This window comes from Tinamus guttatus, unplaced genomic scaffold (genome assembly GCF_059628265.1).
Source record: "Tinamus guttatus ecotype Peru unplaced genomic scaffold, ASM5962826v1 Tinamus_guttatus_pri_ptg000466l, whole genome shotgun sequence".
NCBI classification, from domain to species: domain Eukaryota; kingdom Metazoa; phylum Chordata; class Aves; order Tinamiformes; family Tinamidae; genus Tinamus; species Tinamus guttatus.
Genome location: NW_028289000.1, coordinates 334,903 through 583,677, shown reverse-complemented (window position 1 = coordinate 583,677; position 248,775 = coordinate 334,903). Strand labels below are relative to the sequence as shown.

The window sequence follows — 248,775 nt, the reverse complement described above, 5'->3', positions numbered from 1 at the left end:
AGCAATGAGATTTGAAAGGTCTCAGTCATCTCAGAAGACTTTAAATAGGAGATGGCAAAAACTGATGGTGCATTCTGATGGTGGCAGAAACTCTCATCTTATATGGATTATGCTTGCCATAACTCATTGTTTTGGTGTCTGCATAAAATGTGCAGCCCCCTGACCTTTTATCTGAGTTACTGGCTCTTGCCACTTTGAATTGCTGCTTGTTCTGCATTAATAGCTCTGGGCTGTTGTGCAGCTGTTTGAGGCTGAGTCAGGTGAAGTATTTCCAGCACAAATAATGTCTTGTTCTGCATCATTCATGTTCTATGATTGTGTCTCAGCAGGGGCACAACACGATTTCCAGGGTCAGCTGTGTTGAGAAAACATAAATTCAAACTAGAACAAGCAAAGAGAAGGGTTGTACGGATCAGAAGGGAATGAAAATGGCCTCTGTACAAGTGAAGACAAAAAGATTTAGTTTGTTTAGCTTTCATATCTCTCCATAAATGTATCAGGAGTGATAAATGCCAGGGAGACCTACGAGCTACCTAAGGCCAGCGCAGGCACAAATATTAGTTTAAGGAAGAGTTTAATATGCTCATATGGATTTACTATAGTTGTCTGCCAAGGAAGATTTCTGCATCCAGTGACCTGAGATGTTTCTCAATATTCTGTTCCCCAAACACAACCTTTTTTGTGAAATCAGCCACATAGATAAGGAACATCATTGACTGAGTAAGTTTTATTTAATGCCTAGTGCATAGTTTGCAATGGTTAATCTCAGTACCATTAAAGCTCAAAAGTTCTAAAATCCTTCATAAGAAGGTAGAGCTATTAATCTTTCATGGCTCTAAGAATACAGTTTTTGTAGTTAAGAGTTGGCTTTGGAAAATTTGATCATATAAATCATTTGTACTGAGTTCCATTTTTTTTTTTTTTGAGAATAACTGCTGTAGGCCCAGGTATGATCTGGTGATCTGCACCTTTCCATTGCACACTGAGTCTTTCAAGCTCGCTTTAATGATAAGTCCTTCTGTGGAGTCTGTAATTCACCAAGCATTTCCCTGGAGTGAAAAGTGTGTGGTTTGGGGCTTCCTCCCCTCCCCCCCCTTTTTTTCACCATAGGAAACATCTCAGTTTTAGTCCTGTGGTGGGGAAGATGCAGTGGGAATTCTTAATAGGCACGCTGCTGTGTGGCTGAGATCTAGAGGATGTACCAGCTCAAAATGAATTTTGATATCTTTCAGCTGTAATACTTTACTACCTTCAGCCATGCCACTGCAAACAGTTTGTTTGTGTTAGATTAGTTCATTTTGTGACAATACTTTCTTATCTGTGCACTGAGATAAAATCATCCATCTTCTCTCTAATTCAGCTGGGGAAAAGATAAATCACTACACATGAAGTTTTGAGAGCTCGTGATCGAGCTTTCTACACAGACATTATTAGCAGTGGGGTAACTGTTGGTGCTTCACTGGCCAAAAGGGCCCACTTAAGGACCTGACTTGTATTTTCCTTGCTTTGTTTGTTAAGCTTGTTACTCCCATGCCAAAATATTGAGTGTTATAGAAGAATCTACACAGAGAAGGTGAGTTATATAGCGTGGCAGTATGAATCAGCATGAGCAGCATGCATGTCAGTTAAATCTGGGATTGAAATTATGGTACAGAAAACTATTTACCTGAAAACATTGCATGAAGTAGGCACAATTCCCTCTCTGTAACTTCCCTCTGCGGCTTAATTTGTTTCCTGCTACATTGCATGTAGTGCTCATTTTTAAATGGAAGGCCATATATAAAAATGATGTTACCAACCTCTGGAGGCACAAATTTATCTGTTTTTGTGTAAGCACTTGAGAAATATATTAACTAATATTTGAGGTTTTTTTAGCAGCCCTTAAAGCAAAATTACTTAGATTAGTAAAGTAGTCTGTGGGCTAGAATTTAAGGGAGTGGGCAGTGATGGAGGATCTGTGTCCCTGTATCTGATAAAAACAATGTGGTTTAAATCATTTTGGGTGCAGAGTAGGAATTTATGATGTTTTCAGCAGAAGTAAATATATATAAATTTGAGAGAACAGGAAGAATTAGAAGTAGGGAAGGTGATACTAATAAGCATTTGGAGTTCACTGTGCACAACATAAGGAAAATTTCTTGGGCAGTTAGGAGAATTTTCCCAGAGGTTGGTACAATATTGCCAAGTCTCCTCATTCAGAAATCAAAAGGCAGGCTCTCAAAACCATGACATTTATCACAATTGATAAGACCTGACTTCTTTTTATTTGCTTCCTGTGCTTTCAGGGTGGAACTTGTTTGGGTTTTTAAAACCTTAATTGTCAGGAGGGCTGGAAATGTTTTGTTCTGAAACAAAGTGCAAGCTGAGCTTGTGCTTAAATAGTGAAGCAGAAGCTTGGAAAAAAACCTTCTGCTGTTGCAGTACTCCTCATAAAACAGGCAGCTCCATTGTGGCTCCTGCCTGTAGAATGCCTTGCACAGCTCTATAAACTGTTGTCCCCTGATGGAGGTAGCGGTAGTGGTTCCCGACTGAATGGACTTCTGTGACCCAAGAGAAATCCCAGCGGATTGGCAGCTGTACAAAAGTAATGACTTGCACCTTTTGCCAATTCACACGCCTTGTCAAGCGAGCTTGCAGCTCCACTCTGATCCCTGGAATACAATTAGGAAACCACTGGTAAGCCACAGATTTGATCCAGCTTTGCCAAGATGATGTTCCTTGCTGTTCATGCCCTTCCTTTGAGCTGTTTCAGTGACCTGTGATGATTAGATTGCTATTGTGACTCAACTTCATTTGACTTTCTAATGACATTTTCTGAATTTGAACTCTCATTGAGAAGCATGAGTTTTGTGAGGGAAAGTTGAACTATATTTGCAAATTTGCAAAAATGCTTTCAAACTTTCTAGCCAAATGCTTGGCCCCTCTGGGATCTCCCCATACTTTAAAGACATCAGAGCTTAGCTTCTTCCTGTACGCCTCTTGTACTGCAGAATCTCTGACAGCCTCTAATCCTTCCAGACTTCACAGTGTGCTCTGAAAATTGTAATTTCCTTCTCTTCTTTGAAACAAATTCTTATCATTTCTTGCATATGGTATTACAGCTGACAGTATGCAGTCCCATCCTGAATACTAAGACTGTAATGCTCTTTGAGTTCTGCTGCAGTGGGTAAGTGACTTCAACTGGACTCTCAGGGTAGGTACCACAACAGGAAATCTCAATTAATTTCCAAATGACAGTCAGCTGGGACCAGGTTCTATGTTGGGTATTGCCCACCAGCTGATTCACATTTTAACACACTGTTGCCTTTCCCTTTTTAATTCTCTTATTTCTTGAGTGCTTAGCTTTCTCCAAGCCTCAATGGGTGGCGTTTCACTATTAATCATGCATTTCTTCTTTTACATAGCATATATTTTTACATATTTGCGGAGATAGTTAAAAGTAGGGAGCGACTGTTATTTCCATCTGAAGTGGAAAAAATATTGACAGTTTGGGCAAGCAGTTACAGAGAAGGAATTCTAAAAAATACCTGAAATGATTGAGATAATCGGGCAGTGAAAGCTTACTGCCAGTAAGGATGGTTATCACACCTTGCTGGTATTTTTGTGGTCGTGACACTCCCTGCTGTGTTGAGTAGGACAGCGCAATCAGATAATATCTAAAATAGTCCTGGCCTGAGCTCTGATTTCCTGTTTAGACTTACGATCATATCTGGCTATAAAGGAGTTATGTCTAATTTCTGTTCACATAAACAAGATCAGCATCAGCTTATTGTTTTCACTGGGAAGGTATTTGGCAGTGTCTACCTTCTGCATTACAACATAGGACCTTTTCTTGTGTTTTTTTTTTTGGTAGAGACTAAGTTAGTATATTGGTTTGATTTTGATCTTTGTGTATTGTATCACTGGTTTCATGCAAAAGCTGCATGAAGTTAAAGGATATTATAAAATCTGGCTGGAATGGGTCTGCAGAAATCATCTTTCCTATACCAGGACAGGCTTAATTCTTCCTAACTGGATTCTGGCAGATGTGTGGCTACACTGTTCTTAAAAGCTTGAGAAGATGGGGACTCTGTTTCCTCTTATGCAGCCTGTCTCAGCACTAACTTGCTGGAGAAAAAAACTTGCAAGAGGTCACCTAACCCTCCTTGCCACAGTGTTTGTTATCTTTCCCAGGCTGAAATTCAAAAATAAAACAACAGGGCTTTGGAAACTGGTAGGGGGATTTCCCTCTTCAATCAGATGGGAGAGCAAGAACCCATCCTTTGTAGAGGAGACTCTCTTTTCCTTTGGCACTGCTGCCCATCCTAGCCCCAATAGCAACAGGCACCTTTCAGCTCCTTGGCAGACATACGTATAGAGTTCTTTTAAACTCATCACAGTCCTACCTAGGTCGTACTGTTCAGAGAAAGGGCCTTCCAAGGAGACACCTCCCCAGAGCAGGTCCGTGTTGCATAAAAACAGCCATGGAGGGATATCCTTGGGTTAGTGACTGCTCATTAACCCAGGATTAACTGCCCAGGAGTTTGCTTCTGGTCAGGAGATTTTCAAAGGATGCTTAAGGGAGACGGAGCAGGGAGCATTCTCCTCCTTAGCCCCATTCCTGGTGTTCACAGAGGCTTTGAGGATGCTTCTGTGCTGTCCTATGTGTGCTATGTGAGGAACACCTAATATAGTCACTGGAAACTATGTCAGCTCCTGTCAGTCAGCTACTTACAGCGCAGATCTGTGGAAATAGCTTAGTGCGGGCAGAATTGCTGGCGAAGGGATTTAGTGTGGTGCTACATATGTTGTGTTGGCTGGTGTCGCCTCCTCCTCTCTCCTGTAAATATCTGCATCAAAGAGTGGCACAGCATTAATTCCTGCATGTTTTCATGCCAATTTTACTTGCTTTTTTTTCTAATCAAATGTTTACAAACAAACTTGCCTTGCTTTCTGGCATCGTGAGGCAGCTCCCAGAAGGAAACCATTCATTTTTCACTGTACAGCGTTGGCTGATTAGATGCTTTGTGGAGGAAGAACTGATATGAAAGCACAGAAATGAAAACAGCAATGCTCCTGCCAAGCACAGTAGCCTGTTGCTATATATTGCTTTCTGGTTATATTCATTTGTCCCACACTGGTGTTAGTGAATGAAGCTTATCAGAGAATTATTCAGACTGCAAAGCAAAGTACAGGAGCATGGTTTTCTTGCTGTCTCCTGCACCCTGCTGTCTACACTCCTGCACCTGACACCAGGGGTCAGCTTTTTACTATTCCTTTAAAGCACCTTCTACTACAGCTGGGACATCTAGTTCTAGAGACTAGGAAGAAGCAACCCTGATCCAGCCTTTCTCCAGGCTAAACCTGGCTTGTCAGGATGCTTCTAGCACTGCAAGTTTAACATAGAAATAGCTGGAGGATGGGGTAACTTGTATTGCACTTCTCCTAGCAGAGCTAATTTCTATTTGCCTTTGCCTTCTAGCCTGGTGCTGCACTTACCAGTGTTTGTTCTTTCACTTCAGAGCCTGTGGGCGTGAGAGCTCCTTTGTGGTGACTTGGGATTACAGAGTGGGCAGGATGTCTGTCTGCCTGTTTTAGTTAGTTAATCAGTTTTCATTGCTTTGACATCTGAGTTCCTTTCTGCTTTGACTGTCTCTTTTTTTTCCTTCCAAAAGAGGTCAAGCAATGCTGATCCATTCTTACTCGTGAGAAGGCCAAGCTCATGTGCCAAGGGACCTGCAAAAGAAGCATGTATCCGCAGCTTCCTTTGTCTCATATTTGATAGAGCAGTCCTAGAAAGCAAAGGCTTTATTCAAGCAATTCTCATTTTAAGAGAGTGACTCTGGGGACTTTTTTTTTTGCACAAAGATTATCCAACCTGGGCTTCGAATTCTCTAGACCAGTCCATTCGCCCTGTGTTCCTGTTTTGTAGAGTTCTTGGTTGTCACAGCCATCCTCTACCCCTGAAAAGAGCACAAAGTTTGTTAAATCGGGCTCTCTGCTGGCTGGCATCCACTCTCAGAGCTGAGTCACAGGGCAGCTTTAGAGACCTGCTCCTCTTTAGTTCTCATTTAAGAACATGGATTGAGAGTTACACAGGTGCAATATCACCATCAGTGCTCTAAGATTTATATTTGGAAGCGCTGCTTTACGGAGAAATAGTAAATCAGCTAAACTTACTAAAACTTATCAAAGAGAAGTGTAAGCAGCGATTTGATTACTGCCCATTAATTATTTCTAGCGGAAGGAGATACCTTACCGAAGAGCACTCTTTCATCTTACTTTTTCATCTAGGAGAGAATCTAGTGACTGAAAGTAAAGTTCAGAGATCTCAGAAAGCTGGAAATAAATTGGAAGTTTTAATGATGGTAGTAATTAAGCATGAGAGCAAATACAGGATTTATTCATCACAGTGATCTCCTTTGGCCTTAGAATTTATGAATCTGCATTGGGCTCATTCCATCATTAATCCTAGCAGCTTGTAAGTTACTTTGTAAGCATTGAAGTTAGATGGCTTGCCATTATTCCTAGGGCAGATCTGTACGAAGAAATCGTATAAAGTCCCTTTAAAGACCTTTTTTTCAAAGACTTTTCTCTTCTGTCTTTTATTCTGGAGAGGTGAGTGAGAATCACTTTTCAGCAGAGAGAATTTGTAAAATCCTGAATGTAATCTATGTGAAGTAATGAAGAATTGAAACTCATGAAACATCCAAACTCTTCTTAGCTTACTGCTGCATTTTTTGTCACTATATAGCACAAATACATTTTTTCTTGGCACAACATTTTTCTCAGCTGATCCTGACTTAGGAAACTCAATCATGGTTCTCCATTTGTCACTTCACGTTTGGTTTTACTCACTAGGCTTCCTGACTGTCAGAGTATATCCAGGAATGTCTGAATTTTAACCTCCGCTGACTCTTATTATAGGTTACTTTAGGTTAAGAGCCTGCCAAGAATGCTTCAAAAATTCAGATCTTTGAAAAATACAGTCTAAATTTTCAGTCTATAAGAACTTGTGAAGTCAGAAGAGTATAAAAACCATATTTTGTTGTTATTTTTCCTCTGAGTGCTGCATGTTTTGTGCTCAGGGATATCACATTGCTGAAATTCAGGTGAGACAAAAAAGTGAGTTTTAGGATAATGTGGGGTGAAGTTAACTACAGATGACAGAAAAGGGATTTAGGGATGCTTAGATCTCTATCAGAGAAATCTAGACTGTGAATCATGTAACTAGCTTTGGGTTTTGTCTTCAGCAGCTCCTCTTCAGTTTCCCCAGCTGTGAGATAAGAAGAATTTTGCCTTTCAGGCTCACTCTTCGTGCCACTCTTTGTGGCATCAACTTACTATGAAGATTATGATTTTTGCAACATTTTCACATTGTTTTTAGATCATTGCTGCGTTTTAGAAAGTGTCTGTAATCAGAAAGATTTTCATCTGCAGTAAAAGAAAGGTGGCATGTACTTCCAAGAGCTTTTTCAGTTCAGTAAACTCAAGCTGACTCTGATAGTGATGGAGGGCCTAATTCATCAATGGTCTTGTTCAGATTTGTACTTTGGTTTAGTTCACATAGCAGTTGGTTTCCCACAGTGGGAGTCTGCCAAGTTGGTTGTCAAAGAAGAAGGATGAAAGTTATACATGAACACACGGTGAGAGGGAGAAGCTGGTTTTCAGTGGTGTCAAGTGAAAGGACAAGAGGCAACAGGCCAGAAGTGAAATGTGGAAAAATCCATTTAATCATAAGACAAAACTCTTTTACTGTGAGGGTGATTATTTGACCACCCCCAATCCAGGGGGACTGTATCTATCGGGTGATCTCCAGAGTTCCTTCCAACCTCAGCTGTTTTGTGTTTCTGTAATTCCTTATTTTTTTTCCTCTTCAAGCTTTTCCCATCACATCCAAATGTAAGCTAAAATATGACTTCTGGTTTGGACAGATATTTGAAGTAAATACATTTTGTGAGCCTTTTGGACCACTTCCATTAGTTGTTGTTTGGAGATTTCACTCTGAAAGATCCCTCTACTTTTCCCATTGCTACCTTTTCTCTCTTGCTTTTGTTCTGTGATCAAAGGATTGCAAACTCTTGCTTTATTCCCGTACACTTAGCCAGCTGGCTTTATTTTGGACTGCACAAATAGAAGTACTTCATTTTAATTCAGCTTTTTAGGAAAGTAATAGTTTTACTCTGAAATCTACTTTTAGAAGCTCTTAAAAACCATTTAGACTAACCACCAGTTGTCTGCTTCACAGATCTGCTTCACACGCATGCACTAAAACATTCCAAAAATAAAAAATTACTGTGAGAAGGACTGATTATCTAGTGTATATACTAGTATGTAGTGTACGTACTAGCCATATATACACCAGAGCCACAAAGCGAAGTGTGGAAAGGTACAGTCCTGGAATGATGGTCTGGAGCTGGTTGCTGCACACACAAGTGAGGAGAGGACCTTTTGGGACTTCTGTCTGGGAGATGCTTAACCACAGACTGGTAGGCATATAGACAGTTTTCTGGAAGGTTATCACTGTTTATATGCCCTGTTTTTATTATTTTCCCTAAGCATCTGATGTTAACCACTACTGGGAACTGGATGGGGCAGATGTCTGAGCTGTAAAAGCAGCTGTTACATTCAGTCTTGCTTGAAGTACATGCCTGTGCAAAGTTGAGTGCAGGCTGGCCTCCGTGTTCCATGTGTTACTCAGCTCTTTGCCCCTCAAACAAAACTGGCTCCTCTGACAAATATTTTCAGAAAAGTATCTTAAGCAACCATATCATTTCTGACTGCTTCCCCCATGGTCTGGGCTGTGCGTGTCCACCTCATCAGGCATCTGTCTGCTGTCCAGAGGCTGCAGCACAATCATAAAACCCTGATGTTTCTTTCCTTTAGTTATGGAACACATGAGCATCTCCTGCAGTGCCCACATCTAAGTTAAAAATACTTAGATGAGAACGGTCTGGCTTGTTTGCAGTAGCAGCAGGCTGTGCTAAAGGAGGAACAGTTAGAGATGACCATTTGTTGTCTGATCCTGGAGATTTCTGAACAGCGTGTAGCTCTTGGAAGCCACTCACCGCTAACAAGCATTTGGCCACTTGATGGCACTCTTAAATATTTTGTTGGTTGCAAATGCTATTCAAGTATGTCAATTTTTCAGGGCAGGGATAGAGAAGACCCTCAGGCATTAGATGGTGACACACTATCAAGACTGCAGCCTAAGCTGACCAAAACAAGAAAGGCAGGAATAAGAGTTGGTTGTGTTGCTCACTGCCAGACATGTAACAGCAGGATTAACCCTTGTCTACTTTCCTAGCTCCATGGCACGCTGCAGATGAGCCTACCTTCCTGCTGGGAATGGGAAGTGCCCTTCACTCCCTCTAAGCTAAGGGCCCTGGAGGGAGAGGTGAGAGGAGGGAGTTATGGTGGACATGATGAAGCAAGAAAAGATCTGAACTCTACGAACCTTTGAGGAAGACCTAGAAGAGGAAGTTGATTTGGGGCAGCATTTGGGAGTGAGGTGTGAGAGCTGGGCAAAGTGAATCAGGGTGCTCGGGTGAGGTTAGAAAGGTCACCAAGTCCTGGAGGATTCTAGGAAGCAGAGCTGGGGTCTTCCTGTTCTGTGGTTGCACTGGCTTTTCTGCATATTGTTGTGAGCGCATTTTATGAAATTATTAGTCTGCCTGTCTCAGGAATAAAACATAAATGCAATCCTGTAAACAGGAGGAATGTTCTTGATGTTATTGATACATGGAACTTTTATAGCCCCATCTGTCATTCCATTTTCCTCCTGCATCTGTGTGGTGTATCCTCAGAAGTGCTATAAAGTGAAGCACAAGAGAGGAAAAGACTGAGACCACATCAGCCAGTCTTGGCAGACCAGGTTCTGGAATACAAATCTGCAGTTCCTTCAGGTGGTGGGTATAAATTAAAACACAGGAAGATCCATCTCCATGTGAGGAAGAACTTCTTTCCTGTGAGGGTGACAGAGCCCTGGAACAGGCTGCCCAGAGAGGTTGTGGAGTCTCCTTCTCTGGAGATCTTCCAAACTGACCTGGATGCCACCCTGTGCCACGTGCTCTGGGTGTCCCTGCTGGAGCAGGTGGCTTGCACTAGATGATCTCTAGAGGTCTCTTCCAACCTCAACCACTCTGTGACCCTCTGAGTTCCTCAGCTTGCCCCTTAATCATATGAACCATCTCTCGCTGTTATATGAATATCCTCAGGGTGTAAGTTCGCATTCATAACATGGGGGTGGTTGCACTCAGTATTTGCATTGTGAAATCAAACCTTTGCAAGTACCTTAAAGGAGCAGATTAAAAAGAGAATTTAGACAGAGAAGATGCCTACTAGACCTGTCATCCAAAACCCTGCCTGATGAGAATGAGAGAAGTCTGTTTTATGTACAGTCCTGCAAGCTGTGCCCAGGTTGTGTTCCCTTTCCTCTTCTAATGCTCCCCTTCTCTCTTTTGGGTGAACCTGGGCAGAGCTGAGTTACAAGGCAAATGCTCCTGCTGTTTTCAGGGAGATGTTGCATCTTTTCATCCCTTCCTCCCCTGTTCTTGCCTGCTTCTGAACTACCGCGCTCCAGCGCAATGACAAAGTGCATCCTTCCAGGCATTTCCTAGGGCTCTCCTTTTTTAAGGCCCGCGAGTGGGAGCTGGCTGTGGTGTCTCCTGTGTTACTTTTCCAGACAGTATTTTAGAGTAAGAATCACACGCACCTGACAGCTTGTTTCCTTAAAGGTTGCTTTTATCTATCGATCTGTGTTTCTTAGGTGTGTGCTTTGCCTTTGAGGGCTGTGGAGCCCACAGCAGTTATTAGGACTGTGGCACGGCCTCAGGATGTGTATAAATTACAGCCTGCCTTGTCACCTGTCAATTTTGTCTTTCCTGAAATGTCCAGAAGACTTAGAAAATCCATTTTCTCTCTCTGCTATCTGAACAGCAGGTTCCGTTCTTCCTAAGCAGACCCACAGCTAATAACATTAACTTTATCAGAAATACCAGAAATTAGTTCAGCAACTGGTGAAAGGTGTCAGGCAGCATGCTAAACGATGATATTCAAATGTGTGAATTAACATAAACCAAAATGATGTTTAATTTCCTTGCACCAAACTGGTGGGATCCCTCAGAGTGTGAAGATCTTACAAATTCAGGGTTGCTGATGGCAGGATTTGTGTATTTTCCTCGAGGGTGGGAAATGTCTCCACTCAGTGAGTCCAGCCAAATGCAGGTGGTCTCACCAGTGGGATTCAGCTGCCACTGACAGATGTCACAAAATAAATGCTGGTTAAGTTATCATCTGATACAGTTTCTCAGAGGGGAGATCAGTAGTAGGCCTGGAGCTAGGCGTTATTTTAATTGCTGCTCTGGATGGAAATAGGAGCTCACAGCCGAGGAGATGTGTGATGGAAAAGCAGGTGGAGTTGTAAATCATGCTGGGAGCAGGGCTGTTGTACACAGTGATTAATCTCTGGATAAACTGGAATTATTCTAACCAAATGCATTTTAATGCAGGCTAGTGTAACATTATATTTCTGTAAACAAGCAGGAGTGCCATGTCCTGGAGAGCAGCAGCTCTAAAAAGGACAGGCTTCTGTGGGCTAACAGTAAACTTGAGTTATCAGTGTGATATTTTGGCAGGGAGGGCTAGCGTGATCCTGGAATGCAAACTGGGAGTCTTGAGTGGCAGCAGAGATATGATTTAAACATTAGGGAGACCGATGCTGGAATATTATGTATAGTTCTGGAGCCAACATTTTTTGAAGGATGCAGAAGAATTGAGAATAGTTCAGCAAAGAGACCCATGCTGATTCAAGGGCTGCAGAAAATGACTTGAAGGTGAACAGAGGACAACATCCAGCTAAAATCCACATTGTAAGTGAATTTTACCCGCCCATAACACAAGTCCTAAGCATGTGATTTCCTCCACATTTTTGTGGAAAGTCCCTTTTTTCTCCTTGACAATTGAAAAGCACCTTTCTTTTTGCAGCTGTGAATACAGTGTCTTGGTCTGATGTGACAAGGCACATGGTGGCTCCCTGCTTCTCACTAAGCAGGTCGCTCTGTGCAGAACTGGCAGAAATAAGTGAGATTTCTGAGGAGTTTAGTCTGTGAAGGTTATCAAAAATAGCCTGAAAGGTGACAGGCATTCAGTTTTTAAGTATGTTAATGAAGAGAGAACACCAGATAAGGAAGAAGTCCTTAATCCATCAGAGAAAGGCATAATAAGAATAAGCAGTGGGGAGGGAAAGCCAGAAAAGTCAAATGAGAAATTAGCTGCAACTTCTAATCACTCCAAGCCATTGGAACAAACTTCCAAATGTCACAAAGCCTCTGACTCTTGAGGTCCTCCAATGAAGAATGCTTGGACTAGCCAAAAAAACAAATTATAGGACTCAAAACAGGACATACCAGTGATGTTTGTAGGCTGTGGTATGTAGAAGGCCAAGATTAATGAGTCCTCAAAACTATTTTTCTTTTCTAGGGAGGTGTAATTTGGAAGTTCTGTGTTAGCCTTTCCCCGACCGCAGTGTGGTTCAGAGCCAGAGCCACAGTGCTCTGGCCCCGTATCACCACAGCAGTGTATTCAAGTGCTGCTGGGCTTTCAGAGGGAACACAAACAGACCAGGCATCAGCGATTCCTGCCTGAATTTCTCCAGTATCCTGGGACGGGGCCACCTGAAGCAGATCCCTAAGTCCTGCTCCCTGTGCCTCCAGCTCATTGATCTGCCTTTAGAGTCCACTCCACAGGCCTTTCTCACTCCCTTGGTGATAAAGTGAAGATATATGATTTTTCTGTACTACTTTTGGTGTTTCTATGCTGCTGGTGTGCAGTGGAGCTCTAAGTGCCAGCAAATTCTTTTCTTTCGGAATATCCCTTTTGCACCTGCAGTGATGTGGGGAGCTGCCTGAGCTATTTCAGTAAGCCCGGAGAGCCCTGATGAAGCAGCACAGACTCACTCTTCATGCCATGCAGCAGGGTGGATTAGGCAGTGCTCAGCACCACACTGCCCAGGTTTCAGTCACTGATAGAAAAAAAAAATAAAGTGCTTTGAGACTTTGAGAATTCATTAATTTGTGGCTTGAATCTCTCTCTGCCACATATGCTACAGCAAGGGCTTATGTTTAGGCTGTAGTCAGGCTTTAAAAGATCTTGCTTGGGAAAATTTGCTGCTCTGCAGTAAACCTCTCCTGTCCTTTAAAGGTTTTAAATGCGTGTAAGCAGCTGAGCCACTTCTCTGCGCACCACAGCTTTTGTCTTTGAAACTGATCTCCTCTCCACAGAGGTCTTGCCCACGTGGGTGCCAAGCACAGCCGGCCCATTCCTCTGGCTGCTCAGAAATTCAAGCTGGGAGGAGGGAGACCCAGCCAGCAGGCTCATCAAAGCATGGATATTATTTAGGAAAGGAAAATAGATGTGCTTGTGCAGCTGTGATGCTCTGAAACGAGCACCTGCTTATGACTGTGCTCACCCATCTTGCTTTTTTCTTTTTAGATGGGATCTTGGAGGAGAAAGAACAGATTTTACGCAGCAGGGCTTACTTTCAGTATGGTGATTTCTTGGCTTGAGTCATTTCTGCTAGACAGTGTACACTGTTGCTTTATAGGAATCTGCGTATCATAGGATCTAATATGTAAGGCTGAAGTATTTTGGGATTCAGATCCTCCAAAGAGAGACTAATTTACCAGTTTCTCAAACAATAAACTGTAGCACAGGCTTCTTGTGCAGTAAAAAAATATCTACTTTGCTTTATGATGATTGAGAGTTCCCTTTTGGAGATTTACTGTGTGAATGCAGGATTTACCCCAAGCATTCTGGTTTCCAGCTTGGAGATATTCTTGCATTGACTTGACTGGTTCTACCCACCAAGCATTTCTTAAGAAATGGAAGAAATCCATTTCTGCCTGATACTCTTTGGTGAACCAAAAGGGGCAGGGATTTTCTGTCAAAGAAACAAAATATTTTGATCTGATATGCAACATCTAACAATGCTTTTAAACTCAACTGAAGGAAAAATATAAATGAAAAATCTGATAAAAGAGACATTTAGCAAATGTCAGAGTGAAATGTTTAGATTTTTTCAGACTTTTTTTTTCGCATTTACTAATTGGTGGTGGCACGCCTCAAATCATATTGCTGTAAATGAATCTGCATTTTTCTGAAAAAGGGTTTGGGCAGAATCTTCCCACCTCTAAATGCAAATGCAGATGAATATTTTATACAGCAGTAACAGTTGGTTTGAAAGCTATTTTGATTGCATGTAATGCTTACAGGCTCAACTCTCCAGGTTGATCCTGGTATTAATGCTATCTGCTGCTTTCATTAGCAGAGCTTTTCTTTCCACATACCCTTGTTCTGTGTCAGGATCTGAAATTTAACCTCCACTCAGATGGACGTTTAGGAACCTCATCACATACAGCTCTTCCTCATTATGGCAAGAGTCTGTTTGCTGTTCTCTTATTCCTGTGCTGCCTTGTGTCTTCCCGTAAGTGGAAGAACATCTCCTGCTGGCATTTTTTTCAGAACAACCATGTAGTATCTCAGTTATTTCCAGGCCTTATGTCTTGGAAAAAGTCACATTTTGATTTGCACGGGGAGGGCCTGCATGGAGCAGGTACTCTGCTTTTTCAGTTCATGCTGCTGCATCTGTAATAGTGCAGAGTAGCACCAAGCAGAGAAGCTGTCTCAGGTCTCCTGCTACCACTTGATCTGCACCCTTTGCTCCGCTGCATGCTCCACACTTTTTAACCCTGTTTCAGAAACTAACCTCATCTTGGCAGTTTGATTACACAGGGTTTGGGACACGCTGCAGTGCTTGTCGAGAGCATTCAGCTTTTACTGAAACACAAACCTTCCTCTTGAAAAGCCCGTGCATTAAAACTGTAATTCAGATATGCTGCTTTGGTTGTGCTCTTTGTGGAGTATTGAATATTGCTAATGAAAACAACCTATATTTTTTGGTTTATTACCAAGGAAGTTGGTATGTCACATCTTAGGACTCTGAATGAGAATTCAGCCCTCAGTGAAATGGGTTTATATGCCTATTCTCTGGAGCTTAATGTTTTACTGGGATTTATATGTCATGCTTCAGTGTTAATTGGGGATTATTCTCATCTCTTCGCCTTTCATCAGAAATAGGCTCTGCATGAGCAAACATGTTATCTAGGCTTATCTGAAGAATTCACATAAATATGATTTAATTCATATCCAGTGTATTTCATAACATAAAAGAAAGAACGGGTGGGAGACGGGGCTTTTCCCTTAGAGTCAGTGGAGCCTGCAGAACAAATAGAGGGATCTTCTTTAAGGTGAGTTGTGCACTCAGTGAAGTGCACTGATTGATCTCTGCTGGTCGCAGTGGGGGCTCAGGCTCTGAGCGAACTGGCAGACAGCCATTTAGGTGTCTTAATCTGCAAATTGAATCCTGCATTTCATCTCTGTTAGAGCTTCTTCCAAGGCCTTGCTTTCCTCTTTGAGGCAAACGTTCTCCAGGTGAATTTTCCGGATGCCGCTGAGTTATTTTATTCAGTCAAGGCCCTGCTCTGCCCCATCTAATTGAGGATTGAGGCTGGCATATGATCCTGCCAGACCAACAAAGAAAGAGGCACCTCCAGGAAACAGTTCAGGTCTTTGGTGGGTGACTAAGTCCCTGGAGAGGTCTCTGCTGTCTGTGGAGCTCAGAGGCTACGGACAGAATGAATGTGCATGGTAGACTGTTTTGGAAGTATGTCTCCTTGTTCCATATGCTCCAGGAGAAATTAGAGCAAGAAATGAGTTGAGTGCAAAAGCCGAATAGCAGACTTGATTTCCTAGTTCTTTCTCTTGTGAGTCGCTCCTGGTAGGATGCCTGCACAGCCTTGCCGAGTGTTTCTCCTGCTGAGGAGTGTCAGGATCCTTCTTTATCAGGCCTGGGCCTGACTTAATAACATCTTGATGTCATTAGTTGGCTAAGAACAAAGGCCATGAATTCTGGCCTTTGAATTGTGGCCGTGAACTCTATGCATTCTGAGAAGGACTGTGCAGATCTTCGGCAGAGAAGGCAAGTTTTTGTTTGTTTGTTTGTTTGTTTCCTTTTCAGCTGGAATTCTAGGAATAAGCTCCCTTCTTTCCAAATAATATGTTAAAAATATTGTTTGGGCTTGAATACTTCTAAAAGGAAATACTGGTATTGGTATTGGTATCTCACACTTCCGCAAATTAAGGAAATTCTTTCCTTTGCTTGGCCTTGATCTGCAGAGGGGTATTGCATCCTTCCCAAGTTAGAATACATCTGTGGTCCAAATAAAGAGCAGCATTAATAGTTTTGTTGATGGGTGGGTTTTATTGGTGAGTGATGTGTTACTTTACTAATTCCTTAAATGTTCTTTGGGTGACCCTGGTAAGCTTGTGGGAAGTCTGTACCTGCAAGCTGCATTGGGAACAGCTCTGTGCCAAGGAGAGTTCTCTGAAATTAATGTTATCTCTGGGTATGTATTTACCAAGTCCTTATCCTGCAGGCCAATCAAAATGTTAGGAAAGGTAGGAAGTGCTTTTGAAAGATGACTATTTTGGAAAAACAACATAAAATAGGTAGCTGAAGCACACACACACACATACACAAAGTGGCACATATACTATGTGCAAAAGCAAAAAATAGCTTTTGGAAGGATGGCTAGGATTCCCTCAGATAGAGCACTGTTTTGAAAGATTAAGAAAGTTCCTTTTTATTTCTCTGGAGCTTATCTGCATCAACAGCTTTTCCTGTAAAAGAATTTGGAAATTATTTTTGTAGACAAGCAAAAAAAACCTAAGGACAGTCCAGACATGATAGACGTGGAAGAAAAATGGCCCTATTGAGAATAGGGAGAGCTAATTGCAGACTGCAGAAAGGAAAGGTAAAAATAAGTTGAAAGGAAAATGGAATTTTCAGCAAAAGAGATTTTTTATGCAAAACGAAGGAGATGTTGGTTATAAATTGAAAATAAAGCTGCAGTGACTTGTGCATTGCACAGTTACATATAATGGCAATGGGTGTTATTCTGCATATGTACTTAAATGATATGTTTTTCCCTGAAGAAGCAGAAGACGCTGTAATATCAAACTCTGCCAGTGCAGAAATTGAGATGCACCTGACTGCGTGTGTGCAATATTAATGAAATCCAAGCCCTGAAAGGTAATTGTCAAGGAGTTTTGAATAGATTTGTCCTCCAGAGTCTCTCAACTTTTCCCTATAGAAACAAGCTCTGAAAATAGTAGTTTTTCTTCATTAAGTACATTATCCTCATGTCCTGGGGCTGGTGTGTCAATGGAGGAAAAGTTGTTCAGATCTGAGCACTCCAACATCAATGTTCCTGTGATTCAAGTCTTTTCCACATGACCTTGTGTTCAGATTGTTTTTAGGCACAGATCAGTGCTGTCAGATCATACGTCTTGATCGTGGGGGATCTGGGAAGCTGATTTGACAGGGAAACTCCTCTTTGCCTAGACGACTTCATGAAGCAGAGCCGGGGCATGCTGCTCCTGTTCACCATGAAGAACCCGTCCTTCCCCGAGTACGTCTTCAGCAGCGAGAGCGGCATCATGTGCCTGGACATCCACAGCGACCACCCGCACCTCGTGGCCGTGGGCTTTTATGATGGCAACGTGGCCATCTACAGTCTGAAGAAGCCAAGTTCCCAGCCCAGCTACAAGAGCAGCGCTAAGTCAGGAAAGCACACGGAGCCGGTGTGGCAGGTAAACGCACGTTTCCTTTCCTCTGCGCTGCCTTTTGATTGTGCTGAGGTTGGGCACAGCAGGGGAAACTGCTGTAGGGGCAGAGGTGTTGGTTTAATGCATGCATTGGTGATTGATTCAGATGTGATATCTGAAACTACTTTGAAACTGTACAGAAATGCAAAGAGATCAGGTAAATCCTTGGTCCTCAACAGGAGCTAAACATGTGAGCAAGCCTCTGCTTTAAATTATTATTTTTCATTAGTTTTTGTTATCATAAATTACTTCTCTTCGGGCAGGAACCAGTCTCCTCTGTATATAGCAACATCTATTTATTTTTCCAAATACAAACTCCAAGAGCAGCCACTAATAAGCAGGGTGTAAAATGTAAAATTGACCCGAAAAGAGACCTGGGCTGGGACAGAGCTGACCCAGAAACATCTCCTTGTGAAACTGGCTGCTATTGGGATTCAAAATCCACTACTCTGTCATTGACCTTGAAGATCTCTAGTGAATTAAGGATTGCGACGTGCAGGTGCTGATGTTAAACTAATGCCTCTTAAAAAGCCTCCCTGGCATCTGTTACAGTCTCCAGACAGATGGTTGGTAAAGGGCTAGGGTGAATATATTGTTACATCTGACTGGCTTTATACTTATGCCTACATCGTAACCAGAGTTAAAATTGGAGACCTGTAAGGAGTATGTGCTTCTGGCCTCTTCCACAGCAGCACACTGTGCCAGCACACATTGCAGCTCAATCTCAGTAAACCTGCTGAGGTCCCAGGATGTATTTTTGGTTTGCTGGCTGGGGCTAAAGATATTGCCACCAATACTATTGCTGTCACCCATGTTGGGCTTTCCTGCTTAATGCAATCATACCTCTGTGCACACTGTCTTCCTTTTGCTTTGGCACGCCATGCATAGGTTGTCCCTCCTATCACAGTTCTTTTTTTTCTTTTTTTTTTTTTTTTGGATCTTCTGATAAAACTTACTTGCAAGTGGAAGAACTGCAAGCTTCCCCCATTGGCGTTGTCATGAGATGACTGAACAGCAGTTAGAAGAACTTGTATTTCTGTTGGAAATAAATTTCTGTTAATGGGAGAAATTTGACCTGAAGGTGGATTTTTTTTTCTATTTTTTGTTTGTTCGTTTGTTTGTTTTTCCGTGAGAAAAGGGACTGTTATTCCTCATTTTGCACTAACCATTTCCATAAAGTGATGGCCTCTCAGGTGTGGCTCAAAGATGCTGTTTTCCCTACACAAACATTCCAGCTAGACTGAATGCCTCTTCCTCCTCTTGATTACCCTGTGCAGTTCTTACTTTCGTAGGAAGACCGCAAACCCGTGACTTTAAAGGCCAATTAGAAAAATAACAAAGGTCTCCCCAAAAATTAAGCATCTTGCTCTTTGGACTACATGGTGCCTTTTTTTTTTGAAAACAATACAATCCCTTTCACAATAGAAACAAAATTGGAAGTGAGTAAAGCAACATGACAGTTCTTTTTTTTTTTTGCCATTTCATCTTCAATGAGTTAGTAATATCTCAATAACTTTGCATAAAACAAAGAAAACAAAGGCAATGTAACATAGGCTATTACTAAGACCAAAATAGCATAGTACAAAGTTTCTGTTACCTAAGAATGAGGTTGTCTGCCTGATACTGGCCCCCATTTCATGAAGTGCCTGGCAATGACATCCTATAGATTTGTCAAGAGTCTTCTATGTATTAAGTCCCATTGCAGTTTAAATAATAGAAAATTCTGGCTTGTTTTAAATTATTTGCTTCTAATTCCTTACTTCCAATTGATTAACTTCCAAGAGCAGAAAGAAAGAAAAACATATGCAGACATAAAGACATACGTAATATGAGAATACGTATGTATGCAGTGCAGTGTGGCCCATATCGTTATTGAAACCTCAGTCTTAACAGAAAACAAAAGTGGAAATGATCTCTCAGGTCAGCAGGTTCAGGCCTCTGCCTTTGGCTGCATGGTACAAACAGATCAAACACCAGCTTAAAAGGAGGGAGCTCCTGTGAAACTGCCCAACATGTGGCGCACTTCAGTCACGGTAATGATCCAAAGAGCCATCCAAAGAGCCATCCAAAGCCTCAGCCCACGTCACCTCCAGCCCTGAGAACTCCTCGAGAGCAAGGCGCTAGACGGGGGGGTCTGTTCATGCCAGGGGCTGAAACCCATAGGTTGCCTCTGAGTGAAAATCAGGGTGGCCAAAGTGGTGCAGCTGGACTAGACTCTGCCACCAACCTTGCAGAGTCCAACAGAGCAGCCTCCTCTGGGGACAGGTCACCCTGCTGGGAAGGCATGCTCAGCTTCACACTTTCTTTATACTCTCCCCTCTCTCATCAAAAAGATCATGATTAGGTTCATTTATAGCTGGAGAGAGTGCTTTTGATTTTCTTACCTTCTGTCGCTGGGTTACACCAAATATTTTCTGCAAAACTCAAATAATTCAGATAGACTTTTTCATCTGAGAAAGCTTGAGAAGTTTGGAAGCTTCAGCATTTCAGAAACAGGGATTGATAACTGAAATTGTCTGCTGTGTCAAAGTTTGTTTCTGCTCTTCTGATGTCTCTTAAAACACATTTTGTTAAGAGGTTTCCTTCCATGTGTGCTTCTAGTTCATAGCTGCACATTAAAAATAAGGACTTTTGTTTCTGCTTGCCACTGGGATTAGCACAAAAGCCAGTACTGCTGCAGGGAACCGCAATTTTTTTTTTCTTTTCTTACTTGCTCACTACCAGAATTACTGACTAAATTCCCACTACAGAATATTGACCTAACTGTAAAGAGAACATTTCTTTCAGCTGTGCTTAGAGCAAATCTCGGCTGTGTCAGGCTTACCCAGGAGCACAATTTGGCCTGGGGTTTCTATAGAGAGCTGGCTGGTTAGAAAAACAGCTTTGTTCATTGTGAATTTACTAAATCTGACCTGGCCTGCCTGAGGAGCTGACAACACGGCGCTTCAGATGGCATCTTGAAAGAGTTATTTTCTGTCTTGTATTTGTGCATGGGAGGAGAAAGGACTGGCCACTGCTTACTAACTCCTTGCCAAATACCATTCCGGATAAATGGGATGCTCACTGTTAGCATGAAAAGGACACAGCAGCATTCTGATAGTCTGCACTTTGCCAAAGGAAACCAGAGAAAGTATCAGCTTGTGTAAGAGTTTCCCAGCAGAATTTGTGGAAGTTCCAGCTCAGTGCAAATCAAATAAAACACTCCTGAGACTCTGTCGCTGGAATTTTTCCCATAATGGTGTGATCTCTTCTGCATCTCTGCTTTCTGTGTTTTCATCTAAGTCCTTAAATAACTTTTCATTGAGTCTTGCAATACATGACATCACCGGCGACTCACCTAGCAAGATCTTGTTTTGCTGATGGGAGGAAGTGAGTTTCGTGACAGAATACCACTGCAGGTTCCACAACCTGCTGCTCTGCGCCCCACTCCATGCTACTGGGCACCACTCTGCAAAGAAGGCCTTTCCAGAGAGCTGACTGTATCCTCTGCACTTAGAGAAGAAAAAACATTTTGCCGTAATCTAATGTCACACCAGCACATTGTTTCCTTCCTGATGGCTGTCAGTCTCATAAATCTGTCATCCACCATCAGACAAACAGCTTCTGCGGCATACTTTGCTTTCAAGATGTTACTGCTTCACATAATAGTGTGTTTCTTTGGCTTGGGGCAACCAAAGAGTTTGATGCAAAGAAAATAAAAAGGAGAGACAGAAGGTTGCTCTCAAGGTCAGAATAAAAATCAGCTGTCTCAGACAGACTCACTCCCATTCTCTTGCCTTCACTGCTACAGAGCATGAAACGAGTGTTTCCTGGGGGTAGTTGTGGTAAAAACTTGTTCAACCTGATGAGGATACTGTGGTGGAAGAAATACAGAGAAAAAACAGAAATTTGCAGAAGAGAGCAAGGGAGACCTGAAACTAGGAAGGCTGGACAGGAGATGATGGCTGGTGTTGAGAACTGGCAGGAAGCAGAACATGAACTGAAGGGGTAACAGAACAGAAACCAGACAGCAAGGTTCTTTTAGCACGAAGCACCTGGGATTATACAAGCAAACTGCATCTCTCACTCAGGGTCAGTGCAATGTCTGCACGGCAAACCTGCCTCTGCAGCCCTCCAGGACCTTCCTCCTACTTGGCTCTTTCTGCCAGCCCTGCCTTGCATACCTGGCTGAGTGCAAGCAAGGCAAAAAATGTGGTTGACCTTTTATATCCCAGAAAATTATTCAGGTTACTCTGCATCCAGTAGCAGGGTGTTGCAGCATCAGCTGCCCCAGGCTGTCCGGGACCTTGCGCTGCACTCACCGCTGCAGCACCAGGAAGCGTTTGATGGTTGACAACCATCTGTCATATGTTTTTGCTCCCTTGTCCTCTCCTGAAGGGAATGTAGGCAGCGGCTGTATATGGAAAGGTTGCTCTCTTCTGACTGCAGAAAACGGGATAAAGAACCACAGCTTTCCAGGTGTCCTTAGTAGCTGGGAGAGTTTGCTGCAGAGTCACAGCTGTGCTGGAGGAAATCCTGTCTCCCACAGAGTCTAGTGCCACCATTTTTAGAGAAAGTTCTATTGAGCCAGGGAGGTTGTGTCCCCCGAAGCCTTGGGATCACTTCAGTATTCTGAGCCCAGGGCTTTGTAGTGACAAGGAGACTGGAGGACTTGAAAGTGGCTGTGTGAGAACCACACTCAGAGAACAAGGGGACAGATGTGATGTGCTGTGAACCAACAAAGGCTGCAGCTTTCCACATACTGCCAGCCTCATGCTTAAGTGCTCTGCAGTGTTGTAGACCAGCCAAAGGAAGAAGGAGGCACGAACGCCACAGCAGTGCTGGGATGGAGAGGACTCCTATAGTCAGCTGGAGGTGGTTGAGGCAGGACATGGTGCTGTGGCAGAAGCGCTTGATGAAATCTTCGGCAACATGTTAGTTCACAAAACACTGGGCCACTTCTTGGAGCCACTTTAAGGTTAGGCAAGGTAAGTGCCCAAATACTTCTTCCTAAGTACCTTTGATTTTAATGGACAAAATCTCTGATTTGTAACAGCAGTGTTTTATTTTTTTTTGGGTAGTATCAGAGTACATGTTCTGGAGATTCAGTTTCTGTAGCTGGTTATTTTTAAACTGCACCTTGGCTCTGGATTCTTGCAGGTTATGAATTCTCTTGCAAAGCATTGAAACCCTCCCTTGCAGATCATGTAAGGTTTGTCTGAAAAGGAGCTTTTTGCCTTTGATGCTGCTTTTCCATCTCTACTTCATACAGATGCTGAAATTTCTGCATTCTGCTTCACTGCTGCTTGCTAACTAAATTTTTCTCTAGCACTGTAGTGTTCTTCTCCCTCCCTATCCTTTTACTTAAGATCTGAACCATTTTGTTGTGGATTTTCAAGCTGTTTATTTCTTTTTTGGTGTCTACAAGCCATTTATTGATTTATTTATTTATTTTTGCTTGTTAATTGTAGTTGTGCTAGTTCATGGAGAAAAATTCACTCTTCAGTTTTAAGAGTCCCTTAAGGCCTTGAGATGCTGAAAATCTGTAGTTTCAGATGGTAGAGATGTTGTAATGCGTTTGTTTGATTGCTTGAAACCTATTCTATTACTTTATGGCAATTGCGAAAGTTAATGAAATATTTAACAGGAATCATGAAGTTAGGGTGGATCTTTGTAGAAGGAAGTATTTCTATGCTGGCTCATAAAATTGGACCACCCTGGTCTAAAATGCTGACTGCTGGATCCTGACAATAGACGGCGAAAGCTCGCAGACCAGATGGGTCCGACCCAGCCCGCGGAAGCGGCAGGGCCTGGCTGACGAAGAGGAGCTGGAGATAAGAGATGAGAGCAGAGCTAGATGCTGGGCAGGGGGTTCGCAGGCGCAGCCGTACGGGTTTATAGCAGGGTGTGGGAAGCAGGGCCTCACCACGTGGGCACGCTGGGACCTTCTCCAGCTTCCTGCTGCCCGCCAGGGCCGAGCGGAGCTGTGGTCCGGAGATGTGCAGCGCCTGGAGCTGGAGCCGGCGTCCCCTTCCCTGCTGCTCCGCGATGGCGGGAACCTTCTGTCAGGCGCATTAGAGATGCAGCCTCCGACTTAGCAGCGTCAGACAGCTTGGGGATTTGGATGTGAGCTTGCCCGCCGTGTATGTCTGCTTCCCCTACACACGGAGCAGGGAACTTCATATTTTGTCTGCAAATTGGAAATCTTGCTCAACGAGCACACTCAGAATTGAAACCATGGGCCATGAATTGCAATACGTTGAATACCCCAGAGCTTTGCTGGCCTTTGGCACCCATCATTCAGCTATGTGTTGTGTCTGACACAGGAACACGACCACTGACAGGACAAACAGGAAGAATCTAATGTCTGCTTCCTTGCTCCTTGACTGTTAACATATCAGCCTAATAAATATAGTGGGAAGCGCTGTGAGGGGAATAAGCAAGCAGATTCCTGGTGAAACGCTGTACCGAGCAGAGCATCCAAGTCCCAGCAGGAAGAAAACAAACTGAAAGTAGGGCCAGCCTTATCCAATTCTATTTATAACTGAGCTGTGCTTCCTCGCATGAATCTGAGTCTCTGAAGCATGAATGATGCACAGGCCTCGGGCTGGGTCCTTGCCCTGCATGAATGTCATTCTCATGGCCATACACTCTGCTCAGCTGAGTGCTGGAGTCACTCCCAGCATCACAGAAGATGTTTTTTGCCTCTCAAATTACCTCTTTTTGCCTCTCAGAGGGGTGTGTGGTGTGTGAACGCAGTGGTGCAGTGGGTCTGATTCTTCTGTCTCTGATCTCTCTTGAGTTCATTGACATCCAAGGGATGGTGTGTGGGGCAGTGAGCCCCAGAAGGCAGCTGTCAAGGTGTAATGCACTTGATCTACCTGTAAGAGGGTGGCGATTTTCAGAAGAGGAGTGTTTATAAGGCTAAATATGACATGGGAGTTTATTTTATGTGAAATCTTCAGTGGTGTGAGCACTCTGCTGAAAGTTTCCCTTAGTGGTGGCCATGCTGTCTACTCCAGGGCCTCTCTTGCTTCTTAGACGAACTTTTTGAGGAGGAGCAAACGTAAGGAAGACCTGTAGTAATGCTTGCAAATTGCCATATGCTGTTAGAAGGAGGCGTCTGTATATTATTGGACCAGAAGTTCACACTGTTGCCTGCAGCAGGAGCAACCATGTCAGTGGATGAGCATGCTGTTTCTTTTGGCCCACAAATAAAGCCCCCAGGCAGCCCATGAGCAGGTAGCTGATGGCCTGCAGAGCAGTCCTGCTCCAGGAGCATCCAAGCTCTCGGGGCCTGACCTCTTTATCAACTCCTGTGCTGTGCCTTCCCTGCCAGGGTGCTTCGAGATGCTTTGGTTCTGTCTCCTGGATAGAGTTCTGCCTCCTGGATATTTGCTTGGCAAGTTACTGTCCTGCCAAGCTGGCTGCCTTGGATGCTGCCTAACATCTTTGCAAATGAAGAAGTTGTCTTCATTTCAGTACTTCTCAACTGTAACCAAAGCTGTGAGCCACCCTGGCTCTCCTAACTGACACGCTTATTATTGAGATAGTTATGTACACAAAAAGTAGATAAAATCAGGAGACATCAGAATAAGTCCCTAATTCTGCTTCAGAGAGGATGGCAGGGAGTACTTAGGGCTAGAGTTGTTCACTAAAGATGGATTGAAGGAAAAAACCAATGAAGGAATCATGAACCAGACCGAAAGGGATCCTTGAGCAGTTCGTGATTCATCAGCCATCTAAACAATCTCCTCTCTAATGCAAACACTGCAGCCAAATATTTGAATATTACTGGCCCACCTTTAGGAAGATGCACTCATTGTAGACCTTATCTCTTTAACAGTTTCTATCATGGGGACAAGTTTACTTCCTAAGCACGTAGAGCTGATCCATTCTGTCATGTTGCTTGATTTTACGGTAAATCATCAGCATATTTTTCTACAGAGATCAGAATAGCACTGAGAATTCTGCTCTGCTTATCTTTTATCTCTAGATTGCTGTCATAGCTGAAACATTTACATTTAAAAGAAAATCTAGATTTTCAGATTAGGAACATTTTTCAGTGGATTTATTTTTAAGTGTTTATATATATATATGTAAATTAAAGTAATTTTTATTTATATCTCTCCATCAGCTTTTACTCACTTTTATAAGACTTGTCTGTTACACAAAGCAATCTCATCTATTGCAGTGAATGAAGCAGTCACAGTATGGTTGAACTTGACATGCAATAAACTCATGAGACCTGAGACTGAATTTAAAATCAGACTAAATCTTCATTTCTGGAGCTGAAGAACTGTTCCTGAATCACAGAAATGAGAACTGGCAGAGTCTGTGAGACGAGAGTCCCCTTCCTCCTAGCCAGGGCACCACAGGTCTTGCAATATCGTTCCTGAAGCGCTTTCTTCAAAATGAGACTGAGTAATGTAGCTGTCTTCTCCAGTACTGAACAAACTGAAGCCATTACCTTGTATGTCTTGCATGGTACACACCTCTTAATGCATGCGAAAAGGATTTCTTCCTTTTCCCCAGCAGTGTCACTTTGCTGATTCCCTCACCAGCCTCTGTTTTCTGTACAACTGCCCCATAACCAGAAATTCCCAAATTTGAACTTGTTTATATGTTTTCTTCTTCTGGTCTGTGGCACTTTGCACTTGTCTTTACTGAATTTCACCTTGTTTTCAGGCTGCCTCTAGTTTGTCAGGATAAGTTTGAGTTCTGATCCTAACAAAATCCACTCCTTCTCAACTAGTGTAATCTGCAAATAACCCATATGTTTTGCAATTTTGCAAATGGCTATTGAAAATACTGAATAGAGCTGGACCCAGGACAGTCTCTTGTGGGACCCCTCTAACAGATGTTTTTCCAGGGGGTCAGGAAATTGCTGGCTATTACTCTTGAAGATTTGTTTTTAAATTATTCATCCACTTCATAGTAATTACATCTAGATCTCATTTTCTTAGCTTGATTCTGAAAACATCACAGGGAGTATGGCTAAAGCCTTACTAAATTAAAGGTAAATCATATCTGCTGCTTCTCTCTAATTCTTTAGACCCATTGCCCTGTCAAGAAAGGAAATCAATTTTATCTGACAAGCTCATTTCTTGACAAGTCGTATTCACTGTTTCTTATCTTCTTATCCTGTAAATACTTATATATTGATGACTTGACAGTTTGTTCCAGTTCTCACATTCAGAGTTAGGATAACTGGTCTGCAGTCCAGTAACCTATCTACCAAGACAGGTTTTGTTTTGGGTTTCCTAGAGGAGTTATTTGCTCCTTTCGAGTCCTTTAGAATCTCTCCTGTCTTCTGTTTCTCATAGATAATTGCAAATAATTCAGAGATTGATTCAGCTGCTGCCTTAAGCACCCACGAGTGAATTTCGGCAGGCCTGGGTAAGCTTTATACATCTGTCTCAACTCAGCATTCTGGCCTTAAAGTTAATTTTATTATATGTCTAGTCACAATTTATCTTTTCATGCAGGACTGCAACAAAGAAGGCCTCAAATACTTCTGCCTTACCTGTGGTTTCCAGTGGGACCTACTTTATGTAAGCGATGAACAGAGTCAAACATCAGAGGCTCTGCGACATCTGCTGTCCTGGCTCCTCAGTAGGGGACCTGCAGGAGCTTCCCAAGGTTCCTTCCTTTCTGCTTCCCAGATTTACATTTGGCAGGAAGCTCAGACCAACAGGCAGCCAGGTCGCAGCCAAATCTTCTTCTGCCATATGGCCTGTCAGGTGGCCAAGGTGTACTCAGGACCCTGGAGCTCCCTTGCCCCAAAGTATAGACTAAAGCATAGCTAAAAAGGGAGGTTAACTGGGCTGCTCTGACCTAGAACTTGGAGCAAGCAGTCTGCTATCAATTATCAGAGCTCTGTAAGATCTTCATTCTTGCCCTGAGTCAAGGTGAATCGTCTTGATTTAGCTCAGTCTTACGTTCATCCCAACTAATCATGATGAGGAGTTAGGCTTTCTATCTTCCTTCTTCCAACCTACATGCAACCTACATTCCAACCTACATTGCTGTCAAAGTGTGAGGGACCCCCACACTTGAGGCTGAGGCCTGCTCCTCACCATTAAAACTTGCTCTGCCTGTCACTTGGGATGCATAACCGCTGGCACTGCTGTGACTCTGCATGTGAAGTGCTTTCTAGGCGACCGAGTGAGTTGGTGTTTTAGGGTCTCTTGTGACTGATTTCATCAGGGCAATGTGTGCTCCCCAGGTGAAGGCCTTGGCATCGCTTTTGATAGCTGGTTAGTGATCCTCAGGAGGCAGCGGGGCCCGCTAACAGGCCAGACTGATGAGCCTGATAAGGAGCAAAGAATAGGTGGCAGAATGCTTGATGTCGGACATCTGGGGGCTTTGTTATATAGGCACTAGTTTGTCTCAGCATCAAAGAAGGGCAAGCTATTTGCTCCAGCAAAACCGAAAGTCAGTAGTCTCAGGATCAGCTGATAGTTCTAAGGGACTTTCACCACAGTGGATCCCTTGGGCAAATAGCAGGTGCAAGTGATAAGGGCAGGGAGACAAACAAAGGAATGACACTTTGTCACTGACAAAAGAAAAAGGATGTGAAAAATTTCTCTGCTGGTAATGACTAGATGCTTCCAGATGCTGTTCAGCTGAGAATAGCTGGCAGGAATGAACAAGAAACACATTTGGAGGTGACAGAGGGAAGAAATGAGAACTGTTTCTTAGCTCAAATAAAAGATGGCAGTAAGGGAGTTCAGGAGAATATTTGCTCCAGGAACACTGGAAGCTCCAAAAGAAATGACCAGCAAAGAATTTATCTTAGATCGCTACTTCAGGATGAGCCCTCGGTGTGATGCTGAGACAACCTGTGACATCTGTAGATATATAAAAGCAGGATATCAGCAAAATGCAGAAAGTATTCCTGGACAAATACAGCTAGAGACAGCTGAAGGGTGATTTACTTGCTGCGTTCGGGTGCTTCCTCAAGAAGCAGATGTTTGCCAGTCGGAGGCTGTGGTTTAGGTCTTGCTTAAAAGTCTTTGGCTTCTGTGAATATAAGAGAGAGAAGTATCTGAATCTCCCTATCTATTTCCTGTGCTCACAGGGTGTGATTGGGTAAGTAGGGTTCATGCTGCAAAACATCTCCCAGCTCTCTGGAGGGGCTGGGAAGCATTTGCATTGCTGTGATTCACAGATGGGCTCCTCTGTGAGACTGTGACGCAAATCAGATTTGAAGCCAGATGGGTGAACACCCTGAACTGTTGTGCTTGGACAAATGGCAAGCTATCTGAGAGCAAAGGAAAGGCAAGAAGTGCAGAGAGAGCCTGGTACCTAGAGCTTTTTAGTGAATCGTAAGAGAACTCTGAAGCGTGGAAACAAAGATGCCTGTATATAGCTGAGTAATAAACAAAAGCGTGAAGGAATAGGAACAAAGCTAGAAGAGGCAAAGGTGCAAAATGGGATATGATTATCATGGGCCATAAAAGGGAAGAGGAAATATTTGGGAAGTACATTAGAAGCTAAAGGAATGGTGAGCAGAAGCCCCTAAGTAAAGCAAGTTTTCAGTTAATAATGAGTAGTATGAAGAAGGATAAAGTATTTGATGCTATCCATATTGTTTAAGCTTACAATAAACATCTGAGACTGACTGTTTAAGATGATTAATCCAACAAGGGGATGAGAGCAAAGGCCTGAATAGGGAAAGAGCATGCTAAAGAGTATTTAGATGACACATATGTGTGCTCCTCAGCAGGACCTGCATAAAAGTACCCTGGAGTACCTAAAGAATTAACAAAAACCATCTCAGACTATTAGCAAACACCTTAAGAAGTTTTGGGCTACATCTGTGTTGAATTGTAAACATAGGCTAGTATTTTCGTGCAAGTCCGTATGCAGCATCCAGACTGCATAAGTACAAGTGTCCACTCAGATGCAGGGCTGGGGCGGTGCTCTGGGGCATGGATGCAAGGAAGCATCACTTTGCTGTTTCCAGTGGATGAACATACCTGTGATGGGGTCTGATCAGAGTAGGGAGGCACATCAGGTCTGCTGTCATCAATCCCAAACACTTTTCAGTGATGTAAGAAGCCAATAACTACCAGGAGATGTTTCTGCAGGTGCTTTCTTTGAAGGAGCTGCTCTTCTGTGCAGGAGAGACCATGGCATGGAAGTGGTGCAGGGCCTAGAAACCAGCATGCAGACAATTTACCCGGACTAGAGGCATTCTAACCAGCCATGGGGACTTAAAGTGTGGATGATGGAGCACGCAGTGCATCAGGCTACACTCAGCGTGTAGTACATATGTAGCCATGGAAAGGAGCGTAGGTCCCAAAGGAACAGAAAAGTGAAAAAATACCTTGGGAAAAATGGTACGAATGGACTAGCTGACCAGCCAGACCAAATTCGATGACTGGAAAAACACTGGTACAAATGGCAAAACCATCTATAAATGTCTAGAAAACGGTGATTCAGTGAAGCCGAGATGGATTTGTGCAGAATAAATTGTCAGGCCAGTACAATTACTTTTCTTTCTTTTGTTTCAGAGAAATGGGCATCATGAAGAAGGGGAGGCGGTTGAGGTTATCACCTCTATCTGTCTTGCCTTGACTAAAGCTTTTGATCCAGGCTCACACAGTGACATTCTTATAAGCAAAGTAGAGAAATATGGATTAGATAAAATCACCATAAAAAGGTTGCTCAGATGGCTCAGGCAGTGTGCTCAAAGAACAGTTATCCGGGACTTGCTGTCAGGCTGTGAAGATGCTTCAAGTGAGAGCCTCCAATTGCTGGCCCAGCCTCTTCTTGTGATCAATACTTTCATTAACAACTTCAATTACAGAATAAGGAGGCCCCCTTGGGAGGACAGAGCACTTTGCAGGACAAGATTATATTCCAAATGATCTTGATAAATTGGAAGAAAAGTCCACAATCAATGTGATGAAATTCAATAAAGACAAGCAAAAATACTGCATTTAGAAAGGAGAAATTAATGCATGGATACAAAGCAGGGCATGGCTGGTTAGGCAGCAGCGTACAAGGAGGGGGATTATGGCAGATCGCAGCCAATGGTCAGCAGTGCAATATTGTTGAGAGACATGTGCCATTCTGCTGTGTTAGCAGGAATCTGAGATGCAGGAGGTTGCAGTCCTGCCTGCTCGTGCCTAGAGGAGGCTCGGCAGAAGGGCAAGGACAGGAACAGGGAGAGTGAAAAGCTTAAGAGAGCAGGATCTGGAAGGAACAATGAAGTAATGGGGTTTGAGAAAGAGGAACGGTGACACTGTAAACTTTTCTTGTCCTTTTGAAGATTGCTTTAAGGGGGGAATGAACGGAAGAGAGATGGCAAGGAGTAATTGGCTTGATTTGCAGTAAAGGAGATTTCCCATATGCAGCCAACACTACAGTACTATAACAGTAATAATATAATAAAGTCATCACATGGGAAGTGCCTGTCACTGGAGGCTTGTGAGAGCAGGCAATGGGTGAGAGCAGGCTACTGTCAGCAATGGTAGCGGTATATCTGGTCCTGCATCAGAGCAGGAGAGAGGTCTTCTTCGGTCCCCTCCCACCCAGACACTGCCATGGTGGCTTTGCTGAGGGTCGCACTTATTGCCAGGTTGGCACGGCGAGGAATTTGTCTCTAGCTCACATTGGCAGGGACCTTCTTTAGCAGCCTGGGGAGATTGTCACCTGCTGGAGTTGTCTGAGCTTGTCTTACTCAAATCATTCTTAGAAGGGGGTCCTGCTTTGTCTCTCCTCGTCTTTACCTGTGACAGACCTTACTCTTTTAAGAGCTGAATGACCAGAGCTCATTTCTTTGACCTAGGACAGGAGACAGTGGAGCCCTGTTACTTCAGCTCCAGCAAAGGGCTCCATGAAAGCTGATTAACAAGGACAGAAAGAAATGCTCAGTAGTCATCGTGCATCTGTTGTGTGTTGCACCCCACAGTTGGGCTTTGGCAAGTCGAGAGGCAGCCGGAGGGATCTGTGTTTGTAATAGCAGATGTCCCCTTACGAGAAAGCAGCCAAGGCAGCCGCATGGTGGGCATTGTTTTGCCCAATTGTATTTTGCTAATGTGAGGGGTTAGCGGCTGCCATGCCATGAAAGCTGATCCAGCATTATTTCTTATATAAAAATGACATCAGAAAGATGGGAATTTTCAAATCAGATCGGATAAATGGACTAATCTCCTGCCTTGGACATGAGCCACTACCAGCTGCCATCCACAAAGATGATAGTATTCTCTTGCTGTGAATTAGTGGATTAGTGCCCTGCTAACCCTCTGTACATAGCAATGAACATGCAGATTTCTACCTTTATGTTTTTATGAACAAATACAGATTTGCACAGTCTTCAAAATATCAGGCTTCACAAAGAAGAAAGTGTGAGGCTCTTCTCCAGTTAAGTCACAGCAGTGAGTTTCACAGGCTATTTTTGCACTGCAAAAAAACCCCAGTAAGGTTAAAGATCATATTCAAAAAAAGAGCAGTTTTCTTTGATTTTATTACAGATCCCACAATGATCTGTTACAGGAAGTGACTTGCACCATTATATTTACTTGTCTCAGTTCCACTGTTTACACGCACTTTCCTTTCTCATGTGGTTTTTTTTTGCTTTCACCATATGATAACTGAACTTTTTCTTTGAATTGTATCATGCAGCCAAAATCCCAGATCATTGTCATAAGCTTTGGAAAAGAAATAACGTCTTCCTACCATACGTACAGTTGCCTTGTGCTCTTGTCAAACGTGCCACCTCACACAGCCTGGAGATTGCTAATGACAGGAGGTTGTGCCATGTTCACAGGGGGAACTGTGAGTAGAGTAAAGACCAATTCTGAGCACATGCCCAATTTTATTGCAATATTGTGAAGGTTAATTGCTCTATTAAGTGCCCATGGTATTCAGAGATCAGGAGAAAAAAATCACAAACACTATTAAAGTGTCAGAGGTGTTGCAGGCAAATTGAAAGAATCTGTTGACTTCTGTGGACTGATCTGAATTTAGGAGTAGGAGTACACCAAGCAAATCAGCCCACTTGGCTGCTTGGGGCAGTTGACCTGAGCTGTCTGTGCAATGGATGAGGTGAAGTGGTTTGTTAAATCTACCTGGGCAGTGATGGTAAAAGACTTGACTAGATCCCCATTGGTGAGAGTGCTTGGAGTGTGCAAATGCTGGGGAAAAGGGCTTCACTAGCTTGCTACAGCAGGTTGTATTAGTGAGGACATGATGACTACAGGCACCACTCACACAGCAGAATCACGGAAGAAGTCCAGCACTTGGGCCTTCATCTATGTGTTTTCTGTTGCTGTGAGGGGCTGTAGCTTGGGAACAAAACATCTACATTGTGCTTAGCAAGAGCAGGGCCAGTGAAATCAGCTTCAGTTGCTCCTGCCCAGCTTGAGCACATGTCACTAATGAGAGCCTGGCTGTGTGCTTTGGTGGTAGCTGGGCCTCTCTTCTGAGGGGACCTCAACCAGCTGTGATCCAAGCATCTACATCATGTAAGTGGGGCAGATGGTGTCTCTAGGCTGAAGGATGGGCTCAGACCCATACTGACTGCAGCACAGATGTGTGTGGCCTGCACTTCTCTCTCATCTGCAGCTCAGGTTATTGTTGGGTTTAATCTGGAGGTTTCAGATACTGGGGATTGCTTTTCCTCTGGTGTGGTCCTGGCACAGTAAAGGATATTGGGGCACTTGTGTTAACTGCTCCCAAGCTTATATAGCAATATCCTAGCATTGTCTTTTCACTGAAGATGCTGCCTTAGGAATTTGTTTTGCCTGCCTCAAGCGAAGTTTTTTATTTGAAAAATCATTTGGGAAAGTAGATAGGAGGAACATGAATTAAGAGAGAGATATGTTGGATATATAAATAGAAAGATCTTACTGTCAGTCACGTTTAGAGTGACATTAAAAAAAAAACTTCAAATTTGAAACATAATTTTATGTACCTCACCTGGGACCTGTGTTTGTAAGCAGTCCTTCTGAACACTACATTTTGCACTTTGAATTAAAAATGCTTACTGTGCTTCATCTGAAGCACTCACTAGTGACCATCACTGTCAGTGCTGGGTCATGATCTCAGGAACATGTCTATGGAATAGATACCCAGCACATTTTATGAGCTATGGCACTATTTCAGCCTTGGAAATCACTGTTACCTATGTGTGCCACTGGACTAACTTTTGTTTCATTAGCTGTTTTATTCTGTATTGTTTTGCACCACTCCGCTAAGGTAAGATAGCAGAAGGAACCACTGAGAACCTTATTATTTCTCTAGTACAAGGATGCTTAAAGATATTTGCTTTCATGAGACTCTTTGGTTGTTTCTCATGGCCGTGTTACTGGCGTTTCAATTCATTCTCAGATGGATTCCTGTAAAATTTTGTTTTTCCTTTCTCAGAACAGCGTGTTCTAGGTAGGAATCCTGTTCACTAGAGGATTAATTACTCTTTGGTGAGTCTCTTGCTGAATTTTCATGCTCCACAGGACTTCATAGTATAAACAATTTTCTAAAATAGAAATAACACTATTTCTCCCAAGGAAGTAGTATAATATCCAGCAGAATATCCAGTCCCTGTAATTAAAGTATATGAATACTGCTTATTTTCTGGAATAGGTTCCAGGTAAATAACTGGTCATAGATGGAGTATTTGGTAAGCACCAGGATAATCATGTCTGTTTATTGAAAATGATATTTAGGAAAACGTATCTTCTGCAAGGCTTGAACAGGAACAAATACACCTTTAAAAGCCTCGGCAGAGTCTGCGGAAGTGCTTGTCCTAAACTGACAGATGCCGCCAGGAGTGAATGTTGACAGGCCCAGTGACAAGTCATCCTTTTCCCTTCAGTCTGATTGAATCTCTAGATCTGAGAATTGAGCGTTTTTAATGCTTTTGGTCTAACTGAAATGTCTCTTCTAAACTATAAGCCGTTTATCTGGGTTCTGATCTCTACTGCTGAGCTATCACAGTCAAAAGGCAAATCTCCATCCCAGGCAGACATGCTCTGAAGGTGTAGGAAGGATTTCAGCTTTAATGGGGACATTCTGATCCCCCTTAAGCAGGAGCCCTACAGACCCCTATTATGCATTGCCTGCAAGGGCTTGTCTGCCCCTCACATAGGGACAGAAAGCTAATGTGACGTGGACTGACTAAAGGGTAACCCTGTGGCACTGTGCTTGGAGTAATTAGCCAAATGGAATGGGATTAGTTTGCAGAAAGAAATCATTTACCTGTGTAAATGTCCTGCTCTGGAGACCCTTGCACTACCCACTACCACCGCTATTTGGAGTAGACTCAGGAGCTTCTGAGACTGCTGTGGTATCTAGTGCTGTGTGTCTCAGATGCCTCAAAGATGCCTCAGATGCTTTCCTTGATAGCAGTGCTCCAGTCAATGCTGGGACAGGTTGTTCTGAATTAGACACAGATTCCTCAGGTGTGGGACTCTGCCATCCCACCAGCATCCCCGCAGGAAAGTCGGAGTCCCACACCTTAGTTCTGGGCTCCCCAGTGCAGGAGGGATGTGGGGCTTCTGGAGAGGGTCCAGGAGAGAGCCATGAAGATGATTAGGGAGTGAAGCATCTATCATATGACGAAAGACTAAGTGAGCTGGGCCTGTTTAGTCTAGAGAAAAGAAGACTGAGAGGAGATCTGATCAACATGTACAAATACCTGAGGGGAGAATGTAGGGAAGATGGGGCCAAACTCTTCTTGGTGGTGGCCAGTGACAGGACAAGGGCTAATGAACAAGTTGAAACACAGGAAGTTCCACCTCCATGTGAGGAAGAACTTCTTTACTGTGAGGGTGACAGAGGCCTGGAACAGGCTGCCCAGAGAGGTTGTGGAGTCTCCTTCTCTGGAGATCTTCCAAACCCGCCTGTCACGTGCTCTAGGTGTCCCTGCATGTCCAGGGGGGTTGCACTAGGTGATCTGTAGAGATCCCATCCAACCTCAGCCATTCTGTGATTCTGTGAATAACAGGGAGCCCTGGCTGTCACACAGACTGTGGAGAGCAGGGAGTGTGTTTGGAAGCTATGAGATGCCCAGCATCAGGCATCTTGGCTGAAAACCACATCCTCTTTAAGGAAGGATGTGAGAAGACACTGCTGAATGCCCAGGACTCTGTTCTGCTCTGCTAATGCTGAATGCTCGATGCTGACTGGGACTGTTTGCCTGTTTTAAGGTCAAGTGGCAGAAGGATGACATGGACAACAACTTGAACTTCTTCTCTGTCTCCTCAGATGGGCGGATAGTGTCATGGACATTAGTTAAGGTAAGCAGTAGATGTCAATTTCCTTTTCCAGACAAACTAAAGCCAATTGCCTTTAAAGTTCAATGGCGCACTTGATTTATTAGTATTTAGACAGATTAGTATTTAGATTAGATTTAGATTTATTATTAGGTTTGAAAAGACTTGCAGATTATAGATTGCAGGTGCAGTGCCCACTTGCTGCTGCTGGCCTCCAGCTGGTCTGGGGCTCCAAGTCAAACTTTGAAACAAGCAGAACCAGCCAACTCCTTGCTCTGAGGTTACTCTTGCTCCTGCCTGCAGCTGCAGGCCACAGAACAGAGATCCATAAGCTTGGAGGTCAGGGATCGTTTTTCTGGTTTGCAGTGGTGGGAATTCAAGGTAAATCCTTGCTCTGAAACCCTCTTTGTCCTGGGAGAGTCACTCAGAGAAAGGGCAGGATTTTCCCCTTCTTCTCTGCCTTCAAGACTTCTGCTTCTAAAATGCTTCCAGAAGATTTCAAGATTTTGATTCGGAATGGGAGTGGGAAGATACAACCTCCTCCCCAGCTCTGGCATGATATTTCATGGTCTGTCTTTGATCAATCTTTTTTTTTTTGAGCACATGCATTGATAGAGAATTACCTTTAATGTCTCTAAATGAGCCTTAGGTTTATGTCTCTGAATCTCCCACTGTTTTTCTCTACCGACGAGCTGATCTAACACTTGAAGATTTCAAATCTTGTACCTCACAAATAATTGAACTACCCTAAAATAGATGGAGTTCAAAATGCAATTATTTCCCAGCAAGCAAATTTATTTATTTACGTCCTTGGGTGCTCATTTTTTTCAATTATTTATACCAAGGTGCTCAAAGGTGTTTTTCAATTATTTATACCAAGGTGTTCTGAGCATTTGAGGCCTTGCCACCAATGGCAGGAGTTCATGTCTAACTGTACATATTTTGTCCCATAGTTATACAGGGAGAAGAAGCTCCTTGCAATGAACACAGCAAGAGAGTGCATTGATTATTAGTTCCTTTGCAAACTCCTCCAGGTTGATATATACAACTTTAGATAGAAAAATCTCTTTTATAAATCCCAAATCCCTGTGCCACATTAGCTCTCAGAGTTTCCTAGGCAGGGACAGGTAACCACCAAGTGAACATGAAAAGATCAAGTGGGTAACACAAACCCCTGGATATAGATCATGCAGTTAAATACATCCAGTTAAAGTGACTTAGCAAGTTACCCCTATCATGTGAGCCTCAATAACAGAGTGTGCTCAGCCTGCTCCACTTAGAGGGTGTACACTTTGGAGTAAACTTCAGAGAAATGCCACAGTGGGAAAATCGAAGAGTGTGCAGATGGACTCTGATGGCAGTTCACCTGACAGAGAGCATTTTACTCTCATTTCTGTCATTTATCTATGCTTAACTGTGTTTCCACATCATTAGCTGTTTATTTCTTTCCCTTGAACATGTTCTATGCTTACTTAACTGTCCCTGCTGTGAGTTTCGAGATCTGCTTAGCACCATGTCATTTCTACTCATCCCTTGTGCTTCGGTTGTAAGCTTGGCCACAGTCTGACCATGGGAAAAGCTCTGTTTTATTAGATTTTTTTAAGGTGAAGTTAGCAGAGCTGTTATGTACTTAGCATGCAAGGGTTGAAAACAGCATATTTTTACATGCTGACAGCTTTCTTTTCTTGGGCTGAGATTGACAGGGAAAGCCAAAGATTGAACCAAGGGGCTGTTTTATTACCTGTGGTTTTGTACCCAACAAGGAGGAATGGACAACCAGCTTGAACTCTGGATAGTTTTACAGAAGAATGATCTCTGATTTTTATTTAGAATCAAATTAAAGAAACCTCAGAACTTCTGTTTGGAAAAGCATAGTACAAATATGGAATAAATGAAGGAGAAGCTTCATTAATCTCTTTGAAAGGACCATCCAAAAGTAAAGCTTCTTCAAATACCAATAACGTTTCCAACACTGAGAGCACAAAGGAAACAAATTCCTTCTTACTTCCAACTGGAAATTTGGCAGGTCACACTCCAAATTTGCATAGAATTATTGTCAAATGGTAGCTAGGAGCAGCCCATGGGCCCTGGCCACAGTGGCTGTCTCTATTAGGAACTGACACGATCGCTTTGGGCTCCTCCGTTACTTGAATAGTAATGACTAAAGGGAAATGGGCAGCTGCAAGGCCTAATTCACTAATGCTTACAAAGTGCTTTGCAATTCTTAGGCAGAGGCGATGTGTTATTGTTCAGCGTTCCTGGAAGGCCAGGCTGCCGGCAGGCTGTTTACCCAGAGGAATATGTGAATGGCTCAGGCGATAAGCAGCCCCTGGAGCAGATGCGTTTTCCAGATTGCAACGCTGGGTACAAAATAAAAACAGCACAATGGTCCATGCAAATACGATCCCTTGCTGAGCTGAGAGGCTACAGAAACTGCCCAAGGAGGAGGCCTAGGCCAGATGGAGGTGCTGTGAGGGACCTTTGAAGAAAGGCCCCAGGAAGGTACATGCTTAGAGGAACAACTATGTAAAATCACAGAATCATTATGGTTGGAAAAGACCTTCAAGATCATCGAGTCCAACCGTATTGTTGTTTATGCTTCTACCTGGACAAACTTTGACTGTGCTAGCACCCATATGGGCAGTCCAAAGCACAAGTCTGACGAGCAAAGGCTCTGCTCTAGGTGCATCAGCATGATCAGCCGTGGGCAGCTCCAAAGTTGCTCTTTGGATGGGGCTCATGGCCACCAGATACAGCTTGCATGATGGCAGGTGCCTTCTGAAGAACCATGAGACCTTGGTGTGTGAGCACCCTGCTCAGCGTGTCCTGACTGTGCTCACAGCGGCCAGAGCAGGTCTGTTCGGATGGGCAGTGAGCAGCAGGTGATATGTGCTCTGCTCCTGGACACCTTGGGCACTGCTCTTTCCAATTCACATATTTACCAGCTCATGTGACCACTTTTTTATACATCCTTTCTGAATTTAACGCACATTCTGCAAGAAGAGTCACTAACAGACGGAAGGTCTCTAAGGCTGAAGGAGTCTGGGCTGCTTCTCACTTCTCTCACAGATAAAAGTTACTCTCCCAGAATTGCCCATCAGTGGCACATGGGTATGCAGCAGTGCAAATTAATGAGAAAGAGGTAAATTATTTTACAGGCTTTGAACTTTCTTGGAGCTTCTTTGAATTTATCCCCCAAAATAAAGTAAAAGTGCCACAGCGTTGTCTCCTCTGAATTGCAGTACCGTATAAATGTTCACAAGGTCTTTACCCACCTTCCCTAACACAAAATTCCCTGAGATTGACTTTCCCAAGCAGAATCTGCTTATCCACTTGAGTCTTGCTCTGGGCTTAGGGAAGCTCCAACCGAAGCCTGATTCACTGAGCTAAAAAGTTATGTTTTGTTCTCACAGTACTCCAGTGGGAAATCTGCAGATTCATGAAAACATCCAGTCCTCAGCCCACACTGCTCACTAATTTAATCTTTACTTCTTTGTTCTTTTTATTAGCCCCAGGGTATTCTTATATTCATAACTAACTCTATTCTCCAGCGGTATTCTAATTCCCAAAGCTAGTCTAAGAATGGATCTTTGCCCTCTTGTTGCTTCTTCATGCTCACCCATATTGTATCTATTCTATTTTCATCTGTATTTTTTTTTCTGCTGCCTGGACTGTAAACTCTCTGGGACACAGCATTTTTGCTCTGTGTTTGCATTGTATCCAGCACAGTGGATCCAGCACATCCTGGCCTGTGGTGAGAGTGCTTTGGAGCTCTGGTGATAACAACAATATAAGGCACCTTTCCCTTGGGGTAGCTGCTTGCTACCGAGTCTGTGAATAACGGGACTATTCAGCTAGTCTGGTAATAATAGGGAGGTGATAAGAATCAAGGACCAGCAAGGTGGTAAGTTACTATCCCTTAGCAGAGGAAAGAAGAGTGTGGCTTTAGTTAGCCCCCTGGTGATATGCAATACCCATCTTACAGCATGCAGGGTGGTTTCACTTACTGCTATGATTTAAGCTAACAGTAGCAACCCACAGTTGAAAATGTTGACCAAAAAACTCTGCCGGGTCAGGTTCATGTGCCTGCATGAGGTGCTGCGGTGGCCCTAAGCACTAATGTGTCAAAACATCAGGTTCCAGGAGGTTTTATGTAAAATAGGATATTACTAGGCTGCCTACTGCAAGCATGAAGGGACAGCTTTTAGGGACAGCTTTTTAAAATTCCTCCATAAAATTTGCCATTTTGAAGTACTGAATATCTCTGTATTGTTTCTGTAAAGCCTGTTATTCATGTAGAATCTCTTCTGCCTGCAGAATGAGCTGGTTCGTACAGATGTCATCAAGCTGTCAGTAGAAGGAGCAACGATGCAGGGGCCAGAGGGGCTACAGCTGCAAACGCTTGGTAGGAACCCAAGTTCTTGTCATGCTATTCAGTTAGTGACACGAAGTCTCTAATCAGTCATTTCAGAGAATTAAATTGGGATAGCAAGTTGCAAGGGAGCTAAAGAAAGGTTACTTCTCCTTGCTTTGATCATGTTGTAGGGCAAAATCTGTCTGGAGCAGAGGTCACTAATTGAGGTCAAGGTTTGCTGTTTAAATCTTTGTCTTTGCTTGCAGAAAAGATGAGCATCCATTCCAAAAATAAATGTCTGGTTTTGCTGTGAAATCCTAGAATGGACAAGACATAGGGCTTTACCTGTATCTGTCAAAACTAAAACCACTTTTTTGTTCCTACCAGACATTGGTCTGGACTAGCCAAATCAGGACAAAAAGCCATCTCTGCTCTCTCCTGTGCATGCTGCTTGACTGGCCAGTGGTGGATACAGCTCCTCTGGCTTTTGCTGTTTAGGTTTCAGCATCTACTCTGAGCCAGCTGGACTCCCTCTGTAGAAAGTGGAGACAGTGCAATACTTCCAGGCTGAATGCCCTCACCTTGCCCCTCCTTTGTCTGAGATAGGATAGGATAGGTCAGCTCGGGAGGCCTTAGACTGCACAGGCAGCCTTGAAAAATCCCTTATATCTTGTAGAAAATACCTCTTTTGGCATGAAGCAATGGCCTGGGTTTGCAGAAGGCCTCTGCAATGTGTTTAAGGATCACCGTCTTTCTAGGCTAGTAATTGACGCACAATGTATGTTGGTGAGAAGTCTTTGCTCTGCCACACAGTTTGGGAGAGACTAGCTAAAGTAGTACAGTTCAAAACTCCCAGGGGCTTTGAGATTATTGGTTAATGTTACCAGGCAATAGATATTCAAAGACTGGCCTTGAATATTTAACAATCTATTTAAACGTTAAAAAATGCAGACAGCATTACTGGGTTGAAACGATCTTAGCAGTTCCTTTGGGGATTCCTTTTTTTTTCCCTAAACATTTAAGACACAATGCTGTTTTTGTCTGCCTTTTTACAAAGTTCTTTGCTTCTGAGCCTTGTCTGCTTGTTGCTCCTCTGGTGTCTTTCCTGATGTGGTTTCCTGAATGATCAACAGCCCCAGATTTTTGCAGGACTTCTCAGATACTCCATCTTCTGCAAGGACCCTCCTGTCACCACGATGTCTGCTCTTGGGTAGAGGGTCTCTAGATGCAACCACTCCCCAGCTGTGCTTTTGGCTTTGTGGAAATGAGCCTGCTAAATGGCTTCTTAACTAAAGGTGAAAAGGACACAAGGAGGCATCAAATGACATTTCCTCTCTGGATGCTCTTAGGCATAGGAAGTCATTTATATTTTTGTGAAAAACAAGGAAGCAAAAAAGATCTGTTCTTCACTAATATTCTGTTAGAAGGCAGACCTAATCCTGATGACTCTTACATTGGTACCAGGCATTTAAAATTCATAGCAGAATGAATCCCAGTTTTGGGCTGAACACTATTGACATTCATTGCTTCCACTGTTGCATGGAGAAACACTCTTATTCTTGAGCTCCACATAGGTGTCAAGCACAGTTGGACTCTTGGAGACCTTAGGGACTTTTGGAATCAGAGACTAAAACCTAGCGGGAGGTTTGGTGTAGCTAGGGTTGAGAAGGGGATGAACAACAATGTCTGAGGGCAGAGTGCAACGCTAGTGCCTTTTCTGAACCTAGCAGCAGCCTTGAAGGTACGCAGAAGAGAGAAGTCTGGATTTAAACCAGGAGCTGGTGTCTCTGGGACTGTGAAAGATGTTTCTGAAAAGAAGCTCTGCTTCTGATCAGCTTTGTCATCTGCTTGGGTGCCTGAGGTTGACCCCAGAGAGCAAGAGACATTGTCCCTTGGGTGGCACTGCCTGCAGAGGCCACCTGGCAGGCACTTCTAATCACAGATCTGTGTCAGCGTTTCACGGAGCTCAGGGTTACGTTTGTGTAGTCTGAGCTCTCACAGGCAGCCTCAGGGTTCCACGGGCTTCAGATCTCATCAACTGATCCCTGTCACCAGCTAGAGAGGCAGCTCACACTAATGGGTATGGGGTAGGGACTCAGAGAGCTCAAGCCTGTTCCTGACCTGCCGTGCAGCTTTCTCCAAGTCCATTCATCCTTCTCCTAGTTCCCTTGTTCCCTTTGCCTGTGTTGTCTTGGGGACAGCTCGGGAAGCAGTTTAGAAGCAGCAGCTCTGATTTCTGCTGGGGGTGTCTGGCTAATAAATCGCTTCTGAAAACCTTGGCAGCATGTGTGTGCCATAGGCAGGGAATGTGTGCAGGGCAGATGAACCCAATCTCTTGTCTGACGGTCCTTTCTTCTCTTGATAGGCTGCGGGACATCATTTGATTTTCACAAAAAGATAGATTATTTATTTCTCGTTGGTACTGAAGAAGGGAAGATCTATAAGGTAAGAACAGTTTCTTTGTCTCTTGCTTTACATCCCCTTGCCATCGCTCATCTTTTAGGTTCATCATCTGAGCTGTTTGTTCAGACATCAACAAAGTACGACTTTAGAGGCCAGGCCTGCCCTCAGATCCCTGTGGTGAGCCCAACAGCCCCAGAGGCCTGCGAGGAGCTCTCTGCACAGACCCAATTAAAACCTTTTCCACAGACATGTTTTTCATGCAGGCTACAACCCAGAATGCTGTGCAGATTGCAGCTGTGCGAGTGAGGTACCAGATGATCAGAGCAGGAGTTAAAAGGCATCGATCCTCTACCCTTATGACTGCAGGGAAATGGCAGGAGGAGAATCTCCTCTCTTTTCTTTTTAGACCTGTTATCTCATGAGCAATGAGGCTAATGAAACTTTTTTTTTCCTATGGATTGGTGTCCTACAGCCCTCCCCTTCCACCGTTACAGCCTTTGACCTCCTCTGAGCCCTGCATTCCCCTTGGCCTCACCTCCATCTTTTTGTCATCTCCTCTGATCCTCCCTTTGGTCACCGCTGTGCTCCTCCCCTATTTAATGCTTGCAATACCATGCTGTAGCCCTTGTTTTGCTCAGACACTGTCAGCTACCTCCCTTCCAGCGTCCACCTGCAGCCTGACACCACAGTACCCACTGCTGCCTGGAAGTGCTCGGCCAGCTGCTGCCAGGTGGACAGGGCAGCATTTGATTATCCTTCTCTGGGCTAGGCACTGCCTGAGTGTTTGCACTCTTCATGGCCACCTCTTTTTATGAAATACGTAAGACCTTAATATAGCCAAGGCCCTTTCACCACCAGCTTTGGCTGAAATTGCAAGTAAGGTCAAAACTTGTTTGGGAGGAGAGACGAGCAGACAGCAGGTCGCAGCCATTGTGGTTTCTTAAGAAACGAAGCTAAAAATAGAAAATTTTGAGCTCTGTTGTATGTAGCCTTGCAGATAAAGCCAGTAACAGCTCATGTTACTCATAACAGTTTTGTTTGTGCAGGATTCCTCTGAGCTTGTTTTTGGGCTCTGTTAATGCTGTAGCCACAGCCCTTCAGCGAGGGGGAAGGTCCCATCAGCAGGGCTGGCTTGCAGAGCAGAACCGGCCAGCCCTCTCTAGAGGTGGTTGTGAGCTCCCCCCAACTATGTGCCCCCTGCAAAACAGAGGGGAAAAAAAGGAAAAAACAAAAGAGAGAAAAAGAACCCAAAGAAAATCATATTCTAAAATCAATATCAATCATTTAGGCAAGACAAAATTAGCAGATATGCATCCCTTCTAGAGGGACAGTGCTGACTGAAGTCCTTCTTTCTGCCAGGCTGTGAGTCACTTTGACAAGACAGACACGGAGGGAAATGGGAGAAATGGGGGTTCTGGGGTGAAGGACAATGGGAAGGAGATGTGGCTTTTTGCTGATGCTCTCAGGATAAAAAACAGCTGTTTAATCACAGACAGATGTTTGGAGCTGGCAGATCGCCCACAGTAGTCGGCACCCTGGGTATTGCTCTCCAAGCTGTTTGGGTCCTGTTGTAGCTTGTCCTGACAAGAGGCAGTAATGAATCACATGTTCAACTTTGTGCTTATGCACACGAGGGATGTCAGTGAATATGACTGCATATGTCAGTCTTAGGTGGGGTCAGTCAGTAGCCATTTAGGAGAAATGTTCAGGCTGACATTCAAGGGAAATCCTCGGTGGAGCAAAACTCAATAGGAATAGTTTGGCAGGGGTTGTATAGACAAGGCTGTAGGTCTACCTGCCTTGGGTCATCTGCAGTGAAACTATACTTGGGATGGGGTTTCAGCATAAGCAGTGAGAGCAACAGTGAAGTCATTTGGGCATTTAACTACTATTTGAGTGGATAAACACAGAGATACTTCTTACATTTCTTTTAAATCTGTTACATAGGAACTTTACTTTGGTTAGTGTTAAGGCTAATTTCAAGGTTACTGCTCAGGTCTCTGCAGCACTTGCCTGTTGCCACACGTATTAAGTAAGAGGGACAGGCTCCTTATATGCTGTGCAAGTCAAGGATCAAGCATAGGCCATATTATAGATTATTTATTAAGTAAATTGAAAAATGAATTTCAGAAAGACTTTTCTCAGAGACAGGGCTTGCCAACAAATAGTGTGATAATGTGTTGATTCTTTAGCTGCGGAGCAATTACAGTGAATTTTTTAAAATGGCTTAGTTAATAGTGTTTCTAATGCCGAGTAATTGTTATCTTAATTACACACAGGCCTATCTATTGCCCTTTTACATAGAGGACAAACTGTTTCTGCATTAATTTGATTTTGTATTGCAAAGCTGCCTTTTTGCATATCTGACTTGCTGTTGAGGAACTTTAGCTCTGTTATAAGAAATGATGGTCCCTGATATTCAGATTGAGACATTGCTGTGACTTTGTTGTGGCTCTTTGATCAAAATTATTTCTTAGTCATCAGGACTTCAACAGAAAACTTGTGAGAAGATTTGACATGACAGATAATATCTTTTTCAGTCTTAGTGAGTTTGCCTGAGAATGTCATAAAGCTCATAAAACTCAATGCAAAACTGTATAGAAGGGAAAGGTGGTTTTTATTTTAAGCAGAGCTGATTTCACTCATTCTCTTACACCAAGATATTTGTACCTGTGGTCTGGCCAGGGTTTGTTCTGGTCCTACAGAAGGCAAAGGATGGTGGTTGTTGAGTCTTCTTCACCTCATCCTGGGTTTTCCTGCATTGACAATGACAGATCGGGTTTTGGGCATGCTCTGATTTCCAGTTCCCCTTCAGGAGCAGAGAACTATTGTCTTATTTTGCCTCAGTATCTTTTCTCACCATGTCTGAGTCTTAAGTAAAGGTGTTTTCCTTGTCTGGATATTTTATGACTTGAGTTCTATTCCACCTTCTCACCACCTTATCTTTTCTCAGTTTGTTCTCTGTCTTGTTATCTGGTCACTTCAGTGACTACATTTGCTGTCAGTTAACATAATTAACAAAAGCTCATTCTTCTACCATTTCCTGCTGTTTCTCCTGATATATTCACCTGCATCTATCATATGAGGAAAGACTAGACAAGCTGGGCCTGTTTAGTCTGAAGAAGAGGAAACTGAGAGGAGATCTGATCAATATGTATAAGTACCTGAGGGAAGAGTGTAGGGGGGATGGGGCCAGGCTCTTCTCTGTGGTGGCCAGTGGTAGGACAAAGATAGTGGGTACAAGCTGAAACACAGGAATATGTGTTTCCATATGAGGAAACATATCTCCATATGAGGAAGAACTTCTTTACTGTGAGAGTGACAGAGCCCTGGAACAGTCTGCCCAGAGAGGTTGTGGAGTCTCCTCTGGAGATCTTCCAAACCCACCTGGATGGCACCCTGTGCCATGTGCTCTGAGTGTCCCTGCTGGAGCAGGGGGGTTGGACTAGATGATCTCTAGAGGTCCCTTCCAACCTCAACCATTCTGGGATTCTGGGATCTGCTCATATGCCATTATACAAATCTTAGTACTTCTGTTACAAATCTCTACAAGAAGACACTAAGTGAAAGCCAAGGCAACACCTTGGGTGTTGCTCATAAGTATCTTCGTCAACAACACCAGATACGTCTGTGTCAGCTGTTTGTCATGACCCATCAGCTGTGTGTCCTGATCTGCCTGCGAGCGCCAGTGTTGTGCAGTACTCTTTTTGCTGCCTGTTGCAAAACTCCTTCAAAAAAAAAGGTGATTTATTAGGTTTGTGTGTTACCTAGCTTCATGGTATTTCTGTTAGTGAACTGATGCAACTCTCTACCTTTTGAGGACACTAATTACCATCCATACCCCATGGATGTAGAGAAGTTTTGTGTGAGGCTAGTGTTACCTTGTATAAACTGAAGCGGTATTTATGAAGATGATGAGTAAGTTTTGTATCTTTGGAAATTCTTTTCAGTATTTCTCTCTCATGTTTATAATCCTGTCACCAATTATCTTGTCACTGATTTCTCGTATTGCTGTAGTAGACACATTCCTGCTTTACTATCCTGTCAGAAAATGCTGTTTACTATTCATGTGCATTCAAATAGGAGAAAGTCACTCTCAGCAAATCTGGGCAGTACTCTAGAAGATCAGACAAGCTGCACAAATATCTGGTCTACTCCTTGTTATCAAAGCTGTCCTGGAAGTTAGGCATCACATTTTCCAAGTGGTTTGTTTTCATCCTGACATGTGTCTATAATTACTGCAATTTTAAAACAGACCAGAAGTGGATGGCTTTGCCAGCGGTTCCAGTCAGTGCAGAAGCTCTTTTAGTAGTTAAAATCACACTTTGCTCTGAACTTTTTCTCAGGTTAATGGCATTTCTTCCAAATAGCTCTTGTTAAGATGAAGTCTCTGTCTTGCACATCGATGAAGACGCTGGAGAGGTCAGAGTGAACACGGTGTCAGGCTGGCAGGCGACTCTGTAGCACAGCGTATGGCTCTACATTGGAGCTGGCAGGCAGGGTTCGTTTTCCATCAGGGATACTAGCCAGGCATCAGCACTAGAGAATCCATTTTGTTTCTGATTTCAAATTGGTGTCTGAGGTTTTAAGAGAAAATCGCCTTTCCACTGCTATGTGGGGCTGAGCAGTGCTTGCTCACTGCAAATCCTGTCCTGGGGTCAACCCATTCCAGAGGGTGGCAGGCTGCCCATGGCAGCGCCCAAAACACTGCCCCGATCAAGGGTTCAAACCCAAAAAGACCTTCCAAACATAGCCTTGTGCATTACAGTTCTGTTGGGTGCAGATAGACCTGGTAAGGATCTTACTGATAAAAGTTCTTACTGATAAAATGTTCTATGGTATTAAGGACTTTTAATGCAGGTAGGAATGTAAGTGTGAATGCAAGTGTGAATGAGAGCCAAAAAAGTACCTTCTCTCTTGTGTCAAATTACTCATGACCCATTCTGTCTGTTCCCAGCAAAGTGACTTTCAAAATAAGCCAAGTACCAATTTCCCTGGTGGCTGAGCATTAAGAATTATGAAGTAAAGCTATGGAACATGGCATTAAAGGAAATTTCACTACCATAATTACATAGAGGCACGGTCATTGGCACAGTAGCTCAATGACAGAGTATGCAGCAAACTATTAGTGAGCTACAGACACCACCTCTTCCTGCCAGAAAATCTCAGCGAGGTACGAGACAGGTTCTTGTTTTCGCTTCCCACTGTTAACAGGCTGCCCAGGGACCTCACTTTAGCATCCTGAGTTCAGTACCTGTCCCAGTGCGCAAGGGCACTGGAAATAAAAAAAAAGTTCCAATACACAGATAGTGAATGTAATAAACAGTAATGTGTAATAAACAATTAAGCCTTGTGATGAGCCTGTGCAGTGAAGCTTTGATGTGCAAGAATTAAATTCATGTAACAGTTCAGCAGTCCTGCTGCTCTGGCAGATGATGTGTTGCTGCTTTCATTAGGGAATAAGGTCCTGAACAGCCCTAACAGCGTCTGTACTGAGGCAGAGTGAACCACAGCCTGTGTGCTTGCTGCATGGATATGGCTCACGTGTCAGCACCCAGCCAAAAGGACCTTCCCTATCAGAGAAGGATCCTTTTTGCTGATGAAAGCAGCCTCCTGTCCCCTCTGCTGTGGGGAGCGTTGGGGACAATAACCTCATTTCTCTGTAAGGCAGAACTGTCAGGAGAGTCTGGGTGAAGGCCCACATCGTGTTAGTGTAGACCAGCAGGTTGTAACTTCTCCCACCACTTCCTTAACTCACACAGCAAGTGACTTTTCCAAGGATCACAAATGTTTTCTGGTTCTTGCTCCCCTCCTGCTCTACCATGCGCTCGCACTCGCTGCTGCGGTGCTGCTGGGCTCACACTCACGTGCATACTGGTGGTTGCTGCATTTGCAGGCTGCTGTCAGCTGCGCTATGGGCTCATGCTGTCACAAGAGTTACCCACAACAGGAAGAGTTACAAGGAAGAACTGTGTGGCAAGGCAGGCTCCCGGCACAGGCTGTTGCAGGATGATGGCAGGGAAAGGGCATGGCATGGGCCCAAAATCCCTCAGAGGCTCTTCTTTCTGTGGCTTATGCTTTACCCAAGAGCAGCATTTTTGCAAGTGTTAAATGCAGCAGTCCAAATTCCAGTTCCTCCTTGGCATACAAGTGCAGCTGAGGGATACTAAGATAACTAAAGGACTGGAGCATCCTTCTTAAAAGGAAAGGCTGAGGGAGCTGGGACTGTGCAGTCGGGAAGAAAAAGAGAGATGAGGGGGGATCTCATCAATGCATAGGCGGGTGGGATGGGGCCAGACTCTTCTCAGTGGAGCCCAGTGATAGGACAAGAGGGAACAGGCACAAGCTGAAACACAAGAAATTCCATCTAAACATGAGAAAAAACTTCCTTACTGTGAGCATGACAGAGCACTGGGGCAAGTTGCTCAGAGAGGTTGTGGAATCTCCTTACCCGGAGATACTTAAATGCCATCTGGGCACAATCCTTGGAAATGTGCGCTAGGTGACTCTGCTTGAGCAGGGGCCTTGGGCTAGATGATTTCCAGAGGTCCCTTCTGACCTCAGCTCTTCTGTGATTCTGTGGACCAAACTGCCAACCTATAGGACTGAGTTTATGTCTTATGGCTGGATTACCCTGTTCTTACCCCATCCCTTAGGGTTTGTCCTTGAGCACCTTCCACCAACTGCTTTGGAGGTAAGAAATAATCTAGATTGGGCTGTGTGTTCCTGTGCAACACAACTGCTGTTCTTCCCTGCTTCTCCTGAGATGCCCCAAGAACCCAGGCTGGAGAATGGGCTCCATGGCATGGCTCCAACTGTAGATACGATGTATCTTTGGCTCCAGTCCGTATGCCGAGCAGAGAGATGCTCAATTTTTCCCATCAGTGGGGGTGAAACAGTGTGTGTTAAATGATTTAGTTTTGGTAGCACCTCAGGGTACTACCTGCTTCTACCCAGCCAGCCCAGAAGAGCCTGGGAGGCTCATAAGTATTCAAAATATCCTTATCCAGGAATACCAGCTCCAGAGGAAGGTTTAACTCTGATTACTGACTATTTTTTTTCCCATTGCAGTGTTCAAAATGCTATTCAAGCCAGTTTTTGGATGTGTTTGAAGCCCATCACATGGCTGTGGATGCTGTCAGCTGGAATCCCTACCATATGAAGGTCTTCATTTCCTGCAGCTCTGACTGGACGGTCAAGATCTGGGACCACACCATCAAGTAGGTCCTTCTGCGGTCCAGTGTGGGCAGGGAGGTCAACATTATCCCGCGTGAGATGCAGGCTGCAGATGTTGACTCTGCTTGGATCTCAGTGACAGTTTCCCTGTTCACTGGACACAATGCTCATTGCTCTCTATTCTGCTTTGTTTGGGGCTGGAGAATCAGATTTGCCCTCCCTGAGTAACAGTACTAAAAGTTTAGCATAGGCTACCCCAGGGACTGACCAAGCAGCAAGGTCCAGCTCAAAATTTGACTGCATTGCTTTGGACTTGGCTTTCTTCAGACAGCACCTACTGTGGCAGGATTATTCCTCTGCAGCAATGGTACAAAGAAATGTCATGTGCTGGCATGAGGCCTCAGAGGCCTGAAACCTCCTGAGAACCAGAAAGGAGAAAAAAAAAGAAAAAAGAGAGAAAGAAAAAAAAAAGATTGGAACATTTAAATAAACATAATGAAGCTCAGGGTTAGTGGTTGAGGAATGTCTGGCTTCAATCAGGAAATTGATTTTGTTGTAAATCAGTCAGAGTCAAATATTTCCTGTTGCCAATACATATTGCTCTAATATTCAGTGATGTTGTCAAAGGTCTGGAGAGAGAAATCACTTTTTCACTTTTTCCCTTATGATTTTTAACCAGAGAGATCCCATCTTGCTGGGTGTGCAGAGAGAGCTTGCAAAGTGCTTTCAGAAAAAAAGAAATGGCCTGCCTTTCTGCTCATCACACTGGAACCCATCCAGGCCTGTTTGGGTGGATGCTCAGCTTTGCTTTGCCCTCTGAAGCCTTTCGTTCAAGTGCCAAATGATAGCTGACCAAGGGAAATATCCATCTCCCGCTTCTGTGGTCAGCTTTGAACAGCACAACCCACCAGACTGCAGCATCAGAGTGTTTATATTTGTGTTTCACTTCCAGAGCAGCATGTACTTAAATGAGCTCTTCTCCCTGGGTCTCTCTTTCCAGGACTCCAATGTTTATTTACGACCTGAATTCTGCTGTTGGGGATGTTGCCTGGTCTCCTTACTCCTCCACTGTCTTTGCTGCAGTCACCAATGATGGCAAGGTGAGAGGCTGGGAGCAACACTGCTCTGATTCAATCTGGGAGAAAGTCAAGGGAGTTTAAGGTTGTATGTGGGGGACAGGTGAGTTCAAACACAGCCAAGCACCTTGGGGACTGAGGCTCTCCTGCCAGCAGGAATCTGTCGCAGTGACTGGGACTGGGTTGTCTGAAGAACAGGCTGCTTGCCTAGAGAGATCAGGGCTATTTTGGTAGCTCCTAAATACTATCAGTTCATTTTTGCTGGACACAATTTCAGAGGACACAGAAGTCATAAAGCAACAGAGGTGAGGAAACCTAGGCAACAGCATTTCTTATTCCTTCTTCCCTGAGGCCTACCACACTCATACAAGCTACAAGGCCAGAAATCTCTCAACTGTAGCCCAATGGTGCAAACTCAGTATTTTATGCTAAATCACAAATTGGAGAGTTTTTAGGAGATAGTAAAGATCAACTATACATCTCACTGCAGCCTTGATACACCCTTCATGGATGCATGTTTTCCCTGTTCTCTAAGCAGAGGTGCTTTTTGGTGACCAAACACAAACCCCTTGCATAAGCAAGTCCTCCTCTTACTCCAGGGGTTGGAGATACTCAAAGTACAGAGTGGGAAGCAGGACAGGGGACAGGGATCAGGCTGCCTTTTCCTGTGCTTTCCTGTCTTTGACATACATATCTGTGGGCATGAATTGCTCATTCTCTCTTTGTGCTGCTCCCCCTGCACTGAAGCAAGCTTTGCAAGCTCACATGACTCCCCACTTGCTCTCACGTTGACCGCAGCAGTGCACATGTGCAGCTTGTAGCGGGTAAGTGTCAAGAGAGAAAACACTCAGCTTCCTCTATGTGAATTCAGCTCATTAACTAGTGCATCCGTAAGGGTGAGATACAGTGCTCCAGAGCAGAACACTGCTAGCTCCGACTGACATCAGAGCACTGTTTCAAACCTCCAAGACACAGGGAAGTAGCTGAATAAAGTGAATACGTATTTATATTGATATTAAAAAATCAATTATAGTAATTGGGCTCATGGCCAGTCAATAGAATTTTGTTCCAATTAAATAAAATGAGATCAGCATTTTTCCCATTGTGAGAGGCAGTCTCCAAGAGTAATGACTTAGTAATGAAGTACTTAGAACAATCCTAATGTTAAGATGATAGCAGTTATGTTTTTGCCCCTAGCCGTTCATCTTGGTGGCTCAGATGGTTAACTCAGGTCTGTCAAGCAGCCAGGACATGTAGCCATTCGTCAACACTGTTTTTGTGCTGTAAGTCCACATTGCTCTGTCACCATGGGCTGCATGTTCTGCTGGTGTAAATTGGAAAGTCTGCATGGCTTGGCCAAATTACTCTAGCAAAAAGATGGCCCTTATATATCTGTATCGCTGAATTGGTGCCTCAGCAACTTTATTGCAGTTTAACCTTTCGTTATAGCAAAAAATTCATTTCACTGATATAGTGGCTCAGGCTGTGAATTTGTCTCTTCCAAGCTAAGCAATGGAAATATCATCTGTACAGAGCACATGGGCTCCCAGGGAAGTTCAGGATGCTACAGCCTGCAGAAAACAAAGTGTTGCTTTTCCCTCTGCTGCCAAGTTGTGACCATAATCTGACCCTTTGTTCCTGGGTCTCTCCATCCCCCTTTTCCCATATACCAAATGGAGGGCCTAAACATCTAGTGTTCCACGTCCTCTGACTCCTTCCTCAGAGGAGAAGCAGTGTGACCTCCCCAAAACTGGCAGGGCTCCTGTTGGGGTTCACAGCTTTGACTGAGTGCAGAGCAGCAGGGCGAGCTGTGGGCACCGCCGTTGTGGCCCAGCTGTGGGATGGGGCTGTCTGCAGGTGGAGATGCACTGTGGGCAGTGTGAGCAGATGGAGTGCCCATGCATGTCTTGCATGGCTGATTCACACAAGAGTCTGCAGTGACGGCTCATCTTCAGGGAGGTTTCAGGCTAATAACTTTGGCCAGGTTCTTTGTCAGTGTTTTGCCAACAGCACTGAAACCCTTTCAGACTTGGCCAGAGGTTTTACCATGAGATCTTTCCATCCCACTCCTGCTTAGCCACAGCTGCTGTGACTCGAGATGTGTTGTTGCAGAGTCACATTAGCTGCATCATTCACCGCCCTGGAGATTGTATGAGAATGAGGCAGGGCGAAGACAGAAGCAATTGGTTTGGCAGCATCACATCCATGATATCCTAATCGGGATCGTGTTTAATCCTGCGCTCTTACATGAGTGATGTTCAGCCAGCAGCAGCTCAGCATCAGGTCCAGGCAAGAGCTGCCTTCCCATTGCAGTAAATTGACTGATGCTGATAGAAGTCCTGATCCCCTCCTCTAGCCACTAACCATGTTGGTTGCAGCAGGGTAAGCCTGAGACATAGCTTAATTTATTTTTTAATTATGTTTAATTTATTTTTAAATGTGGCCTTTAGATCTGCAGTGGAAGTGGGATAAATAGTTGTTTACTCCACTTTGCAACATAACTAACCTCTGAGGAGTAACTCAGTGCCTAACAAAGAGCAGGCTCCATTAATGCTGGGAAAAATCTATGTCAAGGGGTTACCGAAAACTACAGGACATGTAGTGGGAGAATGAAACTTTAAAGGTCTCTTGTTCAGAAATAGCCACTAGCTTTGTATCCACAGGTAATTATGTCTGCAAAACTTGAAGGTTGCCTGGAGGTGGCTTTAAAACACAGACGCTAATTGCAGTCTTGAAGGTATACCTGGCATGTTTTGAAAAATGCATTTTCATGCTTAAGCTGATCCTGTGTGCCCAAAATGTGTGAATCAAGCCCCCGCCCCCTAGCTCATAAGATGACTGGTTTGGGAATCAGGGCATTTTAGAATCTAAAAAGCTCAGAATCCCATGACTACAGGAGGTGAGGATTTAAGGAAAAGTATAATTATGATGGAAAACATGATAAAGCAGAAGCACTGCCAGCAGGGCACCTGCTCCGGACATGACCATCTCTTCATCTGCCGCAGCTGGTGCAGTGGACACTGACCGCCGCTGTTGCCCTTTTATCATGTTCTAGGTAATTTCCTTAGTATCTCCTGCTCTGCCTGATGGCAGTTTTATTTCAGAGCGAGCACAGATGATTTGCAATGAAAATTGAGATAAAATGAAATGGTCCCTGAGATGTGCACATCCATGCCAACACTGTCTGAACAAACTTCTAAATCTATACTTAGGTGCTTAAGTAAGTGGCCTGATTTTAAAGGACCTGGACAGCCAGCTGCTCTTATGGCAGCTAATCTCCACTGGACACGCTCTGAGTGGCTGTTAATGAGCGTTCAGCTTTGGTTTCAGTCAGTTTGCTAAGTGTGCTGCAGTTTTGTTCTGTGGCTGCATCTCAGATGACGCTTATTTTACTTGAAGACTCCAAAATGGTTCCTAAAACAGACAAGTGGAGAGACCTTGTATTTCTAAACAGGAATCCTGCAGCTCAGTTGACTGGCAGCAGTTCCCTCCAGGGCCTGCTGCTGCCAGGGCCTGGGTGCAGATACTGATGTGATGGTGCAGATATCAGATGAGGTTAGGAAGCACCATGTTTTAGTGGCTTTATGTTGTAGATGGCAATACCCTGATATGGAGAAAAAAGCTAGCTGGGGTGAGAGACCATCTTTGCACATGAAAAAAAGAATGTTCAGGTAGATTTGGATGCCTGGACTTCCTCATTTAGGAGGGGAAGATGTGGGAACACTGGTCAGCTCATGGCAAGGGCATGGAAATGGAGAAGGGAGGAATTTTATCCCTGCAGCAGTCAGGAGGATTCACCTTGTGATTTTGCTTTGGCCCATCTCATACTTAAGGCAGAAGTAGGCAATGAAACATGTAAGAGTGGGAATCAGATAACCTGAATTTTTCCACCTGGCATTTATTTTTAATTACTTAAATATGGTGTTGGCAGGTTGCATCCTACAAGACCAACAGTACAGGCCTCCAAGTCTGGGTTACTCTGGGTATGTGGATGCTTTCTTATGTTGAACTCAGGATAATGCTACCACTGCTAACAAAGCCAAAAACACCCATGTTGCCAGTGTCCCCAGATGCCTGCAGGCTACAGCTGCTGTGGCTGTAACGGCATCCTCACTTAGAGTGATGTCCTTGACGTATTTTTTAAGAGACTCACTTTCTCATAGCGTGTATGGTCTAGATAGCCTTGGAGTGTGACAGTGAGGGCTTCACAGCTCCTCCACCTGGAAGCCACAGTTCTTTTAGAGTCTCTGTATTGCTGACACTGATTTTGTGAGGGACTTCAATGTCCCTAACACCTTCTGGATGGACAACACAGCAGGCAGCAAGCAGTCAGCAGCTCTGAAGTGAGTTAGGAAGGTAGTGCTATGTCTACTGCTTTGAGGTTTTAAAACCAGACTGCGAAGAGTCCTGAGCACATCTGACCTCAGTGCTGAGCCTGCTTTGGGAAGGAGCTTGGCTGGAACTTCTGGAGATCCCTTCCAACCTGTGATTCTGGGATGCTCTGAAGCATTGTAAGAGAAGAGGTTTTAGAGCAAGTGGCTCACAAGCATGAGTTGAAGTCCATTCTCTCTCATGTTTTTGTGAGATAGAGGCTGTGTCCTTCATGACTAATGCAGTGAAAGCAGGGTAATGTTATGGCAGCCCTTAGTAAATATTGATAGCCTCAAGATAAATACCATCCAAGTGTACACTCTGCAAAGAAAGCTGCTCAGACATGTGCTCCCAGGCTTCCCCCCTCCTTCACTGAAGCTGTTGACCTTTCAAGATATGACATACTTGAAATGACCCAAACCTTCAGGAAATTAGCTAATGTTTTGTGTTGCTCAGGAAGCAAATATGCCTTTCCTGCCTATATAAACATATTTTACTGAACAAATGTTTTGTTTGGGACATCTTGAAGACCAGGTTCCTGTTGTATCTCACTTTAAATATAAGATGTTGCAGAAACGCCTGTCATCTTGGTACCTGTCCTTTCTCTGCTAGAAAAAGTATTGTTTAGTACAATGGCATCATTGTCTGTGATTCTGTGATTCTGTTTAGAACAGTGGCATCTGTGTCTGCTCTTGGAGCAGTTCTCATAGACTTACTGCCCATTTAACGCTGACTAGTGGCAAAAAAACCAGTCTCTGTCTTTAAAAGGTTGAAAGATTTTGCAGACAAAAGGCTTGCTGATTCCTCCAGCTTTGCAAGTATTACCCTCGGTATGTTGGACCAAATCCTGCCCTCCCCATGGGCTATGGTTCCAGCCTGCTGGCAGATCTATCAGCATTTGTGCTTGTGCCCAGGGCTGCTCTGATCACGAATCCCTCACCACTGCAAATGTCCCTGCTGTATCCAGGACTTTCCTCCTAGTTCTGCTGTGCTGGGACCAGGAGCCTCTCACTGCTCTCCAGGCACTGGCCAGGGCAATAGCTGGGGTGCGAAAACACTACACAAGTGCAGGTCCCTTTTGCCATCACCTGGAAGGGCCTCCGAGGAGTCTGAAGTGGGCAGGGACTTTCTTAAAATGGCCTCTAAGTGGCATTTGCAGCAGAGTGGTTGTTTTGTAGCAAAACTGCTCATTTTCTTCTGCCACAAAACCTAAAAGATGCCTTCTTATTCTCTGTGGATTCCTTGAGATTACTGTGGACTGCTGGGGAGATTCACGTGTGCTTTAAAACCAGGGGCTGGTGCCACATCAGAGCTGAAGGAAGGAGATGAGTAGTGTCCTTGATGCTGCCCTCTGTTTGCTCTGTCATGGCTGAGCTTTCTTGTCCTCAGGGCTCCCTTCTCACCCCCAGCCATCAGGCTCTCCGTGTGGTGATTCCTCCTTCTCAGCAGCTGCTCTGGGGAACGAAGGGAGGCCCGAAGACCTCAGTGTGTCCCTGCAGGCCCTGAGCCCTCACCTCCATCCTGCTGCAGCTCCTGTCGCTTTGCAGGGTGCTCTGGTGGGCTCTGAAGCTGTGCAAAAGGCAGTTCAGGACCCAGCTCTTCGCTGTCTTGTGCCCTTAGATACCAAGTTGTGGATAAAGTGGCCTTGTGAGAAATGTAGTGGGTTTCACTACAAAATCAAAGCATGGAGTTTAAACTCTTTCATCGGAGCCTTTGCAGGGATTGTTTCTTACACAGATCCTCCTGGGACAGTTTTTCATTACTAGAGCTACTGCTCTTTCAGGATGTGATAGACATCATTTTAACCAGAACAGCCTGCTGCGATTGAGTTGGGAATGCTGCTCCTAGCTGCTTCCCTGCTTTAACCTGTCAGATCATCACTTAGGTTTGAACTTGCAGTGAAGATGAGCGGCATTAGGACCACTACCATGCAGAGAGTCCCCAGATATCTGTCCTAGTCCTGCTGTACAGCAGCAGCAGCTCCTGAACCTTAATTAGTTGTATTTTATAATGACCTGGAATTAGCGTTGGTTAATTTTAAATGACAGTCTTGAACTGTGACGGTTATTTTATATGGTTGCTTAATAAGCAGTTCTGCTGGCCTGCTGCTGGGGCTGCAGTGGGCAGAGATTAGTGACTGCCCCCCCGATCAGGCTCTGAACTGCTCCTGCTTGTGCAACTGCACTTGCTTTCACATGCACTCCAAAGCCTCCAGTGCCGGCTTTCCACAGGGTTTGGGCAGGATGTGGCAAGCATGAGGAGATGAAGAAGGATCCCAATCTGTGGGGACATAGATTTAGGCTGACACCAGAGCCTGGACCACTGGACACACTAGGGAGAGAGCAGAAGGGTGGATGGCACAGCTGGGATGTGTTCATGCAGCAGAGTCTTTGGAGATTTGCCCGAGGCACCATGAGGATCTCCTGAAATAATCTCCCTGTTCTTCACCGGGTCTTAGGGGTGGGATAGCAAAGTAAGGAAGTACCACAGAACTGAAGGAAAGACTCTGCCCAGTATTCAAGAGGATGACATTTTGGGATAAATTAGGTGACTTAAGTATGATCCCAGAAGGAATCATTGAGCAATCTATTTGTAAGCCCTCACAGATCAAGGAACAGCCAGTTTAATAGGCCTTTAATAATGCCATATGATATAAAACTGGTCTAATTTAGTTTTTGACAGTAACAGGCCAAGTAGGTCAGAGGAAGGAGTAGTTATAATAGAGTTTGAATTCAGCCACGCTGCAGGTGAGAAAACCTCGATGCAGGTGCAAAGACGAATGTAATGCAGAGGAAACCCGTCCTCAGCAGAGTGTGTGGGGCAGCTAGAGGTGCTGCAGGAATCTGGGCTAGCACTGGAACGCAGCAGCAGTTTGGGTGGGACTAGGGCTGGATAGGGCTTACGGCTGCTTTGGAGGCAGAACTGGGACTGTAAATGAGCTTGACAACCTCAGCAGCAATTTGCAATAAGTGAGATGAAATTCAATAAAGACAGAAACCAAATGTGCAATATGAAATGAGCACTAATTGGGGAAGCAGCAGGACTGCAAGGCTGGCTGGGGATTGCCTGTGCTGCCATGCTCTTGCAAACACAGCAGCTGGGCTTCTGAGTCACAGCTGTGGAGACAAACCCAGGGAGACGCAGCAGGGAATTACCCCAGGAGCACAACAGGGCTCGAGCTGGGCTTTGGATGCTGGTCTCAAAGGAAGAGTCATCTCTGCTGTTTCTGAAGAAGTTGCAGTGTAGCACAGAGGTGCAGGGTGCTGTTATCAGCCTAGTTATCTCAGGCGTTCAGCACACTACACAGGACTAATTTTTCTGTTGGGCTTGCACCTTTCGGAAGTGGTTTAGAAAGTGGCAAATTAAATTTAGTACAAAGCTGAAGAGCAAAAGAAAGCTTTGTGAGGAGGTGTAAGAAACATTAGCTCCATTTGTGATTCACTCCAGAGCATCCTTTTAGTGTTAAAGAGGAAAGAAAAAAGTCATAGACGACATGATAGAATCGTATTAGAACAAACTGAAGAGCATCAGCTCTAGGATAGGACGTAGCAACTGTTTGGTACTAGACAGCAACGTTCAGGAGCAGGACAGAGACATGGAGGAGACTATTCTAGTTGCTAAGACTGTCAAAGCAGAGTCAGGCTGGCAGAAAGTAGTAAGTGGCATAGAAGCTAGCTAGGATAAACAAACCCATTCTTATAAAACAATGTGACTGTGCTTTCTCAAGGAGTCAAGTGGTCAGATCACCAACCCTCAGCCTGCCTGAATGAGTTACAGCTCTTCTACTATATGCTGAAGCTTTGGCTTTTTGCTGGCATGTGGGAGCTGAGTCAAATCATCTGATGCTGTTTGCCTGCTGTGTCAATCAGGAGTAGCTGAGTTCCTGTTGAATGAGGAAAAGCTGAAAGATGCAGCCATATAGAGAGGCCTGTAGGATGTTAAGCCTGATAACACACCTGCTGCTTCCTTCTATCACCCCTGGCAGTGAGCAGAGGTGCTGTGAGTGAGAAGGGTACTTTGGGCTCTCTTCACCCCTTCCTAGTGCTAGTTTTCGGGCAGCTTTATTGCATCCTCCTTGCAGAAGCAAGGAGCTGATGAACATTCCTTGTCTGAGTCAGGTCGCCTTTGTTCCCGTTGAGCATCTGATGACCTGATGCATTGGGGGGACCAAGGAATGTCTTCAAAACCTTTTATAAAACCTGGAAATATCCTCTAGAGATGATTGAATGTATTGGAGCTGCTCCATAGCCTGTCCTGTGGTGGGACAGGCTCTATTGGAGCAGTAGTGGGAGTATAATGAGTATGTAAATAAGCCCTCTGCTGTATGTCAGCTTGCTCTGGGTATGAACTGGGACTAATATACTCACCACGTATCTTTGGGATGCTCTGGCAGGCAGCCTGATGCTAGGTGAGGGCTTGGAGTAACCTGGCATTAAATTTGTTAAATATATTACCCAAGAGTATGAAACAAATCAGCCATGGGGTTTGTCCATGGATCAGGTATCATGATTTTCCGTCAAGAAAATGAAGGAAATCCATCACAAAGACAGTGAAAGCCAAGCAATGAGGGAGATGTCAGCTGATAAAGGGCAGCATGATATTAAATCATCCCTCACCTTTCACTCTTTCACTGATTTTATTCTTTGTTGCCAAGTTACCAGGTATCTGCCTTGCTCACATATATATTCCCTCACCCCACTCACCCCATGTCAATTCTGGTTGCTGTCAGGTTATTTTTGAGCAGGCTACCAGTGGCTGGACCATAACTGGAGGCTCAAATCTCATGAGTGCCAGAGGAAAGGACAGCAAAAACTGCAACCTGGGTTTGAGGTATGCGAGGATGGCAGGATAGGTCAAGATAGCCCTCAGGTTCCTGTGTTAGTGGGCCACAAAAGTCAAGTAGTCTGTTCTTCTGTCAGAACAGGTTGCTGAGGTTGTTTGCCTTTGGTTAGTGCTGCTCCAAGGATCCAGCTCTCCACCAGATCGCTCTCTGTCCTCGCCAGGTTGTTGTCCTGCCTGCACTCCAGTCTCCTGAGCTGCAGGGCCAGCTTGGCCAAGGGCAGGATCTGTCTGATTCCTTTCTGCACCTCCGAAAGTCGCTGGGATTTCAAGTATCTCCAGCGTGCCGTGGCCCTCTAACGTAGCACTGAGGCTGTAGGGCTGTGGGGGACAGCACGACATAGAGATCGCAGGGTCCAAGTCACCAAAGAGCTTCTGGGAATGGGTGAGTGGATGAGAGACTTGTCTGACCTTCAGGCTGTAAGCAAAGTTTGCAGAACTGGTAGGGAGAAGTGAGTCATTTAAAACTCTGAGCATGGTTTAACACTGGAGATACAGTAATAGCCGTGGACTTGCACTGTGCTATGCTTATAGAGCAGCCGTGCAGAGTCTCAGTCAGGAGCTGCAGGTTTTTTGGAAGGTGGAATATATTTGCGTGATTCATAGATGGAGGCTCTGCAGGTCTGGATGCAGCTGAGCTGGATTCCTCCTCTGGCTGTTCAAGAGTTAGGCATCAAAGCTGCTCATTTAAGACAGATATTTTCTGCAAGTGTAACACAGCCGAGTTATAGCCATTATTACCTATACACCAAACATTGAGGCCCTGTTGTTACCATGACAGTAATTTAGATATGTTCTTATTGAATATAAAGTATCTGACAGAGGTTGCAAGGTTCATCAGATCCCAGCGCAAAGGTAACTGGGCATCTGTTTAACGTGAGTGCTCCTCTCTGGGGGGTACTGACTTATCAAAACTACTGTCTGTGCACCGTGAGGAAGTTTGCTGTGAACATCTGGCTGTCATATCTACAATCAGACTGTCTGTCGCTTTGGTGCTGGGTGTCCAGGTTTCCTCTGACAGTTATTGATGGCAGCTCATAAATCCCCATGCTGCAAGGAATTGCTTTGCTGAGCAGGGGAAGCTTCATTTGGAGGGTGGTATATATCCTCCTGCACTTCTCTGGGCTGAGCAGGAGGGTTTACAGGGACCATAAATAAAACTGCCATTAGGATCATTGGTAACTGCCCAGCTCTCTATTCTCCCCAGGGATCTGGAGTTCTGCTGCGGGGAGTAAAGGAGAGTTCTTAAAATTTCCTCAGTTTGGCTGTTTTTACTTTCCTTTTTCCTTTTCCTTTCCCTGTCTGTGCTTCTCCATTCTCAGGTTTCCTGCTCTCAGAGCTTGATTTATGTCCCTCCAAGAAAGCAGCTACATATTGTTCCTAGGGACTGTGTAGCAAGAGGACTGAAATGCCCTTTCTCATTATCTGAATGCTTATTAGCAGCAAGGACAAAGGTGTCTGCCTTGATTTGCAAGCAGCAAAGACCTGCAGGTCCCCGCTTTGTTTCTAAGTGTCCTGCAGAAGGTGTCTTAGAGAAGCGACTTTATTGTCAGGAGGTTCCAGTCCCTCTTCGAGGTCATGCCCCACCGTGGAAACTCTTTTTGAGGCTGCAGATCAGTGGTTGGAAGCCCCTGCTCCGTAGTTGCTGAGCTGCTCCTGGGTGGATGTGGTGGGGAAGCAAACAAGGGGCACTAACCGCCCTGCTCCAGCACGGCCGCCTCGGGGCACCTCAAAGCAGGGAGGGCAGCACTAGGTCTGTCACAAGTGACATCCAGGGCTGGCAGGAGAGAGGGGGTTACCCACAGTGGGAGCCTCACTGATTTCTTCTTTGATCTGCCTTTTGTTCTGGAGCAGTCCTGGATGCCACAACAAACCCAAGCAGATGTCCCGGCACAGAGCACTGCACTGGCGAGGTGCTGCATGCTGTGTTCCCATCAAAGCAATGCTCTCTGCTTTCAGGACCATGAGCAAATTGTTATAGTTCCTGCAAATTCACTGGATTGTGAAGTGTTATGTTCTGGGAAGAGTCACTGCCTTGCTGTGTAACTGGAGATAAAAGCAGCATGGGTGCTGCTATGGTTTTGAGTGAGGAATCAGGGGCCAGAGGCATGGAAACAGGCTGGCCCTGTGAGCATTTAATAACATTTGTCCACCACGTGATGAATGATAAGCAGGCATCAGCCCCATCCAAACCACCTGTTTGCACCAGCTGCCCGACAGCATCAGGGTGGTCACCTCCGTCTGGGTGCTCCTGAGTGAACCCATGCCCTGAGAAGAAAGGTGGCACTTGCTCTTGCCGCCCTCCCACTCCAGTGCTGACCCAAGGCCTTGTTGTGGGCCGCTCAGGATGCTGCAGCTTCCTGGCACGTTGATCACAGAATCACAGAATGGTTGAGGTTGGAAGGGACCTCTACAGATCATCTAGTCCACCCCGCTGCTCCAGCAGGGACACCTAGAGCACGTGACATAGTGCGGCATCCAGGCAGATTTTGAAGATCTCCAGAGGAGACTCCACAACCTCTCTAGCAGCCTGTCCCTGTGCTTTGTCACCCTCATAGTGAAGAAGTTCTTCCTCATATGGAGGTGGAACTTCCTGTGTTCCAACTTACACCCATTACCCCTTGTCCTGTCACCACAGAGAAGAGCCTCCACACACGCATGGACTCAGGTGACAGCTCTCTGTGTCATATAACTGGAGTGGGCTGGTGGCATTAGGTAGGGAAGGTCATTTCTCACAGTACATTCAGCTGGAGGTAGCACAGAGCCACTTTCTCTTGCTCCAAGTTTCTGGGGTCTATCACCAGGTTGCCTACAGCACTGGGCATCGCTGAGTGGGACTGGGACGGTGGTGCCAGGTTGGAGCTGCTGGCAGTAGGAGGAAAGGGGCAAGCAGGGAGCAGTGCTCAGCTTGTGAGACCTATGAGGTTGTCTTCACCTGTAAGCAGCAATCTGCAGGCTCAGGGGTGAGGGCCACATGGGCTGTGATGTGGAGAGAAGGTGTGAACTCCTGGTGAGTCTCTGGGATGGGACATCCACCTGCAGCCTATTCCTTAATCCTTTTGCCCTAGGATGTAGACCAGCAGGGCAACTCGTTGGATGAGGAGCCTCAAAGAGACGTGGGATTTCAGTCATCCTTTGCTTGGGCAGAAAGCCCTGCCCCAAGCCCCAGGCAGATCTTCAGCCAATGCTGATCCCCATGCCATTCTGCTACTTTACAGTACCATGAGGCTGCTCCAAGTGTTGTGGTAAGCCTGGGACCTGCTTGAGGATTTTCCCAAATTGCCAACAGCATTGCTGGTCTGACCCCATTTCCCTGTCCCCTAATCATGTCTGTGAGCCTCTAAATCAAAACCTCTGAAGTCCTTCCTAGAACTTGTGGCCCACCCCTCCATCTGGAGCATCTGCCAGCTGATATGAGGCTGATGTTTCCAGCTGAAGAACTGAAATAGCTTGTTCTTTTCCATGATTCCCTTGGCAGAAGAAAACAAGGCCATTTGTTTAGAAGCTCATAAAAGAGGAGCTTTATAGTGGAGCATTCATAAACTCGTTTGCGTTTGACCTTCTCCGCATTGCTGATGGTCTTGAGTTTTTGTCCAGGCATTGTGCTTGTCTGGGCTGTCAGTGGCATTTTTGAAAAACAGCCTCACCCAGAATAATTTGCGTTGCTCAGTGCTCATAAGCTAATGGTGCAGACAATGCCGCCTTTGCTTCGCTGCAGCCTGGCTGTGGTGTAAAGGTGCGATGCATTGACAGCCTTGTAAAACAGCAATTGCTCCTGAGAAGGAGCATGGCTGCTAATTCCATGTTGTCTTTTTTTTTCCCTCTTAATTAATTGATACTACTCAAGAAATGGGCATTTCTCAGGCTCTCAGGTTAGTATGTATTGATCTTGTGTCACTGGGGAGAAGAATCATGCCCTTAAATTAGGGAAAATATATTCTATGAAGTCAGGCAATTAAATCTTCAGTGTGTGTGGGTCATGGAGGGCTGAAAGGTTTAAAAGAGAGTTTGTTCTGTTTCAGAGACATAACACCTCAGGCACAGTGTGCAAACTAGGATAGCTGCCTTTTACACGTAGAGATAGCAAATTGGGAATGCCTTGGCCGGAGAGTGGGACCTCAGATTTCAGGTGTAGATTCAGAATTTGGTCCTGGAAATTGATATTTTAGGTGGATGAAACTCACTTGTTTTCCACCTATGCATTTAACATCTGGGGAGGGAAGAGTTCTCCAAACTGTGGCTGTGGCTGAGGCTTTGAACTCCAGTCTGGAATTACAAGATGTCAGGGATATCTGTCCATTTCCCAAGCTCTTCCTTGTCTTAAAGTCTGTTATTTTTGCTTTGGTCTGATTTTGTCTTTCTTGCATCTGTAGAACTTTAGCATGGGTTCGCAGCCCAGACTAAGGATATTACAAACTGCTGGACATGGAGCCCTACAGAGATCCACCAGCACGTGAGACCACCTGGGGCACGTGTCCGTGCAGGCTGCCCAGTTCTGTTATGAGCAGCTTCAGAAAAGAACACCAACTTCCTGGTGTGTGATAGGAAAGTACATGTATCCAGTTGTTACAAAATCTTCCATGTTCTTTGAAATACATTTTTATTGGGTACTGCAGTCCGATTTAAAGTAATTCCTAGATTCAAATTGTGGGCATGGCACAATGTTGAAATAAATATGTCTCATCCGGTTCTGAAGTGGTGGTAAACAAGACACAGCTGGCAGGAGATATGCAACTAGTTTGGTCCTAATTTTTCTCATATTCCCACTGTACTTGTCAGCATAAAATATTTCCTTTTTTGTTTATTTTTCTGAAGACAAAAAAAAGGGAAAAGAAACATAAGGCTGAAAATCTCCGTAGTGGAATCTAAGTGAGACACCAGGATGCCAGAGACTGCTCACATCAGCACCAGAGAAGACAGGAACATCATGTTTTATTAGCCTTTGCAAGCTGTATCAATGACGAGAGTTAATTGCAATTATTGGGAGATAATGTTAGCACATTTGCTTGTGTAGCTACCATCATTCCCATTGGAGTCAGGTGAAATGAGCGCTGTTCTAGTGCCACAGGTCTGCAGTCCACTCCAGTGGGAATCCCAGGCTGCACTCCATGCTTGCCTTTGCTGGTCAGTTCTCCTTTACCCGGCATTTGTGTCAACGCTGCAGAAGGACATCTGTGTAGGCACAGTGTTCACGGCAGCAGGGCTGGTGTTGGCTGCCCACACCAAGCTGTTCTGTGTTGTACATTTCATTCCTCTGTGGTTCCCTCCCTTCACTCTCGTGGCATCCTCCCAATCATATTGTCTGCATTCCCGTCATTTTGTCTCTGATTACTGATTCGACTCTTATTATTATTAAAACCTAACATGTTGGAAATATATGCAATCAAGTGTAATTAGTATTTTCGACAGCATTCCTAGCTTTGTGCATCTGTCTCTGTTAGACTGTAATTTAACACCTGGTTGTCCCATTATTTGCAATATGGGGAAGGGAGGTTAAGGTGTCTGAGGTGAGTGGTGCTGCCTCTGAGCCCTTTCCGGAGCCTTTCCAGACCCTTGGGAAGAGCTTGCAGCTGCAGTGGGGGCCAGGCTCTCACCCGTGAGGCCCTGCAGGATGGGCAGTGTCCCTCAAACCAGCAGAGAGCCTCTGCCCATCCACTGCTTTAAAAAATGACAAGGCCGCTGAGTGCAGGTGGTAATTCTGTCCTGAAGCTGGCTTTCCACAGGACCTTTTCTTTCTGTGGTTTCTCCAAGCATTGTTCTTCTGCAGAGAAAGTGTCGCCTGATTAATCCCCTTTGTGTTCTTTGCCTTTGTTCCTCAGGCCCATGTGTTCGATCTGAGTGTTAATAAGTATGAAGCTATATGCACCCAAGTAGTGGTGGCCAAGAAGAAAAACAAGATAACCCATGTCCGCTTTAACCCTGTCTACCCTGTCGTCATCATTGGAGATGACCGAGGCCATGTTACCTGCCTGAAGCTTTCTCCCAACCTGCGCAGGATGCCCAAGGTAAGGATGACCAGCAATCCTCTGACTGAGGCACTTCATCACAGCAAGTCTCATGTTGCCTCCTTGCTGTCACTTCTTCTGTACAACGAGCTTGGCAAAGCTCCCCTTCAATGCAAGCCACTTCACATTACTCCAAGCCTTTCAAGTAGAATGTCTGGGTTGCCAGGTTCCTGCCCTCTGTTTACCCAAGTAAGAAGGCTCAGTTCCCTTCTAAGCAGGTCCACGCGATGGTGGAAAGAGGGTTTGCGGTTTGTGGGACTTGTTGTCCTGAGGCGGGGGGTTGTGAGAAGGCACTTTATCACTGTACTCCAGGCAAGCCCACAAGCTCTACAGAGGTTCATATTTTTCCAAAGCTCACATCTTTTCTGAACTTGGGTTTTATTTGCAAAACTCCTTGGAACCAGTTAAAGAGGTCCTGACCCCTCCCAAGTCCTCCTATGTAGCCCATGCTGCATGTCCTTTGTGCTGCTGAATCATCAGTTTGTCCCCTGACCACTGTGCATCACCCCTTCATACTCATGAGAAGACATGGGATCTTCATCTCAAATGACAGGGTTGAGATGCACAAGCCCTTTTCTCTTTTTCCATGTGGCCTTACAGATCAGTCATGCAGGATGCTGACCTCCCCTCAGATTCCTTTATTAGACTTTCTTTCTGGGCTTCAGCCAGCTGTGAGCTATATTCCTGTAAAAGGTAACCCCCTTTCTAAGCCCATATAATTCTCTTATCTGGTTGTTATATTTAATGGACCATTTTCAGTTTCAGGCTCTTTAGAATTGATCCAAGAAAGCAATTGCTCAGGATGATCGCATCTTATATGTACATCCCCAAAGGCTTTATATACTCTGCTAGCCCTCTGTTTTAAGCCTGGTCTTGGGCCAGAAACTAATCACCCAGGTGTCAATCCAGAATGTTTTGATGGATTTTAAACAAGTTCCTTCAGCCGGACACTGCTGGAAATGAAAATCTACCCTGTGCTAAGAGAGTATAGAAAACACAGGAGCATGGCAATCTGTGTGGGGATGGGGTGTGGGAGCCATGGAGGAGACTGTCCTATACACATCAGACTTTTATTTCCATCGAAACCCAAGTCCAGGACCATCAGAGCTCTCAAGGTTGCCATCCCTCTGGCTCTGGTCAAGTTTCCTCATTAATTTATGAGTCCTTCCTGGTCATGTGTCAGCTACCGGGTCTGTCAGTGGCCTTGGTTTCACGAGGATTTCCCAGTGGGGACTGGCCACACACACTGCTTTACTCTACACTGAAAGCAGGCAGCTGGGCAGTTAGCACTGTGTGAAAATACTGCACAATGGGTCAGAAGGAATTTGAATGTCTACTATGTGTAGGTATGAATGTTGTTATTTCTCAAAATCATGTCCTTTTGCTAACCTGTTTCGGAGTTGAATTGCATGTTGTTGACTAGGCTGTTTAATCTGACCCATGAGTTCAGGAATAGCACAATCACTGTTGACCTTAAATGAAAAGGTAGCATATCCCAAACAATGTATAAACTGGATAGAAATTATGAACTCTGCTGCTCTGATGTTATTAAGCTGTCTTCTACTTGCTTGGCTAGGTTTGAAGGGACACTGAACACTGAATTAAATATTTCCTCCACGTGTAGAGGAGGAGGAGGAGGGGTGTTTAAGCATGGCTGCTGATGTGTGCACATTCCCTGGCTAAAGCTGGCTTTTTCTAAAAGTGACAAGGACCCTAAAGCCAGGTGACAAGCAGTGGCAGCAGCACTTCAGTTCAGGCCCAGTCAGCCCAGCCGCCGTTTTGTACCATGAGCAGACAGATGAGCGGGGTTGCTGATCCCTCCGATCCGCTCATGTGGCACCAGCAGCACCAAATGATGGCAACAGATCCAGAACCCTTTTTGTATCTGTCTTAGTACCTGGATACCACAGTGTGGCTTCTCTGGTACTTGATCACTGCAGGGGCCTTGGGAGAAACCTGCTCGAGCCCCAGGAGGAGAAGCTGCAGCTGGTGCTTCCAGAGGTAGCGGCTTTCTCTGCTCACCCTGATGTCTGTGCTCTCTGGTGATATTTCTAATGGCCCTTTCGGAAAGGAGAAGGTGACTTTTGTTAGAGGCTTGGCAGAACTCAGTGTGCTGATGTGACATGGCAGCCGGGTGCCTCGTCTGGGTCTCATGTCCCTCTGTTTGCTGATAGTGTCAAAGGGGTTTGGCAGCGAAGTTTCCCTGCCAGCTTCCCACACAACTGGGGCAGCTGCTCCTGACAGATATGACTAGCAGACTAATCAGCCTGTGGAGAGAGCTCTTAATAGCCACATGTCACTCCAAACCTGCTTTCTTCCCCTAAAAATAGATGCAGTGCTGTCTGCTCCGTGTTCTGTAGATTTCCGTGGCAGTAGCTGGGGTTCCCAGAGAGGACTCACCAACGAGAGACTTAGCTATCTTCCCACTGGGATTTCAGACATTCTGAACTTATTTTGGCTTATCTATTAGTTAAAGTCAGTGCAGTGGATTAGCGGATATAAGGAGGATGGTTTCTCATCAGACCTTGGTTTATTCCTGTGTTTGTGTCCTTGAGAGATAGCAGGGGAAATTCATAGAATGCTTAAGGTTGGAAGGGACCTCTAGAGATCATCTAGTCCAACCCCCCTGCACACACAGGGTCACCTAGAGCACATGGCACAGGACTGCGTCCAAGCGGGTTTTGAAGATCTCCAGAGAAGGAGACTCCACAACCTCTCTGGGCAGCCTGTTCCAGTGCTCTGTCACCCTCACGGTTGGTCTGCAGCTTAATTAATTCACGTCTGTAAAACACTTTGGGATCTTTCAGAAGAGTTGGTTAACACTTGAGATTTTTTCAGTCAGTAGCATTGGTGCAGCTCCATTTATGAGCACTTTGCAGATCTATAAGCCAAAGGGGAAACTTTTTGAAAGTTCTCACGTTGTTTTTTCAGAAGTGACTTTCTCCAAGACAGATAGTAAAAGCTTCAAAACCAGGCTAAGGTCCCATCAGCTCCTCATGAGCTTTGGCTTTTCAATTCATTCAGTGGCACATGGGAAAAGGTGTCTTCCATGAGCACCCCAGTCTTCAGAGGCAGCTGGGGACAGAGATTGCGCACTGGGATTGAGGGCACATCTGTGTGCAGGGGGCAAATGTAGATCCCTCTACACAGGCCTGTTGGCTCTGCCTCGTGGCAGAGGATTTGCCATCCAAGTGTCCCCAGCCTGGTCCTGCACTGGGAGTGCTTCCCGTCTCCCCTACACACAACCTGCAGCTTGGGGTTCCCCCATGGGGAGCACTGGTGAAATTGGTTTGGATCTTCTGCTTGGAGCTCAAAACTTATGTAGAAAAGCTTGCATTATTTTTCAATGAAGCAGTAAGAGCAAATAGTTCTGCTGTCACGCTAGCCACTTTTGGACTCCACATTCTCCTTAAATACTGTTGGGCAGGAATTGCTTAACTAATGAAATACTGCTCTTAATTTGCAATAACCTTGGCGGCTGAGTTCACCTGAGAGAAGCATTGCTGTAAGAAGAATGAGTTTGAGGCAGAGCTGTTTAATTAGCAAACCTTTCTGGCTTCTTTTCGTTTGGGGGTTGGAGGAAATTAAAGCTTTTTGTCATCGCAGTCGGAAGAATGTAGCTGCTCATGGACTTTGGTTTGTTTTTTAAAAAACGTCTAGAGTCGCCTGGCACAGGCTCAGTCGATGCCAGAGGCAAACAGGAGACAATCAAAATAATGTGCAGAGTTTTTAGAGGTGTAACAGTTGGGAGGGCACGGTGGAGCAGCAGCAGAAATGAAAGCAGGTCAGAGAAAAGTTATAATGAAGCATTTGTTTAGGCTAAGAAAAAAGCATTTGTTGAGCGTTGGCCTGTACCCAGGCTCGCAGCCAGGGAGGTAGCTGGCCTCCTGGTCTGATCATTATCTTGAGGATCTCTGTTTCTGTCACTGGTTTCTTTATATGCAAGTCACTTCTCTCTGTGTCCCTCCGGGACAATCAAGTTACTTCCCAGAGAGTAAATCTTTAGTGACAGGATCTAGCTGTGCCTCAGGCCCTTTGTGGCTGGGCACTAGGGTCTGGGAGGGATCAGGCGGGATTCAAGCGGGCTGGATTGGGTGATGCTGAGGTTTTCAGGAGGTGAAGATGGGAAGACGGGTTGGGGAGGATTGATGAAAGTGTAGGAAGATTTAGGGAGCCATTAGGACAGGGGCTCAAGTCTATTTTCCAATCTACCTCTCCCTCACTGCTTTCTTCGCAGTTTTCTGGGCCCAAAGACACCCGCTCCTCTTGCACCTCAACAGGGCCCACAGCACTCAATACTTTTTGGACAAAGGATCCTCTTTTTGTCCCTGTCTCTACACTGCTTCAAGAGGATGCAGCTCAGGTCCAGAGCTGTCACTGAGCAAGGACAGTGTGAATACAGGGTCTGGTGCAACCAGCTTGCTGTGTGCTTGATCCTGAGCCTCACTGCTGTGTAGCCATGTGCTGCTGGCATGAAAGGTGATGGGACAAAGAGTTAAGGACCATGAGTTTAGGTTTTTATTTTTTGTCCCTTAGTCGTGTGAGCTGTTTCAGTAACTGTGTGGGATGAACTGACTAGCAGTCAGAGAAGGAGCTAAACTCTGTCGCCTCTGTCCAGGGAGGTACAGTCCATTCTCCCACCGGACAGTCTTTATTTGCAGGAGGAGGCAATAATTAGATAGGCTCTACAAGGCCGTATCAGCTCTGGACTGGTGAGTAGTTTGGCACTGGGAGAAGTACATTTTGTCCTCAAACTTTTTGTTTTAACAGCTCTCGAGAGATATCTCTCCAAAACCTTGCTCCTCTGGTGGTGTTATTCCTAGTCTCTCTGTTTTCATGCAAGCAGCTCCTCTGTAGCAGAGATTCATACAGTGCCTTGCGTGTAGCTTGAGTGATGGCTGATTTCTCTGTGTCTCTTTGGGGCAGCTATTTGTTCAGCGACCCAAGTGTCCCAAGCACAGCAGTGCTGGAGGAACTGAGCCTCGGGTGCTGCTGGGCATCGTGTGCTTTGCGTGCATTGGGTTTGCTGCCTCCAGGTAAGTCTTGGCCCTCTGATAAGGAGGCACAAGGAAATAGGCTTGGGTCTTGTAAAAACTGACCCCCCAGCTTGACAGGTTTGTTTCCTCTGAGATTTGCGAAGGGTTTTTGATTTCCTCTCAGTCCCTCCCCAGTTATTTAGGCTACTTACATATTCCTGCTCCTGTAGTATTATAAGAACAGTTGAACACTGCGGGGAAGATCATGGACTCATGAAATGGTGCTTCTGCCCTTTCACAGCTTTCATTTGTCACCCTTGTAGGCCATTTAAGGGCAGATATTTTAAGCAGTCAGACACTACACCTGGATTAAAATGAGACACACGTGGAATGAGAAATACATGGACTGAAATGAGAGAGTAGGTACTAGTTTGCTTTAGCTCTCTAGCTTGTCCCTCAAAATCTTCATCTTCTGGTGGCTCACCTGAGTGATATGGAGCATACTGGGTGTTTGAGTGAGCTGCAGGCTGTGGGGAACTCAGGTGCTGTGGCCATGAGCTGCACGTGCACCCTCCCAGTGTGCTGCTTGATGGGGAAAGGGACAGAACTCTCCTGCAAGTCCAAGTCTTGGCCTGGATCATGTGAGTTCTTGGTGATTAACTAAATTCAGCACTTACCCATTCAGATTTATATTTGGGTCTGGGCAGAACTGTCTCTGAAGTTGTGGATAGGGATGAACTGGGAGGATAGCTAGGCCCCAGGATGGTCTTCTTGGCACATCTGTAGGGACAGGCTTAGGCTGTGCTGATCCTGCCCTATAGCAGGAGGGTCATGAAGTGGTTGCTGTGACAGTCCTCGCAGTCTGTGCATGCGGGTCCCAGCACCCACTTAAGCCAGCAAGAGCCAATACTTGTATATAGCTTGTCAGTGCATGGGCAACATTACTGTGATCCGCAGCCATTTTGCTAGGCAGACTGTGACTCATAACTATAAATCAACATCTGTTGAAGGGAATACTGATATTCACTGACAAAACAGACTCTCCCGCACCTTCTGCCATGCTCCTTGTGCTCAATCCTTCACTGCTCTTCCACTACACTGGGAACACCAGTGCCAGATAGTGCTTTACAGCCCCCCAAGATTCCAGATAAGGATATTTCAAAATCTGAAGACTTTGGGTATTTATCAGGAGATCCTGCACATCTGAATGGTTCTACAGTATAAATCCAGATAGTTGAATAGTTGTCACACCACAAGTATGAAGAGTTCTGGATCCAGACAAAGATGTGGCAAGCTTAGACACCAATTCTGTTTAGGGAGCTAACACAAGTCAGCCATCAGTAAATCTAAAGGGCTTGAATTTTCTTTCATGAAACCAGTTTTCTTTGTTTTCAGTGAAATTATTTTTGTTTTGCCTCAGAATACGTAAAAAGAGAAAACGGCTCTATGTATTGCAGTGTTTAGCTGGACCTCAAGGTCAAAGAGATGGGAGGGGAGTCTTCTTCTCTTTAATCTTGGTCACGTGCCTCCAACCTTGTTTTTGTTGTGCAGTGTGCCTTTTACTGACCTCTCTCTTTGGTGATTGGTAGAGAAACAACACCAGCGTATTTGCAGGTTATTTTAAGCTGAAGTTAATTCTCAGTGGTCAGGATGAAGTGCATTTAGTATGTGAAGTGGAAACACTGGCAATTTGAACAAGAAAAGGTCCCATTTTAGGAGAATTCAATGCTTATGAATTATTTCTCAAGTGCAAGGCTCATCCTGTGAGATGCTGAGTGCTGTCTGTGGGGTCCAGAGTTTCATAACCTGAGACTGACTTTGAAGATCTGTGTAATAAAAGGGTTTTCTGAGTTGGAAAGTGAAGGAATTTGCCCCTGCAGAATAGTTTTTGCCCCTTCCTTGGTATTTCTCCATGCCAGAGGTGCTGTGCAGGAAGGCTCTGCACCTTCATCCTCATGAACACGGGGCTGTGTGTCGCCTGGGCTGACGTGCTCGACGGGCCCTCACAGGTTGCGCCAGCACTCGCTGCCCTGGCAAATGGCTCCTACACGGGACTAAGGAGCCCTGATTCATGTCTCCAAAGGACTTGTTGCAGGCTAGATCTGAACACACAGGGTTGCTGGGATGCATCCTCACAGCTTACGCAGCTCTGCCTGAAAGCCGAAGTCTCTGCGTTCCCCAGAGCCCTGGCAGGGAGCTCTTTGGCAGCAGGGAAGTGGGCCCAGTGCAGCCTTGTGGTGAGAGAGGCCTGCCCGGCCCTGTGGCGGCCTGGCTTGCCTTTCCTCCCCGTTTCTTTGTTGTAGCTGTCCTCTTTGGATTCATTGCTATGCGCATGGCTTAAATTCTCACCAGAAAAATGAAGGCCCTTTAGAAATCCCTGCTGTTTTGTGCAAAGAATAGCCCCAGAATGAAGGCAGAGCCAGTGTGCATCAAGCTGAGGCCTGTGGGAATGAGCTGCTCTCAATGCGTGCCCTTGGTAGAGCCAGGGAGGCAGATTTTTGGGGACACTCATCTCCGAATAATGTCTGGATCCATTTGTGCTGCACTGCGAGCAGGTTTGCCAGCCTGCACCTCTTCCACAGAGGCTATTCAGTGCTCAGCCCCCTGCCACAAATGATTAGGGCTTCTTGCTGACAGAGGTAACATAGATGCTTATCCTGCAGGTCGTCTGAGGATGAGCTGCTGTTTCGGCAGAGATCCCTGAGCTGTGAGGAGTGCGGCTATCACAGAGAGCTGGCTCTGCCCCAGGGGTGTGGAGGAGGGAAGCTTGTTAGCTTGGCGTCTGAGCCATACGTAGGTGCATTTGAAGGACAAGGTGATGCTTCTCCTGAGGGTGCAGCGTAGAGCAGTGGCTGGAGCCTGAGAGATCCAGCCCTGGTCCTGGTGTTGGATTCTGAGTCTCCTTGGAAGAGATACAGCTTCTGTCCAATCTTGGCGCCTGTGTCAAGGCCGATAATGACATCCATGTCCCTGGGAGCCCCTGCGGGTGAGCAAGAGTCTGTCCGTTATCACCACAGACCTGCTCCCCTACATCTGTCTTCTCCAGACTTCTCTCCAGCTGACCTGTGGAGTATCTTGGAGTTGTCTGTCACATTCATACCTCAGGCCACCAAATGGACCGAGGAGCCTCTGTGGAGGGGAAGAGGAGAGGATCTGAAAATCAGGAGGTGCTGGTGTCCTTGACCTTTAGGGCCCAGTGCCTGGCAGGGTCTCCTCCCTCCCTGCAGTTGTCCATGACAGGACTGTTGGATGTCACAGGCCATCAAGCCCAAAATTTCAAATCAGGGCAGCCAGGTCCCTGGGAAACTTGGGAAAATTATCCCTGGGAAAAACAACAGATCCCTGGGCAGTTAGATCTCTGGGAAAAACAACATGGCACTGAGAGATCCTTTACTTTCTGCTTGCAGACCCAGCACTGATGTGTACGGTGCTCAGGGCAGCCTGTCCTGGCAGGCAGAGGGGCAAGTAGGGGAGGATGAGAGTGCAGTCCTGGCATGCGGCAGAGGAGAGAGGGAGCAGTAGAATGTGCAGAAGGACAGGAGGGCTGTGGAGTGGGGCCTCTTGGGAGGCAAAGAAAAAGAGGCATCTGTGGGTGTCCAAGACAGCAAAGCGTGCGGAATCCTGGGACATGGGTGAGCAGCTCTGCACCTCCACAGGGATTTGCCCTCCAAATTTGTGCTGATCATGCAACTTGGGTGGAAAAAGGTAACTGAATCTCTCCAGCCCCTGGCTGTGTGGTGCCCTGGACACCCTTCCCTGAGGATTCACTCAGCAAGGGTGGTAAGTGGGACAATTTCTTTAATTTATAAAACCTTCCCAGTCCTGCTTTTGCTTTGCCCCAGTGACCCCAGCAAATCCCCAGGCAAATGCAGGCAAAGGTGGCTATGCTGGGATTTTATGGGATTTTGTCATTCCTCAATCTCTTTGGCTTTTCCTTCCTTGTAACATTTGCATAACTTGTCCCTAAGCATCACCTGGGTGCCGCAGGGCACTGTCTGTCACTGCAGAGCCTGGTGGCATCCGCTGTGGTGACAAAGGCAGGAGGTTAGACAGGACCCGGGGTGGGAGGGATGGCCTAGAAGGGCTGGAGGAACAGCTTGAGATTCGGCATATCCCTATAATGCCTTATGAGCCCCTTCCAGAGCCTAAAACAGCCTTCCCCAAGGAGCCGGACAGGACTGAGGCTGCTGTGGGGAGCACGGGGTGTCTTTCCCTCTGTAAAACACATTCCCAGTACATCCGTGTAAAATGCCCCTTGCATTGCCGTGCTTTTGTGACACCGGGTGCATGGGTTGGCACTCGTCCCTGCCCCTGTGCGCCCCGATGCGCGCTCACTCTGCCTGGGTCATCCGGCGCCCGCCAAGCTCGTGCCATCCCCCAGCCGCCTCTGGAAGAAAAGGAAGGGAGACACCTGTGCCAGCAGGCCGGCCAAGGAAATGTTTCTTGCTCAAATTAATTTGATAGGCTCAATGGGGAATTGTTTAAATGAGAGAAGGGAGGGATTCGTAGATGAATAAAATGTCTCGCTGCTCGTGCTGATGGAGCTGACGCAAAAGGATTATTTTTATCCCGTGGAGAAAAGGAAGAAAAAAAGAGTCCTCAGAAGCGGATGAGAAGAGAGGCTGCGTTACAGTCCTGCTGCCTCGGGAGCTGCAGCCTCTGCGACACGAGCGCTCCAGCAGCTCCAGGCTTTCCTGGAGGGAAACTCTTCTCTCTCAGTCACTGACAGTTCTTTGGGATGGGGCACACGACTCCAGGTGTGTGGGGCAGCCCTGTGGCAAACTGCCCTCTTCTCCCTGCTGTCCCCCAGCCGGGAGTTGCCCCCATCCCGCTGCTCCAGCTGTGGGGTGAGTCTGAGCTCCTCACTGCCCATGGCTCCTGCTCAGTCTGTTCTGTCATTACCCTCTGGACCATGGAGTCTCTTGCATTTATCCCTTTTTAGATCACCTGCTGCTTTTCCAAGTTGCATCTCCGGTCCCTCAAGGTCATTTCACATTTCTGCAGCCCACTGATCTGTTCTCGTGGCCAAGCACTGCCAGAAGCTCTGACCCAAAGGAGTCCACAGCACAGACCCTGTGTGCTGCACACAATGTGTCCTTCTGGGCTGACAGCTCAGCCTATGGCTCTCTAGTTGCATCTTACAAGCTTGTACCCATTTTATCTAGGCCTTTTGCCCCACCTGGACTTAAATACATCCAGACTGGGCAATGACAAAGCCTTCCTAATGTCAAGGTAAATGGCAGTGTCTTCTTTCCTACCCGCAGGGTCTACTGCCTTGTAGCAGACAGAAATTAGACTGTTCAGCATGACTTTTTTGGTACAAATCATGTTAGCTGGGATGCATCTCTTGGCAATCACTTACAAACAGGTTGTTGGTTTGTTCCACTTGTTTTCTGCAAAGTGAGGTTAAACGGAGAGGCTAGGATTTTCCTTTCTTAGGATAGCTACCGTGTTTGCCTTTGTCACCTTTGCAATCCCTGTTGTGCGGAAAATCTCGCTGTCAAGAACTGAATGTCCAAAAGGAGACAGAGGAGTCCTAAAACTTTATTCGAATAAAGGGAGAGTCCACCGGGCATATCCCTGTGGGGTCTCTCAAAATGCTGGGGGACGCAGCCCCGCTTTTATCCTAATTTCCCGACCGAGGGACGCCCTCTCCTTTTCCCCATTGGCCAAGGTACTCAGAAGTTACAGCCTTCCCGGCCCGCCTACACCGAACTCCGGCCTCCCGCCATCTGTTCTCACCTGAGCTCACCAACTCCTTTGTCCCCCTTGATGAAGAATGTGGGGCAATTGCCCTATTTCCCTCCTTTGTAAAGGCCCCATCTCCTTGCAGATGGCTCTTTTTGTCCTTCTCGGCTCATGGCTCCACTCAGTCTCCCCTCCCTTTGTCCTGCTCTTCAGCCAAACTGTGGAGAAACCCCCTTATTGATGAATACAGAAACTTGAGCATTCCGCTCAATCCCTCCTCTTTTTCTTTTTTTTTTTTTTTTTTCCTTTGGACAATATTTGTTTTTACAAACTAGCTTATTAACTAACAACCTGCGTTCAGTATGTCTAGTACCCATCAGTAGTCTTCATATCCTCCTGAACTCCCACAGACCCAGCAACCCAGAGTTTATTTTCCAGACCCACTCCCCGTCAGCGGTACAGATCAACTGAGAAGTCCAGGCTTCTGGAGTCTTGGAAATCTTAACTCTGGTGTGATGAGTCCATCCATGCTCAGCTGTCTTGACTGATGTACCAAGACCCAATCCCCTGGTTGGATATCATGGACTGCAAAATCCAAGGGGAGGATCTGTGTGAGCTGGGCTTCCTGTCGGAGAGACTTCACAAGAAAAAGTATTCTGGCTACATATTGCTTTAAATATAATACAGTCATGGATTTCCTTTGATTCTTCTCCCTCAGGACCAGTTAGACAAGAAGCTGGGTTAAACCCTCCCCCACTTCTTAATTTTAAATCTTCCTGCTCCATTAAACAGGTTTCATACTGCAATAATCGGGCACTGGTCATCCATTTGGAAGCCCTTTCAGTTAGCAAGGCCCTGACAAGGTATGGGACCTTGACATCATGGGATCCCTCTGTGGTCAGTTTTCGGACCTCAGTTACTATTAGGACCGTACCTGCGCAATTCTGCAGACAATAAGGCCACCCCTTAGCCACTGGGTCTAACATATAAGCTATTGGTATTCGCATGCCTCCATGCTTTTGCACTAAAATTTCCTTGCCACGGCTCTGTTTGACATTCACATATAATTCAAATTCTTTCTCTGTGTCCAGAAGAGCTAAGGCCGGAGCCTGGGTCAATTTATCTTTTAATTTTCTAAAGCTCTGTTCTCCTGCTCATGTCCATACCACAACATTGGGGCTGTTTTGGGTTAAACCTCCAGCCAAAATACGCCCCAAATATATATAATATACATATATATATATTTCCCCGACACCCTAAACCCTTTTTGGGCCAAGAAATTGAGTAACTTCACAGCAGTTTCCTTCACCACCCTCTCTTGTTCACCTGATAGGGGCAAGTCATACTGCAATAACCTGGCTCCTGGGGTTGGGATAAATTCCTTCAGTATTTTCTGCAAGGCTTGTCCAAATAGGACTGGTGCCTTGGTGTATCCTTGCAGGAGGACTGTCCATGTCAATTGGTGTTTTATCATTTTCCTGGAACTGCCCACACTTCTGAGTTCACTTCAGCCTAGCTTTATCAGACACTTTGCACAAAGTTACAGTAGTGCTAACTTCTTTATCATCTCTTACAATACTGATTTGCATTCCCAATTTAACCATCAAATCCCTCCCCAGCAGATTGCAATCGCAATTTGGGACAAAGAGAAAATCATGCATCTCAAATTTATTTCCCACATCCACTACCAGTGGCTGGATAATAAGCACTCGTTCATCTTTCCCACTTACCCCTTGGATAACCAAGGAGCCTTTTGACAATCGCTCTCCTTTTGGCATAAAATTCAAGGTGGATCGAGAGGCTCCTGTATCTATCAAGAAACACACTTCCTCTCGGTCCGGACCCACCCTACATGTTATCAAGGGCTCCCGTGTGGTGGATCCCTGGTATAATGGGAGCCCCTGACACCCCTAGCAATCCATTTCCATTAGTCGGTGAATTTCCTCTTCCTGAGGATCTCTTAGCCTCTGTGGGCATTCCCTTCTCCAATGTCCTTCCTCATTACACAATGCACACTGATTTCTTCCCAATTTTTGTTTTAGATGGATATCTTCTGTTGAAGAGACCATCCCCCTAGTCTGCCTTTGACTACGCCCTTGAGATCGACCCCTTCCTCTGGCCCTTGGGGGTCCCTCAGGGGGCCTCACAGATCCTTGTGATTGTCTTATATACTGAGCCATAATCATTGCCTTTGTCTTTGCCTTTTCCTCATCCCTTCTCACATAGACCTGTTGTGCTCTCTTTACCAATTCCTCTAATGGTTTGTCCTGCCACTCTTCATCCTTCTGCATCCTCCTTCTTATATCAGGCCAAGATTTAGTGACAAACTGTACTTTTAGTAATGTGTCAAAGGCTGGTCCCTCAGGATCCAGTCCTCCCTGTTTCTTCAAAGCATCTCTAATTCTTTCTAGCCAATGAGAGGGGCTCTCATCTTTTCCCTGTTCCAAGGTCATAGCCTTTGACATATTATTAGTTCTGGGGACTGCCATTTTAATGGCTCTGATTATGTATGCTCGATAATCTCGAAGACGGGTCAAACTGACTCGATCATTTGGATCCCAGTGGGGGTCTCCCACTGGGATCATATCATCCACAGTGGGTGCATCTATCGCATTTTGGCCTGCCTGCGGGTGTTCGTCCTCCCATAATTGACGAGCTTTTTGCAAGATCATTTTCTTTTCCTGGAATCCAAATAAGATTCCTAAAAGAAAATCCCAATCCTTCCAAGTGTAATCTGCATTTCCTAGATATTCATCTATCTTTTCCCCTACTCCTATGGGATCATCTAAATAAGGAGGTAGTTCTTTCTTTAATCCCCTTATATCTTGGGTGGTCAGTGGCACGATTACAAATCCAAATCCCCCATCCTGACCTCCCAATGGAACCTGTCGTAGGGGCATTTGCCGAATTTTTGTCGGAACTTTAGAAGTTTTTGGCACCTCGTACTGGGTTCCTTTTCTTGTTTTTGAAGGGGATAAAATGTCCTGTTCCTCCTCCTCTTCACTGTCACTAGAAGCAGGAGGTGCAGAGGGGACAAGAGCTGTGGCTCCTGATGCATCGTCCGACCCTACAGGGGGCCACCTAAATCCCCCTGGTAACTTATATTCTGGCCAAACAAAACAACAATATTTTATCATTAATTCCATAATTATTTCTAGGGGAATGCGTAAGTTATCCCAAACCCTCAAAAGTCTCCCCAAGGGACTATATGGGGATAAGTTAAGGTCATCATTCCTTTCCCCAGCACCCTCTTTTGCCTTCCCTTCGCTGCTCTCCCTGGACTCCCATGTCGGAGTCGCCACCCCTTTTGTTCCCCACTGTCCCATAGTACTCACCAGTGAGATTTCAATGGTCCTTTCCGTCAAACCTGGTCCTTTCCGTCGGACTTTAGCGCTACCCGGAGGTCCTTTCCTTCAGACCTAGTCCTTTCCGTCAGACTATAGCGCTACCGGGAGGTCCTTTCCGTCAGACCTAGCCCTTTCCGTCGGGCTTAGCGCTACCGGGAGGTCCTTTCCGTCAGACCTAGCCCTTTCCGTCGGGCTTAGCGCTACCGGGAGGTCCTTTCCATCAGACCTAGCCCTTTACGTCACACCCCTTGAGGACCCCCTCCTGGTCCTACCTGCGGATCCCCCGATCCGCTTCTCGTCTGTCTCCGGACAGTCTCGGGAACCCAATCAGTCGTCCGGTGCAGGCTGCCGTCGAAGGGAGTCGATCACCAAAAGCTATGGTGAGGCGCGCCGTCGACTCCAATCGCCGTCTGCCGTTCCCGGAAGGTGGAAGGATCCCGGACGAGCCCCCAATTGTGCGGAAAATCTCGCTGTCAAGAACTGAATGTCCAAAAGGAGACAGAGGAGTCCTAAAACTTTATTCGAATAAAGGGAGAGTCCACCGGGCATATCCCTGTGGGGTCTCTCAAAATGCTGGGGGACGCAGCCCCGCTTTTATCCTAATTTCCCGACCGAGGGACGCCCTCTCCTTTTCCCCATTGGCCAAGGTACTCAGAAGTTACAGCCTTCCCGGCCCGCCTACACCGAACTCCGGCCTCCCGCCATCTGTTCTCACCTGAGCTCACCAACTCCTTTGTCCCCCTTGATGAAGAATGTGGGGCAATTGCCCTATTTCCCTCCTTTGTAAAGGCCCCATCTCCTTGCAGATGGCTCTTTTTGTCCTTCTCGGCTCATGGCTCCACTCAGTCTCCCCTCCCTTTGTCCTGCTCTTCAGCCAAACTGTGGAGAAACCCCCTTATTGATGAATACAGAAACTTGAGCATTCCGCTCACTGTCATCCTCTGACACACTCCAAGATCAGTGCTGGAGTTTAAGTCCATTAGGCTGAGCCAATTTGAAGACCTACCAAGGGCCTGGGGCTCTTGCAGCCGGACAGTTTAACACAGGCAAACAAAGGCCTGTGGGCAGAGGTAATGTCTTTTATTAGACAAACGAATATACCTGGGAAGAAAGACAAATGTCTGTGCCCTAATGCTTGTGGTTTATTTTCTAGCTAGCAAAAGTCACTTGTTCTCCCCACCAGCCTGTGCTGCCTGGGTGTGTTCTAATGCCTCGCTCGCTTCGTGGGAGCAGAGGTCTCCCCGCTTGGTTTCTGCTATCAGTCAGCTGTGGTATCCCAGGGACTGGGAACTGCAGGAAAGGGGGATCCTTCCCTGCTGAAGGATCCTATGGAGCCAGAAAAAGGCACTCAGAAGCTCTAATTTTATCTCACCTGGGCAAATCATAGGGCATCTAGATGAAAATCCAGAAAGAAATTAATTATTTAGTATCTTTCACGTCATTTAAAGAGAGAGAAAGCTGGTTTTGCTGCACAGTTAGCGCAGATAATAGAGCCGAGCCAGGGAGCACAGGGCTGACAGACTGGGTTTCAATTACAACTGCTTAACCAAGGAGAGAAGCTGCTCTGCTAAAGCTCTGCAGCCCAAGCAACTCCTGCAACCTGGGAGTTGGGACACTTGAGCTGAGAAAGGAAAGGCAGACCCAGCATGAGAAACCCCTGCTCAGTGGAGGCCAGTGACAGGACAAGGGGTAACAGGTACAAATTAGAACACAGGAAGTTCCATCTCCATGTGAGAAAGAACTTCTTTCCTGTGAGGGTGACAGAGCCCTGGCACAGGCTGCCCAGAGAGGTTGTGGAGTCTCCTTCTCTGGAGATCTTCCACACCTGCCTGGATGCCACCCTGTGCCACGTGCTCTGGGTGTCCTTGCTGGAGCAGGGGGTTGGACTAGATGACCTCTAGAGGTCCCTTCCAACCTCAACCATTCTGTGATTCTGTATGATCTGTATGATTTGCCCCCCTGGCCTTAGGGGGCAAAACCTCCTGCAGGGACCTGCAGTCTCGGTGACTGGGCTCCAGCTGCCTTCGCTGGGAGAAGCTGCAAGTCCCACCCTGCTTCCCTGTGCCACGGAGTTTGGTTCTTCAAGGTATTCGTGCCCTGCTCATGGCGGGCCCTGATTTCTCTGGGGCCAGTGCTGTAGAAGAAGTCTCGTGCAAACAGATTTTCAACTCGAATCCAGGTTAGCCTGAGCTGTAACTACCAAGGAGTTTGCCGAGAGCTCTGGAAGTCGTATTTGCACCATGGAGACCTCCTGGTCAGGCTCACACATGCCAGCTAGGGACTTGGGCATGACTGGAAGCGTTACCGAGCCCAGAGGGAGAGGCAGGAGCACTTGGCAAGGCAGGGGCAGCCGGGAGCGCGCACTACACACCAGCTCCCAGGACAGGGGTGAGGGCTGGAGGGCAGATGTTGTAGCTACTCACTGCACTGCATGGCTGGAAAAGCAGCAAGACAAGCACGAGACACCGTTGTCTACCCAGCTACCTGCAGAGGAGAAAGGGAAGAAAGAAGAAATTTAAATAAGAGAAAGGCTTGGTGGCCTCCTTAATTGCTCTGGTTTTGGTTCCCTCATCTCTGAACTAGCTGTAACAGGGGTTTCCCAGGAGCAGGGTGACTGGCTTCTCTCCTCCAGCCCTGCTCCTTGCCCACGTTGGATTCTCTGGTTGGGGTTTGTCCAAGACGGTGCAGTCCTGCGCCAGGAGCCCAGGGCTCCCCACGGGCTTTGCATTGGCCGTGTTGCCTTGTGTGCAAAGCCACTCGCTACAAGTTGTCCCTGCTCTGCCCTGGGAGTGAATGAGGCCTGAGGCAGCAAATGGCTTGGGCGGCCACCGCTGGAAGGTGCCGCAGAAGTGCCAGACATTTATAGGATGTGGTTAAGGGAATTAGAGGAAACTTACACACTGCAACTGAGCGGTTTCCCCTGCTTAGGGAAGAATTGCTTGTCTGTCAACATGAGGCCTCTTAAACATCATCACGTTCCCACATGCTTATTGCTCACTTCACAGGCTTTCAGCCTTGCTTTGAAAGTGGTGTTTAACTCGCACCTGTGACAGACACCAGGTCCTGATGCTCAGCATTGTTTACAAGCTGAAAGAATACTTCTCGGGTAAGGGCCCAGCATCATCGTCCTTTTACAAATAACCCCTTATTTAAAATAAAAAACACTGCACAACACCCGCATGGCTTCAGCTAAGGGGAGCCAGGAGCAGATGTGCAGAGGAAAGGTTATTTGGAGCAGGATCGACACCAGGGCCCCTTGTTACGGAGAAGGGGATATTGCTAGTTCCTTTGCCAACTGGAGGGCGCCTGTGTAGGTTTGACACTTCAGCAGAGGTGGTGAAAAATGCAGACCAAATCTAGAAAGAGCAACAGAGCTTCAGTCTGGAAAGCATGACTTCAAGGAGCTCTTCAGGGCCTCACAAATAAATTAAGCAGTAATTTGATCTCAGCCTAAAAGCACCTGCAAGGGGAAGGGATTTCTAGCAGCGGAAGGCTCTTTAAATTAGCAGAAAGAGGCATAATGGGATTTGGCAGTTGAACAGCACTAAGCAAATTCAGACAAGGACCGAGGCACGCACTGGTAGAGTGACGCGAGCTTATCTGCATCCTGCAAGTCAAAACTTCCTGTCTCTTTCTAAAAAGATAATGCTCTAGCCCCAAGAGAAGTCACTGGTGTGACAAGTTTACTGACCAAGGCTGTGCGGATCTTAAAGATTCCTCCTGGGCTTAAAATCTAAAAAATCAATTTCTGCCTTTGATCTTGATGAAAAGATCTGAGATAGACTGGCAGCATTGTAGCGAGAGAGGCACAGCTTTTATCAGGAGATATTCCCATCTTGACACACACCAGGCAGTTTTATATGAAGAGATTTATAGACTCCTAAACTCTTCACTTCCTTGGATTCTGCCTTATTTATTCCCTTGTGCGTTAAACAGTCAGACTCTAAGTACTTGGGGGTAACAGGGTGCTGTAGTAACAATGAGCGTTGCAGTGTTAAGGACAAGACATGTCTTGCTAGGGGGGTCAGACAAGTGTGCTCAGGGCTTTATCCAGTCTCATCTAGAAAACCTCCAAGTCAGAGATCCCACAGCCTCTCTGAGCCCCTGTTTCAATGCCTGATTGTCCTTTTGGAGAAGAACCCCTGTCTGCCAGGTTGGAGCCTCCCATTTCTGTGTGTGGCTGCTGTCTCGCATTGTCTTGCTGAACATCCCTGTAAAGAGCCTGGCTTCATCTCCCCAGTATCCTTCTGTTAGGAGCTAGAAGGCTGCTGATGGGTCCTGCCGAAGTTGTCCCTTTTCCAGGCTGAACGAGTTCAGCTCCTTCAGCCTCTTCTCACAAGCAGGTGCTGCAGTCCCCAGCTCTGCTGGTGGCCTCTGCTGGACTCAGTCCAATTTCTCAGCACCTCAGTTCAGCCCTTGAACCGCTTTCTGCCTCTGTTGCCTTAGGTCAAACCGGAGCTCTCACACACATTAACTGTGAGTGAAGACTTTTTGCCATCTGTTTTTCATTGCCCAGGGCAGTGAGCAGAGGTGCTGATGCTCCTCTGAACCAGCACCAGCCATCATGTCCTTATTTATTTACTCCTTAGGAAGTTCCTTTGCTGTTTCCAGTGACTGAAACACTGAAGTGTGTGATGCCAGTAGCACCAGGGACGGGAGCTGAGAGGGATTCACCCTCTTTATCTCCTTCTGCCTCCCAAAGTCACTAACATTGGCCTTGTGTGTCTTGATTAGCACGTTCTAACTTTGCGCTCCTGCCTGTGATGGAGCCTTCTGGAGGAAGCCTGCTAAAACTGTATCCATTGTATGGCAAGAAATACCCGACATTAAGCCCCTTACTAGACTGATGGCTACTGTTGCTCCATGGCATTACACTGAGTTTGAGTGTGGTTAACAGCCTGAGTCCCTCTATCCCTCCTTCACTTTACGTGTCTCTCCTGAGGGAATCTACATGCGGCTGTTCCTTGCCTTTCTTCAGGCTTTAGCTACAGATCTATGTGACAGACTTGTAGCCCAGCTAAGCCAGGGGGTTGTCAAGGTCCGCCAGGAGTGGGATGCGCGGCAGGCTGAAAAATCACCCAAAAGAGCAGTTATGTTTGTGGTCAGCTGCGAATGTCATTTCTGAGAAGCCTGTGGATCTCTCTTGGGGAGGTTAGTTTTTATTCCCGCTGTGATTTCAACTGGTGCACTCATTCCTTGGATGATCTAGCAGAGGGCTCACTATAAAGTCTTGAGGAGGTTTGGTGGTACAGGGCAGCCTGAGGGCTTTGAAACACTTTGCATTAGATTCCCACATGACCTTGAAACTTAGAAAGGATGGACTGAAATCAGAGGTGAAATCAGTAAGGATATGTGCAAAGGACCTAAAATATCTGTCAGAGCTAGTTCTGTCTGACTTTGATCCTGCCTCCATATAGAACTCGGGTTAGGTTCCTACGATCCAAGGACTCGTCATTCCATTGATAATTCCCTGCCTGTGCTCGTGCCAACGAATAGTCCTGGGGCTCCCAGCTCTCTTGCATCTGTTTGAGTGTTGACTGTGCTGGTGTCACACGACTCCCAGTCCTGGCCCCGGGCCTGGTGGAGCAGCTCCTCAAGGACCCCAGTGTGGAGCGAGTTCAGCTGCGAGAGCAGCGAGGGTTTGGCTCATGTTGTGTTGGCAACAGTAGCATCCAAGTCCCAGCTGCTCACATAGGAAACATTGCATTTGTCTATAGTTAAATCAGGGGATGCTGGAATAAATCAGCTCTGATCCAAGTTCTCTGCTGCTTTGCTGGATTTTTGGCTTGTCTGGCTCAGTTACAGATCCTTGCTGGGGAAGTTAAATTACAAGCAATAACCATTCAGACTACTTATGGATTTTATAGTAGAGGAAAAAAATGGCAGTATTTCTCCAATTACCTTCTTCTCACCTTTGGAGCAAATGCATTTCTCACATGGGGATTTTATGCCTCTTTATGGCAAATAGGGTGTTAATGACAGTATAATTACTGGAATTAAATTTGGATTTAATTTTCTGAACACAAGTGGCTCCTTTCTGTCTTTCTTCTGTTTCCTACTCCGTCGCCAGCTATGAAAACATCTCTTTTCAGGATATTTCCTGGCGCACGGGTGCTTGCGCAGTGCTGCACGTGCAGTAACGCCTGAGGTGCAGCCTCCCTGTACTGTGTTTGGCCCTGTTGTTGAGTGATGCTGACCAGCCCGCCCCCAGTGAAGGGGAAGAACGTGACCAGCAAAGCCTGGTGAAAGCCTCGTGCATGCTTGGTGTCTGCATCTTACAGCAGTTCACAAACAGGAGCCACTCTTAACTGTTTTGAAGGTGGGCTCTATGTAAGTGCTGAGACTTCCCTAAGGTCAGGGTGCCCTGTGGATGGGATGTGCTCACGTCCTGGACGAAGGAGTACTGAGCCCCTCCTGCCTCCTCGTGTGCCCTTCTAAGAGAGCACTCTCATTCCCAGCCCTGTGATTTCTTCTGCCTGCTCATCCCATTGCCTTCCGTGCCTCTCTCCATGGTGGAACAAAAGCAGATGACAGCTGATTTAGTCCAATCAACTATTTTAACGTGCTTTTATTTCTATCAGGCAACTGCTTCCACTATCCCTCTAGATCGGTTTAAGCATCTCCTCCACGGTGATGGAAGAGAGCAATTTTGATTATAGTCCTGAGGGCTCCTGAAACATCACATTCCTTTTCACTTTTTATTGCTTCCTGCCATACTTGCACCCTGGAAACCTCCCTGGGTTTCAGACAGCTCCTTGCATTTGGACAATACCAGGAAGATCCATGCGTGGGCTCAGATCAGAATGGAAGCAGGAGAACCTGGGAAGAAATCATTCCTCCTGAGAGGATGATTGGACTGTACTGGGAAAATCTACAGCCAGAACTGGTGCCAGGGTGTGGAAAGTTCTCCCCTATCTCCACCAAGGAGATATCTCCTCCAAGGGACCTCCAGGATCCTGGCACTGCATCAGTGGCCCAGACATTTTCCTCTGTCCCACCTGCAGCAGCACAGAAGATGGGACAAGGATCAGACATTTTTCTTGGCGTGTGGAAGGGCAACTCCAGCAGGCCGTTTTCATCCTTCTGGGGCTGTATCTTGCTGTAAGCCTCAGTAGGGAGCAGGCTTTGTACCACAGTTGCTTGCTTTAATGTAGCTCATCTGCCCTCATTGTGCTGGGCATGTGCTCAGCTTCAGTTAACCTCTGCTAACAGGTTCCTTCTAGTCCTTAAATCTAGCATTTAATTGTTGAGTATCTGCTCCTGCCAGCTTGGCCACTGTCTTGCTGAAGCTCTAGACTGCTGGTTCCCCTTGCTCCACTGGTGGTACTGGTGGGACTTGTTAAGTGATGGAGAGATTGCTGTGGGGACTGCTCACCTTAAGGAGCTTAATGGTTTCCGTGTTGTTTTCTTCACAGCTTGCCTTTATTTTGCTATACTCTTTTGCAGAGAAGCTCCATTAGTTTCAGCAAGCAGCTGAGCAGATGGATATAGCTGTTCTATGGCACTGAAGTAATTATGTTTCGGTACAACAGAGAGACAGCAAACACATAGAATTAATTCAGGTACAGCATCCTGGTCAGTGACTCAGTGCAGTTCAGGGAGGCCAGCCTGGCTGCGTGGTGACCGTGCCGTTGGCAGCATGGGTAGGCACTGGGAATATATCCCCTGCTTTCAGTAGATGATGTTGGGTTGACTTTTCCTATGTCTAGTTCCTTCTTTGGGTGTGTATTAGCATCATAGAGATTGATTACTGTTCATATCTCTCTGCTGCTGCTGTTATAATTAAAACAGCAATATATGCATGAAGCAATTAGATTTTAATAATACTTTTCTAAACAGGATGTCAAGGAGCTTAGCAAAAGGACTTGGGCTGGAGCCAGATCAGCATCTTAAGATGGGATTGTCATTAAAATAACTGCCTCCTGCCTGGGCGGCTTAGCCTGAGCACAGGCTCTAAATCTGCTTTTTTTTAGTCAGGCTGCACCTCATCTTCATCTGCAGACAGCAGCACAAGACCCCAGAACCTGAGAGAGACGTTGTTAGGGACAGCTCAGACAGCTCCATGGCTCTGCTGGTGAGACAGGAGCATCCCCAAGCCAGTGCACATACTCATCTTCATCCCCATTGCCATTGCTGTGTGCCAGTTCTGTCCGTTCTGGGTGTTCCCCATAGAGGAGGCAGTTGCTGACCGAGCTGGGGGTTTCTTCAGGACAGGCCTGTTCATCTCTGTGTCCCAGAAGAAACTGAGGTGCTCCGTGAGTGTCTGCTCTCCAGAGGAACATCTCTGAGCTCCCTTCCCAGCCCTGCTCTCCAGCACATCACTGCCTTTCTCCTGCCTTATTTTATCCTGTATCCTGCAGCCTGTAGGCCCTGCGTTGCATTCACTCCAAGGCAAATCCCCTTCTTCACAAAATATTTTGTTCTCAGACCCTTCTGTGGTGCCACTGGTTACCCACCAAACACGAATGGGGAGGGTGTAAGACACCCCTAGCATCACTGCAGGCGACAATGAGCATCCTCCACCAAACGATGCCATGCCCAGGAGATCTTCAGGAGGTGCTTGACATCCACTCGTTATAGGAACCTGCAGAGCAAAGAGGCTCCATGGTGGGTTACAGCAGATCCTTGCAGCTCTGTGGGTCAGGAACCGATTTCTCAGCTGCTGTAAGAAGGTGAGATCCTGGGGAAAGCAGCCCCTCTGGCTGTAGGATTTCCCATGCTCTTGCCTTGTGGTCAGCTTCCTGCTGACTCCTTTTAAGCCTTGATTTGCTTGCTGCATCATAACTCGGTCCTTAATTAAGTGATTTAGCGTGAATTCCACATAGTCCGGAGTAGGAGTGTGTCTAGTTTTCAGACCTGGGAGGATTTGTGTGGCATTTGTAATTTGCCTGGCTGTTTTCTGTGCAGCAGGCAGCGATTCTGTGCAAGGCATTTAACTTGTGGCAGATTGAACGCATGATCTGAAATAAACAGGATGCACTTCAGCGAGGACAGAGGCGAAATACGAGGGGAAGAAAAGGAAATGGCAATAACTGGCTGGAGAGGTTTGCAGAAGATCTCGAACATGGCCATGTAGGTGATGGGACTGGAGTATGAAAATCCATTGCCCAGGTCATGCTGTGCCAGGCACCCAAGGATGACATCAACTGCTGGATAAGCATCCGTCAGAAGCAATTTAAAACTAGCTCTTGCCATGGACCAAGGCAGACTAGAGGGACTCGAGACTCTCTCCTAGCCAAGCTTTAAATGACGCTGTGATTTAAATGAAACCTACACACTAGACTGTCTTGTCGAGATGACACGATTGTTCACGCAGTTGAAATATCTAGTGCTATTTCGGGAGCATCCCTGAGTTCAAGTGCAGTTGTGGAGAAAAGGAGAGCGCGAGCACTGCAGCCTGGCATTAAATTGCAAGCTGAACTCTTTTGGTAATCTCAACAGTATCAATAGTTATACATCTTTCATGCCTTTGGCATTTAGGGTTATTAAATATATGGCATCACCTCTATTGGTAGCAAAACTCTGTTTCCTGCATGCTTGTATTTGCCTGAAAAGAAGAATACTCATAATTCCATGTTAGTATCAAAAAAAACAATGTCTTCTACACAAATATTTTTATATTTAAAGCTTGGTAAAACAAAAGTTTTGAAGAAAATACAGTGTTTAGAGAGAGACAGTAGCTGAACTTTCTTAAGGCAGTTTAAAGCTATCACAGGCGATATATGTTAACAAGGGCGCTCCAAGAAAGAAGCATTGCAAGACAAAGCAAAAGATGTACTTTAAAATGTGCTGCTCATTCCACTGCGAGTGATTTCTCATGAGATGTTGCGCCACGTGAGATACAGCAGCACTGAGCTGCATCTGGAGTTGCCTTTCCAAAGCTAGTTGCTTTTATTAAATTCTAATCCGTAACGGCTTACTGAGCTGTCCTACAATGAGAATAACGTAAACCTGAAATAAGGAAAAAAAAAAAAAGATGCTGAGTGATAAAGACACGGCCCCGGGAGCTGACGGTGCGCTGGGGGCTGCAGTGGTCACCGCGGTCCCTCTCCGAATTCCCTCCCTTTGGAGGGAACCGGTGCTTGCGAGCTGGGGTGCTGAGCTGCAAAGAGGTGCTGCAGAAGCGGCCGCTGTTGCCTTCCTCCCTTCCTCCCTCCCTGCTGCTTGTGTTTGGGGGATCCCATGGCTAAACTGCAGGGATGGATTCCCCGCCAGATCTGATGCCGTTATAATACACAACTCGTGGGCAGGCTTTTGGTAACGGGGCTTTCCGCTGAGTGCTGCAGATAGCTAATTAATCAATCCCATCCAGAAGAAAGGTACTGCATGGCAATCTGGTAGGTCTCAATCCAGAAGGGCAGGATCCAGGCGGTGGGGATGCACTGCCTGGATGGGGATGCAGGGAGGGAACATCCTTCCCTGCGCCCCGGAAAGCAGCCCTTAGCTGTTCACCAGGCATGTGCACGCTCCACCACCAGGTCTCCCTGGACTGGAAGCAAAACCTTTGGGGCTTTCTGCTCCCCTCCGGCCCTTTTATGCAGCCTAAAGAGCTCTGGGGAAGGCGGTTGTGCTGCGCACTGAACACACAGTGATTTTTCTCAGGGCTTATTGCTAAATGTGTGAACCAATACGACTGATCATCATCTCCGTGAGCCTTGCGAGCAAAGCTATCGTCTCACCCAGCTGCCCTCGCCGAAGAGGCTGCTGTTGGCTATTCTCAGTGATGGAGAGTAATGATGCCTAGAGGCAATGCTGGTTTTTATCAAAATCCCGTCTCCACACACACATAATTCACACTGCTCGCGGTTAGAGAGCAGCCGAAGTGGCCCCAGGGCTGGCAAAACCCAGACGGATTTAATCCAGGAGAAGAGAGCCTGTTGCTCACCCTTCCTATCCACAGTTGCGGTGCAGGGTCAGTGCCGGGCAGAGTTAAGGTGTTTTGCTTACTCCACTCCAGATTTAATGTCTGTGAAGAGCTTTCACCAGCACTTTGCAGACTGTGGTCTGGTGATGTGTGAACTGAGGGTCACCACCCTCAGTTCCACCCATGGTGAACCTGGTTGTGGAAAAGGCAGAAGTGGGAGGTTTCACACCCAGGTGACTCAAGGACACGGCTTAATCCTCGTACTGCGCATGCAGCGCCTGCAGCATCTCTTTGTTTCCTTCAGGGGGGCTTCCTGGATGGATTAAAAAGCTCTCTAGGGACTGTTTCTAATATGTTTGGAGGTTTTCTCCTATTGGTACTGGTGATTAATTCAGATTGAATGGAAGTGTCATTATAATGCCCAGCCAGGAGGAGCTGCCTGGACCGCCCCAGGCGCTGTCTGTGCTCAGTTTGCCTTGCTCACTCAGGTTTTCATGCACGACTGCTAAATCTGGACTTCTTATGGCTATATTTAGGTGCCTAAATTAGTGGTGTGTAAGAGACATCGCTCAAGGCTCTGAAGTTAGCAGGAGGAAAGAGCGTTCAGCATAGCTGGAAGCCAACCCACTTCTTCAGCTGCCCAACTGGAGAATTTCAGTGCTAACAAGTATATTGGACACAAGATAACTGTAATCTTGGCCATCCTGTTCCTTGCAGTGCCCATGGCCATGATCCCTGTGTTCCTCATGCTGGGAGCTGCTGTGGCCACGCTGATTCCAAGCTAAACAGGTAGCACTAAGGGTTTAGCAGACACTTGCACTCAGCCAGGAGGAGACTTGGATCAGTCCAGCTAGCAAGTGCCTTTTGAGGACAAATCCTTCACTGGGATCCTTGTGGGGCTGCATCCTGAGAGTGCAGCAGCTGTACAGGCATTTTCCCACCTCCTGCTCCTGCGCCTTGCCTTCTTCCAGATGGCAGCTCTTCTGCCAGAATTTGGTGTTGCTGGCATTCCTTTCATCCTGTTAGCACAACTTGCCCCAGCACTGTGCTTTGGCTGCTCGCTGCTTAGTGTTTGCCAAGCACCTCGCTAAGGGTCACTGTCAATCACACCACGTCCCTAAGTGAAAAAGCAAGAGCTCCTAAGTAAGTCGGCTGAACCAAACTCCCCAATGTGCTGGAGCTGGAAGAAGCACGTGGGGAAGGGTTGGCTCCTCCTGTGTGACTGCTTTTGCCTAGACAGAAAACCCAGTGCAGGGGGTGTCCGTGGGTTTGGGGTTGTGCTGCCGAGCTGGAGCGAGCAGGCTGGTCCCATCCAGGTGGCTTTGCCTGGTGCAGTGACTTGAGCGCTCCCGTGAGCAAGAGCGGGTCGCTCAGGGAGTCTGCTTAGACCTGGGCCACGAGACCTGTCTCATGGAGAGCTGTTTGCCCGGAATAGCACTGGCTTTAGCTGAACACAGAGGGACGAACACCCATGGGGGCAGTGTGCGGATTTCCCGGCACCTCAACACCGAAGGCGGAAAGCCCCAAGCTCCTGTGTGGCTGCTGACGCCTGAATGACCCAGCCATCCCCTGGGCTTTTCTGCAGGTTTCATTCCCTGCCAGCAGAACATTTCCTGCGTCATTTATTTCCAAACAGCAGCAAAATACGCCTAAATCCTTATCGCCAGTCTGTCAGCTAATTCTTCAGTGGGCCGGGAGCAACGCTGTCAGATCAGGCTGCAAGTGCCGCTCCCGGCGGCTGATAAGCGCGTTGCTGCTGTATGTAAATGGGCTTCTGGAGAGCCCGAAAGTGGTCCTAGTACAAACATCATTTCCAGATTATCATCCAGCTGCCTTAGCTCCTCTGCTGGTGCCCAGGCTCGCTGTGTGCCCGGGATCACCTGCAGGGTGACAGCGCTGGGTTGCAATAGGAGTAGGGGCGCATAGGGCTTGCAGGGCTTCAGAGTTTCACATTCGCTTGGTGGTCCATGGAGCTGGTGTGGAAAATCTTGCTGCATTAGCAGCAAAGTTTGATTCTCTTTGGTCTCTCCATCAGAAATGATTAGGGAAGCCTCTTTGCCTCCATCCAATGGATCCTCTGGTCTCCCCACTGGTGTGTTTTGCTAAGGGAGGAGCCCTCGCTCTCGGGGTCTGCACCTTGACCAGCCTTGGTTGTAGGAGGGAGGAAGGTGAGGTCTCCTGCAGCCTTTGCTGGGCACCAGACATAGCCCTGCTCTCGTTGGGTGGGGGGAGCCTCCCTCTTACTGAAAGGAAGGGGCAGAGGGGCAACCCCAATGTGCTGGGTTTACCAAGGGATTTAGGCCACTAAAAAAGCAAAGATGCTGTGAAATCCTAGCAGCTGGATGCCTCTTCCCATTGAGTTTAATAAGGAGACACCTGGGAGGGTCAGACAGAGATGCTGGTGAGTTCCTGAAGTTCTTCATCCCTTACTAAATAGGCCTGTGAAAGCTTAAATTGCTTTTTCATGGGAAGCCGGCACCCTGCGTCACTGGGGTGCTTGTGAAGGGCTCGGATCGCACAGCGAGGCCTGGATCCCGTCCTGCCAGGAGCGGCCGTGTCCCCGGCACGAGGGGCCCCGCGGCACAGAGGGGCTCTGTGGGACAGACCGGACCCGCTCCGCCTCTCCTGGCCACGCCAGCAGAGCCGGCGCTCTCACTGCTGTAAAACGTAAACATGTGTTGTTTAATCCAAACCTTATGGCAGATGTTTTATGATTATTCCACCAGTGGGGGAAAAGAAACAAACAAAAAAAAAAGTTGCTGAAAAATGCCAGCATCATGGGTTTTATGAGAGGGTTTTATTAACTTGGCACTTCACTGTTCAGCGCGGGGGGGAAGGCTCCAGCCGAGAAGCAGTGACTCCAGTTAAACGACACCCGTATCATGGGCACAGGGCTCATTAGGGGCTGATTTGTGCCGGGCTGGGGCTCCTGGGGGTCTCCAAAGAGCCCGTCCCTCTCTGTGGCTCCCTGTCGCTGCCTCCTGCTTTGCCGGGAGCTGGGGCAGGGGGATGCGGCTGCGAGGCCGCCCGCGCAGGGCTGCGATGGAGCCTCGGCCCTTTCGCCTGCCCTAGGCCGTGTGGGGCAGAGCTGCCCCCGCGCAGGGCCGGTGCTGCCCTGCCTGGTCCCTCACACCTCGCTCCTTCGGGCGCTTCGCCCTCTCGCTGGGGAGGCTCCAAGAATAAAATGGGTGCGGGTGTCACCATGAGGGGCTCCGGTGCCCGTTCAATGAGCTCCTCACGGGCTGTCCCCCCGCAGAGAAGCTGCCTCCTCAGAGGCCCAGTGTGCCTGAACCCCGTTGATTCGTACGAAGCTACTGGGTGCACTGAAGCTGGCACCGATGGGCCCTGTCCCACAGACATCGTCCCCGCCGGCTCGGCTCGCCCGCAGGGCAGCCCGGGGAGGGTGTCGAAGGCTGTCACACGCAAAGCAGCTTTCCCAGGAAGAGCAGGGTCCCGAAATACCCCGAGCAGCTGTGTTTATCCGCAGGCGCTCCTTCAGAGACATGCTCAGCTGTGACGTGGGCCGTCAGTGTAAACGCCGCTTGCTCCCGGTGCCCGAGTGGAGCCACGAAGGGCGCTGCGCGCTTAACGGGATCCAGCACCTGTGAGCGTGGGAGCAACGCAGCCCCGCTCCTTGCTGGGGGTCCAAAGAGAAATGGGGCAATTGTGCGAAATCGGGGGTGTTCTGCAACACCCCAGTGGAAGTGGGGCTGCTCAGGGAGGGCCAGGAGCCAAGATGCAATGGAAGGATCTTCCTGCTGTCCCCTTCTAGCTGTCCCCCTCCAGCTGTCCTATGCATGCCTCCTTGCTAACCGCTCTGCCTCGCTTGCTCTCCCCATAGGAGAAGAAAGGCCAGGAGGTGAAGAAGGGCCCCGAGGTGGAAATTGCGAAGCTGGACAAGCTGCTTAACCTGGTGAGAGAGCCAGCCAGCCAGGCCGCCAAGTGAGTGGCGGCAGCTCCCCGGCCGTGCGGCCCCACGTGCGGGCCCTGCTGCTTGTCATGCGAGGCGCTGCGCTTCGCCGCCGTGCCCCAGCGAATAAACAGAGCTGCTGAAAGGCCCCAGTGTGCGGAGACGGCTCTGGCGAGGCCAGCACCGCGCCGTGCCAGGCTTGTCCCCACGTGGCGGAGGGAGCCTCACGGAGGCCGCGTGAGGGCAGGGGTGGCTTCAGCCCCCCCCCTGAAACGGCTCGGCTGCAGGCAGGGTGGACCAGGCGCTCCAGGCGGGAGCTGTGCTCTGTCATGAGCGCTCACTGGAGCGCCCAGACACTGAGGAACAGGTGCCCGTGGCCACACCAGGCAGCCCTGCAGCCCCACAGCCAAATGCAGGGTCACATACACGCTCTCCCCTGCACGTCAGGGGATGCTTTAGCGCCTGGAGAGGGACATGCCATGGCTTAACCCGGGGCATGGGAGCAGCAGCCGCAGGCAGCGCCGCTGTCCCCGGCAGCGGCTCGGCCCGAGTTCGGCTCCGCGTTGCAGCGCCCGCCCGGCGCGCTGCAGCAGGGGGATTAGCTGCTGCGGGCGGCGGTGGCCGCCGGAGCCGCGGTGGCCTCGCTGCATGCTGATGAGCCGCCTGCGGCTGTCACCGGAGCTGGGCACGCGGCGCCTGGCATGGGGAGCAGCAGCATTCGCATCGCTGAGCGGGGGGACCTCTGTCCACGCACCTCCCCTGCAGGACATCGGCCACCAGCTCTGCCCCCACGGTGCTCAGAGCTGGGGGGGGCGGACAGGACACGGTGCCTCCCCCCGTTCCCTCCGGCAGAGTTCGGAGACACCACGTGGGTCCTACAATTGGTTTATTAGTCTAGTAAAAACACCACTGCCAAGGGACACGTTAGCTACACCTGACGGCGGGGCACCCACATGGGAAGGGATCACTGGCCTGGCCATGCCCGCAGCGGGAGCCTGGCGCTCGCACCCAGCACAGCCTCCGCTCCAGCCCTACCGCAGCGGCTGCGCCCGCGGGCACCCGCTGCTGCCCGGCCCCCTGTGCCGGCTCCTGCTGGGCTGCGCGGAGGCGGCCGCTGGGCCGGAGGCCAGGTCAGAGCCCACCAGCCCCGGCGGGGGCACCAGCCGCAGGCCCCAAGTGATGGGGCTGGAAGGCCCTTCGGCGCCGAGCTCTACCCGTGACTCCCTCCTGCCCGTGGCTTCCAGCAGCCCTGCCCAGCTCTGCCCCACGGGCTCAGCAGCCGGGAGGAGGGCGCAGCACGGTCGGTGCTAGCGCTGGAGGGGCCTGACGGGCACAGCAGGGACGAACGGACAGGCCGAGCAGCCCTCTGCACCTTCCCGGCTCACACAAGTGTCCGCTGGGGCAGACGGTGCCCCTGCCCGCCCAGGGCTCCCCCAGCACCCGCTGCCCAAAGGCGCCGTGCCCAGTCAGGTCCAGCTGCAGCTGCCAAGGCCGCCCGGGTGTCCTGGTGCCACTGCAAGGCAGGTGGCCCATGTGAGACCAGGGGGTGCAGAGGCCCCGCACCAGCCCCGCTGCAGCCCGCCCTGCCCCGCTCAGGTGGGCGCTGCAGCGAGGGGCAGGCGGCCATCCCCAAGGGAAGGGCAGAGCATGCCCGTGGGCCAGGGCCGCCTCGAAGCCCCCCAGCCAGCCCCACAGCACGGCCCGGGCCAGCACGGGCCTCCTGCCCGCACGCGCTGCCTCTCCTCCATCCCCTGCCTCTTCTCCATCCCCGCGGGCACCACAGGCCTCTGCAGTGACAGCAGGCACCAAAACCGCAGGAAAGAGGGTCTGCCCAGCCTCACAGCACTGGCAAGCGGCCCAGCATCCCCACGGCACTCATCCTGTCCATCCTGGGGCTCCCGCCGCATCCACACGTGCAGTTTCTTCAGCGCAGCCCGTCCCCAAGCCCCTGGCAGGCCCGGAGCCACGTCGGGCAGCAGGGAGAGCCTCATGGCTGCAGCAGGTACTTCTCCTCGTTCCTCGTCTCGTCCGTGTCGGAGGACGGGCTCTTCTTGGGGCAGGACGGCGTCCTGCAGGCCTTGCAGAGGATGAGGAAGAGGATGAGGATGAGCAGGGCGATGACGCAGTTAAAGGAAATAGCGACGACGGCTCCGGCGGAGAGAGCTGCCCCCATGGCCGCGGCCCAGCGGGGCGGCCGCGCTGCGCAGGTCGGGCCGCAGCTCGGTGCCGCGGGTGCTGGCGCAGCGACGCGGGGCGCAGCGCCCGCCCGCGGGCATTGGCGGGGGCGCGCAGCTCCCCGGGGTCCCGCGGCGCTCCTGGCAGCGCGCAGGGAATGGCAAAGCGGCTCCGGGGTTCAGCGGGCCTGGTGGGTGGCAGGACGGCGACCCCCGTGGCAGCTCAGCCACACGGAGCCACTGGCACCGCGGTCACCTCGCAGCGACCCTTGTGCCCAGGAAGGACCCGGCGGCCAGGCCTTGGCTTTCCCTCCTCCGGTGGTGCCGTGGGGACGTTGGGAGGCTGCTCCTCCCTCATGCACCTGCAAGGGAAGACATCAGCGTCAGCGCCCGCGCATGGGCACAGGTGCAGGGCACCAGAGCAGAGGGAGGCTGGTGGCCCCCCGGCACTCCGCCGTGCGCAGGTCTCGCCCCGTCCTGCGAGGTGGCTCCCTGAGCAGGGCTGGAGATGGGGGTCACAAGGCCCTGGCAGGGCCCTGTTGGGCAGCTCCGGGGCTGCCTGGTCCCAGTGCAAGGGAAGATGCTGGGACCTGCTGCCCCCGGGGTGCCGGGGCTGAGGGGGCTCCGCAGCTCCCAGGGCATCGTCAGGTCATCGGGCCACGGCTGGAAAACATGGGCTGCAGGAAAGCAGCTGGGAGCTGCTGCCGCTCCAGCCTCGCCACCCCAGGGTGCGGGACAGGGGACGCGGAGTGCGGGGACAGCGACCTCGGCCAGCGCCTCCCCCCATCCTGCCGGGGGCAGAGCTGGGCTCCCCCGCCGGGCGCGGGGAGGCCTCTCCGGCAGCCCCGCCACAAGGTCCCGACTGCCGCGGGGAGCAGCTGCTGCCCCGGGACGGGATGGGACCCCGCAGCCCGTCGGCGCTGCAGCGCCCGGTCCCGACCCACACCCCTGCCCGCGCTGCTGGCACGTCTGGGGGACTCGAAGTGCTCTGGGCCCGGTTCGAGCCTCCCTCCAGCCTCCGCGGGGTTCCCCTTCGCGTCCCTCGCGCGGCCGCCGGGCGCGCAGCTCCGTTCGGGGGCAGGTCCGGACGCCCCGGCCAGGGCGAGACCGCCCGGAGCCGGCAGCGACCCGAGGGACGGGCCCGGGACCCGCATCCCGGAGGGGCCGCTCCGCGATGGTGTCGAGGGGCCGCCGAGCCCCGGCCCTGCCCGCCCGCGGCCACGGCGGGACCCCCCGGAGCCGCCCCCGCCCCGCGGCCCCGCGTTACCTGCGCTCGGCGGCAGCTGCCGCCCCGACGGGGCCGCCGCGGCGGAGCCCGGCCGCGGTGCGGGGCCGGGCCGGGGCTGCGGGCGGCGGCGGGGCCGGAGCGGAGCGGAGCGCGGTGCTGCCGGGCCGGGCCGGGCCGGGCCGGGCCGGGCGGGGCGGGTCGGGCCGCCCCGTCGGTGCCGCAGCCCGGCGGCTCCGCGCTCCCTCCCGCCGCCACCGGGAGGGCGGGGCCCGCCACCGCCCCGCCCCCGGCCATTGGCTGCCGCCCCCCGCCGGCCGCGCGCCATTGGGCGAGCCCGCCGCCGAGGCCACGCCCCCTCCGCCCCGCTCCCACGTGAGCGGCGCCGGGGCCGCGGCGGGGCCTGGAGCGGCGGGCGCTGCCCCCGGGCCGCCCCGTCTGTCCTGCCCTGCCCGGGCCGTCTGTCCTGCCCGGACCGTCTGTCCTGTCCTGCCTTGACTCTCGGTCCTGCTGGTGCCGTCTGTCCTGTCCTCTCTTGCCCTGTGATGCTGCTGTCTCTCCTGCCCCGACCGTCTGTCCTGTTTGCCGTGACCCTGCTGCCCCCCTGCCCTGCCTTTCCAGCCCTTAACGCCCTGCCCCAGAGCGTGCACACACACACCTGCACACGTGCGTATGCACACGCACACCTACACGGACACACACACCTATATGTGCCCACACGCACACCTACACACGCACGCCTACACGGGTACACGCACGTGCCCCTGCATGCGCAGCTCCCGCCAGCCGTGCTCGGCAGCGACGGCTCCCTGGGAGCCAAATCCCGCTGGAGAACTAGGTCAGGCCACAGCGCAGCCCCAGCGGCAGCGCCCGGCCCCCGGAGCCGGCGCCGCTGCAGCTGCCGGGAGCGGGAAGTTGAGGCCGGCACAGGGAAGCTGCGCGGAGCCCTGTGCTCCCAGGCCAGATAAGCCTCACTGGAGAGGGGATACTCACTGGGTCCTCATCCCCACCAGCCACCCCCTTGGCCCTCAGTGTCACCCCGAGCCAGCCCATCTTTCACCCATCCTCCTCCTCTTCTTCTTCACGGGAGACCCAAGGGTGCTCCGAGGACGCGAGTCCCAGCACGGCACCAAGGGACCCCCGCCACGGCCAAGCACCCGGTCGCTCCGTGAGCGGAGGCTGAGCCGCAGGGAGCGTCATCCCCGCAGGAGCCACTTGTCACCTGGTGAGGGTTGAGGGGAGGACGTGGGGCAGGCCTCATGGCGCTGCATGGGGCGAGGAGGCGCCCCGAGGCCTCCTTGCTTGCTGCCCGCAGACGCAAAAACGCGCGGGGCACCTGCCCGGCTCCTCGCGGCTCCCACGGACCCGCCACAGCGGGAAAGCCGGAGCAGGACACGGCTGCACATTGGCAAGGGAGCTGGGGACCTCTCCTGGCTGACGGGTGCAAGCCGAGAGGCTGCGCGGGGCCACGCGGGACACAGGCTGCCGACGCACGCCTGGGCCCCCGCACACGGCGCTCCTTGGGTTTTGTCCATCATCCGCTGTGCGCTCTGCGCGAGGTGGGGCCTGGGGCCTCCGGCCTTGATGTCCTGGAACTGCACATGGAGCTCCCAAAGCGCCCCAAAGTGGAGGCCACACAGCACGCGACCCCACGCAAGGACGGCTCCTTCTCCAGCCCAGCCTCCCATCGGCTTCCAGGAAGGAGAGCTCGGCTGTCACCAGCCACCGAAATGTCTCGAAGGCAGAACCACTGTGGGAATCCATGGCAGTTGTCATGCTGTAAATAAAATTACGTAAAAAGAAAAAAAATCATTTTGCAGTTTTGATTAGAAGGCGTTCAAAGCGCTGCTGCCATCAGGGAGGATTTACCCAGACTATTTTAGGAACTGAGATTCCTTCAAAAGGGTGTTTTTAACAGTAAACAAATGGTTTTGAGCTCATCATGATGGAAGCAGTAGAAACAGTCACTCCAGCCACTTGAGCGTTGCTTCTGGGTATTTTCCACTGAACGGCTGATTATTTAATAAAAGCAGCCTCCTCCTTAGGCATAAGGGAACAGCAGCTGGGAGCAGCAGGACCCTGGCACAGACAAGCAGCCTTAACCCAGCTCTGCTCCGTCCCCTGGTTCCATCTGCTTTGGTGCCGTGAAGGCGTTTGGGCATTTACGGAATGGCCTCACCTGCTCTCGCAGACACCGACCCGCACGGCCGGGCTGGGAAGGGACTGATCCAGGAGCCCGTGCCCGGGGCTGCAGCCACGGCGGTCCCAGCACAGCAGCCAGCAGTCACTTCAGGACGTTTTCACCCGACTCGCAAAAATATCTCGTTTTCCAGGGTACGGAAACAGCAGCAACCCTTCGTGAGGCTCCGAGGCTGCACCACGTCACGCGTGCCCTGGTTACGGCGCCGCTCCTGCCAGCCCCAGCAGGCAGCTCGCGCTTCGCGTGTCACGCGGCGAGCGCACCCACTTTTAGTTGTCACTGGGGGAACGAAGCGAGACAACGCATGTGAAGAGGGGAATGTTAATTCCAGATCAGCAGGAGCTCGACACGGACACGTGCACCTGCTGGTATGAAATGGGAGCGTTAGGATGCAGCCAGTGTTGCGCTCACCACTTCACAAGTTTGCGAACGCTGCCCCGTCTGGCAGTTAAGCCGGTCTGAACAGCAGCTGCACTTTAGTGAGGTCTAAACCTGCACCACCTGCAGCCAAAGGAAAAGAAAACGCTGCTTACTATCCATGAAAACACCTCAGACTGTTATTATGTGAACTGCAAATTAACTCCCTTTCCGTTGCTTCTTGTTTTCATATGTCATTAAGTTTGGACTCTAAAGATGCCCCTTCCTGCTACGTGACCCACAAGCACTGAAGCTGCTGACGGCCACGAGAGCATCACTCAAACCCTCAGCAAACGTTTTCCTACAGCCCCTGTAGCATGGGGAAACCCGTTAAGACGGAAAAGAATGAAATAAACCACCGCAGGTGAGAGGCAGCAGACAGAAAGCAGCGACGTGGGGCCTGGCACTGCTGGGGCTCGCACGGGGAGCGCGGCCGGGGGCAGAGCGTGTCCTCACGCACCGTGTGCGTGGGCAAGGCCGCACTCTGCTGCCACAGTCGGGCCACCCGTGAGAGCCTCCTCCTCTCCCTGTTCAGCAGAGGTTTCCCTCGGGTTAGGAAGTATCCCCCCAAGCAGGGCAGTTGTAGCAGTTCTGTGCGTGCAGACAGACACACAGAGCAAGAAGAGCAAAGAGGAGCAGCTGTGGACTGAATCGTGGTGAGGTTTGAATCAGGATGTGGTTTTACCAGGCAAGTGCTTGGGCTTTGAGAGTAACACCACTGTCGTCCTGCCCTGTGTTCACTCACTTCAGCTGCTCGAGAAGCAAAGCCACAGAGCAAGACGTGCTCTGTGCTTCACTCCATTTAGCAAAGTTTGGATGAAGTCCTTGAGGCTGTGATTCCAGGCACTTTAAAATCTGCGAAGTTTCCCAGAAAAATACACGTAAAACGCTGACCGTTCTTTGGATATTGAAAGTGAATAGCAAAGGAAGGAAAGAGCTTCCCCCCACCCCCTCCCTGACACCAGGGCCCATTTCAGTTCCTCGATGAGAGGAAGCCTCCCACGCGCAGGCTCCCCTCCTCCTCCTCGGGAGCAGGTCAAGCGCGGGGCTCAGCTGCAGTCCTGTCAGCAGCGCTCAGAGAACCAGCTCCGGCACAGTGAGGAGACATGACAAACGTCACGTTAAATAAAGAGGAAACTTTATTTTAAGCCCATTTCTATGCATCATAAAGGAGCAGAAGCAGGGGGACAGTGTGCTTGCTTTGGGGCCCAACCCTGCAGGGCCCTGAGGCAACTTCAGGATTTCAGCCTCATCACTACATTGGGCAATGTGCGACACTTTGGCAGGGAGAGGTCTAATCTGCCAACGCCAGAGGTCAAAGGAGGACAGAAAGGTGCAATGGAGATGGTCTTTCAAACATGAAGGAGTCGATCCAGCCCAGCACATTGCATTTTCTGCACAGGGGAGCTCTGGTGATGCAGGGGTCCCCGCTGGGTCACACTGGCCACGTGCACCACAGCAAGAGCCGCCCGCGGCGCCGCTCCTGCCCGAGCGGCTTTGGCCCAGCTCGCTGAGCAGCTGCCAACTCGGGCCTCCCGACAAGGCACCTTCGGTCCGCGCTTGGTTCCCGCTTTCGGACTCATCCCTGAGCTGCGGAGCAGAGCCTGGCAGCCTTTCACAAAGAAACTTGTCAAAACACTATTTCTGGCAGCTACAGTCATGTCTGTTTTGAAACGGTGACTTCTTCTCCCTGCCCTTAACAGCTCTGCAAGCCCACATGTTCATCAGCTTCCCAGCTACAGCTGCTGGCTTTTTTTTTTCCTTAAAACCCCCAAGTTACACCCAAATGTGTCTGTGTCTCAGGAATTTTCGCAGGACTCCTCCTGCCCTTCAGCAGACCGAGGGTGCTTTCCTGGGTTGCCAGCTCCCCTTCCTCCCCCCTGCTTCCTCTTCACTTGGCCCTGAGCCTCTGCTTTGAGAGTCTCAATCCAGAAGGCTTCAAAGGAGCCCGGAGCCTGATATCCCGGCTCTTGGGGATCAAGGGCATCTTTGCTAAGCAAGATGCATATGGCAGGAATGTTTCTCTTCACCGTCAAGGCATCGAGGCCAGCTTCGGGCACAATGGGCTCCCAGATCTCCTCAATCTGTTTGAAGAGCACTTTGGTGATCTGGTGGAGTTCCTTGAGCCTTCGCTTCATGATCTCCACGCAGGTGATGGTCTTGCTGACAGCCTTGCCCGAGCCTGTGAAAAGGATCTGCCGCACCGAGTCCAGCTCCATCTTGCCGATGGCGTAGCCCATCAGGTTTCTGATTTTGCTCCCGTCTTTCACCTTCATTTCAATAATATCGGGGGGTAGGTCAGCGAAAGGAAGAGGACAAGGTTTTTCCACAATCTTTGTCTTCTTGTAGTTCTCCATTCTGCAGTGCTGGAAAAGAAAATACACCCATTAATACTTGTATTTATGGCTCAGAAAAGCAGGCTCTGCAAGTTCACCCATCCTGTACAGTAGAATCCACGACCTTTCAATCTGCGCCAGCTTCCCAAAACTCAGTAACGGAAGCAGCAGCTTCATTACTCATCCCGGTGTAGTAAAACCAAGGAACTATCTCAAGCTGCATCCAGCCCACTCATAAGGAAAGGTATCGTCTATTATATGGAAGTAATTTCTGCAGCTTAAATTAAGGATCACTTGTTTTCCAGCCTAGAGATTGGAACTATTTTCCAGCCACGAGAAGAAACTCACAGCAGGTCTAGACAAACAGCTGCACTTGACAAACAACTCTTGTCATTGCTGCTCAAGTACTACAATCTTTACCCAAAAGGGCTTTATAGGCTATCAGAAACAGAGACCGTAAAAGCCCATGGGCGAAAAATCAACAGCAAAGCCCTAATGAAACCTGCTGTGGAGTCACTCAGATCCCAGCCCTCCTGTGCGTACGCCTGCAGCAAGAACTCGGAAGGGCGACGGTAGAAGGAGCAGGTCTAGTTCTGTGATTCCAAGCAGAATGGAATGAAAAAACACAAGCAGCACGAACACCAAACACGGCGAGTCCCAGAACAAGCGGGTGCGCTCGGGTTAAGCGGAAGAGGCTGCCCAGCCGGGGCACGGGGCCGGGATGAGCTACGTGACAGAGCAGCACCGGGAGCGGGGCAGGAGGCAGCACGGGGGCGCGAGGCGGCCCGGGGCGCCCACGCAGCAGCGCAGCCGCCCGGCGTGGGGCTCTCCCGGCCCCGCCGCGGCCAGCGCCGCCCTCCCGCCCCGTCCCAGCAGGAAGAGACGGGTCATCCCCCTCCCCAACCCCCCACAGCCCGCGTGATTCGGGAGCGCCCGCCCCCCGCAGGCCTCGCCGCGGCCTGGCTGCAGGGAAGGGAGCCCGGGCGGCGTGGGAGGCCGGGCCGCAGCCGCGGGACGAGCCGGGGAGCCCGGGGCCCCGCGCGGGGCCGGGAAGCGGCGGGGCCCGGCGCGGGGCCGCCTCTCACCTGCGGCCGCCTCAGCGCCGCCCGCGCCGCTCCGCGCAAGATGGCGGCCGGGGGAGGAGCGCGCGCGCAGGCGCGGGGTGACGGCACTGGATGGGCGGGGCGAGGCGGCAGGGGGCGTGGCTACGCGTCTGAGGGCGGGGCGAGGCGGCAAGGGGCGGGGCGAGGCGGCAGTGGGCGGGGCGAGGCAGCGGGGAATGGGCGCGTTTTCGCGCGCTGGTTCCCCACGGGCCGCCGGACGCGACTCTGTGACATCACAGGGCCCCTGTGTGACGTAACAGGGGCTGCTCTGTGATGTCACGGCAGCGGTTCCGCACGCTCAGGGCACCGTCCCGCGTCCCTGCGGCGCAGCCCGGGGCCATGCTGGGCACCCTGGGGCTGGCCGTACTCGGAGACCGCGGCCTCTTCGGCACCGGCCTCCTGCTGCTGGCGGCCGTCGCCATCGCCGCCCTGCTCGCTGCCCGGTGCCGCCAGGTACGGGGGCACCAGGGCATAGGCAGAAGGTGCCGTCGTGTCCCTTGCATCCTGTCACGGAGCTCTGTGCCCACAGGATGCTGGCTGGTGGCCCCAGTGGTGGGCGACGGCCCCGCGCCCAGGTATGGAGCCATGGGAGCTCGGGGGTTGTCCCGTGCAGGCAGCACCATGTCTGAGCCCTACATCCCACTGACCCCATGTCCTGCTGACCTGCAACCTGCTGACCCTGCATCCCGCTGACCCCATGTCCTGCTGAGCCCCTGTCCCACTTACCCTGCATGTCACTGACCACACGTCCTGCTGCCCCTGCATCCTGCTGATGTTGCCACCACTGACCAAATGCTCTGCTGAGCCCCCATCCCACTGACCCTATGTCCTGCTGAGCCCCCGTCTCACTGACCCTGTATGTCACTGACCCCGTGTCCTGCTGCCCCTGCATCTCACTGCCCCTGCATCCTGCTGGCACTGCCACCGCTGCCCCCTGTCCCGCTGAGCCCCGTCCCACTCCTGCAGGTGCCGGGGTCCCCTCCCCACGCAGCGGCCGCCCCGGCTGTGCCCGCTGCGCCGCGGCCGCCCGCGAGCTGCGCCGGCGGGTGCTGTCGGCGCGGACCGGGCCGGCGGCCGCGCTGGGGCCGCGCTCGGTGGCCTCGTGGGGCTCCAGCACGTGGCGGGCGGCCTGGCGGGAGCTCGAGGGGCTGGTGCGGGCGGGCGGCCCCTCCTGGGGCGCCGACAGCGACAGCGGCGACGCCGCCTCCGCCCCGGCCCGGCGGGACGGCGGCTCCGGGCACCGCTGCCCCTTCTGCCCCCCGGCGCCGCCGCGGAGCCCCGCGGGCGCCCCCGGCGCCGCCCGCCCGCCCGGGCCGCCGCGGGCCGCCCTGCAGAGCCACGTGGCCCGCAAGGGCCTGGAGCTGTGGCTGGGGGCGCTGCCCGCGCCCGTGCGGCGCTCGCAGCAGCGCGCGGCCCGCGCGCCCGCCCGCCCGCGCCCGCCGCGGCCCATCGCGCCGGGGCAGCGCCCGCCGCTCGCCCGCCGCCGCCTCTGCCCCGGCCTGCAGGGCCGGGCCGACGCCGTGGCCGCCGCCGAGCGCCGCAAGCGGCTGCGCGCGCTCTGGGGCGGCCCCAGCCCCACCGAGGAGTCGCTGGCCCGCGTGGTGCCGCCGCCGCCGCCGCTGCCGGCGCCGCCGGAGCCGGGGCCGCCGCCGCCGCCGCGCAGCCCCCCGCGCCGCCGCCCGCCGCGCCCCGCGCCGCCCGCCCCGCTCTGCGCCGGCCCCGAGGAGCCCCCGCGCCCGCCCGCGGCCCCGGCCGCCGCCGGCCCCGAGCCCGCCCGAGCGGCGCTGCCCCGGGCCCGCGGCGCCCCCGAGGACGGGCCCGGCCCCGCGCCGGGCTCGGCGGCGGCCGGCGGGGACGGGGACGGGCGGCGGCACGAGGGGCCGCCGGGCGCGGGGCGGCTGAACCGCGAGGCGCGCAGCAAGCTGTGGGTGCACGCGGCGAGGAAGTGCCTGGAGACGCGGCTGTGCGTCCTGCCCGCCGTGGTGCGGCGCTCCCTGGAGATGCCGCGGGCTCCGTCGCTGCCCCGACTGCGGCCGGACGGCGCCTGCGGCCCTGGCGCCCGGCCGCAGCCCGGGGTGCCCGTGCACATCGCGGTGCCCGAGGCCCTGTTCCTGCCCGAGGAGCAGCGCGAGGCCCTGGAGTTGCACATTCGTGCCAAGCGGCTGCAGCGCCCCAGGGACCCGCTCGGCCCCTGGGCAGCCTCTGGGGCCGGTGACGAAGCAGCAGCGATGGGCAAAGATCCGGCAAAGGGCTGGGGGCCACCGAAGCCCTGGGCAGGGCCAGCAGCCACCGGGGTGTCTCCAGTGCCTGCCCCTCCAGCTGCCAGCTTGGCCGGGGAGGATACGGCATCACCACCGCTCATGGAGGAGGTGATGAGAGAGAGCGCAGAGGCCAGGAACCCTCCAGTGACAAAGGCAGGGGAGGATGAGGAGGCTCCGGCTGCTGCCCCGCAACAGCTGCAACCCGAGGAGAAGCCCCAGGACCTCCCCATGTTGCCACTGGCAAGGACGGAGGAGAGACTCAACATGGCTGCGCCAGCTCCTTTCACCACAACGCAGGAACTCCCAGTTGCCAGCAAGAGCCCAGCCCCATGCCAGGGTGTCCCTGCGTGTCACTGTGCCGCCCGCTGTGAGGAGCACAGCCCCTCACTGTGGCACCAGGCCTGCCCGCCACCAGGCTCCGTGGGCACACTGCGCTGGAGCAGGAGGCAGATTCTGCAGGCGCTCGAGTACGGCCTGCGGGAAATGGCACAGAGCCAGCAGGATGGGATGGAGATACCAAGCCCTGAGCAACTTCCTTCCCCTCCATTGAGCCCAGGGACCCAGTGGAGGGTGGCAGTGGGGCCTGCGCGTGCCCCCAGCGCTGCGTCGGGGCAGTCCGTGCCGCAGGGGCAGCCCCTGCTCCGGCAGCAGGTCTCGATGCCCTGGCTGGAGCAGCACGTGGTGCAGCGGGCGCTGGGCACCTTCCTGCTGCCCCCCTGCGTCAGGGACTCGCAGGCTGCCCACGAGGCCATGTGGGCTGGAGGCTGCTGCGCAGCAGGACATGAGGGCTCCCTGTGCCCGGCTCCCCCATGCTGCACCCACCTGCCCCAAACAGCAGAGCCATGGGCACCACCAGCCCCCCACAGCCGCCCCCGGCCCCTGCACCCTGCTCCTCCTGCGGAGCGCATGGGCAGCGGCGCTGCCTGGCGCCCTGGGCACCCTCCATCGCTGCCAGGCACGCTGGCGCTCGGCAGTCCTGCTCCTCGCTCGGCATCCAGGACGGGCACGGGCCCTCGCAGCAGAAAGAGAGCCCCGAGGCCGGCTGGGGGCGCAGGAGGTGACTCCACAGAGCAGCAGCGGCGGGGACCTGGTGCCACTGTGGGGACCGTCCTGCTGAGGTTCCTGCAGGGCCTTGTGCCTTGGGTATCAAGCAGGGACCGCACAGCCCTTGGCAGCCCCACTGGGCACGGGGCAAGGGAGCAGCATTGGAGGAGTGTAGGGGACGCAGTCCCCGGTGTCCCGCAGCGCCGTCGGGGCAGCAGCAGGGCCGGGAGCCCTTTGGGCAGCTCCAGTGCTGCTGCTGCCACCCCCGCTGCACCCAGCAGTACTGAGGGCACCACAGCATCCTCGGGGCCCTGCCAATGCGGTGGTGCCCCCCGGCACGGCACCGCCAAGCAGCGGGCACCCCGCGCACGTGCTGCAGCGCCCGGCAGCCTCAGGAGGCTGCCACCGCACAGGGCCAGAGCAGGGTCAGGGCAGCGGCCCCAGCGCAGGAGGCAGCGCCCGGCCAGTGCCAAGATTTCCCCGGGCTCTGGGGCCCGCAGCACCCGCAGACACGTTGGCTGCGCTGGGACACGGGTGCGTGGCGGCAGCCCGCAGCGGGCGCTGCACAAGGCAATCCTGCCTTGTCGCCGCTTTAGACCGCACAGCGGGGAAGACACGTCCCTTGGGGACAGCTCGACCTCACTGGAGCGCTGCGGGGCCCCAGCCCCCAGGCACGGGTGCCCGTGTCACCGAGCACAGGGGGCTGCGCGGGGTGTGGGCAGGGGGCAGCTCCGCGAGGCGCGGGAACGGGCGCGCTCCCGGCAAAGGGAACCGTCGACATCGCCCGAGAGCTCTAGCACTGAGCTCAGCTGCCCTCCCACCCCCAGGAAGAGGCTGTGGCCAAGTCTGCGGGGTATTTGGATGAAAAAATCTCTATTTTCTTAATAAACACCAGGGAAACATCAAGTCCTTGCTGGCTGGCAGGGCCTTTAGGGATACGGTGCAGGCCTGGAGCCCCCTCTCGTGGGCAGCTTGGGAGCAGGTTGCCCAGCCCGGAGCTCACAGGGCTCCAGCACTGCCTCACTCGGGAAGAGCGCAGAGATTCCCAAGTCCCTTCCACCGCTCCCACCTGGGACCTGTGGTTGAGACCTGCGAGAGGCCACAGGTTTTGCTGAGGGGACGTGGTACAGGGGCAGCCACCACTCAAGTCTCTGGAAACCCTGACAATTCCTGGTGGAAAAGCTGCTGCTGGGTCTCAGCACAGCCCCCTCCACAGCGGAGACCAGAGAGCTCTGCCTGGAGCAGGGCCAGGCTGAGGCTGCTGAGGGGCAAATGAACCAGGGCTTCGTTGAGGGCTGGAGCTGCCCCTCACCATCACGCTTTGCCCCTCACAGAACGGCCAGGGCCTGCGTGTGCCTTCCGGCTGGCATAAACTCCAGGCTCTACACAGATGGACAGGGCACAGTTCCTGCTCCTCTGCAGGAGGAAGGGGAGCCCCAACTTGAGACTGTCCCTCCAATAAGCAGGAGGAGGATGAAGATGAAGGCTACCGAGGGGAGGGAGAGACGACACAGTGTTATGTTAGTGTCTTAAAACTTTACTATGGTCCACAGTTAACAGCAGAAAGGGACTCCTAAATAAGTTACAAACGAAAAAGATATTTTGTGGAAGTGCAAGACCTGCAGACAGTGGCATATTAACAGAACACCAAGAGCATGGCTTTGATTCGGCGCGGACCAAGCGCAGCCACAAAGCAAGGGAGCCCCCAGGACAGCCGGCGCAGTGACACGCTCTGCTGAGGCCGTGGGTCTGCAGGGGCGAGTGCTGCTGCAGCCTCTCCCAGAGCCTCAGGGGCAGCAGAGCCAGGGCCCCGGCGGCGGCTCCCCTCGCTCCCAGCACTGCCGTCACTCTGCCACGGGTTTCGCTTTCTTGGCTGCTTCTATCTGCGTCAGCATTTCGTCCCACTGGACAAACTGCTTGGAGAGAAGCAGGGTCTGGACATGGCTCTTAAGGAAAAAGAGGATGTGGAGACTTCACGTGGAAACTTCAGGGAAGGAAACTGAGGTCGGAACACCAAGAACCCCCTGGCACTGTGACCCTGACTGATGGATGGAGAAACCTGGGGCATCCGCACATGGAAAGTCCACGATGACTCAAACTGCCAAAGCCCTGAGCCACCAAATAGCACCCAACCCTGACTCACATCCATGAAGCACTTCTGAACATTGAGACAGCACTCATGGGGCTCAATCTATGACCTAGAACAGCCCAAAGCTTCCTAACCACCAGGTCCAGGACACATCCCAGCGCTCCCACACGCCAAATGCACCGTCAGCGGATCTAGCAGAGGCCCTGGCTTGCATGTGACTCCCTGTGCGTCCTGTCCCAGAGAGGGGGCAGTTCTGGCGCTCGGGTGGCACTGCCCTTGATGTGACAAACGTAGACACTGCTATTCAGCCTGGCAGCGGGGGCTCTGCTGCCAGCAGTGCACGGTGGGGCAAGCAGGCACAGGAAATGGGCAAGTGGTTCAGCTGTGTCGCGGCCAAGGCACCAGCTAAAAGGATACCATTTTGTTGTAGTCTTCAAGGAGCATCTTGACAGCATCTGTGAGAGCTTCACACTGCTCCTGCAAAGGAGGAAGTCTCTGTGAGTGAGCATGGAGCCCCAGGACATTTGCCTTCCCAGTCCCTGATGCTGGACAGTGGAAACGCATCCAAAGCCAGTACTGACATAGGAACTTGTTGCAGCTGGAGGTGTTTTGAGAGTCAAGAGAAATGAAAGGTTACAGAGAAAACCCAGGGCAAAGTGCCCAAGCTCACACTGCTGCCTGCCCCCTGTCAAGCTGTACTCGCTTGGCCCAGAAGGAAACCACACCGTGACAAATGCCTGGCCACGGGGCTACAGAAACACTCGCAGCAGAACGGCTCAGTGAGGCAGCAAGTGCTGCCCAGGACGTTCACAAAAGGTCCCTCTGGCCAAGGCTGCGATGGACATTCACGTTACCTGCTGCTGTATGTGGATTTGAGAGAGCCGCTGCAGCTTGGCTGCGTGGTCAGGAACAGCTGAAAGCAGAGACGAGAAGTTACTTCTCCGGAGGCACAGAACAACTCTGCTCTGCGAGCGCAAACACCATGCACCAAAAACACACCCTTTATCTCGTTAAAACACACCTGGCTATGCTGCACCTAAAAATGGCATGAGTTAGGCAATGCCTGCACTGAAGATTGCTCAGGAGCTGCATCAGAGCAGCTGGAACATTCTAACAGCTAACTGAAAGGGAATCTCTGCCAGGAGCAGGGATGCTGTGGCACGACAGCTTATGAGCAGCAGGCAGAGGGGCTCTGTGTCAGGCTGATGACCTGCAAAGGGGCTCCTCTGACCTGCTTCTCTGCTTGCCCAGTCACCTCCTCAGCCCTGTGCAGCAGCCCCACTCCCTGCAGACGTCTGCTAGCAACACAGGACAGCTACGTCCTGCCCAGTACCATGTGCTTTGGGACAGGGGTCTTCCCAGGGATAACTAAGCAGAACTATAAATTTACACCAACTTTACTCACACTGGGTTGTGCGTGCTTAGGTCTCCTTTCCTCAAGTCTGAAACTTGAGGGGAAAAAAGAGAGCCCTGGGCTAGAGCTAACTGGAGAAGAGTGTTTGCAGCTCAGGAAGAGCTTGCAGAAGGGTGAACAGTACCTTGGATACAGGGGCTGTCCAAGACAGGCTGGAGGTTCTTCACCTGCTCCAGGAGGGCTGCCTGGGAAGGAACAAACTGCTCCTCTGATTGGGGAGAGATGAGAAGGAACATCAGTAAGCACAGTAAGACGACACTGCTTTTGTTTTGCACAAATACTTGAAAGGCAACAGTGGAGTAATGGGTATGGATCAGTTTTAAACCGTGTACGTCTAACACAGCAAAGAGCAACTTGGCAAATATAAAGTGTCTTGCGGCCAAAACTAGAAGAGGAGAAACTCTAGCTGAAGACTCCAAGTCTCTGACACTCTCCTCGGAGGCTTTGGAATTGTCAGCCAGAGATTATTCTTAAACAGTCAACTGTAGTTTCAAAAGGTTACGGCCCCACGGCACCCACTGCAAGCTACACACAAAAGGACTTGTGTTCGATTTTATTTTGCCTTTTACAGCCAAAGAACCAGCCAAAATGTTTTGTCACATCTTTGTCAGCCAAGACATTTTGTCTGATAAATATTAGGCCTGAGATATAAAAAACTGTTTTAGAACTAGTTTTTCTTCTCGTGTTTTACCAATTCAGGGTTAAACTACCCAACACTAAAGAGTGTGGATTTGATAAAACCGAGGTATGAACATGTACAGGGAAGCACCAAGGGTGACAGATATTCTTGTTCCAATATCCACCCCTTCCCAGGCTGTTTAAAAAAAAACTTTTGGAGTGTTAAAGAAAAACGAGCGTCCTCATTTTGTGCCCTACCTGCCAAGATGAACTGCAGCTTCATAGCATCCGGAAGAGCCATTCTGTCAATGTACTGAGGATCTAGGTATTTTATTACATCTTCAACTAAAACGAAAGATAAGCTCAGAGAGAAAGAATAGAAGAAATATTCTGATCTCTGCGAGTGCAATTTTCCATAGCGCTAGAAAAAAAAGGTGCTTAAATATAGAGTTACTTTGTAAATAATGTCCACTGAGAGTTCTTTTTATTTTTCAAATCAGGAATTGTGACAGCACTTCAAAGGGGGTGTTCGGAGGGTTCCAGCTAACACCACAACCAAGAGCTCACAAAATGGCTCAAGCCGTGTAACTACTTGGTTATGGGGGCAGAGCCTCTGTGATGCTCCTCAAGCAGCATTAGCCAAATAAAACGCAGATGTTCCAGGCATCGGACCTGCCCCTTCCTGCCCTTAGAGCAAAACAAGTAAATAGCCGGGTCCCCTTTCACTGCTGAACAGAAGCAAAAATAAATAAAGATACATAGACATACACACACACACACGATTTTTGTTTTAAACCAAAGAGGCACCATCGTCTTGGACCATGACAGGGCACACTGCACAGCTCCCGGTTAGGAAGCAGCACGGAACGATGTTCTCGTATTTCTGACCCCAAAACAGACAGCGAGCAGCCTGGTGGCGTGGGAGGGCTCCGCGGCGCTGCTTCACCCCCGCCCCAGCGACCGCCACCGCGCGCGAGGCCACTCACTCTTCTTATACAGGATCTTGATCCTCTCCCTCTTCCCCGCCACGCTGGCCAGCGCCACCTGCACCTTCATCAGCCCGTCGGCCACCTGCGGGGCGGCAACGCCCGGGGCGTCAGCGCCGGCGCCCCCCGCGCCCCGCGGCGCCCCCCGCGGCCCCCCGGGCACCTTGCGCGGCCCGCGGGCGCCGGGGCCGCCGCCCACGCGCAGCTCCAGCTCCTCCAGCCGCCGCTGCAGCCGCTGCAGCTCCGCCGCCGTCGCCGCCGCCATCTTGCCAACAGCCGGAAGCGGGAGGGCGGTACTTCCTCCTTCCCCCCTCCCGCCCGCCAACGGCGCGGCCGCGCTGGCCCCGCCCCCGCGCTGCCATGGAGACAGCGGCCCCCCGCGTTACCATGGAGACCCCTGCGGCCTGTGTCGCCCTGTCGCGACAGCGCCCCCCCCTCCCCCCCCCGCGCTGTATGGGGGAGGGACGGGCCGGGGAGCCGCGAGGGGCGACCCCGAGTTGGGGGAAAGTCGCATTAATGGTGGTTTGGCCCCAAAATCAGGCTCTGGGAAGGGCGGTGGATCCGGGTCCTGCCACCTCCGGCGGGGCGCGGGAGCCCCTCCAGCACCGGCCCCCAGAGCAGGAGCCGGAGGAAGGGGACACCAAGGCGCGGGGACGCCTTGGATGTTGAAGGACGCGTCCCCACGCCTGCCACCTCCCCTCGGAAGCGGCCGGGCCGCCGTCCCCGGGGCGGCCGCGGAGCCGGGCGCGCTCGGGGCGGTCGATGCCCATTTGCACTGCAGACGCGGCGGCCTCCCGCCGCCCCCGCGGTCGATGGCGGCTCCGTGGCGAAGGAGGAGCTCAAATGTATTTAAAAGAAGAAGAAAAAATAATATTTTAAACAAAAATAGATATAGCGATCGAGGCCTTTGAAATCAAGGAGGTGCCGCAGGCTTTTCCCCAGGCCTCCTGCTGCCCGCGTTCACCTTCCCGCTATCGACCGGAGCCGGGACGCTCGCTGGAAAAGCCCCACGGGCCTGGATGCGGGAGCCCCGCTGCTGCCCTCGGCTCCCGGCGAAGCCCCGGGCGGTGGAGAGAGGAGCCCCCAACGGGTCTCCTTCCCTCTGTCCGCTTGTGCGGGATCGCCGGGCTGTGTTGGGGTCCCCAGCAAGCCCGTGGTCTCTGCGTGTCCCGGAGGAGCCGCGCAGAGCCGGGGCCTCCCGCCTTTTCTTCCCGGGATCGATAGCGGAGGGGCTGCGCGAGGCGCCTTTGGAGCGGGGAGCGGAGCTTTGTTCCACAAGGGCCGCAGTTTAAAGCGGCTTCGAGAGCAGGAGCGGCCGGGGCTGCGGCGGACGCCGCGGCTCTGTGCACGGCAGGGGCCGGGGTCCAGCATGGTGCGACGGGGCGATGCCCGGGGATACCCAAGTCCCCGCGCTGGAGTGTTGGGAATCCCCGCTCCAAGCTGAGAAATCCACGCAGGACTCTGGGAATGGGGTATTAGAGGATAAATCCCGTCTGCGGGCAGGGACTGCAGGGGGTTCCCGTGCGGATGGTTGGGTTAAGCAGCCCCTCAGGGTGAGATGCTCCCCGCACAGCGGGTGCTGCAGGTTGTGGGCACAAAGTGCCCCACGTGTTTTCCCAGTTCCCCAAATACGTGTCCCCCAAGCAGGACGTGCCCCCTCGCTTCTTCCCCGGATCCTGTCGATGCGGTCACTGCAGCAGCAGCGCGGTCGGTGCCCCCGGGAAGCCGGAGCGGGGGATCGTGCAGGCTGTTTCGGTGCCCGCCAGCCCCCCAGGTTGGGGCAGAGCCCCCTGCTCCGGCGGGGCTCCGCTCCTGCCTTCCCGCTCCATTAGAGGCCCTGCGGGACGCGGGAAGCGGGCATCGATCGGGGACGGTTACTCCGGTGACAGCAGCCGCGTCCCCGAACCCCCGGGGAGCGTCGCCTCGCGCTCAGCGCCGGAGCCTCCCAGCGGGGGGGCCCTGCCGGCCCCCCGGGGCCCTCGTCGAGGGCCCCGGGGGGCCGGCAGGGCCCCCCCGCTGGGAGGCTCCGGTTCGGGCACAGACACCCGGACGCCTGGGCCCCCGAGCGGGGCGGGCGCTGCAGCACCCTGGACAGCGCCGGTACCGCCACTATGGGGCGGGGGGGCCGCCCTGGCCCGGCGGGCCTGTCCCCAGCAGAGCCGGGGTCCGTCCCCAGGGGCGCCCTGGTCTGTCCGCAACGGAGCCGGGGTCTGTCCCCAAGGGAGACAGGGTCTGTCCCCAGGGACACTGCAGAAACCCCAGCACTGCAGCTGCCACCCCATAGTGTCCCCACGGAGGCCGGGAGGGATCCTGTACACCCCGAATTGTTCCATCCGCGCACCGGAGCCCCCCACGTCCCGGACACGACCTTGCACGCTGGTTGGGTTCATCCATTCCTTTCGTTTAATAGATACACAGAGAGCTGCAGTGCCGCAGTGGGAGCGCGGCCCGGCCCGGCCGCCCCGTCCCGCCGCACGCTGAGGTAGAGGTGACGCGGGCCCTGCTCTGGCACCCAAGGGGGTGAGCGGGCGGGAGGAGGCGCCACCCGCCCGACGAGGTAGTTGGTGCCCGGCGCAGCCGCCTCCGTGTTGGCGGCGCTCTGCAGCAGCGCCGTGTCCCTCCACGCTGCCGCCTGCCACCGCGGTGTCCGTGGGGCTCCTGCGCCTCCGCCGGGCCCACCGCTTCCCCCAGTGTCTGCCTTTGCCCAGTGGTCAGATCCCCAGTGCAAGCTTGTGCACAGACCAGGGCAGTTCTGGGGTGCTGGTGCCCGAGTTGTGCTTATCACAGGGACAGCAGCACCCTGGGGACACTGAGGGGCACGAGGGTGAGGGGCACGCAGCATGGGTGTGACAAGGATCATGGGGACAGTGCGTGGGGTTGTGAGGAGGACGCGCAGCAGGGTGCACGGTGAGGGTGCATCGCGAGTGCAGCGCACAGAGAGGCAGAGCAGGCACCCTGGGTCCGGGCACAGCAAGGGTGTCCCCAGGGGACGCGGTATGTGGGGACCCAGCTGTGGGGCGAGGAGGGGCACCGGGACAGCAGGGCCAGAAGGAGAGCCTGTGGGGACGCAGAAGATGCCTGTGCATGATGGTGGGTGCGTGCAGGCACGGGGCTCTCCCAGGGCTCGCAGCCTTGCGCTGCACCAAGAGGCGGCCCTCGGTCCCCATGCTGCCTTGGTGGCCCAGCCGTGTCCCCCCATCCCGCCACCAGCTGCCTCATGTCCAGGGCAGCCAGGAGCAGCCCCACAGCCAAGTGCCAGCAGGCGCAACCCTGCCCCAAACCAGCCCCGTTGGGACCAGCTTGGCCAGGCCACACGACTGAGGCGCCACCAGCCGTGGGGCGCACACGGGGCTCCCCGCTGGGACTCCCGGCGCTACGGCGAGGCGCTGGTGGCCGTGCGGCTGTGCGAGGGGGCTGGCGGCAGCGGCTCCGCGGCGCTTGGCTGGCTCCGCACGCTGCCGGGGCCGCCGGGCGCTGCGGGGGCCGCGGGCCGCCGCGCGAACAGGACGCCTGCGGAGCGAGAGAGACGGCGTTAGGGCAGCCTGGCTGCCTGCTCTGCACCCCCACACTGTGTCCCTGCCCCACAGGGGGTCTCTGGCCCCGTGACCCCCTTATCCAGACTCCTGGGGATGTCCTTGCCCATGCGGGACAACACCTGGAGTGGCTTGAGACACTGTAGCCGTCAGGCCCACGTGTTTCCCAGGGCTGACGTTTCTAGCTCATTAAATATTTATTTGTGGTTGGAAAAGCCTCCTGGTTTAATTAGGGGTGTCTCTGCAGGCAGGCAGAGCACTGGGGCCATGGAACGACCAGCTTCGCCAATGCAGCAGTGCCCAGCGAGGGTCCCTGCCCTGCCTCCGGGCACACGTGGGTTCTCTGGACCCTGCAATGCACTGCCAATGGGGCCAGTGCTGCTGCATCCTCCTTGGGCACCCAGCTCGGGGCCACTGGGCTTGGGTAGATGCCCCTGGGTGCCCTGCTGGAGCCTCTGCTCCAGCAAAGTGTCCCAGCATTGTGTCCCGAGCCCCGCTTCCCTTCCAGCATCTGAGTGCATTTTCCTCTGCATCCACCAGCCCTATGTCCTCCACGCCTCCTTGTACCCAGCAGCCACAGGATCCCACTGGGCACTTCAGCATCGATATGATCCCAAATTCAAGCCCTCTCCATGGGGTCTTCCTGCTTGGGATTGCCCAAGGGCCTTTTTGCACCTGAGCCCGTTCCATCCATCCGTCCGTCCATTCATCCATCCATCCCCACTTGGCCCTTTGAGCCGGGGGACCATTTCCAGCCTTGCTGTCCTCCTCCTTTTCCTGCCCCCTCTCCCCAGGCCCTACCACTTCATTACAATGGATTTTATAGTAAAGACATCAGATTGAAGGAAGGACTTGCTGGCCAGGCAGTGGCTATAAGTTATTGGATTTCCCGGCCGCAATTACATAGGCCAAGCGGCCCTTCTATTTACCTGTGTAGACAACTCCATTTATTTCTATTGACATGTTGATACTGCTAATGCCGTTGGTGGACAGGTTCAATGCGGTCTCCTGTCTGTCATCTGGGGAGAGGAAATACCAATATGAGCATTAAGAGAAACAGAAACAAGAACCTGCCAGAGAGAGAAATGGGGCCCCGTGCTCTCTGGGCAGCTCTGCCCTGCTGTCCTGGCAGAAACCTGCTCATCTCCATCTGGGAGAATTGCAGGGATGTGCTGGCAGGGGATGTATGGCACAGGCCGGGAGGTGCACCCATCCCGGGATCCCGAGGCCATCCGAGTCCTCCCTCTGGACTCAGTGGGAACATCCCCTGGGATGTTCCCAGGGCAGGTGCCGCCCGCCGTGCCCACTACCTCGGTTGGAGATCTTGATGTTCATGGGGAACTGGGAGGCCACGGCCAGGAGGTTGTGCTGCAGCGCGTGCTGCATGATCCGCTGCTGCTCCTCCGCCGTCAGCGCCGCTTTCTTCTCCGGAGGCTCCCCGGTCTCCAGCTTCTCGCGCAGCTGCTCCAGCACCGCCGCCTGCGACGCGGCCGCCGCCTGGGCCGCCGCCAGGTGGTGGCTGGCCAGTCCCACGGGGATGGCGATGCGGCCGGGCACCGCGGCCGCCAGCACGCCGTCCTCTGCAAGCAGGGCCGCGCTCAGCGGGCGCCGCGCAACCGCGGGGCCGTGCGCGCCGCGGGCCGCGCCGCCCTCACCCACCTTTCTTCACGGCGTGCGCCGGGCCCATCTGGCTGCAGGTGTGCGTGGCGATGCTGAGGGCCGGCAGGGGCATTTTGGGGGTGCCCAGCAGGGCCGGGGTGCCCGCGGGCGAGTAGCTGAAGAGCGCCGTGCCGAAGCTCTGCCTCCGGCCCTCCCGCCGGTTGCTGTCGATGGCGGCCTGCAGCTCCCCGGGAGAGCTCAGCGCCCGCTTCTCACATTCATAGGGGTACAGGTACTTCATGTATCTGCACGTGGGACAGCCAGGATGAGACCCCGCACCGCCCGGCTCCCCGTCACCCCTGGGCTGGGCAGGGATGGGATGGCACCCACGCTGGAATGATGCACAGCCCTGTCTCCCCAGGGGACACCCCAGCTGTACTGCAGGTAAATGGTGCGGGGCTGGGGCTCTCCACCCACCCTTGGGGCCACCCTCGGGTGCTGGCATGGGGCAAACCCAGGCGCTCACTGCGTGCGGAGGGTAAAGGCAGCGCTGGTGATGGAGGTAGGTAGGTTGAGGCCTTTGGTGATCTCCCGCCAGATCTTCTTGTTGATGACTTCGACCAGGCCCCCCTTGTCCGTCACCAGCCGGTACAGCGTGTACAGGTCCAGTACCTGCTTGGCCATGATGGGGATGCGGTTCACGGGCGTCCCTTCCAGCCGCACATGGGGGAGAGAAAGGGACGCGGGGTGAGGCCACGTGCACGGAGACCCTCCTTCCTGGGGGACACGGCCTCTCCTCGCCCAGCCTTGCTGGGACCATGGCAGCCTTCTCCCCACCACCACAGCCGTGTGCTCTGTCCCCCAGCCCTGCTCTGCCCCCAAGGTGTCCGCACGAGTGGGGCTCACCCTGAGCTGCAAACCTGGCCCAAGACAGAAGGTAAAGGCCTCATGTGGGCTATTTAAGATCCTTTCTTAGTCCTCTGGTGCTGCAGGTGCCATATGGTTGCCCCCGGCATGTCTGAGCTGAGACTGGTCTCTGCATGCCCAAATCTACTGCATGGTTGGAGGTGCAGGTCAGAGCATGGGATGGGAGCACGAAGACCTTCCCTTACAGAAGATCTCCCTCCATAACGCTCTGAGAGCTCCCTATGGAGCATCTCCCCACTATCGCCCTCCCTCATACATCCCTCAGAGTACCATGAAAAGGGGTCACCATAAACTTTATAAAGGTTATCACCTCAGAAACCTCTATGGGGGAGGAGAGGGACTCCTCCATAACCTTTATATAGGAGCTCACCCTATAACCTCCCCCAGAGCCCTCTCAGTGTGGGAAGGGGCCAGCAGCACCACAGGGTGGCCCTGGGGCAGGGGGACGTGTGGTCCCCCACCCCCTGGGCACCCAAGGCCACCATGGGCAACCCCGTGGCCACGGGGCCCACACGCATCGCCCTCCCCAGCCTCCGAAGGCCCCCAAATGGTGCCAGAGCCCCTCGCCGCGAGAGACCGGCGCGGCAGGCGCAGCGCGGCGGCGGGGGCTGCGGCAGAGCCGGGGGGGCAGTGCCCCCGGGAACGCGTCCCGCGCCGGCGCGCTATCGGAAAGCCATCCATTCCGCCGGGGAGGCTGTCAGGGCCGCGCTTCGCCCCTCAAACGAAGCCGTCACTCACCGCCGTCCTCCAGCATCCCTAATTTATGGCCTCGATATTGGCTCAGCTGCTTCGCATAAGCCTGAAAAATGAGCTCTTTTTATTCTGCTACTGAGTTCATTTAACTTTTTTTCTTCCTTTTTTTTTTTTTTTGTCTGTGTTGTTTGCCCTGCTGAGGGAGCGGGGAGAGGAGTTTCTCCTATCAAGAAAAAGGCAGAGAAACCCCGATTTGCTCTGCCCTGGGGCACCGGGCCCATCACCTCCTCCCTGCGGTTGGACCCCAGACCCTGATGTGAGGGTCTCCCATCACACCGCCTGGTGAGTTTGTGGGGCCTCATCCCAGAGCCACATACCGCTCCGGAGGAGGCACTGCGGTAGCTGCCGCTTGTCCGCAGGCTGTCCCCAAAACGGGACGGACCCCGGGGTGGGGACAGCAGCAAGCACAGTCCCATGGAGGTGCTGGGGAGTGCCCAAACATCCCTCATCCCAAATTCCTACCCCTCGCCGGCCTCCGCAGTGGCACAGCCCCTTTACCCAGATTTATGGCTCTGGACTTCTCCCCTCTCCCCCATGCCCAAGGGGGCAGTGGCTGTGAAGGGCTGGCCATTAATCTGGGGGTGGCCGAGGCGGATGGACAGTGCCTGTCCCGCTGACAAAGGGACTGGTCTGGGCGCTGCAGAGCGATGGCCCCAGCTGGGGCTGGCAGCACAAAAGCCCACGGAGGTGGCGGTCATTGTGGCGCTGCAATTAGCTCCCCCATTGATTAACGGCGCCGCCTTATCAGCAGGGCCCCGCACTGGCCGCGATGGGGGACGTGGCCGTGCAGAGTCCCAGCCCCATTGAGCGGGGGCCCTTGTGCCACCTGCATCAACGCTGTGCCACCCCTGAAGCCCCTGTGCGCCTTTAACAACGCCGTGCTGCCCCTAAGGACACTCTGCAACCCTTGAGGACCCTGTGCCATCCCTGCAGACCTTAAGCAACCCTCAGTGACCCTGTGGCACCACCACGGACCCTGTGCAACCCTTAAGGACCGCATGCCACCCCTAATGTCCCTGGGCACCCAGCAGCAACCTGTGCCAGCCGGCACAGCACTCCGGTCCTGCCCCGCTGTGCGGAGTCCGCGTGCCCTTTCCGAGCGCTCCCGCTGCCGGCACGGGCCCCTCCGGCACCTTGCACGCACCTCCGCTCCAAAACATGCTGGCAGGTGACGGAGTCCTGAGAACCGGCCGTAAAACCTCTGAGAGCAAACAGCGAAATTCCTCTGCCCGGCCGTGCTCCCGGCTCCCGCTCTGCCCAGGGCCAAGCCGAGGGGGCAGCGGGGGCGAGGAGCAGCCCCCGCCTGCTGCCCCCCGCGCTGCCCGGCGCCCGCTTAATTAGCCCTGGCCCCCACCGACGAGGGAGTTAATTAGCTCTGGGGAGAGAGATAATGAAGGAGCGGAGCAGCCCATGAATCTCGCGCCCCGCGTGCTGACGGATGCGCGGGGGACCGGCAGCCCTCCCACCGCCTGCTCCTCAGAGGGCCGTGGGGCTGGGCAGCCCCCCGGGGCGGTGAGTGGGACCTGGCACCCAGCGCTGTGCTGGGCACGAGGTCCTGGGGCACCGGCCCCCGCCGCAGCCATGAGTTTGTGGGGTCTCAGGCATCACTCCCTCACACACGCACAAAGCCTGTGCCCAAAGCTGCCCCACGTCGCTCCCGAGGGGCAAAGCTCCGGGGCCAACTGCCCCTCTCTGCTGGCTCTCGCCCTGCGTGCAGCCAGCCCTGCTGCTCCCCCCGGCTTTCCTCCGTTAATTAGCTCAGCATTAACCTCTGCCTGGGGTTTACTGGCTATCGAGCGGCATGTTCATTAATCCGCACACCGGCAAAGGGCTCTAATGAATACGGCCGGCCGTGCGCCCGCGCTCGGCAACTTTTAATTGTCGCCGGCCCAGCCGGGGAGGGCGAAGGTTAAAGCATTTATCGAGTCCCCGGGAGCTGCCTCGGCCCCCCGCGCCGATAGCAAAGATTTCCGATGCGGCCGGGGCAGCTGGCGCAGCCCTTAACCCCTGGGCGCCCACGGGGCCGGCGCTGCTCCCCGCGTCCTGCGGGCACCGCTGCGGGCACCGCTAACGAGCCCTGCTCGTGGGCAGCGCTAATAGACATCGCTAATGGGCACCACGGCTGGAATCTATCCCATGGGATCTACCTCGGGGGCTTGCAGAGACCCGGAGCAGCTCAGTGCCCGAGTGGGACTCGTCACGGGCGCCCCTGGGTAGCCGTGGGCAGGGGCTGGGTGTCTGCAAGCGCCCCCACCGCCAAGCCACCCACCTTTACCTCTCTTCTGCATGAAGCCAAAGAGGTCGTCCAGGAACTCCTTGCGCTTCGGGTCCTCGTCCAGTTCGTAGAGCTGGGGGCAGGAGGGAGAGAGGGGTCAGCGCCGGCAGCTCCCAGCGCACACGCGGGTGCAAGGGGCACGTGCTGGGCACCGATGAGCACGAGCCTCTGAGTGCCCCTTGACCGCGGAGCCCCCGGGATCCCCCTTGTGCTGCGGGTGCCCCGGGCAAGCGTGCCAGCGCGTCTGCAGATGTGCATGCTCGTGCATGCGCCAGTACGGATGCACGTGTGTCCCGGTGGGTTTGGGTACATACACACTACAGCAAGTGTGGAAAGCCCCGGACACAACCGCCGGGATCATCCCGACTCAGACCCACAGGGAAGATGAGGGGACTCCCGAAACCAGGGACCCGATGTGCTGGTGGCGTGCAACACCCGCCTGATTCCAGCACAGGCCCTTGGTGACCATGACAAATTGGAGCCCGCCAGATCGATGGCCCAGCAGTAAAAGTCAGAGCACATGAAGGAAAAATTAGCACCAATCGAAGGCGCTATAGACACCAATTCCTCCCAGCGAGCCAGGCGAGAATTTAAAGCCATTGAAAAGAAACAAAACTCAGCAGTCCAGAATGGATTTCCAAAACATATACAAAGAAATGCAAGCTGGAAAACAAAGTCAGGCGCAAAATAGAGTCGTTTAAAAAACAATTGTGCTGGGAAAGGCCGTTAAAGCCCAATAGATGCACCCCCCCCCATCCCGCACAGCACATCCATCACTGCAGATAAAGGCAGCGGGGCTGCAGAGTGTCAGCAGACGGGCGCAGGACCCCTTCGCTCCCGGGGATGTCCTGGCCATGGCCCAAGCCACCCTCGGCATCGGTGCCGGGACCCGGGGTGCCCTGCACGCCTTGCCCTGGCCCCGGCCTGCCCAGGGGTGGCCTGTCCCCGGCCTCTTTCATGGGTGTTAATGGCCTGGCCCTAACAGGTAGCCCAGGGGTGCTACCTGCCTCTCCCTAACATTATTCTTGTGTGTTAGCAGCCTGCCCCTCACATAAACCATGGGTGCTACCTGCCTATCCTTGACGTTATCCAAGGCTGCTACCTGCCCGACCCTCACCGAATCCAGGTGCTATCTCCCTGCATGCACCCCATTCCCTGGGTGCTATTGCCCGTTCCCATTGCCTGCACAGCCGGGGTGAGCTCCAGTGTTGGTGCCCACCTCTCCACCATGTGTTGACCTCTCACTTTCTATTGACGGGGCAAATACATGCCCATGCAAAAACACCTGACATCAAGCAAGGAGCGAAGGTCGCCTGTGCAGCAGGAACAAAAGCATCTGGGATTTGCAGGGTGCTCTGGCCCTGCACTGAAAAACCTGCCTTCTGCGGGGCATCCTCAGCCCTGAAGGAGGATCCCGCTTTAGCCCCTGCACAGGACCCTGCCGCTCACCTTCCTCCTCCTCTCCCAGGGTGGATCCTGAGGTCCTCCCCTTGCTGCCACATCCATCAGCCCCGTAAGGTGACCCACAGTCAAACACAGGCAAACAACCCTGCACAAGCGCAACCCTGGGCAAACACAACCCCACATAGGCACGCACAACCCCACAGGGCCTTGCACAACCCTGCAGAGTGCGCGCAACCCCCGGACAAGCGCACACAACCCTCGGACAGGCGCACACAACCCTCGGACAGGCGCACAACCCCGCACCGGTGCACACAACCGGCTGAGCACATACCCCGCGGCGCCGCGGCGCAGGCCTTGCCCGGGGGCAGTTGTGCAAGAGCCGCCGCAGCCCCTGCTCGCGGTGACCTATGAGCAAGGACCCTTTTAATCGTGTTTGTATTGATATAATTAGTAACTCATTTAACGCCATCGATGTAACTATATTCCTCTATAAACACGAGTATTAAACTGTCAAGCCCGGCGATCGATAGCGCGGTGGCGCACGGCCCCACACCGGCCGTGGGACCCCCGAAAGCTGCGGCACCCCCAGAGCCGCGACCCGGGCGGCAGCAGAGACCTGGCCCTGGCCCTCTGTCCCGGGGAACGTGGGGCCGCATCCGGGCACTTCTCAAGGGCCCTGCTCCCTCCCTGCATCCCGTTGCCGTGGTGACATCCTTATTCCTTAATGACAGGGGATAACGGGGCTTGTCAGGCAAGTTATAGGTCAGCAGGTCGAAGGCGGTTTATTAAGGGGATGAGAATCAACCTGGTGCCCCCCTGCGAGCGATTAAGCAGCATCCTTAGCACCTCTCCTTACGGGGCCGACGCTGTTGGGGGGCTCCTGTGGGGCCTGCAGGTGCCAAGCCCTGGCCAGGGAAGAATCACAGCTTCTGTGGGGCAAACAAACTCATTGGGACCCCTTTCCTGTCCACGCATGGAGTGGGCATGAGGTGGCATCATGGGGACCTGGAGCCACCCCACACCTCCGGCAGCAACCACGGCTCTGGCTGGCAACCAGCGCTTAATCCACTTAATTCGGGCCGTACGGATCGATAGCCAGCCCTGTGCGGCTCCCCACCCCCCCGCCCCATGTGTCTCCCCCCTCCCCTCTAAGCCGCTTAATATGCACCGCATTGATTAGCCCCGCTGCTAATTTTTGCAGCTGGCCGTGGTTCACGCCGCGCGCGCGGTCGATGCTCCGTGCTGCCCCAGGCGCCGCAGGCGGGCGACTGAGCCGCCAAGCTCCTTCCTGGGTCTCCCTGCAGCCCTGCAGCGGGTGCCTCAGTTTACCCATCCTCCCACGCTCCGCTTAGGCCTGACACCACGGGGATGGGCTCCCGTGGTGCCGCCGCTGGAGACATAAAGTTAATGGTGAAGGGACGGCACTGCTCAGGCACTGCTGGCCCTGAAGCGGGAGCCTCGGTGTCATCACAGCCCCAGGGTTGGTGCCGGGCATCCGGCGCCGCGGCCTCGCTTAATATTTAACGGCACGTTGGAAAGCAGCGGGTTTAATCGGCGCCGCGCATGGAGGCTGCAGCGGGGCGGGCGACCCCCCTGCCGCGGCGGCGCCGGTGGCCCCGCGAGAGCCGCCCGCTGCAAACATTAACCTGGCCGGGGCAAGGTGAGGGACTGTTTGCTGCCGTGCTGGCCTTGGGGACGGCAGCCCCCGGCCCCGCTGCTGCGCTCGCCTGGCCCCGTTATGCAGTGGGGGAAACCGATGCCCAGGACCTCGCGGTTGCAATATATGTGGGCATATATAGCGGGTGCTGGGGTGCTTGTGCACCCCCCAGGGTTGGAGTAGGTACCTGAAGGGTGCGCACAGTGCGTGCATGCACACAGCAAGTGCACACATAGGGAGCATGCAGGCGGCATGTGCACACACGTGTGGCACCCGGTGCGTGTGCAAGCACCGACCTGTGTGTATGCACAGGGCATGCACTCACATGCACGGAGCTTCGGTAGATTGAACCCCCCTTCCCCCATGCATATATTTTGGCAGGGTGTCACTGCATGCTCCAGCACTTGTGCCAGGAGTGCTTGGTGACCCCCGAGGCTGCAGTGCAGGGTCCCTGCACCCCCTTCCCTCCCCAAGGCTCCGGAGCAACACAGACTGAGCAAGCGACTTGGGAATGCAACGCTGACTCCCGCGCCTCAGCACCTCGGTACGTCCGGAAACGTGGAGGGACCGAGCAGAGAGTGTGCCCAGGGTTGGCGCGCGACCTCGGCGCCTCCCTGCCATGCACCGCTGCTTCCAGGACGGAAGCGGCACGGAGCCACGGAGCATGGCCCCTCTGCGAGCACGGCCCCGGGCATGGAAAGGTTGAGCGTGGGACTGGGGCATCCCCGGCGCCCCTGCGAGTCGGACAGCGCCGTGCTTGTCCGTGCAATGGCCCCTTGCATGGCCCCCTCTCCACTCACGCAACGCCCCCAGGGTCACAGCACGGCCGCAGCCGCTCGCGCACGGTGCGCGTGCCCCATCTGCGCCTTCCCTTTGCACCCGCAGGCACACGCACACCCCATCCATGCCATTCTGGTGCATCCCTGCGCACGCTCACGCCCCGCACACACCTCCGAGCTCGGGGTGCCCTGGGGGGTGTTTGCTTCCCAAACACCCTTCAGAAATGTCACGGGAGAGAGCACCAAGCCTCAGCCCCTCTCAGAATGCCTTCTGGGTCCCTGTGTCATATAGACACTGGTCCATACCTACAGAGGAGCGTCCATGGCACGGGGATACCATATGTATCCCCACACATGCATGGAAGGCTTCTTTGGACAAGAATGCCCATTCACAGATGTCGTACGTGTCTGGACATTCCTATAGGTATATAGGTCACACCTGCAAAAACAGGGTCACCTATATGGCTCTCTACACACTCATGGACACTCACAGGTGCCCACACACATACAGGGGCTCATCCGGGGCCACATGCATAACCATGGCCTTCACACGAATCCCTACATATATGAGCATGTCCATACACATGTGAGGACTTACTTATACAATCCATACATCCACCTGGGCATTCTGAGGTGGCCATACTCCCATGCTGGCAGCCAGCAAGCTCCTTTCTGCCTGTTTTTCTGCCTCTTCTGTGCCTTTCCTCCTGGAAAGGGTCCCCTCTCCACCACCATCCTCACATTCCCGGGTGCATGACCCGGACTGAGCCTTTGCAGCCGGCAGGTCCCGCTTCCCCATACTGTCCCCACCATGGGGCAGCCCTGCAAATCCGCGGTGCTGTCACAGTGCCAAGCAGCCCCGCGGTGCTGCGAGCCCCACCGGGTGCAGGGCCAGGCTACATGTGGGCCAGGGACTCAGGGGAGCTGGCAGCCGTGTTGCTGCTGCAAGGAGCGGAGGGGACCCCCAGCGCCCTGCAGAGGTGGCGCTGGGGCAGGGGACCCCCTTGGACCTTGATCCAGCTCCCTGCCCACATGCCCTTATAGAACGCAGAGAGGCTGTCGCGGGGGCTGAGGTTGGAGGCCAGGGGCTTTCCTGGACCTGCAGCGACTGGCCGGTGGCGGCCCTGGACGCTCCCAGCTTGGGGCAAACACCTCCCTCCTGTCCCTGCTTCCGTCTCAGCCCGTCCCCGCGCTGGGAACCGGTTCTCCGGGCTGGGCGAGACCCAGCCCAGCGCGGGGGGGACACGCGGACGGCCTCGGAAGTGCCCGGGGTATAAAAGGCAGCAGGGGGATGTTGCTGCTCTGTCTCCCCAGGAGGGAAGCAAAGAGCTTAGTGCAGGGCAGGAATCGATGCCTTCAGCCCGGAGCGGAAACCGAGGCAGGGGCTGGTGTGGGTGGGAAGTTGGAGCTGCAGTGGGACCCTGGATCCTCCTGGAATCCATCTCCCCTTCTCTCAAAGCGGCCCCGCCAGCATCTCCCCTCGGCCCCGTCCCCGAGGGCACTCCCGTTGCAGCAGCGGGAGCAGAAATGCCGCGGATGCTTCCTCGCCACGAGCCTCTGGCCAGTGCCGGGCGGGAGGAGCCGCTTCTCACCTCACCGCTGACCTCGGGAACCGGACCGGCCGCCTCGGCACCCTGTAACCCAACACTCGCCCGGCCCAGCTATTCGGCCTATGCAGCGCGCCCAGCCCGGCCCGTGCTGCGCTCCGGCGCGGGACGCGGTGCCGGCGCTGTCCCCGGGGCGGCAGGGCCGTGGGGCGCGCGCTGCCGGCTCCTCGCATACCTGGCGCGTCGTGGGCGGGCGCCGAGCAGGACGAGTTCTGGCCGGGCCAGTTCCCGGCCACGTTGTGCAATTGCTGAGCGGGGCGGGCAGGGGTGCGCGGGGGGATGCTGCTGCAGCGAGCGCCGTGCGCGTGGCGTCCCCAGGGCTTGCGTGACCCATCAGCTCGGGGACCCGTGCAGTGGGACATGGTCGCTATGTTGGACCTACCGGGATTGCTCTCTCTGGCCAGTGTGGGAGACTGACCCTCCCTGGCTCCGTGGGGGGACCCGAGCCACCATTCCACCCCATGCTGGGGGCATTCGGACCCCCGCTGCACAGGACACCCCAGACCTGCCATGGGAGATCCCTGTGGGGACACAGGGAAGCGCGCCTGCAAGGGAGTGAGGGGGCTTGGGGACAGGGTTATCAGGAGGTGTCCACTGGAGGGGGGACAGGGACGAAGCTTGATGGCAGCTGGATGCGTTTGGAGGCGCCCATTTGCTGCGGGATGGGGCTCGGGGATGGTGTGGAAGGTGCATGTGATGAGGGGCTCCCTTGGGATGGGGTTTGGGACATTACAGGCTGCTCATTTAGATTATGAGGGAAATAAGTTGGGGGCAGCGGGGGCACCGGAGATGCCCATGGGGGCAGCGTTGGTTGGGTGCACTCAGGGATGACTTTTGGGACGTCTGCCTGAGGCAGGACTAGGATGGGAATGGGGGAGCACTGGCAGGGGAGATGTGGCGTGGGCTGGGGTGCAGCAGGGATGCCCGTTTGGAGTGTCAGGGGGCTCCAGGTTGGGGTGCTTGGGGGGATGAGATTCAGGGTGGGGGCGGGAGGGCAGCGGTGTCTCCTACCTGCTTGAACTGCTCCTCGTAGGTCCACTCGTGGTGCGGGGGCGGCGGCGGGTCGCGGGGCTCCCCTTCCTCCCCCTCCTCCTCCTCCTCCTCCTCCTCCTCGCCCTCCTCCTCCTCCTCCTGGTCCTCCTGCTGCTCCCGCTCGGCGGGCGGGCGCGGGCCGGGCCCGGGGCGGCGGCGAGGGGCGGCGGGCGGCCCGGGGCCGGGGCCGGGCGCTATCGGGGGCCGTCGGGGCGCGTTGTCGGGGCCGCGGGCGAGCCGGGCCGCCTGCTGCCGCTGCAGACTCTCCATCACGGCCGCCAGGCGCAGCCCCCCGGCCGCCCCGGGCCCCCGCGGCGGGGCGGCCGCCTGCGGGTGACAGGGCACGGCCTGAGCCGCCGCGGGCGGGAGGAGGAGGAGGAGGGAGGGGAGGAAGCACCCCCTAACTCACCCATCCTTCATCCCCCCCGAGGGGCCCTGCCCAAAGTTTGTCCCGGACCCTCCGCAGCCGCGCGGGCGGAGGGGAACTTCCCCCGACTTCGTCCGGGACCCCCACCTCGGTGCCACGCGGGACCGTGTCCTGCTGGGGTCCTCCTTGGACCCACGGGGGACGCTGCCCTCCCGTCCTGCTCCCGCCGGAACCGCTGTCCTGCCGGGCACCCCGGTCCTGCTCCCACGGCGGACACTTCCATTTCCGTCCCACGGGGGGACCCTCCCGCCCGGCCCCACGGGGGCCGTGTCCCGCCGGGGCCCCCCATGCCTCTCCTACGGGGCAAGGGGGGCTCCCGTTTCACCGCACCTCCCCGTCCCACTGCGGGCTGTCCCTTCCGCGCGCCCACGCGGGACCCCTTCCCACGCCGCGCCCCGCTCCGCCGCGGCGCCCTTACCGGGCCCGCCCGGGCCGCCAGGCTGGGGGGTTCCGCCGTGGCGCCCGCCGCGCGCCCCGCCGTCCCGGGGCACGGCCGCCTGCTCCGCCCGGGGCCGCCCGCCGCTCACATGGCGCCGCGCCCGCCGATATTTCTTTTATTCCGCAGCAGATGAGGAGGGTGGGTGGGATTTTTTTTTCTCCTCTTTTCTTTCTTTCTCTCTTTCTTCCTTTTTTTTTTTTTTCTTTGCAACAAGTGGCAGGCGGGCGAGAAACACCCCTCCCCTCTCCCATTTGCTAGCGCACGTCAAGGGAGTCATCCGGGGAGGGCCGGGCTTGCGGCAGCCCCGGGGGAGCGCCCCGGCCCCGGGCCGCCCTGTGCGTGTGTGTGCGTGTGCAAGGGCTCTGTGCACGCTTGCACACGAGCGCCCTGCAAGAAGTGAGTGTGTAAAGCCCATGTGGGCAGCCGCGGGGAGCACCCTGCGCACGTGTGTGTGCTGGGAGAGTGCAGTGCGTTGCACATGTGTGTGTATGAGCAAGGGCTCAGTGCACTGTGCCTGGGCGAGGTGAGTGTGTGTTGCACGCGTGGGTGTGCAAGGGGGGCTGTGTGTGCCTGCCTTTATGCACACGGGGAGAGCTGAGTGTTGCTGTGTGTATCCCACGGAGTGAGTGTGCATGCGTGTGCACAGGGAAGCTGAGTGTCCTTCGTGTGCATGCACACGCGTGTGCACTGTGAGAACTGAAGGCACGTTGTGGGTATGTGGTACCTGCCTACAGGTAAGTGTGTGTGTGTACACCCAGCAGAGCTGCATGCACACTGCTTAAGGGTGTCTATATGTGAGCGTGTGCATACACCATGGGGAGCTGCGGGGCAAACCTGCATAAAGGCAATTGTGTGCGTTATTGGAGGGGGCTGAGTGTGTGCACCGCATGTGCACACGGATCCGGGTGCATTGGTGGGATGTACGTGCATGCGGGGAGCTGGGTGAGTGCACTTCTGTGCATTTAACTGCAGGTGTGCGAAGCCTGTCCTAGGAGAGGTGAGTGCTGTGTGTGCACGGACGAGGGGTGGGTGCCCCCGCGCTGTGTATGCTGCTGTGGGGGGCGTCTCAGATGACCTCCACTTGTGAGTGGGGGGAGCCCCTAGGCATGCCCAGGGCTTTGCTGCCGCTCTTACATTTGCTCCGCTCTTGTTTTTTGAGCAGGATGAGCCCACCTGGTGCACACGTGCATGCCTACGTGTGTATACACATATATGCATGCAAATATGTGGGCATGCACACTCGAGGACACACGCGCTTGCATGTATTCCTATGCACACATGTGCACTCACACGTGTGGTTGTCCCCTCTCCTGCCAGCACCCGTTTGTCCCTGGGGTGACTCAGTGCTACCAGGCACACTGCAGCGCTGGCACCCACCCCTGGGCATGCAGAGCCCTGCAGAGCCCTGGCTCTTTCCCGGCATGGGCAGGATGAGGCCGTGGTGTCCCCCCATCAGGTGGGTGTGCGGACACCGGGCAAAGCCACAAGCCAGGGCAAGACCCAGCATGGCAGTCCCGCTGCCACTCGCACCACCCCAGCACCTTGCTCCAGTGGGGCCAGGTCCCATGGCCAAACTGGGGCTCTCTCCTGCTGGGAGCCTCTCTGCAGGATCCCCTTGCTCTTCTACTGACAGGAGCACCAGGCATTTGTCCCTTCCTTCCTCCTCTCTGGGGACAGTGGTAGCAGGAGCAGCTGCCTCCTCCTTGGGCTCCTTTGTCCAGGGACAGCAGATGGTTTGTGGAATCATGAAGCACCCCGGTTCCAAGCAGCATCACCAGCACCGAGATGCTGATGTGAGTGGCTTCACCCCAGCTCACCCTGTATGGTCCGCAAAGGACTTTCCTGGGAGCTGCAGTGCGGGAGCAGCCCGGTCCTGGTGCAGCGCCCCAGCGCAGGCTCCACTGGAAAATGCGCCCTGTCCCATCCCTAAGAACAGGGAGAGCGGGGCCGCTCCTCAGCCGTCAGGGCCCCCAGGCGCTCTTTCTCTTTGCACATGAGATAAAGCAGCTGTTTGCATCCCGTTTTGGCTCTAGGCAGCTGGAGCTTGCCCCAGTCCATGCACTCCTGCTGCGGCATGGCCAGGGACCTCCCAGCACGTGCCAACTCCGGCTGGGGACCCGGCATGTGCTAGCTCCATCTGGGAACCTCCCAGCGCGTGTTAGCTCTGTCTGGGGACCCGGCGCATCCCTGTGCCTCAATCTCTGCTGCAGGCTGGGGAGGGGGTGCTGCCCATTCTGCCGCACTGCCCCAAGGACCCTATGGCCCCATGTCGGTGGGGAGGACCCACATGGTCCCTCTTCCTCCCTCACATCCCTTCCGCAGTGCTCCAGCCTGGTGCAGTGTGAGGTGGTCCAAGGGGTCAGGGTGCCCCTGCTGCTTTCACCAGCACAGCTCTGCTCTTCCTTTCACCCTCCGTGGTGCTGCAGCAGCTCTGGGGCTCGGTACATGGGTCAAGTGTTTCCGTGCTCAGGGCCCCCCAGGCAGCCGGGCAGACCAGGTCCTCGCTGTTCTCCCACTCAGCAGCCCCTTGGCACCACCAGGCTCTGGCTGATGCTGCTGCTGGAGAGGAGAGGCCCCCCGCAGACAAACAGGTATCGACGGCTGTGGCCGCAGCGGGTGGATACTGTAGGTACCAATGGACACGGCAGAGTGCGGAGCAGATAGAGAGATACTCTAAACAGAGAGATGCCGCAGGAGGAATTGGGAGATAGATCCTGCGCCTGATCGATAGCCGCCGCATGTGCAGGGATGGCAAGATGGAGCGAGCCGCGGGGGAAGGTGCTCGGCAGGCAGGGACCTGCATTTGTCCCAGTGATGCTTCCAGACATGGCTCTGGTGCACGGGGGGCTGGTTTGGGAGGAGAGCGGAGCCGCATTTCGGCAAGGGGACCGAGTGGAGCCCTTGGCCACCTCCAGCTGCCCTGAAGGGGTTTGGTGCTGCTGAGGTGCCCTGGGGTCCTGCCTGGCCTCCATCCCATCCCCAAGGCAATGGGGGAAGCTCTGGGGTGAGGAGAAGCCAGGCAGAGACGTGGGGCAGCAGGGCTGTGCTTGGTGCACGGGGATGACGGGAGCTGGAGGAGCAATGGGGCACGCGGATGCTGCACCCCCAGGCACGGGACCCAGCCCCGCCATTGCCTCTCTGGAGCAGACAAGGGGCACTTTGGTTATGAGCCCTGGCCTGGGGTGAGCGCACTGGCTTTTCCCCCCACTCCCCACTCCGTGCCTCGGTTTCCCAACCTGAATCCAAGGACTGCAAGCCTCAAGGAGAGGGGAGCCAGTCCAACATGAACATGGGCATGGATGGGTCTGGAGGAAGAGGAGAGGAGGAAGGAGCAGTGTTCGCAGGTGGGCACGGACCTGCGGGACACGGGATCCATCTCTCACCCGCTGCTCACGGGAGTCACTTACCCACTCCGCAACAGGCTGCAGACGCGGCCGCAAGGGGAAGGACCCCTGCTTGGGAGCCTCGCACGCCTGGCGCTGCGGGACGGGACAGCCGCTGTCCTGCCCGGCACGGGGACGTGCAGCCAGCGCCACAGCAGCCAGCACGGAGGCGGCGGCAGCCCCAGAGCCGGTGCTGGGATCCCCCCGCCCGCACGGGCCTTATTGACACGGCCGCTATGGAAAACACTGCTGAGATTGTTCACACTAATGTTATTTAGCAGCAATATTTCCGTAATAAAAGAAATCAATGGGCAAGAGAAAAGACCTGTCCGGCGCTTTGATTTTCTCATTTTAATGGCATACTTATTTACTCCCACCACCGTGCCCATCGGATTTTCATTACGCGGCCTTCGCTGTAAGTGGAGCGGTATTGATACGAGCTGCTGAGTTAGCGCCTTCCTGCGCACGCCGACGCGGGATTACTCATGTTCCTCGACAGGCTTCCCGCGCATCCCGCGGTGCCGTCCGCAGCGGGATGGCTCTGGATCGCACCCTGCGCTTCCCATATCCGCATGGATGCGCGCAGCTCTGTCCCAGGGTGCTCTGTGCCGCAGGAGCCTCCAGTCTCCTTGCACACATGGATGTTTTCCGTCGTGTTTTGCCCCAGAGGACTTGTGGCACGGTGATGCTGCTGAGAACGAGCAACTCGCTACACTGATGCAGTGCCCGTGCAGCCTGAGCATGGCCCAGGGGTGCGCACCGCAGGGAAGCCCCAAGCAAGAGCCCAACCAACACATCTATAGGGTGAGCTGGCATCAGCCTGTCTGCTGTGGGCACGGATCCTCCCGAGGAAAGAGCTTCCCGGACTCCTGGGTCCCTAGTGGAAGTGCAGCCGCGACTCAGTCCTGGGCGATTACAACGGCAGCGGCCAGCGGAGTAACAGCACCATCTCCTGCCGGCTTGCGGGAGCGGAGACGGACCCGCTCCAACGCAGCACCCAACCTCCGGCACCTGGCAGGGCTCTTCCCAACCCCAAGAGTCCCCCTGCTCCAGTGCGGAGCCAAGAGCATCCGGACGGCGCCCGACCTCGCGCCCTTCCCGCATCGCAGCAGCGCTCCAGAGACTCTCCCAAGACGCCAGGCTGGTCGCATGAACATGTTTATTACTGACATCTTGTTCCGAGTGGCAAGTTCGGAGGCAGCCCACACACGGGTCTGCTGGTGGCAGGATGAGGGCGGTTGGAGGAGCGGCGAGAGGGACATGCTGCAGGCCTGGCGGCCAGGGAGGGCACATCAGCGCGGGATCTGTGCCGAGGGAAAAGCCCGGCACCCTGCGTGTCTCAGCTCACCCCACGGCCGGATCCCTGCGCTCTGTGGGGCCCTTCCCGGGACGCTCAGGCTGAGCAGGGAGCTGCTCCAGGCTCTCTGCTGCCGCGGGCAGCAGGGCCACCGTTCCCCCGCAGGCCTCCAGCCTCCTTGGGCACAGTATCGAGACGGATGCAGCGTGGATGGGAAATCTGGGGACTTGGGGGCATCTCAGCCAGGGGGAGCATTCAGAGGGGTGAGATCCTGTCCTGAGCTAATATAGAGGCCTGGGGGCCCAAGGCGCTTCCCGGCCGGTGCTGCCCAGCACCCACAGACACTACCTATGTGCATAGCCTGGAGGCCACCGCAGAACGGGCTCTCGGTTAAGGCGACAGACGGTGGCGCTCCCCTTTTGGGGGATGGATGGGGGACGGGACCTGGGGAAAGGGACCCTCTTCCAGCCTCTGCCCCCCAAGGCAACTCGCAGGCTGGGAGTGGGTACCTGGGCTGGGACGGATCTCCAGGATAGGGGCCGGGTGTCCCCCGACGGCCTGGGGTGTCCCAGCACAGAGCGTGGCCTGCGCCGGGGGACACCGTGTGCTGCCAAAACCCACCGGCTGGGATCGGTGCCACCAGGAAGAGCTGCCAGCTGGATGCGTCGCTCTCTGCGCAGCCCGGAGCAGCTGCCAGCCCAGCAGGGAGACGGGAAACCTCGCAGCATCCTTCACATTGGGTGCTGCCCACGGAGACGCCTCTCTGGGTGGCTTTCCCCAGGCTCCCTGCCCTGAGAAGGATGGTGCAGCCTGGCTTATACCAGCATGGTCTTCCTTACACCCTGGGAGCAGCAGAAATTTTGTGGAGCCTGGGGACAGTGATCCCAGGCTCCTCTGAGGGCACACAGGAGGCTTTATATCTTGCAAGGCCACTGTAGTGCAAGGCAGCTGCCCCCGGAGGGCAGAAAAGCGGGATAAGGCTCTGCACTGAAAGGGGGCAGGCAAGGAGGAGAACTCGTGATCTGCATTGCTGTGACTCTGCCATGGTCTGTCTGTCCTGGCACCCGCTGGCACACGGTGCAAGACGGGCCCGGTGCTCAGCCAAGCTGGCACATGGGGAAGGACAGGGAGAGGCAGGAGAGGCGCAGGGGATCTGCTACCTCTGCCAGAGCCTGATCCTGGGGAGGAGGATTAGGAGGAGGAGGAAGGCCGGGAGGAGAGAAGCACCCGGGTTCAGCAAGCCATGGTGCTGAAGAAGGCATTGGCTTCCAAGAGCAGTCCCTTGGCGTAGGCCCGCAGGGTGTAGAAGAGGGTGACGAAGTCCTGAGTGCTGAAGAGGGTGTCAGCCAGGGCAAAGGCGAGCGTGGAGGGGATGAAGCCCCGGCCGTACTCCACCATCCAGGTGCCTGCGCTCCACTGCACGGACGTGGCCTCTCCTGCCTGGTGCACGATGGTGTCCCCTGCCAACACACAGGTGGGCTGTTGCTCCCACTGCTGGATGGCGCCCAAAGAGGGGACATGTGTCCCAAACCGCAGTGCTGAGCACTCTGAGTTATGTGCCACACGTCAGGCTGGGCTCTAAACCCTCCCAGACTTGCTCACTGGGGAAACCAGTCCCTTCCCTATTCCTGGCACCCACTACAAGATTGGGATGTACTCAGATTATGAAGTCACCCATGTGGAGCTCTTGGCTTCTGCCAGGTGCAAGCAGCGGGCTCTGTACCACGGCACAGGATCAGGACACAGAGCAACCATGGACACAGCCAGACATGCAGGGCACCACTGCTCCCATGCTTACCTGGATAGTAGATCTCACTTCTGGTGGTTCCCTCTTTCCACTGCCGGAAGGTCCCCGAGATGACGGTGTCAGAGATATCTGCCCAGTACCGACCTGAGGGAGGACACAGGGCACCAGCTCAGTGAGTGCCTGGCAGGGTCCTGACCGAAGGGGAACAGCTTGGTGGCTCAGATCAGAGGTGCAGAGGGCTCTCCACAGGAAGGACACCAGCCCTAGAGCCTCAGTACAGCCCAGGAGAGCTCAGAGGTCCCACTGGGCCGGGACTGGTACCCAGACCCGCTGTGTAACTGGCTGCATCCCGACAGTCCAAGCTGCTTGGTGTCTTTATGCCCCCTTCGCTCCCAGCCCGTTCTGGCACTGGCTCCCTCACGAAGCGGTGGGGAGACGCGTTGCCAGCTGGACGCGCAGTCCTGGCTGCCCACAACGCTGTGAGCCGGGACCTGGCTGGGCCGCAGCCGAGGCAGCAGCCGCAGGACGGCGCCGCGCGAGCGACGCTGCTGCAGGGGCTGCTGCCCGAGCCCCGGCCGGCTGAATAAGACGTGCTGCTTATTTAGAAAGAGCAGCTTATTTAAAAACCCGCTTGTCACGGCTCTGCTCCGGGGGGCTGGCTGCAAGCCCAGCCTGCCAGGACGCCCGGGACAAACAAAATCCACGTGTCCCCGCTGATCCCCGGCTACCTTGCGACTGCCCTGCAGCCAGTTTCCCACCGCAGGGCTGGGACGCCGGGAGCTGCCAGGGCACCGAGCGCCAGCAAACACGGACTCTGCCCGGCAAAGAGCTGGCGGCCGAGCCGCCCGCCCCCACGCGCAGCGGCTCCAGCAAGAGGGGCTCCTTCACTGTGGGGGACCCAGCGTCCCCCACGATCACCCCAGCGAGGCTGGCGAGCCACAGCTCGGCAGTGACCATCTCCCGACACCTCCTGTGACACTGTTAACGCAGTCCCTGTGCCAATGACATGGATGACACGGAGCAGCGGGGCAGGCAGGGCCAGCGGGGACTCCGGGGCCACATCACGGTGGCCGAGGTGCGAGCAGGAGCGCAGGGGACTGCACGCAGGGCGGGTAACGCACCCAGCACCGGGACCCCCGGCTTACCCGAGTGTCCGCCGGTGTCGACGGCGGTGCCGAAGAGCAGCACGTACTCGGTGAGCGAGGCGTGCAGGAGGCACATGGAGCCCATCCAGCCGCCCGCGTTCACAAACACCCACTGCAGGTCCTCGTCCGGCAGGATGTGGCCCGGGTGCTTCTTGCGCAGCTCCACAATGATCTTGGAGAAAGCCAGCTCGTGGTCCAGCCCTGCAGCGCACAAGGGTGCCGTGAGGTCCCGCCAGTGCCCCCAGGACGTCTACGTCCTTCAGCAGAGGATCCAGGATCCCTCCAAAGGGGTTTGTTTCCCGGTCCCCTCCACCTGTGACTCTCCCAGCCCCACAGGGCCGGGTGTTCCCACTCTCCTGCACGCTTCCTCTGCCGTCCCCATCCCACCCACTGCTTCCAGCTCCAACCGGAGCCCCCTCCGACCAGTGCCGCTTCCCTGTTCCCAGTCTCCCCCCCATCCCAGTCTCCCTCCATCCTGCTCCCAGCATCCTCCCGGTCCCTCCTTGGTCCCGGTCCCGCTTCGTCAGGCCCAGTCACCCCTCCAGTCCCAGTGTCCCCTTGCTCCCCAGCCCACCTCGATCCCAGTCTCCCTCCCCATTCCTGATGCCCCGACCCCACTCTCCTGGTCACGGCCCCTTCTTGATCCCGATCCCCCCGCTCGGCTCCCACCTCCGCGCTTCCTCCCAAATCCCAGCCCCATTCCCGCGCCCTTCCCCAGCGCCGCTGGTGCGCGCGGGGCCTTGTCCGCCGCTCGGGCCTGCCCGGGCCACCTACCCGCGTGGTGCCGGGCGAGCTGGGCGATCTCGGCCGCCTGGAACTCGTAGCGCTTGGCGGCGAGCCAGGCGCGCAGCCCCTGCAGCAGCAGCACGAGCGCGCCCAGCGCCAGCCCGGCCCGCAGCGCCCGCGGGCCCGGCACCCCCATGGCGCCCGCGCGCCCCGCGACGTGCGCGCGCACGGGGGCGGGGCCTGCCCCGACGGGGCGGGGCTGGTATCGGGGGCGGGGCCTGCACCAACGGGGCGGGGTCGGAAAGGTGGGGGCGTGGCCTGAGGCGGCGGGGGCGTGGTCGGGAGGGCGGAGGCGGGGCCCGGCGCGGCGGGGGGCGTGGCCACGCAGGGCCATGGCGGCGGCCGGTGCCTTCCGGGCGAGCGGTGCGGGGCGGGCGCGGGTGCCGGCGCCGCCGCCACGCGGGGAGCGGGGCCGGGGGGAGCACCCGGGGCTGCCCGAGGACCCCCCCGCACATAGACCCCCGCACGCCCCCAGCGCGGGGCTGCGCCTCGTTGCCCCCCGGCTATGGAGCCCGCGGGCCAGCCGGAGCCGGGCGGGTCCCCGGGCGGGGAGGGCGCGCGGTGGCGGGGCCGCCGCGGGCCGGCGCCCACACGCGCTCCCCGTGTGCCCGCAGAGCACCAGCACGGCCGCTACAACCCGCTGCGGGACGACTGGGTGCTGGTGTCGGCGCACCGCGTGCGGCGGCCCTGGCAGGGGCAGCTGGAGCGGCCGCCGCGCGAGGACGTGCCCCGCTGGGACGCCCAAAACCCGCTGTGCCCCGGCGCCCGCCGCGCCAGCGGACAGGTAGCCACTGCGGCCGCCCCGCGCCGCCCGGGCTCGGTGGGTGCCCCGGCGTCACCCCCCGTGCCCCTCTGCGCAGGTGAACCCGCCGTACGAGGGCACCTTCGTCTTCCCCAATGACTTCCCCGCGCTGCAGCCCGATGCTCCCGAGCCCGGTAAGGACTTGGTGGGGACCGGGGACGGGGCCGAGGGGCTGTCCGCAGCTCGGCCACCGGCCCCTCTCTGCCCTTGCAGACGCCAGTGACCACCCCTTGTTCCGCGCGGCGGCCGCGCGAGGAGTCTGGTAGGTCCTGCCGGCTGCTCCGCTCTTGGCGATGTCAGCAGGGCCGTGGGGAAGGGGCACCCCCGGCGCCTCCTGTCCCCAGCGTCTCTGTCCTCGCAGCAAGGTGATGTGCTTCCACCCCCACTCCGACCTCACGCTGCCCCTCATGTCCCTGGCCGAGATCCGGGCCGTCGTGGACAAGTGGGCCGAGCTGGCGGAGGAGCTGGGTGCCGCCTACCCCTGGGTGCAGGTTTGTGGCTGCCGTGGTGGGACAGGGAAAGCGTCCTGGCGCTTTCGTTGTGCCAATGGGAGGACCTGGAGGTCCGTTACTGTCCCGGCACTCTGACCCGCTCTTCCCCATGCAGATCTTCGAGAACAAGGGAGCCATGATGGGCTGCTCCAACCCTCATCCGCACTGTCAGGTGAGTGCCCATCCCATGGTGACCTGCTCCCCACGGGACCCTGCAGCCGCAGACCCCCATGGGAGGATGGAGCTGATGCTGCATCCCCTTGAGCTGAGTTCTAGGCCCTTTCTGCAGGGAGGACCCCCCTTCCCGATGCTTCTTCCGCCGGTTTCCGTCTTGGGGACAGTCCCTGGTGGCTGCCACGTGTGTGGCTCTCCGCCTGGTGGCAGCACGGGTCTGTGAATGGGGAGCAGGGCTCGAGCACCCCTGTGTGCTAGCAGTGTCAGAGCCCCTTGCCTGAGGGGAGCGTGGCTCATTGCCCCCCAGCTTGACCTGGTTGTAGCTGGGGGGCTGTGGCATGAGCCTGGAGCGGCTGGAAGGGGCCAGGAAGGGGGCACAGCTCCCCGTTCATCCTGGTGCTCCCAGTCCTGTCCTTTTTGGTTCAGGGCCTGTCCCTGGAGGGCCAGGGAGGCTTTTTGCTCCACGTATCTTGTGGTAGCCCGCACACCACTCTGTCCCCAGGCAGTGGGAGAGCGAGGGGTTCCTGACCACAGGGAGGGTTGGGGAATAGGGCAGGTGCCATAGGATGGGCACAGGTCGGGGTTAGGGGGCAGGTAAACATGTCCCCAAGCTCTGCTTCCCTCCTGCCAGATCTGGGCCAGCAGCTTCCTCCCGAATGAGGCCCGGCTGGAAGACCGGACACAGCGGGAATACCGGAGCCAGCACGGTGTGCCCATGCTGCTGGAATATGCGGAGCAGGAGGCTCGCAGGAAGGTGAGGACAGCTCCGTGGTGCCTTCCCCTGAGAGCTGGGAGCACGGATGTGTGCTGGGCTGGGGGACAGGATGAACCCCCACCTCCCGTAGCTCCAAGTGGGCTCCGTGGGGTGAGGGTGCTGCGTGCGGCTCCGTTGATGGCGCGTCCCGCAGGAGCGGCTCGTGGTGGAGAACGTGCACTGGCTGGTGGTGGTGCCCTACTGGGCCACGTGGCCCTTCCAGACGCTGCTGCTGCCCCGCCGCCACGTGTGCCGCCTGCAGGAGCTCCGCCAGGATGAGCGGGACAGTGAGTGGCTTTGTCCCCGCGTGTGGGTGGGTGGCGCCTGGGCCCCCCTGTTGTTAGGAGGACCCTCTCCCCAGCAGCCTGGCTGCTGTGGGGGGTCCTGCTGCCCCACGGGGAGCAGGGCTGGCTGTGGGACGGGCAGGGGTCACTGGGGTGGGAGTTGGTCTCCCCGTTTGTGGTCCTCTGGGCTGGCAGGTGAGCCCGTCCCCTCTGACCTCCCCATCACAGCACAGGGGGGGAGAGAAACCAGTGCCTGAGGTCTGACCATGCCAGTGGGTAACTGGGACCTTTTCTGGAAGCACAAGGTGCCCAGTACCCTTGTGGCGCTGGCTGATCAGCAACGGGTGTTGATCCAGGCTCATCACCTAGAATCACAGAATGCTTAAGGTTGGAAGGTACCTCTAGAGGTCATCTAGTCCAACCCCCTGCACACGCAGGGTCACCTAGAGCACGTGGCACAGGACTGCGTCCAAGCAGGTTTTGAAGATCTCCAGAGAAGGAGACTCCACAACCTCTCTGGGCAGCCTGTTCCAGTGCTCTGTCACCCTCACTGTTAAGAATTTTTTCCTTAAGTTCACCTGCACCCTTTGCGTGGGGGCGGGCAGGCTGTCTCTTCCGTGTCACTGCTGTCCCTGGCAGGCTCGCAGGGCAGCTCGCTGTGGTGCTGCTGCTCAGGGACGGGTGCCCTGGGTTAAATGCCCCGGCCTGATGTACCACCTACCCTCTGGGCTGCTGGCCAGCTCAAGGTGCAACCAACCTCATGCTTCTGTCACAGGCCTGGCGTCCATCATGCAGAAGCTTCTCATCAAGTATGACAACCTCTTTGAGGTCTCCTTCCCCTACTCCATGGGCTGGCATGGTGAGTGCCTGGGCAATCAATAGACCCCAGGACCCTCTCCTTCACCCCATGGTGTCTGTTTGCCCCTCGCAGGGGATCACATCCACTGCTTGGACTGGGCTTGCTTTGCTCAGGCTTGTGGAGCTGGTGTGGAAAGCCAGGATTCCTGGGTCTCTGCACGGCGTGGGGAGGGGAGAGGACATGCGGGTTAGTAGGGAGGCTGAGCACCCACCAGTGGGATCAGCTGTGGGGAGGCTGTGCTGACCACCCTGCTGAAGTTTCCCCTACCCATAGTGTTCATCACCTGGGGGCCTCCAAGCACCAGGGTTATGGGGTGCAGGAGTGTGCCCCATAGCCTGTTTTCTGGCTGTTTCCCTTGGTGCCCTGAAGGCTGTTGTGCTTGTGCCCCTCGGGTTAAGCACGGGGCAGAGTGCCACGTCCTCTGTGTCCCTGTGCCTGCCGCAGTGGGGCAGGGAGCTGGCGGGTCCTGGGCTCACACTCGGCACTTGCACCCGTGGCAGGAGCCCCCACGGGTCCTCACCTGGAGGAGGACTGCGGGCACTGGCAGCTCCATGCCCACTACTACCCGCCGCTGCTCCGCTCCGCCACCGTCCGCAAGTTCATGGTCGGCTACGAGATGCTGGCCCAGGCGCAGAGGGATCTCACCCCGGAGCAGGTGAGCGCAGGGGATGGAGGAGCCCCACGTTCCCAGGGGCTGTGCAAATCCCTGGGATCTGTCTGTGCTCTGACCCTTGTGCTCTGCCCCGCAGGCTGCTGAGCGCCTCAGGAGCCTCCCCGAGGTGCACTACAAGCAGAGGCCCGAGGAGGCATCGTGACAAGGTGCCTGTGGCTTTGCTCGGAGGTGCCAGGGAGAGGAGTCACTAGGCTGAGACCTGTCTCACGCCTTTTGTGACCCCTCTCATTTCCTTGCCAAGGCACCTTCTCCAGAGCCTTGTCAAGGGCCTGCCTTTGGGCTAGTTTTGCCTGCTGGAGTAGAGGTAACCCCAGCCCTAATCCTGCTGCGTCCACATGCAGGCGATACTGTTCCCGCTGTCTTTTCTAACATCCCAGGTTGTGTCTTCCTCCAGAGTGTTGTTATCAGGACAAAAGACCTTTCCCTCCTCCCAAACCAGTCCCTTAGTGGTGGAGCTGGGAATGATGCTGGTGGTTTGCCTGTCCCGTGGAGGGACACTGCCTCTCTGGCCAATAAAACCCATGAGCAAAGTGCTTCTGCCTGTGGCCTGCTGGCTTCTGAGGGGGTGTCCGTTCCATAACTGCCCAGAGAGGGAATAATGCGGCAGCAGCAAGGAGGTCCCAGGTCTCCCTGTGACACCTGCTGCTGGCTCCAACTCTGCATTGCCTCCTCTTCCTCCCTGGGGGGAGCTCTGAGCCTGTCCCTGAGAGCGGCGGGTGGGAAGGAGCAGACAACGGGGAGGATTTTGTGCTGCTCAAGACTCACCCGTGCCCTCCTCCGAGAGGACTGAGGCCAGGCAGACTCGCTGCATGGAGACCCCTGGCTGCGGCTCCTTGGCTGAGTGTGCAGAGCCGCTGCTCCAGGGCAGGGCTGAGCCACAGGCTGCTGCTTGTCCTCTTCTTTGCCTGGGGCCACAAGTTGGCCACAGCCCTCTCGCTCCCGCTGCGGTGCTGCAAGCGCTGCTGGGCTGCAGCAAGGACGCAGCTGAGTGCGAAGGGGCTGCAGGGGCTCTGGCCCAGCTCGTCGTGCTGCCAGCCCCTCCGTGCCCATCTCTGGGGCTGGGGGAGCAGCAGCGGCTGCTGCAAACAGTGCGGCAGGCTCCCTGCTGCCCCCTTGCAGCCCCTTCCCCTCACACCTGGGGCCTTGCAGGAGTGACGTGGGGTTGGCGCCGGGGCTGGTTTGGAGGGTGCAGGGAGGCAGCCTCGGGAGCCTGCCCTGATGTGGACGCTCCTCATGGGGTGCTGGGTGCTGAGCACTGTCTGCCATCGTGTCCTGATGTGTTTTGTTCTTTTTTTTTTTTTTATAACTGTCACCAAGTGTCTGTTTTCTCATCTCCCCAGTGAAGCCTGTATTACTGTAAAGTCTGTAATTGGTCTCCTGGGGGCTAGATATATCTTGCAGGGAGGTGAATATTCTGCTCCTCAGGACTGCTTTGTCACTACCTGCTAAACAACCCTCTCTGGCAAGTCCTGTTTCCCCCTGCCCACCAGGATGGGGGCAGCATGTGGCTCTGGGGCACTTTGGAGCCAGGTTGGATGTGGGTGCTGAGCCCCCTCCTCCCGTGCCCGTGATCAGCCCATCTCCGAGCCGGTCCCATCACCAGTCTCAGACCTGCTGGTGTCCAGGTGCTTTTCCAGCATCCAGGGAAGCTGTGGTTCCACGCAGTGGCAGTGGGCAGCAGTGCATAGGCCTGTGTAGGTGACTCTCAAGCTCCGAGCCATTGTTCAGCGCATGGACAGGAGGAAGAGAGATACCCCAGTGTGGAGCAAGGCTATTTGCAAACTTCTTTATTGTTTCCTGGTACAACTGTTTTTGAGTACTTGGAAGCGAAGAACTGCCGCAGGGCTCTGCCACCTTCTCATTTGCAGCCACTGTCCCTTCACGAGCACATTCCTGACAACCCAGCTTCAAACTTCCCTGGCTTTCCCCAGGGCCTGGAAAAGCGTCAGCGAAGTGTCTTAAATACGGGAATGCAGATTGGGGTAATTAACCACTGAACCGGTTGTAACGAAGCTAGTCATCTCTCCCTGCACGCGTAGTTAGCTCTGATTTAATAGGCCGCCAGCTCCGGGCCTGGTCCGCGTCACGTCAGCCCAGAGCCGTAAATGAAACTCGCAGTAAGTCAAGCGGTATTAAACTTTACAGTCGCTGTCTTTAAGAACGAGGCACTTTCTCTAATAAATCAGAACAAGTGGGATTGTAAATATCAAGGCAGGATCCATATCGCTTAATTAAACAGTGTCTAATGAACAGCCTGTTTGTTGCATTGTGATTTAGGATGAAGTGCAGGGCGACGGTGTGTGCTGAGGAACGCAGGTGCCCAGGCTGGGCTGCCGTTCCTGATAGGCAGCGGCTGCTGCAAATCAGCTGCTGCTAGAGCAGCTCTGAGCTGGGGAAAGCGGTGTGTGGATTATTATTTATTTTCCGCCCCCAAAAGTATTTCCTGCTATGAAAAACTTAAGAGGTGAAGTCAACTGTAGCTTTGAGCCCGGGAGGAGGAGAAGCACGGGGATCCGGGCTGGCTTTCCTTAGGAGTTGCAACAGCCATGAGAGCCAGAGGCGGCATTGGGACTGCACTGAGCTTCCCCCTGCTCCCCGCGACAGGCGACGGATCCACCTCCGCTCGCCTGGGTATTTTTAACTTGTGTGTGAGGGGGTGGGAAGAGCCGTGATGGAGCAATGGAGCAGCTTCCTGAGGCAGGGGATGGTGCAGACGAAGCAGACGGCGGCTGCGACTCCATGTGCCTGCGATGCAAATATGGTGCAATGCACAGGAACCATCACTGCTTTGCTCTGAAGCCTTTCGTATTTGGGTAGTGAACTTTCAGCTGTTTTCAAAAACAAATAAAGTGGGGGGTGTGGATGGATTTATGAGAAACAGATTGAAAGCATCCTTGACCTGCTACTGTCAAAGGGAAACTGAGGTTGTCAGAGCTGGATCCTGTTATGTGTCCCCTGCTCTGTGCTGTCATGAACCGTAGGAGCCACCTTCTCTCCAGTAAGGCCTTTTGAGAAGCTGAAAGCCACACTGCCACTTCATTGCAGAAAGCTTCTGTGGGGTCTTTAACACTCATATCAATGTGCTGGGCTGGGCTTTCAGCACGGGGAGCAATTCCGTATTGGGGACTGCTACTTGGCGTTACCCAGTCCCTAATACCAACTTCATCGTCCCAATAGGGAGACACACCAGGTCCCTCCGGTGGGGCAGTGTCCTGGTCTGGAGCTGGCTGCATGGAAAACTGCCAAGTTTAGCCCAGAAAAGCCATCTCCTTTCTTCTACCCTCCACTTCCCACTCACCGTATCCAAATATCAATGATGGAGAGCTGAGAGTGGGTGTCCTGCACGCACTGCCTTCCTGGCAGCTTCGCAGGGATAGGGGCAGTGCACATGTGAACACTGCTCCGGGAGGGAAAGAGGACAACCAGGCAAGGTGACAGAGAGAGCAAGGGGGGACTGAGCGAGGGACTGTCATCTCCTGTGTCGGACAGGAGGATGCTTGTGCTGTGTGTGTGTGTCAAGTAATAAAGCCAAGGCGATAAGGACCAAGTGGTAAGGCAAGCCAAGGTGATAAGGACCATTCCCAGCCCAGTCCCTTTTGCAAGAGTCATTGACTAGCTACAAGCCAGGGGACTCCTCACGAAGCACGTAGGGACTCCTCATGGGGCACGTGGGCCAAACCTCCCATGTAGGGGAGAGCAAAGAGGATGCTCTCCCCACGCTGCTGTGCATCATCCTCCCCGTACCGAAATGCCCTGAGACCCCTTCCAGGGCAGGGGACACAAGGAGCATTAATCCGTAACCAGAGTGCTTTAATAATAAGAAAAAGGAATTAGTGTAGACCTGGCGGCTGCTGCCAAACTGTGGCTTTACTGTCCCTCCCGGTACTGGCTTTATGGCTGTCATTTCATTCCAGCTTTACTGTTGTTTTTTGCCCTTATCTCCTAGTTTCTCCTTGGCTCCTACTGCCTGTGATTGAATGAGCCTTTTAGAGCCGTAAGCACCGAATTATCCCACCCTGGCTCCAGTGTGCTAGCCACAGATTAGTTGCCTTCTTTCCACATCCCCAAATGTCCTTCCTGACTTGCATTGGGAACCGATTCTCGTTTTGTTCCCCCGAACTGAGGTGCCTTCAGCTCCTCCAGTTCTTGGTGTGGCCCCTTCAGCTCATGGTTTTCTCCTTTCCCTTCCAGACCTGCCACTTTTCAGGTGTGAGAGCCCCCAGGGCTCAGTTTGTGGTCAGGGACCTGGCCTGGCAGCGCAGGGGACACCTGCGAGGCTCGGAGCCACCCACGTCGCTCTGGTTGCTATCTGAAGGCCCGGCTGGGCACTTAAGGCAAAAAGCAATTAAAAATTTTAAGGAGATGTGAAACACTCTCGTGCCCTGCAGCAAGTGGATCTGCGTTGCAGAGCACGTAGGAGGGTGCAGAGCTGAGTCTCCCCCCTGCCTTGGAGCTCCCCCGTCCCTTGGAGATCCTGTGTCAGGGACTCGCTTGCATGGAGCCGGGAATGCCCCTGTTTTCTCCCCAGAATGCCCCTGTGGAGAGCAAAGCAGGTTGGTGACATGCTGATTACATGCTAATGAGACCTCCTGCTGCCCGGGCTTGGCAGAGGTGCCTTGCTTGCATGCCGAAAAACACCCTCATCAATACCCACTGCTAAGCCAAACTTGATGCATAAAAGCCAAAAGTGCGTTTGCAGCCTATTTGCTTTGGGCATTCGGTCCCTTACTTAGTATGTCCATGATCCAGGGCTGATGTCCCCTTTTGCCCCAAAATGGTGCTGCTACCTTTTCAAGTCCCACCCCGGGGCTCAAAGGATCTGGCCATTTCCATCAGCTTTGCCACATTTTGGGAACAGTGGGACCCCTGCTCCGTCAGAGCCTGTCAGATGCAGCTGGAAGTGGCTGTCAGAGAAAGGAAATGACCCCAAGCCTCTGCCAGGGATGACATCTCCACCTGCCGGGACCAGCTGATGCGTCGCGGACTTGGAATGATTATGATAAAGCCTGCGGGACACCGAGGGCATCACCGTGATTTGTGCTGTCTAAATGTTAATCAGAATAATAATGCCTATTGAGACAGCTGTTTTAAAAGGCTGTGCTGTCGGAGTAAAAATTCCAATAAAACTCTATTAGCCCTTCCTCGTTACACTAATGGTGCCTGCTGCTAAAAGCCCCCTGCTATAGACACCCGTATTAATGGGCTTATTACAGGAAATAAAATCTAAGGCTGAACATTACAGTGAAGCCTGATTAATTCAGCAAGGTAATCTCTTTTTTTTTTTTTTCCTCTTCACTCCTCTTTTTTTTTTCCTCCTTTATTTAATGAACGCACTCCTTGAAGTGCCAGCTTTGGAGCTCTGCTTGGAGTTGGGTGGCAATTTAAAACTTATTTTGTTCAAAGAGACATTAATCTTCTCCCAGGCTTGCAGCCTGCACGGGAGGAAAGGCTTCCTGCAGGCATTTGTCAGGCTCCGGAAGAGACGAGTGACGGCCAGGCCAGGAGCGAGGACATGGCCAGGAAGGGGAGACAACGCAGGTCCTGGGCATGGTCCTTCCAAGAGGCACATGGTGACACTGGACAAGGTCGAGCTCCTGAGGATGAGCAGCTGCCCTTCTCTCTTCCTTCCTTCTTTTTGCCCCATTTTGCCTCTTTTCCTTGCATGCCACCACACTCACCCCTGAAAAAGGTGGATCCTAGCCCAAATCCCAGCCAAAATCCCGGCCTGTGTGTGGTGTCAGTGCCTTGGTCCCCAGCCCACGGCACCCGCACAGGGCTCAGCCCCATTCGCCCCCTTCTCAGTAAGCAGCGAGGCACAAACCCACCGAGGGACACACCTTTATTAATCCAGACTATAAATAACAGCCGTAAAACCCTCTTCCCAGGCTTTTTGTGCTCAGCCAAGCCCTGCCAATGGGAGAGGAGACAGCATCTATTTTATGGGCGGCTGGAAGCCGGCTTTGCATTTTTCTGGCTGGCGTAATCCCGCAGGTACTCTCGTTTCTTTTCTTTTTTAACAGCCCTTTGATTCGCCTGCCTCGGAGCCAGGTTTATGGCTTCAGCTCCCACCTCCTGAGGACAGCGTGCGGAGAGGGGTGGCAAAGCACAAGGGGAGTGTGTAAGGGAATGGAAGAAGCAAAGACAGGGAAAGCGGATGGAAAAAGGAATGGAGGAAGTAAAGGGAGGGAAAGGAGAGAGAGAAGGATGGAAGAAAAGAATGAAGGAAGAAAAGGAAGGAACAGAGGGAGGCAAGAAGGGAGAAAAAAAGAAGGGAGGAAGGCAGGCAGGAAGGCAGGAAAAGGCAGGCAGAAAGGAAAAGGCAGGCAGGAAGGAAGGAAGGAAAAGGAAAGAAGGAAGGAAAGTAAAGGAAGGAAGAAGGAGAAAGGAAGGAAGGAAAAAGGAAGGAAGGAAGGAAGGAAAGAAAAATAGAGAAAGTAATGAAGGAGAAAATGGAAGAAAAAGTAAGTAAGGAAGGAAAGAAGGAAAGAAAAGGAAAGAAAAACAAAAGAAAGGGAAAACGAAAGAAAATGAAGAAAGGAAGGGAAAAGGGAGGAACAGGATGGAAAATCCTGCAGGAGCTGGTGCCTGCACTGCCAGGGCATTGGTGTCCGGCTGGGGTCATTACCGTGTTAACCTGTACTACTTGTGTTGGGAATCTGTCGATATTGTGAACCTTTTGGATGCCCTGATGTCCTGCAGCCCCAGAGCCATGGAGGGGTGGCCCATGGAAATCTGTTCTTCCTTAGTCTGCTTATTGAGGAATCACTCCCAGTTGCAGAAGGGAAAGAAAAAAAAAAGAAAACAAAAAGGAGAAGCATAAGGAGTAGAAATCAATTTAGTTGCAATAAAGCCTCTTACTGTATTAACTGCTAATCCACAAACACACAAACACGCAGAGGGAGCCCGTGGAATAAAGACATTTAATTAAGCTATTTGCTCAGCGCCGGCTCCGCAGGGGCTGGCACAGTGAAGCCCCCCAGGAGAGCTGTGAGCCGGGGCCACCAGGGCCACCGGGGACTGTCACCTCCTGCCAGAAGAGATGTTTGCTCCGGGCATCCCAGAGCTGCTCTTTGCTGAACTGCTGGGAATTTTGGGAATGAAGAATATCACCGTTCCCCCTGCCTTGCTCCAGCTTCCTGTTGGGATGTGGGGCCGCAATCCTTTTCCCGCTCTGTCTGATGTGCCGGCGCGCTCGGTAGGGAAGACCCTGTCTCAGCAGGCTGCCCACGAGATGAAAGGCGGTGAGAGCCCGGCCAAGACATTTTTTCTTGAAGGGGCCCAGTCGCCCCTTCTTCCATTCCCCCCCATTTTCTTGGCAAAGGACGAAACGGGAAAATATGCGTGCTCCTCTCAAAGCCCTCCTTTTTTCAGCACCGTTTTGCATTCCTGCCGGGATGCTGGATTGCTGCCCCCCTCCCCGTAACTGCAACATCCAAGCCTGAGGACGGCATGTGGGGGCTGTGAGCCCTGGGGATGCTCACCATAAGCCATTGGCATGTGATGAGCTGTGGGACCTCTGTCCTGGCCGTGGGGTGACGTGATGGCCCAACACAGCACCCCGGCTCCAGCACAAGGTGATGTGGGTTTTCTCCAACATTTTCCACAACCCCCTCCTCAAAACCAGGGAGAATAACAGAAGTACTCAGAATTTTTTCAAGCCATGTTTTCAACAGAGAGCAGTGAGGTCACATGCAAGCTTTGAAAGATACTTGGCCGTGTCCTTCTCCCTGGCACTACACATCCAGGTCCAGGATGAAGAGCGTGGGAAAGAGCTCCACTATCCCAGGAAGCTTGTCAAGATTTGGGAATGTTGTCCTGCCCTGCACTGGTATAAAAACTGCGCTTGGGTACATGGGGAGAAGGGCCCAGCTCCTGCTCGTTCTCAGCGAGCTCTTTCACTTCAACATTTTCCAGATATTTTCTCTTGATTTCACCCTTTTCTGTTTGATTTTGTTTTTGAAGATGATAATGATCTTCCATTTCCAAATGAAAAGTCGTTTGGCACCCGTGGGGAGAAGGAAAAAAAAAGATTTATTTTTCATTTAAAGCTGTTGAAACAGGATAGTTAAAGCATTGCATATTCATTTTTCACTTTCCCCCAAGGTTTTTGGAAAGAGAAATTCCTCTGGAAGCGGTTTGACAAAACATCATTTTTTCTGGTGAGAACGTCTTTCTGTCCGGGGCTGTCTGGGCGATCCTGGGCAGGGACAGGGGTTGAGGGTGACCGCCCCATTTGGGATGTCCCCGTGCTCTCAGGAGGCTGCTGAGGGAGGACAGCAGCCAAGATCTTTCCAAGACCTCACACAAGTATTTCCTGAGCTAGAGGCAGGCACGGTGGGTGCCTTTCAGGATCTGTTTCCCTCCCGGTGCTCCATGGTCCACGGCATTTCTAGACATGGCAATTGTCTGGAGGGGATGCAGGCGAAGCGACTTATCGCTCCCACGAGCTGAGCTCATGCAGCCTTTGCAGTCTCTGATTGCATTTAATACCTTTCCTCTCACATCTTTCAATGCTTACAATAGCACCAAAAAGAAAAATTACTTATAGCTATAATGATACCTGTTTTGAAGGCACAAGCTGAGGGAAGGGTGCGTGGGGAAGAGGGCACAGAGACAACGGATAGATGGATGCTCAAGGTGGGATGCTGGGGGTCTGCAGTTGCTGGCTGTGGGACTTACTGCTGGAGAAACCAGCTTGGGGTTGTCCTGGCTCAGACAGTGCCCTTGGATGGACTCTTGTGCCCAGGGAACCTACGGGTGCTCCTGGCTGCCCTTGTCTGGGGGCTCTTTGGTTCTTCTGCCAAATACGGGCTGGTACCTGCTCCAGGGGCTTCCCGGGGCAATTGGGATCAAGCTTCAGTTGAAACGTGGCTTTGCAGGACATCAGCCCACCAGAATGTGCTGCAGTGTCCCCTGGTCTTCCAGGGGAACTGACCTCTCATTGGGGAGCATGGATAGAAGCAGTGAAGGGCAGGAATGTGGCAAGAGGGAGCTTGGCTGTGAGTTTCCGCTCTGTGATGAAACACTCAGAACTGCCCTGGGATTTAATCCAGGACACTCCACCTCTCTTGGAGAAGCTGAAGCCATTCCCAGAAGCCGGAGCAATCCCCAGATTCAGCATCCAGGATCAGCCCCGCTGCTGGTGCTTTGCATGGACAGTAACTGCTTCTTCTCCATCTTTTACTCCTTGTGAGCTGCATTTACGTCCAGGTGTTTAACTCTGACCTTGGATCAATTTCTTGTTTAAAGTTATCCATTTTCCATGACAAGGGCCTCGGAGACGATGAAAAATTGACATGGTGTAATAGCAGAGAAGTGCCTTTGGATCCGCAGCCAATCTCTCCTGCGGCGTGGAAATAAAATGCTCTGAACGCTGCAGAATTTCTGAACAAATCCAATTTAATATAGGCATGGATATATATGGGTGTGTATATGTGCGTAGCTTTGTATATATGTGTATTAATATTCTTTCCCCATTTCATTGCAGCTTCTGGCTATCAGAAATACACCTCTTAATGCCAGAGGCTAATGGGAGATGTTTTTATTTGTCCTTGTTATAAAACAGGTATCCCCATATTAACTTTGCAGGACATTATATTGATGTAAGGCTGTAAACTTTACAGCAGATTTCACAACCCTGTTAAGAGCATCTTCTTAGACTGTAATATCTGGCCAGGAAGACGAGCGAAGTCCTCCTGAGTGGATACCTACCCGTGCTGGCAAGGAGAGTCTGGGGGGTCCAAGGAGGATGCTCCCCATCTCAGGGAGAGGGTTTTGCTCCCTGTCCTTCAACAGCTCCTGAAGGCTCTGGAAGCTGCATCCTTTGGCTGGAGAAAGACTCCAACTCTTGGGACTTTCCGTTGTCAGGAACACCCCCTTACCCGCTTCAGCCCCCCTTGCTGGTGGCAATGGCACTTCTGGCCATCTGCTCCAAAGGCTCTTTGCTCTCCTGTCTCTTCATCTTCCAAGTTCCTGGTAAAGTGAATGCAATGCACACTGTGTCCGCTGGTCACAGATAACTGCTTAGCTTAAATCCTGCTTAAATTCCCTGGGCTTATCTGTTAAATGGGATCTCGGTTATAAATAGAGTGCTGTGGACACAGAGCTCTATTTGGGCAGCGGCTTGTTTGGCAAGGAGTTTTACAGAAGTTAGAGCAAATTGCTGGGGAGAAGCTGAAAGATAATAAAGGGAAAAAATGATATTAGACTGACTTCTCTGTTCACCCCTCATCCTCAGCAATCCATCCACAGGAGCACAATTTTCAGGCAAACGGACAGGGTGCAGGTAGGTTTCTGCAGCTCCCCTGCCCACAGGGCTGATCCCACACCAATCACCTTGGTGAAACCAAATTAGCTCCAAACTGTGTCTGTGGAGACCGGATTAAAACCCCATTGCTCTGGTGGTGTTGTAGCAAGGATCTAGCTTGGCTATGGATTAGCAATGGTCGGTGCGACTAGGGAAAGGCTCTGGGAGATGAAGCTTGGTTCTGCAAAAGGCAACCATCTGGAAGGGACCATAGGTACCCATGGGACAGAAGCCCCTTCTGCATCAGGGACATTTTGTGACACTGCACCAGTGGCACTTTGTCATACAGGTTGGACTGGACACTGCAGGAGCTAACTCGGGAGAGTTTCTAGTACAACTGGAAATCCTCACCTGGAGGGATCCCACAATCATTGGTCAGGTACTCACCTGGAAAGGTGCTGAGGTGGATGCTTGCAGGTGCTGCCCATTGCAGGGTTATCTCTCATCCCTGCATTTGCACCTCAGCTTCCTGGCTCCGGCTGAGCCGTCGCTGCGCCCTGGGGTTGCAATGGGGCCTTCTCGCTTCTCCCCTACCCCTGGAGGTGTCAACAAGCCTGGTGGGAAGACAAGGCTGTCCAGGCCTTGGGCATGCAGATAGCTCCAGATACATGTGCACCACCCCTCTAACACATTCGACAGAGACCTTCATTGAAATGCTTTTTTCTCCTCTTTTCTCAGTTTTCTCTGGTGACAGGACCCTGGAAGGAACAAGGCAGTTTTTTCCTGTGGAGTCTGGGGGAGCTGGAGGGAAAGGACATTTGAACAGATGTTTCCGTGGCTGGAGTTTGGCCACAGGCTACTTCCCTAGCTGGCAATACTCGCTCTGTGCTCTGCTGCCAAATGAGCCCAGCCTAAGGACGATTTTCCCCTCAAGCCCTTGGGGGTGGACAGAAGAGGAGACCTTGGAGGCACCTGCGGGGCAAAGGAGTGCGAGCCCAAGTCAGTGCCAACCCTGCCGGAGGTCACCTTGGCCACCAGCTTGTCCCCGGGATGCAGCGTGACACGAATGGGAAATGCGAGTGGCTGTTTGACAGAGGGTAATTTGGGTAAAACATCTTCAGGAATGTCAAAGAAGATTTGTTTCCAGCGTGGAAAACACCTCCGCTGGGAGCACAGGGGAGACTTAGGAGTTGTTACTTTTGGACGGGAGAGATATTGAATTAGATGTGCAAACAAACAGGCACTGGCAAAGCTGACAGCTTTTGCTCTGATTGCATTGCTTCTTTTGTGGAGGGCTGTGTCTTTGGATTTTGGTCTTCTATTTTTTTCTCCTTTAATTTTTCTTCTTTTATTGTACAGAAATGCTCTGAATCCCAAATTATTTTTTTGCTCTCTATTTTACTTTGCTTTGGCCAAAACATAAAGCCCAAGCATAACTGGGATCATGGCATGAATAAAAATAGTCCATGGAAAACCAACCCAAAAAGGCAGGGTGGATGAGCCATGGTGCTTCTGATGCTCGATTTTGGCAGCAGTGGGCAGGTGACTCCCACGAACTGGCCCCAGGGGACAAGGACATGGCAGGAAGGGCTGTTCCCAATCACTGCATGATGGGGTGGTCAAAATGAATTCCTCATCTGTCCTATCTTGTGGTCCCTAATGAGCCAGACCACTGCTAAAATTGGCCTTGGTTGGCAGGCGAAGGCAAAATCTCCCTGCTAGGGGGTGCGACTGGAGTTATTTCTGCAGTTCAGAAAGTGCCAAGAGGAAGCTTGCCTGATAAAATCTCCATGAAGAATTGCAGGACCACGGAAGGTTGCTGTAAAGGGACCTTCCAGGCAGACCATGCCTTGCCACAAATGAGCATCTTTTGCCACATGGAGAAACTGAGGCCCAAGGCAGTGACATGGCATCAGTAGGTATGGAAGATGTGGTGCAGCAGCCTGCATTCCAGGGCATCAGCCCTTTGCTCTCTGTGGAGACAGTTTATGCAGTCAAGAACTTGTGCTATCCCATTTTGGCAGTTTGAAATTACCATTTGAAAAAACAGGGCAGGAAATGAAATCTTAGAGAAGATGCTTGGGCTTTGTCTGAACTTGTTTTCAAAAAAAATTCAAAGAAACAGGTGTTTCTTTTTGATATTAAAGGGGCTGGAGGCTGGATCCTGCTCTTGCTCATGGTTGTGCGCAGTGCAGGTCGTGCCGGCAGAGCGAAGTGCTCCCTCTCCTGCAGCCCAGCGATGGGCAGAGCGTGTCCCTAGTGCACCGAGGAAGAACTCGGTCCCTCTCAGTGACACCTCACCATTAATGAAATTAGAAACAGGTGTGTTTGCAGCTTGCCCATGGCAATGCTTCTCTGGGGATATCGATCCTTCCCAATTCCTTCCCAATTGCCCTTGAAACAGGCACCTCGCTAATCGGATGAAAAGGCTACTCTAGCTCTGCTGCAGATATCACTTTGGCTTGGTTTCTGATTAAACATTGCTTTCCAGTATCCTCCCTGGTTGTCTAGAGGTCCATGGCAGCCTGTGATACGGATTTCCTGAGGAAAATTGGTTCCCACTGAGGAGAAGCACCAGTTTGCTGCTGCCCTCCACAGAGCAGCATACGGGTATGTTATGCCTGCCTCTTAAAGCAGCAGCATCTTGGGGATAACTGCTGAGTTTCAGCGATGAAGTTGAAACTAATTAGCCTCTAATCTGGGTGAGCAGAACCCTAATTTGGGAGAGATGCACCTCCCCTTGAGCCCCATGCCTGCTCATGCTGCAAACGGTGCTCAATGGCCTTCCAGTGCCAGAGACACTGTAATGAAGCAAGAACAGCTCCATGAAGGTGCCAGGTGTTTTTCAGTGAAGGTTTTGCACTCCATACCTGAACCTCTCGCTGCTCCATATCGTGGCTCAGGTACAGGGACCGTGGCTTATGAGGCTCAGAAGAAAGCACAGGGTTGGATCACAGGCATCCAACTTGTCAGACTCTCTTTAACCATCCAAGTTCAAAAGGAAGAATCTAACGTGGCTGCTTGGCTTTTCTGAAATAATAGCTCACTCAGGACGTGAAATTTAAGCCTAAAAGCTAACATTTGTGGTGTGCATTTAAAATGGCAAGCACAGAGAATCTACTCACACTGCATTTAATTTCCTTCACAGGCTCCTTTGATCCAGGCACTGTTGTGCGGGCAAAATTGGCACAGATTTTTCTGCAGACATCCCCAGCCGCGCTGCTGCAAGCTACCCAGCTTTGAGGCTGAGAGCAGCCGCGTTATAACTCATTTTAATAGAGCACTTGGGCTGACCGTGCCGGACAGCTCTTCTGCTTCAGCTTGTCACAATAAGCTCGTTAGCTCCCGAACTCGGAGGATTTCCCACCTCGCTGAGCAAGACATGGGGAAACTGGGGCATTTGCCAGGAGTTTGCAGCCCCGCGCCATTACTGGGTGATGCATGGACAGGCAGGGAGCGATGGGTTGGCTGGGATAGACATCCTCAGGGGAGGCTACTGGACACTGGGAAGTTTTGCAAAAGCATCTGACTGTCCTTACACCATCAACAGATCTGGCCGCAGGGGCACCTCTTCTCATCCCACCCGAGCAGCTCTTTTGGAGCTGAGCTCTTCCTGCATGCAGCAGGGCTCCTCTTGGACATATCAGAGACAAGATGAACCAGACGCCCATTGAGGAGAAGAGAGAAGTCCTGTATCCAGGCTCCTCCAGCAGCCAAGAGCACATGTCTAGGAAAGCCTTTCCCTTACAAAAAACACCAATAACACACCAGCCTGCCACAAGCTTTGGGCTAGCTGGAGCATTGGCCTGGATCTGTAGCATGTTTAATAATTTTCATCTCAAAGAGTGTGAACTAGACATGCCTCATTTTCTGTCTGCTACCTTTTGCCTTTTGATGGAGGTGTTGAGGCTTTCTTTATTTTTTCTTTTCCCCATGAGTTCATCTATTCATTTTCTGAATCCAGTCACAAAATCCTGAGCCAGAAACTTCCACAGCTAAACCAGCACAAAGTAACATAGCTGGGCAAGTTCACTTGGTGACCTCTCCTTGTTGCATTAAAAGTCAGTGAAGAATAGATTTATTTCCCCCATGCTTTCTCCTTGCCTTAACAGATTTCCCCCACCCTGGCCCCATGTGATCTCTTTTCCAGACTGTGAAGTCTCAGCCTACTCATTTTTTCCTGATACAGAAGACACCCCAGGCCTTGGGTCATGTCTTTGTTCGAGGTGTCTGGATTTACCCTGTGGCAGAGCGATGTTTGCTGCTTATTTTCTAATAACTGCCACCATTTCTGTGCTGCTCTCTGTTACATTCTAAGAGCTTTTTTTGCTGAGCAGCAGCATCCAGCTCATGAGCCAGACAGTGCCCAGGTCAGTTTATTTCCATTGCATTCAGTGACAGTGTGTTTCATCTGTCTTGTCATTGCTGAGTGGTTTTGCAAGATCCTGTGGGAGATTTCAAAATCAACTCTCTTTTTGACCACCCTGGGCATGTAATATTAGCAGATATTGTCACTTCAAGGTCCGCCTCCTTCCCTGCTTCATTTATGAACAGACAAAGCACCCTGTGTCCTCCCATACCTGTTTTGCAGAGCTCTGCTCCTCCCCCGAGAAACCATCCTGGCCTCTTTACCTGTTTCTAAGGAGGGAAAAGAATCCTTTTCTGCTCTTTGGTTTTCACTTCCCTTCCTTTAATGGCCATTTTGTTGCATGGCTTTGGGTTCATTTAGATGAGTCATAAAGGAAGCTTCTAGGATGGAAAACTTTCCAAACCTGCTTGCAGAGTGCTTAGATGAAGGTGGTCCTCTGAATGGTCCTGCCATGGACTTGTCTTCATCTGATCATCACTTGGTCCTGCAGACTCCTATTACACATGTGGCTAAAGAGGAACCATTTATTTCTATGCCTTTGGCAAAATGATTTTCAAATTATTTTCTGACTAACTTACTGTGTTTTTGTACTTACTCTGACCGAGCCTGTGTTCTTTAATTCTTCATTTGGACATGCTTTCAGCTTGAGAAGATTGTCTTTGCTGCTTCATGCCTCCCCATCCTTGCCCTGTAGTTTAATCATACTGGCCTTCCAAATGTCTTGAGCTGTAGTGTGTCTGTGCCGAATGTCTGAAAGGGCCTCTTTAAGCAGTCCTCATGCTGACTGCACACATTTCTTCTCATTGGCGCTTCATCTCATTTAGATCACTTTTAATGAGTGTCTTTGTTGCGATGTCCTCCTCCTTTTCTCAAACAGACATTGGAGGAACAGACTTTAGTCAGCCCTGCATGTATGTGATGGTCACATTATTGGCAGTTCTTGGGTACTGCCAATGTGGAGAAGAGAGCAAGTTGCTTCTGCTCCTTCCATGGGTTCAGGGACCAACTGTTCTGTGTGAAATTCTTTCTGGTGCGAAAAATCTCATCTCAGCAACCCGCAGGGAAATGCTTGCTAATTTGGTTTCACATAGCTCCGGGATCTGGAAGAGATGTGGGAGGTATCCTGCAAGCTGGAAGTCCTCATCATGTTCACTAAAAGAGGTCTCATGCTCTCCTTTCTGAGTGAATAGCCATAAATGTTGGCTGTTTCTACATCAAAAAGGAACACAATGAACTACCTACCTGCCTTGCTACTCCTGGTATGTCAGAAGGAAGATATATCCAGCTGGATCCGTAAGATCTATAAGATAATCTTCCATTGTCATTTGCAGGAGAAATGGCACTCCAGATGGCAAAAATGTCTAAGCTGTGGGGGAAATATGCATCAGACTTTTTTTAATTTTTTCTTGCTATTGAGCTTGGTTTGCTCAAGAGCCAAGGCCTCTCAAGAGCTTGAATGTCCTCTCAATTAGTAGCTTTGCAGTTCTCCACTCCAGCAGCCCATGCTTGTGCCTCTTCTCCTCTGAGTGGTCTCCCAAAAGCAGGAAGATGCACCAAGAGTTGTCTCCCCAGACTGATGTGTTACCTTGGGATTTTAGCAGACACACAGCTTAAAGGGCAGATGCTTCCATTACGAGCTGCAGCAGATGACAGGTTTTTCCAGGCTGCTCTGAAGGCCAGTGCTGGCTTGATGTGCAGTGATATTTTCTGCATGTTGTCTGTCCTCATGGCTCCTTTGGAGACCAAACCAAGCATGAGCTTGGATGCTTGCTTGGAGATGCTGAGTAGCCGAGTTCCTCTCTGCATCACTATTGTGTTAATTCAGATGCATGATTAGCACAGGAAAAATACATTTGCTGCCTGGATCTTTCCTAATATTTAAATGATAGTGGTAGGATATGAGAAAGGGTTAATTTACAGTTAATCCATGGGAGGTACAACAAGATAATTAGCTACCAGCCAACAGGGTGAGTGTGATGACCACTTTCCCTTCCTATCGATGTCTGGCTAATTTGCCATCAGCTGCCTTGTTAAATGGTTATGAACTACACAGCTGATGCAATGAGCTAGAGCGTGTTAACAAGGGTGCAATTACATGCAGCTTGGCCTAGTGACATTTATTGATCCGTGGGGTGACTGTCCCCATGCCATTGTGTTTGTCTCAGCTCTTGACTGCCCCTGATATCCAGTTGCTGCAATGGTCCTGCCAGGGTTGCCCACAGGCCTTGACCCAGTAGGAAGGGAAGGCAGAGAGATGACATTGTTCCTGGGATTGGGCATCCTCCTAGACTCCTGTGCCATCTTGGCAAGACCACTGTACTGTCCTCTCCTTTATTTGACCTGAAGCCAAACAGGTCTGAGTCTGTGGGATGGAGCTGGCAGGGCAGGGAAGTTGTGAGCTCTTTCCTGGCCCTGGGGGACTCTTGGGGGCATCATTTCTGTCCTAGAAAGGGGATGCTCAAGAGTCCTCAAGAGGGCCTTTGAAAACTGGGGATGTTTTGAGCCTTTACCTGCATGTTATAACCTCTCTGTGCCAGGAGAGGTGATGTCTTTGTTTGAGTTGTCACCCTTCTGGTTGTTTTGCTATCTCTTTATTTGGGCATGGAGAGGGAATTAGGAAGGGAGGCAGGCAGATGTTGCGCAGTTAATGTCTGCCCAAGCTTTAAGGCAAGTAAAGGCAGAATTATCCATGGAGCAAGCCCTGCGGCTGGGTCAATGCAGCACCGGACTTGAGCCAGCTCACCCTGCTGGGAGATGGAGCTAATTAGCTCAAGCCCAGCGTGATGCTGACAGTACTTTTGGATGACACTGCCTGAGTTATTTCAAGGGCAGGCAGCTAAGCAACCTGTTAAACGTTCTTACAAATCTAATAAGATAACCAGCCACCTGGGAAGCTGAGCAAACAGCTGTATTTCCACCCAGAGGAGATGTGTGACCTCGGCAAATGTCACACTGGTCGCTAGGAGACTTCAGGGCAGTTTGGTAGCAACTGCTGGGGGCCACAAAATGGAAACGGAAGCTTTCACAAAGCAGCTTGTCCTCAGCTATTTGTCTCTTTTCTTCCTAGCTCAAACAAGAACCTGCAGAGACAGCATGAAAATGAAATATAACTGAAAGGAATATCCCATTTCAGTTCTCCTGCATCTCTTACTGCTCCCTCTGGTCCCTGCCACTCTTCTGCAGAAGCCCAAGACAAAGTGCTATTGAATCGCTGGATCTGATTTATTTATTTATTTGTTTTCAAATTGCTGAATGCCAGCAGTGGCTGAAGTGCTTTCAACAAGAGAGAACACTGTTAGCCAACTGGCAGATCAAGTCCTTGTGAGACACACTCAACACGTGATCCAGGCTTCTGAGTCACATAATGGTTAAGGTTGGAAGGGACCTCTAGAGATCATCTAGTTCAACCTCCTTGCTCCGGCAGGGACACCTAGAGCACGTGGCACAGGGTGGCATCCAGGCCTGTTTGGAAGATCTCCAGAGGAGACTCCACAACCTCTCTGGGCAGCCCATTCCAGGCCTCTGTCACCCTCACAGTCAAGAAGTTCTTCCTCCTATGGAGGTGGAACTTCCTGTGTTCCAACTTAAACACGTTACACCTTGTCCTGTCACCAGCCACCACGGAGAAGAGCCTGGCCCCATCCTCCCTACAATCACCCCTTGGGTACTTGAACATGTTGATCAAATCTCCTCTTGGCCTTCTCCAGACTAAACAGGCCCAGCTTGCATAGTCTTTCCTCATACGACAGATGCTCCAGTCTCTTAATCATCTTCGTGGCTCTCCACTGAACCCTCTCTAGAAGCTCAATGTCTTTCCTGCACTGAGGAGCCAAGAACTGCCCCAGTACTCCAGGTGTGGCCTCACCAGAGTGAGGAGAGGGGCAGGATCACCCCCCTTGACCTGTTGGCAATGCTCCTCCTGATGCAGCCAGGATCCCATTGGCCTTCTTGGCCACAAGGGCACATTGCTGCCTCATGGTTAACCTGTTGTCAACCAGGACTCCCAAATCTCTCTCCGCGAAGCTGCTTTCCAGCAGGTCAACCGCTAATCTGAACTGGTGCCTGGGGTTATTCCTCCCCAGGTGCAGGACCCTGCACTTGTCCTTGTTGAACTTCATGAGGTTCCTCTCTGCCCAACTCTCCATCCTGTCTAGGTCACTCTGAATGGCAGCACGGCCCTTGGGACTGCCAGCCACACCTCCCAGTTTGGTACCATCTGCACACTTGTTGAGGGTGCACTCTGTGCCCTCATCCAAGTCATTGATTAACAAGTTGAAGAGCACTGGGCCCAGTACTGGCCCTTGTGGGACACCACTGGCGTAGGCCTCCAGCCAGACCCGGCCGCATTTATCCCCACGCTCTGGACTTTGCCATCCAGCCAGTCCTCAATCCGCTTCACAGTCCACTCATCCAGTCCACACTTCCTAAGCTTTCCTATGAGGATGTTATGGGAGACTGTGTCGAAGGCCTTGCTGAAGTCAAGGTAGACCACATCCACAGTTCTCCCATCGTCAGGTGAGTGACTGGGCAGCCTGGCCTGCTTTCTGCTTCTTTACAGGATGTGATACAAATACGGAGAGCAGGGAGTCAGGCTCAGGTTAAACCTGCCTTGATAACAGACTCAGATGGCAGTCATATTCCCCAGGCACCTTCTTCTGGACATCCTTAGAGAAAAGGCTTCACTCAGGGCTCAGCATCCAGATCAGCTTGGCCACATGAGCAGTCCCTGGCTCATCAGGGTGAAGCAGTCTGTATCTCCCTGCTCACATGTAACATCTCCCTTATAATCATTCTGTGCTCCTAGCTCCTTTTTGGAGAGGATCTCTTTGCCATCCCGTTGCTGTAATGCTCCTGATGCAACTTGGTGGACTCCAGACATAAGCCCGGAATGAAACTTTTCTGAGAAATGAAGTTTTTCCTGATGGGCTTGAATGTCTGTCTATCTCTCCGGGGTTGTAAGAGACAACTCATGGCGGTAAAGAGGGGACTGGGCCCACTAAATCCTATAGCAAATCAGTGCATAAGCGTGGTATCAGGATGATGAATTGCCCTTCTTCTGTAAGCTGCCGTGTGGGGATATGGTGGACAGCTGGAGAGGCCCCCTCCAGCCCTGTCACAGGTAAAATAGGCAAGACAGCACCTCAAAGGACACCTTAAGGGACCTCAAGGGACAGCCCTGAGCTGTAGATGGGCACTGCACTAGCTGGGGGAGTTTGGCTAGGAATGCAAGGCTGTGCTGGGATCTAGGAGGTGAGGATGAAGATGTTGCTCTGAGCTGTGCTTTGTTAAGAGGCTGTTGTCTTACTGCTCTGCTGGAGAAAGGATTGGCAGAGTAATCAGTCCTGCTTTTCAGGGTGTGCTCTGCCAATACCTGCTGCTCAGTGGACCTTGTCTGGTGCAGTTCAGGAAAAAAGAACACAGCCCCTTCATCAGCTCTGCTAAGGCCTCTCTAACCTTTAGGATGGGGAAAGAAGCGTTTTGAACTTTTGCAGCTGTAAGCAGAGGACAAGTCCATCCATGGCTATGGATTTAATGCCATGTTCAACAAACCAGCCTAGCTGTGGTCTTCAGCAGCTTCCCTCTCCAGGTGTTCCCATCCACATATATCTGGGCTTCTATTGCATGGTGTTGTCCAGCAATCCATGCAGGGATGGCATATGCATCTGTTCCCAAGCCTACACTGCTGTATCCTGGCATGGAGACAGCCCCAGCACTGACTTCTGTGGCATCAGGCTAAGCTGCAAGTTGAGCTGGCTTGGGAGCACACATATTCCATTTTTTTCTGCTAGATCTGCCAAATGGAGAAGCAAACCTTGCCCCCTCCCAGCCCAGCTGTGGGACCTGTTTTCAGCTCTCTAGTGCTGTCCATGGTGTGGGGGGAAAAGCTTGGGTCATCGTGTTGAGGATGACGCGTGCTTTGAGATGAGATGGGCAGGGAGACTGGTGGTGGGACTGAACAGAGCGTTTGGGAGTTGAGCTGCAACAAAACACCCTGAATGGTAGCAGCAGCCTGTATTTTCTCCTCCTCATTCCTTGGGAGCAGAGGGAGCCTTCGGCTCCACATTTCTGTGGTTTCTTTGCTCGTTATAGCAAAAACGAAGGGTGAAGACAGGTCAATGAATCATTACTGTTTGGTTTGGCTGCACCACCACACCATGTTCAGGAATGGCTGAATCTTTTTCTTCTTGCAAGTTGTTCTCTCTTCCCCCGTTCCTTCGGGTTTTGGGGTTGTTTTGTATTTTTTCCCCTAGATTATCATGAATTATTGCAAGATGGTAAAATAGCAGTGTTCCTCCTTTCCCTGGATTGGCTTCCCTTTCAACAGATGTCAAATAAAAGAATCCAGCTTTTGGATAGCTCATCCCAAAAGGGGATTGGTGCATCCTGGATCTTTCCCCCATCCCATGCTGAGACATTGCAGGGAGCCATTGGCCCAAACTGCAGGCCCACGACAGCGCTTTCCAGGGGAAAAAAAAAAAAAGAAAAGAAAAAAAAAAAGAAAAGGAACAGAATTACTCTGTTTCTCTATCTGTTTCTTAATTATGTATTTTTATGGGTTACTGCTGGAACATCTGTTCTGCATTTGTGCAAGACATGTTAATATTCCTTTGAATGAACAGTTGAATTTGAGCTTTGAATTCCTTTGAAACCAAGGTTTCTTGGTGACAAGGGTGTGCACACAGCCACACATGTGTACCTGGGCACATACCTCTCTCCAGGCATGGGTATGACAGATGGAGGTCACATCAGCAGGATGCTCCATGAGGCTACTGTGCTCTCGTGCACCACAGACTCCCCAGAAGCGGGGTCTGCTCCAGTCGTGTCCTGCTCCTGCACAGCAGGGACAGCCGTGGCCCCGCGGGTGCTTCTCCTCTCTGGTGGGGGGCTGTCTGCGGCTCTCCAGGCTGCCACGTTTTGCTTCCACACGTTTCTGGCATGCACACGCATGTCACACATAGCATGTGGTGGGTATCCATGCCTTGGGGCCATGCCGGATGATGGGGTTTGCAGATCCAGCTCCCTTCTGCTGTTACACACTTGGGAAGATCTCCCAGGGCTTTGATGACAGGGGACCTGGAGAGGCAATTTTCGTGTCTGAATCACTGCTGGGTTATAATCTTTCCTAATTCCTCACCTGCCGTGACGCAAGATCTAGGAATTAGAGCTCCCTCTTGCATGTCACTGCTTGATTATATGGTGTCAGAAGAACTTTCCAAAAACTATACCATGTAGATTGTACAGTCAGGGAAGGAACCGGCCAGAGAGAAAAGCTCAGTGGTTACCTTTGAAGGTCTCCCAGCTGCAAATGATGCTGATGAGGCTATGAGGTAGAGATCCTGCTCCTTGGCATAGCCCAATACTCTCTGAAGTCAAACAACAATTTTAGGAGCAGCTGGATGGGAAAACACAAAGCTCACATGGAAATCCAAGTGCCGATGTCATCCTGATGGCGTTATTACTTGGTAAGGCATGCTTCCTCCTCCTCTGTTCCCTGGAGCTGGATAGGGATGATGAGCAGTTTTGGAGCAGACCAACATAGTGGTGGAGGTCAGGCTGGAGGACTGATAAACACCCACATCTCTGCAACAGGATTGTCCCAGAGGTTGCAGCAGGTAGCAGGTGGGCTAATCAGACAGCAAATTGCTTGTCATATAATCAAATCAGGAAGAGAGAGGATACTGTGAGGGTGGCTAATAAAGCCTGGACAAAACCTGTGTCATGGGTAGCTTTCAAGATGTCTCTTCCAATTTTTTTCTATCAGATTGAACACTTTCATGGTCTCTTTAGGAAAAGCAGGTTTCTCTTCTTTGATAAAGATGCCCATACCTCAAACGTAGTGCTATCCCATACTTACTCTACTCCATCACTCATGGTCTTGTCACTGCACAGTGAGCCAACTAACCTTACTGAGAAGGCTGAAAAAAACAGATTTTCTTTTCATGGTGCTGGTGAGGAACAATCCTCATCAGTTCAGGCTCAACCTCAGGCACAGTTCTGTGGAGCTCTCTGATGCATATGATGACCATGTCCATCTCTAGGTGGTCATCTGGCAGGGCAGGACCTGAGTGGCCGCAGATGAGAATTGTGGAGTCTCAGGAGAAGGTGCTGGTCCAGGTCAGAGCAAGTGAAAGCTGCAGTACGTATTCAGTGCCCTGAAGTGAGGTTCTGCACACTTACATGCTTTTGGCACTTGCACACTTTGGCACATTTTGATGTGCTCAAGCGGCCTGAAGCAGCAAAAGAGATTAGCCAGTCTTGAATCAGAAAGGGATGTTTAATGATTCCCTGTAGTCTGTGCCGGCCATCAAGCCCCTCCTCCCATTTGGCAAGGGCTAGAGACAGTCTGATGATGGATGTAGTGTGAGAATACGAGTAGATAACAAAGCAGATCAGGAATAAATTAGTAAAATCAGCAATGGGTGTCTTACCAGTTCCCTGCAGCCCAACTCTTCTGTAGTGCAAGCGTGTTCCCCAGTCTGTGTATGGATCCACTGTTCAATCAAGTTTTAAATGTCCCAGACTTTCCTTGGGAAAAGCTTTTCCATAGTCTCATAAATCTTCTTGTCAGGAAGCTTTTTTTCTTGCTACAGACCTGAATTTTTCCCTTTCTTAATTTCATGCTGTTTATCTTCTCCTCTCCATGTCGAGCAATCCCCTTGGCAGATAGGTGTTTGAGCAAAACAGGAGCACCGAACATGAGCAGGTGGGTTTCAAATGCTGCGAAACAGCACTGGCCAACCTGAGCCACGGTCAGTGCATCATTAAGGCAAACATACTCCAGATGCTGACAGCATTCACTGCACGAGTGCTCGGCATTTTGAACACGCATTCTCCCCCCAGCTGGCCTCTCCTGCTCCTTGACCTTTGACTTTCTGCTCTGTTACGAGGCTATTTCTCACTCTGTGTTACCTCCCTCTGTGCCTGGTCCTTCTGCTCTGAGGAAATAGCAGCCAGAGCCCTGGCTGTGCTGGTTGTGCTGGCAGTGTGGGATGGCCCTGATGAGGAGGCAGAGGACAGGAGGGCTCAACTCTTGGGGGCCTCCGGGTCCTCTCCTGCTGGAGGAGAGGACCAGTTCTCTGAAGTCTGTCCCTGGTTGCCCTGCATTGAGCCTTTTCCTGAAACCACTGCACTCCACAGTCAGGAATGATCTTTGCTTCCCTCTTTTCTAAATTCCCTTTGCTGCAATTTCCATTCCTCTGCTGTTTCACTTTGACCAACAGAGCCACGGAGAAGAGTTTATTGCCTTGCTCTTTGTCACAACCCTCCCTCTACATGAAGCCTACTAGCTTTGTACTTGTGTCAGGGTCGGAAGGGACAAGAAAATCTGCGTCTGAAAGCCCTGTGGGCTTTCCTGGGAAAGGGCATCAAGCTACTGCCTTCGCTGCTCATGTACTGCGAATAGTTGAGGCCCTGGGAGCACCTTGCAGGTTAATCTTGAGGCTCTAAATGTGGCCAGGTTGGGTTGCAGATGTTATTGCCAGAGTGTATTTATTCATTTCACAGTTTTGCTTATTTATCAGATCCTGTGATCATTAAATTGTGCATTACCATTTGGCATGTGGCAGGTTTTAATTCCTATAGCTGGTTTATGCCCTCTGCAGGTATTAGCCTAAATGCATTTCCTGACAAATGATGGATGCTCTGAAAAGCCATGGCAACATATTTATTGATCAGAGCTCTCTGTAACCCTGGCTCACTAATGCAAGCTCTCAGAGCGCCAGGAACTATTGTCTCCGCAAACTTTTTCATTAACTCAGATGTGAGGGTTTGGACTTTCCTTCCACGGAGGATGGAGTAAATCTTAGGCAGTGTCAGCTCCAACAACAGCTCCAGCGCACTAAGTGGGGTAGGCCTGGCTCACACTTGGCAAGGGGACCTTTCAGGAACATTTGGGGATAGAGCAACACCCCAAGGACTTTCTGGTGATCATGGAGGAGAGAATGTCTCCTCTATCTCTGCAGTTCCCACTCTTGTAGATGGTCCAGAGCTGGCTTTGAACTTTGTGGCTTAGTTATTGTGGAGTTGCAGGAGTAGTGGTTTGGAGCACAAGATCTGCGTGCTGCTATAGCTTCTCCCAAGCATGGAATGAGTTTCTAGCAAAGAGCCAGGTGAGGCTCCCTGCAGGGGCTGCAGTACAGAGCCACTTTGGTGCCATAGGGAACGGGATTTGCGTGCTGCCCCCAGGGTTATAACTCCCTAGAAAATGAGATCTGACAGGGAAAGCTCCACTATAGGAAGCTCTAGTTTTCTAGAGAACCTTGAAACCCTTGCTAACCCTTGAAAATATGGAGGTGAATACATGGTACCTTTCATTACTCCAAATTTTGTGGGCATATGCATGGACTCCAATGATTGGTCTTGGGAAGCTAAAAAAGCACCACCATGGCCATAAGAGACAAGCAGCAACTGGTGATGTGCTCAAGCGTGACAGAGAACAGTGCAACAGGACAGAAAGCAATTTCAGCTCAAAGGTGAGATATGGAGGCTTCAAAGATTGCCTGAGTGGTGGTAAGATAATGGAGGTAATGGAGCCATGGTGTGCTCCTTGCCTCCCCAAGCACACAAAGTGCACTGAAACTCTTTCTCTCTCCACAGCTGCAAAATCCTGCTCCTGACTGATCTTCCTAAACACTGCCTTAGACATATGAGTGTAAGATCTTCCTGGGAGAGGATCAGAAGCCTTGAAAATGTCCACATATTTCTGGGAGAGAGTGGGGGAAACAAATGCAGGATGTCCTGCCGCACCCAGTGCTTACAAGAGCAGAGACTTCATGAGATAAAAAAAATCCGTGGGAAAAGACTATGCACACGACTGTGGAGGAGGCACCACTTCCTCACTGATACTGTGGTAGACAGACTGCCCTGTTGGCTTCCTAAAACACATCTTGAGCCTCCCCCGCTGAAGATGCCTCTTGGGTCCATCAGCACTCCCCTAGTACCATGTTACAGCCTCTGGCCAGGAGTGGTCATCTCACCTCCTCTGAAAGCAGCAGGATTGGAAAGCATTGCCCAGATGTCTCACCGCAGCTCGGCACTGTGCCAGGTGGAGGGGACAGTATGTGCTACATGAGAGCAGCTCTGCAGGGACGTGACTGTGGGGCACCAGGGATGGCAGATGTGTGAGAAGATGCCAGTCTCATGGATTTATCTCCTCTTCTTAGCTTTACCATTTCAAAGTAGCAGAGATCTGGGAGAGGGAAAATGAAAGGAACAGCATAGGTGAAAGGCAGGATGAGGACAGGATCCCTATTTCCGTATCTCCCTTCTCATCTCCTGTCCCCTCTGACCCAGGAGCACATGTTCGGTGTGCCTGTGTGGATGGCACATGGGAGTGTGCGACCCCATCAATCCGCTGTTATGGGAAACACCGTCTGATTCAACTCTGCTGGCAGGGCTGTTGTTGATTGCTGGAAAAGCTGTGTTCTGCTTGCACTGGAGTGGAGAGACAGCCCACATGATGCAAACATTTCAGGAAACCAGCTGCTCACCCCTTCTCCTGCAGTTTGCATAGTCCAAACGCCTACAGTAATAGATGGGGCTGTTGGGAGAGACGGCTCCTCACCTCCCTCCTTGGGGAGTTGCTGGTGTGCTCCAGAAAGCTGCCCGGCTGCATTCCTTGTGGCCAACATGACTGTGACTCTGTCTGGCTTTGGCACTGAAAGCCAGACAGCTGGATCTGGATGTTTTCTTCCAGAAAGTTTCTGAGCCTCTTTGGGACAAAGAGAGGAAGCCCCCAGGCTAGGGACACAGGCAGAAAGCCATGAGTTCTCCAGAACTGGGGCCAATGCCTCCCTCATGCCAACATTCACAGCTGCTTGGCATAAGCATCTCTGGGGCTGAATTGGCTACCAAGCTGGCAAGACCACCATGCTGCTGAACCATGCAGCAAAACAGGAGCAGTTTCCCCCAGTCCTGTCCAGTCTCTCCCAAATGCCAACAGCATCATGGTGCCCATCACCTACCCCGGTGCCCACCACCTGGGGGAAAAGACCCCTTAATCTGACTATGCAAACCTTCCTGCCTGTCCTTAGGCAGCAGTCTCTGTGTCTTTTATTAACAGACTATTAAGTTTTAAAGCCTCAGCTGTTCCCACCACTTAATCCAAAATGTTAACAGGGTTTTGCAGGAGCTGGTAGCTCTCTCTGGGGAGCACCTTCTCAGAAATGAGTCCTCAGCTATAAATGAGAAATGCATTTATGGTCACCTGTGGCTTCACAGAGATGTCTCCAGTCCTGCAGAGCTGTGTAGGCGAGAGCTGGCACCCAGGGCTGGAAAGTGAAAATCTCTATCACCCTGAGGAAGCCTTTGCCCAAAAAGGAGCCGTAAATCTAGTTGGAGGCGACACAGTTTGTATTTGCTTGTCATATATCAGCGGAGGCTTTGCCAGGGTGTCTTCAGAAGGCAGCAGCATTAAGCAGGAGCCAGGGATGTGGCTCTGGGTGCTGGGTACAAACAGATGCAAGAGACCTTTGGGAGGAAAAGAGTTAACCCTCCTGCTATCGCACATGTGGGCAAATGTCTGGGCAACAAGTGAGCAAGTTTGTACAGAGAAAGTAGGCAAGATGAAGACATTTCTACCTGGAAGGATGACAGGACCCTTCTGCATTGACCTTCTCCTGCAGGAGGCCCATAAAGAGGAGTGAGTATTTTATAGAATGTAACTTGGCCTCATGTTAATAGAGGGAGATTACAGTTTAATGTAAGATGAAGAAAGAAGCTAAATGAGGCGCTGATGCAGCAAGGGGAGATCTTTATTGTTAAGCAGAATGTTATTAAAGCTGTTTTGCTCATCTTTTGTTAACTTTATTTCACCACTGCAAATCTGTGTTTTAAGCGATCCCGTTACTTCGGCCATAACTCTTGTTTAGAGTTGGCCTGTCTGAGCCATCTGCCAGCCAAGAGAAATTCCTCACTTCCTCTCCTCATGTGAAATGCTGGGAGATGCCCAGCTCCACCATCAGAAGGGGCAGCACTGCAGCTGCATAAGGTGTCTCACGGTGCAGCCGTGAGGAAGGTGTCACGATGGTTGGAGCAAATATTGGTCTTTCAGACACTTGTGGCAGGGAGGAAAACTGGCAGCCAGCAGAAGAGCAGAAAGTCAAGTGGAGAGAAATCCTGGAGGGACCCGAATGCATTCGGATAGGAAAACTCTCCGTAACGCCAACTCCATGCTTGCACTTGGAGGAGCTTTATGTTTTACAGAGGATCTCCAAAATCTTACAAAAGCACTTTTGTGAGAGAGAAAAAAAGTCCTAAGGGTCTTGTGTTTTGTTTTAGAAATGGCCAAAGTGAGACTGCACGTGGCAGGTTTCCTCTTGGATCCCATCAAGCACCCTTTTGCAGCTTCCCCAGGCACTCTCCAACCTGCCCGGCTGTGCAAAGCCCAGCGCTGAGCTTTAATTAACAGAAAGTGGCACGTGTTCCACTCAGCGCAGCAATCTGCAGCTTCAATCGCTGATTGAGATGAGGGCCATTTCTCACCAGGTGGAGGAAATAAGGCTTGCGTTAGAACATAAAAGATTGCTTTAATTAAACCTGGTGTTTCTAAGCCTGTTGCTGGCTGCAGCCAAAGAGAGAAGGTGGCTGGAGTCTGGCAGACAGTTCCCTGTATGCTGGGAAAGAAGAAAAAAAAGGCATTCCCTTCACTTTTGAGATTGGAAACAGAGCAAGATAGAGCTCTAGGTTTGCTGTGAAACTGGGTTTCCTTGCTCCAGACGGGCACTTTACCTCCCAAGATAGAGATGTCATGTCAGTCATCAATGAAATGCCGCTACTTGTGGATCACTATGGAAATGGAACAGCCTGTTCATGGCTCCCAGGGATGTGCTCCTACAACCAGAGCCCATGGCCACGTTGCGGTGGCTATGGGAGACCTTGGTCCTGCCTTGCATGTTTTCTTTTGTCTATGTGCCATGGCTCTGCTTATCAGCCACACATCATACTGTCCTTTCTCCCTACTGATGTCCACTAGTCCAATTTTCAGGTTGTTTTAGCTAATTTAGGGCTGTGGCACAAGAGCAAAACAGACAACAAACTCAGCTCATCAAACCGAGAGAGGTGATTGAGGAACATATCCTGTCCCCAGCTCTTGGCTAGATTTTCTAGATCTGCCACGATTTTGAAATCCTCAAAAGGAGAAAAAAGAAATCCCTTGAACTATTCCTAGCCAGGGCACAGCTTACACTGACGGCTGATTTCCTTCTCCAGACCGCATCAACTGGTCCCTGGAGAAAACAAGCAATTCAAGCATAAGCATATTTTAAGTACATAGAGGCTCAGGGTTTTCCCACCGTAACAAGGTAAAAATCAAAGCCCCCAAATACCATGGCCTGTCCAGGAATCAAACTGGCTTTAGACTTGGGCTTCATAACATGGTCAGGTAAGAGACCACCAGAGTCAAATAAACTCAGATGGTCAGAGAGACCTGGCGTGGCAGCAATGTCTTCCTAGATGGGCCCCTGAAGTGAAATCAATGCACACACGTTTTTCTACAGCAACAGGCCATTCCCCACCCATGCACCTGAGAAGGGTAAAAAAATAGAAGCTCTTCCTGTCACTGGAGTCATTGTCAGGATTTGTTCAGGTGTTGCGGCATCATGTGCAGTGGTCCTCTTTTTTCCACCATTTCTTAAATTTTAATGATCATGATATCAGCGAAGGAGCTCATTCTCTAAAAACACTGCACTGATCATACCTCAGATGTGGGTTGGGTAATGTGACCAGTGCTTTGGGCTGTGGCTGTGTAAAGAGGCCCTTTGGAGGGTCTCGGGGGTCCAACACTTCCCAGACTGTGACTACGAGCCAGGAGAAAGCCTGAGCCATGGTGGCCAAAGCGTGGGGTATCTAGCAGTACAACTAAGCCAAAATAAAAACTTCCAGACTTGTTTTCTGCAACTGATTGATATTTAATCCTCACTTTCTTGACTAAAATAAGCACAATCAAGTGAAGACACAAAAATATGTATGTGTCCACAAAGATGTGCTTATGCACCATGTATCTGGAGCTTCAAACAGTGTATTTGCCCAGAATGCTGGTTCTGCAAAACCAAAAGTATTTGCAGAACAGAATCAGTTACAAAAACACTTCCCAGCTTTATTTTATTTTATTTTATTTTATTTTATTTTTTGGGGGTAAAAGTAACTAACAATAACTATAAAGTCAAACTGTCTGCCAAGGTAATTTCAAGCCAGAAAGCTGCAGATGAATCAAAATGGGCCTGTCTAAAAATTGGAGTAAGTTTAAACAAACAAACCAAGAAAATGAGACTAGCATGAAACTACACAAAATGATCTAACCAAGCTACACCATGGCCTTCCTTCTGCCTTGGAACTGTCAGTTTGCCAGAAAACAAAAGATTTTGCATTCTTCAGTTTGAGGAAGGAAACGTTCCTGAAATCTCAAATATTTCTAGGTAGGAGAACAGACGTTTTCCCTGCAAGACTTTCAGGAGCTCATGTGGGTTAATGGGTGCTTCTGAAACATCTCCTGCCAGTGGATGATCTAAAATAACTACGTTGGCTTGAGCAGAGGAACCAAGAGGTTTTTGTGGTGCGACAGTTGGCATTTGTCAATTGTCTGGCTTCTGCCGGCAGCCGCAGCCAGCTGATTTTCACTGCATATGCAAATCTTAATTAATCAGTAGTTAGGAATGGCAGCTCATCAGACTGCAAAGTCTGGCACCACAAGCAGCCATCAACTCTGTCTATGTACTTTCAGAGCATCAGTATCAGGTATCATTAAAACCTTCACAACAGCAGTGTGCTGCTAAGCCACTGGCTTTGGAAACATCCAGCTCAGCTTGGAGGAGTGGAAAATTGACACTAATGTATTGGAGAGACTCTGTCATGCGTGGCCCTGCATGGGAGGATAAGATGAACTTGGGTTTGGGGTTTCTTACCCTTCCTGCAGGCTATGTCTGCATCAGCAGGCCTTGGACGAGCTGCCCTTGTGCGAATCCCTGCAGCCCTGGGCAGACACCCCAGCTTGCAAAGGGCTGGTCCCCACCGGGATCCCCACCAAGGGTCTCAGCTGATGCATGGAGTGATGTGCCCAACAGGACTCTTAAAAGCCAGGTCCTCTGAGGCCTGTCCCATTTTCCTCTGGACCAGTCTGCATGGAGGTTGGAGTGTTCACATAGAAACCTTGTAAGGAAATACTTCAGAGGAGGGGAAGGCGGACAGATGGAGAGAGGGCTCAGCAACTACTGCAAGAAACAGGACGTTGCCTTGCCTGCTGCGGCTCCTGGCACCAAGCCTTGTGTCAGGCCCATAGGTCTCCAAGTCTTTAACTAAACAGCTCTTCAAAGCAGCCGCTGGAACATCCAGAGGCACCATCCATAGCTATGAACAGGGAAGGGCACATTTTCCACCACAGCCCCTTCACTCACAGGAGGAGAAGCTCATCTGTGCTGGTGCAGCCACATGCTGTCCAGACCCAGCTGTTCTACAAATGGGGGTGTTTTCACGGCTCCCATCATTTCCAGTATCCCCATATATGTAGGAAGCACCAGACGGAGAAGAGGGGACAGACAGAGCCTGTGCAGCCCTCCTGGGAAAGCCACATCTTCCAGAAGACCCCTCTGAATGTTTTACTCTGGTTGCCAGCTTGCAGCTCATATTCTATGTCCTGGTGTTGCCATTAGCCAGTCTGAATGGATCAAGCACTTCTTTCCCATGCTGCCAGCAGAACCATGTTTTCAGTCTGATTTGGGAATCTCTAGACATTACCCAGCAGAGAGGTAGTTCTCTAGGGCATCAGAATCCCCTGAGCATTGCCTTATTCTCTCTTTTGGACTTCTGCAAGATGCCCAAATACTCCACAGACCTTGTGGAGAACATGTTGAGAAACGGCGATCTACATATGCCCCACAAAACATTCAAGTGCCGTGCAGGTGTGAGACCACAGCTTTGTGCTTTTGAGCCAAACGGGCAGAACGTGTGTACTGTGCTCACTCATGTTTAAAGCTTTCACCATCTATATGGGTCTAGGGGCCAGAATGAGAGCCAGCCAGGCTTCAGAGACCCACACAGGATTGCTGCTGTGCTGCTGTGATTTTAATATCCTTAAACAGGAGGTAGGTTATCTCCACAGATAAAAACAGGAACTCAAACATGAAAAATGCAGACATTATGTAACTAGACACATTTTCATCACCTCCAGGAAGCTTTGAATGGAAGTAAATGCACACAGGACAAATTTCAGTCTGCTCCAATTTCCTTTGGGGGCCATAGCTAGGTTGAGGGAAAGAAAAAGATTTACCTCTTTCAGAAGAGGCCCAAACCTCTTTATGTATCCCAAGGTGCCTAGCGCAGCACACTAACCGAACTGGTCCATGCATTTCATCTCATCTCATTAAAGCTTTAATCATGCTAATGACAGTTCTAACATTTCAGGATAGCTCTGGCAGTGGCTGAGATTCTGCTGCAAAAGAAAGGATGTCAGAAGTTAGACTTCACTCCTGGGCACCCTGGCACCCCCTCTGCTCTGCACCAGCATGCTGGAAGCATCGCCAGTGGTGGCAGAGACCTAACATCCAGCAGTGGAAAGAAGAAATACCCTGGTGGGAATTCCCAACCTTCAACTCCCTCCTGCTGACTCTCTGCCATGTTTTCTGCACCAGCTTTGGGTCCGGTGAGCATCTCAAGCAAGACATCACTAAAGGCTCCTTTGGGGTGTTCATGCTTTTCACAAGACATTACTCGAAGTAAGAGGATGAACAGGTTTATCACTACTGCCGTGAGGACCTGGTAACTGTGACCAGCCCTTTCCGCAGCCGTGCACAGAGCAGCTCTGCTGGACAGGGTGGCTAAAGTGCCATCCTCCACCTCCGTGTTACTGTCACCTCCACCCCCAGAGCTGGAGACCTTGGCAAATAAGTCTGGCCAAAGAGAGCTGCTAGCTCCCTCTCTCGCCCTTAGCACTTTCTTCTTTGAGTTCTTTCTCTAGGTTTTATTTAAGGAGGCAACAAAACCAGTGGCAGCCCCTTTTTCCTTGAACATTAGAACTGTCCCAGTTCCAGAGACTTTCATAAGTCTTTCAAGGGTGAAAAAAGCCTTGGCCTAAGGAGGGAAGATTGCAAGAATAAAGATAACTTAAGCCAGAGCTGGGGGAAGCAGAGAGGGGATGAGAGCAGCCTCCAGACACATAAAAGGAAGCTGCAAAAAGGACCGGAATAGACAGTTCTCATCTCCACTAGGAACAGGACAAAAAAAAATCCCAGGCGCTCAGCGGGGAGGATTTAGGTAAGGTGTTAGGGGAGGTTTTCCAGCCATGCAAAGAGCATAGCCCAGTAATAAATGCTGGGGAATAGGTGGAAGTTATGGTCAGCCGTTTCAAAGAGTGGGTTAGACCCATGCCTGGCCAGTCTCAGGCTCTGCAGGAAGCAGGGGAGAAATCCCCATGGGGTTGAGCAGCTTGAGACCCTTAGCCCTGCCACGGCTCCGGGATTTGGAGTGCATCGGGGGCCAGCTTGCCTAAAAGATGGTAAAGTAATCAAGCCCTGGGAGTTAAATGGATTAACTACCATTAATTGGTAGCACCAAGCCTTCAAGCACCAAGCCTCCAAGCTCTTGATGTCACTGGCATGAGCCTCAGCCCAAAAGATGAAGACAAATGACTTTTCCTATTAGAAGTGAGCAGCTTTCCACACTCCTGCATCTTCCTTGACCAGCACTGAGCAAACTCTGCTGCAGTCACACGGCAACACACAGCTCAGTGCCGGACCATGACCTTGGTGCTGCTCCCCATGAGAAGCACCATCCCTCTCACTCCTCTCAATACCACAACCCTTCAGCCTAACACAGACCCCAAACCCCATCACAGTCCCTGCTTCCTCTCCCCCAGTTAAGCAGAAGCCCTAATGAGCTCAAATGTGAGCAGTGCCACTAAGTGACAATCATGCTAGCAATGGAAAAGCCTATAGCAGTCCTGTGGGATGCTCCCCGCTTTGGAACTGTCCCGATTTGCTCAGGCTCCTGCTGGCTCCCTGCATAACCTTGGGCAACTTTCTTAATCTCCCCTCTGCCACCATTCCTGTGCATGCAAAATCAGAGCAATGATTTGCTCTTTGTCTCAGGGAGCAGGGCTGGGGGATACTGGATGGTGCCTGGTATAGCAATAGGAGGGAAAAAAGAGCCAGGTGCAGCATCCTGATACAACAGGGGTCTGGAAATGGATGACAGCCCAAATCTTGCAGGTGTTACACCTCTGTCTGCCTGTTTCAGTGCTGCCTCCTCCTCTCTGAGCACTACAGCATACACAGTCTCAAAATTACAGAACAGTGGTTAGCGTGATCAGAAGCTGTAACGACACAAGATGGAATGCTGTAAATCAGACCTTTGAAATATGCTAAGTACCTCCTCAGATGCCAAGCATCCTGTGTCAGGAAAAGCCTGCAAGAATGTGAAGTTACACATTGAAGCAGCAACTGCAACTCTGTGCACCTCATCGCCGCAGCTGAATAGCCCAGGCACCTAGTTCACAATCAGTTACTCACTGCAAACACGCACACCTGAATAACCAGCCAGACCCCGTGTCAGCCAGCAGCCTCAAATATGTGCTTCATTGCCTGGTGTTCATCTCTTTTGGAACTGCTTGTGTGATTTTATTTGCCTTTTCATTTATGGCACTACACAGATGTCTGGACAGCATCATGTTCACTCTGTTGCAGTACTCGCCAGGCCTTTCCTTGACCAGTGGCTGAATAACTTCTGCTTTAGGAGAATGTTGTCCCTTGCATTTTCTCGGTTTTACAGAGAAAGAATTGAGCACGAATTATATTAACCTCAGATAATTTAATGACCAAAGCAGGACTAGGAGCCCTGTTCATGGCCATTTTCTCTTCTTCTGCAAGTCTCTCCCCAGAGTGTTGGGGAAGCTCCCTACCCTGGCTGTCTCCAAAGACCTTTTGATGTTTCTTGCCAGCATGGCTTTGCTGACAGCCCTGGCAGGTCCTTCTGCCCTCGGTGCTCCCCAACTACGAGCAGAGCATCGCTCTGGGATGATGGGGCTGCACTTACCACTCACCAACTGGACGTGCCCTTGGAGCTGTTCATCCTTGGATGCCTTGCTGGTTCCTAGGAGTGTAGAAGGGGTTAATTATGGATTCAGGGAAGTGCGGCCTCTCTTGCCTTTCTAAGGATGCCTTGCTCATCCCCCTCCACCTCACAGAGATGCTGTCAGGTGAGAAATTAATTATAAATGTGAATTGGAAAAAATAATTTAATAAAAATAAAAAATAAAGAGAGAGGGAGAGAAAAGTTTGCCAGAGCCATACATTAAAAACAAATTATGCTCAGCAGGCAGGTGAGCCAAGGCCTGCCAGGCAATTGGGAAGGCAGCGTGCAGGCAGTAATTGAAAAACAAAAAAAAAGGAAAAATAAAGGGAGATGTAAGCAAATAGCTCACACAGCAACAAAAGTCCTAGCACACGTGGGCGATAACACCCTGAAAGAATTGACCACAGCCAGTGGTGGGGAGGAGAGTGGCCCCACAGAGTCCCAGGGGATGCACGGGGATGTGGCTGCTGCTGGGTGAGCATCCTTGCCATCTCCTTGGCTGCGGGCTGTGACAAACTCAGTCACTCCCAGGGTTTGTTCCATGTCGTGAGTTAGTGCTAGAGGCTCCCTTTATAGCTGAAAATTATTATTTTTTTCCCCGGAGTGTGAGTGTTTATGCCTGCTACAGGAGCGACGCTGTTGTTCCTCCGGAGTTGCCTACTTCCCGATTCAGCACCTCCTGCTCATCCCTCTGCTCCTCTTGATGTCTCTACTGAGTCCAGCCCAGGAGGGATAAGTCTCTGGGGTGGCTGGGGACATAAGGAGCCCTTCTGCCTCTTCCTTTTTCCCTCTCAATCCCCTGAGGAGCAGGGAAGGAAATGAGGTGGTCCAGGGCAGTGTGTGCATGGCCAGGTCCCTGCAGCCCCCTTGGCATCCAGCAGTGATGTGATCCAACCAAGATCACCACTCTGCTGTGGCAGATACAGTATGTATTTGCCTTGCCTTGGAAGCAAGCAGCTTCCTAGACGAGCCATGGTCTATCCTGGCTACCCAGGGAAGGGCAATAACTTGCCCCCATCACCCAGAGAGGAGCCCATGTTAAGAGCAGTCCCAGCCCCGGCATAACCATGGCCGCCTGCAAGCCATGCAGAGTGCTAAAAACAAGACAAACTAAGCGCAGCTGGCACAAAATCCATGCAGTACATTGAACTGTAATGATTCTGACAATAAAGCAACCCAATAAATATTATGAAATGAAAACAGCCCTCCGGGAGCGTTTGCTATCGATTGCTGGGAGCTGGCATTTGTGCAGCAGATTACGTGCGAGACAGGTTCGCTCTGGCTTTTTTTCTTTCCCTTTTAAATGCGGAATGAAAAGAGCTCTCTCGCATGCATGTTCGGGGGAGACCTCCCCCTCCTTGCACTAGGACACTGTCGGAAAGGGAAGAAAAGAAGCAAGGGAGTGGGGAGGGCTGAGCAGCGTGTAGAGAAAAGATACAGGCACGTGGGGATGTGACCTGCCACGGTGCAAGCAGTGACAGCTCTGCCCCTGTCCCTCTGGCCTGGCCTGCAGAACTGGGGCTTCCCCCAGGCCAAGGCACCTTCATTCCAAGGGCTGATGCAGACTCCGGGGCTCTTGCTCCACCATGGGACAAGGGAGAGATGACTTGATGTTACATGGGAACCACTAACGCTGGCTCCACAGTTACTCTGTATACCCTGCCCTAGCGCCCTGACTGGTCCCAACCACTCGCCAGAGTATCTTGCATGGCCAAGCTACGCTCTGAGCTCCCATGCACGTAACTCCTGTTCTGGGTGAGGTGGTCTTCTTGCTTTCTCTGGCTTCTGCCTGCTCCTTCTTTATTGCCTTCCTTCATATGCCTGATCAACCCTGTTTCCAGTAAGAATCTCTCTTCTGTCACTAATTTCATGAGCAGCAGCCTGCAAGATAGAAGTGGGTGCAAGTGTCATGGGCTGGTCCCCACCTGTCCCCAGTTTATAGCAAGGATGGACAAACTTGCAGCAGGTGGAAGCAGGTAAGAGAATTCCTCATAAATTTGAGATAGTCTCTGAGTGAGCAGGGCGTCTTTTATGCTACAAGAAGTGTGGACTGCTGGATGAAGCTAGGAGGAACCAGATTTTGGAGCAGACAGCAGTTCTTCCCACAAGCGGCAGAGGATGCTTAGCAAGGCTGGCCAAGCCAGACTCCAAAGAGGAATATGAAATGGCCTCAAAATGGGGCAGCTCTGTGACCAAGGCTCTCGCTGCGCAGCCACAGCTGCAGCAGAGCCTCCCTCTGCCTGCAGGTATTCCCAGCTCTGCACTCCAGCCAGGGCACCAAGCCCCGAGAGATTCATTGCTCTGGCACTGCTGGCATGTTTACTATGAAAAGCTCTGTATTAATAAAGGAAAAAACCCTTAAAAGCTAGCTGTTGCAACATAAAATAGATGTCCTGTAGCATATGTTATCTCATCAAATGCAGCCAGACTGAGCTCGACTCTCACCAACCTCATTTTTCTGAGCAGCAGCTGATTGTGATTTACCAAGTGACATCTTCAGAGCTCTCCGCTTTTTTTGCTTTTTACTTTTTTTTTTCTCTTGTTTTGTTTTTCACTTCTGAGATCTTTTCTGCAAACAGCTTGGATGGAGAAAAAAAAAAAAGAAAGAAAGAAGAAAGAATAGCTATCTCTCGCTGGAGACAGAGAATAAAATAGCTCCATCTATTATGGGCATTTCGTAGACTGATGTTGCGACCGACTGCTGGGTGCCAGACAAGAAGCGGCCTGAATCTGCTCTCAGATTTACAGGTATAAATTTGAAGCATCTGTGCTAGAGTCGGTAGTTATTATTCTGGATTTTTATCAGTGCAAGTGATAGCAATTGAAGTTTTTTCTTTTTCTTTTTTCTTTTTTTTTAAAGGCATATCCTAAAAAAGATTCCTGCTGGCTAAAGAGATACAATTCTTTGCTAACTGGAAATGATCATATGCATTTTGATATCAGCATCTGCTAAATAAGTCCAAGGCTGCTTATTAATGAGGGCGCTGTGAGAACTTAGGAGGATGGCCTCCGAATCCGAAATGACAAGGATGAAGCGGAGAGTGCCTGGAGTCAGCAGGCGGGATGTATCGCGGCGAGCACAGGGTGTTGCCTTTGGGAGGGATAAATGGATGCATAAACGTGTGGGCAGAGGAACCCCGAGAGGCAGCGGGACAGCAGGAAAGGATCCGGGGTTTAAGATGGATCACTAACTTGGCATGAGTCAATAGTGTGATGGTTTAGCAGAAAGGGCAGCTCGCCTCCCGGGATGCATTAATATCGGAGGTTGGATGTGAGCCGTGGAAAGCTGCGGCGCTTCCTCATCGGTGCCGCATCCCGGTCCGGGCACTGCAGCGGAGGGCACCTGCGGCAAAGCAGAGGGGCTGGTAGGTATTAAAGTAGGTATTTCCTTCCTGTGGAAATGCCAGTGCTTTTCATGGGGAGAAAACCAAGATCATTGGTTTCATAACAGTCAGCCCCTTGTTGAAAAGGGAATTTAGGTTCCTTTAGGTTTGAGTCTATGGGAAGCCATCTTCTGCTTCTTGCTTTTTATGTGCCTCATGTTTCCTCCTGGGTCATGAGCTCCTGCCCCGACGGGATCCAGTCCTCTGAGTCACCTGGTTGCATTGGGATACTTCCTGCTGAGGAGAGCAGAGCATCCTCAGCTCCTCCACAGGGTATCTCTGCCCCACTTTGGTTTGCACAGGATACCTGGCAGGATGTGAGCTCCTTGCTTGGCTTTTACATCTGCACTCCTGGCTTTCTCTCTGCTTTCTTCCCTTTTCAAAGGCTAAGGGATGTGTGAAGGGGCAGGCACACGGTTTGGAGGCCTGGCTCCTCGTGAAGACCTGTGCTCTTAGCCTGAGCAATGCTGGGGAGAGGGGTAACTGGGACACACCTGGCAGATAACTTGTTAAAGCAGACGTGGGACTTTCTCTGAAAATATATGAAACAGGAGCTGCTATGAGGCTGCCCCTGCCTCATGCCAGCCCCAGGCTCCAGCTCCTGCAGAGCAACCAGCTCCCAGGATGCAGAAAGCCCCATGAAGTGGCAAGGAACCTGGAGAGAGAATTCCTTACCTGCTGCCTGGCCAAAGTGAGAGGCAGATCCTCCACACTGATGTGCTCCTGCTTGCCATGCACTATGCATACTGGCTTCTGGGTGACATTAGCGCTTATGAGTGTGTGTGTGTGCACCAGAGGAAACGCTGACAGCAAATGCATCCCAGAGCAGCAATATGTCCTGCGGATTAAGCTCTGCTTGCAGCGATAGCAGGATGACCCTGCAGGAGGTCTCTTGGAATCAGGAGGGTAGATTATCTTGGTAATAAACACAATGAGGATGGGCCCTGCCTGGGGTATCTAAGTGGCACTGGCTGAATTTCAGGGCCGAGTACTCAGGGATGTGCTGGTGGGAGCTTTGCTCCTCGCAGGCCGGGAGGGCCCTGGGATTGGGAGGCTGGGAAGGATAAACCCTCTCACCTGGGGAGAGGAAGCTGGAACTTGGAGGATGGAGCCAATAACCCCTAGCCTGGCTGCTAATGCCTGCTCTCGGCCACGCAGGCTGGCATGACGTGGTGCTGGATATCCTGCGTGTGCAGGGAGCGGGCGGAAATCAGGCCTTGCCTAGGTGCCTATTGCTTACCAGGCCCTCTTCCGACGGCTGCATTTCCCGTTTGCTTCACTTGGCTTTTCTTTTTTCCTTTCATTTACTTCTTCTTGCAGAGGTTGGGAAATGAGGCCAGTGCAGAAGCCCAGCGTGCCGCTAGCCAACTTGCTTTTCAGGAACAGTTTTGCAAGGGACTCGGAGGTGCCCGCTTGAACAGCGTCAGTTTTGGGGGATGGTGGCTCAGCACACAGTGGCTCGTTGCTCTTTTGGAGGTGTTTTAGGCTGCCTGGGAGATGGACAGGAGCCGTGTGGGCAGGCAGGAGGACTGGGGAGCAGGAGGGATCAGGCGCTGGCGCAGGCGGAGAGAACGCGCCGGGGGAACGCTGCGAGACGGGAAAGGCAATTAAGAGCCAGCGCAACAAGAAGCGAGACCTACAAACGTAACTGACTAGAAAATTAAAATTATTCAGCTACAGAAAATAGATTTAATGGTCTCAACACAGCGCAATCCCCGGCAGATCAGTGCGAGCGGAGGAGGCAGGGAGGGTTTCCTTAAAGATGCCAGGTCTGAGGCTGGGACGAGAGGCAGCTCCTTGGTCTCAGCCTTCGCATGGTTCCCAGGGCATCACTGGCAGCAGCTCCAGCAGTTCCTCCAAGGTGAGCTGGTGGATGTCCCGTTACAACCCTTGGGGCCTTTGCAGCAGAGTTGTCCTCACCTGGGCTGCTGCATGCGCTCCCCCTCCGAGCCCAGCCCCATGGGTTTAGCTTCAGGCCATGGCTAGTGGCTTTGGCACATGATGGCCAGGCTGCAGCGGGGTGGGAGGTCCTGCAGGTTCTTCTTCTATGGCGCAAAATGTCTCCACCATCACTTTTATTTTTCTTTTCTGAACTGCACCTTCTCTTGGGGTGCTGAAGAGTGGGGAACTGGGAAGGTGAATTGCATTAGTCGGTGCCTGGAGAAGGGGGTTTTGCCAGAAATCTCTGGGCACCTTGGAGATCCCTCTGTGTTTCTGCCTGTCAGGATGTGCAGGTCCCCAGCAGACACCTGTGACAGCTGCTGCTCTAAGGTTATATATAAGGGCAGCCTTTTTCCCTGGCAGGGTAAAAATCAGGGGCCATCATGCAGTGGTGGTCACCGTACTTTCCCTCTCCCCAGCATTTTTGGCCTAAAACCTTTTTCTGTACCTTCTTTTCATTCAATTTGTCTGCCCTGGACACTTGTCTCTTTTGCAGTATCCTAAAGGCACACTGAGAAAACATTACATATTATAGGCTGGGGAACTGTAAACATGGGTTTCCTGCTAGTTTTCCACCTCATTCTCATTCTGTGAGAATCCAGTGAAGCGAGAGAGAGGAGGTATTTAATTTAAGCACTACCTTCCCCTTGCCTGCAACCCCTGCAGGCTCTTTTCTGAGGGGATCCCATCCCGGTATGGCATTGGAATAGATTCTCTGGGCAGCAGTGGGAATGTCTGGACCCTGCCAGGCACAGCAAGGCCCTTCAGTTAGGATTTAGGGGGAACACAGCCCTATCTCCTTTGCCACATCTATTGCATGGTCAATATCAGACTTGTCCCATGGTGTCTTGCAGACCAAAAGAACCCTGCACCCTTTCAGTGGTCCTGGCGCAAGCTGGAAGATTGGCTTGAAGCCAACCCCTTGGTTCACAGCCTGTGCAATGAGCCAGTGTTTGCAGGACATGCTGGCTCCCTTGGGATGGATGACTGGCGGCCTAAGAGTTACACAAGGCAAATGCTGCTAGCTAGAGCAAGATGTCATCCGTGAATCCCCTGCAACATCTCCCCTTGCTACGTATCTCGAAGAATTCATGAGGGATCAGGGACACCTATGTGGGGCGCCCTCTTTCTAACGGAGTGGTGAATCCTGAAGGAAGGCAAACGCCCTGATTTCATCCCTGTTCCTGCAGCGTCTTCCCTCCATGCAGCTCTGCTCAGCACAGGGAGGGTGACTGTGTGATGCAGATGGTGCTTCGGCCTCTTAGGCCCCTGTGCCTGGGGCAGTGAGGAGACAGCCCAGGTCACCCTCCAAGGCGGCTGCGAGGCAGCATCATGACCCTTCCCATCCTCGCCTGGGAACAGAGCTAGGAGGAGGGTGTCCGATAAGCCGAGAGGTACTGGGTGCCCTGGAAGATTTATTGTGTTGTGTTTTCAATTTGCACATCGACACAAGACAAACAGATGAGGTTTCAGTGCAGGGAGCCCAATTAATCAGGGCCCTGACAGCTGTGAAACTGGACATTATTAATCCCTTTTGCAGACAGGCCAAAGGGGTAATAATCACACTTTCCCCCCCACAAAATAATAAGAAAGGATGTTCTTCCGGCTGCTCGCTCCCCTAGCTAGAGCCTTTGCTAATTGCAGTCTCCCAGGCTGCTATGCTAGCTGCAGAAACAGCGTTGCAGCTCCCTTGCAAAAGGGAAAACAGGGTCCCAAGGCAAGAGGTCCTGATGCCATTACACTGATGTCCAGTGTCCTGCTTGGATCCAGCTTTCTGCATCTGCCGTCTTGCAAAATCAGCTGAGCTCCGGCTCTTCTCACTGCCGCCGGAGACTTTGGGAAGCTGGAAGCCCCCTCGGTTTTGCTGTGCTGAGCTCTGCACACACAGCCCCATCCGCCCTCCTGCAGACAATGTCATCCTGCGAGTGGGAGACATTTAAACAGCAAAATGCCACAGTGGCACCATGGTATTTAAGGGTGATGATGTAATTACTGAGGTAAGCGTGGTACCACGGTGCCGCGTGTTCATTGGGATGGGGCTGCGCGAAAGCAAAAGGATAGATGGGTTTGGCAGTTTGTATGGGAAAACCCTGGCTTTGCCACCTACTGCTGGTGAACAAGCTGCAGCTCCTGCAATATTGTGCCTAACATGAGTGTTGATGATGGTGATCGCAGCGCCCAGGGCGAGAGTTGGAGTCAGGGGGAAAATAACCGGGAAAAGGATTTGGTACAAGGGCACATTAGGGGTTCTGATTCAGCTGCTGTCCCAAATCCTTTGCCTGCCATTCTCTGAAGTGCTTTCCATCCTATTTTTCATCCCTGGCCTCCTGCTGGCAACAGAAGAGTCCAAGCACAGGCCTGAGATGGGCATATCTGGCTTTGCAGTGCCCCTGAAAAGGTGACACCAGGGTCTTCGCTCGCCTCCTCCTGTGTTTCAGCATGGCAAAGGAGCACTGCGGAGATTTCTCCCAACGTGGTGCCCACACCTTTCTTCCTGTGCATCTGTCAAGTGCCTTCAGTGGCAGGTGATGCTAAATAATGCTAATTTTATTCCAGTTGCCTTGCCCATGCTTAAGAACAATGTTGCAGAAGAGGAAAGATCAACATCAGCTGGAAGTGCTGTCTTTGAGAGGGAAATGCCAGGGAAGCAGGCAGGAGGCAAGATGCAAAAGCCGAGGGAGATTTCAGCAGGAAGGAGAGGACAGAGGTGTCTCCGTGGGGGTTAGGGGAGAGGATCCTGAGGCTCAGCCCTCCTGCTCTCAGCATCTCTGGATGAAGCAGAAAGTCAGCCTGGGGTGTTATTTTATTCAACTCTATTTTTATATATTTTTTTTAAGAGCTGAATTGCGAGGAGGGGAAAGTAAAAACATTTCCCCTCTCCGCTGCCCTCTCTGCTGGAAGGGGAACACATTGGCCATTTCCTGTCTGTGCAGGGGGGATGTGCCTGGACTTTGTCAACTCAAACTCAAATTAACTCCCAATTCGGTGGCTCCGTGTGAGGCCCGGGGCGGTCTGTGGGGTTAGCAGCAGCTACAGATGTAGACGGGCCCAGGGAAAGGCTGTCCCTGCCCCAGGGGAACAGCAGAGGTGCAGGCTGCCCCTGCACGACCCCTCCGTACCAGACCTGAACTCTGTGTGCGCTGGGGCCAGGAGGCATGGCCAGGTTTTGGGAAAGAGGGAAAAGAAAGTTAGGGAAGGGAAAGCGGGGAAAGACAGGGAAGAAGGGAAAGAGAGAAGAGAAAGAAAGACACAAAGGATCTAAGAATGAAAGAAGGAAAGGGAAGAAGAAAGAGAGATGGGGATAAAGTAGGAAGGTAAGAAAAGGGAAGTGGAAAAGGAGGAGAGAAAGAAGGCAGGAAGAAAAATAAATAAAGTAATCGAACAGGAAAAGAGAGGAGATAATAAAAAAAAGAGGGGAGAAAGGAGAAAGAAGAAAAGAGAGGGGAGGGAAGGGGAAGGAAGGGGAGGGGAGAAGAGGAGAGGAGAGGAGAGGAGAGGAGAGGAGAGGAGAGGAGAGGAGAGGAGAGGAGAGGAGAGGAGAGGAGAGGAGAGGAGAGGAGAGGAGAGGAGAGGAGAGGAGAGGAGAGGAGAGGAGAGGAGAGGAGAGGAGAGAGAAAACCCTAGCTAGAAGGAGCTATTTTGAGGAACTAATATGCCCTTCCACATGTTCAGAATCATTGAAATAGAATGAGCAAACACAGGGGGGAAAAAAGTCCCCTGACTATTTGCTTGTCTAGAAGAATGAATTTGCTTGGTCTGGCTGTGCCCTCCTCTGTGTTTGCTTTCTGCAAATATCCAGCCGTGGGGTTTTACCTGCACAGGGATTCAGGGCGAGCAAGCCATAACCATGTGCACACAAATTAGTGCTGAGATGAATTGGCTGCTTCTAAAGTCGGTTGTGGAGCAGGACATGAGAAACCACCCTGAGCAGCCGGGTCCTGCTGCAGCAGGCTCGGCCTCACAGAGACTGGCTGCTTTTAGAAAAATCACAATTTTTAACAGCATGTTTCAATAACTGTGACTTACCATCTGCGTCTGAGGAGTTTGCGGTCCACTTCCAGATATATCCTAGACGGAAAAATGGGACAATGTTCTTTTTTCTTTGCAAACCTTTGTCTCTGTTCCTCCACGGAGGATATGTAAAATCTTTGGCAAAGAGCGTATTTGCATACAGATGCATCTGAGGGCAAGTGTCCGTGGGGCTCTCCCAGTGTGCAACCCCATGTAGGGTTTTATAAGCTGTGGGGTACTGCCTATGGAGCCCTCCAGGCTGCTCTGGGGTGAAACATCGATGCAGTTGTGGCCAGATGTGGGTGCCAGGGCCTGCCTGTGCTCAGCCTGTGCTGCTCCGCTCCCCAAATGCCATTGCTGACCACATTCGCATCCACCCCACGCTGCTATTCCCTGTGGGTGTGGGTTAGACAGGGTCCTCGTGCAAGACTGGCTCGGTGCAGACATGGAGGCGATGCTTTGGTGGGCAAAGTGGGAGCTGTTCCTCACCCTGGTGCCTTGGTGACAGGGGATGGGACTCTGCCACTCACTCTGGTGCTGCTGCCCCCCATCCCCATCTCCCCTGACCACCACAGGGGTGCATGGGGGACCTGTCCTTGGCGGTACTTCTCCTGGCTCCCCATAGATGGGAGCAGAGGTCTCTTTTTCCTGCTGCTCTGGCTTGGTGGGACAGATCGGATGCTCTCGGAGCAAGGGGACCTGTGCTGGCTGCTAGGGGGACAGGCACCTTCTTGCTCAGCTCCCCTCAAAGCCCCATTTGCGGGTGCAAAGCCTTGGGGCACCCACTGCTGCATTCCTGCTGGTGCTGCTCCATCAGGAGCTCATGTCCGGCTGCGTGGGGTCGGAATGACCTGTGCCCATTCCTTGAATCCCGCCCCAGTGATTTATTCCCCCTGCTCACTGCCCCCTCACATTTTCTTCTGTGTAAGTCACTGATTGATAATGAATTAAGCTTCCCACTGCCGCAGTGCACTGCAAGGATTTCCTAATTAATCCCCGCAATGGCCTTGTCAGGGCAGGCCACATGCCACCGTCCTAACGTGCCAGCCCTGCAGCCCGCTGGCGGACGGAGGTGGAAGTGCTCATCTGCATGTCGTTAGCCCCTCGCTGGCGCTTAACGAGCTCCCTGCAGCAGAAGGGAGGCCGTGCAGCGCTGCTCGCAACAGATGCAGCCCGCTCGCCTTCGTGCACCAAGTGCATGGAGAGCACTGCAGCTCCCAGGCTTGCCCTCTCCTTGCCAGGTTTTGCTCTCCTGCCTGTGCAAGTTGGTTCTCATGCAGCTCCTGCGTGGCTGCAGTTGTTCAGGGTTAGGGGGATACAAGTAGGTGACTCCTGCATCCAGGCTGGGAACAGTCTGCAAGCAAAAAGAAACTGCATGGGCATGAAGAGCTTGTGGGGAGAGGGTTAACAGCCCTCTGTGGAGACAATGTCCTCTGAATTGTCTCTTCTGAACACACTGTAACAGTCCAAAGCACGAAAGCTGCTTTATATTCTGGAAGATAAAGCCTAAAAAGGGATTAAAATGGGAAGATCTGTGGTTGCAAGTTAGGAGCAAGAAATGTATCATTTTTACCCAAAGCAATTTCCCTGGTACAGCATCTCCCCATCTTGCCTCTGCTATTACTGCAGGTCATTGCAGCTGGATGACAAGTTCTCTGCTTCTTCCCCAGGCTTTGCAGGGCTTCAGGGTAAGTGATGCTGAGCTGAGCAGCCCAGCCGAGCTCAGGATACGACTTACTGAGCTGGGTTTTTCCGGCCCATAAGCTTCACGCCTGCCTCTCGCAGCCCTCCGTCCTCAGCCAGGCAGGGCCCCTTCAGCTCCAGCCTTTAAAGAGGAGCAGGGTTGGACTGTGGCTCTTTTCATCCGTACAGAGGAACTCATCGGGAGTCCACGGGCAGCCTGGCTTCCTCCTGCCGTCTCCCCCCTGCCCTTCTCCCCTGCTGTCCCTTGGGCAGCCCCGGCTCCGAGTTTCCTTCCCGGGGTGGTGGAGCAGGTCTCCTGGCCCCTGGTGCTCGTTAAAGCAGCTCGCCGGGTGCCCTCTTGACACTTGTAATGTGGGAGCACATGCCTGCGGAAAGCCAGGCCCCAGCCATATCCCCTGAGCCTGCTCCTGCTTTCCTTCCCTGGATCCCACAGCCCTCCCCAGGCTGGCTATAAATTTGGCAGGAGCCGCGTACTTTCCAGACCCACCGCGTCTCATGTTTCCCCTGCCACTGGTTTAGGTGTCACCCCTTCCCGCTGGCCCCATTGCTTCTCCCCTCTTCTCACAATCTTGTTCGCTGCCTGCTGCCCCTCCTTCCCTCCTGCCTCTGGTCCAGCAGCGATTCCCACTGTCCCAGTTGTGGAAAGGCCAAGGAAGATGCTGCTGGGCTTTGCCAAGCCCAGCTAGATGCAGCTGGGATGTATCCCACGGATCTGCAGATCAAGCTCGCTGGGCTGCAAAGCCACCTGGATTCGTTCTTGGGTACCCCATTCTTTCCATCACGGAGCAGGATCCAGCACGCTCTGCCTGCACCCACGGGTGTCCAACCCACAGTGCCAAGAAGGCCGGGCTGGTCCAGGGCACAGGAGGTGCCTGAGCTCCTGAGAGTTTTTTTTTCCCATTGTGTCTCCTTTTTGGGGGCTTTTTTTTTGGTCAAAAAGCAGAAAAAATGCTTCTTCCTCACACCCCTGGGTCCTTGGGTATCCTTAAGCACAGAATCTCAAAGGCTCATTATTAATTCACCCCACCAGAGAGTTTCCTGCCAATTAATTTTTAACGGGTTGAAAATTTTCCCACCTAACCCTGGTTTCTTCAGAGCAGGCCTCCAAATCCTCTCTCACCCTCTTGATGTTGCCGTTCATTATCTCCCGCGCTCCTATAGCCGCTTTAGAAACCAAAGATGGGGAAGAGATTGGAAAGTGTTATTATTTCATTTGGGTTAAACTGTATCGCTTCGAGTTTCCTTCCCCCTGGGCATGATCATCAGCATATCTGATCAGCCAACATCTGCCTGAGCCGCCCGCTCCCGCCTCGCAGGGAGCTCGTGGTGGGGAAAACAGCCGGGAAGAGGCAACGCTGCTGACGTCACCGCTGCCGCGCGCCCTCCTCGCCCGCTCCGAGTTTGATTTCCAAGCGACATTTGCATAGAAAGAGGATCTTTGTTCCTGAAGATTTCGCCAGCTCCTGCTGCCGCTTCGCCATTTGGAAGCTTCATCCTTTCTCTGTGCTTGGCAGTGGCGATCCGTGCTTGGTCACAAAGTAGCCCTGTGCTTTTCCACCATGCACTATTACCGGTGGCATCGTCATCGGTCCATGCATTGGTCCATGCTGATGCCAAAGTAGCCCTGGAGCTGGTGGCAAGACAGTGAGATGCCCAGATTTAAAACAGCTCCAGGCACTTCCCATCTGAGGCCTCCGTGCCTCAGTTTCCCTGTTTGGGCTGCAGATTCCTTGTTTGGGCTGCAGAGGGATATATATCACCTCGGGAGAGCACTCCCGTGGATTAATTACTGCCCATAAAGTTCTTTTAACATATGAGGAGTGACACAAATGCATAAACAATGAGTGTAATTTGTACAGTGCTCAAAGGGAATGAGGTGCTAAATTAGTAATACAGCAAACACAACCATAAAGATCCATCAAGAGCTGCTGGCGTGCAGACAGACACAGCTCGCCGGGTCGCTGAGAAGCCCAGCAACACTTTCCTGGTGGCTCTGCTTCTTGTCGTGGCTCTGAACTGCTGACATTACTGCCTGCAACTGGGGGGTTTGCACCCATTTGCTTCAAAGATGTTCATATTTTTGGTGGGCGTTTCCCCCTTCTTTCAAATTATTATTTTTTTCTTCCCAGATGAAAAATGGAGGAAACAGGGGACACACTGTATTTATTTTGGAAGAACACTCCTTGGTAAAAATATCTTTTCTTCTTTTTTTTTTCCTCATAAAAAAAGGCTTTCTCTTCCAACAGAAATTTTTAAATAATAGAAAATTTCTGAGGGAAAAGATCTCTTTTGCTCAGTTGTCAACAACATTCCTTTTCTCCCCTCTGCCCCTAAAAAAAAATATATTGGTGCTGCAAACTTCTTGTTGAGCTGCAAGAGCTCTCAACATCCACTGTCTGCCTGGGGCTGCTGCAGGAAAGGAGGACGAGCATCCCCCCTCCAGGGTCCCGTGCCTGCTTTTGTGATGACTGCGGCAGCCACGAGGCTGAAGGCTGATGACTGGGTTTTGTCACAGCTCTAGGGACTCGTCTTGGGGCTGCACCATGCAAATTCCTGAAAACACCTTCAAAACTCATCCTCAGGCCATCAGGAAGGATGCTCTGGCCCCAGGCACTGGTAGTATTGCCTAGGAAGGGAAAAAATCCCCTCTGCTCCTGGCCCCTGCTAAAGGCTGCAGAATGAGTAGCAAGGAAGAAAAATGCAATTCCTTTGTAGGATTTAATAACTGATCTAGAGTCGCTGGGAAACAATTAATGCGGAGCCCCCTAGTACCGCTTCAAAGCAAGGCTGGATTTTCAACCTCGTAGCAACTAAAGCCAAGAAAAGGGATCCAGTGGAAATTGCATTTTGAATGAATGACTCCCCTCCCGCAGCATTTGCAAGTGCAGCTGGTTTTCAGACGGAATCTTTTTTTCTTTATTCTTTTTTTTTCTGTTGAAAATGCCAAGTTGTTGAAAGCAAAACAGCTTGTGGAAATGCATGGGTTGTGAGGAAACTCCATTCTCACAGAAAGAAAAAGGGAGGAAGTGGTCAGAACATCAAAATGCTTGCGCATAATACACTGTAATGTATATAAAATAATTCAATAGTAATGGTTAATTAAAATCAGGACAAAACATTCTGATTTTACTGGAGCGACTCAAAATTCCAGTTTGCAGAGAAAAACGCCGCCTCGTTTTCATTCCGCGGTGGAACGAGGGCTCTTTGGGAATGCTGAGCTCTGCCAAGAAGCCAACCCTGAATTTCCTCCCTGAAGAGTGCTGGACTCTGGGGCACATCCCCTTGGTGCCCTTCAAGGAAGCTAGGACTAGGGACACCCCAAGCAGGCCTGCAGTTTTGGGGGAACATTCTGGGCTTAGCATGTAAAGAAATACTGTGATTTCCTCCATTTCCTTCGTCATGGGATTTTCTCCTTGAGAAGGGCCCGGAGCACATCCAGGCAAATGGGCTTTCAAAGTGTCCTCGCAGAATGGAAATTTGAGCTTCCAAAATATGATTTTTTTTTTCCCCCCCCCACTGCCCGCCCGAAAATTATTTGCCATCCTTGGCATGAATTTGCAAATAGTTTCGGTTCACTCAAAATTGTAAACTTTTCACCTAAAAAAAAAAAAAAGGAAAGAAAAGAAATGTTTGCACGATCCTAGAAATAGTCTCAGCTGCCCTAGGGCTATCCAGGGGCTTCCATGAGGCTTTCCTGGGGCAGGCCAGTGAAGGAGATGGAGATGGCCATGGGAAGACTCTCTGCCTTCACGGACGAGGCATAAGGAGTTTCATCCCTTGTCGCCCCGGGGCATTTTTATAGCATACCAGGTGACAATAGGAGATCCCCATACCAATGTTAAGAGCAGTTTTGAGACTCTTTTAGCCCCTGCAGCACCCTGGAAAGAGGGGACATTTCTTGGCAAGAGGCAGTGGGAAAACTGCCATTGCCACAGGGAAACTCCTGAAAACTCCACAGATCACAGATTTACAATAGCTGAAGCAGCATTTAGAGGACAGGAGTGCACTGTTTTAGGGGATTATTCTGGATTTATTGTCCCTGTGATGCAACAGGGCTTTGTGAGAGCTGGACATCTCTCCTGCTTCTCCTGCAAAGTCCTGCAGCATCCAAAGGGAGAGAAGCAGTGCATGAGGCTCATGGGATGGTACTGCAGTACTGTCCTGGTGCACGTGGGGTGCCGGCGATGTGAAGTCCTTGGTGGCATCGAGAGCTCCTGGCTCCCTCCCCTCCACCCCAGCCTCCCTCTGCACCCATTGCACCCTGTGTTCCCTGCTGTCCCTGTGCTTTGCTCTCCTATTCCCTTTTGCTGTACTTTGTAGTCACTGAAATTTATTTGGGCCTGAATGTGATAAACTCCACATTTGGACTTTTTTTTTTCTTTAAAGCCAAATGTTTGTGGAAAGGAATACTTAGCCAGGCTCATATTCCATCCTTACACAAATCTAATCCAGACCCAAGCCAAGCAGCAGGGCTACAACTGCTCTTAATACTCACCGTGTTTCCAGCTGCATAGTTTTCATTAAAGGGAGAAGATGTCAGCCTTTTAATTGCTTCAAGGGTGCCTCATACCTGCTGCAGGCCCTCCCCAGTCTGCCTGCCCGCAGCGCTTCCCCTTGCACGCAGAGCTCCCATCCCTCCGAGCTCCGATGCTCGCATCTCTCTGAGCCTGATGCTTTCCCTGTGCTGCTCCTGCCTGACTTTCCTTAGCTGTGGAAAAAGCTGGGCTGGCTCTGTGGCAGCGCACAAAGACGAGCAGCCAAGAAGGTGACTGTGTTTTCAGAGAGGATTGAGTCTATTAATTAATTCTGCTTTCCTCTATTAATTTTCAGGCTTGGCACTGATAAGCTCTTTGTTATCCCCCGTGTTCTCTCCAAAGGTTTTCTGAGGAGCTTTCGGTCATGCTCCTAGGTGAAGCGGTGCAAACCGCAATTTGCAGCTTCCGAGCGCTTCCTGGCGCAGCTCTTAAACTGGTGCTAATCCATGGAGACACTTAACAACGCGGCCCTGGTTCAGCAAGGGGTTAGAAGGTCAGGGCTGGAGGAGGGGACTCTGGGTCTTCCAGCCCAGGCCAAAACTGCAGTGGTCGCAGCAGACAGGTTAACCTGCTGCCACGGGGTCCACGCACTCCAGAAGGGTGAGGACCAAGGTGTTGCAATGCTGAAACACTTCCTCTGTCTGGCCCATGCAGGCTGTGAGGACAAGAACCTGCCCTTTGAAAAGGTGCAGACCTTTGGGGACCATCTCCTGAGGAAGGTTCTCCTAGGTGGGGTCTCAGCATGGGCAGAGGGTACAGCCCGTCACAAGGCAGGAACAGATGTTGGGTGCTGCAAGGGGATGTATCCTCAGTACACTGTATCTGATTTGGATCCTCTCTGGAGCACTTATCCGTGGGCTGCAGAATGACACGTACAGAATGGCTGTGTTTGCACTTTGGAAGGGTAGGGGAGAAGGAAACTCAGTCTCACCTGCTTATTTCCCTGAGGTTTTGAGAGTTCAGTCTGTTCAACGGATCATGGCCGCTCCTGAGCTCATCTCCTTCCACATCTCCTCCCTGGAAGCACTTTCTTCTCATTCCTATGCTTTCCAGACAGCATCTTGCAACCCTTGCTGCCTTTGCATCCTGAATCTTCCTTCATTAGTAGCCTCCCGAGTGATTTGGTTTAGCCACCATCAAGCACTTGAGCACTGCTGTGCTCTATGATTTACAAAGCATGATGCCTCCAGGGAACTCCTTGCCTGATGTTTTCAGAGAGCTGCTGGGGAGCAATGCAGATAAATATCATGGAACAATTGCTTTTTTTTTTTTCTCCTTTTCAGGTCTCAGAGGATCAAGTGATTTCTGAGAGGCTCTGGAAATGGCTGCAAGTACTTAGAGCTGAGAAGAAGAGCTGGACTCAGAGCCCTGGACATGAAGTCTCTCCAGACTTGTAGGAGACATTAAATCCCAGCCCTACAGGCCCTTCTTGGGACTGGAATGATGAGTACAGAATAGGGTGGTAGGATCTATTGCCCTGAGCTGGAAAAAAAAAACATGCAGTTATCTGTGTGTGTCCAGAGACCCACTGTGGAGCTTGCAGGCCTCTTCCTGGGAGTCCGCAGGAGTTTTCTGAAGTGAGCAGGTGCTCAGCACAGGTTTGCAGGCAGCCATCCTCATTGGCAGAGAGCTGGCACATGCCTTTCATCCATGAATGAGGAGAGGGCTGGCTTCCATCCACATTGGTCCCTGTTTTTCCCTTAACTACATGGGAAGGACGGAGGCTCTGCTTGCAGCTCTGCCCTCCCTTGCACCCAGGCCTCAGAGCAGGCTGCAAATGAAATGTGTGAGGGAAAGCCAGGCTGGTTAAGGCAGGAGGACTCGCTGCAGGTCAGCGAGGCCAGGAAGACCCTCACAGACCGCTCAGATCTCAGCACGCACATAAGGTCTGGAGAGGGAGAGCTGTGAGGACATGGCACACATTAGCCCACCAGGTCTTGCGTGGTGGGAAATGCAGGGCCTCACTTCGTGGCAATGAGCTGCAGAGTGAGATGCAGAGTTGGCAATCGGTGCTTCCAGGGACATGCTGATTCTTCCACTCACCCCATCTGGATGGGGATGCCTGAGAAACCACCTGCACCCATCTCTCACAGAAACCATCCCTCCCTGCCCCATCATGGCTCACTTGAAGCTTTGTGGACACAGTGCACAGCCCTGAGCTCTCCCTACATGTGGTAGGGACTTCGTGGAGTTGGAAAGTTGTAATTGTCATTTACGTTTTCAAGGGCTTGTTCAGCTGGGTGCAAACCCAGGCTGCTGCACATCTGGATGTCTAAATGCTCTTGGTGCCCGGAGGGTTCCAGAAACTGAAGGATGGAGGCACCCAGGAGCTGTTGCCGGAGCAGTTGTGGAGGCAAGGGGGAGCATGACACCCCAAGGAGGATTGGTGACAATTAGTTCCAACCCCAGCAAACTGTAATCACCGAATTGTTCAGGAATAATTATGCCTTGATAACAACATTACGCTTTCTATTTCCTTTATTGCTGTTCTTGTTAAATATAATTACCATGCAAATTGCACAGCACAAGCAAGCCCAGGTGATTAACAGGGCTGTGGGGGCCCTGGGAACAGACTGAGGTGACTGCAAGAACATGTCTGTTTGCTTGTTTAGTTATCTGTCCAGATTTGCTCTTGAGAGGTATCCTTGGATGATCAGAGATTGCCAGGTGAGCCCAGCTCAGCGAAGCAAGGAAGGACTGTCACAGGGACACAAGAAAGATGGCTCCAAACCGACCAGCTCTCTGCCAGAGAGACTGGGTCCAGAACAGGCTCTGCCATGGACACCAGCATCGGACTTCTCATGTGCGTCCTTGGGGAACTGCCTTTTGCAGGGCTGACTTTGGCTGAAAGGTTTCTCTGCTGTGCAGGATTCCTGCCCTTGCCAGCACCCAGCTCATGCCCTTCACTGTGTTGTCTGGGCAGCTGTTAATTGTTACTCCTTCAGCATGTGGTTCATCAGCTCCACTCCTCCTGCTCTTGCTGCTCCTGCAACTATCTGCAAGGGCAGGAAGGAGAAGACATTCTTTTCTTTCTCTCTTCAGCTCCCACCAGCGCACTGGCATCTGAAGGACATGCATGGGAAGGGAGAGGAGGATCTGTTAAGCATAATAAAGGGAGGTTATGACAGAAACTGCTGAACAGGGTTCCCAGGGGAGGGCTAGCAGCATCTTCACCTAAGTCAGAGAACAGGCTGCTGAGCAAACCATCCGTAGCATGGAAGGACGATCTTGCAGCAGCCCCATGGGACAAGAATGGCTCCAGGTCGCTCACTCCCAAGGATCTGTGCAGGGTCATTCCACTGCATAATTCCTTACCATCGCCTTATCTTTGGCATCTTCTGGGGCTAATGAAGATAACACCTTGCCTTTGCCCTATGCCTGGAGTGAAGGCAGCTCTCTGCATGCAGAGCACAGGACACAGCCCACTGAACACAGTGTTTCTACTACGCCTTTCCTTTGCAGCGATACAAGGACCTCAAGCCCACGCTAGTGAGTGTCACCTTCATCTCATGGCAGGTTAAAAGTCTCTGCACTCAGGCCAGTACATCTGTGATGGAGCAGGATGTGGCAGTGGCTGAGGCAAAGATGGGCTGGGAGGCAGCCTGCTCTTCCCTGTCCCTGCTGGCTATCACACTAACCCTGGACAACCTCTCTTCTCAGTAGCTGCCTCTGCCAAGCTGAAAGAGGTGAGCCAAGATCGCTTCTCTGTTGTGCGTCCCAGCAAGGCTGAGATACCTGGTTAGTTACAGGCTCTTCGGATGAACTTCTCCCTCTATACATATATGCATGCATACATATGTGCACCGAGCTTATTATTATTACCATGCCAGACAATCCTTCTTCATTAGAGCTTGGAATTTGCTTTCGATGCTTTCAGTCAGATCTGTAACATTATTTAAACACAGTGGGTTTGGGAGAGCTTTTTGTTATTTATAATGCAGACCAGATTTTGCTGGGATAAAAGAATCAAATTGTCCTTCATCCCCAGCAACTAGCTGCCTTCTTGGCTGCAGGAACCTAAAGGGCCCTCATTGTTGAATTCAGCACTGCCTGTTACCAGAGAGGGGAGAGGAAGAACGAATCCATCTTTCCTTGCTGTGCTTCAGTGTCAGAGGTGGTGCAGACCCCGGGGACAAGTCCAGGGCTCCTCCACTGCTTGTCATACTAGGCGCGCACCAAGCAGGCGCCTGAAGATCCCTCTGCTTCCCTGTGTGTCCAAGCGTGGGACAACAGCAGGGAATGCATCTGGCGCACTGGGACACGTGACGGGGATGGAGTCCCGGTGCTCGGCACAGCTGGGGCTCCGTGTTTGCTAGCTGGTGCTGTTGAGCAGGCGGTCCCGCTACACAGCACGTCCCCCCTGCAGCTCTGCTCTGCGCCCACTTCCTCTCCAGCATCCCGCATGTGGGTGGCAACGTGTCTCGTTGGCACATGAAAGGATCCCCCACCAGCTGGGTTGGTATTTGGGTCTGGAAGGATGTAGAGACCATGGTCCTTTACTGGGAGTGTGTAGGATGATGGCAAAAGAAGGAATGGCTTGACTGAGGTTCACATGCAGGGGCAGGACCACGGCCAAGCGATCCTGGCCATGCAACTACAGGAAAGGCAGCACAACCAGAGTTTGTGATTCCACCACACACAGCAGAGATGGTCACATTTCTACCACCTCTTTTTTTTTTTTTTTGATTAGTTTTGTAATGATTACTCTGATCAGTGCAGAAGTTTCTGAGGAAAGAAGGAAGGAAGGAAGGAAGGAAGGAAGGAAGGAAGGAAGGAAGGAAGGAAGGAAGGAAGGAAGGAAGGAAGGAAGGAAGGAAGGAAGGAAGGAAGGAAGGAAGGAAGGAAGGAAGGAAGGAAGGAAGGAAGGAAGGAAGGAAGGAAGGAAAGAAGGAAGGAAGGAAGGAAGGAAAGAAGGAAGGAAGGGAGGGAGGGAGGGAGGGAGGGAGGGAGGAAGGAAGGAAGGAAGGAAGGAAGGAAGGAAGGAAGGAAGGAAGGAAGGAAGGAAGGAAGGAAGGAAGGAAGGAAGGAAGGAAGGAAGGAAGGAAGGAAGGAAGGAAGGAGGGAAGGAAGGAAGGAAGGAGGGAAGGAAGGAAGGAAGGAGGGAGGGAGGGAGGGAAGGAAGGAAGGAAGGAAGGAAGGAAGGAAGGAAGGAAGGAAGGAAGGAAGGAAGGAAGGAAGGAAGGAAGGAAGGAAGGAAGGAAGGAAGGAAGGAAGGAAGGAAGGCCTTCACATCCTCTTTAGCAGCTCCTAAGCAGACACAAGTCAAATAGCAAAATAACATACTTTTTCGGGAAAGTGAAATATATATATATATTCCAAAGAAAATCAATGTTTCTTAAAAGTCTTCTCTATTGCAGAACTGTTTGGTAGAAGACACAGGAACAAACCAACATCTTGCAGAGATGCCCAGGTGCAAGAAAGATCTGCTGAAGCTGGAATAAAATATCCTCACAAGGACAAATATGTATGAATAGGCTATGAATAAATATAAGCTGCAGATGAGAAGAAACTACCTAACCAACAAGAGTCCTGGAACTGCCATTTGCAAAACAGTGATGAGGAGTGATTAAAGACAATACAGAGAGGGAGAAAAGACTAAATGAGCACTTTGCCTCATTTTTTGATAAGACTAGTGCTGTTGCCTGTGGGAGCAGAGACACGAAGTGCAATTAGAATGAGAGGATGGAAATGATCGCAGTCACTCTGGAGGGGAAGCCTGAAGAACCTGGTGCGTTGAGCTTGGTGGCACTGGACAATCTCTGTCCCGGAGAGCCAACGTATCAGCTAGGGGGGATTTAAGCATCTCCTACAGCAGGTGAATCATGCTTGAGTGTGAGCTGGGCAAGCTGGGAAAGGGCCATACATGGCATGGAGGTAAGCGGCTAATGCCATGTGGGCTGGCAAAGGGAGGTTGCCCCACATGAGCCACACTCTGCTGGGAGATTTGGTGACAAAGCAGTGTGCTCATTCTTGAGGCCATCCCCAGTGTTTCGTCCAGCTAAGAGGGTCCGCAGCAAGCACCTGGAGAGAACAAATAAGTGGGATTTAGCTGGTTATAAATAAGCTGCTACTGGAAACTCAAAGCTGTTCCGTACCCAACACTGCAGGAGGCTCTGAGGGTGCCAGGTCCTTGATGGAGAGCTGGGGAGAGGTGCGAAGTAGGAGCTGCTGGTGAGGTGGGAGAAGCTAGGAAGCTGGCAGGGCTCTTGGACAGGTCTGCTGCAGCATAACCAGGCCAGTATTAAGAGACAGCAGAGCAGGAGGTGCTGCCAGCAGCCCACGCGGCACAGTGCAGGGGAGACGCTTCTCCATCTTTGCTTTCCAAACCAGTGGTATCATCAGTTGAGAGAGCTGCTATCCACTTGAGGCTCTCTCCTTCTTCTTGTCCTGATTATTATGATCATTACTGTCTCATTTTGAGCTGTAAATCAGAAATATTGTGCCTCGTATTTTTCCTCCCCAGGGAACGCATAACTAGGGGTGAGATTGGCTCTGAAGTTCAGCGCTGTTCCGTTGAAAAACTGCCTCGACAAATCGAAACTGTCTCACTTTTTAGAAGAAGTTTTGATTGGAATCAATCTTTCTTTTTTTTATGAGCATAAAAAGGGAGTAGTTAAAAGTAAGATTTATTCCAAATTCATCTTATCAGCTCTGAGACATTCAATTTTGTAATCAATTCCCACAGGGGCTCCACCAAGAAGCCCATATTCAGAATCAATCTTGTATTTCATTAGGTTATTTCTGGTGTTAAAAAATAAGATTGATTCTTACTTTATGTTATAGTGCTACAGCAATTTATTTTTTAATGATATGAGGTAAGAATCAATCTTTGGCTTCTTCTTCCCCCTTTTTTTTTTTCTTTCTGCTTTTTCTGCATTGGTTTCGTTAGAGCCGAGCGAATTTAGCAAGTTTTGAAGGATTTCCAAATTATTCTTGCACAAATTTAGAGTCTGCTAACATCACTGTGCAGCCTATGGGGTCCACAGAGCAGCTCATCAGAGCCTCATGAAGGGCATGATCTGCCCTACACTGGGATTTTGGTAACGCTCTCCTCAAAGCTACTACAAGCTCCATTTCCCCCTGGCCCAAAGTCATTTATGCCAGAGTGCAAAGTGCAGATTTTCTTTCTTTTTTTTTTTTTCTTGATTTGCAATAGTGCAAAGATTCCAGATTTGAGGCTGGTGGAGCCCTGAAAGGTAGCCCTGTTCCTTTAGGATGTCTACCACTCCTACCACACCAGCCACAACATCTCTCAGAGGAGATTTGCACCCTGCCAGCTCCCAGCACCCTGCTCTCTGCCCAGCGGCATTTGTCATTAGCCATTCCTCTGATTAAAATAATTATCCATAACTAAATTAGTCATTAACAATTTGTAATGAGTTGTGATTCATCACAAGTGATTCAGAAGTCATCCAAGCAAGCACAGGTGTTCCCCCAGTTTGCAGGAAAATGGCTTGCAATGTCAGGGCTTGCCTATACTGTGGGATTTCTCCATGCTGGGATCTGCTGCACTCTTCTCAAGAGATTTTGATTTAGGTAGTTGGAATTTGTGGAGCTTCAGGCTTGTCTTTTCTTTCTTCTGTTTCCCTTTGTGTCTTGGAGCAATCCAGAGATTTCTGGGAGTATGGGGAATAAACTGCTGGAGGAACCAAACTGCGAGCTGGGTGCTTTGCTGTCCTAGGGAGCCTTTTGCCAGGGCCGCCTCGTGAAGCAGTCACCATGGTTTGAAGACAAACTGTGGCTGCAGGACCTGGGTGATGGGGTGGCTGATGCTAGAGACTGAGCCTGAGCGCTTGCAGAGGCCTCCCTGCATGCCCAACAACACGAGCCCGGGAATCAAAAGGTCCTAAAGGAAAATTAACTCCTGGAGTCTTGCTGGCCCTGCTGGTGAGTAGGGAACAACCCTTTCTCCTCTAGGGATTCAGGATCTGGTGCTGCCTTCTGCAGGTGGGAATAGAGGAGCAGAGCGCAGGGACCTGCCTCACTCCTTGGTCACATGGGAGATCCTGGGGCTGGGTCTCCAAATTTTGCTCAAAGTAGAGGGGTCCTTTCTTCTCTTTAATGTACCGCTGTCCAAGTGGGCCTGGAAGGATGCCATTCCCAGGCTCCAGATCTGTGCTGGCAACGAGCGGGGAAGGTTTTGCAGAGGAAGGCTGCTGAATGGCAGCAGGGAGAGCAGCAAAACCACTTCCTGTCCCTCCTCCTCTGGAGCTCTCTGGAATCCCTGCCAGAGCTCTCATTAGCGGCGCATGGCCCAAACATCAGCATTCAGCAGAAGTGCAGGGTTGTCTCAGGCTGCTTTAAACCCAGCAGCAGCGGAGCTCCTTCTCTTCAGCCCCAGGTCCAGACGCCCAAGCAGGCAGACGGGTTGGTAATGGGGCCTCTGGAGTTGCCCCTGTGTCCCAGGCTCAGTCTTGACATTAGTCGAGGGCTGATGCCTTTGGTCTGCGCACAGCAATTTATTGGTGTCTGGACAGAGACATGTCAGTATGTCCCTGTCTCCCAGGGCACGTGGTCCCTGAGTGAGGACACATGATGGGCACACACATGATGTGACAATCTGCATGGGATCCCCCCAGCTCGCTCACACACTACATGACTGTGGATGTGCACAGCTCCCATTTTCTCTCCATCTGCCTGCTCCTTTGGCTGCCTCCTCATGCGTGTCTCACTTGCCTCTCTCTGTCACCGTGTACATATCTGTCTGTCTGCGACTCTCTTAGTCTTCAAAGGCCCTGAGTTCATTTGATTTCATTATCATTTCCCATCTCCTGAGCTCTATCTCTTTGTTTTTTTCTCTTTTTCTCATTATAATTTACATGCGGCTTGGGTGCATGCTGGAAATGAAATGCGAATTTGATAAAGCAGCTGTGGCTCTTGCTCCCAGCCATGGCCTGAAAGCCCTGGACCCCTTGGAGGAAAGCAGGTTCTTTTTTTCTTTTTCCATAAAGGGGGGGCAAAATTGATTTTTTTTTCCATCGTACTGGCGCAGAATGAAATCCTTCCAGCAATTACCAGGAGATAATGGCCTGAAATTAAACAGCCCTATCTCACTCTCTAACTATAGGACTTTCTATTTTTTCAGCCTCTTGAATACCAAGTGAATAATAATCAGGCAGGCATTAGGCATTCACACTCATGCTACCTGGGACATGAAAGTGCAAGCACATGGCAGAACTCCTTGCACTGTTATTAGCAGCATGCCGTGCTGGATGCAAATGGAGAGAGACACTAACCTTGTGCCCAGGGCCTCACTGATAAACCAGGCACATGTAGGAAGGCCTGGGGGAACATCTGACTAATGGAGACCTGACTCTGGACCAGAGTGTGCTAGAGGACAACCTTCTTGGAGGTATCTGGAACCAAGCCTGGTCTGGCTGGGTGTAAAGATTTGTGGGAGGATGGAGAGCAAATCAGGACCCTGCGGCAGTTCTGGATTGTGCAGAGATTTTCTGGACTTCCCCACAGTCACAGACATTCCTGTAGGTGACCAAGTCTTTTTTTTTCCAGCTCTCTTAGCCTCTTGGCTGTGAACTGCAGGGCTCTGTAGTGGCTGTGGAGGGGGTGCATGTAGCATCTCAACAGCTTGGCAGAGCTGGAGCCAGCACTTTGCTTCCTGCTGAGCCAATCTCCAACAAATTACCCGGGAGATAGCAGCAAAAATGTGATTGAGCTGCCTTGATTTAGACACTGCTTGTGGCACAAGAGGATGGGAGGAAATTCAGGGGGATGGAGCATGGCTTCTAAAACTGCCAGGAGGTGGCAGAAGGTGAGGAGGTGGCATCCCCCTCCCCAGAGTGTCGAACACTCCCTGCTCAATCTCTGCAAAAGCAAAGGGTGGTGAACCTGGCAGTGACAGGGAGATGTGAGGGGAGCCTGGGACCTCGAGGAGCTGTGCTGGGCATCTGCTTAGTCTGCAAGAGGCATTTCAAATCCAGGTGACACGTTTCAGGAATGGCTCAGTGCAGAGATGTCTCGTTGCAGGCCGCGTTCCTGCCACGTCCAAGAGGTTACGTGGAGAGGCAGGGGATGGGGATGCTCTCCTGCAGAGAGAACATGGCAATGACTTGACCTCCCTACCATCCACGTGAATGTAAATGCTTCCCTGTCTGGGAAGCAAGCTGCAACCGCTATGCCTAGGAGTATCACCCACCACCCATCCCAGGAGCAGCAAGGTCTCCTTCACCCATGGTTTGTGCTGAGATGAAGCTCAGATGGCAAGAAGGGGTCATGATGCTGGGGCATACTGCTTGAAAAGGCTTTTATTTTTTTTCAACAGACCTGGATTCATCACAACCAGAATCCTTCTGCTTCAAAATAACTTCTAAAAAGGCTTTTCAAAAATTGTTGAAATGTCCTCTTTCCATATCTGCTGGCAGTTTTTAATGAAAAAGGATCTTCTCTTCGCTTGCAAATGTCTTTGCTGCATAATACTTGTCAATTTACAGTCACAATTGCAAATCAAAATTAAAGGGAAATGAAATCAAATACTTCCAAACTTAAGCAGCGAAGTGATGTTTTTAGGAGAGGTGATCGACAGGGAGTTTTTCAGTTCACAGATACATTTTTTTCTGCTGTATCTGCGTAGGGGAATTTGTCACCATCTCAAGAAATCTTCCTGGGCTGGGTGGGTGCCTTCCTGGGCTGTGGCACCAGCAGAGACTGGGGCTCTGCCTTGCTAACCTTGTCCAGGAATTCTCCAGAAGGGTTAACAAGATAACGGGGAATTGTGCAGCGGCGCCTATAATTTATTTAAGCTTTCAAAAGGCTTTTGATAAAGTCCCTCACAGGAGGCTATAAGGAAACTTGGTAACCGCAGGATGAGAGGAAAAGCCAAGGCATGGATTAAAACTGTGATAAGGTGGGGAGGGAAGGCAAGGAGAAAAGGGCCAATTCTCAGCAGGCAGAAAGGTTAATAGTAGAGAGCCCTGAGGTCACTGCAGGGCTCGAACAGGTCAATGTATTTATTAAGGCAAACACGAGGAGAAGGGACCAGTGTGTCTGTGGGACTTGCTGGTGATGGAGCATGTCCCAGGTGAACAGGAACAAGATCTGTTGATATGGGACTGAGGCAACTGGGCAAAGGGTCTGTGGTGGTGGGCACCAATGCCAATGGCACATACCCAGAGCAGCTCAGCTGCCGTCATTTCAAGTTTGGGGCTGATTTGTTCCAACCAAAGTGCCCTAGAAGCTCTGCTGACAAGCACCAGGGATACCCATAGATGCAGACTTCATTTTCCAGTTTTCTTGCTAGAAACACAGCCGGTGTTTCCTTCTTCCCAGTGAGGCTGCAGTCCTCCAGAATCAGGTGATGAGCGTTGGGCACCAGACGACAACTTTCTGAATTAAAATATTCATCTGATGGGTGAACAAGATCCCAAAGAGAGGTTTCAAAGAACTAAACGATGAGCCCAAAAAAAAAAAAAAGAGAGAAATATTGACTATTTACTCAGTGAATATCATCCATCCTGTACACACAGCCCTGTGAAGAAAACAGTCTGTGGACACCTGATTAAACAGTGGTAATGATAACCGGCTGAGAATGGCTTCTTAATCAGTTGTGGGGAGAGAAAGGATGGAGTTATGAAAGATCTTTTTTATTTTTCAGGCTGCAACCATCTTTATAAAACTACCTAACTTGGGCAATAACTGAAAATAGGAACTTGGAAATGGAGGAAAGCTTTTGCTCTTTTCCAAAAGAGAAAAAGAATCTTACTGGCTTTGAAATGTCTGCTCCTTCTTAATCTTTGGAGTTTAAAAAATAACCAAAAGGAAAAAGCGTAACTTACATAAATGATTTTCAAATGAATAAAACACAAAATGATTAGAATAAAATATTTCAAAGTATTTCCATTAATCCAAATTTTTGGTTAATTTTGCATTCACAAATTCAATCTTTTTTTTTCTTTAGAAAGGAACCCTCCTGCTCCCCCCTCAAAATATTCTGAGACTTTTGGTAAGAAAGTTTTGGGGAGAAAATTGCTCTCATCTCAAACTGTGTGGAGATGACCCATGTACAGAGGAATTAAATCTCATCAGTAATCTCAGTCCCAGGGTTTCCTAATTGTGTACTTGATGTCTTGAACATCCGCACCCTTTTAATGGATTTTCCTAGGTTGATTATACCATTATTTTGACGTGCATATATAAAGCTGGCTGTTCAAAGTCAACAGTAAATGAAAATTGCAGTTGTTAAATCACTGGGGTGACTAACTTGCTGGCTGCAAAACAAAACCGGCACCCACTAATTGGCCTTTAAATGAAGACGGTGGGGAAATGCTGAGACATGTCTCTGGCATCTGTCGGGCACCTTTGGAGCAAACAGAGCATTAGGAAAGCAAAAGTGACTTGAAAGACCCTCTGACTGCCAAGGTTAGCAAACTGCCCAACCTGCCACACAGTGGCCCAGAGGGACCATCTGGGAGCCTGCAAGCCTTCCCTCCTCTCCCAGGTCATTTGCTGCCTGCAATGTTAATTATCCATTAGGAAAACAAACTGGCAAACCCGTTTCCCTGATCAAGGTGACCCCAGAGAGCTGGAGGAGGCTGGAGGAAGCCTCCCTGCCCTGCTCTGCTGAGTCTGGCGGAGGCAGGAGACGTAAACCTGACCCATGTCCATATCATTAGTGACAGCAATTACACAATAAAATCAAATATATGAGGGGTAATAATCCAGGTGATGATCTTTCCAGCTTTGCTATGCTCCTCTAGCTTAAGGCGGCGCCCTCCGAGATATCCCAACCCTCTGGCTGCTTCTGCTTCTCTGCTTTTGTGTCCTTCATCTTCACCTTTATTAGAGACAGACTGGAAAATAAGATGCCAACAAAGCATCCTTCAGCCATATTTGCCACTTCGTAGATGTCAAGTATTTTGCAGAGATGCCGTCACCATGGTAGCTGTGCAATAGAAGGCTGGTGGCTGTGTCTGCTGGGACCTTCCTCAGAGCATTGCCATGTGCCTTTCCACAGGATAGTGATGGGCCAGGGACCAGATGCCCAAGCAGATAATGTCACTTCAGACCTTCACAACCACTTGACACCTCTCAGACCAAATGGGCTGCCCCTGACTCCATCCCTGTTCTCCAAACAGTAGTTTCTTCTTCTGAAACAGGACATTTCCAAAGCACCAAAATCTTCCATTGAGCAGTGTTTTTTTCTTCCAAGACAGCACTATTTTAAGAAGAAACAGGGTTTCTGGCTATATTTAAGTATATCTCCACAACTTACAATGGGATTTCCAAGGAAACCTGATTGAAGACCAGTGCATCTTTGTCCTTGGGCTGCTGAGAACAGTCCCTCCAGCAAGTGAGGCAATGGCAAAAAAATGAGCACAGATAACACTGACTGCTGATCTCCCAGCTGATCCTGCGGGAACTGGCTTGAGGACACCATATAACCAGAGAGCTAAAGGGCGTCATCAGGGGATCTTTGGTCATTTCCCTGCACTAGTGCAGATCCACCTCTATCTAAAACAACTGCGAGTTTCTAACATTGTCCTTATGGAGCTCATGCAACAGAGACTTAACTCTCCTCACCTCCATAGGGAAAAAAAGAAGAAAAAAAGGCATGTTTTCTCTGTGTCCCACCAAAATCTCCCTTGCCCAAGGTTTTGTGCAAAACTCTCCTCTGTATTTAATCTGCACTCAGATGAATTGAGTCGCTTTGACTGTTAGCCTGCCCTATGGAAATGTATATGCCTTGCTAGCCCTCCTATGCATCTCCCACTAGGACGTTAGTTGTGGCTGGCACAGATCGGTCCCAGTGACCTCGTGTAGAGGCGGCTGAACTGACCCACAACTCCTATGCTTCCTTCAGCCATCTGCTTTGGCATCTCATCCTTGGGTTCATGACAGCTGATGTAAAGGAGTGCCCATGTGTCAGCGTGAGGGGAAATTAATTTCAGTTCAGCTGCCTGGGCAGAAGGATGTCTGTTCTGCTGAATCTTGCTGGCAGCAGCCTGGGTTGAAAAAGGCAAAAAGTTGAGAAAGCTACGTGTCTCATTAGAGTTGTGCGCCGCTTGGCAAGGTGGCGGTCTCATTTAACATATTTATTAATGATCTGGAAGGAGAGGTAAACAGCTGGTTAATTACATTCTCCTGCCTCAACTGGGAGGTGCTGCGAATGCCAACGCAGATTGGGTAATAATAGAAAAAGACACTAGAGAGGCTGGAAAGGCAGGAAGGAAAGAAAATAAAATCCTTCTTGGGCTCAGGCAAATTGCAAAATAATTGGGGACTTGGGTATTTAGCAGGAGCGGTGAAGCGGTGGCCAGCGCCGAGGAGGTGATTTTAGAGCTGTTCAGGTGCTCCTAGGAGAGGCACTTGCGCGCAAGTGAGCGGGGAGATGACCCTCCCCAGCATCCCAGCCTGTGTGCGCCGGCTGCCACTGTGTTATCAGAGCAATGGTGAAGAGATGACACTGACTCAAAGAAGAGCTGCAAATATGATCCAGGGCCCTGGGGAGGACGGAATTGCTTCATGAGGAAAAATTAAAAGTGCTTAAATACGTCAGGCTCACTTAAATGATGTGCAGGGGAGATGGGATAACAGCTGACAAATATTTGAAGATCATAAATCCAGTAGTGATAGTGTGCTATAAATATGAGATAGGAGCTTATGTGGGGTGCAGGTGGCAAGAGTGCAATTTTGGGTGCATATAACATCAGTCATGTTGCAGGATGGGGGAAGCAATAGTGCCTTGCATGGCTGCCCTGCTGCATCAGGATCTGAGATACTGAAAAGGAGGGTGGCAGATGAAATATCCACATTTATCACCATGACGTACCGCTTTTACAGAGTAGTAGCCAGCAACTAGAGCTGTTGGTGTGACTGATAGCAGAATTGGACCCAAAGTTCCAGCCTCGAGGAACCGAAATTGTGAAGATCAACACATGACCATAAACATGGATTGAGCCAATGGGTCAGTCATGCACAGACCTGGTTGATGCCCTGCTCCTCCGTCAGATTTAGGTTGCTAATTTGAAGGCAAGAAAGAGAAGCCGAGGAACAATAAAAGAAAAAGGCTCTGACACAGGGACTAGAAGGATTTAGGTGCAAGTGAAAATCTCCTCAAAATCCAAAAAAAAAAAAAAAAAAGAAAAAGAAAAGGATGAGAAGAGGAATGTGCCACCTCCTCATAGCAGAGAGTAGTGGTGAGCAGTGTGGAAGCAAGAACACATCCATAGCTGAAGGCTATGTTATACACTGTCAATACACGTCCACAGGTGCTGCTGGTCCTTAGATCCTTCTGTTTCAACAGAGTTGGCTCAAAAAGCTCCACAGGGTTGTCAGTGAGAAGACTCTAGCTGTATTTATAGATTTACTATAAAAAATGCTCTTGGCTTTAGACTGTCAACCAGCACAGGTTGGGGAGGGCTTTGGACCTGGTGGGACCTTAAAGATGTAATGAATAGCGGCATCGTGGCTCTATTTGGAAACCACTGCCCCACAGAAGCAATAGCATAAATAAAAAAATTAAGCATCTAGAACCAAAATCTTGACTCCCAGTCATGGACGTAGCTTATTGGCAGTTTAGATCATGTGGCTCAGTTGCTGCAGGTCAGAAATGCTGGACCTACCTGAGGCTCTCTAGTGCTTCCCACCTTACTCTCCCCTGGTCAGTCCATCACAAAGCCTCCCAAGCAATGAGGAGGAAGTCATTTGTCCAGGACTCGCTTGGATGCAGTCCTGTTCCACGTGCTCTAGGTGTCCCTGCGTATGCAGGGGGGTTGGACTAGATGATCTCTAGAGGTCCCTTCCAACCCTAAGCATTCTATGATTCTATGATTCTATGATTCTATGATTCTATGACTCACTAGAACATGTGCCTTGTAATGAACATTCCTGGTCCAGGGAAATGGGTCAGCTAACAGGATATTATTTTTTTTCTCATATCGAAAATGATAAGTGGCTTCCTCTTTAGTGCATGGCAGAGTAGTCCTCCTCGCACCCTGGTTCAGATGCCCTTCTCGTGCCAGCTTTTGAGCAACTTGCTGGCCACTTCAGGCTACATCTGACTGCAGGATCCTCTCAGCAAAGCAGACTCTCTGTGCACTGATAACTCACAAGTGTTCTTTCAGGCTTAAGTTCCTCTTCTGCTGCTCCCACTAAATACAGCACTTAGAGCTCTCATGGTGCTTTTCATTTTCAAAGTACTTTGCGAACATTAATAATATAACACACATGAACTCGGGTGGCTCAGTAATGCCTTAAATCCTTTCCCTTATCTCCTCTTTGGGTTCAGAACTTGCAGTCCTACAGAAGTCTGCAAGCTCTGGAATTCTCCAGCAAATAAACACCATTAAAAATAATCTCTCGTCTTTCTCTTCTTCCTCTCTTAAAAGCACCTCTCTGCAGCACTCCATGCCAATAACCCATTAACCCCGTCAGCTGCAGGGTTATGCACTACATATGGTAATTAGCTCAAAGACAGCTGTATTTTCTGGGGTGCAGCTCTCCGGACTACCTCTGCAGCAGCTTTGTAGAAGTGCTCCACACAAGGGTGTTATCCTAAGTACTGCATTTCCTACCCTTGGAGGTAAAACCAGGCTAACTCCAAATCTTTCTGATTGTGGTAGGTTAAGAGGCAGCAAGGCCTTTTATGCAAGCTCTTTTCTGTAAGTTCTGCATGGAACATTGTACATCTCACTCAGGAACAGAGAGGATGTACTCCTTAGCCCTGCTGCTGGATCTGCACATGCCATCAGGAGGTGAGAAAGCAGGACTGATCTGCTGCAAAATGATCTCATAGTGTAGAATGGAAAGATGAAATTGGGGGCAGTTTGCCCAGTGTCAGGCTGGAAAGTGCAGCAGTTCAATGGCTATTTCATGAGTGCCTTGAAGACCTTAGCAGCACATCTGGGAGCTTCCAGGAATTGCACAGGATAGGGATTAGTCATTTTGTTTGACCCAAGATTTGCTACATTGTGTAAACCAAAGCTCATGCAATCTTCTGTCATGGTGGGATTTCATACTTGTCCCTTCCAGATGGTGGTTTTTGTTGGCTTATATTTCATGCGATATCCCTGTCAGCTGCTCTGGGCATGTATGGATACACAGTGACTGATTCTGGTTTAAATCTGAGAAACAGCGAAAGAAGTGTCAGTCACAGATAACGCATGACAAGGCTAAGGAATCAGCACTGGTCTGGCTCTCTTCCTTTACAGCTTCTTGTGACTCTGGCAGAGAAAAAACCAGGTCATTGCTAAGTGCTTTGAAGAAGCCATGGGTCAAAAGGGAGGTCCGTGGCAGCAAAAGGGCTTGATGCCACCTCAGCACCCATCCAGTGTCCTCACTGCAAGACTGTCCTTTTCTGGGTCGTGCTTTGCTTTCAGGTCACTGTGGTTAGCAGTGCCCCATGAAGACACCTATACAGAATTTGTCTTTAATACTTCTTTGTATGTTTTTCTTTTGTTTCTTTCCCATTTTCCCCTGCTCAGATTTCATCCACCTTAAAACAGAATTTCCATTTCTTCCCTTGATTTTATATTCAGATTTAGCATAACCTGCATCTCAAATTCATGCTTAATAATTCCCCTTATCAAGCCATCAAGTAATTTTCCTCCCTCAAATTACCACCTCCCCCACCCTCTCTGCAACCCCTCCTCCTCTTTCTCCCTCTTTTGTATCTGGCAATATTTCAGACTCCTTCCGTAATTTGCTTGACTGTGTAATTGATCAGAATAACTCAGTTTTACTACAATTTGCTTGAAATCCCTTTGTTAGCAATTAGAACACTTTGTTTAAAGACAAATAAGATTTAATGCGACTCTCTCCCTTCCTTGGCAGCCTCCCAGTCTGGTGTTTCCATGCCTCCTTGCGGCTGTCTGCTACCCTGCTCAACAGTGGCGGTAGCATCCTCTTCCTCTAGCCTGTGGGGTTCTGCCCTCTGCCTCTCCCTGCTGCCCGCACCACCTGGACAGCTTTCCTCACCATTTTGCCAAGGTTTATATTGGCACGGAGCATGTGGCATCCCTTCCCTTGCTTCTCCCTGGAGATCTAAAGGCTACTGCTGCAGCAGCAAACGCGTCTTAAACTGGCCCTCAGGACACTGAGACCGTTTTGATTATGGACCTGGGACAGGAATGGATAAGGGGTGTGAATACTTTGGGATTTAAAGTTTCACCCATAGATGTATAAGTGGCCTGCTTTTGTCTTGGATTTCTTTTATCTCCTATACTCCAAAATGTCTTCAGCATCCTCAAATTATTAGAAATGGCCTACATGTGATAAATCACAGAGAATAGCATCATCCCCTCGGGGAAAGAGCTCTCCAGTCATTTGAACTCCAGCTATTTGATCTCCAGCCCTGATCCTGCTAAAGGTCAAGGCATCCCTGGTGCTCCAGTTCAGGTTGCCTTTTCAATGGCTGACGCTGGAGGTGACATGGAGCTGAAACCTACTACTGTCAGCAGGGCTGTTCTTCTTCCCTGGAGTGGAGTGATGTTGGCAGTGAGGTAGAAAATAATGCTTAAGACCTAAGTTTTTGTATTAATCTCTTGCAGTGATCTTAGCTTCACTTAGCCCTGGTCTGTAGAACAGATTAAATGGACAAGGATTTGGATATGTGAGAGATACGAGTGGATAGCTGACACATGGTTTGTGGGGTAGATGGGACCATGACAAGGACATTTGCATCTAAATAATCAGCTATATCCCTTCCAGCATGTGCCCAAAGTTCCTCATTTTCTCTAGCCTTCCCCTCAGCATCCTCCAGGCCATCAGCAGAGCCCTGTCTGCTGGATTCATGTGCCACATCCCTTGTCCTTCCACATGACAGAGGGAAACAGGTCTCCAGACAGAACTGGGGATGAGGACTTCCCTCTAGGAAGATCCCCTCTCCCATTCCATTGATAGTCCCTCCAGATGGTGCTGGCCAGCTAAGAGGTGGTCAGGCTACCCGCTATGCCTAGCGCATGAAAAATCTTCACGCAGGATAGATCCTCAGTGCCGCAGTACTAGCACCAAAATCCAGGCCTGGGAGGAGGCATCGCCAGAGACCTGGGAGCTGCTAGGCTAGCAGCACATTGCTTAATCGCAGCAATGCCACATGCACAAACTCCTTTTGGTGATGGCAAGACAAGCAATATGAGGAGCGGAGCAAAAGCTATCTGCCCCCTCTGGAAAAATCCTCTCAGCAGGATCATATTCGGTGTCTGCCTCGCCTTAGGAAACTGCATATGTGTCTGGGAGGATGCAGCCGCGAAGGCTCCAGTACAGTGGTTATTTCTCCCAGTAGATTTTCGACTCTAGCAATGTACTTTCAAAAGGCTGCTGCGTTGTGTGCAAGGAGGTGGAGGCAGGCGGAAAAGCTCATCCAGAGACTCTCCTTTCTGCCTGAGTGGGTAGCTGTGTCAGTCAAAGCAATGAAGGAAATCCATGCAGTTAACGCAGTATGTCATGGAATATCAAAACATGCCACAGAATTTCCGGCCAAAATGTCAAGTAGGGTCTCATGAAAATATCTGACACCGGAATTATCTGATGCCAAAGCTCAGTGGAATTGCATTGCGGCTGGACAGTGAGAGCCTGTTATTTGCGATCAACTCAGAGCTGCTTTGCTAGCACTGGGATTTGAGCTGCTGGGCTCCTTCCAAGTATGCTGTATAAACCTGAGCTTAGCTCCTTGTTCTGAGAGAGGTTTCTGCAGAATAGCTTAGATTCTGCAGCAGGCCCCATGCCCTTTAGCACTCCACATTTTTAACAGAGAAGTGCAATGCTTTAAATATCTCAAATTGTGTTCGGAAGGTGCTTCAGGTAGGTGGCTAGGGAGTCCTTGGTGGCTTGAGTACTAGGCTGCATGGGACCGGTGACTAACTAACTTCCTTAGCTTCTTTTAAACACCAGTTTAGATCAATATGAGATTTAGAGTTAAGTGTGCTTTGATCATGAGGAAAGGATGTTGAATGACTGCATATAAAATGCTTGCATTTACCACACTCATACCTGCAGATCCTTGAAACCCTGCAGCATGAATGTGGCCTTCTGCATAGCGTCTTGTCTGCAGAGCTCCCAGCTGGGCAGGATGAACTCAGTGCAAACTCAGTCAGGGGAAACAGTACAGTCAAAAGGCAAAGAGGCAGAGCAAGCAATTTCTGCCGTGGTTACGGCAGCCCCAATCCTTGCAAAACATGCAAATGAGATTCAAACTCACCTTCCTTTGCAATCAGAGGAGTCATCACACATGCTCTTCTTCCCTCTGCTCCTCACTGGGTCCAGAGGCCGCTTATAAAATGCTGCTCCCATCCTGATGACTCCCGACATAACACCACATTCCTGCTTCCCGCGGCCCATGCTCCTCTGGCTCAGGGGACAGGAATCCGGAAGGCTGATGCGTGTCTGTGTTTATTTTTTACACACTCGTGCTGTTTTATGGTGTTTTTTTGTGGTCCAGGGGTCAGCTGGGAGCAGAAATAATTTGTCTGCCTTGGGAAAAGAAATGTATCCATTAGCGTTCTTGGCTCTGGTTAGAAATGCTCTGCTCCTCCCTCCTCCCTACTAGAGAGACACAGCATCTCCAAACAGCCCTGGGGACAGGGAAATGCTTGATGCATCCAAGTCATGTCTGGTAGTATCAGACACTATCTCTGGGTTGTGCCGTCAGAGCAGTTACTGATGGATCATCAATAGCCGTGAGCCTGAGAAATCCACGCTTGGAAACTGGATACCACTATCCTGATAGGCAAAAGTTCTGCCCCAGAAGTTCACATGGGGACCTGACACAGCTATGGGATAAGGGATGTTTGTCTCAGTGTTGTGGTCTCTTTTCTGGGGCTCTACTGCCTCATTTGGTGCTGGACATAGGTGAAATGGCATGACTACCCAAGCCATTTTTTGTGAGTGGAATTCCATCCAGCCCTCCAAAACTACTTTGTCCTCTTCTCTGACTCCAATAAAAGTCTTTCCAGCCTTAAAACTTTACATGAAGACAGTGCAGGGATCACAGGCCAGAGGAGACTGCAGGATCTGCACACCGCAAGGAATTTTGAGCTACACATGTTGCCCATAAAGGTCCACGTAAGTTCCGTGTCACCCTTCACAAACTCCAGAGAAACTCCGTGATGTTGTAGTGCAAAAGACACACCCTAACTCAACAAGGAACCTGATTACTGCATCAGAACTTGTCTTAGATGCTTCACAAGCCCTCAGCATCCCCATCTGTTTGTCTGGCAGCCACAGAGTAAAAAACAAACAAACAAACAAACAAAAACAAATGGGAAAGCTGAGATTGCTCTATAACATTAGCATGAGGCCAAGGAGATCCAATTCTGAGGAGTTTTCTTCTGACCAAGGGTTTCTTTCTGATCCACTGCTTGTGTGTTGTATTGCCTCCCCACTGACCTGCCCTCAAGACTACTCTGCTGTTCACCAGGCAGAGGAGCTGATAAGCTGGAAATCCACAGGGGATGGAGAGAGAAGCTGTATGAAGTCAGAGCAGAGATAAAGCTGAATCCTCTCCATGACATGACATAGCTCTTTCCCTGCGGCTGCAAGCATCATGCTGACAGTTGCATTACCACCATCACCCTCCTACCCTCTATTAAAGTGAATTTTATGTCAGTGGATGGCCCCGGTCTGGTAATTCTGGAGTCTGAAATCCTCCGTCTTGTGCTGCAGAGGAGATGGATGAACAATTCCCATTCCAACATCCTTCTCAGGAAGGGGAAAACAGGGGTGTGAGGGCAGTGGATCAGAGTCCAGACTCCAGGCCTATATCAGTGATGGGAAGATGTGCAGGACTCGCTGCAAGCTCGTGGGTATCTCAAAGTGACCCCTATCCCTATATCAGCTCTTCCACATATCTGAGGACAGTGGTGAGATTAATGTCTGCCCAGAGTTAAAAGAGCTGTGTTCTTCTAGTGTCCAGTGTTCTAGAGCTTTGGTGCTCCATGACGGTGTCCAGGTTGCCTTTGTGAGTACAGGGGATTATGCTTGATGGTTACACAATCTCTGGCCATTTTTTGCAGGAATGTGGGCTTTACAGTGGTTCCACCACTTTCAGAATTGACTGTGGATCAGACGTTTAGTTTCCAAGATCTGCAGAATGCCTGCTGGGTGCATTGGCTGTGCCAGAACAAATATTTGACCTGAGGACCAAAAAATACAGCTATGGTGTCCTGGAAGGAATAGGCAGGAGAACCAAAAAATATTTGGTTCTTGAGAGAGCAGATGATAGGTGAAACCTCCAGAAGGCAGGTTACCTTCCCTCCACACTACGGAGAAAGGGAAACGTAATTCCTGCCAAGCTTACGTGGCAGAGAAATTGCAGATGAGGGGATCAGTTTGGTATTGGATGTAAAACAGAGGTGTTTAAAACAGAGGTGTTTAAAACAAACTGTGATGTACTGCCAGGATCGCTAAAACATCTTGAACATGAAGGCAGAAGTTTGAATCTGAGTCAGTCAGCACCACAAGGTCTGGCCTACCACATGTGCCTCTGTCAACAGTGATGTTCATGGGGATGATGGATTTGACATTGAAATCCTTGAGATTCCTTTCAGAAATCCTTTCAGATTTGAGAAGTTTCGGGGGGATTCCATGTATCATAGAGAGGAATGCTCCTCCAGTAATTAATCAAGTCAGTGATTAATGCATTTTTACCTCAGTTGGATTTAGCAGCATTATTTCAGTCACAGCTGGAAGGAAGGAAGATAATAAATTCTGAGTGGCAGGGTGGGTGAGTGCAGTGCAAAGTTTCACCATCCTTTTCCATACAAGTATTAGGGGCACCAAATGAAATTAGTGGGTGTAAGGTCAAAACAAGCACTTAATTCAGCTCTGCCCCTCCTTAGTGTAGGATGCTGTGGGGGGTAAAAACTAATGGGTCCAAAAAGTTGTGGAATACTCCCCATAAACCCTTTTTATAGCAGAAGGTCCTTGAGATGCAAGTCATAAGCCAGCGATAATATTGTGGGCAAATTGCAATTAGATCTGCTGGCCTACGCTCGTACTCCTCTCCTGGCATCTGCTGTTCAGCCTTTCTTGAATGCTGAACTGAGGAGACCTTTGGGATGACCACATAAAACTGATTGTAAGATTCCTTGAAATCCAAGTGTTCCTTTGCCTTCTGCCCATCATGTGTTGTGAGGGCAATTCACAAAATTACAGCTATGAAGCCGCCACCGTCGGGCCCCACTGCCTACCCACATCCCCAGCACCTACATGGGATCAGGAGCCTTGAGTAGCCACAGTCTTGACCCTGCTGGCCATGTCTTAGCTCCTGTGCCTCTGAGTGATGGTCTGTGCATACTACAAAATAGTATGCACTGAGGCAAAGACAGGCCCCAATCCACAGCTCATCCTCATCATGTGCTGCCTCCTCTTCCTTCTGAGCTACCAGCACCTCCAGAATCTTGCTCTGCAACAAAATCAATCCAAAAAAAGGTTGTCATTTGCAACACTAAGGCTAAATAAGCCCTTTATTTAAAAAAATAATAAAGTGAAATCATTGAGTCTGTTTCTTCAGACTTGTAGTGATAAACACCCCGACAGAGCTTTGCTAACTAATCTTGCAGCCCTACTTCTGCAGCAGGCGATAAAGCAAGAATAACAAACTACCTGGAACTGGCAACACACCAGCCACCACGCCGTCGGCACAGATAGGAGTTAATTATTTCCAACCAGCCGACTAGGCCTGGGAAATAAAGGGCAATGATTTCAAGGCTCTTCTTGTTGAGCAGCGACGACAAAAAAGGGAGGATATTAGGATTATTGTCTGCCTCTTTTATGAAGAATAACGGGGATGGTTGGAGCAGAGCAATTAAAGAAAAAGGGATTTGATCACAGTTAATGAAATGAGCGATATGTCCATGAGAGGATTCCTTGGAAACACCGAGGATAATGTAGTTCATCATGTGAAGGATATTTGAATAACAAAGGTTTCAGTTCCTTATTGTAGTACAATGATAGAGATATACAGTAGTGGGAGAAACACCCGGACACCGAGTCCTTGAGCTGAGCAGAATCTCTAAGGAATTATATCGCCACAGAGCTGCCATGGCCACCTTTTCCTGTCTTCTCTGCCGTGGTGGCACTCCAGTGCTCTGGGTGAGTGGAGTGGTTTTCTACTACCCACTGATGACCCAATTCTGAGGAAGAATATCCCTCGGTATTGATTCCCATGTAAGGAATGACAAGAACACACCAGTATATTTTGGGACTTAGTTTTGGAGTGTCTTAGGACTACAGAGCGGAATCCTGAAACTCTTCTTTCACCTAAACAGATGGCTTCCATACCAGGAATTTTCCCTTCTATACCAGGTTTTCTCTCCTCATTTCAACCATGGTTCCATTAGCATTCCCAGTTAAGGCTATGCCACTAAAAGCCTTAGTGTGAATTTGATTTATAGTTTTGGAGCTATTCCTCTTCACACATGGAAGTAGTTATACAGGCATAAGGCACCTTTATCCCACGATAACCAAGTCCATGCAAAGGTGGGTTGTGCCACTTCTAACAATGCCAGCACTGTTAGAGAGCTATCACTTGCTGAGGGTAGACAAGTTCCATGTTGGAAACTTCTTTTAAAACTTCTGTTTTTTATAAAAATAGTACTCCATTCCTCCCTAAGACTAATGAAATACGATACAGGAAATCAACAAGGCATTCGATATTTATTAGAAATGTAACGTATACCTAAGAAACATGTCAATGTGATAAAAATCTGGATTTGCAAAGACAACAGAACAAGATCAAATGCATCACAGGAAATAAATTAAGTTCTACCTCCAGCTTATATTTGAAAAGGTGGCTGTTCTTGATTCACTTTAATCATAAATTCCTCAAAATAAGACTTAATTTTTACCAGGAACAAGTTTCCAAAGGTTATACTGCATTCCCCTTTTAGGGATTAATACAGATAGGATGGGCTAGTTTCCTTGGCTGAGCACAACCTGCCAGACTCATTACAGGACATCCAGATGGGTTTATATGAGGGGTTATATAGCCTGGGCCATCATCTGTCCCTTCTGACCACATTTCCCATGACTTTGTAAGTGAAGGACACCTATGCACTTATCCTGTTGCAAAAAGAATTACAGATGTGTCCAGTTAATTATAAACCAGTTCACAAAGGTTCTTGTGTCAGATGCGGATTTATGGGAAGTTACACAAAAACATACTCACAGGCATGTTACATCTGCCCTGGGACTGTGCCAGTCCCTTATAACCTATTAAGCAGCCACCAATGATGTTCATCATTTAAGAAGATAGAGAAGCTTTGTCATCCCCACTAATATTGCTGCTTTGCAGCCTCATTTGTGTGATTCTTTGTAATCTGCATTGTATGTGTGTGGCGGGGCTCTGAGTACCTTTGTTGTGTATTGGGGCCCTCTTGTCCAAGGGGTTTTCCTTGCACATTACAGACTCAGCAGGCTGGGATCATCTCAAGGGCCTCATTGCTTCTTGAAGGAAACTGAGGATAACTAAACGCAGTCCTTGGGCATGGTTTGCTCTTTGTTGTTGAGAGGCTGTGCCTCTCAGTTGTCTCCTGCCCTGAGCTTCGGTAGGCCGTGCTCGGTGGCTGACCAGTGCTGCTGTAGGACAAGGTAATGCTCATGGTGGCAGAGGCCACTGGAAACCCAAGGACTGGTGTTATTTGGGTTAAACAAGATCTAAACCAGCATTTTCAGTAGTTGGACTTGGCAACTTTCCATGGGAACTTGGGCTTTGTTCGCTGCTCCTCCATCAAAGTCAGCCATGGACATGCAGATTGGCAGGAGAATGGATGCCCCCAGCAGCACAGTGGAAAACATTGATTCAAATGAGTTGACAGCTCAGGCTAAGGGAACATTGTTATCACACAGCAGCCACCTGGTGAAGTTTTGATGTCTCCTCAACACCCTCTGTCCATCTCCCAGGTGGAGAGACCCAGTGACAGCCTCACAGCCATGCACCGCCCCATGCTGACCTTTCAATTGATCAGCTAGGCAACATGCTCCCCAGAGCAGCTTTATGTTGTCTGTGGCGGAAGGAGTCCATGCTGCTTATCACCATGTCTCTTCTCACCACACTGCTGTTGTGCCAGTGCATTAGGTTGCTGCTAGAATTAGGGCAGCAGAACAATAGGGATGATTGGCAGCCCACTGAGTGTGGAGATGTGATTTGGGCTGTGATAATGTTGGACGTATGGTCACAGTCAATGGTCCACGAATGTAGAGGGACTCATCCTTTGATCAGATTTTCAGTGAAAATTACCCTCCGGTAGATTCCTACCAAGAACACAAGGATTTGAACTGGTATCTAAGTTGTCTCTGAGCATGGACACAGTGAATAAAATGAAACACTTTCCTGTGAGTGCTCACATGCATCTAGCTGCTCAGTGGTCCCAAGAGACTGCTCCGCTCCCAGCAGGACCCTATGCCCATGCATATTTCTTTGAAATGGTCCAGACAACAGTTCCCAGTACCAGAACCTTTCAGGGACTTGTCCTACCATTTCATCCTTGGGATTTGCAACATCCCCTGCAGACATGGGCTTGACTTCCCATCAGAAAAAAGCTCCAATCAATAGTTCTCACAGGGTGCTTGCTATTGCTTGCTATAAAGTCTTGCAGCACAGCAGGCTTGGCTGTTGCTCCTGATACTGTGGTTTCTCTTCCGAGCACGTCAGGTTTTCCAATCTGAGTACCAGTGTCTGTAAAAAGCAACAAGAAGTCTCTTATTCTTCAGCAGGTTAAGGGTCTCCTGAGCACTGTGTCCGCTATATAATCTCTGTACCACAGCAGCTGCTCCTTATCTGTCTCAGTTACTTGTTCTTGGCATGTGGATTGATCAGTCAAGCTGGGAGTGCACAGATGTATACCTGTAAGCTTAGATTGTTATTATTTCTTTTTTTTTCAAGCTGTTTTTTCTTTCTTTCTTATTTATTTATTTACTGTTAACTGGTAGGATTGAATGCACCCAGCCAGAATGCCAAACCATGTTGTGGGTGTTGTTTACACACACAACACCTGACTGCTCTTGCTTTGCACAGCTCACAGATGAGACCCGCAAAGCGGGGAAGAACAGAGCAGTGAGAGAAATAGCCTCCCAGCAGGAACCTATCAGGAGAGTGAAATTCCCTGCATTCTCCTTGGCCATGAGATAACACTGCAGTTACGCTTCTTCTGAGCACATCCCTGCAAGGCAGTCTGTCCTGGGATGGGTTTGTATGCATAACAATACAGATATGCTTGAGCAGTAACCAGTCTTGAGCTCATTTGCAGCTGGTGGAGGAAAACCCCTCAGCTTTCTTTGGCACAATTCTTCCAGCATCTATCCCAAGCAATGCGATCTCTTGCAGGATTTATAAATGTACTCTCCCAAAGCAGGAGGGGTCAGTAATCCTGATCTTCCTTGCACACCTTGACTGGCAAAATTTGCCCAGGTATATTTGGCCTTTGGGTCTATGCCAATTGTTTCTTCTAGGTGTCACATGAATGTCCTTAAGTAGATCAAAATAAGCACATTTAAAATCTGAATGCTCTCATTGTTTCTAAACTCTTGTAACTTAACTCTTGTAAAAATGGATAAGAATACACATTAGCATCATACTTATAGTTTCTGAGCTCATGCCTCTTGATGGCTTTTCCCTTCCCTGGCAGGATACCGGGAAGCCCACTTTCCCACAAAATTGCACTAAAACTTTGAAGCAGCTTCCTTCTCCATAACACGCAGATTTTTCTGTCTGAAAGATTTATGTGGGCTTGTTCCATCTTGTTGCAAACCAGTTATTTATATGTCAGAGTGTGATACAGCTGTATTGAACCATGATGTCTGTTTTGTACCTGTACTGAAAGATTGGCACTATAACAGCATTGGTTTGAACTTGCCCGCAGGCAGCCTCTTGTGCTGCAAGACAGTGAGGCTGAAGTCTAGAGCTGTTGGCTTTGATTTGACTCCAAATTGCTGGCTCATCTCCAATAGCTTAATGGTCTTCCTGCAAAGGTACCAAAGCAAGCACAGGGGGTGGGGAACAGAGGCTCCATTTATGAGTGAGGCTCTGATCCGTGCATGGACTGAACCTCTGCAAAATAAGACCTCACAGACAGGATGGCCTTAGGCAGTGCTGACCTAAAGCAAAATTTCAGTTCGAACTGGAATGGTGATTATTTTCTTGCAAAACAAGTTCTACATGCAGAGTGCAGCATTACTTGTCAGATACAATCTGTGCTAAAGGGGTTGCCTGTAGGATAGCACCTACAGGGTTACCCCTCACCATCACTGCAGTGAAACAGCTGCACCACCAAAAGATTGCAGTCTGTATTAGTCCTTGATTTCAAGGCCTTAGCTGGAAACCCGGCCTATACAAGGTCATTCAAGGTCCCCAATGCCTCTCCGAAAGAAGGATGTGCACAATGAGAAACAAGTCTTTGCCCTGAGCTAATTCCTAACGCACAGCTGAGGACAGCTGGATGGCCTGACAGTGCACGTCCTGTGTCAGCTATGGCATAAGGCAGATACTGTGCCTGACTTGCAGCACTAATAAAACTTTGAGTCATGGAGAAGTGAGATGGGACCTGCTGAGGCTCAGGACTGAAAGTACTCTGTGAGTGCTTTTAGAGTAAATTCTGTGAGGGTGAGGTCCCTGATGAGACCCCATTCTTTGTTTTCTCCAGGCTGGTTAAACTAAACCACTGCAGACCACTAATATGGAGCAGTGAGGAATGTTTATAAGTCCCTGAAGACTCATAAAGTCTCATATATCGTTATGGACATCTTAGCAGGCTTGGGCTGTCCTGGAGGTGTATATGAAAGCTTCTCTATGGCTTGGCAGCTGTTTTCGTAGCCACACATGGGAGGCTGGTGAGCTCCAAGCTGGCAACGTCCATGCCACACTGGGATCATGTCTGTTCTTACTGCGCAGATCACCACGGATTACACACACAGCTAGAGGCAAATAGGATGCAAATTGTGATAGCAATATCCTTGGACACTCAGTGCTGGGACAGGAGGAGGAGATTGCTTGGGGAGGAGACCTCTTGCAGCTGGTATCAGCCCATTGGGGCTGGTGTGTGTTGGCATGTTCATCCTAATCCAAGCTGGATAGAAACTTCTTTTCTGTTTTAATGTCCTCCCTCTCAAGTGAAACTACACTTCTTTCCTGCTTTCTTAGACACTATCCTGATGCAGCCAAATGTAAGAGCTGGTGTAGTCAGCCTGAGGAATCCTGGCTCAGACTCAGACATTGTCCTGTCCATCATCTCTTTATCTTGGGATAGGTCCCAAGGTGTAATAGTTACCAGGAAGCCTTGGATGATCTGGCATCTCACAGGCTCCACAAAGCAGCCAGTGTGCCAAGGATATGCCTCCAAAAGCCCTAGGTTCTGTTATACCCTTCCCATTAAGATCAACCATGAGTGATCATTCAAAGTAAGTGCTAAGCTAACCTGCATCCCAGTGCAGGGGATATTTTCCAAAGATGTTCTTGCCAAGTACCAGGCTCTCAAGAATGATTATTCTTAAGTTATTTTTCATAAAGCTTCTCATATCTTGTGACACCATGTTAGAAAGTGGGAAATAATGTTGCTCTGCTCAGCATCTCTCACTTCTAGCAAACACTGATTGTTTTTTTGTTGTTTTTCTCCTCTCTTGGCAGGTTTATTTTTCGTACACGTTTGTGATGACTTTAGTACACTGGCGAAAGGAGCCAGACTGCCAGTCAACCCTGGGAAATTCTTCCTCAGCAGAAGACATAGCAACAAAGGCAAACCCTTCTTCCCATTATGTCTGTCCCGTGTTCCTGAAGCAAAAATACTGATACTTGATGCTTGCATGGAGTTGCAAAGAGGAGAGGAGAGGAGAGGAGAGGAGAGGAGAGGAGAGGAGAGGAGAGGAGAGGAGAGGAGAGGAGAGGAGAGGAGAGGAGAGGAGAGGAGAGGAGAGGAGAGGAGAGGAGAGGAGAGGAGAGGAGAGGAGAGGAGAGGAGGGAAGGGAAGGAAAGGAAAAGGGAAGGAAAGGAAAAGACACCTGGTCAAAGCTTAAAACAAACTTTCCTGAGAGCAAGGGAGCAGATCTGCTTACAGCGGCTCTGCAGCCCCTCTCCAGCCAGGCTGCATTAGTGACTAATCCTCGAAAAGCCCCAGGTAGAGGTCGATAAGCAAATGCTATTCCCCAGGAGCGTGGCAGGGAAATTGAGCCTTTGTGACTCATTCAGACCTCAGTCTCACTGCCGAAACTGCAGGTTGCAGAGATTTCTCTGATGTAAATGCTTCAACAGAGCATTGCAAGCAGACGCTTCAGGAGCAAGGCACTTAAACACAGACTTTGCCCCGAGGTAAGTAGTCTCACTGGAAGCTAAAGGGAGCTGCAGAGGCAAATTGCTATGCGCCTCTGCCACATGCAGGCTGGATGCTGCACAGCTAATGAAGCAGGACACAGACTGACAAGGATTAAATCCAACTTTGCAATAATCGCTCTGTTCACTGTGCACCCACAGGGACAGACTGACCTGGTGCATTGGGCTCCCTCTGCTTGCACGGCCAAGAGAGGCCATAACATTTGCACCCGGGGTGGGATGCAGCACTGCGCCTGCAGTCAGTCTCAAGACACAGCTGGATCTGTGGGGCTGATGGAGACTGTTGCACAGCCAAAATAAATGGTGCTCTTGTCAATAAAGCAATCCTTCCAGCTGAGTCTGGGAGCCTCAGGAGAGAATCGGGTTGCTCAATAACTTGAGAGCTTTGGCGACCTCCATACTGCTCACCAGCTCGTGCTGGACTCGCATGCGGGCAGAGTTCAAGTTGTCCCATGCAATCTTCACCTGGGAATTCCCTAAGTTTTCAACTTCAGCATTCATTTGAATGACATGCCAGCTTTTTTTTTTTTTTTTTTTTTTTTTTTTTTTTTTTTTTTTTTTAATGCCATTAAAGCTACAGGAGGGACATTTCCAAACCAGGCTACCACCAGCAGGCTCTAAAGCCACACTGGCATTTCCTAGGCTTACACACAGGGTACCATTTGGAGAATCAGGGAAAGTTGCTGGAGCCACTACTGCCAAGCACCTGGAGAGGTTTACATATATTGACTTTGCAGGATCTTGGAGAAACAATTGCTTTGTGCTGGCTGGGTGGAAAACCTCTTTGGGCACATGGCAACTGCTTCTGCAAATGAGAACAACTCGCTGCACCAGGCTGGTGCAGTAGCTTTATGAAGATTTTTAGATACACATCTGCCAAGAGAGAAGGCCAGCAAGGTGCAGAGGGTCCTGATGTGCTGGTCTGAGCAGGTGTCTTGTATGTGTTGCTTGGATGCTTGGATGTGGTTCCAGTACATACTTGTGTTTGCCTATACTTAATTGCATGTCCATGATGTGCTCCTGTGTGCAGTCCCTGGCAGGTCCATTGTACAACTTTTCTTTGAATGTCCTTGCACAGGTTGTGAGGGTGTGTGTGTGTGTGTGCAGATAGTTTGCCTGTGAACATTCCGACTGTGTGGATGTATACAACTTGTGTAAACTCACCGTCAGTGGCCAGCTATTATATATGTGTGTGGTTCTGGAGTATAGAAATGTCCTGCTGTCCCAGCACATGCGATTTGCATGTGCAATTCCCTGTGCATGCAAGCAAATAGACTTGCCTCCCCTGCACTGTGTGGGGGCACCTCTGGCTGTTCATGCCTCTTCCCATGTCTTTCACTTCCAGCCAGCCATGCCAGCCTGTCTACTGCAGGGACTGTTAATATTAATATTGCTTCTTGGCCCAAAGCACATCTTTTAGGAAGGCACACTTTCTCAGCTCATAGTTGAAACTATATGTCCAGGGGAGATAGAGTTGGGATATACAAAGTCTTTTCTTCCTGCCACAAGGCGGGATCATCTCCATGCACAGTATCACGTACAGATGTGAAGATGCCTCTCTGAAGATGCCTCAAGCGATGAAGACTCTACCTCTTCTTCACTCAGGGTCAGAGGTTTCCTAACACCTAACTTAAACCTTGTAGATGAGGACTTCTCGTCCCATCCCCAGGGTCCATGGAGAATTCCTTTCTTATTTGAAACAGCCTTTTAAATATTTAAAGATAATGTATATGTTTTGGACTTCTCTTTTTGAGACCAATAACCCCAGTGTCTTTGATTTTTCCTTACATTTTCACTGCTTTCCTCTGGGCACCTGACAAAATATCTCCTGAAATACTACACACACTTTGGGCACCATTTGTCCAATATCTGCCAAGTCCCAGTTTCTGGACCACTGCATATATTTCAAATTCAGGTCACTTTCACAGCAGTTTTGATATGCAGAGATGAGTGGTAGAGGTGAGCAAATGCCTTTTTGGAAATTCAGAGATTGTGACATCTGTTTTTTTTTCACTCTCTCAATACAGGGTGAAAACTCAGCACATGGGACCTACCTGTGAAGCACATTGCTGGTCTGCAAGCATGCAGACCTGCTCTTAATACTGCTGATTTTTATTACCTTTTTATCAAATATTACTCCCTTTCTGTCATCATGGTCAGGGCAATTTCAGCACTCCAGGGGTCTCAGCATCCTGTCCTTCATGTCCTTCATCATTGCAGCAGATGCCGGCACACTGCTCTGCTCTGTCTCCAGGCATCACGTTGCTGAGCCACCCCGTGGCCTCAGGACGATTCTGCGCTGAATGCCAAACTGGCTGTCAAGCAGAAACCTCCAGTGAGAGCAAAACCTCAGCATCCAGCATGTATTTCGAAATAGCTTGACTACCTACTCTGGGGAAGCGGTCTGAGGTGTTGCGTTGAGAAGTCAGTGGCTTGTTTTTCAAGAGACAAGTACTCATCAAGTCTTGAATGTGCCGTTTGCTTACTACATCATCCTCAGGAAAATTTAGAAATCCCAGAAAGCTATGCTTTGCTGTCCCCTCCACGGCTTTCCTCAGTACCTGTGGGTGCTTCATACCAAGGTGGAGTCACCTTGCTTCTGCATCTCCGGCAGCCTCTTGCACGCCCATGAACAGATGCTTTAGTGAGATGCTTCACTTCCATGGGAGGAAACTAGCTCTGTGGGGAACTGCAAAGCTAATAATTTTGCCCTTAACTGGCAAGGTATTGCCCAGTGCTTCTGCTTTTCTTTATTTCTTTTTTTTCTTTTTTTTTTTTCCACATTCATGGATGTTTTAAGAAAAATGTGAGAGCGAAAGAGTGAATGAATGAAAATGCATTAAATCTACTTGTAGCTTAAATGTTTATGCTGTGTCTAACTGCCTGATCCTGCCATTACTTTCTCTGCATCCTGCTGTACCTGCAATTCAAGAAAATTGCCTCCCAAATTGCCATATTTAGTTTGAGATCCACGTACAACTTGGCTGTAAGCAGTGGATGGAAATGAAATGGACTAAAAATTTAATCCAGCTAGGATTTCCTTGCATTTTTCAATAGTCCTTGCTGTCAAACTGTAAGCCCTGCTTATTAAAGGTCATGTATATTAGAGAAAGAGGCATAGAGAATTACAGAAACTGACATCTTTAGTGGTTAAAATAAATACAAGAAATTGATCTTTGCCTGCATCTAAATGTATCTGCCTCTATGTGCAAACAGAGAGACCTAAACAAAGTTGTGTACATTACAGTGACACGTGCGTGCAGAAACCGTCAGCACAAATCTTTGAATGCAAGCTGCACTCAAATTTACCCATAGAAAGGCTAAAATCCCTCTGCTTCACACTTTAGTGATCGGATTTCATCTCCTAATTTGACCTAACAGCCTCCAGAGATTAATGAAAATTTCCATGTAGTTTTTTTTTTTCCAAGTGAAATACTCTTCCATTCTCTCCCTCTTCCCTGAGGAGGTTGTTAAAAAATAACCTTTTTGAAATATGGTCCTGGTTATTTCTCCTTTATTAGGGATTTTCTAGCTAAACCACCACTGTCCTAGTTTCCAGTAAACTCCTGACTTCACATACAGACACACACACTAATGTCTCAGCCATTAAAGTGGTCCTCAGATCATCTGTACTGAGTTCTTCAGCTCCCAAAGGGCAACTTCTTGCTTCTAAGTCTCTTTCCTTCTCTCCTTTTCTCAGCCTCTTTTCGCTTTAAGACCATTAATTTGAAGTTCCTGAGACTCAAAGACATAGAAATAAATGTAAAAGAAAGAAAACTCATCACTGCTTTGAAGATTGTTGGGCAACCAAGCGTGAGAAGAATGGGAATGACACAAAGGGATGGAACAAACAGCAGAAGAATGGCTCTGGAGAGAAGAACTAACAGCCAAGAAGATACCATTGCTGACTCAGCCTGCCTCTAGTCCACAAATTGTTGAAGGCTGGGATGGTGCATTTGCTTTGTCCTTCTAATGTTAAGATATCTGATGTTGGCTGTCTTTGGGGATGGGACACTTGGCCTTTCATCTGACCTTCCAACTTTTGGAGCTGGATCCAGTGTGATAAGCCCTGTAGAGACTCTTGTACCTCTACCTCTGGGTTTCTGGCTGAGGAGACCACATCCACGGTTGTTCTCCACTCCTTGTATCAGAATGGGGAGAGAAGGAGACGCCTCTGGATCTAGCAGCTCCTGCAGGTCTGAATCTTGAGCTGAAACCCTCTGCTTCTTTAATGGCAGCAAAAGGAGATCAGATGAAGAATCTCCAGTGAGTTTCCTAGAAGTGAGCATGATGCATCTCTGGTTTCAGGACAGGCTGCCAAGCTAACTGTGATCCTGGCATGTCAGCATTCATGCACCTGCTGACGTCTGTATCAATCCCATTTGCACAAGGGCATGCATTACTGAATGCTCTTGACTACCACCATATCCAACCTCTCTTGGCTACCTGATTTTGTCCTCTCTGAAAGGACAGGTGCAATAAATATTCATTGTGCTTGCACTTATGGGTCTATTAAAAGCCACATCTTTTTTTTTTCCTTTTTTTCCCCAAGGTAAGTTCATCTATTCTGATTATGCTAACGGCCTATCAAATCACTCTCTCTAAATATGCCATCGCTCCAGTGATAAATGCAGCCCCTGGAGTGGGTCTTTTCTGGCGTTAATCTAACGTTTTAATGAAGTCAGCATGCTGTTCATGTGCATTAAAATACGTGGTCCCAGCCTGAAGAGGCGCAGTAGCTCTCTCGCTCTTGTGTCTGTGCACCAGAGGTAAATAAAGCACTTAAGGCCTGTGCTGAGGAAGGATGAATACCTAATGGAGTTTTTATTGCTGCTCATCCTTTTAGTCCCCTCCCCGGCTTCTCTTTAAGTATTAATGGTCATTAGTGCCTCCCCTCCTGGGATTACACTGGTACGTGGCACAGACAGGCTCTGATGGCTATTTGTTCTCTTTTGTTCCTATTATGAGCAACAAATTGCTGCAAGGACTTCTGTCTGACAAACCCCCTTTGCAGACTGGTGTCTTCACCATCATGAAAGGACACTGGCTAGGAGGGAGTGAGGGTAGGGGCTGTTGGAGCAGAAAGGCAGTGTAGCTCTGCAGGAAGGGCAGTGAAGAAGAACCATGCATGCCCAGACCCTCCACTCAACACATCCATGAGGTCATGTGGGCTTGCAGGGGTGAAAGCAGGATAAGGGGTTTCCCTGGGGAATCTCAGCGTGGGTAGAGGGTGCTGGTTTCAAGAGGCTTTTAAGCTCACTGGTATGGTCAGTGTCTTGAATGTGCTAATAAAGAGGCAAGCAACAAGGGAAGTAAACTGAACTAAAGGCAATCCAAGAAGTGTGCTATCCACAGAGTCCATAATCCTGTCTATGGATCAGTTTAACTATTCATAAGAGTCTAGATGAATTTGGGATGTGCTGGGGATTCCATCAGGCTTTCCTCAGAAGAAAAGAATCTGCCGTAAGTCCTGCACTATGTTTGCCAGAAAAGTGTGGAGGTCTCAAATACCCTATTTAAGTTAGCACTGAGTGGGTACAGGTGGGCAAACGCATGCAGACACCTGAATTCTGGTGGCTGGAACCCATCCAAGATATTTTCCATCTTTGGCTCTGAATCTCCACATGATAGGCTAGAAGGGCAGCTGAGGCTCTTTGGTACATTCAGGATTGTTGTTGTTAATGAAAAGCTCGGTTTTGTGGAAGTTTGCATATTTTGGTAGTGGTGATGGAAACAGAGGATTCAAAAGGAGACAAAAAACCCCAAACTTCATACAGGCAACAAAATAACAATTCCAGCTATAACTACCAAATAGAGCTAGAAGCAAACGTTCAATTGAAGGGGTGAAACTGCAAGCACTTCCAAAGCCCTGAACACCTTGCATTTACTGATTTCATGTTCATTTTGAAAAAGAAAGAAGTAGCCCTAAATTGAAGCAGCAATCCACAGGACTATGTATTTCACACCATTTCACAAGGGAATATGGTCCAGCTGAACATGGCCTTCCTAAATGTCACTGCCTGTTAATCCACTCTTTCCAAAATCTGATCTTCTATTTCCTTATCCCTTATTTGAGCCATTGAATCTCTCTTCTTCCACAATTTGTGTCTTCTTTCTTTCTGCTTTCCCCCTGTTCATCTTCATGCATAGGAACCACTTTTCATTGTGCTGAAACATGCAATCAGCCAAGAAATTAACACTTTGAAAGGATTGGATAGGAACGAGAGACCCGTTACAAGAGTCTGGAAATATTATGCAGCAGGCAGACACAAAGATGTACAGAATTTAAGGAGTTCTCTGTAAAGAACCTTTACATTTCATCCATCTGTTCCAAGTTTATCTCAGTAGCTTGTGTTTGGCTAAAATATCTCTTTTGGGATAGTATCTCTTGGTTTGAGAATACAGACATACACATTTTCTATCTGTGTTTTCTTCAACCATCTTTGGAGTTAAAAGTTGGGGTGTATTTCCAATTTGATTTTCACTTTATGTTCTCAGCAACTGGTCCTTTTTCACTACTTCAGACAGCTCCCTGAAGTATTTAATAGTTGTCATATTAGCTCTGTTAAGATGGGTATGTAAACATATCTCTTGGTCTTGTTTTCACTCCTCTAGAGAGGTTGAGAGCAAGACCCAGACCACCTGCTTGGTGGGTAATAAGAGATGTGGAAAGAATTCATGTCCCTAAATCTGAGCCAGCAATTCAGAAAACTTGCTCTACAGTTCCACTCAGTTTTGGAGAAAAACTCAGATAGCCACGTCCCAAAGGAAGGACTTGGTGGTCATATTCTGCACCTGGTCCTAAGCTCTTAAGACAAGGACACTTGTTATCTTCCACCGTGGAGTAATATCTGTGGCTCTTTCCTAGCCTTATCTAGGCTTTCAGTGCCTTTTGCCATGTGGGCATCAAAACTGTATGCATTATTTCAGGAGCAGTTTCACCGTCTCTCTTTCCAAAGTTAAAATATTTTCCTTACACCTAGTCTTGCTTCTACTCCCAATGTATATTCGCAGTCTCTTGTAACCAATATGCCATCACAAGGAGAAGTTGATGATTAGTTCCTTGTGGCTTCCAAACTCTCAACTCTTTCCCAAATCTCTGCTCTCCAGAGACAGCCTCTTATGTTGAAAGTGCATCCTGGGCCAGGATGCTTTGCTTCTTGCTGTAGGAAAACATCTTTTGCTAGGAAGCGTTAGCCCATTTCCCCAGACCTCGATCAGTATCTTGTCCTTATAAGCGCTAACCATATTTCTGGTCTTTGTGACACCCAATAACTTTATTGGCAATAATTTTATTTTTCCTCAGAAGTTAGGGATGACCTAGACCCACTCATGTTGCATTTCCTACCCATTTCTATGGATGATGCTTTCTCTGAAACACCCACATCTGCTCTTTTTAAGAATTCAGCTAGCAGTTCCTAATCCATTTAAGGAGTATTTCATGGATATTGCATCACACTAATTTTTTAATCACACTGTCACCAGATGCAAAGTCAAAGCCTTGCAAAAGTCTAAGTATATTATAGCTGAGTAGTCACTTTTATCATCCCAACTTCTTTTCTCATCAAAGAATGAAACTGGAACTGTTTGACAACTCCTATTTTCTATTAGACTCCGTTAATTGGCCCTAATTAAGTTCCCATGTGTTAATTCTGTTTTTATTGACAACTGTGTTAGTTTTTCCACTAGTGTGGTGAGACTATGTATGCCTAGCTACTCTACTCTTGCTTGTGCTAGAGGACTTTCTCTTTTTCAATACTGGCACATTAGGAAAGCTCTGCAGCTCCTCTGGAATTTCCCTAATGCTCCAGCAGTTATCCAAGAGTGATGTCAAGGGGTCAAAAATGTCCTCAGCCAGTTCTAGGAAGACTCTTGGCAGCAATCTAGCAGATTCTGTTCATATAAAATGTGTTTATCCCTAGAAAAAGTTGCTTAACTTCCTCCTTGGTTGCTAGTAGAGTGGAAAGTATTTCGACATCCTTGTATGATGTAAACACATCCTCTTCTTTCCTTCCAAACTCAGAGCAAATACATTAATTGAACATTTCTGCCTTCTCTAAATCATTATTCACATTTTTTTTTCTCCACGTGGTTGGCCCATGACATCACTGGCATTTCTTTTGTTCATAATTAGATTATAAAACTACTTCCTGTTCTCATTCATCTCCACATCTCTTCTTGCCATCCATATCTTCCTCTTTCCATTTGCTCTACTTTAAACTTAAAATTTAAACTGTTTTTAATTTCTGCTTCTTGTACTTGTTTACCATTTTATCTCTAATTTCTGCATTTGTGTCAATTTTGAACTAAAAAGAGCTTTTGGCAAAGATTGTCCTGTTTCTTTCTGATGAAATCATGGGTTTTGGACCCTCTAAAATCTCTTCTTAAAGCTCTCTTCATATATTTATACATATATACATACATTTTCCTCCATGCATTAAGATGCCAGAAGATCTGCTGAGTTATGCTCATATTTTTCCCTCAGCTTTGGGAAACTGCCTTACAAAGTCACAGCATACATCTCCCAAAGCAAAGTTTTCTTTTGTCACTTCATGAACACGATTTCAAGGAACAGAATAACTAATAACTGATGCAACTACTCACTTTGCTCCACACTTCAAGAGCTCTTACGCTTCCCAGAGACAGATGTGACTGTACATGGCTAGTAAGGAGAGGGAAAAGGTTACATAGATATCCATTTTCATATACTGTGTGCTTCTCCCACCTTACTCCCCTTTCCAGGCTTTTGCTAAGTCCTTATTCTCAAATACACCTGTCAGGGGCATAGATAGTTTTTGCCAGTTTGCAGGGCTGTTCTGCTGATAATGCGTCTTTTGCTGTTGACTAAACATATGCACTTCATTAGATTCATTTGGAACCCAAGTTCTGTTTGACCAGAAACTTCACAAGCTTGAATATCATTGCAAGCAGAGAAGAGAGTTAGATAGCTTGAGGGAAAGGCTTTTGGCACTTTTTTACAATAGCAGCACAAGAAACATAATACAGATTTTTTTTTTTAGTGTAAGTCCTGCTTGAAGGTTGCTCTACTCAATTTATTGAATCATTCAAAATGACCCTAGGTGTTAATAATCACGGCTCCTATGAGAGCTGATATGAATTCAAACTTCATACCTATAATATGTTGTGAGGCCCCTGTTGTGAGGCTGAGAATTATTCAATAATGCCACTGAGTTTACTCCTTGCGTGGTTTGTGTTCAATCTTGCTATGTTCTTTAAGCTCCTACATGCATTAAGATGCCAGAAGATCTGCCTTTATCAGGCTTAAAGCTGCAGGAATATGAGAAACCTTTGGCAAAGTGAGATGAAATTGCTGTTGAAGTAAGTGGCAGGTTGCGGCTGGCAGACACATCTTAGAATTGTTACAGGCAAAGTTCAGTACATGGAAGGAATAAAACCCAGTCAGCTTCTCAGCAGTCAATGTGTCTAAAATGGATGGTTCAAGTCATAGCTAACTTATTCAAATTGGTTTTCTAACTTGGTATGATAGACAAGCAAGGTGTGCCTATCCACTTTCAACATTTTAAATAGTTCTCACAATAATGAGACAAAAATTGAGTTTCACCACTAGTAATAATGCAGAACATTGACCTGTGACATTTGAAAATAAATGACTGGCTCACAGATGCACTCATTCCTGAGCAATCACACTTTTCACATAGATGGAACATTTTTGTTCCAACAGATATTTTGATCCAGCCATAGCATCCGACTCATGTCAATCATGGTGAAGATTCAAAAAGCCTCACTTATATGACACAAGCAGGAGGGAGTAATTTCTTACACAATGTATAATTAAGCTGCCGAACTCTTTGCCTCAAGATTCTGTGGATGTTGAGTTTATGTGAGTTTAAAAAGTGACGGGACAAATTCATGGAAGAATATTCTACTGATGTCTATATGTTATGCACAGCATCCTTGCCTGCCTCAGGAAGTCTCTGAGCTGAAAATTGCTGGAGGTTGACAGAGGACTTAGGGAACTTATCACTATATCCTTGCCCCATTCTTATATTCTCCATTTAGGTAAATGCTTCTGGCCAATGTCAGGGATATGATGGGGCTATAATGGACCTTTGGTCTCCCTGAATACACCTGTCCTTACATTCTTAATCAAATCCAATGGAAATGCTTGACCATGATTAAAACAGGCTTGGAATAGGCTGAGGACACTGAAACATTTGGCGCAGCATCTCTTCATTTGAGAGTGTGTCACAAGACCTGATATATAGTTCGGGGCAGTACCACATTCCTGTCCAACAACAACAAAAAACGTCCTTCTTGGTCTGGAATTTCATAGCTGAGCTTGCATTCTCCTCAGCAAACACGGTCTTAATGGTGAATGAACTTCAGGGTAGACTGCATTTGATGCAAGATAGCAGCCATTATTCAAGCTGACATTGACAAAATGACAGAGTGGTAAAATAATGGCACATTCTTTGATATTGCCTTCAGGGTCAAGATACTCACTGTTATAGGATGGCTTATTGATCAGGCTTGCCATTTTAAGAGCCCAGACAAGATGTCAGAAGGAAATCACATCTGGAGAATAATAAGGACTAAAGGACTTAGTATTGGTTCATAGCCTTCATGGCATATGGATAGGCAGGTTTCTTATGATTTGAGAATAAATTACTTGAAAGTTCTGTACTTTCCAGATGACAATGCCATAGGCAAAAGGTATTTTTGATGGCCACAGATCTTTCTGTTGCTGATCTCATTATTTTATTCCTGATAGTATCCAACAACACCACATGCAGGAATGGATTTCATTTGGGGGCCCATAGTGACACAAAAGAACAGCTCTGATTGCATAGCTGTATCCATTTGTCTTGGTTGCTGAAAGTCTTGGTGCACAAGGAAAGATGCCAAGCCAAATGTATTTTTAGCTGTTTAGCCATCTGGGTTTCTTGTGGCTTCACAAAGACACTGTTTTTTACGCATATAGGAATGATCAAAAACATTACTTCGAGCAAGTTCTCGGTGAAATGTTTGCAAAAGTCGGTGAGCACAAAGGTGCTGTGAAGCTCCCAGGTTTTCTTTGGAGCGTATCTATCAGTAAATGGCAACACTTTAGTTTCATGATTATGCCAGCTGAAGAAATGATGAATCCAAGGAGTTTCACTATGGTGAAGTTTGCATGTTTTATATAGTCCATTGTCCCAAGTATCAGCTAGAGAGCATGATGCTTAGAGAGAATCAGCATCATTCAGGTACACAGACAGGAATTTGCCTGATACATCCATATAGAATTTACTGATCTAACACAGCAACTGGAGCAGACTTGAGCAGCACAAATAAATATTCAAAGTAAAAGTGTTCTGTATAGACTAAAACCTTCCGATTTCAGAACGGAGTTTCAGACTGAAACTTCTTCATAAATATATATAGAAATGTAAGATCTGTTTAAGCACAACTCCATAAACATCCTGGCACTCTGTGTCCATTTCATTAAATAAATGTCCACTTCATTAAATAAAGACAGAAGACATTTGATCAGTATTTCTCACAATTTGATGCAGTCAGCAAAAAGGCATAAAGATCTATCCTTTCTTAACGAACATGATCATGGTACCAGAGAGAGATATATGAAATCCTCTGTTAGTTTTTCAGGGTATTCTTGGGGGGACGAAAATCTAGCCTGAAGAAGTGCTGGGATGCTGATTCCAAAGTTCAGACTGTGTGGATATCAAAAGCTTGAAGCTGAATTAAGGTACCATACAGTACCAATGCCATCATTTATATATTTTTTGAGATCTTTTTGGATCTAGTGGCTTCACCTGGGGATTCACCTGGATTTGCTGGATGCATGTGTGGTCCATGTCACCAGATTCTTTCCATGTCACTAAAAATGTGTCCAGAAAAATGGCCACTTTGGACGAACTGTCGGTACTGATGGGATTTCTGTGAAATGCAGGAGTGATGCACAGCAGACGAGATGCTAAATACCAGGAGAATGCAGCATGTTGATTTAATAAGACTGTGATAGCAAGGTGATCTGGGCCCAGGGAACTTACACTGCACAACTATCATCATATTCAAAGAGGTCAGGATGGGCTCTGATTATGCTGGACTGGAAAAAAAGACTTGAATAGATGTGACTAACCATGCTAGACATGACAAAAACATGTAAATTATCCTTAAGGCTCAACAAGACCCCAAAAGCAGGGCTGACTTTCTATGTGCAAGGGGAGTTGACAGAACCCTGAAAATCCCCTTGTAGGAGAAGGGATTTAAGAAAAAAACTCAACTTAGCAGAGCTACTAACTTTCAAATCTTAATAAGACTGGGCATTTTGCACATTTTACTGGCTGAGCAACCATGATATAAACATAGCCTAAGGAAAGCTTTCTTGAACAGTCTATACCCTGCATTTTCTTTCAGTGCCTTTCTGTTGCATTAGCCATCCCTGGTCTGAATAAAGGTTCTGCATGTGGGAATGGTTGATCATGGGGAAAGTAAAGCTGATCTCAATTGTAAAAAGCTTTCTGCTCCATTGCTGCCAGACAAACCTTGGATGCTTTGCTGTTCTGCCTACATAATTCAAGCAGGGATGTGTAGAGGTCTGGATTGCAGCTCAGACTGCAGCTTTCAAGAGTTTACAGCACCTTCACCTACATCTGCTGAGGAGTCAGAGTGCAGACAGCTGCATGGGACAGCGAGTTGTCCAAGAACTGACGTCTTTTCAGGGACTTGGTCAAAACAGAGAGGACAGCTAAACATGGTTTAGGAGTAGAGGCATATGGCTAGACAGAAATACCGTTCCTTGTACCCATAATAATCAGCTTGTGATTTCTCTAAATCACAAATGTTTAAAGAGAAGCTCTTCTCCTTCTCTGTGTTGGTTTGGTGGTCTGGAATAGAGTTCAGGAGTTGCATTCCACTCTGCGGTCTGTTCCTACGCTCAGCCTGTGAATAGATGATGCCCCAAATCTTAGTGGAATTTAAATGGAAAAAGGGCAAAAAGGCTAATCCAGGGAGGGAGCCAGGAACACATTTAGGAATGGGAATGTGCTAATGCAGAATCTGTTCCCAACAGTAATGTCAGTCTCCTCCCTAGGACCAAGGATTAAACAGGACAGAAAGCTGCTGCGATTTGGCTTCTGCTCTTCATATGTTGAATTTTATTTTAATATTTGATTTTTTTCACTGTCTTTTTTTTTTTTTTTTTTTTTTTTGGGAAATGGCCCAATAAACTGTGTTTCCCACATAGTCATTTCAAAGGAAATATGATGCTGCAACAAGGGCCCTGGGGGAAAAACTTTGGGAAAACAGCATCAGCCCTGTCCTTCCTCATTTTCTCTCTCTCTCTCTTTTTTTTTTTTAATCCTTAGGAAGAGAGAAAAAAAAAAAGAAAGGGAAGAGAGGAGGAGAACAACTCTTAATGTGGAGACATAAAGCATGGGGAGATTGGACTTCAGCAAAGCAGGCTGCACTGCCCTCCTTTTTGAGCCAAAGACTCTCAGCCTCTGCTCAGGCACAGAAATACCTCTCTCTTTTATGCTGTTACGTTGGAATTCCCTTTTTTCCCCTCCCATTAGGATCCTGTTCTCATAGGAAGACTGCATAAAACCTTTCTTGACAGGGCTCAGGGTCTGTGGCCATGACTGAGCAGGATGGAGAAATGATTGTTCACCAGAATACTCATCTTGAGATTCTTCTTTTCTCATACTTCATCCTCATGGTTGCCCACAGAGTGCTTCAGCCTATAACACAACACGAGTGTGAGCAGCACTAGCAGTGCAAACATGTGTGTCCCACAAGTCACTTGCAGCAATAGCCTTGGATCCCAGGGGATGGCTGAGCTGGAAGGGCTCCCAGTGCCTTCTTCCCCAGCTGTGCACAGTTCCGCCACGATGCGCAGCCCTGCAGCTCGGCAGGAGGCCAGATACGTGGTCAGCAGAACCCAGACCTTATGCAAAGGATATGCTAGCCAAGCAAATCCGTTCTTCCTCGATAACTTTCTCCTTGCCATCCAGGCCTCACTCCACACAGCCCTGAAGATGCAGTGTAACTCCTTAAAATCCCTTCATGCTCTGTTCAGAATACTACTACTGCCCCAAAATGCTGCCAAGTACTCAGAGGATGAACCAGCTCTCTTGTAGTTAAGCAGCTGTCTTGTTTCCCATGGCAGGGAACATTTCTCCAGGCAACGGATCTGAGTGTAAAGGTTGCTGGTCTAGAGAGGCCAACCTTAAGGCACAGCCCCCTCCTGCACTACCTGCAGAAATGCCCGTAGGGCTCTGCTGAGCATTTCTGCAGTTCCTTGCTACTGACCCCAATGTTTTGCATGGCTGGGCAGCCTGCAGTTTTGGAGCCTGCAGCCCCAGGGCCCTGGGTGAGATGACCTGCTGTGCACATGCATGCACAGGGGTAGGTGTGCACACACACGTATGCACAGGGAAAGCTGTTATTTGCAAAAGGAGTATGCAAGGAGTCAATTTGGCCACATGAAGCAGTGACGCCTTCTCTCTCAGAGCCAGATAAGCTCCATCTGCCTCCCCACATGTGATCCAGATGATGATCTCCAGCTCAGTCCCAGAGCAAGGGCCATCTCTTGGAGTGGGCAATTCAACATCCTTCATCCTTCCACAAGAGCAACCCACATTCTTCTGCCCCCAACTTCTCTACTAAGACTCTGTATGAAGAGTTTTAGATAAGGTCAGCAGTTTTTTTTTTTTACCGTATAGAGACTCACTCATCAAGAACAGACAGAGATCCATGAGATTCATTTCTTGGATGACTTTGAACAGCTGTGACACAGAAACAACTTTCTTGAATGCCTGGCTGCTTTTGAGCAAGTGTCCTGGAGGCTTGTTATTCTTTCTAATCAAACTACCTAAGTATTTTGAATGTATTGTCCCTGCAGCACCTCCGTATCAGTTTATCTCTGTATCTTATTACATATTCCCAAATGATATTGAATAATGTGTCTCCAATATTACTTTTTAAGTAACCTTAATTGTCTGATTTTGATTTACGTTGAAATTGCACTTTTCTCTGCAACCTGAGAGGCATCAGAATTACGCATGTAGCATTCAGATTATGGCGCAGAAAGTATTTTTGTGTGCTTGTGCAGTGAACGCTCCTATTGGAAGGCATATGCACAAGGGGGCAGAGTTAAGGCTTCTGGGGGAAGATCAACTTCTGAATTTCCTGGGGTTTATGAGATTAAAAACTCACATTTAATGTTGCATTAAAAGAGAGCTGTAAGCTTCTATTTCACAGAAGATGTTGTTTTTGTGAAAAGTGCTTTTTGCAAAACATATGGCCAAGGTAATTGTTTGGGTCTGGGGGTGGAAGAGGGAGTTATTCCAAGAAAACTATGTCTTTTGAACAGCTCTGACCTGAAGAATTTGGCACCCTGAATTTATACATGAAAATGAAGCTGATTTCATGGAGGAGTTGTATGGACTCCCCTATTTTCCTTGCCAAGAGAGAATGAAGCAGAAGAAAATAAGCTGCTTAGAAGGAACATGATACAATACCTGAGGTGAAGTCTTAGACATCTGTTGTGGCTTCAAATTCACCCAAAGTGAGACTGAAAGAGTGCAACCCAACTGGTGAAGGCCTGTTTGCACATGAGTGAGTTTAATGAGCAACACGCTTTATTCATTACATGCCTTCACTTCTAATCATAAAGGATGTCATGAAACTTTTTCCTTTCCAAACATATGCAGATTGGTTGCCCCTCTTTAAGGTGGCTTTTTTTCATTTTTTTTCATTTTTTTTTTTTCACAGCACAGTGAAATGCTCAGCCAGGCTGAAGCTTGGGGCTGACATCAGCGGGAGCTTTTGTTAATTAAATTACTGTTTTGTGGCAGAATGTTTTAAAAATAAGCGGAAATGTCCCACATACTTTTTTTGGCTGACACATCAAATGTATCCAAAGGAATTCAATAATATTCCTACATCTGTGAGTCCTGCCTGTCCCTGGAGAAAAAAAGTCAAATTCAGTCCTCACTATTGTTTGTGTTCATTATATCTCCTTATCATCTTTTTGGCTCATGGGCAGCAGGGGGGAACCAGCAAAGTTCTTCAGGCCTCAAATGGAAACATATAGAATCATATGCATATCACAAGAGCAGGAAGGACTGTATCATTAAAAAAGACTCCTCTGCTGTTCATCTGAATAAGACCCATGATTTGCTTTGAAGGCATATGCCTCCCCTATTGCTTGCTTTTTTGTGAATACTCATTGCAACAGAATTCAGCTGAAAAGGTGTTGGTGAAAAAGAAAGGTATGAGGTGAGGTTCTTTGAACGTGCATTCACATGCAGAGCTGCATATGGATATGTATTTTCAGGAAAGTGTATCTTTAGATATGTATTGGTAGGCAAATCTCAAAGCCAGTAATTGCACTTACATGAATTCATGAGGATTTATTTGTGAATATATTAGCAAAAGAATACACATGTAAGCACTTATTCAGAAATACTTGTTCACAGTCTTGTGCACAAACGCATCAAAAATTCTACAGTTAGAAATTCTGATAGAAACACCTGTACTACAAATCTTCCCATGTATGTCTGGGTGAGCGAGTGTGTATATGCAAGCAAGGGAGCTAACAAGCAAATAAGAATGAAATATGAAGTGAGAGGAAATCACTGTTTGCTACCCATGCAAATGAAGCTGGGTACTGGTGCCAAGGCCGTAAGATTGTGCCTGAGTTGCTTGTATGACTGGAGGTCAAATGCTTTTGGACAGGGCTCTCCTGTGCAAATGCTCATGCAAACTGACATTAGTATTTGTATATCTGCAGAAATCCATGGTCAGGTGAGTTTCCAGACAAACACTAACGCAAATCCATTTTCTGGCCAGTGCTCAGGCAAACATGAATTATCTGCCAATTCTAGCATGGCTCGGAAAGGCAAAGGCTGGAAGTTCCAGAATAACTAATTTCAAGGTTTCCTTTGGGAATCTTCTGGGACTCCTTGAGGGAAGGCAGAGCAAAGTTACACAGCTCACATTCAGAAAAAGAAGGGCCTTAGCTCACAACTACAAACTCACAGAGCAAGTACCTGGATAGAACTGGCCTGCCCAGCCCTGATGTCAAGATATCAATGTAGAAAACATAGGAATGCTGTTGAATCCCTCTGATACATTTGATCTTCTCCACTAAAAAAACCATGTGGGACATTTCAATTTATTTTTAAGATGTTCTGCCACCAAAGAGTAATTCGATGACTCTGACATCAGCTCCCAGCTTCAGAGTCAGGTCAAGTTTTACTTAAGCTCCCTTAAATGGACATTGCCAAGTTGGAAAGAAAAATATTTTATGAAGCCTTTGATACTTTAAAAAAAAAAACAGAATTCTTTCTGACAGAGCCAGTGCTCACCCTGCACTCCAAGAGCAGACTCTCCTGCACAACTGTCTTTCAGGACGGGATTTATCAGGGGAAATCAGGGGGGAAATACCCTCTTCCATGATGCTTTTTTCAAGAAGACCACATTAGCTGCTCCCGAAGATTACAGAAAGGTACAGGCAGCAGTAATTTGACTAGCATTGGTGCTACTTGTTGCTGAACTAAGGCCTTTGGTTCTCTGTGTAGATGCAGAGGGAAGGGAGCTGGGCAGCTGCAGAAGGACCAACATGGACCCAAGATGTCTCCGTGATGTCTCCATGTTCCTGCTGCTAAGCTCACAGGAAACAAAGCAATTATCACTCCAAATTAAAATGTATCTGAAAAGTGTATTTGATTAAGCATGTGCTCTGACAGACTGAGTTTGTGTAACTCTGGCAATGAGCGCTCTTCTCTCTAGTCTCTGCTCATCTCGTTAATGAGCTTTATCAGACTAATGACCTACTGTTAGGTGCTGGAGCCTAGATTTATCCCACCTTGTCTGTAAAGACTTCACTGAGGCAGACAAACTGGTAACAGAATTGTCCTTGGCTCCTTCTGGTAGCAGTGTAGTGGGACAAACACCTCCAGTAGGGCAGTACATCTTAGCAATGTTGCATGCCAAAAGAAAAGCTGCCAAAGAAACTTTTAGATTCTAGCACAGGTGCTTAAAATAATATGAAGTAAATGGGAAGTGGTCCCATGAACAAGCGCAACATGTTAACCTGTGGTTGCAAAGAAAGTATGCTAAAAGAAAAGCCATACCTGTAGACCACAACCTCTCCTCACCCATAGTTACTTTACATTGAAAAGATAAGGAATGGGGGGTTTGGCTGCATGAGTCTTCTTCCAGCTGAAATTCTGAACTTGAGCTCCTCAGAGCTTGTATTTTCATTGTTGTCCAAGCCACTGCTGCCAGTCTTGCTTGATGAATGGCTCCTCTACTGTTGATCCTGGCAAGGGCTGACTCCTGCCTCAGGTTAGCTCCCACATTTCTCTGTGTCCAGAAGAGCCAGCTCAGGGCTGTGAATGGCCTCTCGGCCTTCTCTCCAGCTGCCTTTTTGACCCACAAGAAGTATCTCAAAGATGAATGGGCCAGAGTCCCTGTGTTGGGGGCATATACTGGTTGCAGCAGTATATGGCAGCATGTGAACTGCCTCTTTTGCTTTGCTCTTGTCAAATGCTGTTCCTCTCTCTGTGCTTACTCTCATCCCATTCCTCTATTCCTGCTCACCTGAGCATTCCTAACACCCCTTACCCACTCGGCGCAACCACTTTCTGGGGTAAGACTCCTGTAAAAGGAAGGACGGGAAAGGAGAAAAAGGACAAGATCCAAAGATGCCATAATGATTCATTGTTCATTTAACAACAAGACTTTTATAGTGTGTTTTTAATGACACAAACCCCAGCTTTCTTTGCAAAGAAGCATCTGTTCCGCTATCCTGATTTTACAGGTATGGAAAACAGGACACAAAAGAGGAAACAAAAGCTTTTGTTCAGTGCAATGCAGCAAGTCAGCAGCAGACTGCAGAGTATCAGCTCTTGGAGTGCCAAGCTTGCTCCCACTTTGTGTTTGCTAGATGTGTGTGGTTAATGCCAAATGAGTTTAATGGGGGTGGGTCATGGCCCCCTTGTCCCAGATACCGTGCAAGTTCAGGGAAGACACTCCCTCTGCCCACACGGCTTCACTGCGTTCATGGCTGTGCTGGCATGGGGGAATGCTGGTCTCTGGAAATGGGACAGAGCAAAGGCTAGCGAGGGAGAGGAAAGGGATTTTCTTTTACAGCTTTGAAGAGAGCTTTATATGTTTGAATCCGCAGATCAAGTCACACTGAATATCAGAAGTGCTTCTGAACTTGATGGGAGATTATAACAGACATTGGAAATGTCCTATTGCCATGCAATTGTGAACCCCAGCAGGTACATGGGCAGCAGGTCTCATGGTGCCAAGTTCCCTGTTCCCAAGTTCCCACTCTCCAATGATGCTATTCATGAAAGAACTTGTCCCTCATCTGGGACAGCAATATGGGTTCTCTGCCCTGCTAAATCATCTATTGTCACTAACCTTTGCAGAAACCCAATGCTGCTTTATACTTGTGACAGGTTTGGATAAAATTAGCCAAAGCATTTGAAAGACACAGGAACAGACCCTGCCTTGCTTCCTTAGGGAATTGGTCTAAAAGGCTGATACTAGACCTGTTTCTGTGAAGAATTTTTCCTCTTTCCTCATCTGCACAGCCCTTTTGCAGCCTTTAGCATGCTTCAGGCTCAGTGAGGAGTTCAATTGCGCAGATATGAGCAGAAGAAAGCGAAGGCTGAAGCAAAGCAAGGAAGGTGTACAAAAAGCTTGTTCAGATGACTACCTACTTATGCTAAGCTGCCTTACAGCTAGGGATACCGCTTCCATTAATTTGGGCTCCCAGAGCCACGTGGGTTTAGGATCCAAACAGGCTCCATTCAGTTTGCTCTTCTACATAGACCTTCTGCATGCCCTTCCCTCTGCATCCTCCTGCTGCTGACTGTGGCCAGGAAGGAGCTGGGGGCTGTCACCGGTGCAGGATCCACATCTCACTACACCAGTCCATTCCAGAGTTTGATAGATTACTTCTCATATAAACTTATCTCATTTTAACTTTCAGACAAAGGGTTTTCTTATAGCATTCTGTGGCAGATTAAAGATCTCTTTGGTAGCTGTATCTTCTCCTTCTGAGAGCGCTTAGACATTATTATCTAGTCACCCTTTCATCTTCTTTGTGATCAGCTGAATAGTCTTGGTGATTTAAGTCTCTCACTCCAACATATTCTTGTCATTGCTCAAATTAGTTTTCACTTTCCTCTACTCTCTTTCAAATTTTCTGTGTCCTTTTAAAAATGTGGACACCAGAACTGGGTTTTAGTGGCTCGGTTACAATTGGATACAAACCCTTTTCCCTGTCTCAGGAAAATGGTCAAGATTTTGTCATGTTTTCCTGCCTGCATTGAGGAGAGATGTCAGAACCTTGATAAATGGAGTGACATCATGACCCCAGAAAAAATTGATTTAGAGCAAGGTAAATATTTCATATTGACCTTTTTTTAAAAAACATAATTTTAGGAAACCTGTTTTTTTATCATTATTTTACTTCTCTCCTGCTTGCTCAATTTTTCAGATAGAAAAGTAATTTTGAAATACAAAGGAAATCCTAACCCTGAACAAGTGTTGGAATAGACTGTTTTGACCACAGTGACTTTTACTTTTTTTTTTTTTTTTTTCAAAATGACAAATGCGTCAATTCTGCTGCTCTCCTGTAGAAACTTTTGCTTTTCATTATCTATCATTCAGGAAATCACTCTCTTTGTTCCAGTTCTTCATATTTCCCCCATCAATACAGAGACGAGTTGCTCTAGTTGACCCTGCTCTGAGCCCAAGGGTTGGACTCAATGATCCCTAGAGATCTCTTCAAACCGTAATGTTTCTGAGGTAACAGGTCACTTAGCAACGCACAGCAAACCTCTTTTAATTATAGCTGTGGAAACTTTTATGTGAGCAGGCATAAGGGAGATCAGGTCTCGCTTCAGTTTAGCCTGCTCCCAAACTGCGGAAGAAAGCAAACCGAGGTGGCTTTGAGATTGGATGGCAATGTGGGGTTTGTACTACCCATTCTCATTCTGAACGGGGAAGAGTAAAGTGGTATCCTCTGGCAGATATTCAGTGGAGACTAATTGAACTGTGATACACCATTTCACACCCTCCTGTCTCCCATACCCTTATGCTCTTGATCCCTGACAGAAATAGTACTGGGTATAGCTCATCCTAGGAGAACAGAATGGGGATGATATTATTGCTGGAAAGGAAAGGGATGAAGGAAACTTGGTTTTACGTGTGGTTTTGATAATCTTTTCTTCTTGCAGCCCAGCATCTTTATCAAATGGCAGTATTTGGGGAATGTGAGCAGGACAGGTCAGCCTTCACTTTCTTCAGCTCATATCTGCACGATTGAACTCCTCAGTGAGCCTTTGCCCCACATCTCACTCAGTTTGAAATATTTCCTTACTATCTTTAAACAGGATCATAAAAGTGCAAGGATTAAATGCCAAATATCCTCTCCCATGCCAATAGCCTTGTTGAAGTTGAAGGGACTGCCTGGGTTATGGGGGCTCATTATAGACTGCTGGCCTGACTTCTGCGCCATGAAAAATTTCCAGCTGGATTATTACATCCTGCCTCAATAAGCTGTGCTTGGAAATTCAGTTGGTTGCAGGGTCTTCCCTCCAGGCTCTCTGCATCAACAGCAAGGTAAATCAACTGCTTTGTGTTGTTCGCAGAGCAGGCTGCATTCTGGTTGCAGGCAGATGATCTCTGTGTGCACCAAGTTCACCAAATCGTTAGGACGGCTGCAGGGAGAGGGACATTGAAATAAGTGCTACTGGGCACATGGGCTGTCTCTCTTTTCACACAGTCTCTTGTCTCCATGCTGCTGCCCTGTTGCACCCCTAAAACCAGTTTGTTCTGCCCTCAGAGGCCTGCCTGAAATACAAAAAGGAAAGTGCAGTGAGGTGATATTCACATCCCTCTCATCCACGCTCTTCAGTCCAAGGCAAATATTTACTTCTGCTATTGATTTCATCTTAGGACAACAGAAATGAATCATGACAAAAGTGTATAAGATCACATGCTCACAGTACCAGGGCCGGATGGTTCCCCAAAAAAGCACTTCTCCAGGCTTCATCCAGTACTTTTTCTTTTTGTAAAGAATCCAAAGGACTGTTCATCACAAGGAAGAATACACATATTGCTTCATTCAAGGCTTGGGTTTCTGGGACACTCAGCCTGGCTGGAAAACTTCTTGGAATGATGCCTGAAACTAATGAGCAATTGATGCCCAAAGTCTAGGATAACAAGACAATAATGTGTCTTTTGTCTTTTAACACTTATTTTACCCTGAGCTGGGCTTCTCAGTGCAGTGTGACGTGGCATTTTCAGAATAGGCTAGGGAGAAGGGGGGTGTCTGGAAAAAAAATGGATTGGGGGGCTAGATGTGTGTGAATTCTGATATTTTTGGATACTCTCGAGCTGTCAAAGGCACCCAGTCCTGCTGTAGCCCCATGCAACAGCTTTGCTCTTCTCCCTGGGGGTGCTGTTCTTCTCTGTTCCAAGTCACCTGGCTCCTGGGGTGTGAGCAGCCCAAGGCTTTGGGGAGATGGGGAAGGCAGTGTCCATGGTGGTGGATATATCATGGCCAGGACACATGCTTACAGCACCAACAAGGTGCCAGGCACTGCCTGGAGGCACCTCTCAGACAATGTCTGGAGCCAGTTTGGCATGAGCAATGGACAGGGACCATTCCTAACAGGTAGGGTCTGAATATGGATATGACCACCCAGTTTAGGGAATAGGAAAAAACTATTACATACAAACAAACCATGCTGTAGCTGGACGCCTCAGGGAAGGGAACAGTTTCTGGCCTATTTTATCTTCTAGCATAGCTACAGTCATACCATGTGCATCTCTCCTGAGAAGCAGTGTGGTGGAGGCTGGTTGGAGTAGGGAAAATAGGTGGGGACAGGAATGGGTGCTCCTCAGATCTGGATCTGGAATATCTCTTCTCCTCGCTTGTGAGGATTCATTTATCTTCCCCCTTCCACTGAGCTCTGCTTTCCATCTCTTTGCAGTACACACATGCACATCATAAAGCAGCCCCTGCATCCAGCCCTGCCATTCCCCACAGCCCCCCCAGATTGCCTGCGGGAGCATGGACCGCAAGCACACCTTTCCGACCATCAAACATGGACCCCCTCCACACACACCCCTGCAAAAACAGCCAGCCAGGCTCCCAAAACGCAAGCCCAGGGAGTTATAAAAAAGTAGATGTGTTTGTCAGAAACAAGAGTAGCCCAGCTGAGCAGAACTTCAAGGGGGCCACTTCTTGCTCCTTTTCGTTTCCACTCCAAAGAGCGCGTGAATGATGTCCGGTGGGAACAAGCTCGCCAAGAAAAATGCAGCTGAACTGCCGTCAGAAGAGCTGTGTGCTTCACGCCATAAAATCCGGAGTGGAAGAGCCGTGTGAGAAGCTAAGACCCTCACGCACAGGCCATAATATTCTTTTCTGCTTTGAAGTAGATTTAGGGCTGGCTCAGCCTCTCTGGGGCCTGGAGGCTGATGCTTATCCATGCAGCCAAGGCAGAGGCAATAGGCAGCTGAGTTGTTGCAAGCTGCTTGTGTGCAGACTGGTCTCTAGGAGCAGGAATGGTCCTAGTCTCTCTTGCTCTAGTTTTGCTCTAGTTGCAATCAAGAAATTGCATTCTGGATTGTGACCAGAAATCCCCCATCTGAAGCATTTTTAGCACCTCCTCACCTTCCTCTCCATCTGCCTGGCAATGAATACCTCTCAGGACACCAGATATGGGACCTGGCTTCTCTGTAACCTCCCCAGAGCCTGTCTCTATGTTTAGGTCTTCTGGACAGCATACCCAGGTCCTTGTTTACATCTGAGGTGAAGCGAGTGCTCTCTGGTGTTCCCTGCTCGCTCAAGTTCCCTTAGAGTTTGCCATTTTTTCTTGCCTTATATTCCTCCCATCACCTCTCCATTTTTTCCTGGATGTGGTGCAACCCTTGTCTTTTTCCTTCTCTTCTCTTCCCACTTAGAGAGGTTGGTGTTCAGCTGTGTCCAACAGACCCAAGCCCTCAGTTTTCTCCAAGGTCTCCCAGTCAGTAAGGCCTGTCTACTGTTGCTGGATGACCATGCTACTTCAGTTGCCCTTGGAATGCACCACAGAGAGCAAGACCTCTGGTCAAGTCAAGTGCTTCTCACAGTGGTTGCTCCAAAATCTCTGCTTTTGACACTAAGCACATTTGCCAAACTTGTCTATGTAAACGTGAGACATAGCAAGATGTCCCAATGATGGGATAGTACAGCAGAGCCTATTCATTGGATGTTTCTTCCTGATGCTGTCTCTTCACCCATCAGCAGAGGTATAAACTCCAGGTCACTAGAAAAACTCACTATGGCACTATCCAGGGGTGAGAAGCCACATTCGGCTTTGGACATCAAAGTCAGCCCTATCTTTCTTTAGCCCTGCTGTGGGTTTGCTCAGAATGAGTAGCTGCTAGGTGACTTCATCTACTAGACTCAGCTGCCTGAAAGCTCAATATCTCTTTCACATTTGGCACCTGCACCTTTCTTGTTTGTGGGCCACCTTTAAATGCAGGCTCACCTTATCTGCTAACACTTGTATGGAGAAGGGATGAAGGTTCCATGAAGGTTTCCTTTTCACTAGCTATAAAAGAAATACAGGGCAGCTGCAGTAGAGATCAGAAACACCATTAATACAGCCCAAAATATTTGGGATGAATCCTTCTCTCTGTGTTAGATGGTAGGTCACCCCCATATCATGCCACATGTCCTTCTCTTACAGTTTGTCTACAAAAGAAATTCTCTGACAGTTCTGGTATAGTCACATCTCAGGAGTTATGCTAGTGCACTTCTAAGTATAGAGAAACTCTCAGGTACCTGGGTGAGAGGAGAAAGAGGAGACAAAATTGAGATTTTGAACCATCTTTGTAGGATACATGGCTAGTGTCAGGGTTATCTGAATGACCTCCATCTGCCATGAAAAGTCCTCTGGCAGCAGGGTTGGCTGGATGTGGCTCATTCCCCTTTCTCAGCCACTACAGTTTGCAGCTTGATGTTTCATTAATGTCCACCAAGGTTTATTTCAGCTACCAGTGACATGCTCTGCCTTTATTACCTCAGAAGTGGGGACCTCTGGAAGAGGTGCAGAGAAAAATCTGCTTTAAACTTTGAAGCTAAATCTGCTGCTAATCTGGAGGAGTCATTACACATCCCTTTTATGTCCTTTGCAATCACAGTCACAGTGCTCAGCTCAGTGCTGCAAGCACAGGCTCCCTGCAAACCAAGCAGCTGCAGCTGAAGCTCTCGTACTCCAGTTCATGACTTGCTTCTCAATCAGATCTGCTAAGGATTTTTTTTTTCTTCATTAGTAAGAGCGGAGTTTTGTGAGAACAATTAAAAGCTTTGCTGATCCTTAGGCACAGTCAGAGCATGTGGACATATGTATTGGTCCTCTGGGCACTACACAGAGATTAGGGAAAGCTTCATAACGTCCATGCTCAGGAGCAAGAGCACAGCTGTTATCAGAGGCACATGTTTTAGCTCTGCATCCAGAACAATACATCTCCTTGCTTTTATCCTGAACCTTGCACACAAATTTAGCCCAGGCCAGTTGAAAAAGCCAACACATAACGGAAGCACCATTTTGGGTAGCCTTGCAGCCTGCCTTCTAATGTGAGGACAAGATGGAGATCAGCTGCTGCAGTAAAATGAGAGCTCATAGGCCCTCGGTCACAGCATATACGGCCAGACAGACATCGTCTCCTTCCCAGGGCATCTGCAACAACACACTCCTGTTTCTGCCTAGCTTATCTGCCCTGCACATTTACGTAGGTCCCATATAAACAACAGATATAGTTACATTTGTGCTTTCCTTTTTTCAGCAGGGAACACTTTCTCACGCAATTATAGTAGTTTAAAATAGATTGAAATCTGGGTTCACGACTATTCCCCAAATATACCTACTGGACATAGTTCATGTCTCAAGTGCATGCATCACATACATTCAGATGGGCTGCCTGGGCTGATAACAAACTGGGGAAATGACCTCAGGTTGAACTGCAGGGAAAAGAAATTGTTTCCTCATTAATATCTCTGCAAAATAAATGTCAACTGGAAAAACAGTTCCCCTGTAATCAATCTTAGTGCATAGACATTGGGCTCTGACAATTCCTCTCATTGAAAGGAATATATTTCCCATAGATCTGTAGTGTTTCATACATTATAGCTTTCATAATAGCAAAAGCCAGTGCTTGGGTTACATTGAGCTTTTCTTCCTAACCCTTTGGTTTCACACAATCATCATTCTCTGAAAAAATTCTCTGTTCAGACTAAAACTTTCATACTTTGCACAGGGCAAGAAATGATGATTTTTCTTTCACTGAAGAAAATCCTTTTAGCTATCTTTGATTTATTGGAATGTGTGTAGGGAGAATTACACTTTTATGGCTTTTTAAAATGTATTTTTCTTCCTGACAACTAACAAGACTAGAAAAGCCCTTCTCCTAACCTACGTGGCTTTTTCCTTCCAGAGGGGTTGAGTCTTTGTTAGCGGTGCTCTGGAGAAACCATCTACAAGAAAAACAGCAATTGAAAGATCATCTCTAAACATGCTTAGCTGAGGTATACTAAGATTTGTGGGGAAAGGCATGGAGAGAAGTGCTTAGTGTGTTTCTTTTAA

General features: G+C 50.3%; 7 protein-coding genes across 8 annotated transcripts; 2 read left to right on the top strand and 5 right to left on the bottom strand.

The window, feature by feature from the left end:
- Positions 1 to 17,402: 17,402 nt before the first annotated feature.
- On the top strand, positions 17,403 to 94,965 carry LOC104578084 (dynein axonemal intermediate chain 1-like). The gene is made up of 8 exons (XM_088532700.1): positions 17,403 to 17,688; positions 35,844 to 35,933; positions 40,227 to 40,314; positions 42,629 to 42,708; positions 49,738 to 49,886; positions 50,843 to 50,942; positions 65,948 to 66,133; positions 94,850 to 94,965. Exons 1-8 carry the CDS (start codon positions 17,449 to 17,451, stop codon positions 94,952 to 94,954), a joined length of 1,038 nt encoding a protein of 345 aa, XP_088388826.1. The 5' UTR covers positions 17,403 to 17,448; the 3' UTR covers positions 94,955 to 94,965.
- Positions 94,966 to 96,896: 1,931 nt separating this feature from the next.
- ENHO (energy homeostasis associated) lies at positions 96,897 to 97,094 on the bottom strand. The gene has a single exon (XM_088532699.1). It carries the CDS (start codon positions 97,089 to 97,091, stop codon positions 96,906 to 96,908), a length of 186 nt encoding a protein of 61 aa, XP_088388825.1. The 5' UTR covers positions 97,092 to 97,094; the 3' UTR covers positions 96,897 to 96,905.
- A 5,376-nt stretch (positions 97,095 to 102,470) lies between these two features.
- Positions 102,471 to 104,417, bottom strand: RPP25L (ribonuclease P/MRP subunit p25 like). The gene is made up of 2 exons (XM_088532697.1): positions 104,356 to 104,417; positions 102,471 to 103,300 (listed from the first exon to the last, which is right to left on the bottom strand). The coding sequence occupies exon 2, from the start codon at positions 103,289 to 103,291 to the stop codon at positions 102,734 to 102,736; it is 558 nt and encodes a 185-aa protein (XP_088388823.1). The 5' UTR covers positions 103,292 to 103,300; positions 104,356 to 104,417; the 3' UTR covers positions 102,471 to 102,733.
- Positions 104,418 to 109,499: 5,082 nt separating this feature from the next.
- Positions 109,500 to 113,062, bottom strand: DCTN3 (dynactin subunit 3). The gene is made up of 7 exons (XM_088532696.1): positions 112,949 to 113,062; positions 112,786 to 112,870; positions 112,058 to 112,144; positions 111,306 to 111,389; positions 110,622 to 110,680; positions 110,185 to 110,244; positions 109,500 to 109,612 (listed from the first exon to the last, which is right to left on the bottom strand). The coding sequence occupies exons 1-7, from the start codon at positions 113,048 to 113,050 to the stop codon at positions 109,523 to 109,525; spliced, it is 567 nt and encodes a 188-aa protein (XP_088388822.1). The 5' UTR covers positions 113,051 to 113,062; the 3' UTR covers positions 109,500 to 109,522.
- Positions 113,063 to 116,158: 3,096 nt separating this feature from the next.
- On the bottom strand, positions 116,159 to 128,669 carry ARID3C (AT-rich interaction domain 3C). Of its 2 annotated transcripts, none has more exons than XM_088532695.1 (7): positions 128,331 to 128,669; positions 121,867 to 121,945; positions 118,444 to 118,627; positions 117,978 to 118,222; positions 117,629 to 117,898; positions 117,248 to 117,337; positions 116,159 to 116,295 (listed from the first exon to the last, which is right to left on the bottom strand). In XM_088532695.1, exons 1-7 carry the CDS (start codon positions 128,619 to 128,621, stop codon positions 116,159 to 116,161), a joined length of 1,296 nt encoding a protein of 431 aa, XP_088388821.1. In that variant the 5' UTR covers positions 128,622 to 128,669. The 2 variants fall into 2 exon arrangements, with proteins under 2 accessions (XP_088388821.1, XP_088388820.1); XM_088532694.1 differs by having other exon boundaries at positions 121,873 to 121,945.
- A 6,352-nt stretch (positions 128,670 to 135,021) lies between these two features.
- Positions 135,022 to 137,715, bottom strand: SIGMAR1 (sigma receptor chaperone 1). Its single transcript, XM_088532701.1, has 4 exons — positions 137,564 to 137,715; positions 136,790 to 136,990; positions 135,696 to 135,788; positions 135,022 to 135,357 (listed from the first exon to the last, which is right to left on the bottom strand). The coding sequence occupies exons 1-4, from the start codon at positions 137,709 to 137,711 to the stop codon at positions 135,131 to 135,133; spliced, it is 669 nt and encodes a 222-aa protein (XP_088388827.1). The 5' UTR covers positions 137,712 to 137,715; the 3' UTR covers positions 135,022 to 135,130.
- Positions 137,716 to 137,900: 185 nt separating this feature from the next.
- Positions 137,901 to 141,848, top strand: GALT (galactose-1-phosphate uridylyltransferase). The gene is made up of 11 exons (XM_088532693.1): positions 137,901 to 137,938; positions 138,190 to 138,359; positions 138,436 to 138,511; positions 138,591 to 138,639; positions 138,739 to 138,868; positions 138,984 to 139,040; positions 139,674 to 139,796; positions 139,951 to 140,083; positions 140,856 to 140,939; positions 141,440 to 141,594; positions 141,689 to 141,848. The coding sequence occupies exons 1-11, from the start codon at positions 137,908 to 137,910 to the stop codon at positions 141,752 to 141,754; spliced, it is 1,074 nt and encodes a 357-aa protein (XP_088388819.1). The 5' UTR covers positions 137,901 to 137,907; the 3' UTR covers positions 141,755 to 141,848.
- Positions 141,849 to 248,775: the final 106,927 nt, after the last annotated feature.

What these genes read in the sequence shown, in the direction of transcription:
- LOC104578084 (XM_088532700.1), top strand. Translation starts at nt 17,449, where the DNA reads ATGAAGCAGAGCCGGGGCATGCTGCTCCTGTTCACCATGAAGAACCCG. An exon ending in ACACGGAGCCGGTGTGGCAG is followed by an intron (nt 17,689 to 35,843) that starts GTAAACGCACGT and finishes GCCTGTTTTAAG; the next exon opens with GTCAAGTGGCAGAAGGATGA. An exon ending in AAGAAGGGAAGATCTATAAG is followed by an intron (nt 42,709 to 49,737) that starts GTAAGAACAGTT and finishes TTCCCATTGCAG; the next exon opens with TGTTCAAAATGCTATTCAAG.
- ENHO (XM_088532699.1), bottom strand. Translation starts at nt 97,091, where the DNA reads ATGGGGGCAGCTCTCTCCGCCGGAGCCGTCGTCGCTATTTCCTTTAAC.
- SIGMAR1 (XM_088532701.1), bottom strand. Translation starts at nt 137,711, where the DNA reads ATGGGGGTGCCGGGCCCGCGGGCGCTGCGGGCCGGGCTGGCGCTGGGC. An exon ending in CGACACCGGCGGACACTCGG is followed by an intron (nt 135,789 to 136,789) that starts GTAAGCCGGGGG and finishes GTCCTCCCTCAG; the next exon opens with GTCGGTACTGGGCAGATATC. An exon ending in AAGTGAGATCTACTATCCAG is followed by an intron (nt 135,358 to 135,695) that starts GTAAGCATGGGA and finishes GTGTGTTGGCAG; the next exon opens with GGGACACCATCGTGCACCAG.
- DCTN3 (XM_088532696.1), bottom strand. Translation starts at nt 113,050, where the DNA reads ATGGCGGCGGCGACGGCGGCGGAGCTGCAGCGGCTGCAGCGGCGGCTG. An exon ending in GCTGCAGTTCATCTTGGCAG is followed by an intron (nt 111,390 to 112,057) that starts GTAGGGCACAAA and finishes CTCCCCAATCAG; the next exon opens with AGGAGCAGTTTGTTCCTTCC. An exon ending in GGACAGCCCCTGTATCCAAG is followed by an intron (nt 110,681 to 111,305) that starts GTACTGTTCACC and finishes CTCTGCTTTCAG; the next exon opens with CTGTTCCTGACCACGCAGCC.
- GALT (XM_088532693.1), top strand. Translation starts at nt 137,908, where the DNA reads ATGGCGGCGGCCGGTGCCTTCCGGGCGAGCG. An exon ending in CCCGCCGCGCCAGCGGACAG is followed by an intron (nt 138,360 to 138,435) that starts GTAGCCACTGCG and finishes CCCTCTGCGCAG; the next exon opens with GTGAACCCGCCGTACGAGGG. An exon ending in ACCCTCATCCGCACTGTCAG is followed by an intron (nt 139,041 to 139,673) that starts GTGAGTGCCCAT and finishes CCCTCCTGCCAG; the next exon opens with ATCTGGGCCAGCAGCTTCCT.
- ARID3C (XM_088532695.1), bottom strand. Translation starts at nt 128,621, where the DNA reads ATGGAGAGTCTGCAGCGGCAGCAGGCGGCCCGGCTCGCCCGCGGCCCC. An exon ending in ACGAGGAGCAGTTCAAGCAG is followed by an intron (nt 121,946 to 128,330) that starts GTAGGAGACACC and finishes TCCTGCCCCCAG; the next exon opens with CTCTACGAACTGGACGAGGA. An exon ending in GGCGCACGCCGTGAAGAAAG is followed by an intron (nt 117,899 to 117,977) that starts GTGGGTGAGGGC and finishes CCCTGCTTGCAG; the next exon opens with AGGACGGCGTGCTGGCGGCC.
- RPP25L (XM_088532697.1), bottom strand. Translation starts at nt 103,291, where the DNA reads ATGGAGAACTACAAGAAGACAAAGATTGTGGAAAAACCTTGTCCTCTT.